The sequence below is a fragment of the Ctenopharyngodon idella genome, chromosome 4 (assembly GCF_019924925.1).
Source record: "Ctenopharyngodon idella isolate HZGC_01 chromosome 4, HZGC01, whole genome shotgun sequence".
In the NCBI taxonomy this organism is placed as follows: Eukaryota; Metazoa; Chordata; class Actinopteri; order Cypriniformes; family Xenocyprididae; genus Ctenopharyngodon; species Ctenopharyngodon idella.
In genome coordinates, this window is record NC_067223.1 from 29,913,490 (window position 1) to 30,201,847 (window position 288,358).

Sequence of the window (288,358 nt, forward strand, 5' to 3'; positions counted from 1 at the left end):
TACCTGAGCGAGCTCCTAATTCATTATAGTCCTTCACGTCTATTGCTATCTCAGAATTCAGGCCAGCTGATAATACCTAGAATATCAAAATCAACCGCAGGCGGTAGATCCTTCTCCTATTTGGCACCTAAACTCTGGAACAATCTTCCTAGCATTGTTCGGGAAGCAGACACACTCTGTCAGTTTAAATCTAGACTAAAAACGCATTTCTTTAACCTGGCATACACATAACACATTACCAATTTATATTTTCAAATCTGTTAAAGGATTATTAGGCTGCATAAATTAGGTCAGCCGGAACTGGGAACACTTCCTATAACACCTGATGTACTCGTTACATCAGAAGAAGAATGGCATCTACGCTAATATTAGTCTTTCTGGTTATCCCGAGGTTCACCGTAGTCAACCGGATCCAGGCCGTATCCAGGTAAGACCAAGGACCTGCGCCTTGACACGACCACAACGCAGCCCTGAAGTATCAGCAGAGATTGAGTCAACTAGATCATCCACTCTGAGGGCCTCATCGACACAACAGCCACGACACAGTTCCTCAACAGCCGTGATGAATACAATCCTCAATTGGATGGAACTGGAATAAATACTTTGAATGTTGCGATCCTGTCGGACTTATGATAGCTACTTGAATCGTAACAAAGCACTGTTGGCCAGAGGAGAACTGGCCCCCCGACTAAGCCTGGTTTCTCCCAATGTTTTTTTCTCCATTTAAACACCTATTTGCCACTTGTCTGCTACCTGATGTCACCTGATGGAGTTTGGGTTCCTTGCCGCTGTCGCCTTCGGCTTGCTTAGTTGGGGACACTTGACATTTGACTTGACATTTGATATTCAACAGTGCTTTGATCTGCCTGCATTGACACTATTCTTTTAAGAGCTGCTGTGCAGCCAAATAATGTACCAGTTATCAATGTAAAGCTGCTTTGACACAATCTACATTGTAAAAAGCGCTATATAAATAAAGGTGACTTGACTTGACTTGATTGTTTTGGTTATTTTCTATTAGTTTGCGGAGATGCTTGGCCCTGGCTGCTTTTTATAATGGGAAGAGTTGTCTTTCCACGTGATTCTGAAGACCTCTAAACGAGTTTGTCTCCATTTGTGCTCTAGATTACAAGTTTCTCTCTTGATAGCGTGAGTAATACTGTTGTACCATGGTGCAGTATTTTTCTCTCTAACCTTTTTTTATGATAATAATAATAATAATAATAATAATTCCTTACATTTATATAGAGCTTTTCTGGGTACTCAAAGTGCTTTACATATGGAAGGGAGAATCTCCTCAACCACCACCAATGTGCAGCATCCACCTGGATGATGCGACGGCAGCCATATTGCAGCAGAATGCCCACCACACACCAGCTTATTGGTGGAGAGGAGACAGAGTGATGAAGCCAGTTAGTATATGGGGATGATTAGGAAGCCATGATGGACACCCCTACACTTTTCAAAGGACATCCTGGAATTTTTAACGACCACAGAGAGTCAGGACCTCGGTTTAATGTCTCATCCAAAGGACGGTGCTTTTTGACAGTATAGTGTCCCCATCACTATACTGGGGACCCACACAGACCACGGGGTGAGCACCCCCTGCTGGCCTCACTAACACCCCTTCCAGCAGCAACCTAGTTTTCCCAGGAGGTCTCTCATCCAGGTACTAACCAGGCTCAGCCCTGCTTAGCTTCAGTGGGCAACCAGTCTTGGGCTACAGGGTGATATGGCTGCTTGGCCATTTTTAATCTGATGGGTGCAACAGTATCTAATGTACTAAAGAAAATGGTGCACATACTGCTAGTCATATCCTCAAGTTCATTTGTGTGTTTGGGTACAGTGAGCAGCTGAGACAGATCAGGCAGGTTATTTGTGAATTTATCTATAGTTGTCGGGAGAATTGTTCTACCTAATCGATAACGCAGCGCAATATGGCAAATATCAGCAGTATGCAGTATGCATGTTACAAGGTAGTGATCAGTGACATCATCACTTTGCGGTAGAATTTCTATATCGGTAGGATTGGTTCCATGTGATATAATTAAATCTAGTGTATGATTAAGATGGTGAGTGGGTCTAGTGACATTTTGTTTGACCCCAAAAGAGTTTAGTAGATCTGTAAATGCAGCCTATATACTACACACTGCAGTAAGAGTTATAGTATGCCATTCCAGACATAGCCAGAAAGAAACTGTAATAACATCTCCTCCATCAGTAAAACCATCACTGTTATGCTTTTGACACAGACCTACATAGAACATAATCTCAAATGCTGAAGTAAGTGACAAGCCTGCATGTGCAGAATAATGCATTATTCAGACCTAAGTGCACCTGTTGATATCCATTAGTACATCTCAGAGACCTGTGCCATCAGAGGAGGGCCACTGGGGACCAGCAGCTAATTAGGGCACTTCAACTCTGTAAAAGTCATTTGATGACACTGATGTGAGAGATTGATATTCATGCTTCACCTCACTCTCCGTCCACTCGAGCGTGCTGTTTACCTCCCGAAGCAATTAGACACCAAACAGAGAAAGCAACTTATTTGCATTGAAGATACAATACACCACCGTCAGCCTATCAAAATAATCAACGGCTTTCTAAACACTTTCAACAAGGTCAATTTAAACACAAAATCAATAAAGGAGTTTGAATTCACCATTGTTTCCCCTGAGCAGTGTTTATCTGATGTTTTAGGGGAAACTACATATGCAAAAGCTCTGAAAGTTTTAAAAATCAGAAAATGGAATCAGGTAGATATAAAGATAAGTGATGCACAAATTCCCTCAGAAAATCTCATTATTCAGGGGCTGCCTAATTTCACTCTGTGTGAAGGAGTGTCTTAATGACATTGTCTCAGTGAAAATATAGACTTGCTTTCTTTTTCTATTTTTCTTTCATAGCGTTACAGTGTCCTCTAGTGACAGAATAGGCTTTGGAACATTGGCAAGATATGACAATGTGTTGACATTAGACATAAAATAATGTTTTTTTTTTGTTTGTTTGTTTGTTTGGTTTTTTTTAATAATTATAACCTAACAAATTAGCAGTGCCATTGTACCAGACAGTAACACAATGGTACTTTGCTTATACCATGGCAGTACATATTTACACAAAAAAAAAAAATACATTACAGGCAATACAGGCATTACTGTTGCTGTACCAGTACATACACTGTAGTGCTTGTAACGGATTTACATTGAAGTACAAGGGTACTTCAATGTAAATCCATTACAAGCACTAAAGATTCGTCTTTTGTAAGGACAAAAAATGAGTGGCAGTGCCATGATAGAGTGATGGTATCAGATGGCAATACTGTGGTCATTTGAAATATAGCCTACCACTGTACTGAAATTCATGTTCCATGGTATTTAGAAGATACTTCCAAGAATACAATGGTACTACCACAATACATGTCCATAAAATACATGGTTTTACCATAGCAATTTTTAGTATTCTCGAGTAGCAATGAAATGCAATGGAGCATCAGCACCATAATGTTACTATCATTGTACCATAATATCAACAATCTTTTTCTTTCTTTCAAAAATGCTGATCAACTCACTTTTTATTGTGTTAATGAAGCAGGACCTGAAAATGCATTTAGAATTTTTTTTTTTTTTTTGGAAATACCACTTTAAATACCACTTGCTTTTTTGACATGGCACCATGGCACTGGTATTCTTAGAAATATCTTAAAGTGCCATGCAAATAATAATATGTGCTACTATATACAGTCACTTTTTAAATGAACAAGACTTAGATGGCTTATTTATGAATTTATTAAAAAAATAAAAAAGGACAATGTCATTAACAGTTCTATTTTCAAATAAAACAACTGACATATGGTATAAAAAAAGTATTCCAAAATCTACCCACTGGAACCCAGAATAAACATAAATAAATGAAGTCACTGTAAACAGTCATATCTACTAGGGCTGCCTTAAAAAGAACAAATGATTAAAAAAACAAACAAAAAAAAAACAAGAATAATTCCTAAAGTCCAGTAAAACTTTTTTTCCTTTCCCCAGTGAATAGAATTACCCCCCAATAAATTAACACCAGTACAACATCCTACAGCCATTATGGAGTCTCGCACACACAATACAAAACTTTAAAAGAGAGGGAAAAAAACATAGTTGAAGCAAAACCATTCACTCAACACAAACAAAAGAAGTCTGGGCAGCATTTTTTTTTTTTTTTTTTTTTGGTTTCATTAGAATATTAGAATAACGCACTTGTGGTTTCATAACAACAAGACTTTCTAATGTGAAAAACAGACAAATACAGTTTTATATATATATAGTTATATAAATACATCAAAATAGGTTAAAATTGTAAAAACATTCTTAGATTGTTACAAAAACATTAATGCCAAATAAAAGCCTGTGTAAAAACTTCAATAATTTAAACATAAAAAGCAAGCACTCTCACATTATGTTCCAGCCCTGATTACACTATTTTTCTGCTTTAGTTTCACACAGTTTATTCATTTTGTCCATTTGTTCCAGCATCAATGAGTAATTATGCTGGATAAAACTCACTAAAATGTATAAATACTATAAAAATTTATGTACAGTACCCATTATTGTAAATCTGAAGAATAAGTTAGTGTTAAGCGATTTACATTATTTACAGAATTGACTTCCGTGGAAATGAGACTGGAGTGGAAGATCTGGAGTAGCAGAAAATACAGAAGCCACACAGGTGCCAGTCAAGAATGACAGTTACTAAGGCTTTGAAATGTGCCCGCATTTGCCAGTCTTAGTCAATGTCACTGAGGTCACTAACAGGTTCATCTTGGACATGACTCAGATGGTTCATGGCGCGGTTGAAGGCGGTCTGAACAGCCTTGCGGATGGCAGAGGTGCGTCCCTCCATCATTTTAATCTTGTCGATGGTTTTGTCAATACCGAGAGGAACCATCTTGGATTTAGGAAGCCACTGCCTGGAGAAGGAAAACAGCGCATGCACACACACACACACACACATTTGTTTAAAGTAAAGTAACTTGTTTATTTGTTCTTATTTAATTATTTCCTTGTTTAATTGTCTTTAATAATGTTTAAACTTCATTAGGCAAGTAGTTCTTGCTGTGGTATCAAAATTGGAATAGTGAACTGTGACATTTAACATTTTGGTGTCGCAGCAGTGGCAGTGAAAATCGTGGCAGGGCAAATACAAACTTAATATTCAACAATTTTACTGATCTGCCTGCATTGACACCATTGTATAGAACTGAACTGAGCTGAGCTGGATGATGACATCATTGTTTTTCCAGAGCTGCTGTATAGATAATTGAACTAAATTAATAGCTAATGATTTTTACAACGGAAATAAATCAATACAGAACTTACTAAAGCTGGACAATGACACTATTTTCTTCTAGAGCTGCTGTACAGCCAAAAAAAAAAAAAAAAAAAAAAGCATTACCTAATTTATGCAGCCTAATAATCCTTTAACAGATTTGAAAATATAAATTGGTAATGTGTTATGTGTATGCCAGGTTAAAGAAATGCGTTGTTGCATTATTTTCCTGTTATCACTGTAAAGCTGCTTTGAAACAATCTGCACTGTTAAAAAAAAAAAAAAACACGCTATATAAATGAACTTGACAAATTTGAACCAACTGGCCCAGCAGTAAAAAAAAAAAAAATTCTGTTGAGCCCATATGGTGTTTTTAGCATGTCAGTGCTACACACAATATTCTATATTTATGCTTTGTAAAATACCTAGAGCAGTGACAAAATATTATTTGTAAATTACAGCTGGTCATGTAATGGCAACATAGCAGTGTCCATTAGGGGGCAACCCCCTCCATGTAGAAAACAGCTTTTTCTAGAAAATTGACATCTCTGGAGTGTTCATCTTATGTGAGATCATTTTAATAATATTTATCATAAGTGCTGTTCTTTCTTTATATGTAAAACTTGTTAATTAGTAAAAACAATTACTGAGCAGTAACTGAAAGGCAGCTGCACAATTTGAGAGATATTGTTGTCTGTAGCACAACAAGGACAAGTTAACTACAAATGTTCTATACTTAGAAGAACTGTTAGAAGAACTCTAAGCAATAGTAATAGTGATGCTTGACTTGGCAAACACCAATAAATAACCTCTAAAAATCTCACCAGCTACGTTTGTTGTCAAAGAAGAGAACAAGGTAAAGTTTCTCTTCAGACTTGTACTGCATCTGTTCTCCGATTCGTAGCACATCCAGTGGGGGCATTGGGATAGAGACTCCATTGTGCTGGCACCCCACTCGTGGCATATGAGGGTCTATGATCTGTAACAAAACAATAACTTTAAAAAACATGATGACAATCATGGAAACAATCCTGGAAGTAAAATGACAAGGGCTGCTCCCTAATAGTCAACCAAGCGTTAGTTGATGAAAAAAGGCTTGGTCGGCAAAATTTTAATTAGCTGGTTGGTCACAATAGAAAAAAGCTCCACAGGAGTGGCGAAGTCACGCAGTCCATGATGGATAAATCGTTAACATGGCTAGTCCATGTAGTAATTTTGTCCGGTAGGAAATCCAAAGTGTAGTAGCCTAACATTAGACACTTTCCATGGCCATTCACTTTAACATTAATCTAGATAAGTTTGCGCTATTATTAGACACACATCCAATTGTTCGTGCAGAGTGCGAAAGGCAATTTAGTACCGCGCTAACAGCATGATGTTTTATTTAACGTGCATTTCTCCGTATAGGCTATACTGCAGAGATAATGAGTCCTTGAAACACAAACCATTTTCTGATGGTTATTATACATTTTTCAACTTTAAAAAGTTTGAATGAACTTCATCTAGTGAGTTTTAATTTGCCAACCTTATTTTAGTCTCAGCTTCAATCTGCACACAGATGGACTCAGTCCGTGCCCTAACCATCTGATGCATAATGCACATGAAACTGAAAAGCATCTAGTAAGATTTAAAAAAGATTTAACCGATCGGCTGTATGCCCTGACTCCCAACTTGTGGTTGGGAGTGAGGGCATCAAGAAACTGTTGTGTGACAAGTGCCAAGGTTTGCAAGGTTAGCAACATCAAATTCTTGAAAGATATTGGGAGTTTTGTTTGAGAATACAGCCAAAAGCCCAGGTATAATTGGCTTTCTACTTTCCACTCTATCTTGTGCCAAGTTTAGCATACAAGCCTTTCAAAGTATACTCCACTGACTGAGTGTGGCGGGACATGTTCAGCACATGCTGATGGATTGTGCCGATGATAAAAATGTGCTGATATACACTGTCCGATAACTGATAACTTAGTGTCGTGTTTTAAAATGTTTTGGCATTGTATCTAAGGCTTTATAATAACATTCAAAAAAATGAAGGAAACAAAAAAGTAAATACACTGCTGCACTCAGAGTCCAGCCAAATGAGCATGTAATCCAGAACTATTAATAATATTTTTCTAAGACCTGATTACACGACAGCTGCCTAACTGAGAAGTGCTCCTAAAAATCCAAGGAAAATTATGAATCCAGTTTATATTTTGGAATATTATAGAAAGCATGGGAGATGCATTAGGAATGACCCAAAATTTCAGCCACATAAAAATTTCATCTGAAAATGCAAAAAAAAGAAAAAAAAAGAAAAGAAAAAGAAAATTCTTGCCCGAATTTTTAAACAGAAACCATTACTTTAAAATTCAATAACAAAAACAAATGACATGGATAAAAAGTGTGAAATGACCTGTTTTAAATAAACATTGACTAATAATAGATGCTATATTGATGGCAATAAAATTGAGCAGTTGAGACATGCACACCGACTTTCTCTCTCTCTATATGTGCGTGTAAGAGGAGAGACTCTCATGGAGAAATCCAAACAAACAAGTTCAACAACACAAAGATTCAGCACTAAAGCTTATGAAAGCATACTGCGATTAAAATTAAATTTAGGTCCCTGATCGTTTAATACTTAGTTATTAGTGCTTTAATAAAAAGAAGTGTTGATTCTCACTTGTGCAAAGGCTGTTTAACTCTAAATTAATGCTATACATGATAGAAGAGAAACAATGTCACATGTTTTACTTGTGTCTATAAATGTCAAAACTTTGACAACTATAAGTATTATAAAGAATGAATAAAACCTAACGGCCTGGTTTCACAGACAGGACTTAGATTAAGCCAGGATTAGGCCTTAGTTTAGTTTTTTTTTTTCAGGACATTTAAGTAGCTTTTACAAACGTGCCTTGGAAAAAAACATCTTGAGACAAAACAATGGCACTGTCATATTTTAAAGGGTTAGTTCACCCAAAAATGAAATTTCTGTCATTAAGTACTCACCCTCATGTCGTCCCAAACCTGTAAGACCTTTGTTCATCTTCCGAACACAAATTAAAGGGTTAGTTCACCCAAAAATGAAATTTCTGTCATTAATTACTCACCTTCATGTCGTTCCACACCCATTTTAATCCTCCATTGAAAGCAACAAAATTACCATCATTCAAGGTCCAGAGAAGTAGTAAAAACATCGATAAAATAGTCAACGTGACTACAGTGGTTCAACCTTAATGTAATGAAGCGATGAGAATACTTTTTGTGCGCAAAAACAAAACTAATTAACTTTTTTTAACAATTTGAACGGTCATACGCAGTGAACGACGTAGTGAACGCAGTGCAGGCTTCCGTGTTTACGTCCGAACGCCGTCTCAGTATTGGCTGACACTGTACACGTGAGCAGCACGACGCATACATGTGATGGTGACGCAGGAGCCAGCCAATAATGAATCGGCGTTCGGACCTAGAATGCGGAAGCTCTGAACTGCATTCACTATATCAACTGCATATGACAACAGTTCAAATTGTTGAATAAAGTTGTTATTTTAGTTTTGTTTTTGCGCACAAAAAGTATTCTCGTCGCTTCGTAACATTAAGGTTGAACCTCTGTAGTCACGTTAACTATTTTAACGACGTCTTTACTACGAAGGTCTTACGGGTTTGGGATGATAAGAGGATGAGTACTTAAAGTTCACCCAAAAAGGAAAATTCTGTCATCATTTACTTACCCTCAAGTAGTTCAAAACCTGTATGAATTTCTTTGTTCTGCTGAACACAAAGGAAGATATTTGGAAGAATGTCAGTAACCAAACCCCCCATTGACTACCATATTTATTTTTCCTACTATGGTAGTAAATGGGGAGCAAAATCTGTTTGGTTACTGACATTCTTGCAACTATCCCTTTAATGAAAGAAATTTCATTTTAGGGTGAACTAACCCTTTAAGATATGTGAGTGCGAGTTGCTTTCAGTTAAGCTCAAACATGCATTTTAGTCTGGAACTAGGCTTAAGCTTTGTCTGTGAAACCAGGGATCATGACAATTTATGTTCTTGGGTTTTTAAAAGCAGTTTTCTGTAGATGGGTTTCATGAGTATCAGTAGATAGAAAATAGGGAAGCTTGCAGGATTAATAAGAAGAAATTGTGAGAGAGAGAGAGAGAGAGTGAAAGACAAGACTGTAAGACTGAAGCCACAAGCACCAAGTAGAGTGGCCAAAAGAGCATAAGCTCTTTTACATTTTTACAGTTTACATTTTATGTTAACTATGCAGGAAGGTGGTGCTCAAGGAAAAGGACTGGACACGTTTGCACTACAGACACGACTCCCAAGACCTCCACTGTCTCCTTTACATGGATGAGAATAAGGGAGGAAGAAAGGAAGAGAGAGAGAGAAATAGCAAGTTTCTACACATGCACACTCAGACTCACCAGGGCAGGGTAGGAGGGGTATCCACTACATTTAGCCCAAACTAGTTTGAGAGGCTCCAGCATAACTGTTGCAGCACTAGTGGGCATCCAAATACTGCTGTTGCCAACTTCTATGAAAGCAGGAATATCAACAACCAAGTTATGATGGTGCAAACACTCAACCATGATACTGTCAATTACTTCACAGTTAAGGCTATTAAATTTCCATTAGGGCTTAGTGATTGCCAGAACAAAAAAAATTTTTTCAAAAACTATCTAACAGCTATGACAATTAGATTCATAATATTTAATGCAAAAAGTAGAACAAAGTTAAATGTTTAAAATAATCAAGGCACATTTTCATGCATGTGGACATACAGTAGTTTTTATTAAAAAAATTAGTTCTGGTTCTTTAACCTGCCTAGAAGAGAGGCATCCCAATTGTGTCTAATGTCAACGCTGCAACTAGAGCTGCATAATTCTGGATAAATTGAGAATCTCTATTGAACCAATTTATCTGTGATCTCTGTTATTTTGCATAAATAGAGATCACGATTATTTTACCATTCTGAAGAAAAATGTTCATTTGATTTACAAAAACTGATCATTAGGCTACTAAACAAAATAACATGTAATTTACTTGAAGTTCAGACAAAAATAAATCAAAAATATACATTAAAAGTTTACACACAATATTTAGCTTACACCATTTGAAGGTAGTCTGCCAATAACATTAAAGTGTAAAAGCCTAGCCATGTTTGTTTACATAGAAATAAAACATTATTAAAAAACATACATTAGTGTTTGGATATATATATATATATATAAAAAAAAAATCACAGTGCTTCTGTTTGTAATATGCAAATTAAAACTGTTTGTGAAGCAGCACAAGCAAGCACTATAAGAGTGCATAGGTGTTTGAATCAAGATTTCAATCTTTTATTGATTATTGTGAAGCTTAAACTGGAGCATATCTGTATTTGGTCCCTGATTGTCTTCATTTGGAACTACAGTGGTGCAGGGATGACGTAAAAACCTGAAAGATTAATTTGCTGCTGGTTCCCTCGAGATTTTTCTGAGGTTTTCCATTAATGAGTAAAATAAAGCCTGTTGTAAACATAACTTGACGACACTTTGATGTTTTTTTCTACAACGTAAATTACACACACTCATAATGAAGCTGTTATGTTTATTTTTGAAAATGTATGTTTCTAATAATTAACTAGATAAGATTGTTTGGGGTGTGAGTGTGTGCAGTGTACATTGTAGAACAAAACTAAAAAAACATTATAAAACCCCATAAGAAAATCTTAATGGAACCAATGGCAAATTAGTCTTCCAGGTTCTGATGTCATCCCTGCACCATTCTCTTTTGGTTGGCAATGATAAATAAAATAGCCAACTTGCAATATACAATACTAACTTATTTATAGAAATGTTGTATAAAAACAATATCACACTCATAATTGTGAATATCAGCACAGCTGTGAATTACACTTTTCATTGATTGCAATGGACATTTTGCACAGGTGTTAAACACAGACAGTGTTCAATCAACCATGGCAAACACATCAGTAAAAACAATAGAGATGGATGGATACCTACCAGCAGCTATTCTAGCAGCTTTGGCGAAGTTTCTACTCTCGATGCAAGCAATAATCTCACTCTTGTCCTCCACTGTGTTCCTCCGGATGAGGGCTGGCTTTCCCTTCCCACACTTCGGAAGATTAAGTGCGATACTGCTAAAAACAGATGAGAAAACATGATGGTGTGGTGTGGGAGATGAGATCAAAAATTGACAAAAAGCCTTAACATGAAAATAAGAATAGTGCAGGGATACAGGGATGTGTATTTTGACTACTTAAGCAATTGACAGATAAATCAGCCGAGTACTCGAGTACTTTTGGGTGCATATGTGTTCCTGTAGCTCATACACTTGAGCATGGTGCTAACAATGCCAAGGTCATGGGTTTGATTCCAAAGGGATGCATGAACTGATAAAAATGCTTTGGATGAAATGAGCAAATATAAATATGTTCCAAACAGAACACTGGTGCTGACCTGTACTGAATGTTATACAGTTGCTGTCCCAACTCTAACCAACCGGACCACAGTGTACTGCTCAATATAGTACTGCTTTTCAATACAGTGCAACGGGAAAAAGTTTATAAAAAGATTGTAATGATCCATATGAATCGAGAGGTTTAGTCCAAATTTCCTGAAGAAACACAATCTCTTTATATGATGAACAGATTTAATTTAGGCTTTTATTCACATATAAACATTCATTAACGCACACATCAGTTGTGGAAAACGGAAGCTCAAGCATGTTTGCTTAATGCGTGCGAGAACCAATGAGGGTCATTCTCGTGTGTTACGCAGCACGTTTGAGCTTCCGCAAGAGGTTTGTTCTCACACGTAAGGCAGGTTCGGTTGAGCTTCTGATTGTTCGCTGATCAATGTTTATGTGTGAATAAAAGCCTAAATTAAATCTGTTCATCATATAAAGCGACTGAGTCTCTTCCGAAAATTTTTGGGTGAACTAACACTTTAATAATCTAAGCCCTGTCTGTGAAACTGGGCCTGTGTCCCAGGCATTTGGAAAATAAATAACCAAACATAAAAGGCACTAATATTTTCCAGGGAAGAAAAAAAAACATTTATATTTAATGTACTCCACATTATTTTATTATTATTTTTTTTTTTGTCTAATTTTACTTTAATTAAAGGTTTGATTTTTGTGAATATTCTGAATCAAAGACTAATAAAAACTGAAAAAAACTTTGTTTACTGAATGAGAAAGTTGAAAGAAAATGTGAAAGAATGTGAATTGTCACATGACAAACATTGCCAGAATTAAGCACCCGTGATATTTCAATTTGTTTATAAACCAGTCAAACAACTGCCATTGAATTTTTTTTCCCCTTGGAATGTATAAGAGAAACTGTATATTATAGTTCAGTAATTGGACACCATTTCTTTTGTCTTCACTAGTTAATTTTAAATGTTCCTGCAATGTACAAAAACAGTTGTTCGAGAGACTACATGAGATAAGCACAATGCTATTGAAAATAGTTTTAGATGGGACATGTCACACCAGTACATCACCCTCTCAAAAGTACTTAGTCAACTACCCACCTGCTGCTGGAAGACATGCTGGATTCAGATGCGCACCTACGACGAGGCTCCAACTGCCTGCTAGAAGACAACTCCTTCTCCGGATTCAGACCAAAACCGTTTGACAGCCCTGACAGACAAGGAAGAAGGAGAAATAGCAATTTGGCCTCTTACAAAAGTGCTAACGCTATTAATTTGCATTTATATCAATCACAACGGTCTTGCCCTTTTTGACACTTTTCCTGCAGATTCTACCTGTGTCCAGCCGTTTGATGGGCAATTCGTCCTTGCCACTGTCCCCACTGGCACTCCGTGGCCTTTTCCTGGTGTGGAGCAGCGTCTCCAGACGTGGTATGACGACTGACAGGAATGTTTTTGTACCTAGCCGAGAACTGCCCTTGGGAGTTTCACCATCATTCATAGGCTTATGAGGGCTTGTGCTTTTTGATTTGCAGAAAAGCACAGAAGTCCGTCGGTTTACTGGGCTTGATGGCTCAGCCAGAGTTGATGTAGCTACTACACTGACATCGCTGTCCTCTATCTGCAGATGGGAGTGTCCATTGAGTGGTTGGGAAATGCCATCCCTTTGATGTTGGTGTTTGTCGGGACAGTTTTCAATAGGTTTCAGTGTGGGTGGCTCAGAGTGACTTTCCGCGTTAATGAGGGGCAGCAGAGAAACAGATGGCTCAAGCTTAGGTGGGACAGATTTATCACCTGCCATGAAACAAGGAGATACTGTCATATAAACTGCCAGTGCATGGCAGAAGAAATTCAGAGAAAACAAACTAGATTTGTACATTTTCTCAGAAAAATATGAGCTGTATTGTGGGTGGTTGCCCAGGCAATGCTATTCAATTGCTTATGTGTGTTTTCAGCACAATGCCATGCAGTAGCTAGGGCAGGGATCCTCAATTATCCTGCTCCTGAAGGGCCACTGTCATGCAAAATTTGGTTTCAACCATGATCAAACTCATCTGCTTGTAATTTTCTAGCAATCCTGAAGACCATGATTAGCTTGTTCAGGTATGTTTGATTAGGGTTGAAGCAGGACAGTGGCACACCAGGAACATGGGTTCCCTGTACTATTCTTAGGGTTTTGCTATGTGGTTGCTGTATGTAAATACACTAAATACAAGTTTCAAAGGTGTTCCAAAGAGTGTTCCATAGTAGGGCTGCACAATACTGGCAAAAATTGACATTTTGTTTTTCTGTGATATACATATTGCTGTATGATAAAAAAAAATTAATAAATAAAAATACAGGAATTTTCACCAGATGACAAATACAGGTACATCTCAATAAATTAGAATGTCGTGGAAAAGTTCATTTATTTCATTAATTCAAAAATTGTGGAACTCGTGTATTAAATAAATTCAATACACAGACTGAAGTACTTTAAGTCTTTGGTTCTTTTAATTGTGATGATTTTGGCTCACATTTAACAAAAACCCACCAATTCCCTATCTCAATAAATTAGAATACTTCATAAGATCAATTAAAAAAAAAAAAAAGATATTTTAAACAGAAATGTCAGGCTTCTGAAAAGTATGTTCATTTCTATGCACTCAATACTTGGTTGGGCCTCCTTTTGCATGAATTACTGCATCAATGCAGCCTGGCATGGAGGCAATCAGCCTGTGGCACTGCTCAGGTGTAATGGAAGCCTAGGTTGCTTTGATAGCGGCCTTCAGGTCATCTGCATTGTTGAGTCTGGTGTCTCTCATCTTCCTCTTGACAATACCCCATAGATTCTCTATGGGGTTCAGGTCAGGCAGTTTGCTGGCCAATCAAGCACAGTAACACCATGGTCATTGAACCAGCTTTTGGTACCTTTGGCAGTATGGGCAGGTGCCAAATCTTGCTGGAAAATGAAATTAGCATCTCCATAAAGCTTGTCAGCAGAAGGAAGCATGAAGTGCTCTAAAATTTCCTGGTAGATGGCTGTGTTGACTGTGGACTTCAGAAAACACAGTGGACCAACACCAGCAGATGACATGGCAGCCCAAATCATCACTGACTGTGGAAACTTCACACTGGACTTCAAGCAACATGGTTTCTGTGCCTCTCCACTCTTCCTCCAGACTCTGGGACCTTGATTTCCAAATGAAATGCAAAATTTACTTTCATCTGAAAAGAGGACATTGGACCACTGAGCAACAGTCCAGTTCTTTTTCTCCTTAGCCCAGGTAAGCAATCTGACATTGTCTTTGGTTCCGAAGTGGCTTGGTACATGGAATGTGACAGTTGTAACCCATTTCCTGAAGACGTCTGTGTGTGGTGGCTCTTGATGCACTGACTCCAGCTTCCACTCCTTTTGAAGCTCTCCTAAGTTCTTAAATCGGCTTCACCTGACAATCTTCTCAAGCCTGCGGTCATTCCTTTCACTTGTACACCTTTTCCTACCACACTTTTTCCTTCCAGTCAACTTTACATGAATATGCTTTGGCACAGCACTCTGCGAACAGCCAGCTCTTTCAGCAATGACCCTTTGTGGCTTACCCTCATTGTAGAGGGTCTTGATGATCGTCTTCTGGACAACTATCAAGTCAGCAGACTTCCCCATGACTGCTGTTGGGATTACTGACCTAAACCCAGTATTTATACCCTGAGAATGGTAATTTAATAGAACTTGAAATTAAATATTCTAATAATTTGAGATACTGATTTTTTAATTTTGATGAGCAGCAAGCTGTAATCATCAAAATGAAAACAAAAAAGTCTGGAAATATTTTACTTTATGTCTAATAAATCTAGAATATATTTAAGTTTTACTTTTTGAATTAAATTAGAGAAAAAAACACTTTTTCATGATATTCTAATTTATTGAGATGCACCTGTAGCTCTGTTTGGAAATTTTGTAGGGGAATGCATCTTACGGGGTTTGGAACGACACGTGGGTGAGTAATTAATGACAGAATTTTCATTTTTGTGTGAACTAACCCTTTAAAGTAAACATTCACCCATAACTTTACTGATTATTTACTCACCCCAAGGCCATCCAAGATATAAATGACTTTCCTTCCTCAGCCGAAGAGAAATTAAAGGGTTAGTTCACCCAAAAATGAAAATAATGTCATTTATTACTCGCCTTCATGTCGTTCTACACCCATAAGGCCTTCGAAAAAAACAAAATAACGACTTTTCAACGATATCTAGTGATGGCCGATTTCAAAACACTGCTTCGAATCTTTTGTTTCAAATCAGTGATTCAGAGCGCCAAAGTCATGTGATTTCAGCAGTTTGGCATTTTGACACGCGATCCGAATCAATGATTTGAAACAAAAGATTCATAAAGATTCAAAGTAGTGTTTTGAAAACGGCCATCACTAGATATCGTTGAAAAGTCATTATTTTTTTATTTTTTTTGGCGCACAAAAGGTTCTCTCGTCGCTTTATAATATTACGATTGAACCACTGAACTCACATGAACTGTTTTAAATATGTTTTGAGTACCTTTCTGGATCTTGAGAAGTTCAATGACATTGTTGTCTATAGAGGCCTCACTGAGCCATCGGATTTAATAAAAAAATAACTTAATTTGTGTTCTGAAGATGAACGAAGGCCTTACGGGTGTAGAACGACATGAGGGTGAGTAATAAACGACATTATTTTCATTTTGGGTGAACTAACCCTTTAAAGGACCCTTTAAACCCTTTAAAGGGTTAGTTCACCCCAAAATGAAAATTGTGTCAATAATTACTCACCCTCATGTCATTCCAAACTCGTAAGACTATCGTTCATCTTCGAAACATAAATGAAGATCTTTTTGATGACAGAATGCTGTCAGATTTCCTTCCACAGACTGCCTTTGCAACAAACTTTGACGCTTCAAAAAGTTTATAAAGAAATTGGAAAACTAATCCATATGAATAGAGCGGTTTAGTTAGAATTTTCTGAAGAGACTCGATCGCTTGTTATGAATGGATTTAATTTAGGCTTTTACTCGTATGTAAACATTGATCAGTGAACATAAGCAGAAGCTCAACAGATCCTGAATAATGCAGAAGATTCCTCTTCGGGAAGCTCAAATGTGCTGTTTAACACACGAGAATGAACCTCACTGGTTACGCAGCACGTTTGTCACAACATGCATGTCTTTCATTTTGCAAAAGAACTGAGGTGTTCTGCTACTTGTGTGTGTGGATCTGTGAATTGTGTGTAGTGTTTTGACAAAATTAGCCTTGTTTTTAAAAATTGTGCTTAAGCAATCGTAAAAAACTGTAAGACTGGACTCAAGAACTTTCACAGCAAAACCATGCATTAAAATGATAAATCAACAAGCCTGGACTAGAGACAATGAAGTAAGGGGACAGAATGCCATTTGCCTAATTATCGCTCCTCATCTATTCTGGGCTTTTCTCTCCCTCTAGTCCACTAGGCTCAGTTCATTAATAGTTTACTCATAAAACCAAAAGTTCACTTAGAATTCTTATATACCACATATAATGTAATAATCTTGTAGACTTGTGCCGATATTCGGTAATGCGATATATCGCGATAATTAAAATGCACTTCAAAATACTGTAAATAATAATTACCAATTATCAAATTTTTTTTATAATGCATTTAAGAATATTTTCCCATCAACCGTATAAAATGCACAACACCGCTGTATCCTCCGTCAAAAGAACACGCGCTCAGATGTAAACAAGCCCAACGTGTATGAGAAGCACATGGCGGAACGAGTGAAGGAGACGCGCTGAATGAAAGTGCACGTTCACTCTCTGACAGCAGAGGGCGCTGATGGAACCATGCAGCGGTTACCCCGGAAACCCCGCAAACAAAGCAACTGCGCTAGTGAAGTTTTTAAAATGCTTCAAACAGCTTAAACTGGACTACAACATGCCCTAATGATTAGAAATGTTCTGATTATTTGTTATTGTTCAGTAAACTTTGATACATACGGCTTCATTCGTTAACATGTTAATTCATTATTACCAAACTGACAATGAAAAATACTTATAAAGCATTAATTATTCTTAGTTAATGTTAACTTCTTAGTTACTGTTTAATAACATTACTAAAATCAAAAGAACTTATTTAATGGATCTGAGATAATACTAACAATGATCAGTTGTATTTCTTAACTAACATTAACAAAAAATAATACTTTCTGTAACAAATTTAGCTATTGTTTAAACTTAGTTAATGCATTAAATGGATTAAATAATGAGATCTTATTGTAAAGTGTTACCTGTTGTTCTTTATAGCCTAATTGCACTTTAATCTGTTTGAAAATTTTACTTTATATATATTTTTGTGTATTGTATTTAAACATTCAGAGTTTTTTTATTACAAAAAGAGTTCTTAAACCTGTTATACTATGACGACACTTTTTTTGCAACTTATTTCAATATCGTGATAATACCGTATACCGTGATAAAAGCTTCAGCAATTAATCGCAACACGAAAATTTGATACCGTCACATGCCTATAATCTTGTCATGATATGTTTCAGTGCGATTAGTTAGAACTGTCTCAATTATCTATATCTATAATCTGGGACCTGTTGATTTTTGTCAATCGCTGACTTAGTGAGTGAAAACTACACTTTTTGCACGAGCAAGAATAAAGTGGTCAACTTAAAGGTATGAGCAACGATTGACTAAGATCAGGCTGACAAGTTTGTATATATATATATATATATATATATATATATATACAGTGGGTACGGAAAGTATTCAGACCCCCTTAAATTTTTCACTCTTTGTTATATTGCAGCCATTTGCTAAAATCATTTAAGTTCATTTTTTCCCTCATTAATGTACACACAGCACCCCATATTGACAGAAAAACACAGAATTGTTGACATTTTTGCATATTTATTAAAAAAGAAAAGCTGAAATATCACATGGTCCTAAGTATTCAGACCCTTTGCTCAGTATTTAGTAGAAGCACCCTTTTGATCTAATACAGCCATGAGTCTTTTTGGGAAAGATGCAACAAGTTTTTCACACCTGGATTTGGAGATCCTCTGCCATTCCTCCTTGCAGATCCTCTCCAGTTCTGTCAGGTTGGATTGTAAACGTTGGTGGACAGCCATTTTTAGGTCTCTCCAGAGATGCTCAATTGGGTTTAAGTCAGGGCTCTGGCTGGGCCATTCAAGAACAGTCACGGAGTTGTTGTGAAGCCACTCCTTCGTTATTTTAGCTGTGTGCTTAGGGTCATTGTCTTGTTGGAAGGTAAACCTTCGGCCCAGTCTGAGGTCCTGAGCACTCTGGAGAAGGTTTTCGTCCAGGATATCCCTGTACTTGGCCGCATTCATCTTTCCCTCGATTGCAACCAGTCGTCCTGTCCCTGCAGCTGAAAAACACCCCCACAGCATGATGCTGCCACCACCATGCTTCACTGTTGGGACTGTATTGGACAGGTGATGAGCAGTGCCTGGTTTTCTCCACACATACCGCTTTGAATTAAGGCCAAAACATTTCTATCTTGGTCTCATCGGACCAGAAAATCTTATTTCTCACCATCTTTAGCAAACTCCATGTGGGCTTTCATGTGTCTTGCACTGAGGAGAGGCTTCCGTCGGGCCACTCTGCCATAAAGCCCCGACTGGTGGAGGGCTGCAGTGATGGTTGACTTTCTACAACTTTCTCCCATCTCCCGACTGCATCTCTGGAGCTCAGCCACAGTGATCTTTGGGTTCTTCTTTACCTCTCTCACCAAGGCTCTTCTCCCCCGATAGCTCAGTTTGGCCGGACGGCCAGCTCTAGGAAGGGTTCTGGTCGTCCCAAACGTCTTCCATTTAAGGATTATGGAGGCCACTGTGCTCTTAGGAACCTTAAGTGCAGCAGAAATTTTTTTGTAACCTTGGCCAGATCTGTGCCTTGCCACAATTCTGTCTCTGAGCTCTTCAGGCAGTTCCTTTGACCTCATGATTCTCATTTGCTCTGACATGCACTGTGAGCTGTAAGGTCTTATATAGACAGGTGTGTGGCTTTCCTAATCAAGTCCTATCAGTATAATCAAACACAGCTGGACTCAAATGAAGGTGTAGAACCATCTCAAGGATGATCAGAAGAAATGGACAGCACCTGAGTTAAATATATGAGTGTCACAGCAAAGGGTCTGAATACTTAGGACCATGTGATATTTCAGTTTTTCTTTTTTAATAAATCTGCAAAAATGTCAACAATTCTGTGTTTTTCTGTCAATATGGGGTGCTGTGTGTACATTAATGAGGAAAAAAAAATGAACTTAAATGATTTTAGCAAATGGCTGCAATATAACTGTCACGATCATCGTCTGTTCCTGTCAGTTCCTGGACTCCATTTCCCATAATCCTCCCTGCCAATCACATGCACACTCCACACCAATCACCTGTTGCCACATACAGTTTAGCACACTACCTGGACTATAAAAGACTCACACACACACCACCTAATTGCGAAGTCTTGATTTGCCCCGGTGATCAACTCTGAGCGTTTTCTTGTGGACTGTTTCCTGGTTTCTGTCGGATTGTTTATTCTTTGTGATTCTCTGCTGCCTGCCCTGAACCTTGCCTGTGTACTGGACTGTGTTTGTTTGCCGCCTGCCCTGATCTCTGCCTGTGACCCGATACTGTTTGTCTGCCGCCTGCCTCGACCCTTGCCTGTCCCTGTTTATGTTTTTGCCTTTGCCCCTGTCTACCTGTGTATCTACTATTCTTAATAAAGCTGCAAATGGATCCCCGCTCTGCCGACCCATCATTACAATAACAAAGAGTGAAAAATTGAAGGGGGTCTGAATACTTTCCGTACCCACTGTATATATATATATATTTTAGACGTGTGTAGATATTCGGTAATGCGATATATCACGATAATGAATATGCACGATATTGATAACGTGGGCACTTCAAAATACCGTAAATAATAATTTATTACCAATTATTAATTTTTATAATGCATTTAATAATACTTTCCCGATCAACCGTATAAAATGCACAACACTGCTGTGTTCTGCGTCAAAGGGACTCAGATGTAAACAAGCCCAATGTGCATGAGAAGCACATGGCGGAATGAGTGAAGGAGATGCGCTGAATGAAAGTGCACGTTCACTCTCTGACAGCAGAGGGGGCTGATGGAACAGCAGAATTCAGCAGTTACCCCGGAGACCCCGCAAACAAAGCAAATGCACTAGTGAAGTTTTTAAAATGCTTCAAACAGCATTCATTTTTTTGTAATCTCAGTGTTGTTCATCACAGCACCAAATACTTAATACTTAAAGACTTAATTGGCTATTTATTTTTAAACTTAAACATTTTTATATTTTAATCTGGACTACAACATGCCCTAATGATTAGAAATGTTCTGATTATTTGTTATTGTTCAGTAAAACTTTGAGACATACGGCTTCATTAGTTAACATGTTAATTCATTATTACCAAAATGACAATGAAAAATACTTATAAAGCATTAATCAAAATAACTTATTCAATGGACCTGAGATAAAACTAAAAATGATCAGTTTTATTTCTTAAATAACATTAACAAAAAATAATAGGCTACTTTCTGTAACAAATGTAACTATTGCTCAATCTTAGTTAATGGATTAAATAATGAGACCTTATTGTAAAAGTGTTACCTGTTGTTCTTTATAGCCTAATTCTTTTGCACTTTAATCTGTTTGAAAATTTTACTATATATATTTTTTGTGTATTGTATTATTGTATTTAAACATTCAGAGTTCTTTTTGTTATTACAAAAAGAGTTCTCAAACCTGTTATACCATGACACTTTTTTTGCAACTTATTTCAATATCGTGATAATACAGGTGCTGGTCATATAATTAGAATATCATCAAAAAGTTCATTTTTTTTATTATAAATTATTTTTAAAAATGAAACTTTCATATATTCTAGATTCCCCACATGTAAAGTAAAACATTTCAAAAGTTTTTTTTTTTAATTTTGATGATTAGAGCGTACAGCTCATGAAAGTCCAAAATCCAGTATTTCAAAATATTAGAATATTTCCTAAGATCAATCAAAAAATGGATTTGCAAAACAGAAAAGTTCAAGTTCTTTAAAGTATGTTCTTTTGTGCACTCAATACTTGATCGGCAGGACATATTACAGCAAATGACTTGCTCCTAGCACAAATTACTGCATCAGTGAAGTGTGGCATGGAAGTGATCAGCCTGTGGCACTGCTGAGGCACTATTGAGCCTTCAGATCATCTGTATATTGTTGGATCGACTGTTTCTCATCTTTCTCTTGAAAATATCCCATAGATTCAGGTCAGGCATATTGGCTGGCCAATAAAGCACAGTAATATCATGGTCAGCAAACCACTTGGAAGTGGTTTTTGCACTGTGGGCAGATGCTAAAGTCCTGCTGGAAAAGGAAATCAGCATCTCCATAAAGCTTGTCAGCAGATGGAAGCATAAAGTGCTCCAAAATCTCCTGGAAGATGGCTGCATTGACTTTGCACTTGATAAAACACAATGGACCAACACCAGCAGACGTCACGGCCCCCCCAAATCATTACTGACTTCAGAAACTTCACACTAGACTTCAAGCAGCTTGGATTCTGTGCCTCTCCAGTCTTCCTTCAGACTCTGGGACCATGATTTCAACATGAAATGCAAAATTTACTTTTATCTGAAAAGAGGATTTTCGACCACTGTTCACTGTCCAGTTCTTTTTCTCCTTAGCCCAGGTAAGATGCTTCTGACGTTGTCTCTGGTTCAGAAGTGGCTTGGTAGTCCTTTTCCTGAAGATGTCTGAGTGTGGTGACTCTTGATGCGCTGACTCCAGCTTCATTCTACTCATTGTGAAGCTCTCCCAAGTGTTTGAATCGGCTTTACTTGACAGTATTCTCAAGCTTGCGGTCATCCCTGTTGCTTGTGCACCTTTGCCTACCCAATTTCTTCCTTCCAGTCAACTTTGCATTTAATATGCTTTGATACATCACTCTGTAAACAGCCACCCCATTCAGTAATGACCTTCTGTGACTTACTCTCTTTGTGGAGGGTGTCAATGATTGTCTCCTGGACCATTGCCAAGTCAGCAGTCTTCCCCATTAGTGTGGTTTCAAAGAACAAGAGATACCCGGAATTTATACTGTAGGGATGGTCATTTAATGAAACTCAAATGTAAATATTCTAATATTTTGAGATACTGGATTTTGGACTTTCATTAGCTGTACGCTCTAATCAACAAATTAAAAAAAAAAAAACTTTTGAAATGTTTTACTTTACATGTAGGGAATCTAGAATATATGAAAGTTTCATTTTTTTAAATAATTTACAATAAAAAAATGAACTTGTTCACGATATTCTAATTATATGACCAGCACCTGTACAGTATACCGTGATAAAAGCTTCAGCAATTAATCGCAATATGAGAATTTGATACCGTCACATGCCACATGATATATATATAAAATTATATTATGTTGTACAGTGGTTTAACATCGGGTCCCTAATGAACAAATAATTGAAATGGGAATATTGGCATAATCAATTATCTAAGTTAAAAACAAAACTAAAATTAATAATAATCTCAGTCTGCATTTTTTAATCATTAGAAACTGGAGCAAGATTAAACGCGTAGCTAAAAATTACATGTACTTTACAGAAACTCAAGAAAAAGACCTGCAAGCAGAATACGTTCATCCATGCTGTTGGATTCCGTTTTTGGGCTAACAGGTGGTTCATACAAGGTCTTGGAGTCTCTACAAATGAGTTGAATAAGAATGATAAAGGAAACATACAAAACATTAAGTGTTCTCCAGTGTGAACTTCAAGACCAGGGTTGGGAACCATTGAAATACAAGGTGAAAAATTATACATCTGGTTATGGCTGGGTGATTTTTCCGATTAATTCGAATTTAACGTTTTGCCTCGATTTTATTATTTTTTAAATCGAGAAATCGCGATTTTGAATAAAAATGTTCCAAAAACGTTAAAACGTTACAATTGGACATGTTGACAATACAAGCAATGATAACCGTATTAGGAGAAGAAAATGATCCGACCTCATGATGGCGCCGGCGCGCCTGATTAACCGCTCTCAGGTGACGCTCTATGAACGTAGAACACATCACTATTCTTAAGCGGCTGTTCATTCAGAAATGCGTTATTGCGTTATAAAAATGAGACGCAGGCAGTGGAATGAAAAAAAAAAGGCAAAGTTATTAAACGCGAGTTGTTTTTTTTTTTTTTTTTTTTTTAATTGACCGCCGTGTTTTTAGAATGCCGTTTCATGGGTGAGACGCAGCAAAAGACGCGAGACACAAGTGCAACATCTAAACATGTCCGCCAAACATAAAAACAATAGGACAAATAGCGCAATGGAATGCAAAAACCTGTAAACCTGTTTGATATTTCATGTTTGCATGATGGTGACAGGCTGAAAGCTGCTGTTGTTTTCTGTTTTTACAAAGCATTTGCTGTTAATAATAGCCTATTACTGGTGTTATTTATTGCTATTACTTTTTGGCTAAGAAATATTTAGCATTTTCTTATTTTATATTACTTCTGAGTATATAGGATGTGTTTAAGATAAGTTTGTACAACATTTGCCTTCATATTTCAGGCATATTTCTGCAAAGATATTTAACAAATTGTTTTACATTTACACCATGTTGATCACTTAAAGGGTTAGTTCACCCAAAAATGAAAATAATGTCAATTATTACTCACCCTCATGCCGTTCCACACCCATAAGACCTTCGTTCATCTTCAGAACACAAATTAAGATATTTTTGTTGAAATCCGATTGCTCTTTGAGGCCTCCATAGCCAGCAATGACATTTCCTCTCTCAAGATCCATTAATGTACTAAAAACATATTTAAATCAGTTCATGTGTGTACGGTGGTTCAATATTAATATTATAAAGTGACGAGAATATTTTTGGTGCGCCAAAAAAACAAAATAATGACTTATATAGTGATGGCCAATTTCAAAACACTGCTTCAGGAAGCTTCGGAGCGTTATGAATCAGCGTATCGAATCATGATTTAGATCGCGTCAAACCTCCAAACTGCTGAAATCACGTGACTTTTCTGCTCCGAACCGCTGATTCGACACGCTGATTGAAATATGTTTTTAGTACATTAATGGATCTTGGGAAAGGAAATGTCATTGCTGGCTATGGAGGCCTCACTGAGCCATCGGATTTCAACAAAAATATCTTAATTTGTGTTCCGAAGATTAACAAAGGTCTTACGGGTGTGGAACGACATGAGGGTGAGTAATAAATGACATTATTTTCATTTTTGGGTGAACTAACCCTTAAGTTTTTAAGTTGACTATTTAAAGAGTAAAAAAAAAAAAAAAAAAAAAAAACGAAATCGAAATCCTCAATCGGTCAATTGTTCTGGAAAAAAAAACAAACAAAAAAAAAAAACGAGATTTTATTTTTTTGCCATATCGCCAAGCCCTACATCTGGTTGATTAGAAAAGTATTAACCCATCTGGATACAAACAAGAAGTTGTTTGTTTCTTTGTTTGATTAAGTATATTTTGGGGCATTTTTAGCTTTTATTGGACAGGACAATTGTATAGAGGAGAGGGGGTTGGGATCAGAAAAGCTGAGACTCGAACTTGGGACAATGGTGATATGTCAAGGTGTTGCCCACAATGCTGGCTTTGACAAATGTTCAACTGGTTAATAGCAAGAAAACATTTACACCAAGATTTTTCAAACAAACCTTTTTGAAGGATATGGCCAGCTTGTTCCTCAGCATTCTTCAGTTCAACAGCAGGAAGTGCTCTCCTCATACTCAGCTCCATCCTCACATCACTGATGATTTTCTTAAGAAGCTTCAGTCGTCTGCTCCGTGACGGGCTAGATTTCATTGCTGTAGTTAGATCCAACTTTTCCAGTAGCTCCCTCAACTGCTCTTCAAATGACATGTGCTCCCGGTTGGCTGGAACCAATAAACGGTCCACTGAAAGAGGAAGTAGAATTGTTTGTTAAAGCCTATTTTTCTGATTGATTTGTTAAAATGTAGGGATGGGAACTGCAAGGAATTTAATGGTTCTGATTCTTAGTTTCGAGGAAGCACTAAATTGACCAATACCAGTCAGTACATCTAAGAGTGACATTTGTTCAAAAAATGCCATTGCTTAGACACAAGGACATAAGCTTGAATAAAATACACTTCTTTTGCTATATTTTGAAAAACAGAAAAGAAAAACAGTGGGTGTGTGTATCCACATTTTGTTTTACATGTAAACACCTCAAATTATCTCACACCTTCACATAAGGTGCATTGAGTTTAGTTTGCTTTATGTTCACGAGCAGTTCCCTTTTACATGCAGGTTCACATCATTTTGATATTGAGATACCATTGTGGCTACAGATGAATTGTCACAAGCACAAATTGTCACTGTGGCTGATGGACACAAAAACTTTGTACCAGTATACTAGTATAGTTTTGTGCATTTACCATCTTCCCAGGAGAAAGGTGCAGATGGCTCAATCTTGGGTTGTTCAAGAAGGTGCATGCCAGTTTCAAAATCAAAGCCGATTCTCTGAACATCTCGACGAGTTTTCCTGAGCACAGCTCCACCCTGGTCTCTCAATCTAACAGCTGCCCTGTAGAAGAATGTATCCTTTCCATTGTACTTCATGCAGTTTTCAATAATGAGATTGAAGTCTGCTTCAAATTCATCCAGATATTTGTAGCCTTGTGCATCAATGCGTTTGCTCATGGTGGAAAAATCCATTGGGTGTATGATGTGGTCCATATAGTCAGGCACCTGTGAGCAACACAAACAAAATAAGGGTGAAATTCTGATCAGTGATAAATGACTCAAGCCTCTTCACATAAAATAATCCTAAACACTGTATTTTCATCAACTCATAATTACCTATTACCTGTATTTTCAAGTCATAGATCAATAGAGGAATCATCATTAAATTTTGTATGTGCTCAAAAATCAGGTAGGCCTATGGGCTGATTTGCAGAATTAAGTTATCAGAATCAGATCAGTAAAGGATAAAGTGGCAACGGTACACCACTACTTGTGAATAGATTTCATCATGCACTATGTCAGTGTGTTTCAGAGTGTTAAAAGCTCAAAAATAAATGCAAATGAAAGAAAGAACATTTGAGATGCTGTGCAATGAAACTGGTCCACTGGTTAGCTCAGTTATCCAATCACATCCACAAAGTAACAAAGTCAGTTTGTTTTCTGTTAATGTGTTTTCATTATAGTTTATGTGCATGTCGTCTTATTGGATAAAAATGTATTCACCTTAATTGAGCGCATACGTTTTTTTTTTTAATCCATATTTTTAGAATTTATGTGCATCTTGGCATTTCCATCCAGCGTTTTGTATGCGATATCCTAAAATGGAATGGATGGAAACAGCTAAAGAGATCGAAACAAAACTGACTGAATCAAAAGCTGTTGATGTGCTGTCTGTCTCCCTTCTTCCCCCTTCATGTCGCAGCTTACCATGCCCACTTTTTTAAAAAGCAATTTTTAAAACTGCACTGAGAATTATTCATAGTTTTCAGTCACGTGAATGTCGTGGAGCCCTGGAGGGCAAAACAGCCATGTAACTAAAGAAGCCAGGCTAAAGAATCCTTAGTGCAACCCACCCTTAAAGTGCCTTAATGTACTAAAACAGTGATATTAAAAGATCAAATTCAGTTTAACCCTTTTTGATGATGCATACTATACACAGGCGAGCAGATGAGCCCAGAATATGAACGCAGTGCGTTTTCTTTATAATGGTTTTCGATGGAAAAAACACTTAACGAGAAACCTTGTGTTGCATTAATATTCTGAGTTCATTTGTTTGCCTGTACAAAGTATGCATAATGAAGTAATGTATATTGAATTTGGTCTTTTAATATCACTGTCTTACTACATTTGATCTTACTACAAACCTGGTAGAAATGATTGGCGGGCAATGGAGGAAAGCCTTGTTTTGCCCTCCAGGTGGGCGTTCCTTTAAGGGTGTGACATCAAATGAAAACTATGAATTGAAACTGAAAAAAGGGATTCATGGCCTGTTAATGCAATATTAAAGAACCAACAAAATTCAAGTTCGATGCAACATGTGATACCCATATCCATATGCAGGATGACCAAACGTGGCAAGCCAAGTCGGGTCATGATGACCATGTAAGTAACATGATTGTCTCAATGATTAAGTGTAAGTGTGGAAATATTAATACTTGAGATACTGATGTTGTATCGAGAGAATCGATCCTCACATAAAAACACTGATAAATGTTTTAACAGTAATTTTAGTACTTCTATTATTTATCAGCTTGGAGAAGAAATAATTTATTAGCTTTGGGAAGTGAAAAAAATGAACTTACAGCTCTCATTAAAACAGAGAGAGCTGACACAGAGTTTAAACAGAGATAGAAACATCAAACACAATGTATAAAAAACAACTAAATGTGACAGTTTATGTGTTTATGTGAATATTGTTTTACGTTCACTTAAGTTGCTTTTTATGTTCTGTAATTGATAATAAATTATAAATAAATACAATTATACTATATTGCTGAAAGCTATAATTACTCATTTTCTCCAGAAATCAAAAAAATAAAATAAAATGGAGACATCAGTATCAGCATTAGTATCAGTATCTGTGATACTGGCCTTCATTCACAGTACTTAGTAAAAATATGCCATTAAACAAATACTTAATACTTTAATGTTGGATACGATTAATCTGTTTCAAATGTTTGGTCATTCCTGGTCTTAATTGCAGCTAGATTGATACCTTCCAGTATATATGGTTCACTGTATTATTAATTTACATACTAAACATTTGTTGTGTATCCGGATCATGACCCACTGACTTTTATGCTGTGTCTCTGACCTCGCACAATTGTTCATGTTGTTCACGTGTGTGCTATTATTTTTTTTTATAATTTTGATACGTTGGTAAAGAAAAGCTGGCTTTCAATGCATTAATTTAGCTTAATTTATCATGGGTCATAGACTCTTTATTAGACAACTATTCATTATTTAAAGCTATTAATATAGGAGCTGTTGTTATTAAGTTACAATTCACATTTCTCTCCTTTTACCTGATATATATTGTGCACCCTGATTTTGCTTGAAAAATTTACCAAGCAAATGTTTTGCTTGAAAAGCGTGCTTATGCTGTTTCTTTAAAGTACATTTCTTTAAAATTTGCATTTGCTTTGACATTTTTTGGAGACACTTAAGTCACACAAAAAGTATTTGATACATTTTAATATGTAGACACTGTATACATAGTGAAATGCCTTCTGACTTATTTTAAAGTTAAGGAAACTACAGACCAACCTCTTTAATGCTGACAGGCTCTGCAAAAATGCGTGCCTGGTCTTTCTCCTGTAACTGATCAAGCACAGCCCTCAAAAGGACTGTGAAAGGAGTGAGTTGGAACTCCATTAAAGTCTGCTGAAGCATTATCTGCAACAGAATCACAAGAGTCATCATCAAAGAACACGTACATGCAAACAGTAAACATTAGCAATACAAATGCTTATCTTGACCATACTGTTCTCATACCTCCTCTCTCTTAAGTTTCTCTCTCTTCCTAATCAGCTCCAGCAGGAGTCGCGCTCGCTCAAGGTCATGTCTCAACCGTTGCCACTCCTTCAGCTGCTCCTTCAATGCTCGAGTCTCCTCCTCTGACTGTTTCTGTCAGTACAATGTTTTATAGTTTTAAATAAACTATTATTAAAATTCAAAAATTTACATCACCATTTTCAAGTGCTTAGTAACGCTGCATAAGCCGATATTTACCGGCTGTGTGTTTTTCTGGGAATGTAGGCTAGTTTGGAGGCGTCTGTTGAGTGGCACTCCATTTCTTGATTGTCTTTTTAGGGTCCAATAGTTCAAGATAAGTTCCCCAAATGCCGCCTTCTTCTGTAAAGAAACTTGATTGAGGATTGTGTTTAACCTGTAGGAGAATGACAGTGAACAATGAAATGAAATATTTCAAACAATCTCACAATCTGATCTTGTAACTATTGCTTAAAAAAAAAAAAAAAAAAGCATCATTTTAATTTTGCACAATCATTGTAAAATAATATGGTGTTGCGGAATTTTTTTGTAGCCTTTTGGTGATATACTAACATATCTAACATATATATATATATATATTTTGATATTTGCACTGAAATGGCTTAAAGGGATAGTTCACCCAAAAATTCTGTCATTCTGTCATCATTTACTCTCCCTCATGTTGTTCCAAACCCATGAGACTTTTGTTCATCTTTGGAACACAAATGAAGACATTTTTACTGAAACCTGAGCTATTTCTCTCCCTCTATTGACAGCTATGCAATTACCAATTTGATGCTTCAAAAAGTTCATAAAGAGATCATAAAACTAATCCATATGAATTGAGTGGTTTAGTCCAAATTTTCTGAAGAGATGCGATCACTTTATATGATGAACAGATTGAATATAGGCTTTTATTCACATATAAACATAGATCAGCGAAAATAAACAAAAGCTCAACCGAACCTACTTGATGCGCGAGAACAAACCTCTCGTGGAAGCACAAATGCGCTGTGTAACACACGAGAATTAACCTCATTGGTTCTCGCATAGCACGTGTCAAGCAAACATGTTTGAGCTTCCGTTTACCACAACTGATTTATGAGTTGATGTATGTTTATATGTGAATAAAAGCCTAAATTTAAACTGTTCATCATATAAAGTGATCATGTCTCTTCAGAAAATTTGGACTAAACCACTCAATTCATATGGATTAGTTTTATGATCTCTTTATGAACTTATTATATTAGTTGCGTAGCTGTCTATGGAGGAACAGAAAGTTCTCAAATTTTATTAAAAAAAAATCTTCATTTGTGTTCCGAAGATAAACAAAAGTCTTACAGGTTTGGAACGAAATGAGGGTGAGTAAATGATGACAGAATTTTCATTTCTGGGTGAACTAACCCTTTAAAATGGTCTGATATCTCAAACTTTTGCAAAATCAACAGATTCAAACATACCTTTCAGATGAAAAACTGGGTACAGACACAGATGGAATTGGGGCTACAACATCTACCTCATTGTTTTTAAGTCTCTTCTGCTTTTTTAATCCTATCCTGCTGCTCTTTTTGTCCACTGACTGACAAAGACTGTTGTTTGTCTTAGTGTCATTATATATTGTAAGCGGCCTTTTAACGGAGCCGTTTGGGGTGTGGGCCCCACAGTAGGCTGTCTTTTTTACTGAGAAGGTGGGTACACCTGAGTCAGTCAACTCTTTAATAGGCTCCATTTTCATAAACAGACCGGCCTTCTGCGCACAGCTGACATGGAAAGCGGTGTAGCAGTTGGCTTTGTGGCACTGGATACAAGCCCCAACACCTTTTTCTTTACAGAGGTAGCAGGTAAGCTTCCATCGAGCAGGCGGGATGTTTGCAACACCATCGATGGGCTCAATGAAGACCGTATTGGAGAACCCAACCTCTGGAACCCATAAAGCACAAACCACATGACCCCATCGGTCATCTTCCGTCTTTTTGACCGCTCCTCCCTTGTTAGGGCAGAGGATGCAGTTAGCGGGTTGTGTAGGGGACTGCAGACAATGTCGGCAAAGCCACTGGCCCTCTGGAATATACGGAACACCATAACAATCCTGATGAACAGCTAGGTTGCACATATCACAGAAAAGAATGGCGTTGCTGTCCATGCAATCTCCATCCATACATATGCAGCAAACAGCATCTTCATCGATTAAGGACTGGAGGTTCTGTTGGCCCTGACTCTCTAAGAATGATTCTTTTTCAAAACGGTCAAGAAGGAATTCGAAGGCATTGGGGGAAACCTGGTTAAGACCTTCACACTTTCTTTTCTCATTGACTATCTCAAGCCAGGCATAGTCTTCTTCGTCCATATCATACTCCACTTCCTCATTCAGCTCTTCTAATGTTTTCTCCTCATACTTGTAGTATGTAGAAGGTCTGCGTGGGATTGCTGGGAGATTGTAATCCACTGTGCGGAATTTGGGCTCAGGAAGGGTGCAGTCTTGTACCAAAGCCTTTTGTGCGGTGACAGCAGCGTTCTTTTTCTGCTGGTTGTTTCTGAGGCGTGCAGAACGTACCAAAACCTGCTGGTGTTTTTCAGCATTCTCCTTATTGCTGGTGCACTCTATAATTTCCTGTGCCATGGGATCCTCATCCGTGATGATGTCGAGCTTGTCAAAGATGCTGATCCGGTGTAGCCGGCCATTGACTTCTAGTTCCACCATCCTCTGGGCCTGAGCGTAAGTCAGTGTTTCGCGGTTTGGAGAAGGCAGCCGCTGGGGGGTGGATACTTTGTGAGGCAGAGATTTTCTTTTCATTTGGGATCCTTACAAAACTGAAAATAGAGAACAACTACTGTTATCCCTAATACAACAGTGCAGCTGAATTAGATGTAGATGCATGCCTCAAGTCAAACCATTCTTATTTACTTGACTGCTTCTAAAAAAACGTATCCATGTCATCAAGGAGGAAGTTATTCAAACTTATTGTTACCATAGTACAATGATAGTATCAGATACCATGATAATTTTAATGTATACCACGACAGTGAAGCGCAATGTATTTCTAATTATACTAAGGTTTTACCACGGTATTATTATGGTGCTACAAGAGAACATTGATTACTATTGTAGAGGCAATTCCAATCGAAACATTTTCGGGCATTACAGACGAGATCAGAGACAAATGTACGATTCAAAACATTTTGTTCATTATATGTGCATTGCAAACAATTTTTTCCTTTTTGAACATAAGGGCCACGTTTGGGGATCGCCTATGATCCCCTAAAATGCTGTCTAGGTAGGCATTTCCTTATGTTTTGAGACACCATAAAAGATGCACATTCAAACCTTATTGCTTTATAACCCCGTGCATTATAAAACAGGTGCACCCCTGCAAATCGAAAAACATTGACCGATATTTAAGGATCATATTACCTCTGATCTGTTGGATAAAGAGAGGAGCAGCTTTCTAAAGCGATGGCGAGATGGCCTGCAGTAATTCCGTACACAATGTTCTCATCCAAAGGCCACTGATTTAGTTCTGCATGGATAAATCTGGAGTGCTGCAAAACCTTATCCACAGCGGCCGCCAGGACTATAGTACTGGACTAATATTCACTAGGAAAATCACTGGTTTAATTGCCATTCAAAGGCAGTATCGTTTCCTTTCCTGCAACGAGCTGTGATACGACTCTGCGCCTGCAACCAACAACAATGCGGATGGTTCACTACGAATAGACGTCCCACCCGCAACGCACTACGTCATGACGTACTATAGGGCACAGGCTAGTCAACATTACTTCATTGTTATGAACATTATATTTCATAAAGGAAAATGTACTTCTTTCATTTGGTTCTGTTTCCAGACAACTTTTTAAAATTATTTTTTATCTATAACATTTTCTTTCTAAATCCCCAAAGAAAGAAAGCGCAAGGAAGGTTGATCATAAAACATGTGACTTAGTTTTATTCATTTGAGTTTATACTACTGTTTTGTATTTGAACTATTTGTTTTCTTAATTTATAATATAACAAGGATTATTGTTTGTAATGTTATGCATTTTTAATTGTTTCAACAAAAAATCCCAACATATTTATACATGCATTTTTATCACTTAATTGCAAACAGGAAATATACATTAATAAAAAGCTGGTTAAGGACAATAGAGTATCTATCAGCAAAAAAAACAGAAAAATACCACGTTTTGACCACCGTCCTAAACATATTTAAATATCAAATGTTCTGGTGTTTTGCCCCACCCCTTCTGGTGCCTGGCTGCCCCTGAGAGAGACCCTCGGGTCAAGAAACCCCGTATGTTTGCTTTAGTGAGCAAGCTCTTCTCATTTTATAGTTTTCGTTCTGTGGTTTGATTGTCTATGCATGAGTTTGCAAAATGCAGAAGCAATTGCTTCGTAATTTTATTTACGTGATTATGACCTTTCATTTGCTATGGGATAGAATGACTGTAGTTTTGTTTTGTTAACCCCACCCACCGTATCGAAAGCCTCTATGACGCCATAGAACTCTGTTTCTTCCGTCTGACGCCGTGTGGCGCTACTACAGCGCACTGTTTACGGCACGGAGACAAAGCAACCAAGTTAATTACAACACTGGATCAACCATACGCTTTACTTAACCATTTCACAGCCGAAACTCACTTAAGTAAACCTCAGGACACAAAGGTAAGCGATACTTATGTCTTTAATCGAGTGTTTTAAATTGTCTCAGAAAGACGCATGCATGATTTTGGTTTAGATCCAGTGACCCAGGTAGTTCGACGAGCTTCTCTGTTTTGTGCGACCAGGATCCGGTTCTGCCTCATCAGGTTATGTCCTGTGTGGCCTAACGTAGCCACACCAGTGAGTTGTCACTAAGTCAAATATCATTATTATACGTCTGTAAATGATTCAGTGTAAGGCATTTTAAATCCCCAAGCAGTCGTTTTTACAAGTTAAATGTTAAGTAATTACAAACTAATAAATAGAGTCGCTTAAATCGTTATGGCAGGAGAGAAGTGTTTTCCTGTTGTTTTGTCTGCGAGCTAATGCACTAGCCGCTAGCATGTGTTGCTAGAGCTAGCGCATACATCTCGTCAGGTCGCGAGAGCGTGTGCTGATGAGTAGTAGCTCAAGCAGCACTGTAACTTCCTCACTGGAAACGACTGGCAAACTACACATTTCTTTTTTTTTTTAAACTACATGTACATATAATAATATACAGTCATTGTTACAGTAGGTTGCCCAAATGTACATTTTGGGTTATTCGTTTTATTTATGCCTTAATATCGTGACAACTGACAGAAAATGTAAACGTTATTTATTAGATTCTTTACACTAATTCGAATAGTAGTAGTTTATATAGAAAAAAAATTGGGTTCCTCTTAATCAAGGATTACATGCTCTTTAATCAATGAACACCGTTGCAATTCAAGAAATTAGGTACGTGTGAGTCAGTGGCGTGCAGTGGTGTTCTGAAATGAGGAGGCACATTTTTTTTTTTTTTTTTTTAATTTTTTATGATTCAAATGTAAATTCATTTGCATTACTCTTAACGTTGAAACATCTTCCTTGTTAAATGAACATTACATTACATCAAAAAAGAAACCAAATACAATTCTATTTTGTAATTTTACATTAACAATGTATTGCAATGTTCTATTTATCAAAACCAAGTCAATCTCATCAAGTTAGTGTTTTAAGCATTTCTACATTCATTCCAAAATAATATCTAAAGGCTGTAACAATTTAAACAATATATTTTATTTGTGTACTTTTTAATAGTCAACTTAGGCTATTTTGGATCATCAGTCATGCTCCGTAAACACCGTCTGTCATAGACACAAAGATGTATTTTTAATTTCACCAAGCTGATTGCACTAAAAAACCCCGCAGTCATCATTTGTTCATTCAAACTGACATGCGGAACGTGCACGTAAACAAGAGGCGGGATTTATCACACAAACCAATCATATCCAATCATAACCAATTACATCCAATCATAGCGCGATGGAGACATTGCCTCCTCTCACGTGACTTTCCCCCATTCATTCTCAATTACCCCCCACAAAACTCACCGCACGCTATAGGGGGTCTAATGGTTTTCTATGAGTGGAAAGGGAGGCATGTCTCCTGCTGTAACTTTACCTGCAGGTGTCGCTGTTGGGCAGTGTTCCTGTGACGAGTGACTTGCACTCTTTTTAATGTCATAATTTGTAATATTTGTGTTGTTTTATATGTAATGGATTAATTTCTCATCCTATTTTTATTTTATTTATTTTTTTATTTTTTTTATTTTTTTTGAGGAGGCACTGCCTCCCTTGCCTCCTCGGAGGAAACGCCCCTGGTGTGAATATCACAGAATAGCTTTCTCGGACCTCTGTGTAGTGCACAACTCATTACTGCTGAGGTAAAGTAATTTCCCTTGCGGTGATTTTGAGTTGCTCAATATCGCGATATGCGATATTATTGCCATTTTAAAAATATATACAGTATATATTTTTTGGCTATCCACCTTATTCTTGACTAGCCTACTGCGTTTCGAATTATGGGTTGCACTTCCGGTTTGGGGAACTTCCATTTAAAAAGACTGAAACGAATCGTTTCAAATCATAAGGTTGCCCTGCAAATAAAACTTATCTGTCAGTTTGACTGAATGAGCTGTCAATTTTTCTGTCATGTTTTATTTTCAGACATCATGAGAATAACTTAAGGCTTGGTATTTTAACGTAACGCTATAACAAGAATATCTATTGCAAGAGCTCTTTTCAGTCGCTGCTTTCTATCCTCGTGATTATTTTCTTTTGTCCCTTTGCATACCGCTGTAATAGTATGAAAAAGGACAACATATACTGCACATTTGTGGTCTGGTCTCCCGATATAATTTACGATATATCCCATTAATAATTCACTGGAATGAACGAAGAGTCTCTCGTTTTTCTCCTCAAAGCCTTACGTCTCTTTCCAGGTGTGTTTTCACAGGTAAATACAATTTATTATCTGTAAAAATTATGGAAATCACTTTGAAATAGTATCACGCAATGCTGAAATTCATGAACAATTTTTATTAAGGCAACGTATATCACATAATACAGATATATATCACTATAGTTATATTTAACCCGCCCGTTATTGCTGTGGAAAGAATTGCGCTTTTTCGTGGCCTGTTGAAAGTACCTTGATGATGCTTTTACACTTTTAAATGTCCTTTTAATGTTCATTGGTCGAAGGGTGAGTAGAATAATGTCATCTCGTTGTATCCAAACATATTTTTGCGTTCATTGAGCAAGCCTTTCACTGACTGTTTACAGCTTAACGGAAGTTACACCCATAATTCACGCAAAGTGTCATGGGACATAGGAATGAGGTGGATATAAATAAATGTTACAATGTAGTCAGCAACCACGAAGATTATTATAAAACAAAACAGGTTTTATTAATAACCCAAACAATCTGAATGAACATGCAAGAGAAAAACGCAAACCACACGATGCTTAAACGAGAACTGACCAAGAACATCTGAAACACAGGGCTAAATAAACAGGGGTAGAACAAAGGAAAATAAACTATGTGAAACTAATGCGTAACTATGTAACTATAGAAACAAACAAGGACATAATCATTAACCAGTGAAACCAGTGGGGAAACAGGAGCTAAAGGAAACAGAACAGAATGTCAAAATAAGGGTCCACATAACATAACATAAACCTGATAATGCGCTCGTTGGGGCCCCGATCAGACAGAACGCGTTTTTCAGGTCTGAAAACATGAGGCACACCGCACTGCCTTTTTTGGTTGATTTTAAAAAAAAAAGAGCAGTGCGCTACATTTTTTTTTTATGTTGCTAGGCAACCACTGAATCAGCTGTCCTGTCAGTGTAGTGCGAAAGTTCTTTGGTTTGCTGTTAAACTGTCAAGCGCCGAGTAACCCGCGACAGCCACAAGAAGTTTCTCATCCATCATTCTAAATACCCTAATTATTGTTAATATGTAATACATTATTTCCAGGAGCTCATTGCTTCTACCTTCAATTAAACTGCTAACAGTGATTGTAAATTAAATTGCCTAAATTATTACATTATTAGCTAACTACATTCTCTAAATTGTAACGTTGACATGCATTCTCTGTAAAGCTGCTTTGAAACGATATGTATCGTAAAAAACGCAATACAAATAAATGTGAATTGAATAGAATTGAATCATTGCAGTGTCCAAGCAACTGTAAACTTTCGTCAGCACAACTGAAGACCCATCTCTCCATTCATTCGATTGGACAATGGAAAAAAAAAATGCGAATGACGTCAGGTGCTTTTCTGTTGCTTTTTTTTTTTTATTTCAACTTAAGGCACTCAGAGCACTCCTGCAAAAACGCGAGGTGCAGCAGGCGGCTAAAACGTGAGGCGCCTGGGGCACATAAACAGCGCGCAAAACGCTCACTGCCAATAAAAAACAATTTAAAAAAGGCACCTCTCACTGCAAAAAACAAGTTCTGTCTGATCGGGGCCTAAGAGTGCTGATATTTCCCAATAGTATCCAGCATGAGCACTGCTGGATATGAGTGAGTCATTAAACCATTCATTCAGCTAATACATTTAAAAACACTGATTCATTCATTAATGAATCAAGGTGTTGAAATTATTTTAACTTTGAGCACAGGCTCAAACAACCAGCAATGCATACCCTTAAACGTTGAAAAGATGCTGCAATAAAGCCCGTTTTCTTCTTGAGACATGGCAAACATATATTTTCACGAATATGACTTGACCTGAAGAAGGACAGACGCAGGTAATCACACAACCTCAGTCGATCTTTCTGGGTGTTTTCACACTTGGTCCTTTTCAGGGGTCTGTGTGTGGTTCGCATGATTTTTGGCCCATATGTGAATGCTTCAAACGATCTCGGACCACTTTAAAGCGAACCGAATGGAGACAGTCTCAGGAAGTGGTCGGGGTATGGTTCATGTTCAGCTAATGTTACAGTTCACTTTCAGCTAATGGTACGGTTCGCTAAAAATGTCCATTGTGAACACAAATCAGTCTGGGCCCGCTTCATTTTTCCATTCGCAAATTCCAATGTAGTTTGGTCATCAGATGCCTCCGTACAAATCGGCTTTTCATTATGGCTGCTTCTTCTGGCAGATCTCTGCAAATTATTCATCACAACGTACACTTGTTTATTGTAATTTCATCCGCTTCCAAACTGCGAGACGCATGCCTTGCCAGTTTAAAATGGTTTTACGAGCAGGGGTGGAAACGGGGGGGTAACACGGGGGGGTGGCGTTCTAGTTCAAATTTGTTGTTTTTTTTTGTTTGTTTTTTAGGGAAATGAAGGGATTTCTGTATTTTATTCTCTCAATAGCCTACGAAAACAATACGAATTCAGCATAAAAACATAACGCAATAAAACAGCGTGATTAATCATTAAAAGATCGAGATCTGGATTCAAACACCCATGCGATCTTACTCAGTGCTCGAAGTGGGCCGGTATGCACCGCCACTTCTATATTTTATTCTGTAGCGTACTCTTGCTTTTTCTTGCGTACCAGAACTTCTCACATGTTGCCGGTACTCTAACCCCCACACCGAAACACAGAATCAGGCTATTAACTAATGGTATACATCGGGCGTTCGGAGCTTTTGTAAGCATTAGTGGCGCGCATTCACCAGCATGCTCCAGAGGTGTGATAAGATTTGCATGAGCCATTCCAATGATAAAATGTGAAACCCATTTGAATTCTATTTAGAATGTAGTAAGATGGAGGAAGTCAAACAAGATCTAAAAACAGCCACTAAAAAGACTTAACCTCCTAGAATTTATCATGTTCTAATATATTTATTGTGGTACATTTTAACTAACTTTTAACTAACTAACTAAGAATTTATAATATATAATCTGTTAAAGGAATAGATTTAAAAAAGAAAGAAAAAAGTTAACATCGCCCTAAGCATGCAATGAGGAGCCATCAATGGTCTACCTGTAATTATATCCTTATTGTAATAAATGCTATGGTTAAACAATTACAAGAACTACTTTTTTCATTGGCCAAATACAAGTTAGAATCAAGATCTTAAAAGTATGGACCTTCTTGAATTATTGATTAAACATTGGTTTTGCTCATGTGTAAAATGTGTTCTGCTAATATGACAGGTATGCCCATTAGGAAAAACCTGGCTGTATTCCAAGAAATGATAGGAAATTAACATGTTCAGTATAAGAACATTTTAAGTAAAGATAGTTTAACTTCCCATGGCACTTTGTAAACAAGTGATTGTTAACTATAGGCTGTTTATTGCAGTTGTGTTATCAACCAACTTTGCAGGTGTGGACCATTTTGCAAAAATAAAGCAACAAACAAATAAATAAACCTCAGGAGGGAGCAAACCCAAACTACGCCCTTGCAACAGAGGGAGACAACCAGTCTCCCCATCCCAAATGGAAGCAAACAAAATAGAGTAAATCACCTTTTGAAAGTATCTTGATTAGGGCTGTGCAATTAATCGTATTTTCGATTTCAATTTCGATTTTGGCTTCCAACGATTATGAAAACAAGATAATTGAGATAAAACGATTACTGAACCGCTGCTGCATTCCATTCAGCACACCTTCCTTTCCTTCACAGTGGTGCATTTTTATTCCTCCCTAACCCAAACTTAACATCCAAATCAGAAGGTTGTAAAATGCAGTCTTCTGTTGCTAAACTTCAGGACGTGCTTTATATTAAACATAAACCGTGCTATTAAAAAGCGCATTAAGCTGCGAAACGGACGCTGTTTCCTGGGCGGCCACCTGTGCGTGCTCCGAGGCAGTGCAGAACGCGCATAAGCAAAGGGCTTCAGATACACGCCTAAACAGTCAAATAGCCAACACAAATATATCGAAATGCCGTTTTGGTAAGTATCCTCGTAAATGCAGTCGGTTATGTCTTAAGTGTACACTGAGAAAGTGCGCGTTGCTGCCTTCACGTGCTTTTGGAAATTTGATAATTACCACCTCTGAAGTCGTGATTACGAGCTCATCGCATTCATGTTGCGAAATGAAAGGGTGTTCATGTGCAATTTTTACCTAGGAAACTCGTATTTACCATAATTCCGAGACCTCATTAAAGCAGCATAACAGTAGGCCTATGTTGGGTCCGTGCAGCTCTTAAAGGGACAGCAGCCAACATTAATGATTGCTAAAGTCATTGTTAATCTAACAAGAAAAGACAAAGATAAAATCACTCACGGTTCTTGAATGAATAACTTTTTTAGTTTTAAATAAGAATTAGTCTATATTTAATGTATACAGCAGTTATTTTACATTTGATTACTTTATTCAATTTCTGTTGGGTATTACTTATCTAAATACCACTGAAAAAATTAAAGCTCTGTTCATTTCATTTGTATTTTTGTTCTGTTGTATTTTTTGTCTGCTTTGTTTGCAGTTAGTTTCTTTGTTCTTTTTTAATTGTTGACTGTTTATTGTCTACTGTAGCTGTTTTGGGGACTTTTTACTTACATTAATTAACCTAGTATTAGTTTTTGCTGAAGTATTGATAATTGTGAAATTTCACTGACATTTAAAATTACTCATATCATGAAATAAGACTTTGATCAGATCACCCACCAATAATCGTGTTAAATAATCGTGATTTCAATATTGACCAAAATAATCGTGATTATGATTTTTGCCATAATTGAGCAGCCCTAATCTTGATGCTTCAAATAAAGATTGCATCAATTACATTGTTACACCAGTAGGTGGCGACAAGTGACTGTTAAAAATGTATTTGTCATTAAAAAGATTTGTTCAAAAACGTTGATTCATCTAGTAATGAAACAAGTGACATCTTTAGAATTGAGTCATTGAATCATTTATTCAAACTGATTTTTATTTATTTATTTTTTTTTAGAAATAATAATTCATTCAAATTAATTGTTTTTGTAAAGAGACTGCAGCAACTAACATTATGTCAGAACCTTTTTAGTTTTTTAGTTGTCTATTCAGAATAATGGGAGAATTGTGAACACTATTTAAAAAAAAAATGTGATTCTCAATTTCCAGAATCTTGCAGCTCATTGAGTAAAAACAGCTTCATAACCTCATCTGATGAAACGGGTTGTGGGAGGGAGAACAACTCATTATAGGCTACTCTTAAAAACCCTGGTAGACCTTCGGGCAGGCAGAATTTAACTAGCCCTAATAAAAGACCTTTTTTTTTTATGTAGATAATTGGACAGGAGTCGAAATATCAATCAAATACAAATGTGCATTTGGTTCTAACTGCACAGAAATTTCTATGAATTTCTATTCTGACCTGTCTTTTTTTGGCTAAGTAGAACTGAAATACTGGTGTAAATCCATGGGCCTCTTAACATTTTCACACACAAGTATCATCGAATTTCACAATTTTCTCCACTGCGCATACAGTCTCTATCACTTACAACAAAAAATTAAGTAAGAGCGAGACACTTTTACAGGTGGTGGCAGAACCAACTGCTTTTAAATGAACATTTATTTAAAGTGAAAGTTTTTCTTTGGCAAAATTACATTTCCTTAATAGTCTAAACACAATCTTAAATTGTCACTGTTCCCGTCATTGCAATTTCCTAAACACACACAAGACACTAAATATGTTGAACCCAAGCTAAGGCTGGTATAGGCTTTATTAGTTTACCATCTCATACACACAGTGCTTCACAGAGTTGCACAGCCGTTACCGTCCTTTTTCAGGGACAGTGTGAACGTAAAGAGAACTGGGTCCTTTTTCACTTGGTTCACCTCATGGTCCACTTAAAGGTGTCTGAGTTCAGTTCTTTTAAAGGGGACCTACAATGCCCCTTTTACAAGATGTAATATAAGTCTCTGGTATCCCCAGAATTTGTCTGAAGTTTCAGCTCAAAATATCCCACAGATCATTTATTAACTTGTCAAATTTGCCCCTATTTGGGTGTGAGCAAAAACATGCAGTTTTTGTGTATGTCCCTTTAACCCTCAGGGGTCTGAGGGTTTTTGGGGCCCTGGAGAAGTTTTGACATGCCCTGATATTTGTGCTTTTTTCAGTTGCTTAACATATTAATGGCAAAAGTATTCAGCACGAACTAGGCTACCATAATATGCGAGCATATGTATGTACATGTTTGTATTTTTGAGAGAATAACGTTTATGCATGGTTATTGAAAAAACAAATTTAAGTCACTGAAATAAGGCCACAAAACACATACTGAATATGTGTCCACAAGACTTCTGTGTACTGAATGTAGAAGCCTAGAATTTTTGCTTCAAAATGATGTGAAAATCATCCTGCCTACTCATTCACATTAAACAACACTGTAAAAAAATCTGTTAAATTTACAGTAAAAAAGGGCAGCTGTGGTTGCAATAAATTTAAGTTTTACAGATTTAACTTAAATTGACAGTAAAATACTGTATTTCATTAACTGATATAATGTTAATTTACCACACTATTGAAGAACTAATATCTGTTTTGTACCTTTATAATACACACTGACAACCATCAAACACAATGGTGATGAGTCACATGATGAATCAAAGTTTATCACAAGCAGCTTTTTCACCAGCTGAGAAGGTTAATACTAATATATATAGAAGGCGCACGTGTCATTCACACAAACACTAAACACCATCATGGTAACACACATGAAATTAAAAAATGCAATAAACATTAATTTAACATGTAACATAAAACTCTAATTTACATAACTGATTAGAAAAAAATATTTTAAAAAAACTAAGAAGAAACAGTTATTTCAACGAAAATACAATTCAAGTACTTGTTCTTTTTCACTTCCAAAAAACTGTAAATTTAACGGCATTTTACTGTAAAGTTACATTAAATTAGATCTATTACAGTTATTCCTCATATACAGTATGGAAACTTTGTTACCCAGTTAAGTTTTTCACCGTAGCATTTTTACAGTCTTTTACTGTTAAAATCACGACCATTTTTTTTACAATGAAAATATTGATTTAAATTTTGTGAGACATGTTTTGTTTATAAAGGCAGTACGCATGGAGGCATGAATAATCCTGAATAATGCTGTGATTCACACCTGAGGAGACAATGACCTGCATAATGAGCCTTTTTAATCAGATATGTGAGAGGAGACCAAGAACGAGGACAAAGTAGTTTATTTTGTAGTTTATTTAGAATATAGTTAACTATATAAATGAGAGTCAGACACATTTTGAGTACACAGTTATATCTGGAAATAAATTAGGGCTGCACTATTATGACAAAAATCATACACCGCATTCCAAATTATTATGCAAGTGACATATCAGTAAGATTTCAGTACAATAAACATTCAGATTTCAGTTTTTCTAAGAAAACGTTTGTTTGTTTATTTATCCATGTCTTTTTAGATAACTGGTATCAATCTCAGACAAAATAATTTGCCAGGTCTATGGAAACCCTACTTAGAGGTTGTTCCACATTATTAAGCAATTCACAGTTCTCATGCAATATGGGGAGGAAGAAAGATCTTTCTGAAGATGAAAAGCATGAAATGGTCCAATGTTGTGCAAAAGGCATGAAAACAACTAATATTGTTTGAAAACTGAATGGAGATTATCAAATTATCATAAAATTTGTGAGTGATTTAGAGCACAGCAGAACTCAGTCAGATAAAGGCTTATTAATGAAAGTTCCTGTCAAAAAAATTAATTGTATTAAAAGGGCAGCTATAAAAAAAAGCCAGCGTTGAGCAGCAAACAGGTATTTGAAGCTGCTGGGGTCTCTGGAGTCTAAAGAAGTTCTCCATGCAGGCTGGCAGTTGTGCGTAAAGATGCATTTTAGCCACCACAAACCAAACCTCACAAAGAGAAACATTTACAGTGGGTGTAGAAATACATTTTCAAACAGTTTTATTGCTGTTTTTTGCAGCATGGGATAGTGCATAGTGCATTGTATTTCAGAAGTCAAGTCACCTTTATTTATATAGCGCTTTTTACAATGCAGATTGTCAAAGCAGCTTTACAGTAAAAACTGGTATATAATTTTGGCTGCACAGCAGCTCTTAAAGAAAATGGTGTCAATGTAGGCAGATGCAAAGCACTGTTGCTTTGCATCTGCCTACATTGTATGAAATGTCAAGTGTCCCCAACTAAGCAAGCCAAAGGTGACAGCGGCAAGGAACCCAAACTCTTAACAGGTGACATCAGGTGGCAAACAGGTGGCAAATAGGTGTTAAAATGGAGAAAAAAACCTTGGGAGAAACCAGGCTTAGGTCGGGGGGCCAGTTCTCCTCTGGCAAACAGTCTTTTGTTACAATTCAGGTAGCTATCATAAGCCCGATAGGATCTCAACATTCAAAGTATATTTATTCCAGTTCAATCCAGTTGAGGATCGTATTCATCACGTCGGTATGGACGGTTTGTTGAGGAACTATCTATATAGAAGGCACTATCCTCCTTTTTATATACCATAGTTGAAACTGGCCAGTTATGAAGTCTATTTTTGCTGCGCTGCTGACGCTCAATTAAAGGGAAAGCACACTTTTGATGGACAAAATAAATATAATTTCACACAAAAAGTGCTCAAAATGCACAGAATAAGCATGTCTAATGTGTTTTAACAAGAATTTGAGTGTGACAGAAAAGAAAATTAAGAATCAAAAATATTTATTGAAGATTTACCCATTTGAAACTTGTTTTTAATTATTCAGTTTTGGTTAAAGTATGGTGTATTATAAAAAACTAAAGTAAACTAGCCAGAAAATATGAGATATAAACAATCTTTTAGTTATTACACAGACAGATATATAGGCTGCAGCATACCCAAATCAAACCCAAGTTTGCTGACTTTTTTAGCCGAGTTTGCTGTCCTGTAAACATGTGCAAGCAGCAGATGATGTAAAACACTTACCTCACTTAAAAGCTTACCTCATTCGTGTGCAGCAATGGATGACACGAGGCTTTTATTTTTATTATTTTTTTTAAGTTTATATGTGAATGTTGTACATCTCCCCATATTAACAAACTTTCAAGACTATCAAGTTTATAAATGACCAACTTATAAAAACAAATTTATAGCTGTCTTTGTAAAGAAATGCTCACTTTATATGTAGCTTTGAGCCGCTGCTGCGATGCTGTACAAACACTTCCAGTGTGAATACTCCAGCGTCTCTGCAGCTGCAGTGACGATGTAGTTACACTCACAGGCTGCTCACGCGCCGCTCAAGCTTGCAGTGTGAAATGGGCATAACGTTCCCCTGGGGCCTGAAGTGACGTAAACTGCGATTGTTGTTGTTACTTTTATTTTTATTTAGCTTAACAGAAATATATAATCATGTTTCGATTGGTCTGCTCAAATTCACCCTGGATTTTCTCCTTAGCGTACAGTTCAGAGGTCCATCTATCACTGTTTTCCATGTTTGTAGAGTTAGTTTGTGGAGTAAATATATAGTCTGTGTACACAGCTTTTTAAAAATGGCGGGTGCTGGTGTTTCACGTGCGTTCTACTTATCAAGCGTACGCCTAACGTCACTGGTAGCTGCATTTATGCTGGTTTAGACCTTTTACATTCTGAAGTAGTCGTGATTCGCCTCTCACAATGTGACATGCTCATACCACACCTCTTAAACGCAGAATAATGTAAGTGGATGTTTTTCCTTGTAATCGCGCCTTTGAACAATTACAAAATCATGGCAATCGTAATCGCGATTAGAAATTCAGTTTAATTGTGCAGCCCTAAAATAAATCCTGTTCAAAGATATGTGAACATCACATACCTGGCATTTCCAAGGTGTCTGGTGTTTCTATCCACTGGAGGGAAGAAAAAAAAAAAAACTTTCCTGCTTCCAGTCAGTGATCTCAGTATCATATGCATGCAGTCCAATGTGGGCCAATATCTGTTCACTATGATTCTCAAATCTGTGAGATAAAAGAAAAAAACCTTCTGTGACCACACTGATAACAGGATCATATCAGCTATTGTATTAACGTTAATATAATGTCCACTTTTAACAGAAAACATAATTTTTGTGATCTCATGCATGCACGTATTGCACATCATGTAAAGAGAATTTTGTATAGGCCCATTATATTTTAAATTACAGTACCGGTCAAAAGATTGGACACATTACTATTTTGAATGTTTTTGAAAGAAGTCTCATGCTCATCAAGCCTGCATTTATTTGATCAAAAATACAGAAAAAAACAGCAATACTGTGAAATATTATTAATGTTCAATACAGGCCAAAGAAATCGTCTAAACCAGTGGTTCCCAAACCTGTCCTGGAGGACCCCCAGCTCTGCACATTTTGTATGTCTCCCTCATATATCACACCTGATTCAACTCGTGTGCTCATTAGTAGAGACAGCAAGACCTGAAATGGGCGTTTCAGAAATAATGAGACATAAAATGTGCAGGGCTGGAGGTCCTCCAGTACAGGTTTGAGAACCACTGGTCTAAACATTCATATTACCTCTATGACATTTTATGTACTATATTTGTTATATTATAGAGCCTAAAGGCTGATTTATACTTCTGTGTCGAGTGTACGCCGTAGCTACAGCGTAGGCTGTTTGTACCATGTGTAGCCTACGATGTAGCCTGACGTGCACCTCTTCAAAAATGTAACAACGCGTCAATTCTACGCGGACCGCAAGCGCTGTGATTGGTCTGCTAGAACCCCTCCCTCAGGTCAAAAAACTGGCGCGGAGCACTCGGAGAAGAGCGAGCGTTTTCAACTTCCATAGGAATGAAAGACGCTGTTTCAGGGGACACATGCAGTCATGCTGCAACAAAAGTCGTTACCTATTTGCCATTTCTATTTGTAAGCTTCTCTGACAACGTACATGACAAGCTGCTTCTTCTTCGGTTTTTGAAAACAGACACATAGCCTACGACACAGAGGCTCCGGCGTAGGTCCGACACAGAAGTATAAATCAGCCTTAAATGTTACTGTGCTGTTTAATACATTGCCAACACATTTTCAGTATTTATTACTTATTTTAGTCAATTTCACTCATCTCAGTATAGCAATATAGTTTGGGAATAGCCAATATGGCATGTTTACTGATGTGTCTGCCCTGTTCATTCACACAGAGACACACAAAACTTGCAGGATTCATATTTTAAACAGTCTTTTTGCGGTTTAATATTCTCAGACACTATATCGCGATTATAATGAAGAACTTAAGAATAAAAAAATAAAAAAAACTTACCATTCACAATCATCGGCTTGATCAAGTTGATCCTCGAAATCAAATTGAAAGTCATGCTCTTTCTCTGAGGTAAATTATTCCAGAATTATTCCTCACTGCATCTCAAAACGATTTACATGAATCTGTCTAAGCTTGATGGCACTTTTTCGAGCTGATGTGGGCGTTCACTCTGTTGCATGTATCGCCTTATAATTTGCCTTTGAATGAACAATCACATTTAAAAATAAACACTTTTCAGCATACCATACAAATAACCTGTAGCCCATCTGAATTAGGCTATTCATCTCATAGTGAAAACCATGTAGCCTATCTAAATTTAATCAACAGTAGAATTGAAATCTTATTGTAGTTTTGAAATCTGGGCACCATCTTACAATTTATAATCACGTACAGGGGAGGTTCGGTCCCATCAACGAGGCACGCAAACATGGCAGTCACGCGGCTCTTAGACTAAGAGCTTTTCTTTGCCTGTTAGCATTTTTAAGACTGTCTTTTTGCGCTCGTGATTTTCTAACATTACACTTTGACACCGTGTTTCCTTGCATACTTGTTTTACATGTATTTGGCACCACCTATTGTTGCGGGTGTATTATTGACGTAAAAGTCTACCCTGAATATAAGACAAACCCTTTTTTTCAGATGTATTCCTAAGAAAAAAAACATTGTTATATTCGAAACAATACGGTATTTGCACACTGTCTGACATGCGCAGCTTTCTCACACGTCGCGCGCGAGTTCTTTCACGTCCTCTTGCACTTGAATGCTTAAATTTGCAAGGTGTGAAAACGCATCCAATTGATTAACTTTTGTGACCATGCAACACTGGCCTAATTGGGACAGTGACAGTTCCTTCAGCTGTCTGAAATATCTTTCACGCTGAAAGGTGCATGTGTATCCGCCACGTTAAGCAATAAGCACTGAATGAATGACAAGGCTCCCCGCTGTAAGATTGTGCAAGGTAAATAAGAGGCTGGCATCTAGTGGAGAAGACTAGTAATAAGATTAACATCATTCAGACATTATGTTCAGTGTTTGCAGAAATAAATGCGTAAAGATTGATTCTTGGCTTAAAGCTTACACTGTTCTTCTCCCTGTTCTCCCTTCTCCTTCACTTTCATGTCTTTTGAGAGAAATGTATGAATTTACTTGTTGTAAATCCGACAGGCTCTGACTGCATGGTAACGCGTATAACCCCTAAACTTAGCGATCACCTATGATCATTATAAACTTATTTCAAAACACAAAATACATTTACTTGCATATATTTGAGAATCTGAATATCAGATATTTTACAAACTAGTTTACAAGTTTATGAATATTTTGAGAACTGACATGTCAGTCATACAGCCATAGCATACAGTGACATGACTACGAAGTGTCACGTGGCGCGTGATATGTCGCCATAGAAATAGGAATGTAATACTTTCTGAAGTAATGGTCACATTAAAAACATTCTTCTATAATTTCTTCATTCTATAATTTATCAATGTATGCTAAAAAGAACATAAAATAATATAGGCCTACAAGAAAACAATTTTATCCATCCTGTCTTTTAAATCCTTTCACTGATGGTTTCTTATTTTTATTTAATATTTGTATATATTATATTTGTTATATTTTCATTAAATATTATTATTATTATTATTATTATTATTATTATTATTGTTATATTTTATTTTCCCCTTGATGTCATGTACCTCTTTGCCCATTTAACATTCTGTATTGTCTAAGTACCAAAAATGATAATTGCAAATACTGTAAATGCCCAACAAACATGCCAATAAAGCTTTGACTCTATGGCTATTTCTGTCGACCTGTCAGTAGGTGACGATAAATGAGTGTCTGCTGTACATGTTATTAGCAAAGTTGTTGACAACTGATTCATTAAAAACACAGAATCATTTACAGTGAAACAGTGGAAATAGTCATAGAGTTGTCTGGCATTTACAGTATTTACAAAACATATATGGCACTTTAAATATTAAAATAGATTGTGACATTAATTGGGTAAAAAGAAACATGAAATTATGGGGAAAATAAATGTATAAATTTACTTTAGTAATTAATACTGAGACTAATTTGGACAAAGAGCACTAATGACTTGTTTAAGTCTTAAAAGCTTGAAGTTGAGGACTTGCAACTAGACTTGGACTTGCCTGTCTTGACTCAGGACTTGACTCGAGACTTGCAAAGGCACAAGACTTACTAGTGACCGGCAAAACATTGACTAATCATTATCATACTCACAGGAATTAATACTATATGGCTCATTCATGTATGATTTATCATTTTGACTGATCCTAAATATTTATGCACTAATAGTAATGCTGGCCATGAATAGTATGTTTTGAACTATTCATTTTTTCTTTTTCTTTTTTGTAGCATGTTTTATCACACATGCAGTTGCGATAAGCTGAGTACTGTAACTGTATTTTTAGTTATCTTGGTTTACTGTATTTTTAGTTATCTTAATGTTTTTCTATCTCTTATCTAATTTTGCAGATTCTACAAATGAACACAAGTGATTTACACTATCCTAAATGGAGGTCAATATGTCTGTTGCATCTGGGCTCAGATATAACATGTTAAAGTAAACATCTGGATGGAAGAAAGAGCCACACCCATGACACTTGAACACTTAAAAAGCTGCTTTGAATAGAGAAAGTTTTCTTTCACTGCAGAAATTCTTTCTGCAATAATGGACGGAGAGGACAGCCTCTCACAAAAGACTGAGGATGCAAGCCACGAGCATAATGGCTCCAAAGATAACAAGAGAATAGAGGCCAAAGGAACCTGTTTAAAAATCGAAGGGAAAGATGGTTATGTGTTCAAATCATACAGAATTACTCCTCAAGAGATATTGGAAGCAGAACCCCATACCTCTCCCTCTGAGACACTGGCAAAAGATTCTTCTTTGGTGTCTTTGTCATTTGAGGGCGCAGAGGAAGATGGATCTTCTGAGGTCGATGGGCATTCAACAGAGGATTCAGCAGCAGAAATTTGTGAAAAGCATGACTCTCAAACATCTCCAGCTATTTCAAATAAGAGCCAGAATATTGAAATTAATAATTCAGAAATTGAAACAAGTGTATGTATCAAAGCAGAACCAAATGAAACGGGTGAAATCACTCAGGATGATGAAAAGTTATCATTTGATGGGGCCTTTGGCCCCTTTGCCACTAGAGGTTACGACGATGATTATGGTAACTTGTTCAGTGGGTACTCAAGTACTCTTTATGATGTTGCAATGGATGCTGTCACACAAAGCCTTCTATCATCCATAAGAAGTCCTCTTAACCCTAGAAAGAAATCTCCTGCTTGGAACCATTTTTTCATATCACCACGTGATAGTACCAAAGCAATCTGTATGTACTGTATGAAAGAGTTCAGCAGGGGTAAAAATGAGAAAGACCTCAGTACTAGTTGTTTAATGAGGCATGTGCGAAGGGCTCATCCCACTGTTCTTCTGCAAGATGGTGATTCATTAAATAATTTGTCCAATTCTTCATCTTTAATACCTCCCAATATATCACCAAACAATGGAGACTTGTCTGTAAGCATCAAGCAACCAACAGATAACCATACTCCACTGTCCTCCTTTCTAGCTGAGGCCACAGATATAGTGTCCAAAGACTCTTTACAAAAGGTCAAACCAAAAGCAGAAAAGAGTGTCAAAAGTGACTCTAGTGCGGTTCCTTCCCCACATTCCTTTAACAACCATAATGACGATGCCACAGACTTGTTGACTGATAGCCCTGGATCAGCCCCTAAAAGCTCAAGTTCTCGGCGGCGCTCAGCAGTTTGGAAACACTTTTATTTATCACCTGCTGACAGCTCAAAAGCAGTGTGTATTCACTGCATGAATGAGTTCAGTCGTGGCAAAAATGGGAAAGACTTGGGGACAAGCTGCCTTATTCGCCACATGTGGCGGGCCCATCGAGACATAGTCATTGAAGAAAACGGACAGGGCTCAAGCATTCCTCCTCCTTATACCACTCCACCAACATTGTTGTCGCGTACACAGGACTCCACAGAGGTCAAAAAGGATTTCCTCTGTATCTCACATCGCCCTGATACCATATCAGATGAAGTGCCCAATGATGACAGTGAGCACATGATTCTTGAAGATGAGGCAAACGATGCTACATATCAATCTGGACAAGAGTCCTCACTTGATGCATCCTTTAGACTAAAAGGGGAAAATACACCTCTGTCATCCTCTCCAGAGGAACAAACTGAGGGGCACAGTGCATCCCAAGATCAGAGTTCAGTTTTTCAACAAAACAAAAAAATAATGAAACGGGTGAAATCAGAAGTATGGCATCATTTCATTGTCTCTCCTGTTGACCAGCTCAAAGCTTTGTGTCGATATTGCCCCTGTGTCATAAGCCGTGGTAAACGAGGCGACTTTGGCACAAGCTGTTTAATGAGACATTTAATGCGACGGCATCCTGATGTTCTCAAAACCCAAAAAAGCACAAGTGACAAAGTTTCCTCACCTCAGTCACCTCATTCTACTCCTGCTGCAGAGGACGACATGACGACAAATGCGACGGACAGCCCTGCTGTTGAGAACAAACCCCATACCCTGCCTGTTTTCAGCAAAAAGACTTCAAAGCTATGGAATCACTTTTCTATTTCCTCTGCGGACCCAACAAAGGTGGTCTGTTTGCACTGTAGCCGCACAATTAGCAGGGGCAAAAAGACAACCAATTTAGGCACTAGTTGCTTATTTAGGCACATGCAGAGATTTCATGGACATGTGCTTGAAAATAATAGTCATATCTCAGGTGATGTGTCATCTGCTGAAATTCAAGTAAAGCAGGAGCTCATGGACATTTCTGCTTATGAGGAGAATGCAGAAAAGTTCAGTGAATGCCACCCAGCTGCCAAAAAAATTACCAAACTTATTGCAGAAATGCTTGCACTGGATCTTCAGCCATCAACTGTAGTGGAAAATCTTGGCCTGAACCGGTTACTGGAATACCTCCAACCACAGTATTCTCTACCTTCCTCATCCTACTTTACCAGCACTGCAATCCCAGAAATGTATGAGAGTGTGAAAGAAGTAGTTCTGACCCACCTAAAAGAGGCTGAAGGTGGAATTATCCATTTCACAACAAGTGTTTGGGTGAGCAGCCAAACTCAAGAGTACTTAATTCTTACAGCCCACTGGGTAACATTTGAGTCTCAAGTTCTGCCTCAGGGTCAAGATTTCCACTGCTCGGCCCTCCTTGGTGTCTCCTCAATTGACTGTGACTACAATATGCTGAACATACAAAAGCAGCTTGAATATCTTTGGGACACCTGGATTGGTTCCTCAGGCCTTAAAATTGGATTTACTGTAACAGATAATCAAACTATTGGAAGCATATTAGAGAGCAGTGACCACACCACCATGCAGTGTTTTGGTCATAACATAGATCTCATTGTTAACGAAGCCATTAAAAGTCAGAGGATGGTTCAGAACTTACTTAGTATTGCTCGAAAAATCTGTGAAAGGGTGCATCGTTCTGCTAAAGCAAAGGAGAAGTTGGCAGAGCTGCAAAAAGCTTATCAGTTACCTGAAAACCAGCTGGTTCAGGATGTTCCCTCTAAGTGGAAAACATCATACTTTATGCTTGAGCGATTAGTAGAGCAAAAGAAAGCCATTGATGAGATGTCAATAGAGTGTAATTTCAGGGAACTGATAAGCTGTGACCAGTGGGAAGTCATGCAGTCGGTCTGCAATGCTCTTAAGCCTTTTGAGGTAGCCTGCAGGGAGATGAGCAATCGCACTGCAACACTAGGTCAGGTCATTCCACTCATTCACATACTCAACCGAAAGATAGATATGCTTTTTGATGAGACAATGGGTATTGATAATATGCTCAAGTCTTTAAAGGAGGCAATGGTGACTAGAATGTCTCCTACACTTCATGACCCCAAGTACATATGGGCAACCATGTTGGACCCGAGGTATAAGACCTCCCTCTTTACTGAGGAAGAAGCAGAGCAGTGTAAGCATGACCTCATACAAGAGCTTGAGGTGTCTACATCTAACTCTGTGGAGACTAAGCCACCACTGTCAAACGGATGTAGTGAAATACCAGCTTCATCAAACAGCTTGGCCTCAAACAAAGAGAACCTCTGGGCTCTTATGGATGACATTAGACAAAAAATCAAGCAAGAGGAGAGACCAAAATCATTGGAGCTTGCTGTGCTTGAGTATTTGGAGGAAGACATTCTTGACCAGAGTTGTGATCCTCTGGATTATTGGAACCTGAAGAAGTTACTGTGGCCTGACCTTGCCAAAGTAGCTGTACGCTATGTGGGTTGTCCACCCAGCATTGTACCAGCAGACACACTTTTTAGCACATCAAGTGTCAACTGTGCTCTGAATCAGTCCCGACCATTGCTAGAAAATCTTGAAGGACTTCTATTTTTAAAGGTCAACCTTCCTTTGATATATTTTCAGTACTGATTACTATGTATTTATATTTGCAAGGCTGTTTCTTAAGACTCTGATGAACCTCAACCTAGGACCACTCGACTAACTTTTCTGAGAAGGCCTAATTGACCACAATTCATTTTATTGCGGTTCATATTCAATACGCAGAGCATCTGAATGATATTTAACTGAATAAAAGACTGCTTTGAGTACTACTGTTGAGTACACTTGATAACTGGAGTCTTATTCCTGGTGAAAAGTGTTTTCAGGGAGGGAGGGTTATCTAGTTATAGGGGTAGTTATTGTTTGTTGCTGTACTTTGATTCTTTTTATTTTATAAAATTTATCTTTGTCTTCTCTCTCCTTGTGCCTTATACAAACTACTTCAGGTCAACATGCTGTAAATATTAATTGATGTGCAAAGCAAGTCGTAGTCTTCTGATTTTAATGATTTTATAAAATTGAAACTACATGCTGAATACTGTTTTTATATAAATACATGGCCCAAAATAAATGCTGTGACTGAGAGATGTTTTAAATGTATTTTATTTAATTCTTTTATTGTGATTTTTGTGGCTCATGGTACTGTTAGAATTTTTTTTTTGTTTTGTTTTGTTTTTTAATATATATATTTTTTGCTGATGATTTTGTTTGTATTTGTTTAAAAAAAAAAAATGTACATAATGCTGTACTTTCAGGTTGAAATCTATTTGAAAATTTGTCTCAAGCACAAATCTTTTTTTTTTTATATATAAATCTAAAGGGTTAAATTATGGGACATCAAGGAAATGTACTGTACATTTTATAAATAATTTCCAAAATATAATTTGATAGAGGAAAAATTCAAACTGGAATTTTTTTTTTTTTTTTTTTTTTTTTTTTTTTTTGTGGTAATTTGTAAATAAAACGTTACATTTGAAACCATGTTGTTTTTAAATTTCTGGTTATGTGATTATTTTTTTCCCCCCTTGTAATTGTCACCAGATGCATATATTTTTCCAAATCTGGATGATCTATTCTAATTCAAACTGCAAACAAATTTGGGAATGTAATAAGAGTAGTTGTACTTTCAAAAAAAAAAAAAGTTTATTTTTTGACCTTTGTTGGAGAGGACAGTCTGAGTGGCAAATCTGTATGACTTTCATTTTTCTTGAAACATTAAAGAAAATATTTTTTTGTCTATTCAATTAAAGTAATTGGTCTCTAAAATGGTTTTGTTTCTAACATTCTTATTTTTTCAGCGGAAGAAAGTCATGCAGGTTAGGAATGACATGAGGACAAGTAAATGACAGAATTTTCATTTTTGGATGAACTATCCCTTTAAGCGTCTTTATGAGTTGCGTTATCGTTCATGCAAATGTGATAAGTGTGACAGATAAAAATGTGTGTATTGTGAAATTAAGCATCAGTAAAGAGTGTTAAACTGCACTGAATAAACTAATTTAAAAAAAAAAAAAAAAAAGACCAGCGACAGAATTCAGATAACCACTTCTGTAAACATTTATTGGTCTTAGCTAATGAAATATTTTATTCATTGTTTATTAGTCAATTTCACTCCAAACTTTCATTATCTAGATTCATTATTTAGTCTTTCTAGAAGCACAAGTTTGTTGTTTAGCTTGATTTTGAGAGGTGGGAAGTGGGACACCTCAAATGCAAGGCTTTGGTATCCTGGGATGAAGACCAAAGGTTTGTGAGAGTCTTTGAGCAGCAATATCTTGGTTGTATTCGCTTCCATTAACAGGTGTGAATATGTTTTCATAACTGGATCTTCAAGGGTCAAATCCTCTTTCTTGTCATAGCTAGGAAATGAAAGGGAAATACATTCAGACAAATCATTCATTGCACATAATTATCAAATTATCTTTGATAGTTTGATGGTCACGCACCTCCAGTTACTATTTAGCTCCAGAAAACGTGAGACTCCCGTTTGTGCAGCAAGTGCATCAATGTGTAATGACACATCTGTGTGGCAAGTATGCAACTTCATCAGACTGCTTGGATTGCAATAATAATTCAGTATTAAATGAGCAATCAAAATCAACTTACCTGCTGTTGCTGGCATTAACCTATGTAGTTCATACATTGCTTTCCCTCCTGGGTAGTTGTGATGGGAAACATACAGAGAAATACTTGTGTATACTCCATTTAACATCAGATGCCCTACCACAATTATGGAGCCAATCGTATACATCCATGACTTGTGGTAGTTCTTCAAACTGTATCAAAACAAAAAAAGTAAAAACATTTGTTAAAATTAAATACCGTAGAATTGAATATCAACAAAGATGTTTGCTCTTCCATACCAAAAGAAGAGGGTCTGCTAAAAACACATTTAGTACAGCAGAGCAGCTGTAATCTGCTGAATTGGCATGTTTAAATGTCTCAGATTTGGTCTTAATCACATGTTCAAGGAAAGGAAAAAAGATCATAACCAATGTACTAGTCGCTCTTCTCAGTGCCCAGCTCTTGAATTCTGTTCCTCTTTATCTCTACCAGAGCTCTGCTATTCCTGTAAAACTGGCTTTCAAGGCCATATTTTACTTTTCTTAATACATTTCTATCATTGGTATGCTAAGCAAGTAGCCACATGGTGGCGATATAAACAATATGAACAGTATATGAGCAATTCATTTGCAAGACCTAATATTATTCTGAAAGTCAAATCTGATACTAACTTGAATTTCAGCCCGATACATTGTGTAAGACTATTCTGACGTGCATGAAATGTCACTATATCAAGTTAAAACAAAGGGTTTTTTTTTCTAATTAGTTTAATTAGCAGTAATACATTAATGTAACAGGTTCTATATGACTATGATGGTAACCATATTTATTTATTCAACGTGCAAAGAAAGTAAAAAACATTTATGATGGATGGAAGCACTTTCTTCAGCTCATACTCGTGGGTCCTGTTCACTGTCATTATAAAGCTCGGATGCATCAGCATATCTATTAAAATATCTCCAAAAGTGTTTGAAAGAAGTCAGAAAGAAGAAAGTCATATACACCTATGATGGCTTGAGGGTGAGTAAAGCTCAGGCTAATTTTCATTTAAAAGTGAACTAATCCTTTAAGTTGATTTCATGCAAGAAAACTCATTACTACTATTAAATAGGGGTGTAACAGATCATAGTTACATAGACCATAAACTGATTTTGTACAAACACCACACCAAGGTTCGGGACGCATGTGATCCATGAATCATATTTAACTATCATAAAGTGAAAGAGTTTTCCTGCCAATGTTACTTTTTAAAGTAATAATTTCTTAAAATTCAAAGCAGAGTTGCAGTGAAAAGATACAAAATGATCTGTGAATGAGGCATGTTAAGCAGTTGACAACAACAGTCATCATGGCTAGCAAAGGAGCAGAAAAACTTGAAAAATGTTCTGCATCATTCAAGTCACATGTATTGGAGCATTTTGGGTTCCCTGTAGAATATAATGATGTAAGAATTTTACCATTTTAGCACAATCAAATATACTCAAGTATATCTTTAGTTAGACCTCAGCACTACTTCCGGATAACTAAAGTACAACATTAGTTGTTCCAATTTAGCAGACTTTAAATTTAGTACACCAAAAGTACATTTGCAGGGTATTAAGTACATAAATATGTACATGTATTTGTAGTACTATACCTAGCATAAATTAAATGTATTTCAAATACATTTTAGTATATTTATTTATTTTATTTTGAGTTCTGAAATTTGCAGTGCTTTTGCTGTAGAGTAACCTTATATGCGTAAATATCAAAAACATTTTGATTCTCCATTTCATGACCCCTTTAACAACTACTATCAAAATATGTTTAGCTTACATGAAGGAACAACCGCAGGCAGCAATCATGTTGAACACAGGGAAGGTGTAGATGATAAAACGGAGCTCCTTGTGGGGCAGAAGGGAGTACAGCAGAATGAAGCCTACAGTTACGCCGAGTGGTTTTCTTGTCCGTCTGTCCAATAGGCCAAGTGGAATAAAAAGTATTGTGCTGCCAAGTGCTCGAGGAAGAGCAGAGTAGAAGTACCACAGAAAAGGGAAAGTTTGAGGCACGGAAGGAGTCAAGGAAACATACAAAACTTTGACAGGAGACAGAATCATGCAGAAATTGTTTTTTTGTTTTTTGTTTTTGTGAAGGATTAGTTGGCCCAAAAAAGAAAATTCTGAGTAAATGTTGACAATCTCCATGTTGCAGTTTGCAAAAGGATATTCCCCAGTTGGAACTTTTATTCAAGACTGTGTTGTACCACAGTACCTGACCCTCAGGCCAGAGCAGCTTATTCCAGAAAACTGTGTCAACCATGACAGTGAGACCTACAAGAGAAAGCAAACACACTTCAGACTGTAAAGGCCTGTGTCCATGCTTTGCTGAGAAATAAAACATCAAAAGTCTAAATTTAGTGTATAAAAAAAGCTAAAAAGTAGACAGAAAAATATTGACAGAATTAAAAGCATTTAACTGACCCAAAGATAAAACACCAGCAGGTATGGCATGGTAAAGCAGCTGCAGAAAATGGAGTTTCCTGCTCAGGAGTGACATCAACAACATCAGGCCAAAGAAGAGACACAATTCAGAGCGGAACACAATAATGGCCAAAGCAGAAAGCCAAATGAAGGCACCGTGTCTCTGGGACAGCCAAGATGTGAACGCCAGCAGAGCTATTCAATAAAACACAATTTGGAGAAAATTTTGTAAGCTAAAAGTGCAGAATAATGCACACATATTAATAGAAAGGGATGCTGTTACAATGCAATTTTTATGAATATACAGGTGCTGGTCATATAATTAGAATATCATCAAAAAGTTGATTTATTTCACTAATTCCATTCAAAAAGTGAAACTTGTATATTATATTCATTCATTACACACAGACCGATATATTTCAAATGTTTATTTCTTTTAATTTTGATGATTATAACTGACAACTAAGGAAAATATTACTTAAGACCAATACAAAGAAAGGATTTTTAGAAATCTTGGCCAACTGAAAAGTATGAACATGAAAAGTATGAGCATGTACAGCACTCAATACTTAGTTGGGGCTCCTTTTGCCTGAATTACTGCAGCAATGCGGCGTGGCATGGAGTCGATCAGTCTGTGGCACTGCTCAGGTGTTATAAGAGCCCAGGTTGCTCTGATAGTGGCCTTCAGCTCTTCTGCATTGTTGGGTCTGGCATATCGCATCTTCCTCTTCACAATACCCCATAGATTTTCTAAGGACCATGGATACCATGGTCCTTAAACCAGGTACTGGTAGCTTTGGCACTGTGTGCAGGTGCCAAGTCCTGTTGGAAAATGAAATCTGCATCTCCATAAAGTTGGTCAGCAGCAGGAAGCATGAAGTGCTCTAAAACTTCCTGGTATACGGCTGCGTTGACCTTGGACCTCAGAAAACACAGTGGACCAACACCAGCAGATGACATGGCACCCCAAACCATCACTGACTGTGGAAACTTTACACTGGACCTCAAGCAACGTGGATTGTGTGCCTCTCCTCTCTTCCTCCAGACTCTGGGACCCTGATTTCCAAAGGAAATGCAAAATTTACTTTCATCAGAGAACATAACTTGGGACCACTCAGCAGCAGTCCAGTCCTTTTTGTCTTTAGCCCAGGCGAGACGCTTCTGACGCTGTCTGTTGTTCAAGAGTGGCTTGACACAAGGAATGCGACAGCTGAAACCCATGTCTTGCATACGTCTGTGCGTAGTGGTTCTTGAAGCACTGACTCCAGCTGCAGTCCACTCTTTGTGAATCTCCCCCACATTTTTGAATGGGTTTTGTTTCACAATCCTCTCCAGGGTGCGGTTATCCCTATTGCTTATACACTTTTTAGACTTTTTAGACACTTTTTAGACACTAGAGATAAATACATCTTTTCCTTCCCTTCGCCTCTCTATTAATGTGCTTGGACACAGAGCTCTGTGAACAGCCAGCCTCTTTTGCAATGACCTTTTGTGTCTTGCCCTCCTTGTGCAAGGTGTCAGTGGTCGTCTTTTGGACAACTGTCAAGTCAGCAGTCTTCCCCATGATTGTGTAGCCTACAGAACTAGACTGAGAGACCATTTAAAGGCCTTTGCAGGTGTTTTGAGTTAATTAGCTGATTAGAGTGTGGCACCAGGTGTCTTCAACATTGAACCTTTTCACAATATTCTAATTTTCTGAGATACTGAATTTGGGATTTTCCTTAGTTGTCAGTTATAATCATCAAAATTAAAAGAAATAAACATTTGAAATATAACAGTCTGTGTGTAATGAATGAATATAATATACAAGTTTCACTTTTTGAATGGAATTAGTGAAATAAATCAACTTTTTGATGATATTCTAATTATATGACCAGCACCTGTATAATTCTATTATATATTATTATATATTATAAGAATATATGATTCTTATTGTGTTGTTTTAGCCACATAATGCAAAGGTTTGGAAGTGACAACCACATTTATTAGAGTGAAGTAAATAATTGTTCCGATTTACTTGATTTTTGGTCAAGATATTGTACTGACAATGCAAGAGGTGAGCACTCTGTAAAGTCTACTCCAACACATCCCAAAGACTTTCAATGAACCATTCTTTCACAGTTTGAGCCGGATGAATCTTGGCTTTTTCATCTTGGAATATGGCCATGATGTGTCTTCCTACATAGTTGTTTAAGAAATAAAAAGCTACACACTCCACCAATTAGGATTAAAGGAACTGTTGCCAAACACATAGCATGCTAGAAACATAATAATCACTGCAATAATGATCCAGTCTCCTAAGCATATGCCTATTTAAATCCAAACAGCAACCTTTTTTTTGGCTGGGCAGTGTATTTGAAAATATCATTAGTCCTCCAAGGTTTATAATGGTTGTGAATAGGGGGTCGTGTTTTGAAGTCAAAAATAATGCAATCCATACGAAAAAAAAAGTAATCCATACGACTCCAGTGGGTTAATAAAGGCCTTCTGATGTGAAGCGATGCGTTTTTGTAAGAAAAATATCCATATTTAAAACTTGATAAATTGAAATAACCGGTGGGACGACCGTACGCAGAATGCACAAGTCGACTTGCGCCAAATGAGTAATCCTCTGACGCGATGTATGACGCAGGATGTAGGAGTATTGTAAGCTTAGATGCCTCTCGCGGTTCAAACAAATAGGGGTGTGCAACAAATTTAAGCTCCTCTTCTCTTATATCGAAATCCTCTGAAATTTCTCTTCAAAAATGATCATTTTAGACTTATAATCTGTGACCGGTGATTTGTTTTGCTCTATCCTCTGTGCCTCTGCGTTCGTCATTACGTTGTGTGTCAGGTCAAAGGATATTCTTCCGCCGCAAATCGACTTGCGCATTCTGCGTACGGTCGTCCGCCAGAAGCTAGTTATTTGAATTATTACGTTTTAAATATGGACATATTTTTCTTACAAAAACGCATCGCTTCACTTCAGAACCTTGGAGGACTAAGGATATTTATTAATATATCTCTATTGTGATCGTCTAAAAGAAGTTTGTCATTTTGGGGTGAACTATCCCTTTAACAACAATTAAAGATGCAATGTGTAAATTTTAGCGGCATCTAGCGGTGAGATTTGCAAACTGCAAATAACGGTGCCCACCCCTCGCACCCCTCCCTTTTGGAGAAGCTACGGTGGCCGTCTGGCCGACACGAGACAAAGATGTCGTTGTCTGAGACAGCAGAGAGTAGCCTGTGTGAAGCAATGAGGTTTCTTCTTACTTCTAACAAAAAACGGTCTCTGCTTCTAATAAACCAGACCACTACTACTACTACTACTACTACTACTACTACTACTACTTTGTGCGTATTCAACGTAGTGACGATGCAAACTGCCTCTAACAACACGAACGATTTAGAAGAACAACACAGTGAATAAAAGCGCTCTGTAGAGTGTATCTCTGTTTAGGGCTGCTGTAGAAACATGCCGGTGCATAATGGCGACTTGACGAAGGAGGGACCCGCGGTGTATGAGATAGAATTAGCTCATTCTAATGTAATAAAAAACGGTTCATTATGTAAGGTCTTTATGCACCACTGAACACATAGTTATGTATATTATATTGCATTTCTGTCAATAGATCCTCCCAAATTTTACACATTGCACCTTTAACTAACCATTAATCATGAACATCTCCTTAACTCCCTCTCATAATAGAAATATTGTTCTCACAACCACTCAAAGCTTAAAGTACGATGACAATTCATGCAATTAGTAGTAATATTAAGACAACAGTCATGTTGCTTTAGCTTTGCTTTTAAACCAAAAGAACAAAATGGCTCAGAGAAAATTCTAAATATTGCTCCATGATAACCTAAGAACCATGTTTACTGGCTGTATTATATGTGGACTTTGTACTTTATAGCCTGTACCTAAAGGCAAAGCAATCACATTTGGGAGGGTTCTGGTACTGTAAAACATCAGATGGAACTGTGTAGTGCAGATGAAGCAGAACAGACTGGCCACCATTGACCCAAACTGCCTCCGGACCTCTCTCTGCATCTGCCACAGTGACAGAATCACACATAGTCCAAGAACTCCTCTCACTGCGGAACAGAGAAGAACATAAATGTGATGAAATTGAAGAGGGGAAAAAATAAGAATAATGTTAAGCTACAAACTGTGGTCTCCTAGGATATACCTAGGATTTGAGTGTAAAACTTTGGTGCTTGAAGGAGAGCAAGCACACACGTCATTGGTGCACTGAGTGCTGATATGAACAGCGGTCCAAGAAACGTCCGTGGAACCACACCAGGAAACTCATGATGATCATACTGGAGAAACCATAATAAGCAATAAGGAATTAATAGAGACTTAATGTGCATCCCAATTTGCATACATATGCACTATTCTATGCCATTTTGTAGTATAAACAGAATGTATAAACAGAGTAGTCTGCTCACACTGAAAATTTCCAAGTGTGGAAAGTTGCACACTTCATGCACACAACTGCCACAGTTTACCTTATGGGTGGAGGGTTGGGTCCATACACTAGAGCAGGGGTGGGGAACGTTGATCCTGGAGGGCCATTGTCCTGCAGAGTTTAGCTCAAACCCTGAAAAAAACACTCACCTGCTGCCTGTAACTTTATTAATCCTGAAGACCTTGATTAGCATCAGGTGTGTTTAATTAGGGTTGGAGCTAAACTCTGCAGGACAATGGCCCTTCAGGATCAACGTTTCCCACCCCTGCACTAGAGGACACAGTTCATAGTTCATAGTGTACAGTATGTCATTTTGGACACAACTTTCGTCCTAATGTGGGTCTAGTTAGTCTAATGCTATTGCGAGACAACAAAGTGTCACAGTACAACTACAGTTGTTCTTTAGACATGTATACAGTACTAACATGTCTCTGGACATGTTCCACTGTTCTTTTACTTATTTTAAAATAACATACACATATCATGGTATATGAATATTAATCAGTCTGGAGCATGGTGTTACAATTTTGATAGTACTATAGTAGCCTTCCTCCATACTTTTACGTAACGCTTTCACTTAACTGTTAAAAATCCATCTAATCAAATGTAATCAAAGATCACGAGTCTCTTGAGTTTCACGCACTAAAACACAACTTATCAAACAGAACACAACCCTGACCCAAAAAAAAAAAAGATGCTTTTGAGATATGATCTTACCTTTTCAAATTCAAATCCGTGATACAGAACATCGTGAATTGCTTGTAAATTAAAACTTTCTTCAACTTTAGTGTAGGGACAGGTAAACAAATGTAGAAATACAACACCGATCATAAAAATTAGGAGACGATGCTCATTTACAGCTTCCTTCCGCGCCATCATAGCGCGTCATTCACGTCCTCAGGCGCTTGCGCAAACGTCTGAGCTAAAGAATTGAGTGGGTAGAATAGAAATTCGACAGCAAAACAAGTTATGAAATAGGCGGGGCTTAGCGGCTCGAAAGTTTTCTGTGATTGATACGGTACGTTGGATCTAAATATATATTTAACTTATATATTATATATATATTATAACTTATATATTTAACTCGCTTTTGAATTAAATTCAGTGCATATTAAGTTTCATTAGTCAGATATAAATAGAGCAAGTTGACGTCAAACCCCGGAAGACTAATTGCCATTTGCCTCGAGATTTTCTTATTGATTTTTATAATGGATTTTTCAATTTATTATGAGTAAGGTTTGTGATAAACATAAGTTGACTATACTTGGACGTATTGTTCTACAACGTAAATTACAAACACCCATATAGAAAACACATTTTTTAAGCTGTTATGTTTATTCAAAAAAAAAAAAAAAAAAAAAAATTCTAAGCAAGAACGTTTGGAGTGTGAATATGTGTAATTTACTACGTAGAAAATCGTAAAAAATTAATCGTAGAAAATTATGTATAGATCATAAGAAAACAGCTCACACAATCATGAGGAATAAAAATAAAAATTGCTGCATGCTTTTAGTACTTCCATAAAACAAGGTAGTCTACCAATGTGGGGGTTTTTTCGAGTGCTTATTGCCAAAGATATATGGAAACATCTTATTCATGTACATATTTTCGTTGTGAATACATTGTCTTAAGAAAATTTTCGACAGATGTTAATGTACCCAGTCCTAGTCCAAGCTTAAATAATTTACTGATTAATGTCAGCAATTGCAAAAGAATAAAGGTCAGGGGGGAAAAAATGTGTAGCCTGTAAAATATAGGCTACAAGTAGCTATTTTGATATTGTGACAAAATTACACACAAACAAAAAAGAAATGGTCAACAGAAAGATCATTATAGTCAATCCAAAGAAACTATTGCTGATCTTTAAAATAGAAATCTTTCATAAACAATATTTCGCCTTCTCGTGCTATAAGCTACAAGTCTTAGGCCTATATAGGGCCTAAAATTTAATAGGTTATTCACCCAAAAATGAAAATTCTCTAATTTATTACTCACCCTCACGTCGTTCTAAATTTTCATCTTCGGAACACAAATTAAGATCTTTTTGATGAGATGACAATGACCACCAATGACCACCTCTTCGCAATGACTACCTCTTACCCACAAACCTCTTCCGCATAACCAACACAGCACGTTTGAGCTTCCGGAAGAGGTTTGTTTTTGTGCATCATTTAGATTAGGTTGAGCTTCTGCTTATGTTCGCTGATCAATGTTTAGATCAATGTGAGTAAAAGCCTAAATTAAATCTGTTCATCATAAAAAGCGTCTCTTCAGAAAATTTGGACTAAACTGCTTGATTCATGTGGATTCGATTTCCGATCTCTTTATGAACTTTTTGAAGCTTCAAATTAGCCATTGCGAAGGCAGTCAATGGAGGGACAGACATCTCTCAGAATTCATCAAAAAGATCTTCATTTAAAAAAAAAAGCTAATCATAACTGCTAGTCTAGGATCAGTTTTCTCCTTAATAATAGCATTTTGGCGATTTGGCAAATGATCCAGACAAGCCAATCACAGACAAGTCTGTTGATTTCTTGAACGCAATGGCCAATCATAGGTGATTAATTATAATCCACACCTCGCTCAAAGCCAGATTTTTTGTCCAATTCTGTGTTTTGCATGCTTGCAAATTCTCTCATTATAACAAAGTGTACACATTATGTAAATATGAGATACATTGTACAGTGTAGACAGCTTCATTGATTAAATCTCTTTTTTTTTTGGCTCATTTTATTTGTAAAAGAAAACGTACCTAATAATTATGCACAACTGAATATAAGGCATTTTTCATTTCCAGCCTTCATGAACAATTATATATCACTTATAAATTATTAAATATAAAATTAATAGTGGTTATTAAGATTAATGTGGTTTGGAATTGGTAAGATGTGCCTGGAAAAAAAATATGATCAGAAAATCAGTGTGCCTAATAATTTTGCACACATTGTACTTATGAGCAATTTATGACTTACCACAATTTCCTGATTCCTCTAAAAGAGTTTAATACAGTGGTTAAGGCAATCTCACCTGGGTTAGTTCATCTTGTTAAAAGCCACTCCATATATAATCCAAGGAGAACAGTCACAATACAATCTATTTTGTTCTTGGATGGGATTGATCTATTGGACAAGAAATTAACCAATAGACACGTATGCCAAATTCTTTCAATTTAAGAAAAAAATTGGAGTTGAAGTTCTATTGGAGGTCTTTGGTAGAAGATATAGATTGGAAAAGGGCCTGGCTTTTACCTGGAAAAATACTGTATGTCCAATAAAGCTAAAGAAATACATTTAAAAAATTTTACATAAAATATATCCTGTCAATATTTCTAAATATCTGGACATTGGCAGTTCATGTGCTTTTTGTAAACAAACAGAGTAGATATTTGCACATCTGTTTTATGATTGCCCTATATCCAAACAATTTTGGTCTGACCTTGGTTCCTGCATATTCGATTCTGCCAATGTTACTCATTCTTTCAGTCTTAAAGACATTCTTTTTTTATTATATTGATTATAAAAATAGACCCCTAGAGTATATTGTTAATTTCTTTATTTTATATGGCAAATTATTTTATTATTATTATTATTATTATAGCAGGACATAAGACAAAACACAGTCAGACGATTTCATCAATAAAAAAAAACATAAAACAGAAAGTAAGATGTACATATAATTATGTGAAGTGTGTGTGTAAAATTGTGTTAAGTATGTGTATATCTCTATTAAGTTTCCTAATGTAGTTTCCTATGTAGAACATTGCTCATTATATATACAATATATGTACAGCAATAGTAATGATCAGAAATGTAATAAGAGAGACAGAGAGAGAGAGAAAAATAAAGGGGAGAAAAAAATAAAACAAGAAGAAAAAGAAAAGAAAAAGAAGTAAAGAGAAAAAAAGGGGGGGAAGTAAATTATCAGAGAAATGGTGAGGTAGTTGAGAGCAGAAGAAAAAAAGAGAAAAAAGAAGAAAGAAAAAAAGAGAATAAATAAATAGGCACATAAGTTGCAAAAGAACAAAAATATATTTAAAAAAAAAAGGGGGGGGGGGGGGGGGGGGGGGTTGTATGGGGTCACAGAGGTGGTATTAGATTAGGTCGCTATTTAGGGGCATCAGAGTGGAACAGCCGGGAATGCTCCGTTTGAGAGTGTACCCACTGGACCGTTATCCTCTCACCCTTGATGGGAAGAATTCATTCACTGCCCGGTAGAGAAAAAAAATAAATGGAGAAAAAGGATAAAGGAGAAATAAATAAATAAATAAATAAATAAAAATAAATAAATGAAAGGGAGGAGTAGAGGGAAGATAGATGTATAGATTACATATATACATTCAATGGTGCTATTATAATAGTAGAAGCAGAATAATAAATAGTTTTATTATTATATATGTCAATAATGTAGATCAATACATACACATATACATACTTTTATATATCTAAATATATTTCCCTTATTCCCTTTCTTTCTCTATAGATTTGTAAAGTTGTGTTAGATGTGTTATGAGCTGTAGGATCCCAGGCGTCTTCAGAAAGTGGTAGTATAATTGATTTATCCCAGTTTATTGTGTAGTCTGAAATTTTGGAGAAAATATTAATAGTTTTGAAGGTTTCTTGTAGTGAGTGATAGGGATCCTGTAAGCATAATAATAAATCATCTGCATAGAAACAATATATGGCAAATTCATTCATAAACAAAAGTTTTCAAATGGTATTCCATCCTATCCTCACTTTGAAACTGAATTAATCTCACTTCTTAAATCTCTTCGTTATACAAACCCGATTCCAAAAAAGTTGGGACACTGTACAAATTGTGAATAAAAAAGGAATGCAATGATGTGGAAGTTTCAAATTTCAATATTTTATTCAGAATACAACATAGATGACATATAAAATGTTTAAACTGAGAAAATGTATCATTTTAAGGAAAAAATAAGTTGATTTTAAATTTCATGGCATCAACACATCTCAAAAAAGTTGGGACAAGGCCATGTTTACCACTGTGTGGCATCCCCTCTTCTTTTTATAACAGTCTGCAAATGTCTGGGGACTGAGGAGACAAGTTGCTCAAGTTTAGGAATAGGAATGTTGTCCCATTCTTGTCTAATACAGGCTTCAAGTTGCTCAACTGTCTTAGGTCTTCTTTGTCACATCTTCCTCTTTATGATGTGCCAAATGTTTTCTATGGGTGAAAGATCTGGACTGCAGGCTGGCCATTTCAGTACCCGGATCCTTCTACGCAGCCATGATGTTGTAATTGATGCAGTATGTGATCTGGCATTGTCATGTTGGAAAATGCAGGGTCTTCCCTGAAAGAGACGACGTCTGGATGGGAGCATATGTTGTTCTAGAACTTGGATATACCTTTCAGCATTGATGGTGCCTTTCCAGATGTGTAAGCTGCCCATGCCACACGCACTCATGCAACCCCATACCATCAGAGATGCAGGCTTCTGAACTGAGCGCTGATAACAACTTGGGTTGTCCTTGTCCTCTTTAGTCCAGATGACATGGCGTCCCAGTTTTCCAAAAAGAACTTCAAATTTTGATTCGTCTGACCACAGAACAGTTTTCCACTTTGCCACAGTCCATTTTAAATGAGCCTTGGCCCAGAGAAAACGCCTGCGCTTCTGGATCATGTTTAGATATGGCTTCTTTTTTGACCTATAGAGTTTTAGCCGGCAACAGCGAATGGCACGGTGGATTGTGCTCACCGACAATGTTTTCTGGAAGTATTCCTGAGCCCATGTTGTGATTTCCATTACAGTAGCATTCCTGTATGTGATGCAGTGCCGTCTAAGGGCCCGAAGATCACAGGCATCCAGTATGGTTTTCCGGCCTTGACCCTTACGCACAGAGATTGTTCCAGATTCTCTGAATCTTTGGATGATATTATGCACTGTAGATGATGATGATAACTTCAAACTGCAATTTTTCTCTGAGAAACTCCTTTCTGATATCGCTCCACTATTTTTCGCCGCAGCATTGGGGGAATTGGTGATCCTCTGCCCATCTTGACTTCTGAGAGACACTGCCACTCTGAGAGGCTCTTTTTATACCCAATCATGTTGCCAATTGACCTAATAAGTTGCAAATTGGTCCTCCAGCTGTTCCTTATATGTACATTTAACTTTTCCGGCCTCTTATTGCTACCTGTCCCAACTTTTTTGGAATGTGTAGCTCTCATGAAATCCAAAATGAGCCAATATTTGGCATGACATTTCAAAATGTCTCACTTTCAACCTATGATATGTTATCTATATTCTATTGTGAATAAAATATAAGTTTATGAGATCTGTAAATTATTGCATTCCTTTTTTATTCACAATTTGTACAGTGTCCCAACTTTTTTGGAATTGGGTTTGTATAAATAATAAAGAATCCCTAAGATTTATTAAATATTATGAAGAAATATTTAAAGAAAATACAAAACTTTCCCTGTATATTAATGTGTGTATGTTATTGTATCAATACAGTTGTAGTGTATGCATTCTCTTTGTCATCTCATCTTTTGTTTTTTATTGTTTTTTGTATAATCCTTTTTTTTTCTTTGCTTTATTATATGTATTTTGTATGTAATTCCTTGACAATGTTCTTATGTTATTGAACATTACTTTTTTTTTTTTTTTAAAAGACGCAGTTATCACAAAGTAGTATGTCCAAAGCTTAGCTACTCTTCTGCTACACACTCAAAAGTGTGTACTTTTTCTTCACAAAAACAGTACATTCTTTTCAAGATTCAAGATTACTTTATTTGTCCCTTATTACTAGGAAATTTGTCTTGGACAAAAGGCTGCCACATAAAAAAAACATACAATTATAGTACAATAACAAACACAAAAACAAATACAGACACTACTGCTCATTTCACACTGCCTTACATCCTGAATTTAGAAGATTCACTGATAGAGGAATGAAAGAACTTTTATACCCATTCAGGTATCTTTTCCTGTATTTAACCGGCACCCTATAGTGTCTAGGGAGTAGTTCGTATTCAGAGTACAGGACATGGGAGGGGTCCGCTAGAATTTTCTTTGCGTGTTTAACTATGGCCTTCTCTAAGAGAATTTGGAAGGGAAGGAAACTCCTTAACCCTTATCACTTTCATTGCTGTATAAACCAATCTGTTTATTTGTGATTTTAAATTTAACTGATATGTTACCAAACCAAGCTACAATTCCATAACGTAAAACACTCTCAATCACAGCATGATAAAATAACAATCGTTACCCTCTGTCCAACCCCAAACACCTTCACAAGAGTAAAGTCTCTGTTGGATCCTAGTGCATACAGAACTCACATGGATGTTCCAAGGCAGATTACAGTCATTCTTCAGGTATTTGTAAGAATGAACCTGGGTAATAAGTGTTCTTGACCAGTAATGGAAAATGATTCCCCACATGTGCCAGGTCGAAAATCATTTCTTCTGTTTTCTTAGTATTTACAATGAGATGATGATCCTCACACCATTGTACATTTTTAACCTCCAAACTATAATCAGGAATGTCAGTATCCATGTCCATAAGTCCCAAAATAGCAGTGTCATCAGAAAACTTTAAGTGCTGGAATGACTGCTTATACAATCGTTCGTATATAATGTAAACAAAATGGGAGAACTCACACATCCCTAAGGAAAACCTGTATTGATGACTTTAGACTCTGATGTCTGGTTCACTCTGACCTGCTGGGTCCTGTTGGTCAAAAAAGAGTGATACCACCTAATAATATATGGATTAACAGACATTTGTCTGAGCTTACTGAGAAGGATGTGTGGCTGCAGAGTATTAAAAGCAGAGCTGAAGTCTACAAATAACAGTCTAGAGTAGGCCTTGGGGTTTTCAAGATGTTGCACAATAAAATGTAATATGGTTAGTATAGCATCATCAGTACACCGATTGTCTTTATAGGCAAACTGATATGGGTCTAGCTGTCCCTTAATGTTTGACTTCAGCTTCCACACCATAAGCTTTTCCAAACACTTCATTACAACAGAAGTCAGGGCTACTGGTCTATAATCATTGTTTTCTTGAGGAACATGTTTTTTTGGAAGAGGAGTAATGATTGCCTTTTTCCAGAGAAGATGGAACTGTATGAAAGTCAACTGACCTTTGAAAGACAGGGACCCAAGCTGGTGTGAGTTCCTCTGCACATATCTTCAAAAGAAAGGCTGAGACATCATCAGAGCCTGTTGCCTTATTAGTACTTATTCTTTTAAAAAGTCTTATGACTTCCCTGGGACTAATGTCTATCCTTGGAACACACTCATCAATTGTTATGGTATTAATGACACTGTCCCATTCTAGAGAGAAATCATGTGAATCAAACCTGATGTAGAAGTTATTCAAATCAATTGCCATAATGTCATCTATTTTGTGCAGTGGTTTCCTGGTAGAAATCATATTTGTAATGGATTTCATGATATCCCTCAGTTTCTTTGTATTATTTGCACATACGTTCTTCTCTATGGATTCTTTATATTGATATTCTTTATATTTTAGGGCATAGTATAAGCAGGCGAATTGGGACACAGCATAAGTTATGATAAGTAACGTGATTCTGATTGATTCAAGACTTGTCTAAGACAGTCATACCACCTTATCGCAAGGTGGCGAAAGTGAGAAGAAAAAAAGCGAAGAAAGTGAAGTAGAAGAAGAGCGGTACTAGTGACGACATCAAGGATTCCCTATTGGTTGTTTCGTTGGAGGGGTGTAACTTGTAGGGGCGGGGTTTGTAGTACAGCGGGACACAGTCGGATACACTTGCGCGTGGAGGCAGTACATTGGCTCATACGTTGATGGCCAGGAGAGCTCTCCAATTACATAAAGACACAATGTTACCGAAGGGCTGACGCGGAAATCCGAATTGAATGTCTAGCTGGTGTGGCGGCATGGAGATATGTAAAAGTGACATTATACACATCTTTATAATTAACGTGTCATAATTTCAGGCACTAGATGTTGATTCAGGGCATCCTAACTAGCTGGAGACAAACCCAGAAAAAACAGTGTTTTCTTACCTGACAGCATTTGAACTAAACAATACACTTGACGAAACCATGTTACTCTCATATAGTATTTTTTACTTGATGTTTGTTGTTTTGTTTCTACCACTTGGATTTATCTATACAAAGGACTTTAACGCGTTATGCTCAACGTGCAGACAAATAGTCGACAATTTTGACAAGGTATGTATTTTCTATCTTAAAGAAAGATAGTACATTTTAAGCGACACATTTCTTTAAATAAAAAGTTTGTTAGTTTTAAAATGACAAAACAGTCCATATGCTATTCAGAAAAGTGTTAGTTCTTAGAAAGTCTCTAGCATCAGAGATGCTACATTCATTGTAGTGGCATTCAGACATGTTTAAAAAGGGTTTCTGCAGGTCTTAAAAAGTCTTATTTAGCCCTTACACAAATTATGGCGTTAAAAAGGTCTTAAATCAGAGCTGAAAGTCTTAAATTTATTATGGCATTAAATGTTGCATGCATTGCAAAAAATGGTCATCTTCAGTATTTTGTCTTGTTTTCCAATACAAATATTGAAACATCTTTAATGCATTTACTTAAGCTGGACAGACACCATTTACTTCTAGCTGCTGTACAGCCTCTATCACTGTAAAGCTACTTTGACACAATCTGCATTGTAAAAAGCGCTTTATAAATAAAGGTGACTTGACTTGAGTCGCAAATGTAAAATTAAGACTTTCAAAAATTGAACAAAATTAAGTGAGTTTACACTTACAAGAACAAATATCTGTCAATGAGTTTCCCTTTGAATTAAGTTGATTTTTCTGAGCCTGTTGGCAGATATTTGTTTCTTGTTTTAAGCATAAATTCACTTTTGTTTTCTGTGAAATTGATCAAAACAGACTTCATATTCAGACATTTTGTATCTCCAGTAAATGAATATTGTTGTAAGAATCTTTAGACATTTACACTAACAACAAACAAAAAACACAAACAAACAAAAAATGCTGTGGAAGAACACCACTTTTTTGAAGTGTGATCAAAAGATACAGTAAGAGTTATGTCCATATTCTAGTGGTTGAGAGCAGAGGTATTCCAGCTACTTTTTTTGTAAAATTAATTCAAAAGTAATGGATATCTTTTTGAAGCTGTATGTTCAAACTCTAAAATGTTGCTAATACAACTCATTGTTTTTCTCCCTAGACATTTACATTTCGAAAACATATTGGCATATTGTGTTCCCTTCAATTTATTCCTTAAATTTCCTTTAGTTGGTCTTAAAAAGGTCTTGAAAAATTTTACATTCATAAAACCTGCAGAAACCCTGTTAAATGTGAGGCAAGTGTCAGAATATGTTTTAGGGTTTCTTTAGATATGTTAAGTGTTAACTTATGCATTTTTCACAGGGTCTTGAAAAAACAGCGAATTACAATTTTGGTGGTGGAAACACAGAATGGGAAGAGCGAAAACTCTCCAAATATGAGTCGAGGTGAGAAGAATAAAATTGAACAAAACATCTCAAAACATTTACTTGCATGCACTAATGAGCTAATGAAAATGCACTATTGTAACTTGTCAAGATAGACTGCTTACAGTCATTCTCTAAAATGTGTGATTTCTTCAGTGAGATTAGGCTGATGGAGATACTGGAGGGCGTGTGTTACAGCAGCAGTTTTGAGTGCAACCACATGTTGGAAGAAAATGAGGAACACTTTGAGACATGGTGGTTCAAGAGGTCAGGAACTCAGATGGAGAATTTGTGCCATAATAACTGAAGACTTCATTCTCAAGGCTGAGGTATACTTCATTTTTCTGCGTGCCGTTACGTCTCGTGCACTGTTGAGTAGGCAAGCCTTTCTGAGCGTTCTTCATTTGACTGTGTGCGAGGCAGACCTGTTTGCACTATAGCTGTTTTGTGATACTGCAGCTGTTGTGTTCCAGTATAGGTCTACTGCTCAGAAAGACAAAGAAGCAGCATCATATACTTGGGTAGGGTGACCAGCTGTCTTACATTTTGTGGGACAGACCCAAAAATTAGGAGCCTGCGTTTCAATAATGCCTGTATTGTTTTTTCTTTCTTGGAAACAAACAAAAAAAAAAAAAAAATAATAATTTGCATTTAAAAATCCATTTGTGCGGCTGTCATGTTCTTTCTGAGGCTTCTGAATCCTCCTCAGCATTGAATGAGACAGTCTAGTAGGGGTGCATGGCTACGCCATAAAGGTTTCTTCCTCTGCAGTCACGATACAATAATACTATTAAAATTAATTTTGAGAAAAAAAAAATCATATTAACTGACTTTCTATTAATGCAATACAGTGAATGACAACTGTCAGTCATCTCCTACTGGTTTATATTATTGGCAGTTTAACATTGTGATTGTTTTTCAACAAAACAAAACAACGCTATACTATATTGGTATGTATATATGTGTATTTACACATCAATCAGGCATAACATTATGACCACCTTCCTAATATTGTGTTGGTCCCACTTTTGCTGCCAAAACAGCCCTGACCCGTCAAGGCATGGACTCCACTAGACCCCTGAAGGTGTGTTATGTTATCTGGCACCAAGATTTTAGCAGCAGATCCTTTAAGTCCTGTAAGATGTGAGGTGGGGCCTCCATGGATCGGACTTGTCTGTTCAGCACATCCCACAGATGCTCGGTTGGATTGAGATCTGGGGAATTTGGAGGCCGAGTCAACACCTCAAACTCGTTGTTGTGCTCCTCAAACCATTCCTGAACCATTTTTGCTTTGTGGAAGGGCACATTATCCTGCTGAAAGAGGCCACAGCCACCAGAGAATACCGTTTGCATGAAAGGGTGTACATGATCTTCAACAATGCTTAGGTAGGTGGTACGTGTCAAAGTAACATCCACATGGATGGCAGGACCCAAGGTTTCCCAGCAGAACATTGCCCCAAGCATCACACTGCCTCTGCCGGCTTGCCTTCTTCCCATAGTGCATCCTGGTGCCATGTGTTCCGCAGGTAAGCGATGCGCACGCACCCGGCCATCCACGTGATGTAAAAAAAAAACGTGATTCATCAGACCAGGCCACCTTCTTCCATTGCTCCGTGGTCCAGTTCTGATGCTCACGTGCCCACTGGTGGCGTTTTCGGCGGTGGACAGGGGTCAGCATGGGCACCCTGACTTGTCTGCGGCTATGCAGCCCCATACACAACAAACTGCAATACACTGTATATTCTGACACCTTTCTATCACCCCCCCCCCCCCCCCCCCCCCCCCCCACACACACACACATATATACATGTACATAAATTGTGTATATATATAATGTATAAATTGTGTGTGTGTGTGTGTACAGTTGCAAGAAAAAGTATGTGAACCACTTGCAGAATCTGTGAAAATGTGCAAAATTTTTACAAAATAAGAGAGATCATACAAAATGCATGTTATTTTTTTATTTAGTACTGTCCTGAGTAAGATATTTTACATAAAAGATGTTTACATATAATCCATAAGACAAAAAAATAGCTGTATTTATTAAAATGACCCAGTTAAAAAGTTTGTGAACCATTGATTCTTAATACTGTGTGTCATTACCTGGATGACCTACGACTGTTTTTTTTTTGTTGTGTGATGGTTGTTCATGAGTCCCTTGTTTGTTCTGAACAGTTAAACTGTGCTGTTCTTCAGAAAAAAAATGTCCAGTTCCCAAAAAATTCTACAGTTTTCCACCATCTTTTGCATATTTGAACCCTTTACAACAATGACTGAATGATTTTTAGATCCATCTTTTCACATGGAGGACAACTGAGGGACTCAAACACAACTATTAAAAAAGGTTCAAACATTCACTGATGTTTCAGAAGGAAACACAATGTATTAAGAGTCGGAGGGGTGAAAACTTTTGAACAGGATGAAGACGTCCAAATTTTTCTTATTTCGCTTGAATATCATTTTTTTTTTCATTTAGTACTGCCCTTCGGAAGCAACAGAAAATACTTGCATGTTTCCCGGAAGACAAATTAAATATAATTTACCTTGATCTTCAAATTCCAAATGTTTTCACCCCCCGTCTATTAATGCATCATGTTTTTTTTCTGGAGCATCAGTGAATGATTGAACCTTTTTTAAAAGTTGTGTTTGAGTCCCTCAGTTGTCCTCAGTGTGAAAAGACGGATCTCAAAATCATTCAGTCACTGCTGTAAAGGGTTCAAATATGCAAAAAATGCTGGAAAACTGAAGAATCTGCAGGACCTGGAGATTTTTTTCTGAAGAACAGAGCTCAGTTTAACTGCTCAGGACAAACAAGGGACTCATGAACAACCATCACAAAACAAAACAAAAACAGTCGTAGATCATCCAGGTAACCACACACAGTATAAGAATCAGTGGTTCACATACTTATGAATGGGGTTATTTTAATAAATTCAGCTATTTGTTTTGTCTTGTGGATTATATGTAAACATCTTTTATGTAAAATATCTTACTCAGGACAGTACTAAATAAAAAATAACATGCATTTTGTATTATCAGATTCTGCAAGTGGTTCGCATACTTTTTCTTGCAACTGTGTGTGTATGTGTGTATGTATGTATGTATGTATGTATGTAATATATATATATATATATATATAACCACTTGCAGAATCTGTGAAAATGTGAATAATTTTAACAAAATAAGAGGGATCATACAAAATGCATGTCATTTTTTTTTTATTTAGTACTGTCCTGAGTAAGATATTTTACATAAACGGTGTTTACATAAAGTCCACAAGACAAAAAAATAGCTGAATTTATAAATATGACCCAATTCAAAAGTTTATGAATCCTTGATTCTTAATACTTTGTGTCATTACCTGGATGATCCACGACTGTTTTTATGTTTTGTGATGGTTGTTCATGAGTTGCTTGTTTGTCCTGAGCAGTTAAACTGCCCAATATTCTTGAAAAAAATAAAATAAAATCCTCCAGGTCCTAAAATTTCTTCAGTTTTCCAGCATCTTTTGCGTATTTGAACCATTTCTAGCAATGACTGTATGATTTTTGAGATCCATCTTTTCACACTGAGGACAACTGAGGGACTCAAACATAACTATTGAAAAAGTTTCAGACATTCACTGATGCTCCAGAAGGAAACACAATGCATTAAGAGCTGGGGGGTGAAAACCTTTTGAATTTGAAGATCAAGGAATATTGTACTTAATTTGTCTTCTGGCAAACATTTAAGTGTCTTCTGTTGTTTCCGAAGGGCAGTACTAAATGGAAAAAAAAGACATTTAAACAAAATAAGAAAAATTTGGACATCTTTATCCTGTTCAAACGTTTTCACCCCTGACACTCCTCAGTGTGAAAAGATGAATCTGAGAGTCATACAGTCACTGCTGGAAAGGGTTCAAATATGCAAAAGATGCTGGAAATCTGAAGAATTTTCGAGACCTGGAGGATTTTTCTGAAGAATATTGGGCAGTTTAACTGCTCAGGACAAACAAGGGACTCATGAACAACCATCACAAAACAAAAAAACGGTCGTAGATCATCCAGTTAATGACACACAGTATTAAGATTCAAAGGTTCACTAACTTTTGAGCAGGTCGTTTTTATAAATTTAGCCAATTGTTTTTTTTTTTGTTTTTGTTTTTTTTTTTTGTCTTGTGGACCACATGTAAACATTTATGTAAAATATCACAGATTCTGCAAGGGGTTCACAAACTTTCAAGCAGCACTGTGTATATATAATATATATAATATATATAATATGTGTGTGTGTGTGTGTGTGTGTGTGTGTATTAAAGTGGTAACCATCCACCATTAAACAGAACACCTCTCAAAATATTAATTTTCTCATAAAGACCTCTGCTGCTTATTGTGTGTAATCATGATTGGCAGATCAGGTAAAGAAAACAGTCCCCGTCTTTATACAAAGCTTGTCTGCATATGGACAGTCTGCACAGACTCTGTTAATGATGTAATTTACGTCATGCGCACTGTGCGATACAGTACGGCACGCCGACAATGGATGTATACTTTGGACTTCTATCTCGTTATTGAAAACATCCATTTAATCGAATTAAGAAATTAAGTCTAAGAATTGTTTGCATTTCTGTTGCAGGAAAACAAAACACCCAGATCTGTTTAAATGGTTTTGTATTGAGACCATCAAAGTGTGCTGCCCTAAAGGTTCTTTTGGTCCTGACTGCAACAGTAAGTGAATTATGCCTTACTGTGTTAGGCCACAAAAAAAAATTTCAGAAGTATGCAAATACAAATGCTTAGCCAACACATTGCAAGTGCACAGTAATTTGTACATACTTAAAGGGATAGTTAACCTAAAAATGAAAATTCTGTCATTAATTACTCACCCTCATGTCGTTCCAAACCCGTAAGACTTTTTGTTGCAATCTGAGAGCTTTCTGTTCCTCCATAGACAGCTACACAACTGACACTTTGATGCTTCAAAAAGTTCATAAAGAGATCGTAAAACTAATCCATATGAATGAATTGAGCGGTTTAGTCCGAATTTTCTGAAGAGACGCAATCACTTTATATGATGAACAGATTTCATTTAGGCTTTTATTCACATATAAACATTCATCATCTTGCACATCAGTTGTAAACGGAAGCTCAAACATGTTTGCTTGATGCGTGAACCAATGAGATTTGTTCTTGTGTGTTACACATCACGTTTCAGCTTCTGCGAGAACCAGTGTGGTTCATTTTCGTGTGTTACGCAGCGTGTTTGAGCTTCCGCAAGACGTTTGTTCTCGCACATGAAGCAGGTTTGGTTGAGCTTCTGTTTGTTCGCTGATCAGTGTTTATATGTGAATAAAATCCTAAATTAAATCTGTTCATCATATAAAGTGATTGCGTCTCTTCAGAAAATTTGGGCTAAACCGCTCAATTCATATGGATTCGTTTTACGATTTCTTTATTAATTTTTTATCAAAGTGTCAGTTGTGTAGATGTCTATGAAGGGACAAAAAGCTCTCAGATTTCATCAAAAAGATCTTTGTTTGTGTTCCGAAGGTGAACAAAACCCTTACGGATTTGGAATGACATGAGGTTGAGTAATTAATAACAGAGTTTTCATTTTTGGGTGAACTGTCCCTTTCACATGTTCTTGCATTACTTTAATCTCAGTACTGAAGAGAGACAAAAGAGTAACCTTTAAATCTCTAATCTTCTAATCCATTAAACTTGATTCCGGTAGCTAACTACAGGTGCTGGTCATATAATTAGAATATCATCAAAAAGTTGATTTATTTCACTAATTCCATTCAAAAAGTGAAACTTGTATATTTTATTCATTCATTACACACAGACTGATATATTTCAAATGTTTATTTCTTTTAATTTTGATGATTATAACTGACAACTAAGGAAAATCCCAAATTCAGTATCTCAGAAAATTAGAATATTGTGAAAAGGTTCAATATTGAAGACACCTGGTGCCACAGTCTAATCAGCTAATTAACTCAAAACACCTGCAAAGGCCTTTAAATGGTCTCTCAGTCTAGTTCTGTAGGCTACACAATCATGGGGAAGACTGCTGACTTGACATTTGTCCAAAAGACGACCATTGACACCTTGCACAAGGAGGGCAAGACACAAAAGGTCATTGCAAAAGAGGCTGGCTGTTCACAGAGCTCTGTGTCCAAGCACATTAATAGAGAGGCGAAGGGAAGGAAAAGATGTGGTAGAAAAAAAAGTGTACAAGCAATAGGGATAACCGCACCCTGGAGAGGATTGTGAAACAAAACCCATTCAAAAATGTGGGGGAGATTCACAAAGAGTGGACTGGAGCTGGAGTCAGTGCTTCAAGAACCACTACGCACAGACGTATGCAAGACATGGGTTTCAGCTGTCGCATTCCTTGTGTCAAGCCACTCTTGAACAACAGACAGCGTCAGAAGCGTCTCACCTGGGCTAAAGACAAAAAGGACTGGACTGCTGCTGAGTGGTCCAAAGTTATGTTCTCTGATGAAAGTAAATTTTGCATTTCCTTTGGAAATCAGGGTCCCAGAGTCTGGAGGAAGAGAGGAGAGGCACACAATCCACGTTGCTTGAGGTCCAGTGTAAAGTTTCCACAGTCAGTGATGGTTTGGGGTGCCATGTCATCTGCTGGTGTTGGTCCACTGTGTTTTCTGAGGTCCAAGGTCAACGCAGCCGTATACCAGGAAGTTTTAGAGCACTTCATGCTTCCTGCTGCTGACCAACTTTATGGAGATGCAGATTTCATTTTCCAACAGGACTTGGCACCTGCACACAGTGCCAAAGCTACCAGTACCTGGTTTAAGGACCATGGTATCCATGGTCCTTAGAAAATCTATGGGGTATTGTGAAGAGGAAGATGCGATATGCCAGACCCAACAATGCAGAAGAGCTGAAGGCCACTATCAGAGCAACCTGGGCTCTTATAACACCTGAGCAGTGCCACAGACTGATCGACTCCATGCCACGCCGCATTGCTGCAGTAATTCAGGCAAAAGGAGCCCCAACTAAGTATTGAGTGCTGTACATGCTCATACTTTTCATGTTCATACTTTTCAGTTGGCCAAGATTTCTAAAAATCCTTTCTTTGTATTGGTCTTAAGTAATATTCTAATTTTCTGAGATACTGAATTTGGGATTTTCCTTAGTTGTCAGTTATAATCATCAAAATTAAAAGAAATAAACATTTGAAATATATCGGTCTGTGTGTAATGAATGAATATAATATACAAGTTTCACTTTTTGAATGGAATTAGTGAAATAAATCAACTTTTTGATGATATTCTAATTATATGACCAGCACCTGTATAAGCTGATGGAAAAGGGAGAAAAAACATATTAGTGCTTTTGCATGCAAAATTTCTTGGAACGCATGAAATTGAGTTTGTGCACTTGAGTTGTTTCCATTCAGGCACTTATGTTGTTGAAGACTTTAATGCTTCCCGTCTTAATTATGAAAACTTATCTTGTAAAATTGTATCTTATTTTGTATTATTTTAAGCTTGTGTTGGAGGAGCTGACAGACCATGCCATGGTAATGGCAAATGTGATGGAGATGGAACAAGGGCTGGAAACGGGAAGTGCAGTTGTGATAAAGGATATGAAGGGGAGTTTTGTCTGGACTGCAGTGATGGATATTTTAGTTCACTGAGGAATGATACATTCTCCTTGTGCAAAGGTACACAAAATAAACAACTTGATTAACCTCATCTATAGTGGCTATGAAAAGTATACATATACCTTTTAAAACAGCTAGTTTTTGTGATATAAAAAAATTAAACGAATATAAATCATATCAGAACTATTGCACCTTTAATGTGAAAAATTACAACCTATGCAATGCCACTAAAAACCCAAGTGACACATTTCTAAAAAATAAAAAAAACTTGGAATTACTAACTGCATAAGTGTGCACATGACTAAAATAATACTTATTTGAAGCACCCTTACATTTTATGCACTATTTCAGCACTCCATATAACATTTGGATATAGGTGTCTATCAGATTGGCACATCTTGACTTGGGAATATTTTCTCACTCTTCTTTGCAAAAAAGTTCCAGATCTGTTAAATTGCAAGGGCTTTTTTTTTTTATCAGTATCATCAAAATCCATCTTTACAATGCAGAGGAAACACAGAGGCTGTTTCATTCAAGAATGAAATGTAATTGAATCAGTGACTCACCCAATTTGTTCAAAAACACTGAATCATTCAGTAACAAAACACAGCTGTGTTGCACAGAGAAGGCAACTGTTCTGCTGTGGATTTGTTTGAAACAATGTTTGTTGGTGATTATAGAGCAAGAACAAACAATTTAGTGTCAAAAAATGTAAGTCATTAATATTAACTACTTGTTTAAACTGTTGTATAAAATCAATGTCACATTTGCAGTCGATGTTCGTGAAAACAGCACTTCTGGTCGTGTGATGTTGCTTAAACTATATGCGTGTATGCGTGCATATAAGCAAGATGTCAGAAAAATCTAGGAAAAACTGACTTTATTTTTGGAGTACCTGTCTTGACCTGAAGTGACTATTTCACAGGAGTTTGTTGATTAGTGCAAAGTTGCGAAAGTTTCTTTTTCATTTTTACAAACCAGCTATTTTAACAGAAATGTAGACTTTTAATATCCACTGTACTGTATGTTCTGTAGTTATAATATTTGTAAAACTGAGTTTGTCCGTATACTGTGGGGTCCAAAAGTCTGAGCCCACCTTGAAAATATGGATTTTAAAATCTAAAATCTGGAAAAGGTTTTAGAATATTGAAAAATCAAATACAAAGAATAGGTGCATTGTGCATGCTGTTATTAAAGCAAATGGTACATACTAAAACCATTTTGATGTAAATTTGTCAATGCAAGTTTTATGACTTATGCTGATGATATTTGAGATGCATGTAATTTTTTATATCAGTTATATAGTTGTAATTCTATTTATTTGATATATTTTTAAGAGTGTCATGAGTCTTGTGTTACCTGCACTGGAGGAACCAATCAAGATTGTAAAGAATGTAGGAATGGTTGGGAGGAAGACCAAGAAGGAGCATGCGTCGGTAAGAAAAAGTTTCTCATCTGGGCATTTCTGCCTGCTTTATCTAAGAACATCTTCTGGTGGTTGGGTATTGGTCAGGGATGTCTCCCTGACACTATTTTATTATATAATTTTATATAACATTAATATAATACAATTATAGTTGAGTTAAGATGAAATATACACTAAGTACTCAATCAAAATGCCTACTGCCGTAATGCTGTGACATTTGTACTTTTAAAAGAAGATAAAATAAAGAAATAAATTACTGATAATAATGATAATAATAATAATAATAATAATAATATTATTATTATTAATATTAATAATTATAACATTTAATCTTGGCTAATTATTTATCATGTAAATGCTTAATGTTCCAGCTATTTGACTAGGCCTACTGTTACAGTGAAATATTACAGTGACGGCAGACAAAAATGTTTGAAACTACATTTGATAATTCACTGATGTATTTCAACAGGTCAGGCATGCACATTGAAACATTACTGTTACAGTGAAATATTACAGTGACGGCAGACAAAAACGCTTGAAACTACGTTTGATAATTCACTGATGTATTTCAACAGGTCAGGCGTGCACATTGAAACATTTATTCCCGTACAACACAGAGCTCTGCGCATAACATGCAGAAAAATAAAGTGTCCATGAATTAAGAAATTGTTGATCACTTTTTATTAAATCTTTCCTTTGTAAATGAATTAAGAACCTGTTGATCACTTTTTATTAAAAGCAAGGCACAATTCAACTACAGTGGAATTAAAATGCAGGGACGAAATATCCCAATAACACGTCCTCATGTTTCGAATCATCAATAAAACGTGAGTTTATTTAATAATTAATTAACTTTTGTCGAAAATACTACGTAGTGTAAATGATTTAGGCTAATTCCTTATCTATACCCTTAAAATATTAGGCTAATAGAATAGCGATTTAAGTCTGATTTGTTCTTTTGTGACTTCCCTTGTTTTTATTCAGTCTCAGATGCTCAGATATGGGGGTTGGGATAGGATAGTTTAGTAGCTTCACAGTGGGGGTGCAGGATAATACTAGCTAAAGGTGTGAATCGTGGGTCAGCCAGGGAGACAAAGAAACTTGCTGAAAGAGATCCAGCGTGTCGGCGAGAGAGACAAAAAGAAAAACTTCTGTTCTTAACTTGTTGCCTGTACTATTTTCATTTTGCACTGTTTTAATTGTACACAGCAACTTATTTGGCAATACAAATGTAAAATATAGCAAGAATAAGATTCTATATTCCTCATTTTACATAAAATCACGCAGGGAATAAACAGTTGTAATAGGCTAAATAAATGGGCTACTGTCTGGAGACTTTCCCTTGAAGATAAAGCAATACTATTTAGTAGTTAGTAGGCTATTATTTTATTTATTTATTTATTTTATTTTTTTTGTCATTTAGTCAACAAAAATGTTTCAAATCTTTTTAAAGCTGTAATAAACATATTCAGCCAACACTGATTTGTTTGATGGCGTACGGATCTGTTTTGAAATTTGTTGTTTTTCTTCTGTTGCTTTATCATTTATCCATTGGTTATCATTGTCAGTCATCCCAGTTCCATGAGTGATTCACAAAACCAAACGCTTGACCAATCTGCTGTTTCTTAAAGGGTTAGTTCACCCAAAAATGAAAATTCTGTCATTAATTACTCACCCTTGTGCCGCTGTGATTTATTACTTACGGCATGAGCGTGAGTAATAAATCACAGAATTTTCATTTTTGGGTGAACTAACCCTTTAAGCATCAAGAACGGTAAAACAAAGACTGTCATCCAACATCGGTTAAGAGCGGTTAAGTATCAATTAAAAATAAACAGCCTAATACTAATAAAAATTAAAGAAAAAGAATAACAAAGATCATTTTCGGATCAATAAATGTACATTTCAAATTAAATATGTTGGCTTGAGAAGGCTATCTCGAGCCAGGTCTGTTGCAGCATTGTCCACTAGCCTATTTCAGCTCTTAAAGGATTTGTTCACATTCAAATGAAAATTATCCTAAGCTTTACTCATGTTCGTACACAGATTTCACAAACAAATTTGTGTGCACGCAAGCTTAGTAAATGAGAACCATTGATTTTGAGCCAAAATGTGACCTTGTTCTTGTGTTGGAACCTTGTAGGAGGCCCAGTTTATTAAAGACTTTTTGGATGTTTAATGTGTGTGATGTATAATTCTCATATATTTTGTCTTTACCTGTATTGATCCTGCATTTTCCTCATTTTCCAAATTTTCTCTATTGCAGATGTCAATGAGTGCAGCAAAGATTCAACTCCATGCAAAGATAACCAATACTGCCTAAACACAGATGGTTCTTTCTCCTGTAAAGGTTTGTTGAAATAATAATTATGTACCCTGTATATCTTTAGTAACGCTTTTTTAAGGTGTCCTTGTTAAGGCAAATTCACACTGCACTAACAGACACAGACAAATCACCAGATTACTGTACGTCACTTCACAGACATTTCACGACCTGACAAACGTCGATTGAACATGTTTAGTTCAGGAAAAGAATGCGCTCACCAATGCTGACAGGGGTAACACTAATCCGACAAAGTGTCTATTTCTATTGTTCCGCGTCTGTTGGTGCAGTTTGAATTAGGGGTGTGCGATATCACGATTTTTGAGCGTGAACTACTAAAATGTCTCCATGATCTGCTTTTGAAGAAATATCATAGTATTATGCTAGAGTGCATTCTATCAGTATCTATTTTCATGCTTGAAGAAAAATTTGGTCTCTGTTTGCACTTCGAATATTGAGAGAGTACTTTGATTATGGTTGCACTTAAAGACTAAGAGAACTGTGTTATTTATATTTATACTGTTTTTATTATTACTGTCTGATGAGACTCATATGAAATCATACAGGAGAGAAGCCAGGGAGCAAAACATTTTACAGTGCTTTGAGTATTGTATTTTTTTTTTTTTTTTTTTTTTTTTACTGTATATGATGATTCATATTCAGAAAGTAGAACTGAAATGTCATTCATTATAAGATTAGTTAAAACAAGTCAAATGCACCTGCAGACTATTTTTCTAGTCATGTATTTAGTCATTGAGGATTTAAAAATAATGTGTAAAAATCTCATCTTGTCTCGTCTCTTCTTGTGAGCTGTCTCGTCACTCCCCTATTGTATTGTATTTGTAATGTGCATCTTTGTTCTTATTTTTAATAACAAAGGTAAAATAATGAAATAAAGATTTTCATCTTCGCCCACCCCTACTGTGGCATAAATGGTTTCATTTATATTTTGTTACCTTGTAAGTAGGGAAATTAGTTCAGCTGCTCAGTCACTTGCAAAATATTAAAACCAACATGAAAAAATTATGAATCGTGATCTTCCTGAAATAAAATTGTGATAGATTTTGCCATATCGCCCACCCCTAATGTGAATTGGCCTTTTATAGTGTAATAACACAAATTAGTACTGAGTAATGACCAATATTAATTAACAGTGTACTTACAGTAGGTTTAGGTTAGTTACTTGTAATTATGCTTAAATTACTGTATTAAGTACATGTAACATGGACACTGTAAAATAAAGTGTGCTGCTATTTTATATCCCAGCATGCAATATTGGATGCTCTGGTTGCAAAGGACCTGGTGCTGATAGCTGCCTCACCTGTGCTGATGGCTATAAGGACGAAGAAGGCACCTGCAAGGGTATCACTTATCTTCATGCTCATAAACATTGTGTAATATACCTTACCTGTGTTTGCGTTGTCTCACATGGTAGAACTTCAATGGCAATGATCGGAGTTGGACCATACACTCTTTTATGGCTTTGTAGATATGTGAGAAATTGGAAGCAGTGTGTATTAAAGAACAGCAGGAGCGTGTTAAGGTTGAAGGAAGCATTATGCTAGTGTGCAACTGGTTTTAGAGCAAATCCTTAGTGAATGTTTGCTCTTGGTGTGAATAGGTACTTACACTGTTTACACAGTTCACCCAGAAATTAAAGTTATGTTATTATTTACTTACCCTGAAGTTGTTCCAAACCCATCTGATTTTCTTCTGCAGAATACAAAAGGTGGTCATTTAATGGATATCCTTTGGATAAATTCAATACAATGGCAGTAGATGATGACATAATTTAACACTTACTTTAATAAATTACCCATGAGTATGATGATATTGCTTATCATTTTCCAAGTGCTTTGATATCAGGTTATTTTCAACCAAAACCGATCAGGGCATTTGGTAAACTATAAGTAAGCTACATGTACTTTATTGCTGAAAATCTTGGGTGCTTTAAGCGTTTAAGTGAATGTACTGTCATTGCATTGAATTCACCCAAATAAATATTCATGCAGATGAAAGAAATAATACAGCTTTTAAAGAACATGGGGGTGAGTAAATAATGACACAGGCTTGAGTGAGTGATTCCTTGAGCATTTGTTTGTACCACCACTGAGGTTTTCAAAAGAAAAGGTTTTCAACATTTCTACAGTGATGTTCAGCCTTTTTTCAATATCTGGGAACCACACAGATACTACAAGCTTGCTTGGAATTATATTAGTTATAGTAAGATAGATAAGAAGTTGTTTTATGCATAAATTCATACTTCTATAATTTTGCTCTTTCATTTTAGAAGAGAACAAGGACGAGTCTGCATTTAATTCTGAAGGTGTCCAAACTGGCGACTCAACTGAAAAACATGAGGACCTCTGATGTCACATGGCTTGGATGCAGAAAACAACCACCAGGACACAAAATTAGCCTAGGGACCACTAGTACCTGCACCAGTAGGATACTAGTAAATACTGTTAGCTCTTCATCTGCAGTAATCATAACTGAAAGGCACTTAAACTTACTTCTCAGTGAGCAAGATTTAATGTGGTTTTTTAACTTATATGCTGATTTGGATGTTTTTTCATTTTGTTTGTTTGTCTTGAATATGAAATAAAGTCAAACTAAAACATCCATTTTCTTTAATTTTCAAAAGAGGTTATATTTACAAACTCTAAGCACAGGCTTTTTTATATGAAAAATATTGGAAATGTTCACATGGTTGTGAACAGAGCTATACCATATACTAACCTTAAAAATGGTGCATCCTGTTCATTAGATCTGAGATAGATAACCTCTAATGTATAATCATTAAAAATGTGGACGGTGGATCTTCAGTCGAAATTAAGTGAAAATTTCTGCATCAGTAAACACTTGAAAATAACAAAAAAAACTTGTTTTTAAAATTATGAAGCCTAAGAATTGCAGATAATTTACTTTATTGTGCTCTATGAAGGTGCTGGAGCTGATCCAGTGTCTTGGGCCAAAGGCAGGAAAACACTTGACAGGTGGCCAGTCAATCAAAAGGCTAACACACACAGACAGACCATGGGCAATTTGATGTCTCATTTGGAATTGCACCTGACTTGCATGTCTTTGGATTGTGGGGGAAACCAGAGTACCGGAAATATTAAAAAGTAAAAAATTTAAACATGGACTAACAATTTAAAAAATCTCAACAGGTGGTTTGTTTGCATATTCGTTACTTTTACAGTTGGGTTCAATATAGACTTATACATTGTCCCATTTTGTGCAATCTTTGTGGGTCCAGTAGAAGTAAATGGGGTTTTATACAGTGCATCCGGAAAGTATTCACAACGCTTCACTTTTTCCACATTTTGTTATGTTACAGCCTCATTCCAAAATGGATTAAATTAATTATTTTCCTCAAAATTCTACAATACAATACCCCATAATGACAATGTGAAGGTTTGTTTGAAATCTTTGCAAATTTATTAAAAAAAGTAAAATAAAAATAAAATAAAAATCACATGTACATAAGTATTCACAGCCTTTGCCTAATGTTGAAGCACCTTTGGCACCAATTACAGCCTCAAGTCTTTTTGAGTATGATGCTACAAGCTTGGCACACCTATTTTTGGGCAGTTTCTCCCATTCTTCTTTGCAGGACCTCTCAAGCTCCATCAGGTTGGATGGGGAGCGTCGGTGCACAGCCATTTTCAGATCTCTCCTGAGATGTTAAATTGGGTTCAAGTCTAGGGTCTGGCTAAGCCACTCAAGGACATTCACAGAGTTGTCGTGGAAGCAACTCCTTTGTTATCTTGGCTGTGTGCATAGGGTCGTTGTCATGTTGGAAGATGAACCTTCGCCCAAGTCTGAGGTCCTGAGCATTCTGGAGCAGGTTTTCATCAAGGATGTCTCTGTACATTGCTACATTCATCTTTCCCTCGATCCTATAGTCTCCCAGTTCCTACCGCTGAAAAACATGGTATTGTGATGAGCAATGCCTGGTTTCCTCCAGACATGATGCTTGCTATTCAGGCCAAGGAGTTTAATCTTTGTTTCATCAGAACAGAGAATTTTGTTTCTCCTGTTTTGAGAGTCCTTCAGGTGTATTTTTGGCAAACTCCAGGTGGGCTGTCATGTGCCATTTACTGAGGAGTGGCTTCCGTCTGGCCAATCTACCATACAGGCCTGATTGGTGGAGTGCTGCAGAGATGGTTGTTCTTCTGGAAGGTTCTCCTCTCTCCACAGAGAAACGCTGAAGCTCTGTCAGAGTGACCATCGGGTTCTTAGTTTCCTCCCTGACTAAGGCCCATCTCCCCCGAACGCTCAGTTTGGCCAGGCGACCCGCTCTAGTAAGAGTCCTGGTGGTTCCAAACTTCTTCCATTTGCGGATGATGGAGGCCACTGTGCTCATTGGGACCTTCAATGCTGCAGAAATTTTTCTGTACCCTTCCCTAGATCTGTCTTGATACAATCTTGTCTCGGAGTTCTACAGACAATTCCTTGGACTTCATGGCTTGGCTGTTAACTGGGGGATCTTATATAGACAGGTGTGTGCCTTTCCAAATCATGTCCAATCTACTGAATTTACCACTAGTAGACTCCAATCAAGTTGTAGAAACATCTCAAGGATGATCAGTGGAAACAGGATGCACTGGAGCTCAATTTTGAGTGTCATGGCAAAGGCTGTAAATACTTATGTACATGTGATTTTTTCATTTTTTTATTTTGAATAAATTTGCAAAGATTTAAACAAACTTCTTTCACATTGTCATTATGGGATATTGTTTGTTGAATTTTGAGAAAAATAATGAATTGAATCCATTTTGGAATAAGGCTATAATGTGGAAAAAGTGAAGCGGTGAATACTTTCCGGATGCACTGTATATTAGAAGAAATTTAATACAATGGTCAGCCACCCAACAACTGCTGAGCCATATTATTATTATTTGCTTTAGATTAAAGGTTTAAGAAAATATTATATATCAAACTAAATAAGAATCTGCTTATTGATGTGATCATGTGTTATAGCATCTTATCATTAGATAAATTAATGATTCACTCTTATTAATCGTATCTCTTTTTTAAATTAATCATTTCTACATTTCTACATTTTGAGGTAATCATTCTTCATAGTCGAACAACTGTTTTAAATTCGTTAGGAGCTATAAATACAATTAAAGTGTGAGAATTAATCAATAGAAGCCCATATATTTGACATTTTTGAGACTGCATTACAAGCTGCTGAAAGCAGCAGGGGATATTCATCAGAACACCAGCTCACACACCTGGGCTGCATTTAAATTTATGCCCTTCCCTCACTATAACTTCCCTCCGTCTAGTTCGCTCGGATGTATGTCATTGCTTATGTTGCACAAGAGCCCACTACTGGCAGAACCCTTGTGTTTAAATTGAACACCCTAAGCTCTTGATCACTTGGGCTACGTTCACAGTCAGTCCAAATCCGATTATTTGTGTATTCGATTGGAATCTGATCTAAAATTATTGACGTCCACATTGGCTATGTTCAGACTGTCAGTCCAAATCCGATTTTTGTGCATATCCGATTGAAATTCAAACAGATTTAGCAAGTGTGAACGGCCAAAAATCACATGAAATGTGGTTTGAAATCGCTCTGATCGGATTTCACATGGTTTATGTGAAAACCTATGAAGGGAACAGAAGTAAAACGGCTTCTCAGGTAATTTTACGAACTTCCAGCCAAAGCCACGTCCACTTCCAGTTTTATCTGAATACAGATATAAATACAAATAATTTTGAGACTGTAAAAGATAGATACAAATTTTGGCTCCACTGCACACCCCTAATGTAAACCCACTGGGCACAGTACAATCCAGCTTAAATGGCCCACTTTACCTAAATCATGTCGCCAAAAATTGAGTCATGAGTGTTCCATTGTGTATCAGCCAGGTACTTACCAATACCAGTACCCCTAGATACAAAATTTTATAGATGAATGTTAAAATAAAATAAAATAATATGAATAAGGTAAATTGTTGATATTTTAGGCAATATCCCAGTTTAATGCCAAGTGCTTACTTTCTTCACTATACAGACAGGTGAAAGGAATCATTGAAACAATGATTAACTATGACAACAAAATGAAACAGAGACAACCAAGGAAACAGTAATATACAAAATAAAAGTCCATGAAAACTAAACTGAAATCGAAACTAAAGGTGACAACAAGGCTAAAAGGAAGAAATGAGACTTTTGTGGATGATTCACAGATATTCTGTAATCACCTGTAGGTAATGTATTTATCTAATCATGCCAAGATTAGATTCATGCCAAGATTAGATTCTAATCATGACAAAATTTGGGAGGAGCCTGGGTCTATTGAAGCATCTATTGTCACCTTATCTGAGTGCAAAACAGGATAAAATAATACAATTATGTACACTTGTTATGTGTTTATTCTTGTCAGTTTTTAATTCCTATATATATTTTTGGCTTATAAACACAAATTAAGCATTACAAACTAAATTATTATTTATTGTATTAATATACCATCTACCATCTGTCTATGGTGTCCCACTGGAATAGGCTCCAGCACGCCCACGGCCCTTTTGCCGTCAGTCTGAAGGTCTGGCTACATAAGACTAGCATCCACCTGACCCTATGGTATGGAAGTTTTTTCCTACCAAAATTAAAATGAAAAATCAAATGCATTAATTGATCAAATAATAAATCAAACACTCAAAATGGCTGCTCAAATGAGAAATCGAGAAATCAAATGCTCAAATGCAATTTCATTTTCTCATTTAGGGAAGCATGAACTGTACCAAAAATAAAATTAAAAATAATTTGTATTTGATATTTAATTTTCATTATCAATCCATTGTAAACCTGTCATAATTAAATCTATAATCCAATGCTCAAATGATAAATCAAATGCTCAAACCGACATCGCAAATGTCAAATCAAATGCTCAAATAGACACCGCACTCGTCGACTCATTGGTTGATTGGGCATTGCACTCGAAAGTGGAGTCACATGAAGCTTGCAGGTGCAGGGTTTAAACGGAATGGAGAAATCCTGCATATCAACAGAGAGAAGTTCCTTTTCACCACAAGGGAGTTGTGGCATTTTGATTAAACATTACGACATTATTTACAACAGCTTATTCAGACAAACTGACAGATAAGGATTATTTGTAGCACAATATTATTATTTAAAATTATTTGATTCAGTCCTTTTGAGAGGCAGTTTCCAAAACCAAAGTGCCACATATTTTAAAATTCAGTAGGTTAGTTCAGAAAAATGTGAGATACATTAGCGTCTAAATTATCTTGCTGTGTCCCTAATTGCCTACGTATACTATGCCCTAAAATATGGACTCTTTTTGTGAAGAAAAAGTGCATACATTTGAGTGTGTAGCAGAAGCATCTCTGGAGCTCAGCCACAGTGATCTTTGGGTTCTTCTTTACCTCTCTCACCAAGGCTCTTCTCCCCCGATAACTCAGTTTGGCCGGACGGCCAGCTCTAGTAAGGGTACTGGTCGTCCCAAACGTCTTCCATTTAAGGATTATGGAGGCCACTGTGCTCTTAGGAACTTTAAGTGCAGAAGAAATTTTTTGTAACCTTGGCCAGATCTGTGCCTTGCAACAGTTCTGTCTCTGAGCTCTTCAGGCAGTTCCTTTGACCTCATGATTCTCATTTGCTCTGACATGCACTGTGAGCTGTAAGGTCTTATATAGACAGTGTGTGGCTTTCCTAATCAAGTCCAATCAGTATAATCAAACACAGCTGGACTCAAATGAAGGTGTAGAACCATCTCAAGGATGATCAGAAGAAATGGACAGCACCTGAGTTAAATATATGAGTGTCACAGCAAAGGGTGTGAATACTTAGGACCATGTGATATTTCAGTTTTTCTTTTTTAATAAATCTGCAAAAATGTCATCAATTCTGTGTTTTTCTGTCAATATGGGGTGCTGTGTGTACATTAATGAGGAAAAAAAATGAACTTAAATGATTTTAGCAAATGGCTGCAATATAACAAAGAGTGAAAAATTTGTATATATAAAATATATATATGTCATCATAAATTGGCCTGTCGATCATCTTATGATAGTTAATGTCCTCATATACACATTCCACAATTAATGTAATTTAATTTATGCTACTATACCATATTGGAGAGAAAAGACATAGCACACTGATCTGCCAGTCTGGGGGCCTTTCATGTGGAGAACTGAGAGAAAAAGTATACAATATTACTGCATTTGAAACATAACACATTCAATTTTTCAGCAGGATAGATATTGGTTATTAATCACTCAAACCCCTTTCAGGGCTTCTCCCACACACATCACTATTTGTCTCAGACATGGTCCCTCTTTGGCCCTGTGTGGTTGCACGCTTCCCACTGCCCTTGCGGTGGTTCTGCCAGTCCACGCCTGCATTCATTCATTCAGTCATTTATTATATGGATGTAATGTATGTTTTGTTATATTTTGTGCCAGAATAAAATCACTGAGATTCAGAAATTAGTGAGGGATTTGCAAGATTATTTGCATGTCTTATAAAAATAAAATATTTACAAAAAATATTTGGATTTGAAAATTAAAATATTTTTCTATTAATATATTAGTCTGCATTTACAGTACTTATAATGCACATCTACACTCAACGGCTACTTTATAGGTACACCTGTTCAACTGCTTGTTAATCCAAATATCTCATCAGCCAATCACAACTCAATGCAGCATGTAGAGACATGGAGACATGTAGAGACATGGTCAAGACGATCTGCTGAAGTTCAAACTGAGCATCAGAATAGGGAAGAAAGGTGATTTAAGTGACTTTGAACGTGGCATGGTTGTTGGTGCCAGATGGGCTGGTCTCAATATTTCAGACACTGCTGATCTACTGGGATTTTCATGCACAACCATCTCTAGAAAGTGAGCGGCAGTTCTGCAGGCGAAAATGCCTTGTCGATGCAAGAGGTCAGAGGAGAATGACCAGCAGATGGGCCACAGCAGCAGAGGACACACCGGGTGCTACTCCTGTCAGCTAAGAACAGGAAACTGAGGCTAAAATTCACACAGGCTCACCAAAATTGGACAGTGGAATATTGGAAAAACGTTGTATGGTCTGATGAATCTTGATTTCTGCTGCGACATTCAGAAGGTAGGGTCAGAATTGGGTGTAAACAACATGAAAGCATGGATTCATCCTGTCTTGTGCCATCTGGTGGTGTAATGGTGTGGGGGATATTAGTTTTAGTTTATTAGTTTTTGGGCCACACTTTGGGACCCTTAGTAACATTGTTTAAATGCCTCAGCTTATAAATAAATAAACAAATAAATAAATAGAGAGAGAGAGAGAGAGAGAGGCAGAGTGTATATTTGTGTATATATGTACACACACACACTTTAGTAATTGCAAAAAAAGACGAACGCGAGCGATTGTGATTACTGTATTCATCATCAGTTCCTGCTCAAGTCCCACGCAAGCTGTCATCGTTTAAGCCGCTCAGAAAACAGATCCATGAGATCACATGACCTCTAATCTTTGGACTATTTCCGCTTTGGTTCAGACACTGACTGGAAAATTTGTGAAGCGAGGACGATTCATTCAAAGCGTCTCAGGGCTGTGGATCGTGCTGGTGGGGGACAATCGGGCAGAAGGAGACGCACAAACAAACGTCGCTCCGCAGACATGCTCACGCGCGTCAAATCCGCAGTTGCCAGCTTCATGGGTGGAATCATGGCTGTATCGTCTATTAATAATAATGAACGTTCGGGTGGCTCGGACCTGCCGCTCAAATACCCCTACATGAGACCGAAGTTTCTAGGACTATCGCCGGATGAGATCGAGTGCTCGGCGGACCACATCGCTAGACCTATCCTGATCCTGAAAGAGACGTGCAGGTTGCCGTGGGCGACGGGATACGCAGAGTAAGCAACTCCTGCATGCCTTACAAAATAACACTATAAAATGAACGCTAATGCACCGGCGTGGCATGGTTAACATGCAGTGATGTATAATAATAATAATAATAATAATAATAATAATAATAATAATAATAATTAAGTAATACACGTTAGGGCTGGGCGATATGACAAATCTTATGTCACGATATGAGTAATTTTATATCACGATAACGATATCACAATATAGTTATTTTTGCTTTAAATAAGATTTTTATGATATCAACATTTTCCATATCATTGAAATTTCATAATTATCATCAATTTCACTATAATTAAAAAAAAATTAATACTAGCCTAAAAAACTCTCAAGCTTACTCAGTGGTTCCCAACCTGTGGGCCGCGGCCACTAGTGATCCTCCAGGTGGGCCTCGAGATGAATTAAAATTAATTTACATATATTAATATAATTCATTAATTTAATTATTAATACGTTACATTTAATAAATTAATTAAAAAATACATTTAAAACAAGGCACCACCTCTCTCGTACTTAGGCTATTGTGATTGTTTCGGTTCAGCCCAGTCTGTTTCTCATCGTGCTGCTGTGAAATACAGACTGAACGGTGGCTCACAACGCAAACTCTCTCAGTTGGAAAAAGAAAACCTGTGTCGCTAAAAAGGTTTTGATGGATGACGATTGTAATGAAGGTAAAGACGATTACAGTGACATACAGGAGTCGTATAGGCATGCGCGAGTCCGCAATTATTGATGCGCAAACAAACCGTGCATGTGCGTTCTCGACTCACTGATCGCTATAACATCGTATTTCTGCATGAACACAGTTCAATATATAAGCGTAGTTGTCAAAATTAATGTACTGTGAGTGTTTTATAACGGATGTTTGCCGAACTAGCGTGTTTTGGAGAAGTTTGAGAGGATCAGTGGTGTTATATGTCGATAATTTTGAATGGATCCGCATAGTTTTTAAATTCAGTCCTTTGGTATCTCTCTGTGGTCTTATTTGGTATGGCAGGTTGACTTGTGCTTATTTAAGTTACTGTATTACTGAGCAGAGTAAGTACTTTTAAGTTGTAAAGAATGTCTGCAAAGTTTGCAAAACAGAACAATGAACGTTTAAATCTATATTGAGTTTCTTCTTTAAATAAATAATAACATGGGGTTGAAAAGTAATCGCACTAAAATACAAATGTTTGTGTAAATTAAAAAAAAAGGGGGGGGGGCGATTCGGAGAGGAGGTGGGCCTTGGCGTATAAAAGGTTGGGAACCACTGCTCTAGACAAATAAACTGTGATAAAGAAAGAGCAAATAAAAAAACTACAATAGAACAAAGACAGACGAAATAGACGTACATGAAAAAACTTAAAGCACTAGAAAATGTATAAAGTAATCAAAGGTATAAAAAAACTATGCATAGACTTTACTGTGTAAATTAAATATACATTTATTCTTATTAAAGTTACAAAAGCAAGCAGTGAGAAATTTTCTCTCTTTTTTGTTGTTTGATTAGCAGGTAAATTTGGATGCTGTCCCTTTAAGACTGACTGCACCGATCCATTAATGCCAAGTTTACACTACAGGATTTTAAGCCCGATTTAAGCCAGATTTGCAAGTTAACGAGCTCGCCGACAGGTCGGGCTGTGATCGGGGGAAAATCAGCGAGTGATCGCCGCTCGCCAATCTTTATGTGTGAACTACTCAAAGACACATCAAAGAGGCTCGCTGACACGTCGCCGACACCTCGCAGACGCCAGACAAATATCTAGCATGCTAAATATCTGGAGCTGTCGGCCGACTAGATATCCTGTGGTGTCATGTGTCGCGACGCATCAGCCAATGAAATATACACTGATGTCTATGGAAGCAGCAATAGAGTACCTCAGGGATGATGTTTTTTTTTTTTTTTTTTTTTTTTTTTTTTTTATAAACCTTTATTGTGTCTTAAAAACGGTGGTTGCTAACAAATTGCTAAAAGGGACTACTTCCTTTGGCGGGGACTTTAGACGTCATCATGACAAACAGGACATATGGACAGCATTTCTCATGAAAAAGTGGATAAGTATTCATACACAGCGCAGATCATAATCAGCGAGCATGTTTTTAAATCAAGTTGTTTTTTAAATAAAGTTTGAGGAAGCTTGGTGGTGGTGACGTTGATCCGCGACCATGGTTTGCTGTAGTCCGTTTGTAGCCTACTGTTAGTTTTTTATATCTGACGACTTTTAGGCTTCAAAATGTATAAATATTGTGTTAACTTGTGAAGATTACCTTGATAGACAAAACGTGTAAGTGTCATAACCCTTTGTTAAACACAGAGCTTATTTTTTGCGATTTATCCAAAAGTCTATGGAAAAATGTATTGGCTTTCGATCGAGGGAACCCATGCGGTGCTAACTTCCGGGTTGGCCTACAAAAACACATCATCCCTGAGGTACTCTATAACAATCCATTCAAATATAATTTGCTGATGTTTATTCATATCAGATACACATTGTGTAAGTAACTATAAAGCTCACTCATTCTATTGTTCTCCCAGTTCACCGGCCACATGTATTTCGGGACAAATGGATGAATTCACATTATATATTAAGATCAAGGTCATTACATAGGTTTTTAAATGACAAAACACTCACTTACACATATTTGAGAATCGGAATATCAGATAGTTGATGACATGATGAGAAAAGCAATAGATCTGTCATACAGTGTGGCCAGCTGGCCGCGGTGTGTCACTTGACAAGCATGACGCGTCGTCATGGAAACAATAAAGGGAAACGTAACAGTCGCCTTAACTCTGGGAGGTCAGCCAGAATGTTTTAAACTTATGTTTGAAAGGGTTATTTTAATTAATTAAATTTAGTTCAAAATTAAATCTAATTTCCTCCCAACATCCATTTTCAAATAAAGTCATATCGCACAGCCCTAATACACGTGCAACTTTTTGTCGCAAACATGCATTCGTTCACACTCTTGCTCTATGCAGTTTTAATAGGTATAATGTCAAATTTAGCAATGTTTACAGAATATAGGGTAGGATGCACCATATATAGGGTAGGAACCCCATATATATATATATATATATATATATATGGTGCTGGTCATATAATTAGAATATCATCGAAAAGTTGATTTATTTCACTAATTCCATTCAAAAAGTGAAACTTGTATATTATATTCATTCATTACACACAGACTGATATATTTTTAAAATGTTTATTTCTTTTAATTTTGATGATTATAACTGACAACTAAGGAAAATCCCAAATTCAGTAACTCAGAAAATTAGAATAATTACTTAAGACCAATACAAAGAAAGGATTTTTAGAAATCTTGGCCAACTGAAAAGTATGAACATAAAAAGTATGAGCATGTACAGCACTCAATACTTAGTTGGGGCTCCTTTTGCCTGAATTACTGCAGCAATGCGGCGTGGCATGGAGTCGATCAGTCTGTGGCACTGCTCAGGTGTTATAAGAGCCCAGGTTGCTCTGATAGTGGCCTTCAGCTCTTCTGCATTGTTGGGTCTGGCATATCGCATCTTCCTCTTCACAATACCCCATAGATTTTCTAAGGACCATGGATACCATGGTCCTTAAACCAGGTATTGGTAGCTTTGGCACTGTGTGCAGGTGCCAAGTCCTGTTGGAAAATGAAATCTGCATCTCCATAAAGTTGGTCAGCAGCAGGAAGCATGAAGTGCTCTAAAACTTCCTGGTATACGGCTGCGTTGACCTTGGACCTCAGAAAACACAGTGGACCAACACCAGCAGATGACATGGCACCCCAAACCATCACTGACTGTGGAAACTTTACACTGGACCTCAAGCAACGTGGATTGTGTGCCTCTCCTCTCTTCCTCCAGACTCTGGGACCCTGATTTCCAAAGGAAATGCAAAATTTACTTTCATCAGAGAACATAACTTTGGACCACTCAGCAGCAGTCCAGTCCTTTTTGTCTTTAGCCCAGGTGAGACGCTTCTGACGCTGTCTGTTGTTCAAGAGTGGCTTGACACAAGGAATGCGACAGCTGAAACCCATGTCTTGCATACGTCTGTGCGTAGTGGTTCTTGAAGCACTGACTCCAGCTCCAGTCCACTCTTTGTGAATCTCCCCCACATTTTTGAATGGGTTTTGTTTCACAATCCTCTCCAGGGTGCGGTTATCCCTATTGCTTGTACACTTTTTTTTCTACCACATCTTTTCCTTCCCTTCGCCTCTCTATTAATGTGTTTGGACACAGAGCTCTGTGAACAGCCAGCCTCTTTTGCAATGACCTTTTGTGTCTTGCCCTCCTTGTGCAAGGTGTCAATGGTCGTCTTTTGGACAACTGTCAAGTCAGCAGTCTTCCCCATGTTTGTGTAGCCTACAGAACTAGACTGAGAGACCATTTAAAGGCCTTTGCAGGTGTTTTGAGTTAATTAGCTGATTAGAGTGTGGCACCAGGTGTCTTCAATATTGAACCTTTTCACAATATTCTAATTTTCTGAGATACTGAATTTGGGATTTTCCTTAGTTGTCAGTTATAATCATCAAAATTAAAAGAAATAAACATTTGAAATATATCAGTCTGTGTGTAATGAATGAATAAAATATACAAGTTTCACTTTTTGAATGGAATTAGTGAAATAAATCAACTTTTTGATGATATTCTAATTATATGACCTGTGTGTGTGTGTGTGTGTGTGTGTGTGTATATATATATATATCTATCATACAGTATCTCACAGAAGTGAGTACACCCCTCACATTTTTGTAAATATTTTATTATATCTTTTCATGTGACAACACTGAAGAAATGACACTTTGCTACAATGTAAAGTAGTGAGTGTACAGCTTGTATAACAGTGTAAATTTGCTGTCCCCTCAAAATAACTCAACACACAGCCATTAATGTCTAAACCGCTGGCCACAAAAGTGAGTACACCCCTAAGTGAAAAAGTGCAAATTGGGCCCAAAGTTTTAATATTTCGTGTGGCCACCATTATTTTCCAGCACTGCCTTAACCCTCTTGGGCATGGAGTTCACCAGAACTTCACAGCTTGCCACTGGAGTCCTCTTCCACTCCTCCATGACGACATCACGGAGCTGGTGGATGTTAGAGACCTTGCGCTCCTCCACCTTCCATTTGAAGATGCCCCACAGATGCTCAATAGGGTTTAGGTCTGGAGACATGCTTGGCCAGTCCATCACCTTTACCCTCAGCTTCTTCAGCAAGGCAGTGGTCGTCTTGGAGGTGTGTTTGGGGTCGTTATCATGTTGGAATACTGCCCTGCGGCCCGGTCTCCGAAGGGAGAGGATCATGCTCTGTTGGCATTCATGGTTCCCGCAATGAACTGTAGCTCAGTGAACCCAGTGCCGGCAGCACTCATGCAGCCCCAGACCATGACACTCCCACCACCATGCTTGACTGTAGGCAAGACACACTTGGCTTTGTACTCCTTACCTGGTTGCCGCCACACACACTTGACACCATCTGAACCAAATAAGTTTATCTTGGTCTCATCAGACCACAGGACATGGTTCCTCAGTCTGCTTGTCTACAGCAAACTGTTGGCGGGCTTTCTTGTGCATCATCTTTAGAAGAGGCTTCCTTCTGGGATGACAGCCATGCAGACCAATTTGATGCAGTGTGCGGCGTATGGTCTGAGCACTGACAGGCTGACCCCCCACCCCTTCAACCTCTGCAGCAATGCTGGCAGCACTCATATGTTTATTTCCCAAACACAACCTCTGGATATGACGCTGAGCACGTGCACTCAACTTCTTTGGTCAACCATGGCGAGGCCTGTGCTGAGTGGAACCTGTCCTGTTAAACCGCTGTATGGTCTTGGCCACCGTGCTGCAGCTCAGTTTCAGGATCTTGGCCATCTTCTTATAGCCTATGCCATCTTTATGTAGAGCAACAATTCTTTTTTTTTCAGATCCTCAGAGTTCCTTGCCATGAGGTGCCATGTTGAACTTCCAGTGACCAGTATGAGAGAGTGAGAGCGATAACACCAAATTTAACACACCTGCTCCCCATTCACACCTGAGACCTTGTAACACTAATGAGTCACATGACACCGGGGAGAGAAAATGGCTAATTGGGCCCAATTTAGACATTTTCACTTAGGGGTGTACTCACTTTTGTGGCCAGCGGTTTAGACATTAATGGCTGTGTGTTGAGTTATTTTGAGGGGACAGCAAATTTACATTATAATTATGTGATTGTAAATGCCGCGCTTGAAGACGCTGCTGTCAGCCACTTCAGAGTTCCTATTTCCAGGGCGAATGCAACCAGGAACATGGCCTGGGGGAGAAATTAGTTCCCAGGGAACTATTCTAGTGGCTAGTTCCTATAACTGAGTTCCTAGAACTATCTGGTGCGAAAGCCCCTATTTTCTCCAAATTCGGTATTAAATTCCACTGTTACACTGATGATACACAGCTTTATGTATCTACAAACCCTGATTCCATTCTTCTGCCTGCCTGTGTTACCAACTGCCTTTACGAAGTAAAAGTTTGGTTTTCTGCCAACTTTCTCAAACTTAATGGCAGTAAGACTGAAGTACTCCTTATTGGCGCTAATTCTATTCTCTCTGGGTCCTGCAGTTTTTCTTTATCCATTGACGGTTTTTCCCTTTTTCCTTCCCGCCAGGTTAGGAACTTGGGGTCATCTTTGACAGCACCCTTTCATTTGAAGCTCACATTAATAGTATAATCAGGTCTTGTTATTTTCATCTACGTAATATTGCTTGCCCCTGTCCATTTCTCACTCTGCGTAATTGTGTTATTCTTGTTCATTTGCTTGTCACCTCTTGCATTGACTACTGTAATTCTCTTTTATTTGGTTTTCCACACAAATCTCTTTATAAACTCCAACTGATTCAGAATTCTGCTGCTCGTATCATAAGCCGGACTCCATCTGTACAACATATTACCCCAATCACTTCAACAGCTTCATTGGCTTCCTATCAAATTCAGGATTGAATTTAAAATTCTTCTCCTCACTTACAAATCTCTTTATAACCTGTCTCCACTTTAACTTTCAGATCTCTTACAGCCCTGCATTCCTTCTCGAACTCTCCGGTCCTCTTCATTGGGTCTCCTTCATACACCTTCTGCTCATCTAACCACTTTGGGCCATAGGGCCTTTAGCCATGCTTCTTCTCACCTTTGGAATTCTCTCCCAGTCAACATCCGTGATTCAGACTCGTTATCTCAATTTAAAGTTAAACTTAAAACTCATTTATTCAGAATAGCTTATCCTTTATGATTACTGTGTGCACTCAAATCTAGCACTTTTGTTTTTGTTATTTTTATAGCTGTCATATTTGTAATTGTTGCTTTCCCCTTATTTATGGTTTATTGGCATTGTTATTTGCTGTTATTTATTATTTTAATATTGTTATTGTTGCTATTAATTCTTGATGTATGGTGACCTTGAGCGATTAGAAAGGCGCCTTAAATAAAATGTATTATTATTATTATTATTATTATTATTACCATACTTGGCCTTCACATGTCACACTTATACCATTAGGACCTGGGTAGAAGATATTTTTGCTGCACTTCTCAGTTTGGAAGGACTGCTGTCAAATGGGTAGAGCAGTTCAGACATTGGTGGCATATCTAAGGGTAGAACCCATTCTCGTGCCTTTGATTATCCGTGTATGTCTTTTTTTTTTCTAAAAGTCCTTTCACATATCTAAACATGTCTTTATAGAAGGAAGTTCTTGTGTTTTATTCTTTCATACCTTACTGAAGGATATTAATCCCCTTTCCTCTGATATCGCCCTCTTCCATTGCTTTCTCAGGTGTCTTTTTTCCTTTTTTAAAAAAATTTATTTTACCTTTATTTAACCAGGAAGTCTTATTGAGATTTACAATCTCTTTTACAAGAGAGACCTGGCCAAGGTAACAGCCAAACAGTAAAACAATTTTAAAATACAACAAGTACACATTACAACAATATTTAAACACATCCTCTCAACAAAAACAATCACAAGCTTCCAATACCACTGTCTTTGTAATGCATTTAAATTCACCAATAGACACAAATTTATCTAGTTTTAGATCTTTTTGCAAATTATTCCATGCCCAGGGTGCATAATATGAAAAAGCAGTTTTCCCCAGTTCTGTACAAACTCGTGGTATGTTAAAAAGCAAACACTTGGAAGAGCATAGCTGGTAATTGCCAGAACAAAGACAAAGAAGAGTGCAGAGATAAGCTGGAAGTTTACCTAACATTGCTTTATAAATAAAAATGTACCAGTGCTGTTTTCTACGTATAGATAATGATGTCCAACCCACCATCTCATATAAAATGCAATGATGAGTACGGGATTTTGCATTTGTAATAAAACGCAGTGAAGCATGGTATACCGAGTCAAGGCATGTTAAAATAGAAGAGGCTGCATGCATGTATAATATATCACCATAATCAAGCACAGTTAGAAAGGTAGCTTCTACAAGTTTCTTTTTGGTCTTAAAAGTAAAATTAGATTTATTTCTAAAATAAAAGCCAAGCTTCAGTTTGAGTTTCCTGATTAGATTAGCAATATGTACATTAAACAAAAGCTTATCATCAATCCAAATGCCCAAGTACTTATAAAAAGGTACTCTTTCAATAACTTTACCATCAGATGCAAAAATACTAAAATTATCAAGTACTTGTGCCTGAGCTTTTGAAAAAACCATAAACTTTGTTTTCTGCGAATTTAAAACTAATTTTAAACTAACCAGAGCATCTTCCAGTAACTGAAATGCAATCTGAAGCTCTTTTACCGCCTGTGTTATAGATGGAGCAAGTGTATAAATAATAGTATCATCAGCATAAAAGTGTTTTTTTGCTTGAATGTCCTTACCCAAATCATTTATATAAATAGAAAACAAAATAGGTCCTAAAATGGAACCCTGGGGGACCCCTTTTAGATATATCAAGAAAATCAGATTTAAGATCCTCCACATGAACACACTGAGTCCGATCTACCAAATAATTTCTAAACCATTTCAATGTTCCTGGTCCGAAACCGGCACTACTAAGTTTTTTTTATCAGTAAATCATGATTCACTGAATCAAACGCCTTAGACAGATCCACAAATAAAGCTGCACAGTGTTGTTTTTTTATCCAAGGCACCAATAATATCATTTAACACTACCGTAGCAGCAGTAATGGTACTATGGCCAGTTCTAAAACCAGATTGATAAGAATTTAAAATATTATACCTGAGATTCAAAAATCTTAGTCAAAACTGAAAGTTTGGAGATGGGACGATAGTTGTTCATGTCTGAGGGATCACCACCTTTAAATAATGGGAGAACATAAGCAGCTTTCCAAATTTTAGGTAACGAGTTTGATACAAGACTTAGATTAAATATATGAGTAAGTGGCTCAGCAATAATATCCGCTGCCACCTTCAAAAGATAAGGGTCTAAGTTATCTGGGCCCACAGATGTCTTATTATCAATGCCTTTCAGCGCTTTACAAATCTGATTTACTGAAACTGGTTTAAAAACAAAAACATCCAGACTACCAGTTGCTGGTGTAATCCCAGAAAATGGTACAGTTGTATTTGCATTTAAACTGTCAAATACAGACCCAGCTTGTATAAAATGTTTATTTAACTGGCTAATCATAGCAACATTATTATTTATTTTATCTAGCCCAACCTGAATATATTCAGGTAGGCTAGAGGCTACATGAGTCCCTGACATGGATTTAATTATTTTAAAAATTTTGAAGGGTTATTTAAATTCTCTGTAACTGACTTTAAATAAAACTCAGATTTAGACTTCCTAATCATCATAATCACTTAGGTGTTCTATCTCTTTTTGCCATCTGGATTTGAGTGATGTTGACATGTTCTTTTTTTGAGAAAACTCAGATTACATAAGAGATGGCAGAGAGAATAGTGACTCATGTCCAGTTTTCAAAAATTATTCATTCCAGTGTTTAGCTTTAAAAAAAACAACCTCTCTCATATTCTGAGATTGTTTCTGAGCCATGCCAGTCTTCCGTCACAGCGCTGTGTACAGACAGAACTGCAGGTCAAAACATCTGATGCCTGTGCATTATGATAGCAAACTACAGTCGACGAGTCTCGCTTGTAAATTTTTTATGGATGATGATTGTAATCAATGTTAAGATGATTGTAGTGACATACAGGAGTCATACATTAGGCACATGTAAGTCCATTATTTTTAATGCGCAAACAAACTATATGTGCGCTTTCTGCGCACTGATCGTTAACACTGTATTTTTGCACAAGCACATTTCAGTATGGTTGCAAGATTGTCAAGAAAATTCATGTCTGCCAAGTGTTTTGGAGGAGTTAGTGAGGGTCAGTGGCAAGGGCGGTTCTGGGCCGTTTTTAGGTCAGCTTTTTAGCCCCCCTAAAACTATAATCACCTACAATCTGAATGATCAGGCTAGTGCTGCTTCCTCAAGAAAGTTTATTGTTTTCACGTGTTTTTAAGTCTTGTCAGTTTAAACATTCGTGTGATTTTTAAGCCATTCATTCACAAGATGCTGTGAAGGAAAACTTGCGCACTGTGAGTGTGCTACAGATGGGGTCTTTAATATGACTTTTGCTACTACTTGTCACAGTGAATGTCTCACTTGATGTCTTTATTTTTTTTATTCTACTATTTTTATTCCAATTTAAGGCACAGATGAGATATAGACATCACGTAGACATCACAGACGTTGCAGTGAATTTTTTTTTTTTTTTTTCTCTAACACATATTGCAACACGCTATTTAACACGGCTCACTGCAGTGTGTCAGCAACTGCGCAATTAACTTTCTCTTCACTTATTCCTCTCAATGAACGTGACATCTGCATCTGTCTTATAACGTGACGTCTGAGTGTGTGTGTGTGTACAGGTTTATATTACATATTAAATTAGGTTTTTTTTCAAAAATGCAGAAAGTTTTGTGTGATGGGTAGGTTTAGGGTTAGTGTAAGGGGATATAATATACAGTTTGTACAGTATAAAATCCATTACGCCTATGCAGAGTCCCCACAAAGATATAAAAAAAAAAACGAATGTCTCCACAAAGAGTAAGTTTAAAAAAAAATTTAAAAAAATTGATATATTGTATTTTTTTTTTATTTTTTTTTTTAAGTTTATTGTTGGGGTTATTATTGTTTATAATTTTAATGTAGGCTACAGCACTTTGCCATACATCAGTGATCGCCAACCCGTCGATCGCAATCGCATCAACTGGTAGCCTAGATCTGAGACTGTTTCTGTAGATCCTGTAAATAACAGAAAAACAATGGCCTACATTATGTCTGATATCCAAAATAATACAATTAGGCTATTTGCAAACACAAGAACTAATATAAACACAAAACAATTTATGTCCTATAGCTTACTTTACTGTAGTTTGCCATTTGTTTATTTAGGCTATTTATTTATTTTAATTTTTAAATTAAATTAAAATTTAATTTTTACACACTTTGTTTGTGTGTATATATACCTCAATGAAATAAATTTTGAAATATAAAAAAATAAATAGGCCTAAACAAATGCTCAAACATCCATTTTGAAACATTTTTTATTCCTTCAGTGAAATGACACACTACAGTCTGTAAAACTATGAAATAAATATCAGTAAATAATGGTAACCTAAATGATAAGACAGTGAAGTATTATTCTAAAAAACATTTGTTTTTTTATTTCCACACAAAGATGCGTCATATAGCCCACCGCTCTGCGCTTTGAGAGGGATGTGGGACACAAGCAGGAAAGAGACCATTTCTCTTTAATAATATCTTCATGTTATCTCCTGATGTTACAAGCAACTGACACTTGTTGTAAAAGGTCTGAAGAGCTAGTTTTATCTTCAGACATTCAGGCTATGTTTGATTTTGCGCTGCCAGAGAAAGCGAAACTAAAAATCACCGGTGTGAAACGTGCTATACAAATAAACTTGACGCGCCTTATAAAGTCTAATAACAAGCACAAACTGTGTTAAATAGAAATTGACGTGCAAGCAAAAAGGTTTCTGTCCTACGGTGTTTTTTTCTACTTTACCACAGTAAAGAATGCGAATATAATAGGCCTAATTAAAAGCAAACCAAAGGAAGAAACGTGTATATAATCCCCTGCGTGAGTGAAGATTTGGGAAAAGAAACAGAGATTCCATGTTCAGTGGAATAACTAATGGAATATTTTTAAATTCTCTGTCGGGTGACCAGAACGTGATTCGCAAAACAGAATACAAAGCCGACAAATCTTAAATTTATGGACTCGCGTACCTCTCTCATTTGGCATGAACCAAAATGTTTTCATGGCTGCGATGTCACATTTAATTGCTAACCTATTAGCCTATTTCTGCTATAAACAGCTTTGTGCTTCACTCTGTCATATTCACGTAAAATACTGGCACAGCCCTATCAGTGGGTACTGAATATACCCGGATACTCAGTACTCCTGGTACTACAGAAATGCTGGTATCGTCACATTTTCAAAATTTCAGTACCGACTTGATACTGAAGTACCGGTACTTTTGACAACACTAGCAGGGAACATAATTTTTAGCAGCTCTAGAAGAAAAATAGTGTCATTGTCCAGCTTAAGTAAATTCAGTATTGATTCATTCCATTGTAAAAATCATTAGTTATTCATTTAGTTCATTTATTTATACAGCAGCTCTGGAGAAAACAGTGATGTCATCGTCCAGGTAAGTTCGCATACAATGGTGTCAACGCAGGCAGATCAGTAATATTGTTGAATATCAAGTCAAGTCAAGTCACCTTTATTTATATAGCGCTTTTTACAATGTAGATTGTGTCAAAGCAGCTTTACATTGATAACTGGTACATTATTTGGCTGCACAGCAGGAAGAATAGTGTCAATGCAGGCAGATCAAAGCACTGTTGAATATCAAATGTCAAGTCAAATGTCAAGTGTCCCCAACTAAGCAAGCCAAAGGCGACAGCGGCAAGGAACCCAAACTCCATCAGGTGACATCAGGTGGCAGACAAGTGGCAAATAGGTGTTTAAATGGAGAAAAAAAACCTTGGGAGAAACCAGGCTTAGTCGGGGGGCCAGTTCTCCTCTGGCCAACAGTGCTTTGTTACGATTCAGGTAGCTATCATAAGTCCGACAGGATCGCAACATTCAAAGTATTTATTCCAGTTCCATCCAATTGAGGATCGTATTCATCACGGCGGTATGGGCAGTTGTTGAGAAACTGTGTCGTGGCTGTCGTGTCGATGAGGCCCTCACAGTGGATGATCTAGTTGACTCAATCTCTGCTGATACTTCAGGGCTGCGTTGTGGTCGTGTCAAGTCGCAGGTCCTTGGTCTCACCTGGATACGGCCCGGATCCGGTTAACTACGGTGAACCTCGGGATAACCAGAAAGACTAATATTAGCGTAGATGCCATTCTTCTTCTGATGTAACGAGTACATCAGGTGTTATAGGAAGTGTTCCCGGTTCCAGCTGACCTAATTTATGCAGCCTAATAATCATTTAACAGATTTGAAAATATAAATTGGTAATGTGTTAGGTGTATGCCAGATTAAAGAAATGCGTTTTTAGTCTAGATTTAAACTGACAGAGTGTGTCTGCTTCCCGAACAATGCTAGGAAGATTGTTCCAGAGTTTAGGTGCCAAATAGGAGAAGGATCTACCGCCTGCTGTTGATTTTGATATTCTAGGTATTATCAGCTGGCCTGAATTCTGAGATCGCAATAGGCGTGAAGGACTATAATGAATTAGGAGCTCGCTCGGGTACTGGGGAGCTAAACCATTTAGTGCTTTGTAAGTAATTAGCAAGATTTTAAAATCTATACGATGTTTAACAGGAAGCCAATGCAGTGTTGACAGAACTGGGCTAATATGGTCATACTTCCTAGTTCTAGTAAGAACTCTATCTGCTGCATTTTGTACGAGCTGTAGTTTATTTATCAGGCGAGCAGAACAACCACCCAGTAGAGCGTTACAGTAATCTAGCCTTGAGGTCATGAACGCATGAACTAACTGTTGTAGCGAATTAACTCAAAGGGGAAATATTAATAATTATTCATAACTCATTATGATTATTAATAATGATTAATTATGAATATGTAAATCAGTTAATCAGATTAACTGGATGTAGCTACATTAATATTACAATCAATTAACCTGTTCGTCCAGCGAACACTCAGTGTTGATTGTTTATTAATTCTAAGAAATGTTCATTTCCAGGTTATGGAAAAACAACATTCGTATTGTACAGTACTACTCAGAGCATGTAGTCAGGATCTAAATCATTTAAGAGGCAATTTATTAGCAGACGGAGTCAGAACCAAACATGTATTGTGCACAATCTTTATTAACTAACTCACAAACACATAACTAAACTAACAGACACATAACATACACGAAGGTCACAGACATACATTGGTAAGAATGAGCAATGATATGATAATGAGAGTTGAACCGGAAGTAGAACTGTTGATAGAGCTATAGGAAAAAGTCATAGACAATCTGGAAAAGAATCATCAGTTTCCTCAGTAATAAAACACCTTTGCTGACAAAGGTAAGTTTTACAAATCAGTACTAAATCGCTGTTTAGTGTTCAAATGTACGATACTTGCAAGATGCCTTTAGGCTGAGGAGCATCGGATCTGCAGGCTGGGTTGTAATCTTGATGTTTCGGTCCGAAGTTGTTGCCAGTATCTTCTGCGTTAGATGAAGTACTATGAAAACTTATAGATGAGCACATGGCTGGGTTGTAGGCCGAGGCCTGCAGGCCTAGGCCTACAGGCCTGCAGCAAGAAGGGGGTCTCTTCAGTCGTCCAAGAAGCAAGGAAAGAGAGATAGTGGCATTGTTCACTGGCTTTTAACCTCTGGTCAAAGTCACACCTCTTAGTTGTTGACCGGACCAATGAAGATGTTGTATTTCCGGGCGATAACACGCCTCCTGTCAGGGCTTTTATGATCGAGCAAGATTTACTGGCTGAGTTTTGAAGAAGAACTATTAAAGATTCTTGTAATACTGATGTGTTGCACAGGTATGGACATACCGCATACACAAGCATTTAAATCTTCTCGATACGAACCCATAGACACTAAACATGGCATAATTGAAGTTACCTTAAATGTATCATAAAACATGTGAATTCAATGAGTGCAATACAACAACAGCAATAATGGATACCATTTCCTAGGGATGTGCATGTTCATTTATAGAACGGTCTGTCTATAAAATAATGCAGGAAAGTCTGTGTTCTGTGGGGAAAATGCAGGAAAGATGCACGTTTCTGTGTCTCTTCTCTGCTCTTCCATGTGGCAACCACATTCTTTAACGCAATAAAACTTGTAACTGAGAACTTCTCGGGGGATGGGGGACAGGCCCCAGAGTGCTTTAAACAATTATTGGTTACCTATAACAAATAATTGTGTCTGATTTGTCTCAGTCGTTACATAATTCCCCCCTTTCGATCGTTGTTGTCCCTCTTATGGCAACAGCGAGCGATGTTGAAGGCGCAGAAAGATCAGACACACCACTGGCACACAAGGCTGGGAGGCTGTGATGGGCTCTGGTTGTATGCGTCTCCTGGAGTGGTGGTCGTTCCATGGCGGTTGATGTAGACCGTAGACAAGCTCAGGTCTCTGAGCTGGTGCTGCAGGCATCAAGGCGGCCAGTGCCTTGACAGTGTGTCACCTGTCACCCTGAAGTCAGTTAGTGTGGGCGAGATGTTTGCTGGTAGCAAGGTTCAGGTCTTTGAGCTTGCTCAGCAGGTGTTGAGGTAGCAGGTGCCTTGACAGTGTCACCTGTCGTTCGGACGCCCGTGAAGCAGGTGGTTGCAGGAAGAGGTTATGGGAGTTGTAGTGTGAAGAGTGTTTCAGACTGACCTAGGGTTGATGACAGAAGGGCAGCAGGCGTTTGTTACCTCTGCTCTCAGTCAGAAGGAGTCTGAAGTTTGCAGTGTCCCTCTGCTCTTGCGGCGGCGCCAACTTGAACAGGTCTGAGTGGTGTTGTGTGAGTGGTCAGAAGCTTGTGCTTCTGAGTACTCCTCAGGTAAGTACTGTTCAAGGAGCTCTCTTACTAGCGTTAGAAGCTCCTACAGGTCCGATGCAGGCATGTGCAGTCGTCCTTGTGCAGCCTCTGGATGGCTGCTGTGTGAAGGATGGGGAGGTTGTTGCTGGAGGTCTTCGAATGTCACTTCATGTGCCATTTCAGGGTTCATCTGAATGAATCCTTCTCCTTCTACGGCTGCAGAGGATTTCAGGAAATGGGCAGGTAAGGTGTCAAGTAAAAGGTTTTGGCTCCCCCCTTTGTACCTCTGTGCTTGGCTGGGGGAGGCCCTTCTGCTGATTCCATGTGGGGGAGTGAGATGTCCCTCCTGCTGTAGTTCTCTCTGTAGCAGGTAAGAGTATCTCAATTTTCTTTGGACCATGTTAAGTTCATCGTTTATGTGGTCCAGCTGCTGGGTCAGAGCTTCAGTCCCAGATCTGGACACATTCAGGTGACCTTCACGGGCCTTGATTCTGGCATCTTTGTCCAAGAGTTCAGAATTTGCAGTTTTTAACGGTGACTCTTTGTGAAATAGTTCCTTTTTTCCTTTTTTTTTTTTTTTTTTTTTTTTTTTAGGTCCTTTCTGGCTGTCTTTTCAGCTGTCAGAGCCTTTAGATGTCTGTGGATTTTCTCCTGTGACTCCACTCTGCCAGGGACATTGTGTCTGTCTTGCGCCCAGCATCTCTAGCTGGTCTATGCAGCTTTTAGCCTTTGTCAGCTCCTTGTGAGATTCTGCGATCTGGAGTTTGAGGTTGTTTACCTCCTGTTTCAAACCTGTGAGGTTGTGGGCCAGGAAGAAGTTGACCTCAGTCAGATCTTTGTGATCATACCTCTGGTTTTAGTCATCTGCCTTTACTTCTCTTCCATCGTTGTCCAGTTGCTTTTGGCTCTGGTGCTGCAAGTGATCAGCAGCACTGGTTAGGAGGGTGTTCCTCACGACACCTAGCCAGTCCTTTGGTCTGCCATCTGGGCAGTTAGGCTGAGCATTCTGCAACATTTTGGCACACTTGTGGTGAGAGTAAGGGCAAGAGACTAATGCAAGATCAAACAGTGTTTGGAGCTGAAGGCACAGTGGGCAGCTAGGTGTATAGCATACAGCTAGGTTTAATAAATGACTTAAGATGGATCTTATGGTCAAATTATTTCTCAGAACTCGCTGATGGCTCACAACAGGTTTGATCTCTGAACCAATGAAAAGAGAGAAAGGAAAAGGAGCGCTTTCCTATTAGATTGGGTTTATTAGGGGTGCTCAAAATTATGCCATAGCAATCGTTTAAATTACTTTTGTAACTGGCTCATAAAATTGAAGCAACTGTTGTAAATAAACAAAATCAAGAAGGAAAGTATGTCTAGTTACTTGTGGTTCTATTGGGAAATTAAACCACACGAGAGCAGAAAGGAAAATGTAAATAAATCAAGTCGATGAAAGAAATAATACTAGTAAAAACGAATAGCTGATTGCTATTATGATTAAAATCAATAAAAAGATTTAAAGAAGTGATTAAAACAACAGAATGACCTGGTATTGGGAATAGTCAACAGCACTAGCGATTAACAGTTAGATTAGCTTTGGTGATCAGTCTATAGTTGGTCACAGCTACAGCATGTTCAGGACCACACCCTGTGTGTGTCCCTCCCTGAAGTTTAGTCAACGTGCTATTGAAAAATCTCAACAAATCCTAGAATTCTTCTTTAGCTAAACAGTTTACATGTAATTGAATTTAGATTTAATTACCCTAGTAACTGCAGATTTAGCTGAACAGCGTTCAGGGAGAAGTGCACCTAAGTGCAGGTGAAATTAGCTGAGAAGAATTAAAGGCAAGGAAAGAGAGAAATCAGAAAACCAGGAATGTGGTTTAGATCACTTCACACTGCATACATACAAGCTGCTAACCGGTACATGTAGAAGTCATTAGTTAGCTTAGCCTGAGCGGAAGGGCCGCTAGGTGAGGTTAGCGTAGCCACCTAGCTTGGTTTGTTTACAATATGATGTCATGAGGTGGTGAGTTAGTACTTCCTGTGACGTTGTTGTCATGGGAAGCAGTGCGCGTCAGAGCAATTCACCAGTTCATGAAGAGTGTCTGCACATCTGAAAAGAGTCCTGCATCGAGTTAAAATGTGGCGCTTATACTTCACAATATTCAAAAATTAGATGTTACATTCAGTAAAATGCAAATGTGGTTTTACTCATGTAAACCCTTCTCTCTACTTTAAACAACTTCTTGACTAATTTAAAGAGTAGTTACACCGATTTGCCGTGAGTCAAAACTGGTCTAAGCGCGCAGAAGTCTCATCTTGTGAATAAATACTGATGTTTCTATCGGCCAATGAAACATAGTATTGATCACCGGGTAGCTATGCTTGTAGATGCAGCTACAGTTTAGATGAATGAGTCCCTCTGACTATAATTTCTAAGGTCTTTGCTCTGTAGAAAGGAAACCTTCATCCAAATCTACATTCATATAACACTGTACTGAGATTTTTCATCAGAAACAGGTTAAGCAATACTGCAATTGGTATTTCTTCAACCAAAGTAGAATAATCACTTCTGGTACAGTTTACATGCTGCTGAGCTGAGATTCCTTTGTCAAAACAGACTTATGCTCTAATACTGAAATTAGGTTTTCTTCGCTAAAATCAGATTAACTTTACACTGATACCATTTGACACATGTTAAGATGTGTTAAGACACTTTCTGTTACAGCAGAGGTGTCAATTCAAGCTATAGTTTTATCTGCATCTAACAAGCCAGCAACCACCGATCTACATGCGAATCAAACGTCGTGTCAAATGTCATGTCGGAATTATCAATTATTAAACACACTTTTAGTTAGATGGTGGTTTAAGCGAGTGGCGTTAGGCCGTGCTAGCTTAACCAGCTCAATCTAGTGTCATAGTGACGTAGCTGGAGTTAGCATTTCCTTTGACAAGTCGATGTCATGGAAGTCAATGTGTAGCAGTGCCCAATCGAACAGTGTATATCAAATGTCTGCAGGTTTCAAAATAGCTTGTCGTGGATGGTCATGAGCATTTGAGACTTACACATTCATTCAAGGTTCCCTTCCACTCAGTGAAATTCATATTTTACTAATGCAGACTCCTGCTTTCCTGCGAACACACATTTTCACCTACTTTAAAAGCTTTATGCCCTATGCTGACTAGGAACCTTTGTAGAAGCTATGTGGGAGGCACTGTGTTTGCAGTTCCAAGTCACTGGGGTCTTAAGAACCCCTTCTGAGGGGCCTTGTGTGTTACAGGCCTTCTGTGTCAGGTCACATGAATGGCATTGTGTGAGGGCAGGTTGTGCTGCCCAAAAAGGTGACTAACTGGTGTAGGAGGCAAAGGTCCTGTTGGTGTCCTCCATTCATTCCAGGTTTGTCTGAGTCTGTGGCAGTAACCTTGGGACTTTCAGATCTGCCCTGCTTGGTGTCGAGGGCAGCACTCAATCTGCGTTCAGACTTCTGGGTCTGAGAAATCCTTTCTGCTGACTGGTTTCAGCTGCTAATAGTCTGATTGGAGGTTTTCTGGCTGTTAAGTCAGAAATCGTTGTGATTCTGGTTGGATGTGATCCAGAACTGAGAGCCTGTCTTGGTGGGTCACACCAGTCAGGGACTTAGGGCAAAAGGAATTTCTCATATGTTGGCATGGGCGCTGTGGTCTTCTAGGCTGTGGGCTCTGGCCTCTCCCCCCTTTGTGTAGGGTTGGAGGGAGCTTGTGCTGCTGCTGTGAAGTCCATCAGGGTGCATGTTCCTTGTGTGGTCCATTTGCAGTTGGTCGGACTGTTTCAGTTCTTTTTGGACCAAAACGAGTTTTGTCTCCCACGCTGCTGAATTGCTGAGTCAGTGTTTGGATTTCAGCTCTGCATGCGGATGGCCTTCAAGGGCCTTAGCTTTAGTGTCTCTTTAAATTCAAACAGTTCTTTACGTTCTTTAAATGGCGAAGTTCAACAGCTGTCAGAGCCTCCTGAAGACTGGTGACCTCCCTCAGTTGCTCTGCTCTGTTAGGGTCCTTGCATCTGTCCTGTGCCTTCTCACACTGTGTGGGTTGGTTCTCTGTGGAACTCTGTGACTTGCAGCGTTCGTTCATTTACCTCCTGTTGGAAGCCCGTATGAGCATGGGCTAAGGAGAAGATGAAGCTCTTTGTGGCTCAGGCCGGGTGTCAAGTGTCCGCTGGTGCTGCCGACCTCGCTGTCCCTTGCTCTGCTGTTGCAGGTCGTTGACTGTTTTGGCTGAAGGGTGTCCATCACATTGTTCTGCTGGGTCTCCAGGGGGTCCTGGATGGCAGGGCTGGATGTCCTAGGCAAACTGGCACACTTATGGGGACGAGAGAGAGAGAGAGAGAGAGAGAGAGAGATGGCACAGGCAAATGCAAGTTCGTACAGCTATGTGGGCCAGGTAGGGAGTGAATAGCTGAAGTGGGTGAAGCCGATATGAGACTTAGTGCTGGTCACAACTAAGGGGTTTGAGTATCTTTGTTGACAGCTGTAAGCTGTGTTGACTGATGACTGGGCTGGTACATGTCGTTAAACTATTACTCAGAATACTGATGGTTCTTTTCCATAGGTTGTCACCATGAGGGTAACGAATAGAACAAACTGGTAGAAATAAGATGAAATCAGAAAGGGGAAAGGAAGAAAAGTGTTTTACCTATTTAGTTTTGCTAGGAGATATGGTTAAGCAGGTGTCACTTGTTCAAGTAATCGCCTAATCTCTAGGCTAACAGAGAAACACCAAATGCCTTGAGGTCCAAAGGAAAAACAAAGGGAAGAGTTTCTAGTCCTTTCCGGAGCCAAAAGTGCATTGGATTTTGGCCGTACTTCATGTACTCGGCACTAAGAAGTGAGGAGGGGTAGCTAAGAGATTTAGGATAGTAATAACCTATAACTCATTATACCATTATACCATATTAAGGGAACAACAGTTTCTAGAACTACTGTAATCCTATAAAAAAGGGAAGATGATGATGGTAAAATAACAGAATAAATAGGGTAAAAGCAGAAGGTCCTTTTAGCTCTAGGGAACCTAAAGGGGAGGTGAATACCCAAGTTGATTTAATTAAATGCTAAGTTTAATTAAATCCAACTTGGCTGAATAGAGATATTCAGGCTTAAACAAAAGAAAGTGAATGAAATAAAATAAGACGCATAGAGGAGGAATAAAGTCGAAATAAAGATGAAATTAGAATTTCCTTATAGATTTAGGAATCTAAAAGGAAAGGTAAATAGACAAAATTGATTTAAATAAATTTTCAAATTTAACTAAATTCAACTTGGCTGAGTAGAGATACTCAGACTTAACAAAGTGAGTGACACCCCACACACACACACACACACACACACACACACACAAATGGTTTAAACCAGAGATGGGTGCCTTTGAGGCGTGCCTTGTGAAGCTTCGGAACCCATGTGAATCATTTGTCTTGCGTCAGTGATTCGGAGCGTGTGTCAAACTGCTAAAGTCACGTGATTTCAGTAAACAAGGCTTCATGATGCGTCATAGCTGTTTCAAAGTGATTTGAAATGTCAGTGGTTCATCTCTAAGTCCCACGAACCCATGTCTATACATGATTTGTATATGAAATGTGTATAACACATTTAAATGACGCATTTGATAAAGGGAAGAGGCGTATTGTCATGTTTGTCTGATATAGCCCAGTTTTCATTAACGAGCTCTACAGTTTACTGAAATATCGTGTCTTAACAGAAACCTCATGTTTAAGGATATTAGTTGATTCGTTGATCACTTTTAATTGATTACAACTTCAATAAAACATTTGTGAATGGTTTATTAAAGATGTCTTGTTAAGTCTTCGCTACGCTTACAGTTCTGATCCGCAAAGGATGCTTTGAGCGGTTCGAAACAGTGAATCGTTTGTGACTCAATTGATTCGTTTGATTCTGAGCTTCACAACGCTTTGTGTCCCCATCAACAGTTCAAATCAAAATCCCTCCTAAAAAGGATCCCAAAGTCTATAAAGTCTTTGGTTTGAATGCTTCACGCTTGCACGTGTCTAGATGCTAGCAGGGTGCTAGCAGCTTTTAGTCGAGGTAAAGGGTTTTAACTTGCAGGGTATACGTGTAGGGTTGCTAGAGAGCTAGATTTGGCTACACGTGGTTTGTTGTTTGCACAACAGTCTGTGATGTGGGTGCTGTTATCAGACTTTTAGAGGTGTCTGCTCTAACACGCTCTGTTGTCATGTGCCGCCAGGAGACCAATGCCAGCTTGCAACACAATCAGAATAGAGCAGAATTCTAACCGTGCTGCAAGTCCGCATTGAGAACTCCAGTGTGGCCACGCATAACTCACAAATCACAACAGCACATCACTTCACAGACAGTGGTGAATTGCTAGGTAGCTAAGCTAGAATTTACACCACAAATTCATTGCATGTGTTTCATATGGGCGGTCCAGCGCATTAATATGAATACAGTGACGTAACGAATAGTAAAAAGGCCTTAATCGGTGACTGAGGAGCATCGAACACCATTACAAACGCTGTAGTGAGATTTCTTCGTCACACAGCTAAATTTATGCTGCTTAATCTGGAATTCCGTCATCAGAAAAAGGCTTATGCATTTAAAGCTGAAAGTGGGGATTTCTTCGCCCAAGATCAGGTTAATTTATTTTAATACCCTTTGTACATGCTGCTAATCTGAGATTCCATCGTCAGAAAAAGACTTATGCATTTAAAGCTGAAAGTGGGGATTTCTTCACCCAAGATCAGGTTAATTTATTTTGGTACCCTTTCGTATGTGCTGCTAATCTGAGATTCCGTCGTCAGAAAAAGTCTTACGCTCGTTTAGCAACTGAAATTATGATTTCTTCGATAATTTCAGGTTAGTTTCTTTGTACAATTTAAACATGCATTATAGCATCGAGGAACTTTCTGCCGTTTAAGAGAACGTGCATACAAGCCATAGTTTTGCTGATTTTATCAGCAATTTGTATGTGCATGTATAAGATGTTAATAAAGATTATGTAAAAACACATGATTGATTGCTGGGTCCATCTGCAAACAATTGCTTAAAATGATGCCCGCATCCTCCACCAAAATGTAGCGAATTAACTCAAAGGGGAAATATTAATAATTATTCATAACTCATTATGATTATTAATAATGATTAATTATGAATATGTAAATCAGTTAATCAGATTAACTGGATGTAGCTACATTAATATTACAATCAATTAACCTGTTCGTCCAGTGAACACTCAGTGTTGATTGTTTATTAATTCTAAGAAATGTTCATTTCCAGGTTATGGAAAAACAACATTCGTATTGTACAGTACTACTCAGAGCATGTAGTCAGGATCTAAATCACTTAAGAGGCAATTTATTAGCAGACGGAGTCAGAACCAAACATGTATTGTGCACAATCTTTATTAACTAACTCACAAACACATAACTAAACTAACAGACACATAACATACACGAAGGTCACAGACATACATTGGTAAGAATGAGCAATGATATGATAATGAGAGTTGAACCGGAAGTAGAACTGTTGATAGAGCTATAGGAAAAAGTCATAGACAATCTGGAAAAGAATCATCAGTTTCCTCAGTAATAAAACACCTTTGCTGACAAAGGTAAGTTTTACAAATCAATACTTAATCGCTGTTTAGTGTTCAAATGTACGATACTTGCAAGATGCCTTTAGGCTGAGGAGCATCGGATCTGCCGGCTGGGTTGTAATCTTGATGGTTCGGTCCGAAGTTGTTGCCAGTATCTTCTGCGTTAGATGAAGTACTATGAAAACTTATAGATGAGCACATGGCTGGGTTGTAGGCCGAGGCCTGCAGGCCTAGGCCTACAGGCCTGCAGCAAGAAGGGCGTCGTCCAAGAAGCAAGGAAAGAGAGAGTGGCATTGTTCACTGGCTTTTAACCTCTGGTCAAAGTCACACCTCTTAGTTGTTGACCGGACCAATGAAGATGTTGTATTTCCGGGCGATAACACGCCTCCTGTCAGGGCTTTTATGAGCGAGCAAGATTTACTGGCTGAGTTTTGAAGAAGAACTATTGAAGATTCTTGTAATACTGATGTGTTGCACAGGTATGGACATACCGCATACACAAGCATTTAAATCTTCTCGATACGAACCCATGGACACTAAACATGGCATAATTGAAGTTACCTTAAATGTATCATAAAACATGCGAATACAATGAGTGCAATACAACAACAGCAATAATGGATACCATTTCCTAGGGATGTGCATGTTCATTTATAGAACGGCCTGTCTATAAATTAATGCAGGAAAGTCTGTGTTCTGTGGAGAAAATGCAGGAAAGATGTTAGACAGTATTCTAGGTTATTACGTGAAAAAGTTTTTGGTCCAGAAATTAGAATCTCTGTTTTTTCTGAATTTAGTAGTAGGAAATTACTGGTCATCCAATTTTTTATATCAGCTATGCATTCTGTTAATTTTGTGAATTGGTATGTTTCGTCAGGGCGCGAAGAAATATAGAGCTGAGTATCATCAGCGTAACAGTGAAAACTAACGCCATGCTTCCTAATGATATCTCCCAAGGGTAGCATGTACAGAGTGAACAGCAACGGTCCTAGTACTGAGCCTTGCGGTACTCCATATTGAACTTGTGATCGATATGACATCTCTTTGTTTACTACTACAAACTGATAACGGTCAGATAAGTATGATTTGAACCATGACAATGCAATTCCACTAATGCCAACATAATTTTTGAGTCTATTTAAAAGAATATTGTGATCAATAGTGTCAAATGCAGCACTAAGATCCAGTAACACTAATAGAGAGATGCAACCACGATCTGATGATAAGAGCAAATCATTAGTAACTCTAATGAGAGCAGTCTCAGTACTATGGTACGGTCTAAATCCTGACTGGAAATCCTCACAGATACTATTTCTTTCTAAAAAGGAACATGGTTGTGATGATACTACCTTTTCTAGTATTTTTGACAGAAAAGTGAGATTTGAGATCAGCCTGTAATTGACTAATTCTCTAGGATCAAGTTGTGTTTTTTTTAATAAGAGGTTTAATAATAGCCAGCTTAAAAGTTTTTGGTACGTGTCCTAGTGATAAAGATGAATTGACGATATTAACAAGAGGATCTATAACCTCTGGAAGCATTTCTTTCAATAGCTTAGTCGGTATAGGGTCTAACATACATGTTGTTGATTTTGATGATTTAACAAGTTTAGACAATTCTTCCTCTCCTAAAGCAGTAAATGAATTGAATTTTTCCTCAGGGACACTACAATGCACTATCTGACGCGATACTGTAATAGACGGTTGCATGGTTATAATTTTTTCTCTAATATTATCAATCTTGCAAGTAAAGAAGTTCATAAAGTCATTACTGCTGTGCTCTTTGGAAACATCAGAAGTTGAAGCTTTATTTCTTGTTAATTTAGCCACTGTATCAAATAAATACCTAGGGTAGTGTGTCCCCAACTAAGCAAGCCAGAGGCAACAGTGGCAAGGAACCCAAACTCCATCAGGTGACAAAATGGAGAAAAAAAACCTTGGGAGAAACCAGGCTCAGTCAGGGGCCAGTTCTCCTCTGGCCAACAAATGAACAGTGCATGATTATGATTTAGGCGGCATTACTGGTCAAAAGTCAGATTGGGATCGGAACAGTCAAAATATTCAATCCAGTTCCATCTGGTTGAAGATCGAATTCATCATGCTGTTATGGAGACGGGTTAGTTGAGGATCTGTGCCACTGGCTGTAGTGTCTGATGAGGCCTTCACAGGGGATGGTCCAGTTGACACAATCTCTGCTGACACTTCAGGGATGTGTTGTGGTCGTGTTTAGGTGCAGATCCTCCATCTGATCTGGATACAGCCCGGATCTGTCTGACTACAGTAAACCTCGGGATAAACATAGAGACTAATATTAGCGTAGATGCCATTTTTCTTATGATGTAATGAGTACATCGGGTGTTATAGGAAGTGTTCCCGGTTCCGGCTGACCTAATTTATGCGGCCTAACAATCCTTTAATGCAGTGGTCACCAATCTTTTTAAGCCCAAGATCCCTGACATTGACCTTTATGAAAGAAAAGATCTTCCTATTGAAGAACTGATAGAAAAAGACAGCCTAGATTGTATTTAGTATTATTTTTTTTTTTTTTTTTTTTTTTTTTTCATGGCCAATTCAGATTCTGATTTATTTATTTATTTTTACAATCAAATTGGCTGATTCCAATACTGGTTCCGTTATTTTTATTATTATATTATTTATTTGCTCTATAACAAGCAAACTGGCCTTAAACAAAAATATCTAGCCATTTCAAATTAGAGGTAACCACTGCTTTTTAATCACGATCCAAACAAAGATGTTACACACGTTGCATGAGCAGTTGTTTTTGATTTGAATTAGATTTAATTTCAAAAGTTAAAGCAAAAACAGAACAGTCTGACTTTATCCTTGTGAAATTATATGCTACACACAAAAAAGCATGAAACAAAAACAGCAGACAGGCTGAATGAGACGCAAAAGAGGAAAATAAAATGCCATCGCCATCAAAACTTTTCTGAAGACAGTAAGTTCCCTTCAGAGGTACATTCATATAACCCCTCACCCCCAATTCAATATTCATATTTTCTTCCTATTTTTCGAGCTTCGTGAACAGTGAGCTGCTCTGCCTGCTACAGAATTTTCTCTTTGCGTCCGTCTTCAGCGTCTCTGGCCATTTGTTAACAGCCATTTACAGACTCAGGCATGATGTGGGCTATTTACCTTTATCACTGTCCCAGTAGCTCCCAAAAATAATAGAAAAATAAATACAAAAATACAGTACAAAGAATGGAAAAATGTAATGTATTTTTGTACTCATATTTCTGTTATTTTCGGGAGCTACTGGTACAGTGATAAAGATCTACCAGTTGATTGCGATCGACGGGTTGGCGACCACTGCTTTAATGGATAAATTTAAAATATAAATTGATAATGTGTTATGTGTATGCCAGGTTAAAGAGATGTTTTAGTCTAGATTTAAACTGACAGAGTGTGTCTGCTTCCCAAAAAGTGCTAGGAAGACTGTTCCAAAGTTTAGGTGCTAAATAGAAAAAGGATCTACTGCCTGCGGTTGATTTTGTTATTCTAGGTATTATCAACTGGTCAGAATTCTGAGATCACAATAGACGTGAAGGACTATAATGCGTTAAGAGCTCACTCAAGTACTGGGGAGCTAAACCATTTAGTGCTTTGTAAGTAATTAGCAAGATTTTAAAATCTATACAGTGTTTAATAGGGAGCCAATGCAGTGTTGACAGAACTGGGCTAATATGGTCATACTTCCTGGTTCTAGCTGCTGTGTTTTGGACCAGCTGTAGTTTGTTTATTAAGCGTGCAGGGCAACCACCCAGTAGAGCATTACAATAATCTAGCCTTGAGGTCATGAACGCATGAAATAACTGTTCCGCATTTGTCATTGAGAGCATATGTCGTAGTTTAGATATATTTCTTAAGATGGAAGAATGTGGTTTTACAGATGCTAGAAATGTGGCTTTCAAATAATAGATTGGTATCAAAGAGCACACCCAGGTTCCTAACTGATGATGAAAACCTAACAGAGCAGCCATCAAGTGTTCAACAATATTCTAGGTTATTAAGTGTGGGTTTTTTGGGTTCAATAATTAGAATCTCTGTTTTTTTTTTTTTTTTCAGAATTTAGCAGTAGGAAATTACTAGTCATCCAATTATTTTTTTTTTATATATCAGCTATGCATTCCGTTAATTTTGTGAATTGGTAAGTTTCGTCTGGGCGTGAAGAAATATAGAGCTGAGTATCATCAGTGTAACAGTGAAAACTAACACCATGCTTCCTAAGGATATCTTCCAAGGGTAGCATGTACAGAGTGAAAAGCAACGATCCTAGTACTGAGCCTTGCGGTACTCCACACTGAACTTGCGATCGGTATAACATCTCTGTGTTTACCACTACAAACTGATAGGGGTCAGATAAGGATGATTTGAACCATGCCAATGCAATTCCACTAATGCCAACATAATTTTCCAGTCTATTCAAAAGAATGTTGTGGTCGATAGAGTCAAATGCAGCACTAAGATCCAGTAACACTAATAGAGAGATACAACGATCGGATGACAAGAGCAAATCATTTGTAACTCTAATGAAAGCGGTCTCAGTACTATAGTACGGTCTAAATCCTGACTGGAAATCCTTGCAGATACCATCTGAAGAATTCATTTGCAAAAACAGATTACTCCCTTTTTATTAATTCTCATAAATCATGTTTTTTTTAAAAACATTTTATTGTGCATTCAAAGTAATATCAATCAAAATGCAGTTAAAAAAATACAGGTAGCTTACAAAATTAAAAGTTCATTGATAGTATGTGTTTTTAAATATTAAAATGTTGTTTTTTAGCAAAAGCAGATAACTCCATATTCCATGTTTCAGAGTTAAACAAAACCAAGTAATTGCTTTGTTATTGCATAGACACACACTAACAGATGGGCACACTCTCACACACACACACACTCACAGAGACACACGCATGCACATGCGCACGCACACAAACTCAAAAGGACAAACAAGTTTTCAGCACGTAAGACGTGTATGGTGTACAAGCAGTTGCAGGAGTCGAAATTATAAATCCTTGATCACTAGTCAGCTTTGACGAAACTAGTGCATCTTTTCGAAGTGACTAGCAGCCTTCTTACCTGATCAGAATACTGCACGCTAAATTATGACTTATCGGGTTGTGTGCACAAACAACAAGGATGCTTGATGGTTTCTGCTGTAAAACATGAACTCACGATGCCTTGACAGTGGACAATACCGGCTTTTTTGACAAAACATATTTAGGGTTCAGAATGCTCCTCCTTGTCCCAACTTACAAAAGCCTGGACCAGCCCATGCTTCCCCCGCCTAAACTGACTGACTGGCTCGCCAGAACCTCTTTGAGTCAGACCAAAATCATTCTCTAATCTCCACCAATACTGATGTTTTTGCCTCCACGACCACTGCAGCTGCAGTCCTTCCAGCCTGCCAATACCTCTAGTGAGAATCGATTGAAAAAGTGGACAACTCTCCTAAAGCTCCAGTCGCACTGGATATAAAGCCTCACATCAGGGCTGGCCCTAGCATTGTGGGGGCCCTAAGCAGATTATATTTTTTTAAAATAGGGCCCCCCTACCTATGGTTTCACCTAACCACCCCAATGTACATGTCATACAACAACACTTTATTGTGAAGTGTTACCGATTTTTTTTTTTTTTTTTTTTTTTTTTTTTTTGTACTATGTATAATGATATTTCTTGATATGAATATATGAAGAAATATTTACTTGTGAAGCAAACATTGCTTCAGGGAAATGTATTTTAATTTAGTGAGATTAATGCTTTAATCAAGGAAAAACAATGGTTATGAAAATAAACTAAAACAAACTTAAAATAACATGATTTCTTTTGCTTGTCTAAATGAAGTGACTCACAGCGTTTTAAAATAAACTGAACTCAAACTTTAGTTATCTGACACTATTGCCAGATATATTTGCTTATAGCAAGTATAAAGCTCATTAAATCTTGATGACTCTTGAGACAACATGTCTATATGATTTCTGTTGTGTGTGCTTTCTTAAATAATAATAATAATGCATGTAAATAATAATGCATGTTATTACAATATACAGAGATGTAGCCAGGCACAGTTAAACTTGTGACTATCAAATTTTCATATCACAGTAATTGTTAAATTGTGACATGGTGCCTCGGTAGGTAGCACTGTTGCCTCACAGCAAGAAGCTCCCTGGTTTGAGTCCTGGCTGATTCAAGATTATTTTTCTTTCCCCGTTGGCAGATAATTTGCAAAATAAGAAAAATGTCAAATTATGTAAAATTTAAGTGCATTTAAGAATTTTTAGATATTTTGACTGGAAACAAGAAGACAAAAATACTAAGTAAGAAAAGCATTTTTTTTGCAGTGCAGGTACATTTATTCATTGTGCATATTTTCATCATGTAAACACCATCTAAGAGGAGTTTCACAGGACTGCAGGTCAGTGGTGTAGAAATCGGTGTAAATGAGGCTAATAAATGATGTTCACTTGATAACATCTTGCTGCAACCTCTGGAAGTAAACTAATAATTAGAATTTACTTTTGGATTTCATTGTGATTGGATGCATTGATGACACGCATATTCCCATCATTGCACCTTCAGAAAATGAAACGGATTATGGTATGGAAGGATGCCAGATAGAAGGGTAGTCTGAGATATACAGTGTATGCTGTAACCACCACCACAGCTGATAAATAAACACAAGTAAATTTTCACAAGTTATTTGGCAGTCATTATTTCCTACAAATACAAAAGCAACAGTTATTCTTTTTCCTGTTGGATTTAATATTCTTCCAATACCTGGTATTGTGGCCATCTCCTCTTCATCTGTCAGTGGTTGTGGTGCAGGTCCTCCCCCCATTTTGCGAGCCTTTCCCTTCTTGCTGCTGGCTGAGTAGAAGTCAAATGTTAATTTCATTACCCTAAGTAAGAAATGTAACAGGTTGGATCATAGAACATTTAATTATGTAAAAAAAGCACCTGACTATGTGGAAAAAGCTGCTGCACATTGAAATAGACACTGAATGATATTTATTTAATATGTCAAATGTTTGTAAAGTCATGTAGCCTACACCCATGAACCTTTTATGCTTAAAGCTTTACCCGATTGAATTATGTTTTTATACTTAATTTTTAGCTGCTGCAATGTTCTTTTTTTTTTTTTTTTTTTTTTGCCTGTAGGATACCATTTTCACTTCTGATATTATAACAGTGATTAAGAATTAAACTTACGTATTGACTCAGAAGTATGAGGATGTCTTTTTGTCAGTGCTGTTGCCATGGTGAATCGTAATTTCAGAGCTCCATTGATCGTGGCTTTTCATAGTCATGGTGCACGCGCTTAACTCAGAGTCAACCTACTCGGAGTTGATTGAACTAATGCTGGGTACACACCTAAAAGATTTTTGAAAACTTAAAAGATTTTTAAAATGTGAGAGACCACAAACATGAGGACAAAAAAATCCTAGATTTAACCGTTTTGCTCCTATAGTGTGTGGTGTCACATCACAGCACAAAGACAGCACATCACACACAAATAGATTTTCCTGACTGTGAACACAGGAAGTCTCGCAAAATCTCTCAAGACTTCAGAATAAACATGACAGACGATAGGCAGGGAGAAATTGCGTTGATAGCGTTTGGAATGATTTTGGTATGTTTTACAAGACACGTTGTATAAACACTTGCTGTTGCCACAAATTGACAAGCTGATCCTCCATCTCTACTGTCCAAATCCATTTAACTTTGTGCTGCGCCATGACTGCATTTGTTATGCTTCTGTCTTCTGTCAGCTTGCTTTCTGATTGGATATTGTTTCGTTTTATGTGATAATCTCCAAGCGTTTGTCCTCGGAAGTAAAAAATAAAACATGAAACTAACACTCCTCCAGTGTGTGACCCTCTTTATTCTGTTGGAGTACATCGCTTACCTAATGAATACCAATGAATCATAATCCAAGAATATTATAATAGGCCTGTGTTACTCACCATGGTTGATCACCAGTCAAACCAGTATAATATTACCAAGTAAAATATTGCCTTGGATAGTCATTTAGTATGACATATTTGTTGGTGTTTTTTCAATGAAGGTATCATTGTCTATTTTTTAACTTTACCCTATTAAACATTAAAATGCAAATGCTTTAATGTCATGCTATCTCTTTTGGTGTTTGTGTTTCAGGGTAATAAATGCAGGTAAGAGTGCTCTGAATGAGGACCAGGCATGCTGTGAGGTTGTACTGGTTAAGAAGAAACCTATAGGACCCTTGACACCCAGAAAGACGGCTACAAGTAGAAGGAGGTCATCCCTTCCCAATAGTGTTGACATGGGAATGTGGGAAAATGATGTAAGTGATTGTTTCCTGTACCAGCTACACTGAATATCTATTGAACAATAATGTTTTTTCAAGACATTTTTATTATTATTAGCAGGGTTGGGGAAAAATCATACATCTGTGATTTAATATTTGCTTTTTACACGTTAAAAATTCCTGAAGTAGCTATGCTAATGTCTTTTCCTCACACCCTTTGTGTAGATTTATAATATATGATCACACTATCTGTGTGCCATTCACTGTCTTAGCAAAGCAAGAGAGAGTGGCTGTCTGACCAAGGATGGTCTGTATGTGCCCAGTCGGGTCACTCAAGTCAAGTCATCTTCATTTATATAGCACTTTTCACAATACAGATTGTTTCAAAGCAGCTTCACAGTGATAATAGGAAAATTAATTGACAGAGATTGTTTTGGCTTTACAGCAGCTCTAAGAAAATATTATCGAGCTAAAGTAGGTTTTTGATTGAACCACTTCCGTTGTAAAAATTGTTAAATATTAACTTAGGGGCCGCTTAAATGACACCTTTCCTACTGAAAACCGAACACCTTTAATGCATTCTTGCCGTTCATTTACGTGTTTGAATGTGTATGTGCGCAGACTCTTGGTCTTTTTTACGAAGTGATATTGCCAAATTACTTGTCTGGTCCACATAATACAGAAAAATTAGTTGTGTCCGCGGATCTATGCGAACTGGAATAATTTTGATAACGTTTTATCTACAGTTGCAAGAAAAAGTATGTGAACCACTTGCAGAATCTGTGAAAATGTTAATAATTTTAACAAAATAAGGGAGATAATACAAAATGCATGTTATTTTTTTATCTAGTACTGTCCTGAGTAAGATATTTTACATAGAAGATGTTTACATATAATCCACAAGACAAAAAAATAGCTGAAATTATTAAAATAACCCCATTCACAAGTATGTGAACCATTGATTCTTAATACTGTGTGTGGTTAACTGGATGATCTACGACTGGTTTTTTTTTTGTTTTGTTTTGTTTTGTGATGGTTGTTCATGAGTCCCTTGTTTGCCCTGAGCAGTTAAACTGAGCTCTGTTCTTCAGAAAAAATCTTCAGGTCCTGCAGAGTCTTCAGTTTTCCAGCATTTTCTGCATATTTGAACCCTTTACAGCAGTGACTTAATGATTTTGAGATCCATCTTTTCACACTTAGGACAACTGAGGGACTCAAACACGACTTTTAAAAAAGGTTCAAACATTCACTGAATGTTTGAAAAGGTTCAAAAATACACTGATGCATTCAGTGGCGTAGTTTGTGTGGGGGGGGGTTGTAACTGATGGATTTGAATATCCCCCCCCCCCCAGTATTCAAATCCATCAGTTACAACCCTCCCAATATTTCAACATGAAAATCACAGTAGATCAAATGACAAATATGTAGAATTAATTTATTTGGTAAGAATAATTTTGTTCCTAATCAAATATGAGTTTCGCATAATAAATTAGACAAAAAAATACTCCCCCCTCCATTGAACCGATTTGTAACGCCCAACCAATGCGTCGCACTTTCACCAAAACAACGCGCGTGGTGCTCTACTGTTTAAATGAGAGAGCACGGGTAGCACCAAAAATTAAGAGAACCGCTGCCCAGTCGACTATATTAAACTGCTGGTCAAAGAGGGACGTTAAAAAGAATAAAACATGTACTGAGAAGGAGTTATGAGAATATTGTGTAATAGCTAAATACACTCCACATATATTTTAGCTAGCTAATCCATTACAATTTAGCCATAACTATCAGTGTAACTGTAACCAGTTACCAAAACAGCCGTCTGTTTTGTTAGTTCATTTTTCAATAGTGTCTGTATTTATCAATGACAAAAGTATTCACATCGGTGTTTGTTTTCTTCCTAAATTAATCTGACTTTTGAACGAATTGGCTGAATGAACGATTTAAGTGGCTCACTCATTAAAACAGCGAATCGCTGCTGTTTCAATTTTTACATAATTTCTTTCTTTTTAGAATCACTCAGTTATGTTAGAATTTGATGAATGATTATACATAAATTTCATAAAGTTATGAAGTATAGATAGATAGATAGATAGATAGATAGATAGAGAAGAAATAAATTACCCAATAACGCTACACATAAAACAGATTATTATTAGCCTATTATTATTATTATTTAATTAAAAAAATAATAACAGGCAGCATACCAACGTTCAACCATGGCAAGCAAACTTTGGTACAAAATGAGAAATAAATGAGGATCAAAATCAGCATGGCGTTTCCGAGATGGCGAGAGCTTTGCGACAAACTTTGACTTGATTTGCCGCTCTTGCACGTTATTAGACAAGGTAAGCAAATGTAGGCTACATAAGACTAATCAATGTTATATAGTTGACATTATAACACGATGAAATGTTAGAATATCATCAGTATGTTATTCTAATGTTGATCTAGCTTACTGTTAAGTCTCATACAGCCAACAAATTAATACATAGAATAACACTTTCAACACACTCAAATGCAGTTTAGTATGATAGTGTAATGTTAGTGAAACAGCGCTGCGTTACCTCACAATTTTAATTTGTCAAATAAACTGACCTGTATGAGTAGTATTTCAGAACTTGCGGGTAGTTCGGTAGAATGAAATGTCCTTATTCCTTTATATCCCCTGGGACGAGTAGCATCTGCCTGCACAACCGGAGACTGCATTTTCAGGACCGCATTTCTAGGACCCTACATTTTAGTGACAGTAGTGACGGTAGTGACTAACGAATTACAGGACCAGTGACCGCATGCTTTTCGGAAGAGATGGACGACATTCAGAGTGTGAGTATCAAATGTAAATCAGTTTTTATTTGTTTAACATTAAAAACAATTGTGATGCATTTAATTGCAAAGTTAAGTGATCGTGAGTTGCTAAATAGTCTTGAATGCACTTTATAGCCATCATATATTAGCTTCTAATGCTGTAAAACTAATTGTTAGCATATTCGTTTAACAAAACTGTAGCACGACTGGCAAGTGACTATGATTAATAATCCTAGGCAGTACGATAAACTGTAGCACTTCGTTGTAAAATCTTGTTAGTTACTCAATGTTTTTCCATTTTAAGCAAGTTAAAATAATCTTAATGTTTTAACTGTCACGTGCGTGTTCACTGTCAGTCTGCCCAGGTCAAAAAATACTACAGTAAATACTATAGTGTTTTTTAACCATACTATAGTAAATTGTAGTAACTTATACTGTATAAATAATAGTATTTACAACACTTTGTTAATGAATCCTTCAGCATACTGTAGTATACAGTGAACTGATAAACTGTAATAAATACTGTAGTATACTTTATTTTTTACTACAGTAAACTGTAGTGTATATTGTATATACCCTATAGTTGTAGAAAACTTAGTACAGTATTGGGTAAAATAATTTGATTATATTACTATAGTTGTTATGTTACCACAGCAACTATAGAATTACCACAACAAATTAATTCAAGTACTTTACTATAGTATGGGTAAAAAAAAAAACTATAGTATTTACTATAAATTACTATAGTATTTTTTTACCTGGGCATGTTTACCCTACAATACATGTTATGAGCATGTCTCTTCATTTTGACATTGTTTTTGTAATGTTGATTGAGGCATTTGACAATTTTAATAGTCAGACATAACAGAGAGGCCATCATAATAATAATACCACGTGTTAGATTGTGTCATGTACTGTGTACTCTATAAGTGATTTCAGTGCAGGCAATATATGACAAAAGAATAATAAATAAATTGGTCAAGTACTAGGCTTAGGCCTAATTTATGTCTGTTTATTTATATGAAATGAACTTAAAATGTTTTATTTGACCAATTGGACTCTCTCTTTTTCAAGAAACACATAACAATCCAAGAATGAAGATCCTTTCCTGGACTATAGAGATGCACCACATGCTGCAAGGAGTTCCTCTGCCCGTTCTGCAGTTCTGCTTTGTTTCACCCAACAAAGTTGAGCAAAGTGAAATCCCATTTGGAGAGCCATTTCAAATGCAGTTCTCTATGAAGGTAACATTTGCAAACATTCTTTTGGGAGATGCAATGTTATGATTAATTCAATTTGACCTCATTTCCTAGATCTGTGTATATTTCAATTAACAATTTTCTTTTGATAGACCATCATATATGGCCTGGCTGGGCTGCAGAATTTCTCTGTGGGATGTTGAGAAGGCCTTCTTCTCTGGTCTGGATTATCATCACATGTAAGAGTAGAAAATGTAAATTTTTTTACACAGTGTCCAGTGTATCATTTTTTAAGCATTAACAGTATTTCTGTTAACCCAGCAGTGGTTATGTCCTCCATTTACTATTTTAGTGAAGTGGAAGAAAAGAGAAAAGAGGGGAGAGCATCCATTGGTAGGTAGTGCTGCTGCATACTTCACAATTTGTGCTTTAAATATTTAAAGGTCAGGAAAAGTCATGTCAATAACATGTTATTTATATTCAGATTTCTTGCATCTCTATTATTTTTTTTATTTTTTTCTCAGTTCAGATGGGCTTTATTGACATGAAAGTTTCAAGAACCTTTGTTCCCACAGCATCAAAATATTTTTTTTCCAAATCTTTGAACAGTATGCAATAACAGTAATATGAACATTAATTGGTATGAAGATTGATATAATTATTTTTGTATTGTATATAATGTGTGTGCTCTGTGGTGACTAAAATCTTTTAAATATGACATTTAAAATTAAAGAGTTAAACATGTTAAACTAAATGTTCCTTTCATTCACTTCTCTCTCTCTCTCTCTCTCTCTCTCTCTCTCTCTCTCTCTCTTAGGAGTCAGTGAGGAAGTTCTTTCTGTGTGGTTCACGCTATGAACAAATTTGTTTTTGTGTGTTCAACTGTTGTAATATATTATTTTATAAAATATACACAATTTTAAATCTACCCCAGAGTCATCCTTGTGTTTCCCCTCTGTACTTGGAAATGTGGTTCATGTAGTGACTGAAAAGCTATACCATGATTCCTTATATTACTTGATGAGTTATTATATTATACTAGTTAGTCACAATAATTACTCAACATTCAGTTCGTAGCAACCAGGTTTAATTGCAAGAATGAAAGTAGTATTTGGGTGTTATAAACCTTCAAAAACCTCTTAAACTCTTAAGTAGTTAGAATTGGGTGGAAATACTGCCTTGGTGGCACTTTTTTCGGTCCTCCTAAACTAGGGTCCTGGAAACGCGGTCCTTGCACTGCGGTTCTTCGATTCGGTAGGTGGCGCTGTCACAAAAAACGAGGGTCCTGGGAATGCGGTCCTAGAACTGCGGTCCTGAAAGTGCCTCTGGTATTGCAGACGGATAATATTGTCTGGGACTCGCGTGTAGCACTGATGCGCCTGCGATTCTTGGCCACGCCCTGCTTCATACCACAGTCATGTTAAAAAACATAAATGCATTCACTCATGCATAAACATTATTTACCCATAAACATTATTTCACGAGTTCACACTTACAAATAATCAGATAAATAGTATGCGTATTTGGCGTGCTGTCCGAGGAGAGGGCTCCGAGCTCGGTATTTGGCCCAAACCCAGAGTACACCCTCCGTATTTCTGGTTAGGAATGTAACCAGGCAAGTGTGAGGAGACGGGGTGATGGTGGGATGCTGAAAAAACTGTCGAGGAATATGGGTGAGTTGACTGTGTTTATATATAGGTCTTCACTAATGCTGATTGGGTAGATATGTTTATTACTGATTGTTGACCGTTGGCTGAAATGACGTGATGATTCAGATTATTTGAGCGTTGCTCCTCCCGAATTTTGTTAATAAACCATCGGCATGATGACAATTTCCATGATTCCATGCTCATTCACTGCGTCATCAATCTATGCCTTTGTTATTGTTTTGAAGAGTCTAGTGACCCCTAGTGGCGAAAAAAATGCATATTGTGCCTTTAAGTAATGTGGTTTTGACACAGTAGCCCCTCACTGCAGAACACTCGAGATCCAGGGGGCGGAGTCGGGTAGGTTAAGGTATATGTAAGGTGGGAGGAGTTGGATCTAGAACCAGGGGGTGGAGATGGGTAGGTTTAGAGCCAGGGGGCGAAGACGGGTAGGTTTAGGGATATGTAAAGTGGGAGGAGTTGGATCTAGATGAGAAATAAAAACCACCCTGTACAGCTATGATCAGCTGTTCGGCGGAGCTTTCGATGTTTTGTTACGGAAAGGCCAAAGCTGATCGGTTGGTACTTGTCACATGACCTACAGTGCACTTGCGGCATTCTGAAAAGTTGAGATGTTTTCAACTCGCTGCGCCTGGAAAACGCACCGCATGTCACCGCGTCTACCGCGTCACTTTCATTATCAGCACGCTTGCCGCGCGCCTACATTTTAAATAACGAACTTGAGCAGGCAAAAGACGCAATATGTGAATGGCCCCTAACCCATCCTTCAAACTCATTCTCTGAAATTACATTTACTGTGTAACTATCTCACAGACCTCAAACACATAACCATAATGACATATTACTTAATAGTGAGTATTTCTTGGCCTAAGCAAAATGCACATGGGTACCCCTTGAACCAGAAAGAATGGGTGCCCCCACTAAAGCAGTGCCAACACTGCTGCTGACGTCACACTCTCCCACTTCTGGGAGTGTCATAAATGGTTCACAAAGTTCACAAAGAGGCTACCCAGCATTGAATTTCTCTCATGAATAGCATGCCTACCCTGACTTTCGGGGTGATTCCATTAGCCCTAATGGTCTGAGGTATGTGCAAAAGGAAACATTGTTTCCCCTTCAAAGCTTGATCAGACATTGAGTAAATTTGTTACTCTTTGCTCCAGTAGTGACGCTCTGTAACCAAGTCCAGTGACAGTCCCAGATACGTAATTGGGAATTAAAACACTCTTTTCGTCTATGCATGTAATGAGATGAATGCCTATTTCAATGAGCGGAGTTAGGGCCACTTCTGTACATTTGACAAACACTCTTGAGCTGAGAGATAGGAAGTTCGCTGTCTGAGTAACAGTATTGAAATGGGATTTAAATGAAAACTGTCAAATGAGTACTGTCAAAGATAACACCTGGGACACCAGTAGTAATTTTGGCTCACTTTGATCGGAACTGCCCTCATTGTACACATTGGGTGTGATCTGAGAGATCAGATTTAAACCAAAACAGAGTAGCACCAACAATTTCTATGGATTGTAACCTAATAGGAGGTTGTGTCAAATGATGTAGTTAAATCAAGTAGAATTAGTATAGTTAGAAGTCCTGAGTCAGCTGCTATCAATAAATCATTAGAAAATTTGAGAAGGGCAGTCGCTGTACTATGAAATAAGTGAAAGCTATATTTAAATTGTTCATATAAGTTGTTGACCGAGAGATGATCGTGATTTTTTTCAAAATTTTAGATGTAAATGGCAAGTTTGAAATAGGCCAAAAAATTACTTGAGTCAGCACCAGGCTTCTTGAGCACAGGAGCTGAAATAGCAGTTTTAAGTGAGAGGGGAGCCAGTGTTAATTTCGTTGACGAATAGTTTTCGTCATTATTTTCATCAGCGACATTTTTTCACAGACAAAAACGAGATGATGACTAAATAAAAAAACAGCAACAAAAACAATGACAAAAATCTGTTGACATTTTCGTCAATGAGTAAAAACTACACGAAAATGGGACGATTTGGGAAGTGATCCAGTCAGAACCGATGTCCTGTGCTGTAGATAGGCACCTTTGAATTGTAATGCGCTGATCTACCCTGCAGACAAGTTGGCATACACTTGCTGCATGTCTCATAAAATGTTAAAAAATGTAAACGTGTGGGAGAAAGAGAAGAACAGACATATTAATCTGAAAAAGCATGACGACACAAAAGAGAGATCTATTCGGTGTGGTTTTCTGTGCGCACACACCCGAAGCATGCAGCCATGAACACAGAAAGCTTCCTCAGCGCACGAGTACTGAATTGAGCTCTGTTTCGTGTCTGAATGGACAAAAACACTGGACAAATACACACAAACACTGTCAAAATGTCCGTTTTGGAGAGTATTCGCATAAACACAGCCGGTTATGTTTTAAGAAAACATATAAACAGTTGTGAGAATATCGATGTGCATCAGTGTATCCCAGCATTAGGTCTTAAAGTGATAGCAGCCTAATAAACCTGTGCCCTTAATATTAATCAAAAACCAAAAGACAGAAAATCGCTCACTGCTCCTTAATAGCATTAATAAGGATGAATTATATTTAATTCATACAAATAAATATGTCTGCTTGAAAGAATGTTGTATGCAAGTTGTTATAAAGAAAGCATATATCTTTCATTGCAAAGAACACCATGTTCTTTAGGAGAAGTGGTGATTTAATTTAATTTTAAGATGATGTTTTTTTATATGTCCTAGCAGTTAAATCTGATTCTGTATCACATGTTTAAATTTTAATATCATTAATATTAACAGTTTAATAGATGTTTTCTCCAGGAGTATATCATGGGTTTGGAAATTTTAGAGAAATTCTTAATCAATGCATTACATTTTAACTAAACCCATTAGATTTCAGTTGACTAAATCTACTGTAGATTTAATTGACTAAAACTAGAGTAAAACTAAAACAATTCAGATTACTAAAATATGACTAAAACAGCATTTTAGTCAAAAGACTATGACTAAAACTGAATCAAATTTTCTGTCAAAATTAACATGAGGAGAACAATAGAGTGGTGCAGGTATGACATCAGAACCCTGAAGTCTAATTCGCCGCTGGTTCCTTTGGTTCATCAATTCTAGGAAGTAGAGTAGAAGAAAAAGTTTAAATGAAACTGGGACAAGAAGAAAAACTTGCTTTGAGGTTGAAAAAGGTTGAGAACCACTGGTCTAAATGAAAGACTGTTGTGTCCAGTATTTGTGGTATCTAACCTGGTCAAGTCACGTCATCTTCATTTATATAGCGCTTTTCACAATACAGATTGTTTCAAAGCAGCTTCACAGTGATAATAGGAAAATTAATTGACAGAGATTGTTTTGGCTTTACAGCAGCTCTAAGAAAATATTATTATCGAGCTAAAGTAGGTTTTTGATTGAATCACTTCCGTTGTAAAAATGGTTAATTATTGACTAAGTGTTAAGAAGTATTCACCCAATCAGAGCGTAGTTTACTGAATGACGTCAGTCAGTGCCTCGCAGTTAGCAAGAGACGAACTGTGAATGCTCCGATATAGAATATATATCTCTTTTCCTTGAGTAGTTAACTTATGTGAGCGAGTTAATGACAAGGATGTAAGCTGTATGTTGCCTATTATCCTGTGATCCTTTTGATGTGTTTGAAGGCAGATTTGTGTACTTTATTGATTTACCACGAGTTCTTTTGTCCACCATCGCGGCAATCCGCGTTAGCGCCCAAGTTCACTCATTATGTTATGTCTAATGCCTGAGTGCCATTATAGTGTAAGTAATATCTCTGGATTGTGATTTATATTGTTATTCGCTCATATTTGTATATACATTACGTTATTTTTAGTTTCTTTATCTGCCGTTACTGCCTGTAATGACACGTTAAAATGGCGTCTTTCATATTTCCATGTGTGAGCTCGCGGACAGATGTGGACAGATTAAGTGCTGCAACAACTTTAATAATGTAACCTGGATTGTCTATGTAAATGTTATTGATTTAGCTGTATATCTAATATTCATTGTTATTCTTTGATATTTTCAGACCACTCACTGTTACCACTTCCTGTTACTGCTGAACTTAATCATCAGTAAACTTCAAACTCTGGTTTAGCTGAGTCCTATGTGTTCTTGCCGACACACCAGTGCGGATACAAATCCACCTCCTCCAGCACAAATACAGTCCTTACCCAATTCTCCATAATACTAAGGGGCTGCTTAAACGACTAGGACAATAGGTTCCAAGGGAAAAAGAGAACAATGAGCAATGTAAAGGAAAAGCAGTGTAGCGAATTAGCTCAACTGGCGAAATATATATATAATTATAAATTATAAATATAAATCAACCATAAAGGAAATATATATATATATACAGGTGCTGGTCATATAATTAGAATATCATCAAAAAGTTGATTTATTTCACTAATTCCATTCAAAAAGTGAAACTTGTATATTATATTCATTCATTACACACAGACTGTTATATTTCAAATGTTTATTTCTTTTAATTTTGATGATTATAACTGACAACTAAGGAAAATCCCAAATTCAGTATCTCAGAAAATTAGAATATTGTGAAAAGGTTCAATGTTGAAGACACCTGGTGCCACACTCTAATCAGCTAATTAACTCAAAACACCTGCAAAGGCCTTTAAATGGTCTCTCAGTCTAGTTCTGTAGGCTACACAATCATGGGGAAGACTGCTGACTTGACAGTTGTCCAAAAGACGACCATTGACACCTTGCACAAGGAGGGCAAGACACAAAAGGTCATTGCAAAAGAGGCTGGCTGTTCACAGAGCTCTGTGTCCAAGCACATTAATAGAGAGGCGAAGGGAAGGAAAAGATGTGGTAGAAAAAAGTGTACAAGCAATAGGGATAACCGCACCCTGGAGAGGATTGTGAAACAAAACCCATTCAAAAATGTGGGGGAGATTCACAAAGAGTGGACTACAGCTGGAGTCAGTGCTTCAAGAACCACTACGCACAGACGTATGCAAGACATGGGTTTCAGCTGTCGCATTCCTTGTGTCAAGCCACTCTTGAACAACAGACAGCGTCAGAAGCGTCTCGCCTGGGCTAAAGACAAAAAGGACTGGACTGCTGCTGAGTGGTCCAAAGTTATGTTCTCTGATGAAAGTAAATTTTGCATTTCCTTTGGAAATCAGGGTCCCAGAGTCTGGAGGAAGAGAGGAGAGGCACACAGTCCACATTGCTTGAGGTCCAGTGTAAAGTTTCCACAGTCAGTGATGGTTTGGGGTGCCATGTCATCTGCTGGTGTTGGTCCACTGTGTTTTCTGAGGTCCAAGGTCAACGCAGCCGTATACCAGGAAGTTTTAGAGCACTTCATGCTTCCTGCTGCTGACCAACTTTATGGAGATGCAGATTTCATTTTCCAACAGGACTTGGCACCTGCACACAATGCCAAAGCTACCAGTACCTGGTTTAAGGACCATGGTATCCCTGTTCTTAATTGGCCAGCAAACTCGCCTGACCTTAACCCCATAGAAAATCTATGGGGTATTGTGAAGAGGAAGATGCGATATGCCAGACCCAACAATGCAGAAGAGCTGAAGGCCACTATCAGAGCAACCTGGGCTCTTATAACACCTGAGCAGTGCCACAGACTGATCGACTCCATGCTACGCCACATTGCTGCAGTAATTCAGGCAAAAGGAGCCCCAACTAAGTATTGAGTGCTGTACATGCTCATACTTTTCATGTTCATACTTTTCAGTTGGCCAAGATTTCTAAAAATCCTTTCTTTGTATTGGTCTTAAGTAATATTCTAATTTTCTGAGATACTGAATTTGGGATTTTCCTTAGTTGTCAGTTATAATCATCAAAATTAAAAGAAATAAACATTTGAAATATGTCAGTCTGTGTGTCAGTCAGTCTTTTTGATGATATTCTAATTATATGACCAGCACCTGTGTATATATATATATATATATATATATATATATATTATACAGGTGCTGGTCATATAATTAGAATATCATCGAAAAGTTGATTTATTTCACTAATTCCATTCAAAAAGTGAAACTTGTATATTATATTCATTCATTACACACAGACTGATATATTTCAATTGTTTATTTCTTTTATTTTGATGATTATAACTGACAACTAAGGAAAATCCCAAATTCAGTATCTCAGAAAATTAAAATATTACTTAAGACAAATACAAAGAAAGGATTTTTAGAAATCTTGGCCAACTGAAAAGTATGAGCATGTACAGCACTCAATACTTAGTTGGGGCTCCTTTTGCCTGAATTACTGCAGCATGGAGTCGATCAGTCTGTGGCACTGCTCAGGTGTTATAAGAGCCCAGGTTGCTCTGATAGTGGCCTTCAGCTCTTCTGCATTGTTGGGTCTGGCATATCGCATCTTCCTCTTCACAATACCCCACAGATTTTCTATGGGGTTAAGGTCAGGAGAGTTTGCTGGCCAATTAAGAACAGGGATACCATGGTCCTTAAACCAGGTACTGGTAGCTTTGGCACTGTGTGCAGGTGAGAGAGAGAGAGATAGATAATTAATTACAATGGATTATAATTAATTATGAATATATATGGACTAGATAAGTTTGCAGAATTAGTTTTAGTCTTAGAATTAATTTCAAAGAGACTGGTCGGTTTGTCCACCAAACTCATCAGTATGATCTTTTTATCAATTCTTAGAAAGGAGATTATTCCTCTGGCCAAGAGGAAAAATTCTCCTATTCTAGTACTAACAGTACAAAAACATGTAGCGAAAATCAAAAAGTTAAAGTGACCTGGTTCATGAGCAGCACAGAGACAATCAAGCATGAATATAATGGATTTTAATACATGACACTACGAATACATACAACTAAATCTAAACAAAGAATACAGATAAACAGGATAACGAAAGTAAAGAAAGAAAGAGAGAGAAGACAAAAGAATGACAAAACCTCCAAACAGTTACCCTTGAGAGTCAGCAAAGTATCACATCACCTTAATAGGGACATATAAACTTAACGCATCTAAAGATCGATAAGATCAATTCTTGCATGGAATTTTGGCTGCTGAGTTAAGAATGGATGCGAAACGGAAATTCAGTACATTCGTGGGCTGGAGTTCATTGGTTTCTTCCGTGCTGGGAAGTTTGAACGGAGGTAACTTGAAAGCATGTTTTGCCGGAAGATGGACGTCCCGTCAGAAGAAGTAGAAGAAGCAAAGATGATCAAGCAATGAGAGACAATATGAGAGACCTGGTCTTTTAAGGATTTAAAGACCAAATACGAGGGTGGGAAGACATTAAAAGAGTGGTACATTCTCACATATGGTTATAAGCATTTAAACTTATCCTACAATGACTAAAAATCATAACTAGGCTAATTACGACATGGGGACATGCATACACACAGGAATATATCATCTAACATTCTGGGATAGCTTAATTATAAGTTAAATTCAGGGTGTACTCACACTAGGCGCACTGAACCATGCCCAGGTGCGTTTGACCCCCAAAGCCCGGTTCGTTTGACTAGTGTGATCGCTCCGTACCGTCCTCGGGCATGGTTTGTTTAGCTGTCCCTGGCCCTGGCGCTTGGAAGAGGTGGGCCAGAGCAGGGTTCAATTGGGCTCGAGCGCAGTACGCATGCAGTGTGAGTACACCCTCAGAGAGGTGTGTGTGTGTGTCATGCGTGTGTGTGTGTTATGTGGATTGGGGGTCTTTTCACAATGTCTGTTGCCACATGGCCTCTGTGCCTAGCATGGGGTCTTGCCAGGAGATCTTTGAAGTTACTTAGGACCATCAGGACGTTCCTGCTTAAGGCCCCGATATACTTCAAATAAAATCAAAGAATGAACTGATGTGACCAATTTCTGATGTGACAAAATCAAGCCAAAACGAAGTTCATTTTGTGTTTGTTTTGTGAGTTCAAAATGGCTTGCCAAAGCGAACACTCAGGAAAAGTTTGCTCCAGCTGCAAAACACCTTCATACTACCATTGGTCCATGACAAAAACGTAAGGAGGTGTGCGCTGAGGCTCCGCCTTCTTTCACGCGGAACTCTTCTCTGACTCATTTGGTCTGTTGAGTTCGTCGAGGTAAGATCTCCACGGGTGAAAACATGAACAAACAGGATAGTCACTTTATAGTAGAAAATGATTCATCTAAACGTCGCTCTCAGCAGTATGGGCAGCTTCAGATGTTCAATAACAGTATATCGCTGCTTACGTATTTCAAACTTTTTTTTACTCCTAAACGAAGAACGAAAAAGAACTTCACTGTGAGTATATTGGGGCCTTTAGCCTCTATAATGCAACAAAAATGACAATTGACAAACTCATTGTAGCCAGGTCTGTGATTTACATGGAGTCAAAAGTCAAAAGCTTTTCTGAGGCCTATAGCTGACTCGATCAAACTTGATCCAGTCCAGACGCTACAGCAGGCTAACCTGCAAATTCAAGTATCAGATAGGCAAAGCAAGCATCAAAATCTAGCAGTGAAAACACTTCCAAGAGTAGTGGCAGCTAACTTGCACCAGCATTCACTCCAGAAGCAAATATCAATATATTTGTTCAATGCACGTATATATAATATGGGACAGAGAGCTTGAGTCTCTTCGAGATGAGGAAGTGTCTAGTGTAAAAGCCACTGTGGCTTTGCTTAGATGGAATCACTATTATTGCTCTTTTGTTCAGCAGAGAGGAAATTTCTTCCTGGATACCATGCATTAATTCTCCCCGTATCTGAGAATGGATGATCCCTCTTGAATTGTGGGGGGTAAGTGGCAAATTCCAGTCTGTACCCGCACCTGTGCAGTCTATAATTGTATCGTTCTCAATATACAAAGTGCATTCTTGCCAATTGTATATTTTCAGTGTTCTTGCACCATCTTGTGGCTGAGTTGGGAACACATTTGTGGTCTGTATCACGTAGCCCCTTCAGACTGCTGGCTGGCTGGTCCTCCTGAGCTGTAGCAGGTGGGTAGTCCTTTCTGGGCCAGGCAGTTTTCTGCACCGGAATTACAGTCTGACCTGCTGCATTCATGTGAAAATCATGTTGGAATCTGTCCACTTTTGTTGGCAATGTCAGGTTTCCAGTCGCCATGCACCTAGGGTGCAAATGCGTGGCCACTAATGCTTCATGGGAAGCATGCGGAGAAGACCCTGCTTTTCCAGTCCCTCCACAGTGGGAGCAGATCTCCCTTGAATTAGCACTTTATCTGTGAATGTTTTGTCCTTCCAGTAGACCACAGAATTCTCGAAGGTGTCTTGCTGCCTGTTTCACTCTCTGCTGTGTTTTAGCTTGACTTCCACTACCACAGTCAGCCAAGGAATATTTAGTTTCTCTGCAGTGCGTTTGCACACATCTTGCAGATCAACACTAAGAAGCATGAGAGGATCCTGGACTGACAGCTTGGTGTGCTATTCTGCAATGAAGGCTATTCATAGTGAAGTGCATGCAGTGCTCACAGGCATGCTTGAAAGAGAACGTATCATAATGGGTTCTCAGGAAAAGGATGGAGAAGACAAGGGTCAGCGAAAGAAAGTCCATGCTTTATTCAGCATCACACACACAAGGATCTCTGCCTGTCCCCAGTCAGCCGGAGGCTCAATATCTTTCTCTCAAAGCCAGTTACTAGAATAAGAGACAGGTGTTAGTCATCATGCACTTGACCTACCTATTTACAGCCAATCTCCTTGCTCGCACTCCTGCTGCAGACTTTGCTGAACCACACCCCCCTCACCACAGTATCATAATAGTTTTCTACTTCAGGGTTTTTATTAACATAATAGAGATGAATACAGCAGCACAAGACTGCAGTGCCTACACAGACACATCGCCTACACATCGCCTCTTTTGACCCACCCACTGGCATCCTCCAAGTGTCCTGGTGTGGATGAAGCAAGGAAAGTAAAGGCAAGGATATGTGCAAGCAGCATTTTATTGACCAAACGGGAAACATTCGGAAGAGGTCACAACCAACCTAAAAGCTAGATCAGACAAAAGAGAACTGAAACAGCTTTATAAATACTCAGAGACAAAAAAAGAACTAAACACGACTCGGGTGAACATAATCATTATGGGAACTAATACAAACACAGGTATTTAACACAGGCAATAAGAAAATGGAAACGATGGAACATAATACAAACTAAAAGTCCTTGGAACATAAAAAAAAAACTAAAAGTCCATGGAAACAAAAGAAAAGAAAATGTGACAGTAAGCAACCCTGTTAATTCTATTGCCTAGTATGTGATCAGTGACGTAGGGACTCATGTACAGTCAGACGTTTTTTGTCGCAAAAATGTTGATTGCTGTTGTCGGTTAATCAAGCCAGTGATTATAAACAGTCAACTTCACACCATTCCTCTAAGTAACATGGAAAATTTTGATTAAATAAACCGAGCAAGGAGCACTCCCTTTATAATCACCCAGATGATCAACTACAATGCTCTGTGTTGGAGCCTTTTATGCAATGGGAGTCGATCTAAATATAATGCTATACACAACAACACTTTTCATGATTACTTCATCTGGGCATCTGTAATAAAAAAGTTTAAACGTTTGTTTTCAGAAGAGTTCCACTTATTTTAATACTTAAAATAACTAATACTTTAATATACTTGTTTTATATGCAAATATTTAAGGGTTAAAATCAGGGTAGAAAATCAATCTGACAATCTATACATCCACAAATAAACACCAAGGATATCTGCCAGACTAGCCTTCTAAAGCTGGCAAGAAGCAGGCATGATGATGGCACAGTTTACTGAACATGTTTGGCTGATGATGAATTCTGTGATGTGAGATGAGACCCACGGCAGTGACCAGTTTCACGGTCGTTCAAGAAAGTGAATCAGACAGAGGATGTTAGCTGTTGCTGCTGTTTATTTACCTTTTCATTACCATAAAACCTTTTAGTTTTTTGCAACCTTGTTGACACAATGAGCATTTCATTGTCCGATGTTCATGCCTTAGTTTTGAATATTCTAGAGGTTCCCTAGTGAAAAATAAATATACGTATTTGAAATATTTAAAATATAATATATTTGGATTTATTTTATGCTAAGTATACTACAAATGCATTTACATATTTATGTACTTAATATAAATACCCTGCAATTGTACTTTTAGTATACTAAATTGGTATACTTAAAGTCTGCTAAATTGGAACAAGTATTTTTGTGTTGAGGTCTAACTAAAGATATACTGAAGTATATTTGATTGTGCTAAAGTGGAACTATTGCAAGTATACTTTAGGTACACTTTAAATATATTGCATTCAAATTATACAGTGATCATACTATCCTTAGTGATATTAAACACATTTTAGGCTTAATATTAAGAAATATGCATTGTGCAATAAAGAAGAAATCCAAATAAAGTTTAATTAGAATATTTATGTCAGTTTTAAGCAATATGTCAGTAAATATATTAATGGGTTTGTAGTTAGTATGAAATAAATGTAGGTCTATTTTAAATACATTTTGGTTGGGGTTTTTTTTCACTAGGGCGGATTCTGCATCCATTGCCTCCAGAGTTACCTAAACTTACAATTATGAGTTGTGCTGATGTTCACATGCATTTTATCTCATAAATACATTCTTTATGACATGACTTGAAGACACTGTAACTGCTGAAGCTAAACCCTGACCCCCATTGGCCTGTCCCAACGTCCTACCATTGGTTGAACCAGAAATTATATAGACCTCAATGACTGATCTATGTTTCAAACACGCCATAAAACCAATGCCATCACACTCACCAACAATCGGTTTTGCTGTACTTTTGCTAAACAACAGAACTCGCAGATTTTGACACATTTGTCAGAAGGAAACCTTTAGAGTCGAGAAACTCATTGTAGCTAAAGACACATGTCTCACCATGTATTTCAAATCTGAGAATAATGAAATTATTTTTTAGATGATGCTATATAATTGTTTTTTTTAGATAAGACTCTTTTTGTGCAAACCGAAGAAAATGTGAGGTATTAACTGAAACATCTAATGTGTTTCTGCTAACAGGTGCTGTAAGGGCAGAATTTCCAAACACAACTTTTGCCTACAGCGCAAATGTAACAGTGAGCAATTTGCAAATAAAATGATTTAATTTGTTAAATATTTAAGTACTACTTCAGTCATTTATTTTTGTTGAATCCTCTGTTGACCCGTTTTGATTAAATGTACAATTCAGTGAACTGTATTTGAGTTCTACTTGAGTATAAAAATAGTATTAGCCTTGATAAAAGTTTACAGGAAATGTGTTTTGAGTTGCAAAAAAATAATCATGAAGTAAATTTTATAATTATGACCTTTACCTTTTCAATAATTTGCTCACACTTTGAATATCAGATAGGCTATTGTTTAATTCAAATCAAATTTATTTCTATAGCACTTTTCACAATTTTGCATGGTTGCAAAGCAGATTTACATACATATAGAAAGTAGTTGCAAAAGTAAATATTTGTAATAATGACAAATAAAGAAAACAACATATAGTTATATAGTTAGTTGTATATGGTGAAAGAAATTCACATACCTGATCAGAAGTTTTATTACTTCCGTGTATTCATAATGCACTCCAATGCAATTACTGTAATACACTTTCCCATTAATGCTACTTTAATGGCCCGTTGCACTTTGAAATATGGACTGCAGCCCTTTGGGCTGTCAAAATATTATGAATTATTAAACAAATTATTAAACTGATCCTGACCAGTCCTCAAAAATTACAAAAAAAAAGATTAAAATGTCAAATAAATTCAGAAACGGTAACTGTAAAGTAAGTCAGTTCAGTTCAGTTTATTTATAAAGCACATTTAAAAACCGTCACAGGCCGACCAAAGTGCTGTACACAGAGCTAACAGAGATTAATAACACAAATAATATTAAACACTGTTTAAAACAAAACAGTCATGATAAGCTAAAAGCAACAGAAAGTAAATATGTTTTGAGACAAGACTTGAACTCAGACAAAGAGGAAGCCGATCTAATATAAAGTGGGAGCCTGTTCCACAATGTGGGGCCAGCCACTTCAAAAGCTACCCCTTGATTTTAGACGGGTTCTGGGTATCTGAAGGAGGAGTTTCGTTTCAGATCTAAGACTTCTAGTGGGAGAATATAAATGGAGTAGGTCAGACAGATAAGAAGGTGCTAAATCATTTAATGATTTATACACCAGTAATAAAATTTTACACTCCATTTTGAAATTTATTAGGAGCCAATGGAGGGATCTCAAAAGGGGGGTAGTGTGATCAAATTTCCTCTTTCCCTTCAGGAATCTCACCGCAGCATTTTGAACAATCTGTAAGCATGCTGTTTGGGACTTTGATATACCAAAATAAAGAGAATTGCAATAGTCCAGGTACGAGGTAATAAAAGCGTGGATAGCAGTTTTCAAAGAACGCTTGGGGAGACGAGATTTGATTTTTGATAGAGAACGAAGATAGAAGAAACTAGATCCAATGACTGAACTAATTTGCTTATCGAATTTAAGGGAACTATCTAACATCACACCTAAATTTCATACTTGGGGAGAGATAAATTGATCTAAAGATCCAAGGTCAAGATTCAAGAAAGTCATTTTTATTAATGCGTCACATTTAAATCTGCAGAGTAATGTGAGACCGCCAAATCATTTCATTGCGTTTTACATCAGAAGCAGTTGTGGTGCATTGAGAGTTAAACTGTGCCGCGACAAACGGCAGAGAAATGTTACAGATGGTTTTATTCCATCCACACACACTGAAACACAAGCAGTTCTGCACGTTCACATTTTTCCACCAACGAACGGAACTGTCTGTGTTTTAGTGCATGCACAAGAATACAAATACAGAGTTCAGGCATGAAACTCTAACCGAACGCTGACTGGTTCTTTCTATGCCGTGGCACCAGCCAATCAGAAGTATTTCCAAATCTATGCAACCATATATATCGTACCCTAGCCTACGATCGACAAGCTGCGCAGTGTGAAAGCTCTGTTATCCCTCCTCCTCCCCAGCGCCACCTGTAGAGATCTGCTACGGGGGTTCTACCATTCCTGCAGCAGCCTTTTCTTTGTTGTTTTATTTGACTAAGCTGAACAAATTTGTATTTGCTCAGCAGCAGCAGCAGCAGCGTAGCAGATCTCGTACGCCAAAATCAAGCCATGTATACTTCATGCCCCATGCCAATAAATGCTGGTTGAATCCACTCCGAGAGTTGTCATGACTGAACTAATGTTGTGCCGGTTTATGCAATTGCTTCATGATGCGTTAATGACATCAAGTAAAAGGGAAGCAAAACTTTCTTGATATTTAATGTTGCGTCTGCTGGTTTTATTTCTTCAACAGCTTCAAGTTTAATGCACTTTCATTTATATACAGGACGTTTCACATTTATTTTCATTCACCACTTACTGTGCCTATATTGAGTCTTTTAATCCATATAATTTGTGCTGTCAGTAATGCTTATAGCTGTACTTTTAACAAAGCTAGTGTGCTTGTGTGACAGCGACCCGGGTTCAGTTCCAGCCCATATTGGTTCCTACATTCAATATACATATATCTGTTCCCATTGTCTCACTGATGTTCACTGGATAAGTAAGTTACTGGTATAGTGGGGGTGTCTGTAAAAGGAAAATTCTTAAGCTGTGCCATTATTTATAAAGATTACTTTATTGTAGCCTATTTGAAGCACACTATAATGATGCCATTAGCACACTTCAAGTTTACTTGGAATGCCATTGAAATGTGTTTTAAAATCACTGAAAGTTTGTTATCAATATAATATTAATGTATCTTCAACACTCTTTAAGTGTAATTGAATTGCAATTCTAATGTCACCAAAATACATTTGAAGATTATGCTGAGTGAATTTTGCATTTCAAAACGTAAATACAAGAGTATATTTAAAGTGTACTTAAATATACTTGGAATAGTTCCACTTTAGTACAAACAAGTATATTTAATACAACTTTAGTTGAATTTCAGCACTGCTTTTGGACATCTAAAATGCATTTAGTACAAAATTAGTTGTTCCAATTTAGCAGACTTTAAGTATACCAATTTTTATAACGTGCCACAAATACATTTAGTTATACTAAAGTACATATGAATAAATTGTAAATAAAAAGTATAGTGTTTTTTACTAGGGTCTGCATCCATCTCATGGGCATTTCATATTTTTTTGACATTTTTTTATGTTGGTTAAATATCTCTTTTGGCCCATTTTACTTATAGAAAAAAAACCTGCCAAATAATTCTGCAGATCTGAATATAAAGTTTTATTTATTTTTTTTTTACTTTAAGCCACACCTTCCCTCATCATCGTAATATTAATTATTAAGATTGATGCAGTTTGGAATTGGTAAAATGTGCTTGGAAGAAACACATGATCAGAATATCTATTTGCCTGATAATTATACACAAACTGTAATGTCAAGCATAAACTAATTCCAGGAACTTCAGAAAGTTCATGCAGTGGAACAAGGCTTTTATAAAATGGAAAGATCCGGTCCTTGAAATGAAAGGCTGAGCGACATAGCTCATTACATCAATAAATTATTACATTTGGTTACTTTTTATTTTATGAAACCTATATGCAAAGTATATGTCTTCAGAAAATGAGAAAACCCTGTGAAACCATGGTTTACAGTTACTTTTGAATAGCAAAGGGGGTTTTAGGCATTGCTTCTCGTTGTGTCTAACAATGCCCCCTTAGCTGTTCTAGAATCAGTTAACCACGCCTTATTGGGGCTTACTGCTTTAATATATAAGGAAATTACTAAGCAACTGTTGTTTGCTGTGTTATGTAGGCTTGTATTTGTCCACAAGACTCAGAAGGGCTGATCTTCCATTACTGGGCACTGTTTGATGGTCATGCTGGTTCAGGAGCAGCAGTGGTGGCTTCCAGACTTCTACACCAACACATTGTGGAGCAGCTCCAAGGTGTACTGGGGGTCCTGTCTAACCTGGCGTCTCTTCCCCCAACTGTATTGGGTGATGAACCCAACCACCATTCATCCCCATGCACACATCGGGCCCTCACCCGGGCTGCGTCCCTACGTGGGGCCACTGGTGCACCTGGCTCCCCCTGCACCCCTCCTACACGGTTCTTTGTGGAGAAGAAGATCCATCATGAAAGCCTTGTGATTGGTGCCTTGGAGAATGCCTTCAAGAATATGGTGAGGTCCAACTCTGTGTAGTTTCCACAAAATTACTGGATGTGGTTTGAGTTACATGAGTTTTCCAGTTCCAATGGTATTACACAGGAGAGAATGAAAAAGCTGTATAAAATAAATTTTAATGCAGAATGTCTATTAATACTTGGTGCAAATAGCCCGCCTTGTTGGCAGAGGCTATTTACACTAATTCCGCACACCATTTTCTGACTGACCCAGACAAAATTACAAAAGAAACCCATCAGATAACAGGAGCAGTGGCAATGGGTATTTAATAGGCCCTTAATTAATTTAATTTAATAGGCCTATTGTAATTGCTCGGTCAATTATTATTCTTCTCCGAAATTAATCACATTTTTGAGGGCCTAAACATGCTCGAAAACTCACAAAACTTTGCACATGCCTCAGAAGTGGTGAAAATTTACATCTGATATGGGTTACAGAATTAGGTGTGGTAAAATGGTTGGATAGCACCAACAACAAAATTTCAATTAAGCGCCCTTTGTGCTACGTTTCACATACAACTGAGAAATTCGAAACACACATGCAACAGCCCAATACCTACAAAAAAGTCCCTGGGTGCGAAATCTGAAAACCCAACAGGAAGAGAGATATTTTGAATTTTTTCTGCAAAATTTTTGCAGTTTTTGCCATTTCCAGACGTTGTTCTTTAACGAACTCCTCCTAGAGCTTTAATCAGATCAAGGTCATATTTGGTCAGTCTAATCTTAAGGCCTTTGTGACGTTAAATTGTGAAGATCTAGAGTTTTCGCTAAAGGGCATGTCCGTGGCAGCCTGACAAATTTCGATGTTTCGCTATGAAACAGGAATTTGTTGTAACTCAGACATACAATGTCCGATCTGTCCCAAACTTCACATGTTTTATTAGAGTCCTGGCCTAAAGACATCTATGTGCAAATATTCAGTTAGTCATAGCGCCACCTGTTGGCAACAAGAAATAGCATGCTTTGCACTGTAATGTATACCCTGAAACACATTTAAATATGCCATGAAGTTCAAAACATGCTAGAAACACTTTAAATCATGCGACATTTGGCTAAGTGCTAATGTATGCGATTAACGCCACAAAACAGGAAGTTATTGTAACTCAAGCATACAATGTCAATCTGTCTCAAACTTCAAATGTTTGATAAGTGCCCTGGCCTGAAGACATCTACATGCCAAAATTAAGTTATAGTCATATCGCCACCAGCTGGTAGCAGGAAGTGTGGCAAATACAAATGACTGACATTATCCTCCTATAATTATGTACTTAAATGAATATTGGCCACCATGCTCTATTTTCCTAAAGCAACCGGGTGGCGGTGGCACGGGTGCGAGGGCCCTTTCATCGCTGCTTGCAGCTTTAATTGAAATTGAATTTGGTGTAAGTAGGGTTCAGTGTAGGGTTAGGGGTAGGTGTTGGGGAGGTGCATTAGGAATAGGGACAAGTAATGTCCCAATAAGGCAGCATCCATTTACGGTTTTAATAAATAAAAACATATACAGTATATTAAATATGTTGTTATTATTGCAGATTGTTTTATAATATACTACAGTACACTTAGGTACAAACAGACACATCTTTACACTTAGTGTAAATTACATTTAACACTATTTGCACCTAATGCAAAGAAAATATGGTAACACATTTTTTAAAAACCTTTATATATAATGCATTATAAAAAATATTTTAATTATGCCTTGTAATGCCCCTTAAAATGCATTGTATGGTCTCATGAATAATTGTAACCACAGTTATAATAAACCTTTAGAAAGTATAATACATGACAAACAACCAATTTCAGATGTAACAAGGAAATATGCAAATATTAAAATGCATTTTAACTTTGATCACAATTATTTATGAAAAGACAATGTAATATAAAATACATTATGAATGCCTTTATAGTGCATCATACATAAACAGGCGGTTTCCCGGACAGTGTTTAAATTAAGACACGAGTAAGCCTTAATCTAGAATAGTGGATCATGGTTTTAAAAAATGGTTTTCTGAAACAGTACAGATTACTAACTCCGGGGCTATGAAGTCCTGAACTAAAATAAACCAACTATGCTAATCTGAATTAGCACGATAAAGGTTGCCTATAAAACATGGAATGAACCAAGAAAAGCTTAAAATTGTGTGGAACTGAGATGCAAATCCAGGGAAAACAAAGGCAGCAAAAAAGACTGCAATCAAAAAAACTCTTTTAAAGCAAATAGCAAAAAAATCAAAGAATTCATTTAATGCAAATGAACACATCTACAAGAACAATACAACAACTTCAGGTAAGAATCATCAGCTTTATTACCTTACTGTTTGTGAAATCTGTGGGTTGACAGTACTGTAGTTATTTAATACAGGTCTTGTGGAAGAATATAAAAATAAACCTCAAAAAACTGCTGTTGATGCCTGAAGAGAGAGATTTAAGACTGACAGTGGAACTGCAAATAAAGATACTGACCAGTTGGATGAATTACTGACAGGAGTAATGGAGAGCCAGCAACCTTTTAAGAAAATACCAGACGATGACCATGATGACTACTTCAGGACTAAATTGAGGCTTAAATTAAACTTACCAGAAGGCAGGTTTAACTTAATGTTATGTTTCAAAGAAGAATACACATTATATTGATATACTGAGATATATACAGTATATAGTCATGTGGAAAAAGTTAGTACACCCTATTGAATTCCATGGTTTTCCGTATCAGGACATAATAAAAAATCATCTAGTGCTTGGCAGGTCTTAAAATTTTGAATATAAAACTTCAGATGAACAACAACACGACATGTCACCATGTCCTTATTTATTTAGCAAAAATAAAGCCAAGATGGAAAAACCATGGGTGAAAAAGTTAGGACACCCTATGATTCAATTGCCTGTGGATCCACTTTTAGCAGCAATAACTTGAAGTAATCATTTTCTGTATGACTTTATCAGTCTCTCACATCATTCTGGAGAAATTCTGGCCCACTCTTCTTTACAACGTTGCTTCATTTTATTGAGGTTTGTGGGCATTTGTTAATGCACAGCTCACGCCACAACATTTCAGTCAGGATGAGGTCTGGACTTCTTTTTCAGCCATTCTGTTGTAGATATGCTGGTGTTCTTAGGATCATTGTCCAGCTGCATGACCCAATTTTGGCTAAGCCTTAGCTGTCGGACAGATGGCCTCACATTTCACTCTAGAAAACTTTGGTATACAGAGGAGTTCATGGTCGACTCAGTGGCTGTGAGGTGCCCAGGGCCCATGGCTACAAAACAAGCCCAAAATTATCACCCCTTCACCAGCATGCTTGACTTTTGGTATGCGGTGTTTGTGCTGATATGCTTTTTTGGTTTTCACCAAATGTGGCACTATGCATTATGGCCAAACATTTCCACTTTGGTCTCATCTGTCCAAAGAACATTGTTCTAGAAGTCTTATGATTTGTTCAGATGCAACTTTGCAAACCTAAGCTGTGCTGCCATGTTTTTTTTTTTTTTTTAGAGAGAAGAGGCTTTCTCCTGGTAAAGCTTCCAAACATGCCATACTTGTCCCATCTTTTTCTAATTGTACTGCCTTGAACTTTATCATTTAACATGTTAACTGAGGCCTGTAGAGTCTGAGGTGTAGTTCTTGGGTTGTCTGCAATTTCTCTGAGCAGTCTGATCTTGGGGTGAATTTGCTGGGACGTCCACTCATGGAAAGATTTGTGTCTGTTTTGAATGTCTTGAATAATTTTCCTCATTGTAGAATGATGATGGACTTCAAATTGTTTGGAAATGACCTTGTAACCCTTATATATATCTCACTGCCTGCCTCGACCCCTGCCTGTCCCTGACTACGGTATTGCTCTGCCCTTTTCTGTACTGCTGCTGTGTTTAATAAAGCTGCTTATGGATCCACACGCTGTTGACCCATCACTACACAAATAGTGTTCTTTTGTGAAAAGTCATGTGAATGGTGTACATGAGATGAAGACTGGGTTCAATAATATTGTGTAGACACAATATTGTGTCTTAACACCATTGCTAGAGAACTGAACACTCTTATCTATAACACCTATAACCATGGTAAAATCACTGTAAGACTGATCTCATGTGGCTTTTTATTTTTAGTAGCAGCAAAAACGATATGGTAAAGACAACACTATTCAATATTGATAGAATATTGGCTATTTATTAGTACTTATAAAGCACATATTAATGCCTTATTCTGCATGACCTTATTCTAAATTCTTACCCAATACCTAAACTTAACAACTACCTATTAACAACTAACTATTAATAAGCAGTAAATTAGGAGTTTATTGAGGGAAAAGTTGTAGTTAATAGTTGTTCCCTATACTAAAGTGTTACCAAATATTTTAATTTCTTGATAATAATCACAATAATAACAATAAATATAATAACACTAAATAATTGTTACGACATGTAATATTTTTTATTATTGTTATTATTGCCTATTATTGCCTTTATAATTCAGCTGACGTGTGGCCATAGGAGTACATATATTACATATTTTACAATGATTATGAATGGTTTTGAACATGGTTTATCCAAACAAATGTAGTAACAGTTTATTTTATAGTTGCTTTTCTTAATTTCATCTCCATGTTTATTTCAGGATGCCCAAATCGAGAGGGAAAAATCTATATACAACATCTCTGGTGGCTGCACTGTGCTTGTAGTTGTCTTCCTGCTGGGAAAGCTGTATGTTGCCAATGCTGGAGATAGCAGGTAAGACATAATTGAATGTATTTATACACATCGATGGACAGATTTGATCATTTCCTTATACAGTGGGTACGGAAAGTATTCAGACCCCCTTAAATTTTTCACTCTTTGTTATATTGCAGCCATTTGCTAAAAACATTTAAGTTCATTTTTTTTTCCTCATTAATGTACACACAGCACCCCATATTGACAGAAAAACACAGAATTGTTGACATTTTTGCAGATTTATTAAAAAAAGAAAAACTGAAATATCACATGGTCCTAAGTATTCAGACCCTTTGCTGTGACACTCATATATTTAACTCAGGTGCTGTCCATTTCTTCTGATCATCCTTGAGATGGTTCTACACCTTCATTTGAGTCCAGCTGTGTTTGATTATACTGATTGGACTTGATTAGGAAAGCCACACACCTGTCTATATAAGACCTTACAGCTCACAGTGCATGTCAGAGCAAATGAGAATCATGAGGTCAAAGGAACTGCCTGAAGAGCTCAGAGACAGAACTGTGGCAAGGCACAGATCTGGCCAAGGTTACAAAAAAATTTCTGCTGCACTTAAGGTTCCTAAGAGCACAATGGCCTCCATAATCCTTAAATGGAAGACGTTTGGGACGACCTGAACCCTTCCTAGAGCTGGCCGTCCGGCCAAACTGAGCTATCGGGGGAGAAGAGCCTTGGTGAGAGAGGTAAAGAAGAACCCAAAGATCACTGTGGCTGAGCTCCAGAGATGCAGTCGGGAGATGGGAGAAAGTTGTAGAAAGTCAACCATCACTGCAGCCCTCCACCAGTCGGGGCTTTATGGCAGAGTGGCCCAACGGAAGCCTCTCCTCAGTGCAAGACACATGAAAGCCCGCATGGAGTTTGCTAAGATGGTGAGCAATAAGATTCTCTGGTCTGATGAGACCAAGATAGAACTTTTTGGCCTTAATTCTAAGCGGTATGTGTGGAGAAAACCACGCACTGCTCATCACCTGTCCAATACAGTCCCAACAGTGAAGCATGGTGGTGGCAGCATCATGCTGTGGGGGTGTTTTTCAGCTGTAGGGACAGGACGACTGGTTGCAATTGAGGGAAAGATGAATGCGGCCAAGTACAGGGATATCCTGGACGAAAACCTTCTCCAGAGTGCTCAGGACCTCAGACTGGGCCGAAGGTTTACCTTCCAACAAGACAATGACCCTAAGCACACAGCTAAAATAACGAAGGAGTGGCTTCACAACAACTCCGTGACTGTTCTTGAATGGGCCAGCCAGAGCCCTGACTTAAACCCAATTGAGCATCTCTGGAGAGACCTAAAAATGGCTGTCCACCAACGTTTACCATCCAACCTGACAGAACTGGAGAGGATCTTCAAGGAGGAATGGCAGAGGATCCCCAAATCCAGGTGTGAAAAACTTGTTGCATCTTTCCCAAAAAGACACATGGCTGTATTAGATCAAAAGGGTGCTTCTACTAAATACTGAGCAAAGGGTCTGAATACTTAGGACCATGTGATATTTCAGTTTTTCTTTTTTAATAAATCTGCAAAAATGTCAACAATTCTGTGTTTTTCTGTCAATATGGGGTGCTGTGTGTACAATAATGAGGAAAAAAAATGAACTTAAATGATTTTAGCAAATGGCTGCAATATAACAAAGAGTGAAAAATTTAAGGGGGTCTGAATACTTTCCGTACCCACTGTATGTACATATCTCTCGCTCTCTCTCTCTCTCTCTCTCTCTCTCTCTGTGTGTGTGTTTTACCCCTCAGAGCCATTATAATCAGAAATGGAGAGATAATTCCTATGTCCACAGAATTCACCCCTGAGTCCGAGAGACAAAGACTTCAGTTCCTTGTAAGTTGCCATGTCATTCGCTCCTTGGAAGCAGTTTATACGTCAAAGAGACCAAATCCTTTGACGTAACCTTATGATTATAATATTGTTATTATTCATTTTATTGTGATTAAAAAATTGTCTTATCCCTATCATAATTATTTTAAAAGATAGATGTTTTAAAGCCATGGACATTTAAAAAAAAAAAAAAAAAAAAAAGTTCAACTCTAATAAACCTTTACAGCAGAGTTCCTCAATTAGTTAATCAAGGGCCACCGACTAGTGGTCGACCGACATTTGTTTTTTTGATGGCCGATGCCAATATCGAGCAGGATGGCCGATGTCCGACATAAAGCTGATATATAATATGTATAATTTATATTTATTTTAATTCATATTTAATAAATTAGAAATATGAAAATTAAATTAATGAATGAAAATGAAATTAAAATTAAAAAATAAATAAATCTTTAAAATAAACATTCTTATATTTTAGATAGCAACTTCTTGCCAAGGTAAAGACAAGGTTTTTACATACAGCACACAGTGAAAATAGAATGAATATGACATAGTGGGCAACTGGATATAGAACAGCATATTTTAAAATCATGGATTTAAAGTTTGTCGATCGCGTCTCCAGTGAAGCTGAACTCTGCAGTCTGCATTCACTTCACACGGACCGACTGTCATACACAGAATAGACGCGTTCATGCGGGCTACAAATAGACACTTAAGAAGATCTCACAGCTGGATTTGATTAAATATGCAAGGTTTGTTAAATTAAATGTTAATTAGATATTCAGAGATTTGTTTTAATGATATAGATGTGTATTTGCTGGATGTTGATGGTAAATGAGAAAGCATTATAGCCTTTAGTTTGCCTTTCTGTAACTAATAATATAAAATCAAACGCTATACAATTTTACAGAGCTATTAATCTTGTTATATAGGGTTCTGATTACTTTTTGAAATTTGTCCCCAAAACCAAAAAATTCAAGGGTTTTAAAAATAAAGTCATGTCCGATTGTATCAAAGGCCTTATAAAAATCGACAAACAGAATAAAACTATTTTCATTGATAATTTCATTATAATCTATGAGATCTAGTACAAGTCTAATATTATTGGAAATATGTCTTCCTTTTATAAAACCTGACTGCACCTCATCAACAATAGATTCTAATCCTGATTTTAACCTTTCAGCGAATATAGAAGCAATAATTTTGCTATCGTTATTAATTAAGGTGATTGGCCGCCAATTATCTAGTGATAATAGGTCTTTATCAGGCTTTGGAATTAGTGATATTAGGCCTTGTGTCATAGAGGGAGGCAAAAAACCCTGATCAATAGACTCTTTAAAGACCATTAACAAAAATTCAGCTAGATCATCCTGAAATACTTTAAAAAATTCAGCAGTTAAGCCATCATTACCTGGGGACTTGTTTAATTTAAGTTTTTTTATAGCTGTTCTAATCTCTAAACTGGATACTTCCTTATCACAAAGGGCTTTAAAATCTTCATCTATATTATCTCTGTTATATTTTAGTTATAGTATATTTATAGTTTAGTATATTTAAAAAGTTATCTATTTTGTCTATAGAACATGCATTACTAGAATATAATTTACCATAAAAATTTGAGATATATTTTGAAATAATAATGGGGTCCTGTGTTTCATGGCCATTAATATTAAGCTTTCTAATAGATGTATACTCTCCATTCCTTTTCTCTAAATTATAAAAATATCGGGAATTAGTTTCCCCTTCTTCTAACCAGCGTCTTCATGATCTAATAAATGCTCCTTTTGCCTTTATTAGATATAATTTATCTAACTCAGCCTGCAAATTCATTAACAAATTAGAATTCCTGTCAGTAATGTTACAAATAGATTTAATAATTTCCTCTTCTTTTGATTTATTTAATTTTGCAACTTCTTTGCCTTTTTTAATTGCACTAAGTCTAATCTGAAACTTCATAAGCTCCCAATTTTTACAATATAAATTTGTTTGCTTAGCTTGATTCCAATAGGTTTGTATTATTTTTTTAATCCCATGTTTAAAACTATCTATTTCCAGTAGTCTATTATTGAGTTTCCAATAAGTCCTAGAGCCTTTAAAAGAAGTTTCGTTATTCCATTTAATGAGAAGATAAATCATTTTGTGATCAGACAATATTGATGGTTCAATGGACACTTTGTTAGTATTTTGTTCTAATGAATTAGAAATTAACCAAAGGTCTATTCTTGACTGTTTAGATTTATCTCTATTACTCCAAGTGTACTCTTTCATAAGTGGATGTTTATTTCTCCATATATCAATTATCCCTAAGTTTTCACAAAATTTAGATAGCTCTGAATTAGATGTAGATGGTTTGATTGGAATAGGAATTTTATCTATTTTAGCATCTGGGACAATATTAAAGTCCCCACCTAGAATAATTTCAATATAATGAAATCTTTCTCTTACCTTAGTAATCTCATTTTCAATATCAGAGAACAAATCAACATTATATTTTTTAATATTTGAGGCATATACAGTACCTAACAAAAACATTTTCCTATCCAAGGATACTGTTAGAATTATCCACCTACCCCCATTGTGGACTTTGGTATTAACAATTTTACCTTTGAATGAACACTTTAAAATCGCAACTCCTGCTGAATGATTACTTCCAAAAGAATGCCAAACTTCACTGCCCCATTGTGCCTTCCAAAAATTCACATCTGAAAAGCAAGCATGGGTCTCTTGTAACAAATAAAAATCTACATTAAATCTCTTGCAATACAAAAAACAGCCTTTCGTTTAGTTAAATCTCGAATACCCCTGACATTAAAAGAACAAAAAGATAACGACATGAACTTTTAACAATTACAGAAAAAAGAATGAGAAAACTCTTAAAAGCTAACTTATATGTAACTCAAAGGGTGTATAATTCCTATTAAATAACAATTTAACCTGGGAGATTATTATTTTGTATTTTTATTTTTTTCTTCATCCCCCCCTCGACCATTGTCTTTTAATTTGTGCTTATTTTATGGTCAAAAATCATCAGAACCAAACCTTTTATGTGGGGAAAATTTCGACACCATCAGCAAAGGCTCTACTTCCCACAAAAAAAGCTTTACGACCTTTCTCTCTGGCATCTTTCACCATGGGCCACAGGAGTTTTCGTCTTTCCACATCCAGCGCGGTCAGGTCCTCTGTAAACCGTAAATGCTGCGCTTGAAGGAATTCAGTTCTTCGCCCTTTTCCAGAGTAGATCCCGAGTAGACCTGTTCGTGAACTGAATTATTGTTGTTCTTGGGCTTCTGCCGTATTCTTTCCGACCCAGTCTATGAACAATGTCCACATCAACTTGGCATCTTTCCTTTAGTTCTGGAGCAACTGAATCGCAGATTCCAATCACCAGATGCTTGAGACCCTCATCCGTTTTCTCGGGAACACCATGCAACCTCAAGTTCCATCTCCGCCGGTATCTTTCAGCTTCATTGACTTTTCGTTCAAGCTCAGCAACTTTCTGCTCGTGTGATTTAGTAACTTCTTTAACAGCTTTCATTTCATCTTTTAAGTCCTTAACTTCATTCAGCGCGAAGTCAATTGACTTTTTCAGGGTTCCAATGCTGAGCGTATTTTCTCGAATCAGATTCTCCAGATGCCCCGAGCTCTCATTAATTTTTTTGGACGAGAGTTACGATATTCTCTTGCATTTCAAGAAGCGAAGGTTCGTCTTTCGCTTTTTTGGCGCGAGGTTTTTCTGGCTTGTCATCCATATCTGGCATACACTGAAGCTCAAAAGTGTACGAATGATCTGTCATCTCAATGTCATTATTTATCCCTTCATCTTGACCTTTTTGTGTCTCTACAGATTTCGATATTTTAGAGGCACCCTTCTCTTTTCGTTTAATGGCACCACTAGAGCTGTTGATCGTACTCTGTTTCATTTTGTGAGAGGAAATCAATATACAACCGAGGAGGAACTATTCCAGAGCCTATCGTCTAGTTAACAATCCAATATAAAATACAAGTAGTCCATAAAGTATGAAAAAGAATTTCTCCCTTTACAAATATTTGGAAAAAACACCCCTAAGACATCCGCACTTAAAAGAGACCATCCACCCTGGCCGCCATCTTGCCGCCTCCACCGAGGGGAAGAGAGCTTACTTTCGTGGAGCAGATGCTTTTATTGATGGAGAAAAACTGTGTTGATGAATATCAAGATGAATAGTAACTGAGTAGGAGTTATTGACTATGCTGGCATGGCAGTCGAACTGAAATTGGGTGCTCAGTCTTCGGGCCATAAAAACATTCTTCCAGGTGATGTGACTCTTCAAGTTAGGAGTGGATCAGTACCGACTGGTTTGTCAATTTCATTGTTTCAGGGTTCTTTATATAACATTGTTCTGACATCCAAATAAGATTATTTTATGTCTGATTTTGTTTTTAGTTGTTTAAAGATTATTTCTCTTAATGTTAGGGGTTTACGAGACCGCACTAAAAGGAAGTCCATGTTTATTTTTGTTAGACATACAAATGCAAAAATGTTTTTTTTTTTGCATGACACTCAATAATGCGAAACTGATGTTAAATGGTGGCGTTCCTAGTGGGGAGATCAAATCTTCTATTGTCATGCTTCTCATCATTCGGCAGGTGTCGCTATTCTTCTAAATAAGTTTAAAGGTGACGTATAGGAATTGGTTACCTCAAAAGAAGGTAGATGGTTACTTAGTTGTTAAACTGGATAATTCTGTATTTGTCTTGGGAAATTTTTATGGTCACAATTCTTCAGTCCAAGCTAAAAATATGTCTACAGAGGTCACACACTCTATATCAGTATTGATGGGGAAATATCAAGGTGCCTTTTTGATAATGGGTGGTGATTTCAATGATGCCCCAGATGATTTCTTAGATCGTTTCCCTCCACATACGATTTATTCTTCGAAATTTAAATTTACTACCCTTCTATGTACCCATCTTTCTATAGTGGATATTTGGAGATTCTTGAATTTTAATGAAAAGTGTTATTCTTGGAGTAACTCCTCTAGATCTTTGCAGTCAAGGATTGATTTATGGTTAATCGACCCAGGATGTGTCTAATATGTTACTGAAGTTGCTTATTGGATCATAAAATGATTTTTTTGGCACTCTCTGGTTGTGATATTAAAAATAATAGTATGTGAGCAGTCTGCATACAGTCTGCTGTATGTTTTAGTAAACAAGTTAAAAAGAAAATCATTTGAATAAGGAAAAGGCACTTATGACAGAATTAGACTTTCTTTTGAAAAACAATAATCTTACAGAAGATGAAAAAGTCAGATTGGAGACATTAAAAACTAAAATTGATCATATATATATATTAATACAGCAAAGGGGCATTCATTTGTTCTAGAGCTAAGTGGTTAGAAAAGGGGGAAAAGAACACAAGCAATTTTTTTTCACTAGAAAAACATTATTATAAAAGACAAATGATCTCCTCTCTTAAAATTGATGATGTACTCACTTCGAATCCTAAACTGATTACAAATTATGTGGAATCTTTTCACTCAGTTATATGAATCTGTAATTGAAATGGATAAATGTTCTGACTTTTTTGAGTCAGTTAAGCAATCAGTCTCGGTCTATTTCTATTCAATTTTGAGACCTTAGTGATGAAGAACTGAGGAAGCAAGAGATGGTTATAGCTATTCGTTCAATGAAAAAGATGATCTTTCAGTTGAATTTTATCTCTGCTTTTGGGATATTATTGAAAACGGGTTAATAACCCTACTCCCTAAACCGGATAAAGATCATTGGATTTTGGATAACTGGCGTCCTATAACATTATTAAATGTAGATTATAAACTGTTATCTTATGTTTATGCAGTTCCTTTGAAAAAAGGTCTAGACGAAATCATTAATGAAGTGTCAAACTGGGTTTATGGCTGGCCGACACATAAGTTGGAACATTAGACTGATTTTGGATTTGTTCGACTATTCAAGTTTGGTGGAATCAGAGGCTTTAATTGTTTACCTAGATTTCCATAAAGCTTTTGACACAATTTAACATCAGTTTATGTATAGGGCATTAAAATCTTTTGGTGGAAAGATTTGTTTCTATAATTGAAATGTTTCATAGAGGTATTAATACTTCTATTAATTTATGTCCAAACACTTCTAAAAGATTTTCCATTTGTAGAGGAGTGTGCCAAGGTTGTCTTATATCCCCTTTTTTATTCCTTATTGTAGTAGAGTTTCTTTCCATAAAAGTTTTGAATTCTCCAAATATTCAAGGAATTACAGTCTTCAACAAACAAATTAGATTAACTCAGCTTGCGGATGATACTGTTCTTTTCTTAAAGAATAAAGAACAGTTGCCCGCAGCATTACAGATAGTAAACACTTTTTCTGTTGCTTCTGGTTTAATGTTAAATGTAATGAAATGTGAAATAATGTGCCTTTATGAATCAAATGAAACATTTTTATGTAACATCACAGTAAAAAATAAGATTCAGTAATTAGGAATAAGTGTTACAAAAGATATAGTGGAGAAACAAGAATTTATTTTTTCCCTAAACTTAAAAAAGCTCAAAACATCTTTAATAACTGCCTTCAAAGATACTTGACTATTATAGGTAGAGTCCTTCTAACCAAAGCAGAATGGGTATCTAGATTTGTTTATCCGGCATTAACCCTTTTTGTTCAATTAACGATTTATTTACTAAATTTGTTTGGAGGAATAAACATCATCATTTAAGAAAGGAAAGTATTCAAGGTCCTAGAAATTAGGGTGGTTTTGAGCTTTTGGACTTTTTCGATTTAAATTATACTCAAAGTATCAAAGTAAAATAACTCAGAAACTGTCTACTTAAATCAGACTCAATATGGTTTTTTATACCATATATTTTTAAAAAGGTTGGAGGTTTTTTCTTTTTTGTTAATGTGTGATTATTCTACTAGCAAACTGCCTGTGGCATTATCCAATTTCGGTAACACTGTAGTATAGGGAACACATATAAACTATTAACTACGGCTTTTCCCTTAATAAACTCCTCATTTACTGCTTATTAATAGTTAGTAAGGTAGTTGTTAAGTTTAGTTATTTGGTAGGATTAAGAATGTAGAATAAGGTCATGCAGAATAAGACATTAATATGTGCTTAATAAGTACTAATAAATAGCCAATATTCTAGTAATATGCATGCTAATAAGCAACTAGTTAAAAGACCCTAAGACCCTAAAGTGTTACCCCAATTTCTATCAACAAGCTCTTAAGGCCTGGAAGTTATGTTATGTACATAACTTTTCCCCACATAAAGCAATCTTGTGGAATAATGCTTATATTACAGTTAATCGGAAATCTCTTTATTTACAGAGTTGGATGGATCAGTGTTGGGTAAGTTACTTCAAAAAAGTAATTAATTACTAATTACTAATTACATCATCAATATTGTATTTAAAATACTTTTCTAATTACTCTGAAAAGTATTTCAATTACTCAATAAGTAACTTACTAAATACTTCTTAAAATCCCTATAAACCTTGACTGGATAGACCAGTCAAACATGGAATAGTTTAGCCTTTTATAGCTTTTTAAAACATTTTAACTTTATTAAAACATATACTATAATACTTTTATTTACTTTATAATACTTACATTTTTTTTTAGTAACAAATAGGGATGTTACTATACCAAAAATCTAGTAGTCGGTACTGATACCACCAAAAGTGCACAATACTCGATGCCAAAGTCAATACCACGGTAAAAATATATAAAAATACAAATAAAACAATGCTGTATATTTTTTTCCAGGTAGGTCTAATAGTAGTAAGTAAAAATACCACAGAAATTGAATAATCAAATATAAAATAACTCTGCATAGTCATAACTTTATAAATTAAATATAGATTAATCCTTATTAAAGCTTTTCTTTTGTTGTTTATCATTTATAATACAGACAGTCAATAGTAGACAGTAGCATATTTTAAAGACTGCTGTCACTAAGACAACTGGTGCGCTCAACTGCACTACAGCTAACGATTTTAAAGAGGCAGCGTTCACTTTTAACTTTAGACGACAAATTTAAAATTTAAATTCAATATTGATTTAAACAGAACTGTTGAACTTATTTACAGTATGTAACGCAAGTACATTATAAGTAACTGTAATTAAATTACCTAAAACAGTAATCCCTTACTTTTTCAGTGGATAAGTAATTTAATTACAGCAACGCGTTACTTAGTAATGCGTTACACCCAACACTGGGATGGATAAAGAACTTTTTTTCCTGACCTTTTTGATCAGTCAGCTCAGTTGCTTTCTTATGAAAATTCTATGAATAAATGGGCATTTCCTATTAAATATAGAGAATATTATTCTGTGATAAACGCCATTCCCACAGGTTTATTGATGTTAATGAGAAGCCATATTTTGTCCCTTAATATTTGTAGAATTGAACCCATTCTTTGTTTAAATGTGGTGGACATTAAGAGTAAAAAATGCACAAATAAATTTGTTAGAAATCTATTTTATGAAAAGAGATCCATTAAGCCTAGAGGGAAATTTTTCTGTAACATTTGTTTCCCAGAGATTATTTGGAAAAAAGCTTGGCTGCTTCCCTTTCAGTTTTGTATATCTAACAAACTTCAGGAAATACATCTGAAAGTACTTCATAATGTTTATGTTAGCAACTATACTTTATCAAAATTTATGGATATTGATGAAAATTTTTCATTTTGTTCAGATCAACCAGAAAGAATTCTACATCTTTTTTTTGAATGTTACCATTCCAAAAAATTCTGGGAAGATGTATCTATACATATTCAACAGAAATCTGGTTATAATTGTGAATTAAAGGTGCAGTAAGTGGTATTTGAACTATGCTGTTGGACATTGTTGATATTTGAAATCAACCCAAACAAACACACCCCTCTTTTCATTGCTCCGCCTCCAAAACTCACACTCCAATCCTAACCACCCTGCTCTGAGTCAGTCTCAAACCCCGGCCCGATCGCTGCTGGCATGCGAGGCAAATGCACTACCAATGACGCTAAACGTCTCAGGTTACGTATGTAACCATGGTTCCCTGAGAACCAGGTAACGAGACTCTGCGTTTGAAACGCTATGGGGAACGTCACACGTGACCCGGTGTCTGAAAGCAAACTATCCAACAACTCCAATCCCTATTGGCCGGCGACAGCCTATGACGTAATATGGCGCGACCCGGAAGTATAAAAGGAGCGCCTGGAGAAATAGTCAGTATCTATCGTCTTGAGAGACTGTCCTGCAGGCAGGCAGCCCGAAGCATGGCAAGGAAACGCAGAGTCTCGTTCCCTGGTTCTCAGGGAACCATGGTTACATACGTAACCTGAGACGTTCCCTTTCGAAAGGGAACTCGCTCTGCGTTTGAAACGCTATGGGGAACGATATACCCACGCCGCCATGCTTAAGGAGAGTGCATGCCAAATAATATGGCTGACAAATGTCGGGCAGTTTCGAAGGAAACGCTTAGCAACTCACCCCCGGGTCACACCAGGCTGTCAGTGACAGCATTTCCTACGGCCAACAGCCCAGGCTGAGCCTAAAAGAGGCCTTTTGTAGAAAGCCTACTAAGGCCGCTCAAGGCATCTGGGACCAACGTTTCCGAGAAAAAGAGGTCCCTTAAAGGGAATGTGGCCAGGGAACCAAAAGGAGCCCTGGCCAGTCACTAGAGGGGAACGAAGTCACCCCCCAATGCCACCAGGGAGGCCAACCTGGTCTGATGTAGGACAAACTTAGTCTTGGCCAACCCTGTCTGAGTACAGAATCTCCAAAACGCATTCTTAGAAAAGAGCAGGTAAGAGCGACTGCAAGAAGGGCAGTAAGCAACTCAAACCCAGACGGGCATCCTGGAAAGCAGAACTCAGCTGAGTGCTATGAACTCTCGTATTGAGGGGAGTATAATCTGCTCATCCTAGGATCTACTCAGCGCTTGATTATTTGCACTGAGGAGGCTGTGCGCTAGAAACCCTGATACAGGGGAGCACAAACCAGCCTAGGGCTGAACCTCAGGAGGAGGCCTCATGGAGGCCTACAACCCATGATCAGCTTAGGGAGCTAAGCACTATTACACAAACAACCCAGCAGGGAAGTACAAAGCTCATCCTAACAGGTAGACCATACTGTGGGCACATAATCATGGAGGCCAGAAAGGGGCCTACATCATGATAATAACTTTATATGGAGCATGATTCACATACGAAAAGCATTTCGCCATATTAGAAGGACATTCAATGGTGGCCTGTGAGGGACACCTGCTGGGAGCAGGACATATGGCTTAGTAACAGTAATTTAACTGTAAAGTGCCCACATGACAATCTACCTAACACAGTCCAACGAGCAGTGTACTTGGTAAAAGAACCTTTTTACTCTTTAAAGCAAGAGGAGTACAACGTACGCCAACACGCACTAAGGAAGGCCTTTGACTGGCCTATGACCTCAGCAGACACGTGGCATCAGCTCGTGGCAGTGTTTACCCATTAGGGTTCTAGGAGCAAAAATAGAACCAATCTAGATACTAGGTAGCTATTTAGCTCGACTGGAGTAGAAACCCAGACTCAAGGAGGCTGATGTAGTTAAAACCAAACCTCAGTAAGGTTTTACCACAAAAACTCACCCTTGAGAGGTCAGCCACCCAGAAGAGTACTCGGTAAAAGCACCTTTTTACTCTCAAGTGAGAGGAGTACATAACTGAACTCCAACATGCTGCACGGGAGGCCCACAGGGCCTACCCTAGTAAACACATGGCATCAGCTAGTGGCGACCATAACCATACCAACCATCAGGCCATGCATTCAAGATTTAGTTTCTAAAAGGAAATGCATATTACGCCACATACTCCACGAGAGGCCTGCTTAAGGCCTACTCAACAGAGGTGGGGCGTGGCTGATGATGGTATTGGACTCCCAGGTATCCTGCTAACAAGTCAGCTAAAAAAGGAGGCCTCGTGGGGCCTACAATCTCAGCAACAAGTGGTGTTCAGCCTGTTTGCAGAATAAAACACAGACTGTGCCAACATGTAAACTAGAAAAGATGCCTGTAGGGGCCTACCGTTCCAATGACACGTGGCTTCAACCTGTGAAATAAAGTATGTGAGCAAACTATGATCACCTAGCAACAGCACTTGCAAAACACAAGCTGCTAACTAGAAAGAGGCTAAAGACATAAGAGCCTACATCCTAAGTTATATGCAATATAGCTGTTATCAAGATCACCAAAGGGAGCTAGTAGAAACCAGACTGCGAAAGCGGTTCTAACACTACCCTGAGTATGCAATCCAGCAGGTGATGCACTCAGTGACACAAATAAACCCTAACTGGGGAATATTAAAATAGTCACCAATCTCTCTACATAGAGGCTAATATCAAAAAGGCCTGCTATTATGAGAACAGGTGCTAACCTGTGGCAGCATGAGTAAGCTCACATACAAATGTAGGGCAAAAGGCTAGAACTCAAAGCAAAACACAATGCTTTGAAATACATGCTATCCTAATTTTTTAGGATAAACATTTTCTCCAAACAGATTCGCAAATCTGTACTGAGCCCTAGAGGATGGAGGCTAAAAAGCTAGCGCTGTCAACTCAAACTTGAATGGAAAATCAAGTGTCTCAGAGGAAAAACATTTTTCATAGCATGAAAGGTTCTAGAAAGTGGGGCCTAGCATACACTGATAACTTATCTATGCAAAGGGCCTACCACCTGAGAAAAACAGCACCAGGGAGTCTAAAAACAGTCTACAACCTTAGCTGTTAACTCACCAATTGCACTTACATAAACAAGGGGACAATGGGCATACGGCCTAACAACTCCCTCGGGAGGAGGCCAGAACTAGGAACTATACCACCTGACGGGATAGCATAACATAACATTCACCTAACCTAGCTCTAGCCTAGCCGCTAAGCTACGGGCCTTCTTACAGGGCCACAAGCCTATTGAAGCCTGGGCTTCACTTCCAAATCTCATGGATAAGAGAAAGAAAGCGAAGCTCACAAACAAACAATGTCAGGCGGCCGATTAAGGCCAACCTAAACATACTAACTGAAGTGACGAGTGCTAACTCAAACTACTCTAGAAAACAGCAGATGAGAAGCTACTCTAAACAACAGGTGGCTAAGAGGCAGCCATTTTATGGCCTGCACAATATATCATTCTAGCCAGCTTATACACTTCAGTTTGCCCAAAAAACCCTTACTTTGACTATATGCTCAGAAAAACTATACAGGAAAAACAAGGTCTTATTTTAAACATATAAAATATAGACCCTCCTGCGGCTCAAAGACCGAAGACTCCTTAATTTCACATGAAAGGATGGAATCTAGGGTTCTTTTAAGCCTAAAAGATCCTCTCATTATCAAACCGAAAAAGCGGGCCGACAGAAATAATCACTATGGGCCCAGCCATCAGTCTGACAATAAGAAGCATCTAAGCATGATATATGTCTATAAAATATATACATGCATAAAAAAAAAAAAAAAATATATATATATATATATATATATATATAGGAGGTGAAAGAAGACGAGGAGAGGGTAGATATAAAATCGCCCTATATAGGTGGGGAATCGATTACAAATGCAACGGTGTTTACAATCGATCACCCATCTCACTCTTGCTTCTTCCTCCTCCCGTCTGTCTGGGCTCAGACACAAATCTGAATGGCTAGGGGTTTTTCCATGCCTTCCCGATCTCAAACGCGGAGATCAGGAATGAATGGAAAGTTTATGGGAGCTGCAGCGTTCACGGACAGAAAGGAACCGCTTGTCGAGCCGTCCGCACGCGGCCCCTTTCTTAACGCGCTGTCACGGCAGCTGCAGCCCGCCGAAAAGCGTGTCCCACAAACACAGCAGCTCTGCATCTATGCGCGTTCCTCTCCAGACAGAAAACGCCAGAAATGTGTATATCAAGTGTCAAAAGCTGGGACACGGATGAACACACTGTCTTGAACGTTTGTAAGGCATATTAAAGAATCCCTTACCGGAGTCAACATAGTCGCGATCAGACAGAACAGACCCGAAAGACAAAGAGATACTGACTATTTCTCCAGGTGCTCCTTTTATACTTCCGGGTCGCGCCATATTACGTCATAGGCTGTCGCCGGCCAATAGGGATTGGAGTTGTTGGATAGTTTGCTTTCAGACACCGGGTCACGTGTGACGTTCCCCATAGCGTTTCAAACGCAGAGCGAGTTCCCTTTCGAAAGGGAACACCTCATTCTCTAGTGTCTGGCCACTGTTGCACACGCAATGCGAGTGGATGTCTGGTTATCACAGCTGACACGCAACAAAATGGTTCACGAAAAATAAAGCGCAGTTGATGAACGAACGACAAAGAAGCACAAAAAATGAACATACAGTACACACGAGTAAATACAAAGTGTTCGTTGTTAGTCGCATACAGCACAGCAGCCCCAGACAATCAAAACCCAGTGTTACTCACATGAGAAGCGGGATCAAAGTCAAGTCAAGTCACCTTTATTTATATAGCGCTTTTTACAATGTAGATTGTGTCAAAGCAGCTTTACATTGATAACTGGTACATTATTTGGCTGCACAGCAGCTCTTAAAAGAATAGTGTCAATGCAGGCAGATCAAAGTACTGTTGAATATCAAATGTCAAGTCAAAGCAGTTTTCAGGCCTTCCCTCTTAGCTCTCTCCAGTGCTGGAAAGCTTTTCTAATGTAAACGCGGGTGCTAAAGCACTTGCCCAGCCATAAACCTTCATTCCAGTGATATTCTTTTGAGCTCCTCTGTATTGTGTCCCATTTCTCGTTCTGCAGTTTGTTTGTTTTTTGTTTTTTTCTTATTATTTTCAAATCTCCCTCTTGCTCGTTCTCTCTCCTCGACCGTCATATGCCCCCTGATGCTGATTGGTTAGACGTTTGTTGTTGGATTTGGCCCAACTAATTTCCAAACCGTGAATTTGAAGTATCAGACAGTCCCCCTTTAACATCCAAAGATGTTATCTTATATTTTTAATAAAAAATATATCTGTCAATTTTATGATGAATCTGGTGAATTTTATGATGATTTTATTTGGTAAATTTCATATTCATAGAAGTTAAAGAAATAATTCTAAACCCTGTTTGAATTGTATTTATTCATTAAAGAGTTGAAGTTACTTGAAAATTGAGCTAATAAATGCTTTCTTTTTTTTTTCTTTAAGTACTAATTTTTGGTTATTTGTTTTTCTTTTTGCTGTTTGCTTTTTGGTGTTTCGTGCGATTACAAATGAATTTACCATCGTTTGTCACACTGTTGAGTATATATCAAACAATCTGTAACAGACAAAACAATAGTGACACATGGTAAAAAATAATGTTAGTCACACTTGTGTGTTGCGAAATAGAAAGCGTGGTGGCGTAGTCAATTTGACCGGCTTGATTAATATTGTCTTTATTGTTTAGGTTACAAACTGTTTTTGCAAAAACAGGCAGTAATGACACTGTAAGGGACACAGGTCAGTTTAGCTCAAAGGGAATTATTAATTAATTTATAGGGAATTTTAAAAGAGTCACTTATTTTACGACCAAGCAAATGAATCATCCAGCGTTCATTTGAATGGGCAGTAACTATAAGCTCTGTAGCGGATATGAATATAGTGAAAACACTATTTATAGCAAGGTAACATAGATTGGCAGTTTAAAACATTAAATTTGTTAGCACATAACACAGGAAACTTCTCTTTAAAAATATAAATGAGACTTTACTGATTATTCTAACAAAAACTAAAATCTAACACAAACACGCATGCACACATTCATATGAGTTGCGAAAAGAAAGAGTTTTAAGAGAGTGAAATGATGAAATCCCAAGTTTCTAGCAATATATGCACTTCATAAGACCTGATCTGAACAAACCATCAATCATTAATTTAACTCCTCTATTGCTTCTAGGCAGGGTTATTAGACTTTATATTAATGCACCAGTTCAGCAAGAATCTGGAGGTATACTTGCGTCTGTCGTTTGTGTCTTTAAATGGGGATTCCCTTCGTCGTCTTCTTTGGCTTGAAAAGTTTCCCAGATTCGCTGAAGATCTTTCGTGTCTGTATTGACATTTTCTTGGAAAGCCAATCACGTGGGTGTGTTGGCGGATGAATGGAGTCTCCCTTGTGGCTGAAGTTTGAAGTTTTGAGGTGGGCAAAGACTATAGAGTCGTTGATTAAACTTTGCGGCAAAACTTAACTTAGAACACAAAACTTTCAATGGAAAAGAAAGGAAACTAAGTAAAAGAAAGAATAGTAAGTGAGACGAGAGTAGTCGGATGGCTTGAATAAAGCTGTTTGTTCTTAACCCATTTTCATCTCCCAAATCTTGATCATCTTCTTGATCTACTCAGTCATTGTCTTGTCTTCATTGTCTGATTCTTTGTTTGTGTTCTGAATTTTTAAACTAAGGTGTTTGTCCAACCTCTTTGAGGAGTTCTGACCAATTAGGTGTCATCTTTGCTTCTTGTTTAGCTGACACTGTTTCATATACTTTTTGAAACAAGTATACTTGTTTTTACTCGCATTTGGCGCTTGGCGAGTTTTAATTATAGGCCCTGCATAGAAGATAAAAATTCAGCGATTTCCCCAATAAATGTATTGCGTAGTTTCTATTGTCTTAAGTTATTATTGTATTGTGATTTTTGTTGATGTTTGTCTTGTTATTGGTTTATTTGGCACATCTTTTCACATTCTATGTTTTTACATTTGAGGTTTTTCCTCAATGGTATCAAAACTACGGTGGCCAAGAGAGCTCAACGTGCTGCAACTGAAGAAAACAGATGCAAACAGAAAAAACACCAGCAAATTAAGAAAACATTTTCATCAGTTTGACAACACATGTGCTGCAAAAGTTCACAATGCAACCAATTACAGAAACGTCCTGCAAAAGTTCACAACACAACCAAATACAGAAACTAGCTGCAAATACTCACAATGCACATACAAGGATGTTAAAATAAACAAAAAACTCACCTTTCAGGTAATCGACAACACCACTGACATGGATACATTGAACAATAGGTATGTCCCAGCTAGGTTCGTCACTTGTTTGGGGTCCCCTTGAAACATTTCCTTTGTTGTTTGTGCTATTTGTAGTGCTTTTCTGTATTTGGTTGTGTTGTGAACTTCTGCAGCGAGTTAATGTATTTGGTTGCATTGTGAACTTTTGCGGCGCGTTTTGTATTTGGTTGCGATGTGATTATTTGCAGCACGTGGTGTTAAACTGATGAAGACATTTTCTTAATATGCTGGTGTTTTTTCTATTAGCATGTGTTTTCTTTAGTTGCAGCGCGTTGACCTCTCTTGGCCACAGTACAAAACACTACACTTTGCATTTTCACACATGTAAATATAAATTTTTTTTTTCATTGTCATTTAACAAATTTGGGTAACACTATATTTCTTTTAGCCTTTTAACTAGTTGCTTATTAGCATGCATATTAATAGAATATTCGCTATTTATTAGTACTTATTAAGCACATATTAATGCCTTATTCTGCATGACCTTATTCTACATTCTTAATCCTACCAATACCTAAACTTAACAACTACCTTACTAACTATTAATAAGCAATAAATTAAGAGTTTATTGAGGAAAAAGTCATAGTTAAGTTTATATGTGTTCCCTACACTAAAGTGTTACCCAAATTTGTGAATGGGTTTGTTATTTGTGCATTATTTTGAGTACTGACATTTTCATATTATTTTTATTTTTGCTCTTATCTGGCTGAGATTGAGGAGTTTTTTCATCAATAAAACAGTCTATACTTTGCATTTGCTTGGTTTCTGTAGTTTTCTTTTGTATTTATACTTTTCACTATATGAATATTATTTCTGGCACAGTTTTGGGGATTCTGACGTAATATCGGTCCAGTTACAGGTGTATTCTGGGGCTTCTGGATAAGTTGTGGTTGAGTTCTGGCTGACATCTGGGGATAACGGCACTGTTGTGGGCCAGTTATGGCTAATATCTGGGTACATTGTGAAGTTCTGGGTGAGTTTTGGTCTGTTTCCGGCATTGATCTGATTGACTTTAGGCAAACAACCTTGGACCATAATTCCATGCGGTATGTGGGCCAAAATCTCTGCCGAAACTCAGCCAGATCCAGCCCAAGACCAATTTGCTATCTGGGTGTGTCTTAGTGTGATGATGAACACGTAGGTAATCATCACGTGAACATCAGTTCACGGTGTTATTGTGTATATATATATTTATTTATTGGTTATGTTATGATTATGATTTGATATGGGTATAGAGAAAATGTCAATGTCTAGTGTTCAAATTGTTTTGTAGCTGAGTACAAGAAGGGAACAGAGACTTAGGAAGGTTGCATATTTTTTTTTATTTTGTATATGTTTATTGTTTAACACATTTCATGGTCTAACTTACCTGTCTGGTCCTGTGTTTGGCAGCATCATGATGACGTGAATATCACCAATTACTGTTAATTAGTGGTTATACCATTTACTGGGACAGAGATTGATTTGAATGCTTTGAAATGGCCATTGTCTTATTTGTAATGTGTATGGTTTATATTTGATCAAAGATAATATTTATGATCATGTTTACATGTTGACATGTGTGTGTGATAACACTGTTGCTTTACTAAAGGTGTATTTCTTGTCATGGGTGTTAATCGACCCCTATAGTTGGTATAATCTGCTAGTGTTCAGCGGGAAGATTTGATATACAACCTTGGTATTTGGGGGGAAGGGGGCGAGTCAGGCCATTGACGGCCAAGGGATGTTGCTAGTCAAGCCAAACGCTGGTAATATCTCATTTTGCTGCTCTCAGCATGTTTGTGTTTTGTACAGTTTAATTTGAGTATTTTTGCTGGTTTATTTTTATTTATTTGGAACTTTGGGTTTGAGGAGCACGTGTGACAAGACCGCTGTCCTAAATAAAACCACTAGGACTTGAAGGATTGCTTTGTTGTACTCTACTCATTCCATCTTTTCCGGCCTCACGGCAAAAATACATGAAACAACTCTGTTAGCTGTAAAGCCAACAGACACCTGACCTCTGGTGGCAGTAGTATTCCGATTAAAGGTGGCAGTGGTTGTAGCAGCTTTCTGACACTTAGGTCTATCTGTTTTGGTCATTTTGGGAGTGTAAATGTAAATTGGGTAATGTATGTAGTAGTTCAGTTATCATCAATGTTGCATTTTGTAGGTATAGTTTGCAAAGTCTCTGTTTGCTGTTTGGGTGTTAGATGATTTCCCTCTCTGTATTTGTTTTTAGGGTTTCATGCAGCCCCATCTGTTAGGAGGAGAGTTCACACACTTGGAGTTCCCCAGAAGGGTGCAAAGGAAGGAGGTGGGCAAGAAGATGTTGTACCGAGACTTCACCATGACTGGCTGGTGAGGGTATTATATTTAATGTATACATAATTGGTAACACTTTATAATAGCTTCACGCTATGAATATCATTATATGATATTGCAGAGGTTTATTTTTAATGTTATATCAAGTGTACAGTTGTACAGTTTCATTTTTTGCATCTTGAAATAAATATTTGTATGTTCTATATCACTCTGTGTTGTATTTGTTTCCTTTTTCTGTTTAGAAGATAACTGAGCCTTTACTGTAACTCTCCTTTGTAAAGGTTTTACAAGGCATAAATAGTCCTCACTTTAGCTGAGCTCACAAAAATAGTTAACTGACATGACAACTAATAAATGTTTTATAACCTGAATTAATCATTATATACAGTAGGAATATGTGTTAATAAAGCATTTATTAACACTGAGTAACTATTACTATATGTCTAAATAATATGGGTAACACTTTAGTATAGGGAACATATATAAACTATTAACTACGACTTTTCCCTCAATAAACTCCTAATTTACTGCTTATTAATAGTTAGTAAGTTAGTTGTTAAGTTTAGATATTGGGTAGGATTAAGAATGTAGAATAATATCATGCAGGATAAGGCATTAATATGTGCTTAGTAAGTACTAATAAATAGCCAATATTCTAGTAATATGCATGCTAATAAGCAACTAGTTAAAAGACCCTAAAATAAAGTGTTACCATAATATGTATAATTGTACATTTAAATAGTTTATTAATCATTTACTTACACTTTTTAAATGATCTTGTGAACCACTGACAATTCCTAAATAACTGGTTGTAATACTTAATTTAGAAATGATAAATTGATCATTAATAACATATAAAAATAAAATTATTACACACACACACACACATATATATATATATATATATATATATATATATATATATATATATATATATATATATGCTTATAAATCAAGAATAAATCATTTACAGCTGTATTTATAAACTGCTTACTAATGTCTTTTAATGTAGGGACAATTCTTTATAAATGATTAATTAACAATTTACTAATGCTTAACTAATGATTCATGGTGTGAGTTATTGTAAAGTGTTACCATTAGGGGTGTAACAGTACACAAAAATTATGGTTCGGTACCTACCTCGGTACTGAAGTCATGATTTGGTACAGGTTCGGTAAAGTAGGAGGGGAAAAAACTAAACGTAAAATAGTTTTTTTTTTCTTTTTTATTAAACGGTTGTTTACTGAACAAATTGTGTCTCTGTCTTTAAATAAATTAAATTATAATTAAAATTTTCTTAAGGATAAAAAAAAATCTATCTCTGTAAATTATTTATAGGGAGACATTCCTTGCACATTACTATAATATTAAAGGTTACAATTAACAATATTATACTGTTCACTCAGGAATGCGTTATTGCATTGAAAAAAAAAAACGAGACGCGGGCAGTGGGCAGACGCGGGCAGTTCTTTTTTTTTTTTTTTTTTTTTTTTAATTGAGCTCCACATTTAGAATGCTGTTTCATGGGTGAGACGCTCCAAAAGACGCGAGACACGAGTGCAACAGCCAAACACGTCTGCCAAACATAAAAGCATAAAAGTTTCTAATGCACTGCCATCTGAGGGCTCAAAGGCCAGGCACATTCAACTGAGGTCTTCTGCCTTGACCTATGCATACTGAGATTTCTCTGGATTCCCTGAAGTTTTTTCACAATATTATGCATGGTAGATCGTGAAAGTCCTAAATTCTTTGCAATTTTGCATTGACAAATGTGATTTTTAATTTGTCTGACAATTATCTCATGAAATTTGGCACAAAGTTATAAGCCATGACCCATTTTTGCTGGCAAAGACTGAGATGCTCGTTTTTAACCCAATCACAATAGTCTGACCAATTACCAATTCACCTGCTTATTGAGGACTGTTTCAAAACAGTTTAACTTGGATATTCTATAAACTTTTCATTTTTATTATGCTTCTGGTCCCAACCATTTTTGGAGAGTGTTGCAGGCATCAAAATCAAAATTTGTTTACAGTGGGTACGGAAAGTATTCAGACCCCCTTAAATTTTTCACTCTTTGTTATATCGCAGCCATTTGCTAAAATCATTTAAGTTCATTTTTTTCCTCATTAATGTACACACAGCACCCCATATTGACAGAAAAACACAGAATTGTTGACATTTTTGCAGATTTATTAAAAAAGAAAAACTGAAATATCACATGGTCCTAAGTATTCAGACCCTTTGCTGTGACACTCATATATTTAACTCAGGTGCTGTCCATTTCTTCTGATCATCCTTGAGATGGTTCTACACCTTCATTTGAGTCCAGCTGTGTTTGATTATACTGATTGGACTTGATTAGGAAAGCCACACACCTGTCTATATAAGACCTTACAGCTCACAGTGCATGTCAGAGCAAATGAGAATCATGAGGTCAAAGGAACTGCATGAAGAGCTCAGAAACAGAATTGTGGCAAGGCACAGATCTGGCCAAGGTTACAAAAAAATTTCTGCTGCACTTAAGATTCCTAAGAGCACAGTGGCCTCCATAATCCTTAAATGGAAGACATTTGGGATGACCAGAACCCTTCCTAGAGCTGGCCGTCCAGCCAAACTGAGCTATCGGGGGAGAAGAGCCTTGGTGAGAGAGGTAAGGAAGAACCCAAAGATCACTGTGGCTGAGCTCCAGAGATGCAGTCGGGAGATGGGAGAAAGTTTTAGAAAGTCAACCATCACTGCAGCCCTCCACCAGTCGGGGCTTTATGGCAGAGTGGCCCGACGGAAGCCTCTCCTCAGTGCAAGACACATGAAAGCCCGCATGGAGTTTGCTAAGATGGTGAGAAATAAGATTCTCTGGTCTGATGAGACCAAGATAGAACTTTTTGGCCTTAATTCTAAGCGGTATGTGTGGAGAAAACCACGCACTGCTCATCACCTGTCCAATACAGTCCCAACAGTGAAGCATGGTGGTGGCAGCATCATGCTGTGGGGGTGTTTTCAGCTACAGGGACAGGACGACTGGTTGCAATCGAGGGAAAGATGAATGCGGCCAAGTACAGGGATATCCTGGACGAAAACCTTCTCCAGAGTGCTCAGGACCTCAGACTGGACCGAAGGTTTTAAGGTTTGACCTAAAAATGGCTGTCCACCAACGTTTACCATCCAGCCTGACAGAACTGGAGAGGATCTGCAAGGAGGAATGGCAGAGGATCCCCAAATCCAGGTGTGAAAAACTTGTTGCATCTTTCCCAAAAAGACTCATGGCTGTATTAGATCAAAAGGGTGCTTCTACTAAATACTGAGCAAAGGGTCTGAATACTTAGGACCATGTGATATTTCAGTTTTTCTTTTTTAATAAATCTGCAAAAATGTCAACAATTCTGTGTTTTTCTGTCAATATGGGGGGCTGTGTGTACATTAATGAGGGAAAAAAATGAACTTAAATGATTTTAGCAAATGGCTGCAATATAACAAAGAGTGAAAAATTTAAGGGGGTCTGAATACTTTCCGTACCCACTGTATATTTACAAAATACATTTAAGTTGGTCAGTGAAAACATCGGAAATATTTTCTTTGTACTTTGGTCAGCTAAAATAAAGGTTAAAGAGAATTAACAAATTACGGATTCCTAATTTTATTGCATTTTACAAAAAGTCCCAACTTTTCTGGAAATGGGGTTTATATGTAGGCGTAGATTTGAAGCTGCTAGCATGGCTTGGGCATTTCTGAGGAGTGTGATGGCTTCTTGTTCTGTAGGTAGGGATACCAGGGCATCATCAATATAAAAGTTCCTCTCGATGAACTGTCTTGCCTCTGAACCATGTTCCTTCTCTCCTTCTAGGGCAGCTTTCTTGAGCCCATACATGGCTACAGCTGATGAGGGACTGTTGCCGAAGTCATGCACTCACATTCTGAATTCTACAATTTCATTTTCTAGGTCATTATTATGGTACCAAAGGAAACACAAGAAGTTATGGTGGTCTTCTCTGACTACAAAGCAATGAAACATTTGCTGGATGTCAGCTGTTATGACAACCTGCTCTTTCCTGAAGCACAGCAACACTCCAAGCAGGCTGTTGTTCATATTGGGCCCAGTAATGAGGACACTGTTCAAAGATACTCCATGATATTGAGCACTAGAATCAAAGACAACCCTAATTTGATCTGGTTTTTGTGGGTAATAGACTCCAAAGATTGAAAGGTAACAGCATTCTTCATTTTCGGAAAGAGGTGGTACAGGTTCTGCATGCCTGTTTTCAAAAATCTTAGCCATGAACTCCAGAAAATGGTCCTGCGTGTTTGGGTGTTTTTTCTGCATACATGTGAGTGAATGGAGATGGTTACTTGCTTGTTTTCTGTTATTAGGAAGTCTTTGATGTAGACTGCGAAAGGGAAGTGGAGCAACCCAGCTGTTTGATTCATCTTGATAGACTTTTTCTATCTTTCTATCTTTCTATCTTTTTCTTCAGAAAGACTAGATCTTCCATTGATGGAAATAGTTTGTCACGATCTTTTGTGGACTGGAAGACATCAGTTCTATTGCTCTTTGTGTGTGTTGTTGCAAGTTTTTGTGTCAAAGATGGGGCCAGTAAAGTTATATGCACATTGTAATTGCAAAACTTCTCTTTGGTTTGGATATTGTTTTCACAGGGTCTCATTTGGCTGGGGTGTTCATTCATAAAAATTCTTGTTTTGAAAGCATTAACTTCAAATGGTTTGTGGGCACCATACAGACAGACATCCCCTATATTACCTATCCTAAAGCTAACTTCTGAGCAAAGGGAGCAAGTCGAGGACCATTGCACTGTTCCAATACTTCAGTGCACTTCAATGATGTTTCTTCCAAGAAGAAGGAGGATCTCAGCCTCAGGGTCAAGTGGGGGTATCTTTTGAGCCATTGATTTGAGGTGAGTATGGTTCCAAGCAGCACCAGGAGTAGGGATCTCAGCTCTGTTGTTGTGTAGTTCATTACACTCAATAAGTGTAAAGAGTGTGAAACTGGCACTGTCATTGATTTATTCTACAATTAAACCTTTTGCTCTGCGTCCTAAGATTTCTGATGTACCTGCACGTCTTCAGTGTGTAAAGAGATGCATGGTCAGTGACATCAAATTTGTCAAAGAAGGTGGATTTTGCTAAAGACTTGTTACTTTGGTCGTCTAGAATAGCATAGGTTTTCAACTTGATTTGAGGGTGATCTTTACAATATATATTAAAGTATATATACATATATATATTGCAGTAAGTGATTTCTGAGAAACATTGTTAAAAGTGGATCAAACCGATCACCAAAACACACTTGTAGCCAATCAGCAGTAAGGGGCATATACACTCATTAGGGGGGAGGTGCCTGTGTTGCATAACATGTTTGTGATTTTGGGGGCGGAGCTATCAAGATATGGATGTGATCCTTTTGGGTAGGGGCGTGTTTGTTTTGGTGATTTCAAATATCAAGTGTTTATCAGAAATCGCTTACTGCACCTTTAACTAGGCAGATCTTAGGGCACGATCTTCCTCTGAAACCATTCCCACAGACCTTTGTGCAGCTGGATGTGGCGATAGTTGTTATGGGTTTTTCATCATCCTCCCCTCCATGGTGTATCACAGGGCTGATGGTTTCATTTTTAGACAGTGGTGGACAGTAACGAAGTATTTTTAATTCGTTACTGTACTTAAGTACATTTTTCATGTATCTGTACTTTACTCGAATATTTTTTATTTTGAGCAACTTTTACTTTTACTTCACTTCATTCCAAAGCATAAGATCGTACTTTTTACTCCACTACATTTCATAAAACATATCGCTACTCCTTATTTTAAAATGAAGAAATCGTCACATGCTCAGAGACGCAAAAGCGGCTTCCGATTCGTGCACGAACTGATTCTTTTCAATCATTCTGTTAAATCGGTTCACAAATCACATCAACAATTCATTCGCAAATTCGACTGATCATATTGCAGCTGTTCTCGAGTCAACAACTCACTGATTCAATGATCCGTTCAGAGCGACTCTCCAGTGAACTGAATTTACAAATCTGAAAATTAGCCAAGAACTGGGGATCCTCAGAGTGCGCGCGACTGATGGTGAAAAGTAAGTTAGGATGAATTATTGTACGTGAAAATCATATTTAGGTCACAACTGTCAGTTTTTGAACTAAATCTGCTGTAAAGGGCGGTCTATTTAAACCCACTGAAATGCTTTAATGCGAGACGTCCACGTCTACAGATCGCGATCTCGATTCAATCAGATCAAATCACATTTTAAAACTTACGGTTGTATCGATTACATCGTTACGGCACTAGGAGGCGCCAGAGTGACGTAAAATTTATTTGACATTGAATGATTCATTCAAAAGATTTGTTCAAAAACATTGATTCATCCAGTATTGAAACAAGAGAAGTAGTTATGAGTGAGTCATTAAATCATTCATTCAAACCCATATTTTTTTAATTAATTAATTAAATATTTTTATACTGCAGCAATTAATATTTTGTCCTCTAGTAAATAATTATACGCATTTTGTTTAGTTGTCTGATCAGAATCATGGGAGAATCATGATTTCTATTTGAAAGAAACAAAAAAAAAATCTTGATTCTCATTTTATCCAGAATCGTGCAACTCTAACACAAATTAAAATAACACATGCACGTTCATCTTCCCCACTGCTGTAGCAATTTCTTAAAGTGTTATGTATTTAGCCCTATATGTTTTGTATATTTGACATAATTACTTTGAGCAATAGGATTATATAAAATACATAATATAAAATTATATAAGTGGCCTATATAAAATTACAAAATAAACATTCATCAATTAGTACTTTTTTACTTAAGTACATTAAAATCAAGTACATTTGTACTTTCACTCAAGTGAAATTGAAAAGGAGCACTAAATACTTTCACTTGAGTAATATTTTATAACACGTATCTGTACTTTTACTCAAGTACTTGATTTGTGTACTTTGTCCACCACTGTTTTTAGACCAGGGCGCTGGACCAGGATGAAGGGCTGCTATGTGCTTTCCACTGTCACATTCTGAACACTGAATGGTTGAGGTACAATTCTTGGCTTGGTGGGATGTTGAAGAGCAGCAGCGGAAACATAAAGAGTTTTCCCTTAAAAAGGCTTTGCGATCTATGGGTTTTCCGTAAATCCTCTGCATTTGTTGAGGGGGGTGTGGTCTCATGTGAATTGGATACTGTTTGCTGAAGTCTTCTCCTACCAGCTTAGATTTTCCTGTAGGAGAATGTTCCTGTAGGAATTGCACTCTCTACTTCAGTCTTGTGCACATCAACAGGTAGCCGGTTTGCTCTGGAGAAAAACTTCTGTCCTGTAGGTAGCATTGTGTTACATTCAATTTAAAACTGGGGTCATTTCTCATATGAGCCTCATTCCTGATGAAGGTGGATAAAAATGAGAAGGGAGGAAAGCTAACATTGTGTTCTTGCTTATACCTAGACCCTTGTTGCATCCACTTCTCCTGGAGGGCAAATGGCAACTTCTCAAAAATAGGGGCAATGCCTCTTGCAGTGTCCAGGTAAGACAAACCAGGTAAGTATCCTTTCATTTTGGCAGACTCAGTCTCTGACAATAAATCTGCTAGTTCCCTGAGACACTGTGGGTCTCTATAAGAGATTCTAGGAAAGCAGTCAGTTTTATTTAGGAGTGCTGACTCTATAGCTTCAGCAGAGCCGTAGCACTGCTCCAGTCTTTCCCAAATCCTACTGAGTCCGATGGCAGGATGGTTAATATGAGCTGACCTTATTCGTTGAGCGTGTTCAGCTGATTCTGGACCAAGCCACTTAGTTAGTAAGTCAAGCTCTTCGCAAGGTTTTAAGTCAAGGTCTTCTATTGCATTTGAGATTGCATTTCCATGCCAAGTAATTCTCAGGCTTGTCATCAAACTCTATGAGACCAGGAGTGAGCAGGTCTCTGCATGCTAGGAACTTGGCTAAATTTAATATCTCTGAGTTTTCAGGTTTTGCAGCATGTGGCTCATTTCGCACATTTGGTTCGCGCTCCGAACCACTGATTTGAAACAAAAGATTCATAAAGCTTTGAAGCTTCACAAAGCAGTGTTTTGAAATCGCCCATCACTAGATATTGTTGAATAAAGTCGTTATTTTGTTTTTTGGTGCACAAAAAGTATTCCCGTCACTTCATAACATTAAGGTTGAACCACTGTAGTCACGTGAACTGTTTTAAATACGTCTTTAGTAGCTTTCTGGGCATTGAAAGTGTTAATTGTCTTGCTGGCAATGCAGGCCTCACTGAGCTATCGAATTTCATCAAAAATATCTTAATTTGTGTTCTGAAGATGACCTTACGGGTGTAGAACGTCATGAGGGTGAGTAATAAATGACATAATTTTCATTTTTGCGTGAACTAGGGCCCAACGTCCTCTAGTGGGCCCTGTGCTCACTGCCTGGCACCATGGAGCTCGATTGGCATTTGCCATTGAACACCAGAATTGGCAGGTCCGCCACTGGTGCCCTGTGCTTTTCAGAGCAGGTACACCCTGAGCATGTGTGACAGACGTGAAAGGGTCTGGAGAAGCCGTGGAGAACATTATGCTGCCTGTAACATCGTTCAGCATGACCGGTTTGGTGGTGGGTCAGTGATGGTCTGGAATATGGAGTTAATATTGTGCCATAATTAAACAAACAAATACAGCATTTTGCAAACAAACACAATCTGCTTTGCAAAGGAAAACTCGACTCGCAAACAAACAGAAAGTGATGTGCAAATACAAAGGTCAGTTTGAGCGAAAACGCAGATGAGTAACAAATATATGTATTGTGTTTTACAAATATAAATAAATGAGCCTACATCATATTTCACAAATAAATACAAACCATCCTACAAATAGCATGTAATCTTTGAACAAATACCAAATCTAGTGCATACATTCGCACCCCTGTCTGTTACGATTGTAAGACACTTACCTTTTTATGAGAGCTCTTGGCTTGATTTTCTCACAAATGTGTGCAGGCAGATTTTCTCACAAATGCAGTTGAGCAACTTCCTCTTCCAAAACAGCAGATGGCACTTTGCTATGGGTCAATTTACGCTAGTCTTCCGAGAGAAGCCCCGAAACATGCGTTTATAATAATAATAATAATAATAATAATAATAAACTTTATTTAATAGCACCTTTAAAAGCTGCATCTCAAAGCGTTTTACAAGAACATATAAATAAAATACAATGGAATAGGGGAAATAAAAGATAGAAACATACATCAAAACACATTTCAAGACATAGTTATATATAAAACAAAATAATCACGTATAGAAAATAAGTTTACAAGGAGTTTACAGCTGATGAAAATGAATGGTGAACAGGTGAGTTGGGCGTTTCTCAATACCAAGTACGCAAAGTTTGGTAATTCTACATTATCTGCAAAATGCAACAGCACCAATCTTGATAACATCACTCGGCTCGCTCTGGCTACTCCGGTTATCTCTGTATGTATAACCGCCAGCAACATGTTATACAAAACGTGTTATAAAACACCAATCTGCCTCTTTTCATTTTCATTTAAACATATTAATAATAGCCACACAAATTTGGTTCAGGCAACGCTTACATTGATTATCTTCTCTGCATGTACAGTACTCGTCAAAAGTTTGCAAACATTAAGGTTTTTTTAATGTTTTGAAAGTCGTTTCTTAATCTCACCAAGGCTGTATTTATTTGATCAAATGTGTCTTGAAATGTGTTTTGATGCATATTTCTATCTTTTATTTGTATGTTCTTGTAAAGCGCTTTTTTTGAGGTGCAACTTTTAAAGGCGCTATAAAATAAAGTTCAAACTGACCTTTGTATTTGCACATCACTTTCTGTTTGTTTGTGAGTCGAGTTTTCCTTTTCAAAGCAGATCGTGTTTATTTGCAAAATGCTGTTTTTGTTTAATTATGGCACAACATTCATTCCATACTGGAGAGGATTAGGAACATGCCCCGACATTGTCAGGCATGCATACAAGCACGTGGGGGCCATACAAACTACTGAGTACCATTTTGAGTTGTTGCAATGAAATTTCAGCAAAATGGACTAGCCTGCTGCATCATTTTTTCACTTTGATTTTCAGGGTGTCTTTGAATTCAGTCCTCTGTAGGTTAATAATTTTCATTTCCATCAAACGATGTGGCATCCTTTCATTCCTAACACATTGCCCACTCCATATCAGTGTAGATATCCAGCATGATATATTTCCCCATTGAGATCTGATGTGTTTTCAAAGTGTTCTGTAGTGAAATTGTACAGGTATTTAATTAATTTATGGGTGAAATATATGAATATAATAAATCATAAAGCTTTATGATTAATTATAATACATATACCGACCCAAGAGGGAATTATACATATATTGTGAATTAATTACAACGAATTATAATCAATTACATATATGATTAGTTCTGGTTTAATAATAATTTAGAGAAACTATTAGTTTGTCCAGCAAACCGTTAGCTCCTCATAGACTATTATAAAAAGGAAGGTTTTTCTCTGGCCACGAGAAAGACTTCCTATTCTAGCATCAATGCATAAAGCAAGGATACTGGATCGAAACGTTAAAGTGACCTGGGTTTTATTGAATGAGCAAAAAAAACAATCGAGCATGAATATAATGTATTTAATATATGAAACTACGGATACAGAGACTATACTACTAAACATACACAAATAATACACATATATAGAAAGCGAAAGTAATATATAGTATAGTAAAAGAAAGTTGCGTGATGGAAGCGTGGTCGCCGAGACGTCCGGGAGAGACGTGCGTGAAATGGCGAGGGACAATCGAGAGACAATCGAGAGACGCGTGTCATTGTGTTTTAAGGACAACAGACCAGAACGCCTCCTTGGGTACATCAGCCAATGATGAGGGTGCGATTTTGGCGGGCAAACTTTTTCTTTGTCTCCATTTATGACCTAATTTGCATGGTTTATGAAGTGTCAGATCTGAGTACATTTTCTTCAAAGTACCATTAAAAATAGAAAAATGCATTTTACAGTGGCATACATTTTCAATTAGGGCATAACGAAAGCTTTTACAATGAGACCAAACTTGTCAGATGGCCAAGACATAAAAGGGGAGATACAGTTTATACTTGAATTTTATCGTTTAGAATAAAACTAATACAACTACAGTCATAGCTAAGCTTCTATACTAGGGATACATACGTGTACCTTGAACTCAACGACGGGTACACTTTGGCACAGTCATATTTGGAGGATAAATGTATATTCACAATCTCCATGCGTGTTTGTGAGTGTCTGTATGTGTGTGTGTATTGGGGTTGTGGCCGGTGTCTGTGAACACATGGCCCTTAGCCCCACCAGGGTGACTCTTTGAAGTCCCTGGAGCTGGTGAGAATATGTTCTGTTTTTCTTTACTGGGGTAACAAAGGTGCCAATGGGGCAATTGGTTACACGTACAGTTCAGGAGGCTAAAGTTGACGGGCAGATCCGATTTTGAACAGACGCTACAGTTCCTTTAATTTTTTTGAGCGGTGTGTGTGTGTATGTATATATATATATATCCATTTCTAGTGTTCCAACGAATGCTTTTTAAAAGAAATTTCCATAGACCATATTAGAATATTTGAACTCTTAATTGACAAAAATTGCTTTGTTGTTTATAAAAGACTCTGGTAGCACAATTTCTGTTGCAACGCCTGAATCATAATCACACAATGTTCACACGTTCATTGGCCAGAGGTGAACTGGCCCCCCAACTGAGCCTGGTTTCTCCGAAGGTTTTTTTTTTTTCCTCCATTTCTGTCTCCTGATGGAGTTTGGGTTCCTTGCTTAGGTGGGGAAAGTTAATATTCATTAAAATTACTGATTTGACTGTATTGACAGAAAGTTGAGTTAAACAAACAAACAAACAAAAAAACAGCTGCACAGCATTTATGAGTTTACTCAACTTCAGTGGTCGAAGTTGTGCCAACATTTTTTTGAAAATTCACTAAACTTATTTGATTAAGTTGATAATACCTTCCTCAGTAAGTTCATCCAACTACCAGTCCAACTCAAAGAAACGAGTTAGCACAACTACAGAGGTCCTGAAGTTGAGTAAACCTCAAAAAAGCTTTGCAGCTGTTTGCCTTACTTTTTTAAGTTGATTCAACTTTCTCCAAATATCTCACCCAGATACTTGTATAGCCCTCACATTATGAATCCAAATGTAGGGAGTACAAACCACTAAATACAACACAATACAAAAGACTTTGCCATCATTACAGAAATAATTTATTGACAATTCTGCAAAACAACACATTTTTTTGTCCGCATGAGGTATTGGATGAGAACTCAACTTTTTCTGCAGAGCTGCTTTATAGCTGAATTGAACTAATTTCATAATTAATGTACTTTACACAGTTATTGTACCTAAATGAATAAGAGTCGCAAAGCAGAACAAAGGACAGAAGTGTGGTAGATTTTAATTTTGCTTGAAAATAGTGTTGGCTTCAATACAGTTGACTATTCTGTTCTTGCGAGGCTGGCAATGATGGTATGACTTGAGATGTTTTTTATCAAAATTATAATCTGTCATTATCATTGCTATGCTGACAATACACAGGTTTATCTCCTTTTGAGTAATAACTATTTATATTCTTTCATCATCAAATTTCTTGAGGATGTAAAATGCTGAATGGCATTTTTTTTTTTTTTTTTTTTTTTTTTTTTGAGATTCATGACAGAAAAAACTGAAATGAAACAGAAGTACATACTCATGCTAAGAATTTAGGGGTGTTTTTTGGCTCTTTTTTTAAATAATAAGCACTGTGGTGGCATCTTCTTTCAACTGAGATCCACTGTAAAATTAAAACCTTTACTTTCCTTTACAGTTTTTTTATGATTGCTTAAGCACAATTTTAAAAACAAGGCTCATTTTGTCAAAACACTACGCACAATTAACAGATCCACACACACAAGTAGCAGAACACCTCAGTTCTTTTGCAAAATGAAACACTTTGACACCGTATGGAACACACATGGTTCATACATTCTGATTCTGTTTGATTCATTTGCACACTGCTGTGCTCAATGTTAAACACTTGTAACTTTTATACTTTTCTAATGATATAGTCTGGGTTTGATTTTTTTCAGAGATATTGTTAGAGTAAAGTACGTGAAAAAAAACACAAACAAAAAAACACACAAGACCAGTACTGCACATTGAGGAAATTGAATCTTCTTGAATGGCGAATCCAACCTTGCACAGACCCTGCATCAATTAGGTCAGGCCTTCTCCATGGCTTGAATGAGGCATATCCTGATATAGGGCTGGAGATTGTAAACCTTCCATGGCAAAAAAAAAAAAAAATGCTAATGAAATCATTTTTGGACCAAAGCAGATAGGTGGAAATTTACATTGTCCCATATGACAATGTATCTCATCTGCTCTGCATCCATTTGGTCTTCTGCTGTGACGATTTTTTGTAGTCTTTCTAAAATGTGAATATGTGGGCCGTGTTGTAAGGGCCTAAGTTGGCAAAAACAATGTGTGTAGTGTTTTGCAAAAAGTGTGAGGCTGAGAATGTGCTTATAGTTGTGCAGATCTGAGCTAAGGTTTTGCTCCTTGAGTGTAAGGTTTCAGTAACTGTGTTACTTTTAGTGTGTAAGCAATCATAAAAAAACTTTAAAGATCTGGAGAGATACTCGTGCAATTATTTCATCTTGACTTGCCTACTGTAATGCTCTTTTTTTTTTCAAGACATCTCTCCATTTAAAAAAAAAAAAAAAAAAAAAAAAATGCAGCAGCTAGGTTACTTACTAAAAAGGGATAGTGTTTATTCTGTCCTGACCTCAGTTCATTGGTTACCAATCCAATATAAAATTGAAATTGTTAATGGTCTAGCCCTATACTATCTTGCTGATCTTCTTAGCTTTTTAGCACTCTTCAAGGACTCTCAAATCATATTAAAATAATACTTTTATCTGCACCTTGTTTACATATACAGTTTACCTTTAAACTATAGAGCTGCCAATCAAATGAAATCAATATACTGCAGATAAAATTCATTTTTGCACTGCGGAGTTGGCACAGAAGTTGCATCTGAAGTGGCATTTAGATGTATTTTTAGATGTATTTACCTCAGAAGTAATCAAAATTGAAGTTTTTTGGCTTTTAGTACAAATATTTTAGCCTTGCTCTTATCTATAAGCTAGTGTGCTCCAAAACAATGACAAATTTCGAATTTAAAAGATATAAGCATTCAAAACTTAGTCTCTCACTTCCACCAGTTTGGATCAATGATTTTGATGACATCACGCTGCACTTCAACTTCTCATCAGGTTTTCTGTCCAATCAAATGCTCTCTTGAATCTAAAGCGTCCCACCCTTTACCGAGCTTTACCGAACTCAATGGCTCTGGCCAAAAAATTGGCAGCTCTACTTTAGACCCATTTATATTCTATGGCATTTGATTCTGGGTGAGTAATGGGAGTTGCTGGTTTATAGTCCTTTTGTGCATGTCCTGTTTTATGTTTTTTCAACAGTTTTGGTATTTTATTTCCTTTTTTATTGATTTTACTTGCATTTCTACAGCATTTTGCTATATAATTTATGTTTTTAAATGTGGTCTTTATAGTCATTTGCCAGCATTACTGTCCAGTATGGTTGGTACTGTGGTACAGTGAAATTTTTCCTCATTTTTACAGTTCCTATTGATATGCCCCTTTTAATAAAGTGGTTTAATAAGTGCTCACTTAATGAACTTGACAAGATAAAGAATCAATGGAGTGGCTTTCTCACTTTGGCCCTTTTTACACTGTGCTTTCTGGGCCAGCTGATAAATTGTATATACATTCAATTTAGATACCCTTAAGTCCTACTTTCTTTTGTCTTCTTTGTCTTAACAGGGCTTATAAAACCATTGAGGATGAGGACATCAGGTTTCCTTTGATATATGGAGAAGGAAAAAAGGTAACAGATGAGAGAGTGGGAGGGGAAAAAAGCAGAAAAAGCAAATGAACACACAGGAAATGACAATTGGATCAGAAGTGTCAAAACAAAAACAAAAAATGTTTTTTTTTTTTTTTTTTTTTTTTTTTACAATTGTTATTTGTTATTTAAGATTCTGTTCTCTTTCTTGGTCACTAGTCAAATCAAATAAGTAAGTTTGTGAGGGTGACCATAACCGCTTAACACAAAAGGAGAGATGGGAACATCAGGTTTTGCAAACATTTTGTATGAGTCCATTCCATCTTGTGAGGGCATTACACAAATTCAATACACTCAAATTCTGAGAACTTTTTGCCTAAAGGTTCATTTTTATTGTATTTTGTGATGATGTTTACATTTCCTACGTGTGTACCAACTTTTATTAATTACTTATAAACCCTCCTCCTGTATAAAAACATTGAAGTTGCATATTATAATGTTGAGACAATTAACAAAAAAAAACCCTTAGGAGAAGAAGACCATTATAACATATAGGTAGTCTATGGCGTCTTTTTTAGAGAAATTGCAAAGAAAGCCAAAGTGTCAATTATTAGTTTTCTTACACCATAAAAGGCACTTGGAATCTGGAGGAAACTCTGACAGACCCAAAACCACAAATGAATCAGAAGATAAGTTTCTAAATGTGTCAACAGCTTGCATGTTAAGCAGCTGACAGGACAATATCTTCAAGCACATCTTAACTCTGATTGATGCAAGCAAGTGTAATTTTATTGAAGACATTGAATGATCATTGACAGGCCAAGCTTGAAAAAGTGAACCTTGGTGTTATAACTTCTCTAAAAGCTAATTGGAGTAAGCATAGCATAGGAGTATGTTGCATAGGTGTCCTGAACAAGAATAGTGTTCATAAAAAAAAAAAAACACATAGGAAATCACTGCTGACAAAAAAATATTAAGGCATATCTTATGTTTGGCCACCTGGATGTTCCACTACAACACTTTTTTTAGAGGAAAAGGGGCACTGCACATCAGCACTAAAAGCTTTTCCCGACTGTAAAGCATGGTGGAAGGTGGGTAAAGATGCAGAGTTGGTGAAGATGTGGAACACTATTACATCTGTTGCCCACACTCTTAAACAGGGTGAGATGCTCTTGCAAGTCATCATGGCTCTCAGCTGCTTGTTCTCTACCCCTTCTCTTTGTCCACCATCTTCTCTTCTCATTCACCAGACACCCAGAATCTGGCTTCTGACTGCTTCAGCCATCCTCCTGCTACCAATTCCCTGGCTCCTCAGCCATTCTCCAGTTCACTGGGCAAACCACCTCTTGATTCGGGTGCTCCAGGCGAGTGCAATGGCTCCCTTCTCCAGTGCAGACTCACTTTTGATATGCAACCATCTCAGTTCCCCACGGAACGATCAAGGGTGGCCTATACATTTTCCCACCTCATGGGAAAATCTTTATGCTATTCAAGTAAACAATTTTGGTAGCTGCTAGTGAGCCAGCTGAATACACATTAATGATATTAAAAGCATCAGCTGTGTATGTGCCTGTGGACAACTCTGTATGAGCGGTTAAATGCACTTGCGAAATACTTTGTAAACAGACAGGACACCTCCAAAAGTACACATATATTTTTGATAGTGGGGTCGGACCCGACGAAGAAACTTCCACTGTAACCCTCAGATCTCCCAAAGTGCTAACCAGACCCACAGCTTTACTGAGAGAAGGTGCGGGGGGCTGGGTAGCAGCAGAGGGAACTCCGTGTTAAAGAAGGAGAGTCGCGATCACAACGAGTGGCAGTGAGGGCATGTACCATCCACAAGCGCAGAATCAGTATGCTGTTTGCCCAGGCATGTGAGACAGCGATCGTGGCAGATGTCAGATGAGGTCAGGAAACGACCGCATTCAGAAGCACACGGGCGAAAAGACATCTTGAAAAAGACGCTGAACGCCCCTGCTTCTCTTTTAGGAACTGCTCTGACAGCTGAAATGCTCAGGGATGAGATGCTGCACTGCCTGTGCCAGCACGCTGATGCACACACCGCTGAACTGCGCCTTCACGCCGCTGAACTGTGCCTTCACACCAGCCGAGAATCCCACGAGCTTCGAGGCAGAAAGCAATGAAAATTGCTGTTGAGGAAAAACTCCATATAGCAATTAAAATTGCTGTTTTTGCTCTCTTAATGGAAATTTGCACTCTCTCTTGAAAGGTGAATGGATTAAGAGTGATCAGTTGTGACCACTCAGCTCCTCAGCAAAAGTATGAATGAAAGTGAGAGTATGCCAGTCATATTTATATCCGGATGTGCCGGGTGGGTGGGATCCGGCATGTAAATCTCACTGGCCAATTCCCATTGGCTCGTTTTGTACCACTTGGAGGTGATTGGGTTCCCAGGCGAGACCCCATTACGTCAGTATCGACCTAACCTGGAACGTGACTGACTGAATAGGAACAATTGTTTCTTGTTTCACTTTTATACTTTTATACAATTGTTTCACTGGCATGTCTCTTAGGTGTTGAGGACTAGTGCATCTTTGAGCCTACATTCAGAATGAGTAAAATACTTAAGTACTGACTTGTAACTTGTAGTGGAGTAATTTTCGCTGTAAGGTATTTGTACTTTTACTCAAGTATGGTTTTCAGGTACTCTTTACACCTCTGCAAGTGTGTAAATAAATAAGAACAACAACGCAGTCTTTAAAAACCCTCTTTTGTGCAGAACTACTTCCTTCTGCCATGGATACAAATCTCAAGTTGACAGTTTAACAGTTAAGCCCAAGCCTCAGTTACTAATTCTGAAACATCACATTAGAACTACAACCCGAATTCCGGAAATGTTGGGACATTTTTTAAATTTGAATAAAATGAAGACTAAAAGACTTTTAAATCACATGAGCCAATATTTTATTCACAATAGAACATAGATAACGTAACAAATGTTTAAAGGGAGAAATTTAACACTTTTATCCACTAAATGAGCTCATTTCAAATTTGATGCCTGCTACAGGTCTCAAAAAAGTTGGCACGAGGCCAACAAATGGCTGAAAAAGCAAGAGATTTGCTGTTATTGATTTTGTCTTAGTGACTTAGGAGTGCTCTTGACTACTCCTAGCGTTTCACAGATTTAGGAGCTAGTTTTAGCGTTAAAATGCTTTGTGAAATACTCTTAGAGCAAAAATTTAGGAGTCCTAAAATTAGGACTGACATGCCCATTATTTTTAAGAGTTTCTCGTAAATCGGCAAGTTAGGAGCTACTTTTAAGATGTTTTGTGAATACGGCCCCTGGTCTGTAACATGATTAGCTATAAAAGGGATGTCTTAGAGAGTCTCTCAGAAGTAAAGATCGGCGACTTCCGGTATAGCGATGAAGGAGTGAGCAGCTAGAGAACGGGGGCTTCCAATCCATCCTTTAATTTTCAACTTTATATGACATATATGATCAACAATCACTGTAATAGTTACTTAAGACATCACAGATTGGACTATGAGTAACTCTAAACAGAAGCAAGCTCGCTCTTCAGCTCCACCAACCACAAGATCAACCGCTAGCATAGCGGGTAAGCTGGCAGCCATGGCTACTCAATCTAGTGCAGAGAAACAATCCACAATTGAGACTCCCGAACCTGTCTCTATGGACCAATTTGTTTCTGAGCTAACAAAACAAAGAAATAGTATCAGAGTAGACATTTGTGGTTTGATTCAAGAATTTATTGGTCCCTTGCAAAGTTCGATAAATGCACTACGAGAAACGGTGGATGAGTTTCAAGGCCGTTTGGTATCGATGGAATCCTGAGTCGGTGAAAACTTTGAAAAGCTGATAGAGGCAGAAAAAGTTGTCAGAACTCTGCAAACCCAAAACTCATCCCTGCTTGACCGCATCGAAGACTTGGAAAATAGATCCCGCAGATCCAACCTGAGGATTGTTAATATTCCAGAAGGGAGTGAAAATAATCAAGACCCCGTCAAGTTAATTTCTGAAATGCTGAAGGAGGTGATGGGTGCAGAAGTTTTTGACAAACCACCAATACTGGAAAGAGCTCACCGATCCCCCGGTCAGAAACCGACAGTTGGCCGTAAACCACATCCATTTGTGGTTTGCTTTCACCGGTTCCAGGACAAAGAGCGACTACTTCGATGGTCAAGGAGTCATGAGATCCAGTACAAGGGAAACGCAGTTAGAATATATCCGGATCTGAGCGCTGCCCTGTCAAAGAAACATGCTTTGTACAACGGCATAAAACAATAACTTTACCAAAAGGGAATACTATTCCAGCTGCTTTACCCAGCTCGCTTGAGAGTGACATTCGAAGAAGAAACTTTCATATTCAGTTCGCCTGAGGAGGCGAAAATATTCTACGACCAACGGGTCAACGCCTAAGGACAACGGGAATATCTGACATTTGAGTGGAGAACATTACCCGTTTCCTACGAAGATGACTTCTAAAAGATACAAGTACCTTTAGGATATTCGTTTTATTTAATTCATGCTTCAAATATTAATGTTGTTCTTTGTCTGGTAAAAAAGTAAACTTCTGTAAAAAGTTATGGATGTAGAAAATGTTATAGTGGATTGGGACACCCCGGTTGATAGAGATGGTTTCGAGTAAATTGAAGGATTACTGGGAGTATGTATATGGGGACCTGCTATTTGTCTCCGTTCTTGAGATAAATATAGGAAGAGGTCAATGTTTGTTCTCCTTGACTGAAGGGATGGGAGAGAGGGTGGGGTGTTTTTTTTTCCTTTTTTTTTCTTTTTTTTCTTTTTCTTACCCGTGTCTGTGGAAGTATGGTCTCTTATTCACCCATTCTTATAAAAGTATTGATTAATGTGTGATATGTTTAAGAAAGAAGGAGGGTCTACTATTCGTTTTATTACCTGGAATGTTCAGGGTATGAATGGACCAAATAAGCGAGCGCGTATCTTTGCTCATCTCAAAAAAATGAGAACAGATATAGCGTTTCTACAAGAAACGCATTTGAAAATAGCAGATCAGGTAAGACTTAAAAAAAACATGGGTTGGACAGATTTTTCATTCCCATTTTAACAATAAAACAAGAAGAGTAACAATTATAATTCATAAAGTCCAATTTAATGTATCTAAATATGTTTCTGATTCCCAAGGACGCTTTGTTATCGTGACTGGTTACCTGTTTCAAATCCCTGTTGTCCTGGTATGCGTTTATGCCCCAAATTGGGACGACGTTAACTTCATTCATAAAATCATTTCACATTTACCGGATTTAAATACATATAAATTAATTTTTGGCGGAGATTTAAATTGCGTCGTTAACCCAAAATTAGATCGTTCAAATCCGAAATCAATGCCACAATCTAAATTATCGTTAGCTCTCTTAACTTTGACACAAACAGGATGTTTGGATCCATGGAGATTTTTATTTCCACAAAAAAGAGAATTTTCTTATTTTTCTCATGTTCATTCTTCTTACTCTGGAATAGATTATTTCTATATTGACAAAACATCACTTCCTTCAGTGGAAAAAACGCAATACTCTGCCATTGTAATATCAGATCATGCTCCACTACTTTTAGATTTACGATTTACTCTCTGCAGTGACCAACGCCCCACTTGGAGATTAAATCCAACTCTGTTGGCAGACAAAAAATTTAATACGTATATATCAACATCAATTGATAACTTTCTGGCTATAAATACATCTGAGCAGGTATCACCATCGACTTTATGGGAAACATTTAAAGTAGTCATTAGAGGAGAAATCATATCCTATTCTTTATATACCAACAAATTAAAGAATGCAAAATTACAAAAACTCATTGATTCCATAGCAAAAATAGATTTCATTAGCTCCTTCAGAAGAGTTACTCAAAAGGAGAATTGAGATTAAAGCACAATATGATCAACTTTCAATTGAAAGGACTCAACAATACTTGTTATGGTCTAAAGGGAATTTTTATGAACATGGGGAAAAAGCAAGCCAATTATTAGCACATCAGATAAAATGTCAGTCAGCTTCTAGACTAATTCCACAGATTCGAAACACATCACAACAACTAACAATGGACCCCAAAGAAATGAATGACCTTTAAAGAATATTACTCTAATTTGTACTCTTCTGAGTTTCCAGAAGATACCTCAAATATGTTAATGTTTCTAGCTGGTTTAAACATTCCGAAAATTAACTTGGATATAACACTTATAACACTTATTTTAAAACCAGGAAAAGACCCATCCATGTGTAGTTCTTACAGACCAATCTCATTGTTAAATGTTGATGTTAAAATACTAGCCAAAATATTAGCTTTCAGAATTGATTCCCTCATACCAGAAATTGTCTCCCCAGATCAGATGGGTTTTGTCAAAGGTTGTTACTCGTATACCAATCTACAGAAACTCCTGGGGGTCCTGTACTCTCCTGCTTCCAGGAAAACCCCAGAGGTTGTGATTTCCCTGGATGCAGAAAAAGCATCTGATAGGGTCGAGTGGGGCTATTTATTTTTAATATTAAAAATGTTCAGTTTTGGCCCAAAATATGTAAATAGGATTCAGTTGCTTTATTCTACCCCTAAAGTCTCTGCTATAACAAACAATATACGCTCACAATTTTCCCTATACTAAGAGGCACAAGACAAGGATGTCCTTTAAGTCCCCTTCTTTTTGCGCTAGCGATAGAACCACTTTCTATAATGCTTAAATCTTTACAATCCATAAAAGGCATTTATAGAATGGGTATAGAACATAGAGTTTCTCTATAAAGTGTATGCTTTCCCATTAATCCTTTGGCTCTACAAATTAAAACCTCATCCCTCCCATTTTATATCTCCCAATCCGGCTTTAAATACTTAGGAGTACATATTACCCAAAGTTTTTCAGGTCTATATAAAACTAACTTTTTACCCCTTATAAATAAAATTAAAACTGATCTACGAAGATGGGATACATTATACCTATCTTTAGCAGGTAGAGTAAATTGTATTAAAATGAATGTCCTACCAAAATTTTTATACTTATTCCAGTCCCTCCCAATTTTTATTCCAAAAGCCTTTTTTCGTACATTAAATAAGCTCATAACATTTTTTTATGAAATAGCACCAGAACATGATATACGTTTAACTAACAATATGAAAAATATTTTTGCTTTTGCTTCATTATTAGCAAGAAGGAGAATATTGTTGGAATGGAAGTCAAAAAACCCACCAAAGATTTCAAATGTGGATTTGTGATTTGATATTATTTTTAAAACTAGAAAAAATAAAATGTCAAAAAAGGATCCATTCAAAAATTTTATAAAATTTGGAAACCTATGATTACATATTTTGAAAAGATGAAGACCCTACCTTCTAACTAATTATAAGACTGAAGGTTTGGATAGGCCATCTGACTCTAATATACTTGATCATGTTTTAGTGTGATCACAAGTGTTTTATGGTTGTATATTTATGTATATACCACAAATATATCAGAGTTTAATTGTATTATGTACTTTTATTTATTTATTATTCGTAATTTATCTTTTCTTACAATAATATTGTTCTTTTGTTAAAGTACAAGCTATTTAAAGTTTTTGTAAGTTTTTTTTTTTTTTTTATTTAATTTATTTGTTTATTTTTTTATCATTATTATTATTACTGTTGTAATTTATGTATGTTTATTTTGGCGGAAAGGGTTATGGGGAAGAGGGGGGGAAAGGTAACTTTAATTGTTTGAAGCTTTATGTTAATACTTTGAATAAGTTATAAATAAATTTTTAAAAAAAATGTTCCTCAATGTCAAATTCCAAAGGCTTTGCAAATCTCATCATCTACAGTGCATAACATCATCAAAAGGCTCTGGAGAAATCTCTGTGCGTAAGGGACAAGGACGAGGACTTTATTGGATGCCCGTGGTCTTCGGGCCCTCAGACAACACTGCATCACTCATCGGCATGATTGTGTCAATGACATTACTTCCAGAAACCACTGTCGGTAAACACAATCTGCCGTGCCATATGCAGATGCCAACTAAAGCTCTATCATGAAAAACGGAAGCCATGTGTGAACATGGTCCAGAAGCGTCATCGTGTCCTATGGGCCAAGGCTCATTTAAAATGGACTGTTTCAAAGTGGAAAAGTGTTCTATGGTCAGATGAGTCCAAATTTGACATTCTTGTTGGAAATCACGGACGCTGTGTCCTCCAGGCTAAAGAGGAGGGAGACCTTCCAGTGTGATATCAGCGTTCAGTTCAAAAGCCAGCATCTCTGATGGTATGGGGGTGCATAAGTGCATACGGTATGGGCAGCTTGCATGTTTTGGAAGGCACTATGAAGGTTTTAGAGCAACATATGCTCCAAAACTCCAGAAACTCATAACCTCGATGCCCAAATGTCTTCAAACTGTTTTGAAAAGAAGAGGAGATGCTACACCATGGTAAACATGCCCCCGTCCCAACTATTTTGAGACCTGTAGCAGGCATCAAATTTGAAATGAGCTCATTTTGTGCATAAAATTGTAAAATGTATCAGTTTAAACATTTGTTATCTATGTTCTATTGTGAATAAAATATTGACTCATGTGATTTGAAAGTCTTTTAGTTTTCATTTTATTCAAATTTAAAAAACGTCCCAACATTTCCGGAATTCGGGTTGTAGTAATGAAGGAACAGTGAGTCGCTTCATTGAAGCTTATTGTATCGTGTAAATAGAGTATTATGGTATTATATGAGAGAGATCAACTACCTGCCAAGGCTCCAGACTCCGACTAAATGGTCGGCAAGATCTAGTGGGAAGCATTTAAATTTAGCACAGAATTCTCTGCTTTAGACCACAGTCCACAAATCACCATGGATTTAATGTAGTAACGCTAACTGAAACTATGGTATTGTGGCAGAAATACTCGAATGCTTTTATATTATTAATTTCACGGTTCATGCAAACTTTTAAAGGTGAAATTTAAGTACTTTTCAAGGACTTTTTAAAGTGCTTCACATTTTTTCCAGCACTTAAAAGCTCTAAATATTATCCAATTTTAATGTTATTTTTAATGTGATGATTTGTAAACTTAAAGTTTAAAGATTAAGGAAAACTAACAAAAGTTAAAAAAAAAAAAAAGAAAAAAAAAAAAAGATATGAAATTACCACTAGCTGGCGGCAGAGAAGCACTTATTGACTCCCTAATATATGGAAAAGTATGTCTCATGAAAAACTTCTTCAAATTGTGACTGAATTACACAGAAAGCAAGTAAAGAACACTTCTTTTATAATCATTGAAGCTGTAAGTCAGTTCAGTATGGTATATTTAATAAAAGTAGAATATTTACATTTTTCCCTATAAAAATGTTTTTGCATGTTACTTTTAATAAGCTAATTGTATCTGCATCTCAATTCAAGCTCAGTGCTTTACTGTCAAATTTCCAATGAATGTAATATTATGTAATATTATTAACATGTAATATTATTAGTAACTGCACTTATTAATGCAAAATTATTAATACTAATATGATTAAATTACCTTTATGATTTACAAAAAAACACAAAAAAAAAACAGCACCACCAAATCAGGTGCTGGCGCCAACTTCTGTAGAACTTAGTGGCACCAGCGCCACTGCTAAATGTTAGTCTGAAGCCCTGCCTGCATCTGATAGGATTAATTCTTCAGGTCGATGTCCATAATATATCCATTATAAAAATTCTGTTTGAATGTCCGCTGAGGAAAGCGATCTTTGTCTTTGTCCTTTTAAAAGTTATGGGGCTTTCCCACAGTGCTAAAACAACTTGTTCTGACTCACTCATAAGCAGTCATCTAATGGCGTAATAATGTAATTTTCACTGATACTATTGATGGACACTTTCCATAAAATAATATTTATTGAACAACATTTAAATAACAACAATAGCCATTATAAAAGACATAAACACAAGCAAATAAATAAACACAAGAAAACAATTTACTCAAACGTACAAAAGTAGTACTCTAGTACAGGATTTAAGTTAAATATAGCCTAACTATAAAGTTATGAAACTTAATTTTCCCCTTAACCTAAATTGTTTTGCTCTGGAACAAGTAATAGATTAATAAGACCAAAGATTGACCGTTTGATATACCCCAAATGAATCTCATGTTTAACCACTATCTACATAAGTGTTAGCTGCAATTTCCCGAAGGACTGGCCGTGATGGACCTTTTCTCTACAGGTACGTGAGCTCTGAATGGCCGCTGACGGATGGCATGGAACTCGCATCTGTGAAAGAGTCAAAACAATAATTGTAAAATAGGCGCCACTGGTGCCCTGTGCTTTTCAGATGAGAGCAGGTTCACCCTGAGCACGTGACAGACGTGAAAGGGTCTGGAGAAGCCGTGGAGAACGTTATGCTGCCTGTAACATCGTTCAGCATGGCCAGTTTGGTGGTGGGTCAGTGATGGTCTGGGGAGGCATATCCATGGAGGGACGCACAGACCTCTACAGGCTAGACAATGGCACCCTGACTGCCGTTAGGTATCGGGATGAAATCCTTGGACCCATTGTCAGACCCTACGCTGGTGCAGTGAGTCCTGGGTTCCTCCTGGTGCACGACAATGCCCGGCCTCATGTGGCGAGAGTATGCAGGCAGTTCCTGGAGGATGAAGGAATTGATACCATTGAATGGCCCCCATGCTCACCTGACCTAAATCCAATAGAACACCTCTGGGACATTATGTTTTGGTCCATCCGATGCCACCAGGTTGCACCTCAGACTGTCCAGGAGCTCAGTGATGCCCTGGTCCAGATCTGGGGAGAAATACCAAAGGACACCATCCGTCATCTTATTAGGAGCATGCCACAATGCTGTCGGGCATGCATACAAGCACGTGGGGGCCATACAAACTACTGAGTACTATTTGAGTTGCTGCAATGAAATTTCAGCAAAATGGACTAGCCTGCTGCATAATTTTTTCACTTTGATTTTCGGGGTGTCTTTGAATTCAGTCCACTGTAGGTTGATCATTTTCATTTCCATCAAACGATGTGGCATCCTTTCGTTCCTAACACATTACCCAGTCCATATCAGTAAAAATATCCAGCATGATATTTTTCCCCATTGAGATCTGATGTGCACGCACAACAGGCTCTTCGGTAGTAGCGGGAAGTTCGGATCTTTGGATCTCGTTCAGCAAAATATAATTAAAATGTTACATGTTAAATTCTTCAACACATACTACTTAGCAAACGTTCATCACATTTAATAAAAAATAAACTATATGCTAATGCAGCCATGTAGGCCAAATCATGAGTAAGAAATGTTTAATTAACTACTTAGCAGTGTCTTTAGGCTGTTAGGCTGTCTGTTAGTTAACCTCACCTCCCGATCTGAGTCGTTCTTTCTTTTGTCACCTCACATTTATCACATCTGTTCCCCAGAAAGATTAGATACCTCTCGTGTCTTCGGGTTGGAGTCGTTAGTTCCATCAGTGTCTGAACTGGGCTGTGACAGCCCCATATGCAATGTAGTACCAGAAACAGAAATGATTAGTTCGCCTCTCAAGTCTTTGGGATGGGTTTGAGTCGTTCGTTTATCCCGCCACATCCCCATAGGCTGAATGCAGAAACAGAAATGATTAGTTCATCTTTCGAATCCTCGGGTCTGAGTCCTTCTTTCATTTGTCACGTGACCGCTTCCTGGCTCAGTGTCTTGCAACAAATACAACATTACATTCATATTACTATTGACTGTATGTTGTATTATATTTAGGAATTATCATAATTATCAAAAGATATGTGCAATAAACATTTATGTTATGCCACTATGTCCCTTCTGACCATTCTTTTGATACAAATATTAGACCAATATGTCTTCATAAGAAAATCAATTATTATACTAGCTAAAAAGCTAAAAAAAAAAAAAAAAAAAAAACTAACTACGCACTTGTTTGTAAGGAAGGTTGTGAATTAACTAGTTTCTGTATCCAATATGGCTGTCACGTGAAAAAGAACAAAGGACTCAGACCAGAAGACTCGAGAGATGAACTAATCATTTGTTTCTGTATTCAGCCTATGGGGCTGGGATTTGATGAACGAACGACTCGAACTCGCAAGACTCGAGAGGTGATCTAATCATTTATTTTTCCCATACATAGCTTTGCCTATAGGGCTGGGACTTGATGAACGAACAACTCGAACCTGAAAGACTTGAGAGGTGAACTAATTATTCTGTTTCCTGTACAGAACCTATGGGATGTTGTGCATGCGCAGTCAACACAAAATGAGCGAATCACTCTCTGAGATAACTTACAATAAAGTCTTGTATCACAATAAACATTTTCTTTCTTTGTCTTACTTATAAAAATTAACATTTACGCAAAAATTTAATTATGAAAATAAAATTACATCAACAGTACATTCATTTACATTAATATTATAGACATTATGTAGATCATATAGTGTTTTTTCTATTCTTATAAGGGTTACCAGTCGGACTCCCTAACCCTTAGGCTATGACTGCCCCCTATATATGTGCAATTTATTGACAGAGGACAGACAATTAGCACAAACACCTTCAGGTTCACTCTCTTTCAGCTGAAGGATGTATAAAATAACACAAAGTACTGTCCTCAGCAACTGCAATTCATTTACATAGGCCAGAGATTTGGCAATAAAAATAAGTTACACATTTACTACACTAAATGACATTTCTACAGACTCAATCCATCAAAAATTATATTTTCGAAAATTTATTAACACGGAAATACCCATGCTCTAATTTGTCACGTGGGTGGCAACATTTAAACCGCTAACAGGAAAACAAATACATACTTGTTTTGGTTTCACAGCGCTTTTATAATTAATATTAACTCAAAGGTTTACTTAGTAAAGCGTATTTTTGCTGTTTAATGAGGAGCACTACTGAGACATACCTGACTCTCTAATCACAGGCCGTTCTGAGAGAGCAGGCACGAACAGTTCATTGCCGATGACGTCACTCACAACGTTCAAAATATTAATTATGAACAAAAATACAAATTTTTCTTCTGCTTTGCAGAACAAAATTAAGATGATATAAATAAAGTAAAAGATAAGCAATTAATCATTTAACATGTATGATTAATTGTTTCAGAATATATTTGACCAATTCAATAATAAAACATAAAAGTTTGTTGGAACAGTTAGCAAAAAAAAAAAAAAAAAAACTCCCAACACTACACTCTCCCCTCTTAAATTTCAGCAAACTTTAAAGCTGTAGTTGACATTTTCCTTTAAAGAGGGATACCCAGACTTTAGTCATTCAAATGAATAGCAAAACATTTTGCTTGTGAGAGTGTTCTCTACACAATTCTGATTACTTTTCAAACTGAAAATATGTACTTGTATAGGTTAATCTAACTCCCCACAAAACTGGAAAGAACTCTGAACAATTCTGCTAATCTCTTTGATTTGGCTCAGATATAATCATGCTCATGCATTCGAGTAGACTTTTAACAGGTTTTACTACCCTGCCTGACCTGGTTCTCACAGTTCCCTCATTTGGCTTTGGGATCGTTTCCAATCCAGTCACTTTTCTAGGGGAAACTTCCAATGTGACTCTAGATTTACTACTTGAAACCTTGAGCAATCACCTGATGTTATCAGAGTTAGCTTCTCTTGGCATGGTTAACTGGTTCTGCTTGAACACTGTGATGGTTTACAGACCCTCCAGACATGTCTTCATCATTAATGCCTTCACTGGCCAAATCTGTCACAGATGCACTGCTCAAATCATCTGCACTACGCTCACTTTCGTTGATGTTATCCGTATCACAATCACTAGACAATTTATTGGGGTTGCTCCTACCATTGATGATTGAAGGGCCACCAACTCTTGTGTGAACTGTTGAGGCTGAAGTGTCAAACTTGCCCAGTTCCCTGCCCTTGAACAGAATGTGCTCCAACAGGCTCAGATGGTTTTAGGCCCTGGCCTTGTAAGATCCAAGCACCCATCCTGCTGCTCCTTGATTATCTTTCAGAACTAAACAGAGATCTATGTACTTGGTCTTTTGTCTCACTTATTTCTTCTTCAGAGACTGTGAAGAACATTGTGGACTCAACTTCTGTCCTTCCAAGGGGAGAAAGTTTACAGGGAGGAGGAAATTATGGTGAACCACCTTACTTTTCTATGTGGTTGGGTCTTCAGCCCTGTAGATGTGTAATGTTGGGTCTTTCCACGTCACCACATGAACCACAGAGTCCCACACATCTGCTAGCTTTTTTTCCCCTTTTCTTTCTTATTGACCAGTGGGACATAATCTCCAACTTCCAAGGCAACACAAGGCTCTGGATTTCTTGTTGTACTCCTTTGCTTGCCTTCTCTGGGCTCCTGGTTTTTGCTTGAGGAATCCTCATTGCTTCCCTTAGATCCTTCTGAAGAGTCTCCACATATTCATCGTAAGTCTGCACATCATCGTTCCTCAGGGCACTCCCAAACATGATATCTACAGGCAGCCTAGGAACCCTGCCGAACATCAAATCCCATCGTCTCATGAGTGGTACAGTTGTTGGAAAACGTAAGCATCTGTATCATCTGAGGCCATCTCTCTTTCGATCAAGGAGGTAAGGAGCGAATCAAATTTCCAAGTGTGCAGTTGAATCTTTCAGTTTGCCCTTTGCTCATTGGGTAGTAGGGAGTAGTAAGGGACTTGCAGACACCAGACACCAACAGCAGCGATCAACTTACTTTCAAAATTGGCTCCTTTGTCTGAGTGTATCCACTGCAGAAAACCATATATACAGAAAACTGATTCCACAGCTTCTGAGCCACAACTTTAGCTGTCTGGTTTGGGCAAGGAAATGCATGGGCTAACTTTGTTAAGTGGTCTGTTATCATAAGAACGTCATTCCTGAGTCTTCCCGATTACACAGCACTTACAGTGAGAGACATATCTTTTGACGTCTGTGTCCATACCAGACCAAAAGAATCTCTGACGCACCAGGTGGAGCATTCTACTTTGTCCTTGATGGAAAACATCATGAGTCCCTCTCAGGGCAGCAGCTCTCAGAGAATGAGGAGGTACAAGCTGGTATCTGATTTTTTCCCACCCTATCCTACGATCTGCATTAGAGAACACTGTCCTCGACCTCCCACTTTTCCCAGTGTTTCAGCAGTCTCAATACCAGGGTGGATTTGTTATCCCTCTCTCTTCATGATGGTCTCCTTCTTCTGCCAACAAAGGATGTCACATGAGCGATGATGGGGTCAGCTCTCTGTTTCCCCTATATTTCCTAAATTAAAAAGACTTGGAGTGTATCCACTCTTCCCCGAATCAAACTGTTGGCACAGTGGGTCAGCTGAGCACCGCATACAGGCCTGTTGGATTCCCAATCTTGACAGGCCTCAAAAATAGCTTTCACACCTTCACTTCTTATCTGGCTCATACATAACTTGGACACTCTGAACACTACCCTTTAGAATTTTGATGGAGTACATTCACTGACAGTCGGCTTCTTGAACCGATTCTGGGGTTACATGAAGAGCCTTTTTTTCCAAGGCTTCACATACTTCACATAGTTCTGGCAAAGGGGCATCGACTGAACAGATCAGCTGGAATGTTCTGGGTTCCGGGTATGTATTTCAAAACAAAATCAAAGGGGGCCAGCTTGGATACCCACCTTTGTTCACAGACATCTAACTTAGGCTTAGACATGATTTATGTCAAAGGATTGTTATCCGTTAGCACTGTGAACATAGTCCCTTTTAACCAGTGACTGAACTTTTCGCAAACTGCCCACTTTAGAGCATAAAACTCTAATCTATGTGCTGAGTAATGGGACTGAGCCCTCGACAGGGTCTTTTTTGTAAAGGCTACTGGTCTTGGCTTTTTCTTTTCCCTCCAGACCCTATATGAAATGAGAATAATAGTTTGCCATTACAAGGAAAGATTTGAACTTCCTTGGTGATATAGTCTTTCCATCTTCCTCCATCAAATCCTCCAACCTGAATTCACTGATTGCGGATACCTTTGTTGGGTCAGTTGCAATAACATTCTCTGATACAATCTAACCCAGAAACTTCACAGTCTTCCTCATGAAGTAGCATTTCTTTTGGGACAATTTGAGGTTGTGCTCTCTAAAATCTCGAGGCGGTCAAGTGCCTCCTTCTCAGTCTTCCTAAACACCAGTAAGTCATCTAAGTAGCAAAGGAGAGACAGGTAATTCTGGTCACCAAATATCGCAGTCATCATAGGAGAGAACGTCGCAGGACTGTTGCATAATCCCTAAGCCATCTGGTTGTATTCATAAAGACCCACTGGCATTGTGCATGCTGTATACTTGCAGCCCTCCTCATGGATTGGGATATTATAAAACCCAGATATTAAATACATGGTGCTGAAATAACAGTTATTTCCCAAGGATGCAAGGGCATTGGCTTGGTGAGGCAGTGGATATGCATCTTTCTCTGTCATTTGGTTAACCTACCTAAAGTCTGTGCATATCTGCAATTCCCCTGAGGGCTTCCAGACCAGGACTAAAGGTGAGGCCCACTCACTGTTTGACTTACGGATGATACCACATGTCTCCATTTCATCCAGGGTCTGTCTCAACTTGTGGTAGTGAGCCGGCGGAACCCTTCTATAAGGCAGTCGGAATGGTTTTTCGTCTTTCAGGCATATCCTGTGGACAATATTCTTGACTTCTCCACAATCTAACCTTTCACGGGAGAAGATGCCCTCATACTACAAAATGAGGTCTGCCAATTGCCTTTTCCAGAAGTCATTCACTTCACAAGAGTCAATATCAATCTGGGTCAGTCCCAGCTCTCACAACTCAGCTGCATAGTCTGTTTGCAACATCTTGTCTTCTTTGTTAGGTTCGTGAACATGAACAACATTCTGAAGGACCTTTCTTGATTCACAATTCATGTGCTGTGTAAGCTTTAACTCTTTAAAAGCAAGACATGGGTGCACCTGAGCAATCTTCGCATTCTGATGTAACACTACAGATCGATCCAACAAATTATTACCTTTACAGGAATCCACTTATCAGCCCACAATGGACACACACTACGAGCAATCATAATGTTCCGTGGTGTAGATTTGGAAGTTGAAGATTCTACCACCACAGTACTCCTGACAGACAAAGGAACTTCTTCTTTCAACCTTCCCCAGACTAGATGTTCGTGTTGTGGCTCCAGTGACACACACTGTCTTCATAACACAGTGCCAACTCTTTTTGACATCCTGTCTCTGTGTCAGCGGTCAACATTTTCCTTAACGGGCTGTGAAATTTTCTCCCAGTACCACTTTGTATTCTTGACCTGCTGAGTCACATGTCTTAAAACATTAGAGATTACTATCATGTCATCTTCTTGACCTGGAACATCTAAAAAAGTTCACAGTCATCTTGCATCCAAGCAAATCTATATTCAGCTCATATGCATCATCATTCACTTTTGTAGATCGGCTCTTGAAGGAAGTGTGAACAACTATTCCCAAAGGTACTTGCTTCACTCTCATTGTTTGTCTTTTGAGTCAACAATTTTGGTCTGAACATAAACAAAAGTCTCTGGGGATTTTGGTTGATTGGTACCCACACTGTTCCCCTCACAGTGCAGGCTTTCTAGTTTAAAGGCCGGGATCAGAAGACACTTTGGTTGTTTCTTGTTTCATTGGTTTTCTTTTGGGGCATTCAAAACCTCTGTGTCCAGTCTTGTAGCAGCTGAAACACAGTTTTCTTTAAAGCAGTATGTTTTTGTTGTGTAATCAAGGGACTTACAAACTGTACAGGTACCAGAATATACACTCAACTTTCCAGATGAGGCTTTGACTTGCTCTACTTTTGGCACTTGCTCCTTCTGTGACATTTGGATCTGCATTAGGAGGGACACTGCTCTAACAAAAAGAGCTGGATCAAGACCGCTGGACTGACTACTGCCAGAAGTTTGCTGCCGTGTCATACACCAGGCACCAGAGGGCTTTTCTTTAACTTGTGATTCTCTTTCCACACTCGCTGACTGCTTATCTCTATTATGGCTGTCTATCAGCGCTTCAAATGCCCTAGCAGTCCAACTCTCCAGTGGTTTGCTCCGCAGGGCCGCATACAAGGTAGGTTCCGGAGAGTGCCTAACATACATCATGGTTACTTCATGACTAGGGTCTTCTACTTTTTCCCTGTCTCTGTAGGCACTCGTCAGCAAGGTCAACAGCCTTATTAATGGCGGCAACATTAAATGAACATGTGCATTCATAAAACTCTGAATATACATCAAACCGCTAACAGGAAAACAAATACATACTTGTTTTGGTTTCACAACGCTTTTATGGTTTATATTAACTCAAAGGTTTACTTAGTAAAGCATATTTTACTAAGCACTACTGAGACATACCTGACTCTCTCCAGGCACAGGCCGTTCTGAGGGAGCAGCTGCGTCACTCACAAGATAACTCAAAATATTAATTATAAACAAAAATGCACATTTTTCTTTCTGAGTGTTAACATGGAGATGATCTCATCGTAAGCAATTAACTGACGAATCATATTAAACTTTTCATTTTGACAAGCGAATGGCATGCACCTATAGGAAGAGGGAAAGCTAGGAAACTGCTTGTAATTGACCATTGCATTTAATAATTTTTTTAAATATACAAAGTTATATAAACTAGGTTGCTGCTGGTAGAGGTGTTAGTGAGGCCAGCAGGGGGTACTTACCCTCCAGTCTGTGTGTATCCTAATGCCCTAGTATAGTGACGGGGACACTATACTGTAACAAGCACCATCCTTCGGATGAGACATTAAAACCAAGGTCCTGACTCTCTGTGGTCATTAAAAATACCATCGCACTTCTCGTAAAGAGCCTAGGGGTGTAACCTTGGTGTCTTGGTCAAATTCTCTCCATTGGCCCTTATCAATCAAGGCCTTCTAATAATCCCCATCTTTTGAATCTATCATTCTCTTTCCTCTCCACCTATAGCTGGTGTGTGGTGGGCGCATCACACTATTGTACTGTGGCTGCCGTCGCATCATCCAGGTGGATGCCGCACACTGGTGTTGGGTGTGGAGAGACCACTGATGATTGTAAAGCACTTTTGGTGTACAGTAGTACATAAGAAAAGCACTATATAAATTCTTCATTCATTCATTTATTCATTCATAATATAAGCCTATTTTTCAGTATATAGTCCTATGTACCTTTCTAGTCTTGTGAATTTATGCTTATTTTAGATACCTGTGCTTATTTTTTATTATTTCTCACACACAGGCACGAGTGATGGCCACCATAGGTGTTACTCGTGGTTTAGGAGACCATGACCTCAAAGTCCATGACTCCAACATCTATATTAAACCCTTTCTGTCCTGCTTTCCAGAGGTGAGCTACTTTTTTGTTAAATTCAAATGAAACAATGATTAGAAATGTTATCTTTAAGGCATGCGGGATCATCAAGCAAGATATCTGCACATTGTGTCACAGCTGGTTGCAAGTAGTATAAAGGTTTATTAACAAATAACTATAAACAAAACACTCTTGACTAAGAAAAATGAACAAAACAACCAGGTATAGTGCAACAATAACAGACAACTGAACTGAACAAAACACAGGGCTTAAATACACAGAGAAACTAATTAACAAAATGAACATCAGGTGCAAACGATAATCATACAAATGGAAAAACTATGGAAACAAACTGAAAGCAAGGAAACAGAGCTAAACCCACTGGCTCTCCTTGTATAATAATGAATAATTGTACACAAATAAAAGAAGACATTCTATAGTTTCAATTGATATATTACTTATGTCTCTATGACAAAAAATGACAAAGTATTTTAAGTCTGTTTTGCTGCAATGTGAAAAAAATCCTGCAAAACACGCCGGCGTGTTACCCATCTCCAGAGTGTTAAAATGGCTGAGTTGTTGAAGAGGAACTATTAAAGATTCTTGTAATACTGATGTGTTGCACAGGTATCAACATATCATATACACAAGCATTTAAATCTTCTCGATACGAACCCATAGACAGTAAACATGGCATAATTGAAGTTACCTTAAATGTATCATAAAACATGTGAATACAATACTGAGTACAATTCAGTAAACAGTAATAATGGATACCATTTCCTGGGGATATGCATGTTCATTTATAAAACAGTTTGTCTATAAATTAATGCAGGAAAGTCTGTTTGGACTCTGTGGGAAAAATGCAGGAAAGATGCAGGTTTTCTGTGTCTTTTTGTCTCTGCTTTTCAAACACACACACACTTCAGGGAAATAAAACTAAGGCTGGTCTTCTCAGGGGATGGGGACAGACCCCAGAGTAAGTTTTAAACAATTATTTGTTAAATATAACAAATAATTGTGTCTGATTTGTCTCATTTGTTACATAATTTAATAAAATAAACTGTCAAATTGTGTAAATATTGCTATTATTTCACTACCGCATGAACTCATATTTATTTTAATAAATATCAACAATCTAAAAGTTGTGCATCATGCCTGACACCAGGGGCGCACTTAGTGATTTTGGGGGCCCTAAGCGATTCCAGGTATGGGACCCCAACAGTCAAACTTTGAACAACACTCAAAGTTTAAACACAACACACTACAAGTACGCCGCTAACTTTACAGTTGGTTTTATGACTAAGTCATTCTCCTCAAATGCTATTGAGCTTTAAATTATGGTATATTTTGTGTAGGAGCATACAGTGAGGGAAATACATAGCGATATTTACATATGACTTGACAGTTTATTTGATTAAATATCAACTATCTAAAATGTCTATCATACCTGACACCTACATGAACACTTTACAGTTGGTTTTATGACTGTAAGTCATTCTCTTCAAATGCTATTGAAGTTAGAATCGTGCATCGTATGTAACTTTAGAGACAGTCCCTAAACTTGCGAATATCGAACATCCAACGTCAAGCCAACTTTAAGCCAGTATTTCACTGGGGAACGCTTAGTGTCAAACTTTGTGCTTTATGTTCATATTCTGAGTGCATCTGCTTGCCTGTAGCCTATATAGTATAGCCTAGGTGTGAGTTTGGTCTTTTATATCACTGTATTAGTCCATTAAGCTACATTGTGTTTTATATGTTCCGACGGCAGGGGAATCCTGGAGTATGACTTATGAGGGAAACCCTAGTATTGCAGAACAGCGCTGCAAATATAAAGATAAGTCAAGTCAAGTCACCTTTATTTATATAGCGCTTTTTACAATGCAGATTTTGTCGAAGCAGCTTTACATTGGTAAACCTCGGAACACACCAGGCCGTCAGGCAGTTTTTGTTTGTCAGCCGACTAAGTTTTCTCAGTGTGTTCCGCACTGTCGGCTGAAGTTGGTCCTCGTCTGCTTTTTTCAGCCGATTCGACATGTTGAATCGGCGTCGGAGCCTGTCGGTCAGTCGGTTGTTCAGCTATTGCCACCTGCTGGTACGGAAAGGCATTTCTTCTTACGCAGAACGGACGTGCTACTACTTGGCCGCAGTCTGCTTTCGTCGCCACTAGTTCGTCGGCGTCAGCTTGGTGTGTTCCGGGCTTTACAGGTAAATAAAACAGTGAATAGTGCATGATTATGATTCAGGCAGCATTACAGGTCATAAGTCCGATTGGGATTGCAACAGTCGAAATATTTAATCCAGTTCCAACTAGTTGAAGACCGTATTCATAACTGGCTGTCGTGTCAGTGAGGCCTTCAAAGGGGATGATCTAGTTGACACAATCTCTACTGATACTTCAGGACTGCGTTGTTGTCGTGTCTAGGCGCAGGTCCTCAATCTCACCTGGATATGGCCTGGATACAGCTGACTATGGGATAAACAGAGAGACTAGAATTAGCGTAGATGCCAATCTTCTTCTGATGTAACGAGTACATCTGGTGTGATAGGAAGTGTTCCGGGTTATTTCTAATTTATGCAGCCTAACAATCTTTAAATGGATTTGAAAACATAAATTGATAATGTGTTATGTGTATGCCAGGTTAAAGAGATGCGTTTTTAGATTTAAACTGACAGAGTGTGTCTGCTTCCCGAACAATGCTAGGAAGGTTGTTCCAGAGATTAGGTGTCAAATAGGAGAAAGATCTACCTCCTGCAGTTGATTTTGATATTCTAGGTATTCTCAATTGGCCTGAATTCTGATATCGCAGTAGATGTGAAGGACTATAATGCGTTTGTATAATAGTTTGTTTATCAAGAGCAGGGAGCAGGGCAACCACCCAGCGTTACAGTAATCTAGCCTTGAGGTCATGAACGCATGAACTAACTGTTCCGCATTTGTCATTGAGAGAATATGTCATAGTTTAGATATATTTTTAAGATGGAAGAATGCGGTTTTACAAATGCTAGAAATGTGGCTTTCAAATGAGAGATTGGTATCAAAGAGCACACCCAGGTTCCTAACTGATGACGAAGACTTAACAGAACAGCCATCAAGTGTTAGACAGTATTCTAGGTTATTATGTGCAGAAGTTTTTGGTCCAATAATTAGAATCTCTTTTTTTTTTTCAAATTTGATAGTAGGAAATTACTGGTCATCCAATTTTTTATATCAGCTATGCATTCCGTAAATTTAGTGAATTGGTAAGTTTCGTCAGGGCGCAAAGAAATATAGAGCTGAGTATTGTCAGCGTAACAGTGAATGCTAACGCCATGCTTCCTAATGATGAATCTCCCAAGTGTAGCATGTACACAGTGAAAAGCAACGGCCCTAGTACTGAGCCTTGCGGTACTCCATACTGAACTTGTGATCGATATGACATCTCTTCGTTTACTACTACAAACTGACAACGGTCAGATAAGTATGATTTGAACCATGCCAATGCAATTCCACTAATGCTAACATAATTTCCGAGTCTATTTAAAAGAATCTTGTGATCGACAGTGTCGAATGCAGCACTAAGATCCAGTAACACTGATAGAGAGATACAACCATGATCTGATGATAAGAGCAAATCATTTGTAACTCTAATTAGAGCAGTCTCAGTACGGTCTAAATCCTGACTGGAAATCCTCACAGATACCATTTCTTTCTAAAAAAGGAACATAGTTGTGATGATACTGCCTTTTCTAGTATTTTTGATAGAAAAGGTAGATTCCAGATCAGCCTGTAATTGACTAATTCTCTAGGATCAAGTTGTGTTTTTTTAATAAGAGGTTTAATATTAGCCAGCTTAAAAGTTTTCGGTAGGTTATCCTGATGAATTAACGATATTAAGAAGAGGATCTATGACCTCTGGAAGCATCTCTTTCAATAGCTTAGCTGGTATAGGGTCTAACATACATGTTGTTGATTTTAATGATTTAACAAGTTTAGACAATTCTTCCTCTCCTATAGCAGTGAATGAATGGAATTTTTCCTCAGGGACACTACAATGTGCACTGTCTGACGAGATACTGTAGTAGATGGTTGCATGGTTATAAGATAATATAGATAGAGATATTATCAATCTTACAAGTAAACAAGTTCGTAAAGTCATTACTGCTGTGCTGTTTGGAAACATCAGAAGTTGAAGGTTTATTTCTCATTAATTTAGCCACTGAATCAAATAAATACCTAGGGTTGTGTTTGTTTTCTTCTAAGAGATTTGAAAAATAAGTAGATCTAGCAGTTTTTAAGGCCTTCTGCGAAAAACCTCTAGTTTTGTTTTCTTCCAGCTGAGCTCCATTTTTCTGGCTGCTCTCTTAAGGGCCCGGGTGTGCTCGTTGTACCACGGCGTTGGACTCATTTCCTTAACTCCCTCGGGTCGGCGGTCACGCCGGCGATACCACCTCGGTTTTTTTCTTACCAGTGTGAAAGAGACTCAAAATACTCCGTCAATGTTGCACATATAATTAAGAGTTATACACCATTTTAATCTGTGGAATATCTTCTTTTATTTGTGTACACTCAGAGTAAAAACAAAATGATGTGCTTTTTGCAAAATAAAGAAAACTAACATGATGCGTGATCTCTCGTCTCCCTCTGAACGAAGTTTAATCTGATAGTTCTCAGAAAATGAACTGTAACTTAGTGAATACTAATGACACAAAAATGAGACTTATGCCTAAAAAAATGTTGAAATGTCAGGTTTTAAATCGTGTAAGTCAAATCGAAAACAAATATTCTGTGTTTATGTAATCTGTATGAAAAGAGACACATGTCAGACGCCCGTGATTCAGCTCATTATCCGCTAATGCGGCCACGCCCATGGAGCAAGCGCTATTCAGACGCAAATTCTGAGGCAATACATGTATACATCATCTCAATCGTGCATTTATTGTCTTGAAAAGTGTTTATCTGGATGTTAAAGCTATGGTTAGCGATCTCTGGAAGACATGCCATTAGTTCCTGAATGTCCTGTTCTTCTTTAGAGTAATTTGTGGACTAAAGGTGTACAGAGCGCCCTCCGGCTGCAAGTATGAATTGAAAACACAGTATCCAGCGCTCACAGTGATGACAATAAATATTGAATAAATATTACTCCTCTGTATAGAAAATTGACAAACATATGAGAATCCATCAATACTTCTCCAAATGTGCATGCTTTTAAGCTAAAAGACTATATGAAATGCCATAGAGGTAACATGAATGTTCAGACGCTTTGCATCACAGAAATACATTATATTTTAAAGTATATAATAGAATACCATTATTTTAAATTGTAATAATATTTCAGAGTATTGCTGTTTTTCTGTATGTTTGATATACACCATGATGAGCTTGAGACATGATCACAGAGGGTTTTTTCACAGCCTACCTGACTGAAAGGCCTCATTAATATGCAGCTCATTAGAGGTTCTTTATGCGATTCTTTTGTCTTCTCAGGTGTAAATCATCCATTATTCATGATGATTCACGCCTCCACGCATACTGTGTTTCTTGACAAAAAGTGTCTTACAAAAACTAAATCAATATATTGTTATAAATGAACGAGTATGCAGGATAATTTTTACATCATTTTGAAGCAAAAACTCTAGTCTACAACCTCCAATACCCAGAAGTCTTGTGAACACAGGTTTAATATATATTTTTTGGCTTTATTTCAGTGACTTAAGTTTTTTGTTTTTTCAATAACCACGCATAAACGTTATTCCTTCAAAAACACAAACATGTACATACATGTTCCTCACATATTATGGTAGCCTAGTTTGTGCTGAATACAGTGTAATGACACTTTTTCCATTAATATGTTTATGAACAACTGAAAAAAGCACAAATGTCAGGGCATGTCAAAACTTCTCCAGGGCCCCGAAAATCCTCAGACCCCAGAGGGTTAATCTTCTTTAAGCGCAAAGGAGCAACTGAGTCTAATGTGCTGGAAAAGAGAGAGTCAATAGTTTCTGTTGCAACATCAAGTTCTTCTAAGCTATCTGGTATGCTAATAAGGAGATGAAACTGATCAGGAAGATTATTTATAAAGCAATCTTTAGTGGTAGAAGTGATAGTTCTACCATATTTGTGGCAGAGAGGCGGTTTTGCAGCCTTGGCTAAATGTAGTATACACAAGACTAGATAATGATCTGAGTTGTCATCGCTCTGCTGCAGAATTTCAACGGCATCAATATCGATTCCATGTGACAATATTAGATCTAAAGTATGATTACGACAATGAGTAGGTCCTGACACATGTTTTTTCCAATAGAGTTTAGAATGTCTGTAAATGCCAATCCCAATGTGTCTTTTTCATTATCTACATGGATATTAAAATCACCAACAATTAGGACTTTATCCGCAGCCAGTACTAACTCCGATAGAAAATCAGCAAATTCTTTGATAAGGTCTGTATGGTGCCCTGGTGGCCTGTATACTGTAGCCAGCACAAATGTCAAACGGGATTTGTCGCTTACATTATATAATGTTACATAAAGCACCATCACTTCAAAGGAATTATGTTTGAAAGACTTTTGAGTAATACTGAAGATATTACTATAAATTACAGCAACACCTCCCCCTTTGCCTTTCGGATGTGGCTCGTGCCGATAATAGTAACTTTGAGAGCTAGACTCATTTGAGGTAATGTAATCATCTGGTTTTAGCCAGGTTTCTGTCAAACGCAGCACATCTAGATTATTGTCTGTGATAATATCATTTACAATAAGTGCTTTTGAAGAAAGGGATCTAATATTCAGCAACCCAAGCTTTATCTTTTGTTCATCAGTATTATATCTGTTTTTTATTTGTTGAACATCAATTAAATTTTTACTCTTGAATGAGTTTGGGAGTTTTTTGTATTTACTAATTCGGGGTACAGACACAGTCTCTATGTGATGATATCTAGGTGATAGGGTTTCTATGTGTTGGGATTTATGACTTCTGTGATGTGAGACAGTTAGCAGACGGTTGGTTTAGCCAGTCTGTCTGCTTCCTGACCTGGGCCCCAGTTTGTCATGTTTCAGCTCTAAGACTATATGCCATATTACTAGAGAGAAGAGCGGCACCATCCCAGGAGGGATGAATACCATCTCTTTTCAACAGGTCAGGTCTGCCCCAAAAACTTTTCCAATTGTCTATGAACCCTATATTATTATGCGGACACCACTTAGACAGCCAGCCACTGAGTGATGATAGTCTGCTAAGTATCTCATCACAGGAAGGGATCCAGAACAAATTACAGTGTCTGACTTCATACTTGCGAGTTCACACACCTCTTTAATGTTGATTTTAGTGATCTCCGACTGCCGAAGTCGAACATCATTAGTGCCGACGTGAATAATAATCTTTGAGTATTTACGATTAGCATTAGCCAGCACTTTTAAACTTGCTTTGATGTCAGGCACTCTGGCTTCCAGCAAACAAGTAACTATGGTGGCTGGTGTCTCTATTTTCATGTTCCGTGTAATAGAATCGCCACTAACTAGGGCACTTTCAACAGGATTCTCAGTGTGTGCGTCACTGAGTGGGGAGAACCTGTTTGATGTTCTTATCGGAACGGAAGAGCGGTGTTTTTCCCCACGACTAGGCCGTCTCACGGTCACCCAGTTGCCCTGCTGCACAGGCTCTACAGCGGAAACCGAACAATGTACAGAGTTAACTAAGCTAGTCGCATCCAAAACAGTGTCTAAAGCCCTTACATTCTTACTATCCTAGATTAAAGTTTGGATGCGTGTCTCTATGTGTTTTAGTCCCTCAGTTGTCCCCAGATGGATCTCAAAATCATTCAGTCACTGCTGGAAGAACAGAGCTCAGTTTAACTGCTCAGAACAAACAACGGACTCATAAACAACCATCACAAAACAAAAAAACAGTCGTAGATCATCCAGGTAACCACACACAGTATTAAGAATCAAGGGTTCCCAAACTTTTGAACAGGGTTATTTTCATAAATTCAGCTATTTATTTTTTTTTGTCTTGTGGACTATATGTAAATATCTTTTATTTAAAATATCTTACTCAGGACAGTACTAATTAAAAAATAACATGCATTTTGTATGATCTCTCTTATTTTGTTAAAATTATTCACATTTTCACAGATTCTGCAAAGGGTTCCCAAACTTTCGCATACCACTGTACTTTATACTTTTCTGTAAATCCTTGTTTGTGAATATATGACTTACTCTACCAGTTGCTCTGGTCTTCATCAACACGTGCTTGCACCACCTGCTGGTGAGGCTGACTAACAGCAGATGGAGATATGCATCGCTCTATTGCTATTCCTGTAGTTGCCGGATGTGCAATGTTGAATATTCTGTCAAAATTGAACCACTGAATTTGCGGAAGCAAATTTGTGGAGGCGAATTTGTAAAGTGAAATAAAACAGCCAGAAAATTGCCTGTCGAATATTATAGGCTGTATTTTTAAACAGACCGACTACTTTGGAAGTGAAATCTGAATATTACTGAATTTTTAATAATGAAAATGTGTGTGAAATGTTTTGAATTGAGATATTCACAGCTTAAATATACAACCATGCTAAATTTCAGCCCATAAAAATGCAAGCCCTTAAAATACAATGCATTAAAATGCAAGCATGGTTAATGCAACGCATTTTTTTTTTCCAAGTAGAACAATTCAACAAGCTTTTTTGTTTCAAAAACATTTGGTATTATTTTACTTCCATACTACTGTACCTTTTGCAGAATTACTGGACTTGCGTCCTCCTGTCCTTGGGATTTTATACTCCTTAGTCAAATATACCGACAAGTCTGAACTACCAAGGACGCAAGTCTAAACTTAGCATACTTGGTATCAAGAAATGCCTACAGTCTTTGTCTGGCCTTGTCATGAACAATGAATCCATTTACCTGGATACTTACCTGGTGAAATCTACCTGAACGATCTGTTACATTATGTCTTCGATATTAACTCCAAGTCATCACCTTGTCTCCATGTCTTCTCCTGGTGATCACCCCCCCCATTCCCCCCCCCCCCCCCGTGTGCTCCTTGTCTGGTCGGGTCTCTGTGTGTGTATCACTTTTCCCCTGCAACAGATAAGATTCAAGTTTTCCTTCTCTTTGGTCACACCACGATCTGCCATCCAATTCACTACTCACCAAATAAATAAGAAACAAATAAGACACTACACAATAAAGGTCTACAAGACAAATCACAGACACTAAATTAATTACAGTTAATAAGCAAATTCTAACTGGAATTGGCCTTAAGACATGAGAAGATCTAGTGAACGAGTCAGTGCACGAGAATAAAAGCAAAATTGTTGAAAGCAGCCAAAGAAGTCAAGACAGCACAGACCGAAGGTAATTTTACGTCATCTGACCCAAATGTTCTTTGAGGGCAGGTCAAAGCAGCCAGTGGCAGAATATGTAATATGGAACATGGAACATGGTGATTTAGTGTCTTATAAGCAGTTTAAGCCCTTATGATTCATACTGAATGAAGCTGAACTTTCTCTGCAGGTGAAAGTGTATAACCTGACACAATATGAGCACGGAGCAGATGATGTGCTAGTCATGGGAACTGATGGCCTGTGGGATGTCCTTTCTAATGAGGAAGTAGCAGAGACTGTCACCTCATTCCTGGCCAACTGTGATCCCGATGACCTTCACAGGTTTTATGTTTTTGATTATGTGCCTTTATTTGTGCCCATGTATGTGCTAGTGGAATTGTCATGCATTATAATTAAACATTATAGCACAAAACTTTTGATGATGTCAAATGCAATCAAAAATTGTATTTTGCCACAAATTCATGTAGAAATTTGCCTATATTGCATATTAGGCAGATACCAAAACGGACAGGTTGTATTGTCCTCATCCTTGAAAAAAGCCATGATCAAAACTATATTAGATCTAAAAGCTATTACCAAAATGGCATTAAATACAGAACAATTGAAAATGAATAGACAATTAGAAACCAAGATGTATCAATTTTTTTTAAATTTCAAGATTTTAATTTTTTTTTAAAAACTCTTATGTACTGATGAGTTTGCCATTTCATGTCTAGTGTAAATTCTCAAGCAAAACCAGTTAACATTCTGTGTTAAATTTACAATTTATGCATGTTACAAAGAAAAGAGTGTCCATTTATTTAATACGTTTGTAAATATGCTTATATCACTTGAGATTTTAGAAAGACATATATTCTGTAATAGATTGTTTTTGTACATATGCAAATGAAGCTCACCATCTTAAATTTGTGAATGGCTTGTCTAATTGCCACTTGTTTTTATCTGGTTCTTCTGCTGTAGTAGGTTATATGGCACTTTGAACTGAAATAATTTGGCAAAGTGATGTAGAACTCACCTGGAACTAGCAACATACTGTAGAAATGCAGCTATTAATAAATAATCACCACCTAGCCAATCACATTAAAGCATTCAAAAGTGTATATTCATTAGTTAGTTAGTTATTCTTTTGTTCACTTGACAGATGCTTTGCCAAAGCAATGGCAAATATCACAATGTTAGAAACCTTTTATGTTATTTTGAGAAAAGTAAAAATATTTTGCGGATCATTATGAAACTGTGGCGGATCGCCACAGACTAGGTAGATTATATCAAATGCAAATAGCCCGCCTTGCTGGCAGAGCCTATTTACACAAACTCTGCCCAACACTGTCAGTTTTAGCCAGACAAAATTACAAAAGAAATCATCTTGGGTTACAAATATATCCTAGGAGAAGGGGAACGAGACACTACGTCTGATAAAATGCTATGGGGAATGCCTCAGCGTGACCGGTGTCTGAAGCACTCGTGCGAACGCGACATTGGTATTGGTCAGCGACAGCCTATGATGTCACTACCAGGGTGACCATGAGTATTAAAAGGGCGCCTGTGGAATACGTCATCCACTTCTTTGTCTGAAGGAGACGTGGCAGGCACCCCGCAAGCATGGTAGTGTCTCATTCCCCTTCTCTGGAGAACCTGGGTTAGATTTGTAACCCGAGACGTTCCCTTTCGAATGGGAATGCGCACTGCATCTGACAAGATGTTATGGGGAACAAATACCCACTCTGCCATGCTGAGGGAAGTGCATGCCCTATCGCCGCTGACTAAGCACTGAAAAACCTGACTCTCCTGACCTCATTGTCAGGGTCAGATTCCCCAAAGTCACACCAGCAGGCTGTCAGTGACGTTTTTCCCTACTACCACAGCCCGAGCTACATACCCTGAACGAGGAAGTCCCCGCAGGGTCAAGCAGTAGGGCTCAGCTCAACCACATATTTAAACCAGGGACAGTCCTACCAAGGGGGCTCCCAGAGAATCAGGCCACATAGACATAGCTATCCAGGTGGTGTCAGGAATTTGCAGCATTCTGCAGTAAGATTCTCTAACAAAAGAACGTAATACTTATACTAAGGCAGCTTAAAGATGAGGCTTGCAGAGAGTCATTTCACTCAGTATTGCCAACATCAGGAGAGCAGAGGCCTTTATTAAAGAGAACTAAGCCATCTGAACTTTTTCACTATTCTAGTGTTTAGCTCAAGGGAGTGGAGGCCTCAATCGTAATGACTTCTCAATGGATTAGCGAAGCCTAACAACACTCTGACTAAAAGCAGCCAGTGCTAGTTTTTAAGAAAGAGCTTTAGATAGTGGAGGCTTCAAATGAATAACTCTAAAAAGAGAGGAAGCCTGGCTACACTACCCTAAGAAAGCCTTCCTATCAGGGGGCTTACTGACAGCCGTTCTGCTTGAAACATGCATAGGAGTAGCACTACAGAGTGAAAACAAGAAACCTCAAAGAACAACTCTCCAGAGCAAGATATAAACACTCTATATCCCTAAAACAGCTATATCGAGGAGGCTCATAGAAAGGCTTGCCACTCAAAACATTATTGGTAATAGACCATACAGAATTAGGGGCCAAGCCCCATTGTAATTTTTAGTTTTCTTATTATTATTCCTCCCGAATGGGAGTCTATGGCAGCCCTATCAACGGAACATGAGAAAATGATTAAAATTGGCACTATTGTACAAATGGTCATGAATAGTCATTGGACCAATTTGGAGTCTCTAGAACGAACTCTATAGTACCACCACCAGTTTAAAAATTCTCTTTTTAAATGGCTATAACTTTTGAACCCTTTGTTCTAGAAAAATGAAATTTACTACACGATTCAGCTCTTCATGCTGATCACATTCAACATCTTACATTAAGATTCTGCCCATTACAGTAGCGGCCATTTTAAAAAGTACAGTATTCAGTTTTTTTCGCTACTCCTTCAAAATTTGTCCAATTTTTTTCACAAGGGCCTTCCAACCTGACAAAAAAACCATAACATAACATTAAGGAGGCCCCGCAAGAGCCTTACACTTAATACTAAATGATTCAGAGGAGAAATTCCGCCAGAAGAAGGCAGACAAAACACTTAACTCTGGTATAAGAAAACCATACACTACTTAAAAGACCTGAGCCAAACTATCAGAAGGCATTAGATCTTATCTAGCCATTAACATGATCTGTCCAGCCCTAGGGCCTAAAATGCAAGCGCATGCAGTGCCCACCCCAACCACCTATGTTAAGCACAGTCAATCGACTGGCGATAGTGAAGGGAGGGTGGGGTGGCATAGGAGGGAGGAAGAATGAGGGCACATGCTATTAACCTCAAATGGAGTGTAATGACTGAATCAATCAAACACACATTTGTAAAAATTACTCTTCCAACCCTTCACCCATGCAGACTCCGTAATGTCTGGCTCCCCCACTAAGCGCTATCACCATTTGCTCCCCACATACTTTTTAAAGACACTTGGGAGATATTGCCTGGTCAGAAAAGTACAGACCTTTAGTCCATAGAATTGGAATCCTTGCCACTAATTCATTGACAAATCTGTCTAAATGAATGAACATGCATTTCCCCAGTACATTTTGTGTATTATTACTGTGTGTATATTGTTCTTTTGTATATTGTATAGTGTTAGGCATGTCTGATAATAGAACTACAAGATAATGTAGCCCATCTAGGTTGATGGGCTACAGGTTGATAGGTGTTTCATATCAAAATACTCATCATTTAATAACTCACACTTCGGTGGACATCACAATCTCTTAGAATGCATTGTATGTTTGTTATATTTATCAGAGTATAAATGGACACAAAATACCAGCTTACTCCCCTCATGCAAACAAGTTCACTTTCAAACAAAGGAACATTTTAAAATAAAAAAGTTATAAGAAATAAAAAAAAAATAAAATAAAATAAAAAAATTATAATTTCCCGCTTGGAAAGTGCACCTTTCTCAGAAGATATTAATTAAAACCTCAGCACCATCAGACCGAACAATGAAGAATTTCTTCTGAAACTGCATATCTGGATGCTCCTCAACAGCTAAGGGTCTACTCACACTAGGCGCTCTGAACCGTGCCCGAGCTCGTTTGACCCTCAAAGCCCGGTTTGTTTGACAAGTGTGATTGCTCCGTTCTGTGCCTGGGCACGGTTCGTTTAGCCGGCCCTGGCCCGCTTGGAAGAGGTGGACCAGAGCACGGTTCGGTTGGGCTCGAGCGCGGTTCGCATGCAGTGTGAGCACAAACCATGCCGGAGCACGGAACAGCTGCTACTTTGTGTGCACTACTGTCATCATTACGACGGCAAACATCTTTATTACTACTTTGATAGTACGCTTATCAATTCATGTACTTAATTTGAGTGTATTTGGGTTTATAACGGATCTGGATCTCACCTTATTGATGAACAGGAATTGTAGTTTGCCAGTGAAGCTGCAAATTCTTATATTAACGTCAGCTGCCTTCGTAATAATCCTCTGATACGTGCAAGTGAAGGGGGAGAGGGGAGGGGGGACAATAGCGCTTGGGCTCGGTTCAAGGCAACCATGCCTAGTGTGTGTATCATACACTAAACGGCGATTTAGTATTAAGTTGTGAACCCCTTTGTTAACAAAGGTGCTTTATAGTGAGAAAGTGATGGTTCTTCTTCTAGCTCGCTAAATAACTCTTTTCATAGCTTCATTCCCGTTATGCTATGGTTTAATTTAATTTCCACTCTCTCATTTCCTATGTATGCATGATTTGTATGTCTGTGTGTGTTTAGTCTTGCTATGTGTTCGTGATTTAGTTAATTGCTTATAAACCAATGTCAATGATAACGATTATGATCACAGCTACATGCTAAGAAAGCGTTATTTTTCTTTGGCCACGGAAATTATCCTTTCTGAAGAGTTGATAAACAATCAATACTGAGTGTTCGCTGGCCGAACAGATTGATCGTTCGAATAACTGATTCAAATAATTATAATTAATTATAACGATGATAATTATGATTAATTATTCATATTTCTCTTTTGAGCTAATATGCTACAGGTGGTAGGGTAGATATTATTGACCTCATCAGTTCTTGATTGAATCACTTCCCTAAAATCATGTTTTTTCTTCCTCGCATCTTCCTCGCATCCTCTGCAACCTTTTCCTCAGAGTGGCAACACTAGCCTTCTGGCCCAGTCTTTGGTCGTGAGCCCACGACGGGCCACGACCCCCCAGCTGTTTGGGCGTAGGAGCAGACCCGGGCCGGCACAGTATAAATGTTTTAAAGTCTGCGGCCTGCGCCTTCGCCTCCTTAAACTTATCGACCACCACCTCAACAGATGTTGAAACAGGCCAAACAGTTCAGAAGGCGAAACTGGAACATCAAGGACAAAGCCCTTCTTTTTCTCCCCGATGTTAGCCATGTTTACCCACAAATGTCTCTCCGTGACCACCATTGCCACCATCGACCTGCCAATCGTGGAGAGGTCTGTTTAGTGGTCCGGAGAACTCAAAACTGTGATATAAGAGATAACACATTCTCCTCCAGCATGTCACTGCCGGCATCCACAGAGGAGCACAAAAGGGCCATCCCCCTCTCAAACACCTCAACAAGCTCCACCTGAGATCCCCACAATCCTCCTTGCCTCAGTGACAGCAAGACCTGAGCCGTGGGGTACAGGTGTTTGTCCCAGTTCCCTCCAGAAGAGGGGACAAACGAGAGCGGAGCTTTTTCATGGGAAAACGCTCATAGTGTACACAAATAGCCCCCTCAAGGACTGAGTGTGCATGCTCTTTGCCCAAACACAAAGTCCGTGTGTCAGGTGTCAAATAACAAGGACACCAATCAACACACTTCCTAAATGCCAGATTCCATAATGAATTATCGCTTACTGTACATGCTTCAAACAAACGGCTCCTGAAGACGAAGAATGTATTCCTCAGGTGCCCTTTTATACTCATGGTTGCACTGGTAGTAATGTCATAGGCTGTCACCGGCTAATACAACTGTCGCGTTTGCACACATGCTTCAGACACCAATCATGCTGAGGCTTCCCCATAGCATCTTGTCAGATAGGTGAGGCATTCCCCATAGCATCCCATTTGAAAGGGAACCCCGTGATAACAGCAGCATTGGTGTAGAGAGTAAGGCAGGTGGCATCGCGACTGACACAAGTTCGAATCTGCCTTTTTCCAAATTCATTCTTTTCCCAAAAATTAAGAAATTATTTGAAAACTGGAAATAAAGTGCCCAATGGGTATTTTATAGTGGGAAAATAGTGATATAATGGGAAGAGTTAGGATTAGGTATAAGGGAGAGCTTTTGGGACAAGGACAAGCAGTCTCTCGATAAGGTAGCATCCATTTATGATTTTAATAAATATAATATGAATATGTTACACTGAATATGTTATGTATACTGTTTTATATTATAGTACAATACACTGAGGTTTGCACTTTACACATAGTATCTGCCATTATTTGCACAAAGTATAAATAGCATCTAACAACTATTTACACTTATTAGTGAGAAGAAAATACTGCTAATTTTACTTAGTGTAAAGAAAATACTTTTTGTTGCTATTTACACTTAGTGCAAATAGCTGCTGCCAAATGGTATATAGTGTAAGTCTATATATGCTTTAGGTGTGTTTTGTGATCACAGGTACACAATGGCAGCCCAGGACCTGGTGATGCGAGCCAGAGGAGTTCTGAGGGACCAGGGTTGGCGAATTGACAATGATCGGCTTGGCTCTGGGGATGACATTTCTGTTTATATAATTCCCCTGATGTATGGTAACCGTCAGCCATAGTAGGCTACTGCCCAGCACTTCTTTCACACATACCCTGATATGTTTAAACTTACTTCCTCCCTTCTCTCTTTGGGTCAGTATAATGTGGTAAATGAGTCTACTGTAGTAACAACCATCACAACACCTAATAACACTGTATGTCCTCTTCTAAACATGTTAAGAAATATTATACCTGAACCCTTTTCCATGTGACCCCAGACTGACCAAGTCTGTTTCTGCACGGCTTTGAAAGTTTTTAAAAGTTTTTAATTTTTCTTCTTCTTTCTTCGTTTTTATCCAGGGCAGGCAGTAAGGATATTTCTAAATGCCAATTGTTTATATTCTTGTCACTTCTGAGGAACTATAATGCACTTTTCCTTAGTGATATATAGAAGTGAGAAAAGGATAATAACTGACAATATGATTTTAATGAATTTGTTTGGCATACTGTAGCTATGAATAATTCTTAAACAAAGTATTTTTGTTTGTCTATTTGTTTTTGTTTTATTTTGTTTTGTTTTGTTTTTTATTGTATCCACCCACAGTTGTACAGCAATGTTTTTATGTTATTGGTTTGACACCCTTCCTGTCCTCTATAGGATATCTTCTGATTTGCAAGATGTGGGTTATTGATATCAATGTAATATGTGTTAATTTGGTTAACCCCTTAAGCCCGAAGTGTACCGCCGGCGGGACCCCTCCCACCCCCACCCCCCTGATTCAGATACAGCTGCCCTGCTATATCTGAATCAGACTCTTGAATGGGACTTGTTTGGTAAATCCACAGTAATTAACAGAATGTAAATTTACTCGTTTAACATAAAGTCCACAATCTGAACCACTATTACAGTACAATCTGAACCGCACCAGCATTAAAATAAAGGTTACACTTTATTTCCATAGTCCACTTTAGACATTTTACTAACTATAAGTAACTTTGCAGCTAGATGTCAGCTCTCATCGATTTGCAGCTACATGTCAGTTAACTCTCATTAGATTATTAATAGGGTTAGGGAGTAGGAACATAAATGAACAAGGCCTTACCAAATGTGCATAGTAACACATTCCAGAGAAGAAGGTTGTAATCCTTGTCGATGGCAATCATCTTCCCCATAACTCCTTAATCTCAACTGGGGAAGGGGTGGGGGGTTGTAATGAATGTCAGGATGATTTACAAAAGCAGCATTTTTTAACAGATATTTAATTGAACTCATTCCTTTGGCTTAAACAGACAGCAGTGTCAACAAATCTGCAAATAAGCTTTATTAGTTACTAAGAGTTGATTTTAAAGGTCTTTATGTATCATGTAAATTGTATGTAATCTTTGGAGTTATTCCTTTGTGTTAAACAGTTATTACAGCAACCTTATTAACTTCTACCTCATTTATAGGAGATACCTCATATTTGGTATGCCTTTGACAGTTAAAAGATTTTCTGGAAATTGACTTTCAGACACATCATTTGCTTTGTTCCGAAACAAGGGACTTAATTTGTTACAATGTTGCATTTTCTTCTTGGTTCATTGGCAACATTTCAAAGCAAAAGTGTTTATACAAGTCATATGTGAGGAAAAACTCTTATTGGTCAGAGTTTCCTCTGAGTCATTCATCAAGACAGATTGACAAGTTCACTACATGAGCTTATTGAGTTTATCTCTAGCTGTCATCACACACGCAAACACTTATATGAATGTAGCCGTCATTCACTCTCTAACTGATAAATTATATATATTTAATTAAATTTAGAATTATATATAATTTATAATGTGGTTAGAGCGGGATTCAAGGCTTTGTCGGGACAGCATTCTTGCACTGCACGGAGAAGCAGCAAAAACTCAAAGAACCAGACACTGCTGCTACAACACATACAACACATTTCCCATCAAAATTTATGACACCACTTGGTTCATTGGTCCATTGGGTCGGATTGTTTTCTCACCTCAACCAGACCACCCCAGAGTTCATTTTCAATTGGGCCGAGACCACCTTGTTCAGGCGATCTTAGAGCGATTGTTTTGGTACAAATCCAAGCGTGACTGACATGTTCATATATGCCTAAACAAACGGAACTAAGGTAGGGAACTCCAGGTTCCGAAACAAATGCTCCAAATGAGCACCCGTAAAAACACCCGTAGATTTGAGTAGGATCTATCATATTCACATTATAAAAGTTTTCACCCAAAGTGTTCACCAAACTCTCTGGAAGTTTGCAACCACGTGATTATAAGGACATTATGTTAATTTCATGCAAGAAGAGGAGAATGTGTCTTAAGCCCAATTCTGTCCAGAATTGGTAAGATATTCTCATTTCAGCGTATCAGTGGACAAATAGTTGATAAAGTGTTAAATATTTATTCTGAATCATTTGCTTACTTTACTGTATGAATTTGATTCTGAGTCACTGTGATTCAAATATTGCCTTTGAGTTACACTGATCTGATTTCCATTGCAAGGGTTGAATGAATGAAAAGAGGTATTTATATAGTGCTTTTTTCTTATGTATTACTGTACGCCCAAAGCACTTTACAATCATATCAGGGGGTCTCCTCAACCACCACCAGTGTGCAGCATCCACTTGGATGATCCAACGGCAGCCACAGTACAACAGCGCAAGTGCACTCTCCACACAACACCCAGCTATAGGTGGAGAGGAGAAAGAGTGATCAAGCCAATTTAGCTTGTAGAATAAGATAGTTGCAAATTTACTTATATTCAGTAGAATGTCTGTTAGGGGAACATCAAAATAAACTGTTAGCAGATATTAAGTAGACATTCTACTAATACTCATAACTTGTAGTTGCAAAGTTACTTATTGTAAGTAAATATTTTAAAGTGGAGTATCAAAATAAAGTGTTAAAATAAATGTACTAATCCATCACCAGATTTCACATCAGGGAGAGTCTAAAAATGAGAGGATGTTTCTATGTTTGCTGATAGTGCACTTTCAAATGTTTACATTTTTACTGTCATAACAGATATTTCAGTTTTTGCAAGCTGTTTAAGCATGGTATACCAAGGAAGTTTCTTATAATCTAGCCACCACATTTAAAGAACAAAATACCATGAATTATTCTATTGGACTGCACTTTTTTTTTTTTTTTTTTTTTTTTCCCCCACCAAGCTTATTTGAATTTTGAATTATAGGTATAAAGCTAGTCATTTTGTCTTTACTTAAATTTGTGCTTCTGCAGCACCTTGTTTTTTTATTGCATGCCATAATATTTATTTAAAAACAAAAAAATGTTAATAGTAAAACATTGTTCTTATTCAGGTTTCAATTACATATACATTTGCAACATATGTAAAAAAATTCTGTTATGCTGATTATGCCTCAGTGTTTTTTTAACTGTCACCTTGCTTTTTCATCTCATTTGATATTGTCCTATATGTTGTATACATAACTATAATAAACAACCTAGAGAACCATTTACATACTTGATTTACCATTGTGAAAGTGTAATGTATATTTTGTAACATGAAAATGAATTATATTTTTGTTTGTTATTTAAAACAAAACTAGGGATTTAAAAAAATAAAGACTATGATGGTTTCTATGTGTCTGCACTGGTATTTACTGCAAATTAAGGACTGTCATTTTGTCACCTATCAATGACGACATATCCACGTTACCCTCGATTTACAGTTTACTTTAGTAGAAAACATGGAAACACCAAAGACGCTTTAATATATTATGTTTTATTAAACAGGTGAGCAACTGTTTGGATACATTTATCAACAGAAAATGAATTATTGTTATATAGCTCAACACGGTTAGTCTTGTCATTGTTTGAGTCACTTGTTTCTTGATTTACCATGAATACCATGTTTTTACCATGCCTTAGAGACAACACTATTTTGCCAAGTGGCTAACATAACATAATCAGAAAGCTTTTTCCATCATACAATATATTTTTAAATTAACTGCATGTCATTTAGCAACACAAGTCATCCTGTTTTTATTTAATATGACATTCTAATATCTAGATTACTGCAAAGTGCAAGAAGTCTCTTATACCAGCTGCAGCATAAGCATAATAAAAGCTCCGCTGGACTCCCACAGCTCTCGGCTTGCCCTGCTTCATACCACAGTATGAACATTAAAACTTTAATACATTAGCTCATCCATAAATATGATTTCTTCCCTAGTCCGTCGGATTGCTTTCCATCGGCTGTGGAGGTGAAGATGAAAACTCCCATGATTCCACGCTCATTCACAGCATCATCAAGCTACACCTTTGTTTTGAATAAGCGACCTCAAGCATCGAAAATGACATGTTGTGCCTTTAACTCAGTAGCAGGGTTTATTGACGGTAGGTAGAAATACCTGTTTTTATGCGCGTTTTGAAGTATCGCATCAGAAACGAGTGATGGAAACAGCAAATTTTGGGGGGGAAAAAATCCCTAAACTCGCAAAAAAAAAAAAAAATTACGCTCAATTGAGGTGGTTTTTGACTTGTGCAAAAAAGAGCTAATGCGAATAATGGGAGATGGAAATGCATTTGCCGAATAAATTCTGACGTAGCGAACATTAACTAATTCCACCGTCATCCGTTCAAACAACTTGATGGAAACGCGCCTAATTCGCATTTGTTTTGTTTTTGTTTTTTGCAAACTTTGAAAAGATTTGCTTCACGTTTGGATGGAAATACGGCTACTGATGCGGAACAAGGAGATCAAAAAGGTAAGATAATCCACAGGTGAACGAACAGGAGACTGAATAGTCTTTGTGGTGACACAATGAGCAGGGGCTTAAGTGCAGTCCAGAAAATGTGGAACAGCGGTGAGAGATCATGGGCCTCATTTATAAAATGTTGTGCAGAAACCATCCTAAATTCGATCTTACGATCATTTCTCAGATGTTCCTACGTGTGATTCATAGAATGAACGTACACAGAAAACGAGAGGTGGGGGGGTACAACCCACTAGATACTCTAGAAGGCGGCACATGGGTGTAGCTTGATGGGCTCCCTTGCCGCTGAGAAAGCACTGTTCCAATGACTGGGTTAGAGGTAACTTCCACAATGAATGGGAGACTCGGGTCCGGATACACAAGGGGTAGTGATGAGTAGATAGATGGGCACTGATGAAAGCATCCTTGATGAATTGTAAGGAAGATGAGTCTTGGGTGTTTCAGGACAGAGAATTGGGTTTCACACACAGGAGGGAGGTAAATGGAGCTGTAATCAGGCTGTAGTTACAAATTAATCATTGGTAGAAATTAAGAATTGTTGGGGCTCTTTTATTAATGATGTAAAGGCCAGGATTTGTACCTGCTCAGGATTGATGTTGTAGCCATATATTCCTTTATGGCTGTAATGGCACTCATTATTATCCAAGTTTGAAAATATACCATTCGATCAAAGCAACCAGTCTGACGCGACAAACTCATCCAAGTCGTTTTATTCTTTTTTGATTCTTGTTTATTTTGTACTGCAAAGCAGGAAAAACCTTTTAAACTTTATATAACAACAGAATACGGAACGACGGTCAAAAACTGTATTGCTCCGTAACTTGCTTACGATCCACTAACCCAGATATGATGTCTTAAATCACCTCATCAGTTAGCAAGGACATAACAAAAGCATATGTAATTATAGTATAAACATTCTTAATCTTTACAAAAAATAGAAGTACAATAAGTAATAATCTAACAAAACTTAAATATTATCAGATTTGCACAATGTGTATTATGGCTCTAACAATGGCCTTCTGCTCCAGAAGTGACAGGGGATACATTTGTCCTCTGGGCAATGGTGCACCCGATAGCAGGTCAATGGCACAGTCCTGTGATCTATGTGGTAGAAACTGGGAAGCATGTTGGGGGCTCGATATGTCTTTGTAAGGCTGGTATTCCACAGGGACATTGACTTGGGAATCACCCTGAGGGCTATCAATGGAGATAGCATGGAGTTCAACAGGCTGGACTGGTGGGTAAGTGACTGACTTCCAAGGTGTGGGTTGCGCAGCAGATGCAGACACTCCTGGAAACAGGTCTCTCCCCACACTAGCACCTCAGTAGACCATGAGAGCCGGGGTGATTGGTGTTGCAGCCAAGGATGCCCCAGGATTAGTTCGGCTGTGGAGTTCTCCAGAACCAGGAATGAGATGGTTTCATGGTGAGTACATCCTATGCATGGGGTCAGTGTGGTCAGTGATGATTACCTTTCCAAGTTGTTTGCCCACTATTGAGTGGATTGGGAGTATGGTGGAGCAGTGGAGATCAAGTGGAGGCAGAAATGTGTGAACTTTTAAAAACAATGTCAGACACCATCATTTGCTCTGGCCCCCCTCTTTACTTATGGCGATGACAAAATATATAGTAGATTATCATCACAGAATGGCTGGTTGTTAAGCCATGGAGGTTGAACTTGGCATATAAAGCAATGCACGTAGAGCAGTTGTCATGTATAAACAGCTTCATAAAGTCTTTTCAACCACACTAATTCATTATTTCTGTGTTACAATAATTCAAAATGATCAAAGAAGTCAGATAAAAGTTTATAGTTTGGACATAAACACTTTGACCTCAAATTCATACATTGACATTGACCACAAATTCATGCCAACAGTTGTGGTTGCCTGCAGTTTTACTTGTGTGAGAGAGAAAAGCAGAGGCTGCATCGTGTTCATGAGGAACAGCCTCTGGAACCACTTTTAACCAGTCTTGTTCAACACAGAACCAAGTTTAGACCGATGCTGTTTATATAAATCTGAAATGTAAATTATAAAATGTAAAAAAATATATATATAGTATAGCAGTGTTTCATTTGTATAATTGTTTTACACTTTAAATAAATAAATAAATAAATAATGAAGGCTTTACTTGGCCCTGAATAACAGAAATTATGAAAAGTATGTTGTGGGTGAATTACGAGATTCATCATGGGTTTCACTTTCAGTAGGTGGCAGGGTTCTGAACTGTTTGGCTGAACGCAGTAGGAGGAGGAGGAAAAGGAGTGGGTGGTGGATGAAAAGGGATAGGTGGCACGTATGGATAAAAGGAGTGACTCTGCACAGTGCCATAGGTGCCCTCCTGTCTGTGTGCCATCATTTCAGAAGTCCTGGCATCTGTTGGGGGCGTAATAGTTAAGGAAGTATAATTTTTTTTTGCATAAGTTGCAATAAGTTTTTTATTCGCATTTTTATTCGCATATTGGCGTTTCCATCCAGGGTTTTTATGCGATATCCCAAAATGCGCATAAAAATAGATGGATGGAAACAACGTTACTGTCTTTGTAGAGCTGTTTTACAGCAGAATTGTTATTTTCCTATTTATCACTGTAAAGCTGCTTTGGCTGGCTGTGTGGTGACTGAAATCGTGAAATTGCCTTAAACAATTACCAAATTAACGCAAAACGTTACGTTTTCTAATACAATCATTTCATGCGTGGATTGCTAATACAATCATTTCATGCGTGGATTGTTTTGTGGGACACTATCAGCATGTTTCAAAGCACCAAATGTGAGTAAAATTGTTACTCGCCAGTTGCCCGGTAACTTTTTTTTAATAAACGTTGACAATGCATGGTTGTGAGAATGGCATGCGATATAATTAGAATGTTTCAGCTAGTCGTTAAGTGTATCCCCAGCGCTATCATCAAATCGCAATGGTTGTGATGTAATTAGGCTACATAGCTAAATATTCAAGTGTGCTATTAGTATACTTCTTTTAAACTAAAAATAAGAAAGTATACCTTCAGTCTACTTTTTATGTAGGCTACTTCACAAAAAATATACTTTATGTAGTTCTCAGATATATACTTAAAATTGCACTCAAGTATACATGACTTATACTGACAGAAAAGACTAAGTACACTATATTGCCAAAAGTTTTGGGATGCCTGCCTTTACGTGCACATGAAATTTAATGACATCCCATTCTTAATCCATAGGGTTTAATATGGAGTTGGCCGACTCTTTGCAGCTATAACAACTTCAACTCTTCTGGGAAGGCTTTCCACAAGGTTTAGAAGTGTGTTAATGGGAATTTTTGACCATTCTTCTAGAAGCGCATTTGTGAGGTCAGGCAGTGATGTTGGTGAGAAGGCCTGGCTCACAGTCACAAGTGTGCTGACCTCAGTTCTATGGGGTTGAGGTCAGGACTCTGTGCAGGCCAATCAAGTTCCTCCACACCAAACTCGCTCATCCATGTCTTTATGGACCTTGCTTTGTGCACTGGTGCGCAGTCATGTTGGAACAGGAAGGGGCCATCCCCAAACTGTTCCCACAATTTTGGGAGCATAAAATTGTCCAAAATGTCTTGGTATGCTGAAGCATTAAGAGTTCCTTTCACTGGAAATAAGGGGCCAAGCCCAACCCCTGAAAAACAACCCCAGACCATAATTCCCCCCTCCACCAAACTTTACACTTGGCACAATGCAGTCAGGCAAGTACCGTTCTCCTGGCAACCGCCAAACCCAGACTCATCCATCAGATTGCCAGACATAGAAGCGTGATTCATCACTCCAGAGAACATGTCTCTACTGCACTAGAGTCCAGTGGCGGCGTGCTTTACACCACTGCATCCGACGCTTTGCATTGCACTTGGTGATGTAAGGCTTGGATGCAGCTGCTCGGCCATAGAAACCCATTCCATGAAGTGCTCTATGCACTGTTCTTGAGCTAATCTGAAGGCCACACGAAATTTAGAGGTCTGTAGCTATTGACTCTGCAGAAAGTTGGCGACGTCTCCGCACTGTGCGCCTCAGCATGCGCTGACCCCGCTCTGTGATTTTACGTGGCCTACCACTTCGTGGCTGAGTTGCTGTTGTTCCCAATTGCTTCCACTTTGTTATGATACCACTAACAGTTGACCGTGGAATATTTAGCAGTGAGGAAATTTCACGAATGGACTTACTGCTGTCACAGTTCCCGTCAGTTTTGGACTCCATCTCCCATAATCCTCCCTGGCCCTCACCTGCTCTCACTCCACCACTCAGTAATCACCCACACCTGCAAGCCATCCACTCATCACCACAGCAATACTTAAGCGCACCACTCACCTCCCTCAGTTGTCTGTTCTCGTTTGCATTAGGACTATCTGCATGCTTACCTCAAGGACCCATTTTGATACTCTCCACTTCCACTCCAGCGTATTTCCTGTTCCCTCCTGTGGCTTCGTCTATGTGTTTGTTTTCAGATCATCATCGTCCTTTCATACTGCTCTTCAGTCAGCGTCCATCCACGATCCACATCCCTATGACACAAGGACAGTATCTACCTGCCCATTATCACCATTGAAAGTCTATACCTGCTGTTTACTTACCTGCTTCACCATCTGTATCTGCTGTCAGTCCAATAAACACCACCCACTTGCATTCTCGTTGTCTCTGACCCTTCTGTCCATAACAATTGCACAGGTGGCAACCTATCACAGTACCGCATTTTAATTCACTGAGCTCCTGAGAGCGACCCATTTTTTCACAAATGTTTACAGAAGCAGTCTGCATGCCTAGCTGCTTGATTTTATACACCTGTGGCCATGGAAGTGATTGGAACACCTGAATTCAATGATTTGGAGGGGTGTCCCAATACTTTTGGCAATATAGTGTATATTTGGCCTATACTTGTACTCAATCTTTTGATTGAGATACACTTAAAAGTATAATTAAGCATTCTAAGTTGGCTTGTAGTTGTGTTTACTCTTTTGTTTGAGTAGCCTATGAAATTGCAAAGAAGAGCAAACGACTTTGAAGCTTTGGGGGTGTTGATGGACTCAATCTACTCCATCTGTTTTGATCATCGTTCTGAATACCATCAGGATAAAGTTTTTGATAAAATCTTTTTTTTTTTTTCAGCTTTTTGTTTAAAATGTTGCTTTTTTACCCACATTCAAGTGTTGATAAAAAAAAAAAAAGATACATGAAGCTAGAATAAAATGTTTTTTAAAATGGAAAGCTTTAAAGTACAGTTAAAGGTATATTTAAAGTATAAAAATTTAATACCTAAATAGGAACATAGTAGTATACTTAAAGTGCAAAAAAAATATATAAATAGTAAACTATAAGTATGATAGTTGTCAAGTCAAGTCAAGTCACCTTTATTTATATAGCGCTTTTTACAATGTAGATTGTGTCAAAGCAGCTTTGCATTGATAACTGGTATATAATTTTGGCTGCACAGCAGCTCTTAAAAGAATAGTGTCAATGCAGGCAGATCAAAGCACTGTTGAATATCAAATGTCAAGTCAAATGTCAAGTGTAATGTATGGAGCAGGACAACGGAGTTGGAGATCCACGTGCAGGCTTTATTAAAAAGAACGTAGTCGTACAGGCAGTAGGTCAAACACCAGCAAACAGAAACAGGCAGGCAAGGCAAAAGAGTAGTCCAATACACAGGCAAAGGTCAAGGCAGGCAGCAAACGATCATCAAAAAGGAAACAGTCCAGGGTCAAAAACACAGGCTAGGCTAGGCAAGGCAAGGAACAAGGAACACGGAGGCAAGGAACACGGAGGCAAGGAACACGGAGGCAAGGAACACGGAGGCAAGGAACACGGAGGCAAGGAACACGGAGGCAAGGAACACGGAGGCAAGGAACACGGAGGCAAGGAACACGGAGGCAAGGAACACGGAGGCAAGGTCAGATACAAGGCTAAACAATACTCAGCAAAGTGTTTGTGTTTGAGTGCAGCTTATAAAGTGTCACTGATGGGAAACAGGTGTGAGTATGTGATTAGTTCCTAGGTGGGGAATTGTGGGAAATGAAGTCCAGAGTGCAATGAAAATAGAACACAGGACAAGGGCACATGTAACAATAGTGTGTTCAATTAAAGAAAACTTAAAAGTATACTTGCAGTATAAAACTAAACTAGTAGTTTACTAAGAGATACTTCAGAGTGTACTTTCATAAATTAAAAAATGTGCTACAAGTATTAAAATAGTAAACTACTAGTATACTAGTGTACAGATGCAGTACACATGAGAAACGTAGTTGTGAACTAGTTGTGCACTTAAAGTTTACTACTGTTACACTTATAGTACACTTAAACATACTTTTATATACTAAAAAGTGGGTAAATTTAGTTCCGAGCAATATTGAAATAGTACACTTACAAGTTTACTACTAGTACATTAGTTATAGTACATTATAGTACATATAGTACATAGTTATTATTACATATTAGTATACTTACTACATAAAGTATACTTAAAATATAACATTACTTAAACAGTTAGTTCACCCAAAATTGAAAATTATCCCATGATTTACTCACTCTCAAGCCATCCTAGGTGTATATGACTATCTTCTTTCAGATGAACACAATGAGAGATATATTTAAAAAATCTCCTTGCTTCGTTTTAGAAGTCTAAAATGAGAACTTTTAAATAGAAATGTCTGAGGATTTTGATATAAGAGAAGAGAAGATTGAGTTTGTTGCCCAGAGATGCGTCTAAGCTTACTGGATATACATGTTTTATGTATCCAGATATCGGATATCTGATAAAAATGATTTTCAAACAAATCTCATTATGAAGGACCACCCCTAACCCCGCCCATAAACCGACCCGTCACTGGGGTTTAAACAGATTTCCTTTCTTTTTCCCAAGGTAATTAGATTGTCAAGTCTCTCTTGTCAAGCATATCTGATCATCTTTCACAATGATTTAATTCATTGATGATCTCATCCAGAACATAGTTCAACTAAACATCAAATTATTTTTTTAAAGAACATAATGGCATAACTGTTCTTGAATGGGATGATCAAGATTCAGATTCCATGAGGTTTGACAGGATCTGAGGTATAATATCATGGTGAGAGCTTCACAATTTCAACACTGGTATGTTGAGTCCATAGCAACAGGCACCACATCCACAGAGGCCAGAGACACTGCATCCACAGTCACCGCATCCCCTGCAAAAAATGAAAACAAGTGTTCTGTGTTGTCACATTTAAGAAAAATAGGATAGGATATCAAAACATATATAAAATAAACACCTAAAATTGCTTTCCCAGATCAGTCAAAGGTCAGGTCTCCACGACAAACTTGTTTGAGGTCTTCCAGAGCTTCTGGTTGATTTGTTTAGTGGTGTAAAGTGCAACGCATTAGGAAGATGTGACTTGCAGGGGAGAGTGAATTCATAAAGTAATTATTTTTTCACATGCCAGAAAACATCTCAGGTTACGTATGTAACCATGGTTCCCTGAGAACAGGGAACGAGACACTGCGTTTGAACACTATGGGGAATGTCACCACTTGAACCGGTGTCTGAAAGCGATTATCAAATCTCACCAATCCTATTGGCTAGCGACAGCCTATGATATCATACTAGACATGACCCGGAGCACCTAGAGAAGCAGTCAGTATCTAATTCATCTGAAGGGACTGCTAGCAGGCAACCCTGATGTATGGCAGGTAATGCAGTGTCTCGTTCCCTGTTCTCAAGGAACCATGGTTACATACGTAACCTGAGACGTTCCCTTTCGAAAGGGAACTCAACACTGCGTTTGAACATGCTATGGGGAACGATATACCCACGCTGCCATGCTTGAGGGGAGTGCATGCCAAAAAATGGCTAGACAAACGTCAGAACTAGCAGTTTCAACTGAAATGCCAGAACCACTCCCACTACGGGTCATACATAGGCTGTCAGTGACAGCATTCCCTATGGCCAACAGCCCAAGCTATAAGCCTCAAAGAGGCCTTCCACAGAAGGCCTACCAAGGCCGCTCAAAGGCTTCTGGGACCAACTTCTTTTCGAAGAAAAGAGGGTACCTCTAAGGGTATGTAGCCAGGGGGCCCGAAGGTTGTGATACAACAAGCTATTGTGCTCTGAAGGAGGCCCAAACAAGAGCCTTCTGCTCCAAACAACAAACAACATCTTGTGGCAGTGTTCAAACTCTAAAGGGAGCTACATGAGAACCAAACTGAAAAGTTAGGTTCACTAAGCAAACTCAACCTGAGCTATGCAGGTGCCAACAGGCAATATACTCAGTAAAAACATTTTTTACCCTTACAGAAAGGGGAGTAAAGGAGGCCAGAATAAGGCCTACTACTACAGAAAAAGGTACTACCCTGTGGCAGCAATAGAGTTATTGGGCTCACATTGTGTAGGGCAAAATAGAACTAGAGCATTAACGACCCTGAGAGACAGGGGAATGCTTCACTTTTCATTCATACTACCCTGAGACAATATCAAGGATGGGTACTTTTCACCAAAGACAGAAACATCTGTACTGAACCCTAGGGAACAGGAGCTTAAAGAAAGCTAACACTGTTACACCGACGCTTAACATAGATCTATCTGAAGTAAAGAGTGCTAATCTCTAATACAAAACTCTAGCTATGACCAGAGGAGAAAGCTACTCTACCAAATGGTGGCTGTAAAGGCGGCCATATTGCCAATACAAAGAGATAAATCGTTCTAGCCAACCTAATGGAACTTCAGGCCCTTAATTCCCCTTCTGTTTTTTACACACCCAGGAAAAACTATACAGGAAACTAAGGTCAATATATTTAAAAATATAAATATAGACCAAGCTCACCTTCCTGCAGCTCGAAGAACGGAGACTTATCATAGCAAGGATGGAATCTATGGTTCTTTCAAGCCTGAAAGTGCCCCTTTATTACCAAGCCAGAAGGCGCGTCATCAGAAAAATTTCATCATGGGCCCAGCCCTTGGCCTGATTGTAAGAAGTGCCTGGGTAAAATTTTTTATCATTACTCAGGAGGCGGAAGAAGAAAGGAGAGGGCAGATGTAACTACCCTCATGGAGAGAAAATCAATCACTGACGCTGCTGGCGTCTGTAATTGATTACCTCCATCAAATCCTTCTTCTTCCTAGAGTCCCGCTTTCTCTGGGACCTGCTCTGAGGAGGAAGAGGTGCCCGAGAGGTCGCTGGACTTCTGGCCCTGTCTCCGAACCTCGACTCGGGATGGGCCAGGACCTCCTGTCTGTCTGGGCCCAGAATCGGATCTGAGCGGTATGCAGGTTTTAAACGCTGCCGAGCGCGCCTTCGCTTCTCTGAACTCTGAACAAAAAGTTCAGAGGGCGAAACTGGCGCATCGAGGAGAAAGCCCTTTTCTTTCTCCCCAGTCTCGGCCATGTTCAACCACAGATGCCTCTCTGTGGCCACCATTGCTGCCATTGATCTTCCTACCAAGGCTGCAGTCTGTTTAGTGGCCCGGAGAGCAAGATCCGTGGTGCGGCGCAGCTCTTCTACCGCCTCAGGGGACAGACCCTGCCCCTGATCCAGATCCTTCAGCAGATCAGCCTGGTAAGCTTGTAACACTGCCATCGTGTGCATGCACCAGCCTGACCCGCTGCCTCGTATGGCCTGCCATTCAAGCGAGATGTCATCTTAAGGGGCTTAGAAGGCAGAACCGGAGCTTTCAGTGTCAGTGCCCACCCTGTGACGAGATAGTTTGCAAACGTCTCGTCAATAGGGGCATCGACACATACCCATGCTGGCTCATTCCCTCAACATCAGCAAAATTAGCTCGCTGATGTCGGTGAATACGAGCCAAGTATGGATTCTTCCATGCCTTTTCGATCCCAACATGTAGATCGGGAAGGAATGGAAGGCTCACGGGGGCTACCGGATTATGGTCGGAAAGAAACTGTTCATCTAACCGTCCGCGAACGGTCTCTTTCTTCACGCGCTCCCATGGCAGCTGCAGCCTACCAGAAGCGTGCTCCATAACCTCAAGCATACGCGGGGCAGAGAGGTCTTGAAGTTTCAGAAGAACAGTTGCAGAATAGTTGTTCCCTTTCGAAAGGGAACTCAACACTGTGTTTGAACACGCTATGGGGAACGTCACCACGTGAACTGGTGTCTGAAAGCAATTATCAAATCTCACCAATTGTATTGGCCGGCGACAGCCTATGACGTCATAATAGACGCAACCCGGAAGTATAAAAGGAGCACCTAGAGATGCAGTCAGTATCTTTTTCGTCTTTGTTTGATAGCGATTCTTCAAATCTGGTAAGAACATTATGTCTAACAAACGTTTCAGGAAGTGTGTGGATCCATGTCCCAGGTTTTTGACACCTGATGACACACACAATCTGTACGTTTTCTGTCTGGGAGAGGAGCGTGCACGGACAGTGCTTGAGAGCGCTGTCTGTGCAAACTGTGAGCGTCTGCCTATTAGGACGCTCCGCTCTCATTTGGCCCTCTTCTCGAGGGAATCGGATCCAGCAGCGAGTGCTCTTCTTCCTCTTCAACCGCCATCTCCTACTCTCTTGGGCTTGAAGCCAGAAAAGCACTCGCTGCTGGATCCGATGATGTCAAAGAAAGAACATCATCATCATCCAGCAGCTCACCCTTGTCAGTCGCTGAGGGTTGCGAGAGATTTACACCTCTCTCAAACTCCTCAGCAAGCTCCATCTGTGAGCCCCATGATTTCAGTCACTGCTCTGCCTCAGCACGGGCGGGACCAGAACCACCGGGTACAGATGCCGGCCCCTCTTCCCTCGAGAAAAGGGCCAAACAAGAGCGGAGCGTCCTAATAGGCAGACGCTCACAGTTTGCACAGACAGTGCCCTCAAGCACTGATCGTGCATGCTCCTCTCCCAGACAGAAAACGCACAGATTGTGTGTGTCATCAGGTGTCAAAAACCTGGGACACAGATCCACACACTTGCTGAAACGTTTGTTAGACATAATGTTCTTACCAGATTTGAAGAATCGCAATCAAACAAAGCAGTCCCTGAAGACGAAAAAGATACTGACTGCTTCTCTAGGTGCTCCTTTTATACTTCCAGGTTGCGTCTATTATGACGTCATAGGCTGTCGCCGGCCAATAGGATTGGTGAGATTTGATAATTGCTTTCAGACACCGGTTCAAGTTGTTCCCTTTCGAAAGGGAACAACTGTTCTGCAGTCTGTGAGTTAGCCATCCACATAATCCTGGAACAAGTCCAATTTGTTGGAGAACATCTTTTTCATCTTTTGTGTTGTGCTGATGAAAAGTATCATACAGCGCATAAAGCTCAGCAGAACCTGTTGATGGATGACCATTGACATCAGGTGGGTCTTTTTCAACATTAGTCATGGTAAATTGAAATGAAGTCTTCACAGCAAGCAGAGAGTCGTGGTTAGTGCACTGGGGACTGTGACCTCTTTTCGCTGCCCGATTTACTTTCGCGGGAATAGGACACCTAATAAGAGCTGCCTCCAGCGCCTTCCTGCCAGTACTGTCATTTCATTACTGTATACCGGTGTGCACTGGCCGAAAGTTTACGTTCTCAAAGTCCCCGTCTTTTTGCGCTATTATGTAGACTAGTTTGTTGGTTTGTATAACATGCAAAAAAATGGATATGAGTGTCACAAGGATTACAGACGTGCCGGCTGTTGATGTGATTTAAGATAACAATAAACGAAAACGAGAATACAACTCACTGCTCTTTATGGATACATTTATTAGCTTTATTTAATAAAGTAGTAGAAAATTATCTTCATCAAAAAAGAAGACAATGAAAAAAATTTAAGTGGTTTTATTTTACATTTGACTGCATTCTTTTTTATTCCTGAATATTTATATCAGCTGTTAGACATCAGACTGCTTGGAATAGGCCTGTTATTGTCACAGAGTCAGCTACACCATCCACCCATCAGCACCAGATCCACCCACTCGTTCACTCTCCCCGGAATTCTAATCACCTGCACCTGTTCACCCTCATCAAGTCACCCTTTATAAGCCACCACTCCCTTCACTTAAGTGTCTGGACTCGTCACTCGACTACAGACACCATACTCACCCATACTCACCTGAGTTCTTACCTTGTCATCCTGATCCTGATCCTGATCCTGATCCTGATCCTCGTCTTCAGTCTCATCGTCTTCGTTATCCTGTTCCCTGTTCGTCTGCCTGCTTCACCACCACGCTACCTGCATCAGAAAGACTGTGTCACTATCCAGCTACAAATATCCTTACCTGTTGTGTTCCTGCTCTGCTCACGTTTACCTGCAATAAAGAACTGTTTTATATCACTTACCTCATCTGTCCTCTTCTGTTTGTGACAATTATATAGCTGGTAGGCCTACTTTAAAAAAAAATTATATTATCATTTTATTAATTTTTTGTCTTTTGATGTTATTTTATATTAGTTTATCTTGCCTAATTGCTTGATGACTTTAAACAATAAGTTATTAATTGCTTAATACCATTGCTTTGATATAATACTTTTATACAACCCTGTGTATATATATTTACAGTTGCAAGAAAAAGTATGTGAACCACTTGCAGAATCTGTGAAAATGTGCAAAATTTTTATAAAATAAGAGAGATCATACAAAATGCATGTTATTTTTTATTTAGTACTGTCCTGAGTAAGATATTTTACATAAAAGATGTTTACATATAATCCATAAGACAAAAAAATAGCTGAATTTATTAAAATGACCCAGTTCAAAAGTTTGTGAACCATTGATTCTTAATACTGTGTGTGGTTGCCTGGATGATCTACGACTGTTTTTTTGTTGTGTGGTGGTTGTTCATGAGTACCTTGTTTATTCTGAGCAGTTAAACTGAGCTCTGTTCTTCAGAAAAAATCTAAATACTAAATAATAAATAACATGCATTTTATATTATCTCCCTTATTTTGTTAAAATTATTAACATTTTCACAGATTGTGAAAGTGGTTCACATACTTTTTCTTGCAACTGTAGATAAAATAAGTAAAAACAATAACATTTATTTGCATTAATTTATTGGTCTGTTTTGTTATTTTGTAAGAAATCCTTATTAGGTGCATGGCACCAGATGTGGGCCTCCATGGCCACAAAAGAATGAAGAGCGGTGGGGCCCACATCAGTGTTTTTTCAGGGGGCCCAGAATTCCTTAGCTACGGCCCTGATTTTGACTGTTCTGTACTGTAATTATTGTGACATAAACTGCAAAAAAAAAAAGCAAGGTTGGAAGTTTGGAAAGAAATTCAGAACCATGGTGACTTTGATATATATATAGTACTCTGAATTTTCATCACATCAAGAATGAAATACTAAACAGATGCTCCACAAATTTTCTCAAACACTGTGTCCTAAGTGATTCTTGTTTTCGTCTCCACCCTCAAACGGAGGAGATGATCCATTTTAGAAATTTTAGAGTCTATGCCACATTGTTTTAAAAGTTTTCTCAAAGCCTCAACCTGTGAAAATAAAGATGCAACAATACTAAGAAAAAAACATGCTGCACTTGGGCAGACATCTTTTTTGCAGCCTTACTTAAAACATCAGAAAGACTTTTCATTTGATCCAGGCATGACCAGACAATTAATTTGATCCAGGCATGACCAGATTATTTTATAGTAATGTTAAATCCTATAATTAAACCAAAAAAGTGTGTTGGATTTACATGACATCAGTCCCACATGAATCAATTAAGTTAAACATAATTTGTTCATGTAAATTCAACATCATGGAATGAAATCATTTGTGACCCAAGTGACCCAATTACGTAGTCTCAAAGTGAATTTTATATGGTTCCCTGACATGATTCAGTCATCCAATTTCATATATACACTGCCCGGCCAAAAAAAGTCGCTGTTTGGATTTTAATGGGCAAATACTTAAGAGTCTATGGATGGATCATTATTACAGTGATTATTATGTTTCTAGCATGTTATATGTTTGGCAACAGTTCTTTTAACCCTAAAAGATGGAGTGTGTAGCTTTTCATTTCTTAAACAAGACTTATTAAGGCCATATTCCAGGATGACAATTTCAAGATTCATCAGGCTGAAATTGTAAAAAAAATTTTTTGGGAGGGAGCGTGAAGAATCATTTTCATACATAAATTGGCACCTCTGAGTCCTGTCCTTAATTTCATTAAAGGTCTTTGGGATGTGCTGGAGGAAACTTTACAGTGTGCTCACCTCTTGCATTGTCAATACAAGATCTTGACCAAAAATTAATGCACCTCTTGATGGAAATAAATGTTGTAATGTTATTTCCATCAAGAGATGCATCAATTTTTAGTCAAGATCTTGTATTGACAATGCAAGAGTACTGCACTCTGTAAAGTCTCCTCCAGCACATCCCAAAAACTTACACTGAGGTTAAGGTCAGGACTCAGAGTTGCCAATTCATGTGTGAAAATTATTCTTCATGCTCTCTGAACTATTCTTTCACAGTTTTAACCCTGATGAATATTGGCATTGTCATTCTGGAATATGGTCAGATGTGTCATGGTTGTTTAAGAAATGAAAAGCTACACACTCTATCTTTTAGGGTTAAAAGAACCGTTGTCAAACATAAAACATGCTAGAAACATAATAATCACTGTAATAATGATCTATTCATAGATTCTTAAGTTTTTGCCTATTAAAATCCAAACAGCGACTTTTTGGGGGGCCTGGGCAGTGTATTTTAGTGTCACACAACTGAATTATAAATCTCCGTTAGCTATACAAACTTTTAACTAGCAATAACATACATCAGCATCTTAAATACGAAGCATCAAATATTCCTTCAGCAAAGCAGTCACAATATGAGCTATATCAGTCCACAGCCTAAGCAAATGCTCCACTCTTCTCCACAATGGTAACTTAAATGGTTCTAATAATTCCAACATTAAACACTATTACACTATCAAGTATCCCTCTTTTCTCATCTTGATCAAAAACACATAAAATAACACTTAATTTCAACATTTACTCTCTGTTGATTCAGCCATATGCAATCTGCGTGCTGGGAACTAACAAGCACTGTCCAGTTTCAGTTAATGCAACACAAATCATTCATGTCATCCCAACACAAACATATTAAGTAAACTTCAATTTTATTGAACACAATCAAATTAAGCTAGGTCAAAATGTATAGCAATTGTGTTGCTTTACCTCATTTTAATTAAGCAATTGAACAAGCAGCAAAATTATTATTTTTTTTTTTTCCAATGTGAATACATATGGGTTTTTCAAATATAATATATTTCAAAAGTGGCCAGCGATGGAAGTCTTGCTCATTGTGTGGTCCCAAGGCACACTTTAATTTTATTTATTTATTTATTTTATTTTATTTTTTATTGTCATTTTGCTTTGTGACAATGAAATGGTGAAAAGCACAGCAAAGTTACAATGTCTTATAACTCACATTGAAGTTCATTAATTCATTTGAAAGTCATTCTTCTGTAATGTCAATGTATGCCTGTTCTTCCAAAGGCTTTTTTGGACTGAGCTTGGAGTACTCAGTGTTAAACACCAATTTGCTGGTTCTGGTTTGGGGACCAATCCATGGTGGCCATTGCAGGTGACACAACAAATGCATTGCCTGGAGAGTTGACAAACAGTACAAAAAGAAAACAAAAACAAACAAGGAAACAGTCACTGAGAGTTCTTACAATTCTTAGTATACTTTAGTATACTAAACACTTTAGTATAGGGAACACATATTCACTATTAACTATGATTTTTCCCTCAATAAATTCCTAATGTACTGCTTATTAATAGTTAGTAAGGTAGTTGTTAGGTCTAGGTATTGGGTAGGATTAAAAATGTAGAATAAGGTCAAGCAGATTAAGGCATTAATATGTGCTTAATAAGTACTAATAAACAGCCAATATTCTAGTAATATGCATGCTAATAAGCAACTAGTTAAAAGACCCTAAAATAAAGACAGTAAAATAAATGACAGTTTATCAGCATCCCTCCACCACCTCATCTCCTCACTTCTAGTTCTCTCTAATCTTACCACATCGGGGGGAGAACTCTGGGTTCAGGCCAAAATTCCGAGCTCGGAGCCCTCCCCCTTGACAGCACGCCAAATACGCTTAACCTTTACTCTACTTAATTATATGTAAGTGTGAATTTGTGAATTTTGAGATAAATGAGGTAAATGTCTTTCAGTGAGTGAGGTTAAGAATTCTCCTTCAGACTTTGATGACCAAGTTGACCATGAAGAATTCTGGCATTCTGTTGGTCATGAAATTGTGTGCAGAGGCTTTGTGAAAGGTGAATATAAAGTTTTGGTAACACTTTATTTTAGGGTCTTTTAACTAGTTGCTTATTAGCATGCATATTACTAGAATATTGGCTGTTTATTAGTACTTATTAAGCACATATTAATGCCTTAATCTGCATGACCTTATTCTACATTCTTAATCCTACCCAATACCTAGACCTAACAACTACCTTACTAACTATTAATAAGCAGTACATTAGGAGTTTATTGAGGGAAAAGTCAATAAATAGTGAATATATAGTTAATAGTGAATATGTGTTCCCTATACTAAAGTGTTACCGTTGTTAATAAGTTGATTAACTGATCCACTCATGTTAATTAGGTTAATTATCTGAAGCTGCTCCTCCCGAACTTTGTTAATAAAACATCATTAAATGTTATAATGTGTTGGGCATTGTAAAAGATGATACCTACTCACCTGCCAAAAAAAAAAAAAGTATGGTAACACTTTATTTTAGGATCTTTTAACTAGCTGCTTATTAGCATGCATATTACTAGAATATTGGCTGTTTATTAGAACTTATTAGGCACATATTAATGCCTTATTTTGCATGACCTTATTCTATATTCTTAATCCTACCCAATACCTAAACTTAACAACTACCTTACTAACTATTAATCAGTGTTGGGGGTAACTCATTAGAAGTAACTTGAGTTACGTAATCAGATGACTTTTTCTAGTAACTAGTAAAGTAATGCATTACTTTTTCAGTTTACAACAAAATATCTGAGTTATTTTTTTAAATAAGTAACGCAAGTTACTTTTTCACATTTTTTGACTGACAGCTCTCCTGTACCCATGTTGAGAGAAATAAAGTGCAGAGGCGTTGTGTGTGCTGTGTGAACATGATGATTATTGTAGTTCTAGACTACATGTGAACATGCATTTACTCATCTCATTTGCACAAAAACATTCAGTATTTCTCAAAATGAATGAAAACAGTGAAATGCAATCTCAGAATTATGCAAACCTGTAATAATTAACTATATTAAATTACACAAATATACTTATATGTATTGCACAAATATACTTGTATGTATTTAATCTCACTTTATTAACCAATGTCTTTGCTTGCTGACCTTCAATGATCTAATTCAACCATGCTAATAAGCAAAAAAATACTTTCGATTAGATTTAGAAATAAGAGTGTTGAACTTCCTTCTCCTGTATCCTATTCTTCTTTAATCCCGAATGTCAGCACAACTGAACAGTTTGTTTGAGCTGCGCCCTCTACTGTACAGGTGTAAATATGCCTTTCCTTGCCTGAGGCTTATTCATTTCACTTTTGGTGTGAAAGGGCCTTAACATTTGGCAAAAATATAACTTCTTTTTGTTCTTATTAAAAAACAAACAAGCAAGCCCAGCCCAGGTGAGTAAAAGTAATGCAAAAGTAATGTAACACATTACTTTTCATACAAAGCAATTAGTTACTTTTTTAGGGAGTAATGCAATATTGTAATGCATTACATTTAAAAGTAACTCCCCAACACTGCTATTAATAAGAAGTAAATTAGGTGTTTATTCAGGCAAAAGTCGTAGTTAACAGTGAATATGTGTTCCCTATACAAGTGTTACCAAATATTTTGTGTAAGTCCATAATGACAACAGGTGGATGATTATCACAGTTTACACATGAAAAATTACAATCATGTGTTGTTAAGGTGTCATGGTTTGGATATTTCCTCTGGTTTGGGTCATATTATGTAAACTGCATTTATGACAAATTAGTGTACATATTACAGAGTTAATCACAAATTTTTAGGGGGGCTGCGTGGAAATTTAGGAGGGTGCTAAATGGGCCTGGTGATGCCTCTGGTTTGATTATCAATGATGATAATAATATAGGGCTACTGTCACTTTAAAACCTAATGCATGGATTCAATATACTGAATATATTGAATACTCGCCAATATAGGCATTTTGACATAATTTTGAGTGAAACCTATTTGACCGTTAAAGTCGAATTAGATTAATTGGACCGTGGATTAAGTGCATAAGTGTTTGCGGGAATATCCCGCTTTATAATCTCCAATAGAGTCCTCTTCCTCTGCTTGCCACCTCTGCATTCTCCACTGCCTGCGTCTCCACCCTGTGCAGTTTGTGTCCGATTTAGAATTACTTATAGCAGAGTTCAAAAATCATTGCCATATGTATAATATTTTTGTCAATATAAGCCTATTTTATATGCTGTTGTTAGACTTGTAATCGCTGATATGCAATAATTAAAAGTTACATTGATTTACAAACTGCTGCTCTTTTTGTTTAGACGCTTTTTTTATGATTTGTGGCATCTAGCCAACCATGATACCACTCCCTTGAATACATAAACTATTTGACAGAATGGTATTTATGTTGTATTAGGTTTATTAGATCTCTTACATGCTGCAACCATTGTAGGAATAGTTAATTGTCCCTGCTTGCTTTACTTTCTCTGTCAGTGGAGGTGATGGTTCAAATGTTGTTGACTTTGCGATTGCTGATCGATTGCTCCTGTCTGCCTTGCTGCTGAGTGGTTTGCTTCTGTAGCTCCGCATAGCTCTGTTTTGAATCTCTATTTACTATCATTCCTTGTTTTTTATATTACAAAATATAATTCACTAATCACCATATATCTGATATTGTGTAATAATATCACATTAATCTGACGTCGCTAGCTTTTTTTAAAAATCTAAATCGCTATCACAACGCGTTAGCATTTCGCTAGCCTGTCATCCCTGCCTACTGTGTTTTTCTCTCGTGTGCTCCTTTTCCCACGAGTCCATCAAACAACTGTGGTAAAGCCGGAATCAGGGAGACGCATGTGTCGCATTCTTTAATGGTCCGCCTGGAAACAAATGCCGTAACGCCAAACCCCCTCGCAGAAGAATAACGCCGTTGTCTTTACAATTGTGACAATGAGCACTTACCAAGATCATCTAATCGCTGGATTTTCAAAAGTATGTGAAGTTTGCGGCCCAATTGTTGCAGTAAACTTGCATAATGTTCTTGAATGAATAATTTATTAGATGCACACCGGTCTGTGTATTGTAGGGCTATCGACTTTACATTTTCACGCCCCTAAACATAACTCGGAACCAAACTAACTGTGATTGGTTGCGTTACACGTCAGTCTGGAGGTCTGGCTACACGAGACTACTTTAAATGAGTCCACCCCTCAAGGTTACTCTGTTATAAACCCGAGCCTCGTCTGAAAGGCAAAGGGGGAGGCGTTGCTGTAATTTATAGTACAAACCCGATTCCAAAAAAGTTGGGACACTGTACAAATTGTGAATAAAAAAGGAATGCAATGATATGGAAGTTTCAAATTTCAATATTTTATTCAGAATACAACATAGATGACATATCAAATGTTTAAACTGAGAAAATGTATCATTTTAAGGGAAAAATAAGTTTTTAAGACCTGGGCTGGGCTTGCTTGTTTGTTTTTTAATAAGAACAAAAAGAAGTTATATTTTTGCCAAATGTTAAGGCCCTTTCACACCAAAAGTGAAATGAATAAGCCTCAGGCAAGGAAATTTAAAATAAGATTTTAAATTTCATGGCATCAACACATCTCAAAAAAGTTGGGACAAGGCCATGTTTACCACTGTGTGGCATCCCCTCTTCTTTTTATAACAGTCTGCAAACGTCTGGGGACTGAGGAGACAAGTTGCTCAAGTTTAGGAATAGGAATGTTGTCCCATTCTTGTCTAATACAGGCTTCTAGTTGTTCAACTGTCTTAGGTCTTCTTTGTCGCATTTTCCTCTTTATGATGCGCCAAATGTTTTCTATGGGTGAAAGATCTGGACTGCAGGCTGGCCATACCCGGATCCTTCTTCTACGCAGCCATGATGTTGTAATTGATGCAGTATGTGGTCTGGCTTTGTCATGTTGGAAAATGCAAGGTCTTCCCTGAAAGAGACGACGTCTGGATGGGAGCATATGTTGTTCTAGAACTTGGATATACCTTTCAGCATTGATGATGCCTTTCCAGATGTGTAAGCTGCCCATGCCACACGCACTCATGCAACCCCATTCCCCCATACCATCAGAGATGCAGGCTTCTGAACTGACATAACAACTTGGGTTGTCCTTGTCCTCTTTAGTCCGGATGACATGGCGTCCCAGTTTTCCAAAAAGAACTTCAAATTTTGATTCGTCTGACCACAGAACAGTTTTCCACTTTGCCACAGTCCATTTTAAATGAGCCTTGGCCCAGAGAAAACACCTGCGCTTCTGGATCATGTTTAGATATGGCTTCTTTTTTGACCTATAGAGTTTTAGCCGGCAACGGTGAATGGCGCAATGGATTGTTTTCACCGACAATGTTTTCTGGAAGTATTCCTGAGCCCATGTTGTGATTTCCATTACAGTAGCATTCCTGTATGTGATGCAGTGCCGTCTAAGGGCCCGAAGATCACGGGCATCCAGTATGGTTTTCCGGCCTTGACCCCTTACGCACAGAGATTGTTCCAGATTCTCTGAATCTTTGGATGATATTGTGCACTGTAGATGATGATAACTTCAAACTCTTTGCAATTTTTCTCTGAGAAACTCCTTTCTGATATTGCTTCACTATTTTTTGCCGCAGCATTGGGGGAATTGGTGATCCTCTGCCCATCTTGACTTCTGAGAGACACTGCCACTCTGAGAGGCTCTTTTTATACCCAATCATGTTGCCAATTGACCTAATAAGTTGCAAATTGGTCCTCCAGCTGTTCCTTATGTGTACATTTAACTTTTCCGGCCTCTTATTGCTACCTGTCCCAACTTTTTTGGAATGTGTAGCTCTCATGAAATCCAAAATGGCATGACATTTCAAAATGTCTCACTTTCAACATTTGATATGTTATCTATATTCTATTGTGAATAAAATATAAGTTTATGAGATTTGTAAATTATTGCATTCCTTTTTTATTCACAATTTGTACAGTGTCCCAACTTTTTTGGAATCGGGTTTGTAATATGTTCTGTATTACTCAGAAGTCTTTCAAATATAATTCCTTCAAAGTGATGGTGCTTTATGTAACGTTATGTAGTGTAGATGATAAATCCCATTTGACATTTGTGTTGGCTACTGTATACAGGCCACCAGGGCACCATACAGACTTTATCAAAGAATTAGATTAGATATTAGATATCACCAATTAGATATCACTGCTTTATGTCACGTCAAAATCAAACGTGAAAAACCTAAAAACATGATGACTGCTGGGGTTTTAGTGAGCAATCAGCTTGGTGAAATTAAAGATACATCTTCGTGTCTGTGACAGTGTTTACCGAGCATGACTGATGATCGAAATAAGTTGACTATTAAAAATAACAGCTGAAAATCAATACACAAATAAAATAAATTGTTTAAATTGTTACTGCCTTTAGTTATTATTTTGGAATATGTAAAAATGCTTAAAACACTAACTTGATGAGACTGACTTGGTTTTAATAAATAGAACATTAATTACATTGGTAATGTAAAAATACAAAATAGAATTGTATTTGGTTTCTTTTTTTCTTTTTTGATGTAAAGTACTTTAATGTAAAATAATGTTCATTTAACAAGGAAAATGTGACAACGTTAAAAGTAACGGACATGAATTTACATTTGATTTATAAAAAAATAAAAATAAATAAAAAACTGAGGTCACTGTTTGCCTCCTCACTTCAGAGCACCACTGCACGCCACTGATTTAGCCATAGCTGCAACACCACCTCCCTCTTACAAATATGGTAGAACTATCACTTCTAACACTAAAGATTGCTTTATGAATAATCTTTCAGATCAGTTTAATCTCCTTAGCATACCAGATAGCTTAGAAGAACTCGATGTTGCAACAGAAACTAACTCTTTTTTCTCCAGCACATTAGACACAGTCGCTCCTTTGCACTTAAAGAAGATTAAGGAAAATTGTCCAACGCTGTGGTACAAAGAGCACACTCAGGCCCTTAAGAGAGCAGCCAGAAAAATGGAGCGCAGCTGGAAGAAAACAAAACTAGAGGTTTTTCACATCTCATGGGAAAAAAAGCATTTTTGCATACAGAAAGGCCTTAAAAACTGCTGGATCTGCTTATTTTTCAACTATCTTAGAAGAAAACAAACACAACCCTAGGTATTTATTTGATACAGTGGCTAAATTAACGAGAAATAAACCTTCAACTTCTGATGTTTCCAAACAGCACAGCAGTAATGACTTTATGAACTTCTTTACTTGCAAGATTGATAATATTAGAGAGAAAATTATAACCATGCAACCTTCTACTACAGTATCACATCAGACCATGCATTGTAGTGTCCCTGAGGAAAAATTCCATTCATTCATTCAAGTCAAGTTGTGTTAGACCCTATACCGAACTAAGCTATTGAAAGAGATGCTTCCAGAGGTCATAGATCCTCTTCTTGTAACATATCTAGCCTCCGCCAGACCGCCTTCCATATAGGGCTGTGCGATAGGACGATATATATCGTTACCACGAAATAAAATGTCTATCGTTAGAGATTGTGCTATATCGTATATATCGTAGTATTGCACTATTGACACTTAAGAGCGATGAAATGCATGAATGAGACAAACAAATGGTTTTAAACCGTTTAAGTGCAATTAGCAGCGAAAGACAACTCATTGCAGCATATGCACGCGCTCTCTAAAGAGACTGTTTCTTAGCGCCATCTGAGAGACGCGCGACATGAAGCCACTGTTCATAGAGCGCGTGAGGACTGAACTGAGTGCTTTTTGCTGACTAATTGGGCTGGAACGGTTAAATGCACATACCTATGTGTCAAAGTGACTATGTATTTGCAAGTAAACAGAGCCATTTATGTCTTAAGTGAAAGTACAGTTGAGAGAGACAAGGCTCGAGTTACAGTTTTTGCCCATTACTTACACACTAAAACCGAATGCTTAGACCAAAGCCTCAATACCTAAACTTCTTTTAGCATATCTTAAACAGAGTGTAACCATAGCTTAAACACATTGTCAACTTTGCACTTTGTTTGCAATTCTGTAACACACTTATTGCAAAACACTACACACGTTTTCTTACATTAGACACTTTGTTCAAAAACGAAATCACCTGTTATCATAGGGAAAACACTCTGTTCAAAATGCAAAAGTCATCTGGCAATTGTAAGCACTTACATATACACCTGAAAACAGAACACCAATCGGTCTGAGCCTTAGCACTACAAATAGGCCTCAGGTAAGCCATTTTTAGAACTTTGCAAGCATGGAGGCAATGAGAGTCAGAGTAAGAGGAGGACAAAGAGAGAGAAGAGTCGGACGTGGAAGAGGACGAGGACAAAGATGAGGACCAGTGCGGAGACGTGTATCAGATGACATCAGGACTATTCTGGTGGACCATGTGATAAATCATGGCCTGTCCATGAGGGAGGCTGGGCAAAGAGTCCATCCTAACCTCAGTTGCTACACAGTAGCATCGATAATAAGGACATTCCGACTGGAGAACAGGTATATCTTCATATATATAAATATATACATATATATACAGTGGGTACGGAAAGTATTCAGACCCCCTTAAATTTTTCACTCTTTGTTATATCGCAGCCATTTGCTAAAATCATTTAAGTTCTTTTTTTTTCCTCATTAATGTACACACAGCACCCCATATTGACAGAAAAACACAGAATTGTTGACATTTTTGCAGATTTATTAAAAAATAAAAACTGAAATATCACATTAAGTATTCAGACCCTTTGCTGTGACACTCATATATTTAACTCAGGTGCTGTCCATTTCTTCTGATCATCCTTGAGATGGTTCTACACCTTCATTTGAGTCCAGCTGTGTTTGATTATACTGATTGGACTTGATTAGGAAAGCCACACACCTGTCTATATAAGACCTTACAGCTCACAGTGCATGTCAGAGCAAATGAGAATCATGAGGTCAAAGGAACTGCCTGAAGAGCTCAGAGACAGAATTGTGGCAAGGCACAGATCTGGCCAAGGTTACAAAAAAAATTCTGCTGCACTTAAGGTTCCTAAGAGCACAGTGGCCTCCATAATCCTTAAATGGAAGACGTTTGGGACGACCAGAACCCTTCCTAGAGCTGGCCGTCCGGCCAAACTGAGCTATCGGGGGAGAAGAGCCTTGGTGAGAGAGGTAAAGAAGAACCCAAGGATCACTGTGGCTGAGCTCCAGAGATGCAGTCGGGAGATGGGAGAAAGTTGTAGAAAGTCAACCATCACTGCAGCCCTCCACCAGTCGGGGCTTTATGGCAGAGTGGTCCAACGGAAGCCTCTCCTCAGTGCAAGACACATGAAAGCCCGCATGGAAGGACTCCAAGATGGTGAGAAATAAGATTCTCTGGTCTGATGAGACCAAGATAGAACTTTTTGGCCTTAATTCTAAGCGGTATGTGGGTAGAAAACCAGGCACTGCTCATCACCTGTCCAATACAGTCCCAACAGTGAAGCATGGTGGTGGCAGCATCATGCTGTGGGGGTGTTTTTCAGCTGCAGGGACAGGACGATTGGTTGCAATCGAGGAAAAGATGAATGCGGCCAAGTACAGGGATATCCTGGACGAAAACCTTCTCCAGAGTGCTCAGGACCTCAGCCTGGGCCGAAGGTTTACCTTCCAACAAGACAATGACCCTAAGCACACAGCTAAAATAACGAAGGAGTGGCTTCACAACAACTCTGTGACTGTTCTTGAATGGCCCAGCCAGAGCCCTGACTTAAACCCAATTGAGCATCTCTGGAGAGACCTAAAAATGGCTGCCCACCAACGTTTACCATCCAACCTGACAGAACTGGAGAGGATCTGCAAGGAGGAATAGCAGAGGATCCCCAAATCCAGGTGTGAAAAACTTGTTGCATCTTTCCCAAAAAGACTCGTGGCTGTATTAGATCAAAAGGGTGCTTCTACTAAATACTGAGCAAAGGGTCTGAATACTTAGGACCATGTGATATTTCAGTTTTTCTTTTTTAATAAATCTGCAAAAATGTCAACAATTCTGTGTTTTTCTGTCAATATGGGGTGCTGTGTGTACATTAATGAGGAAAAAAATTAACTTAAATGATTTTAGCAAATGGCTGCAATATAACAAAGAGTGAAAAATTTAAGGGGGTCTGAATACTTTCCGTACCCACTGTATATATATATATATATATATATATATATATATATATATATAGTGTACCTACTGTATGTGTCACATGATTCTGTATCATACTGTAATCAGTATTACTGTACAAACTGTACTATACAAAAATGGGTAGTGCTGTGAAGTATATGTAAAGGAATACCATTGTGATGTTACAGTACTGTGTACAGTTTGAAAGTACAGTATGTGAAAAAGAACCTAACCAATGACATCTTGTGGTGGCATTTTCTACAGAATGGTTGGACGACCTCCTCAAGGTGGAGAGGAACGGCTCTTCACTCAACAACAAGTTGAGTTCAACCATCATTGAAATGGTGCGAGAAAATACAGTTTTTTATAGACGCTAGGACACATTTCTCAATACTTAGGTCACTTTTGCAAAACTCTTCACACAGTGAGCACAACAGAAGTCTATGTGGGCTAAACTGAGGATCAATTATCATTGCTTTGGCACAAAATGCATTCAATGACTACATCTCTCAAATTTCATGAATTCTTTTCTCACTCAGACACAACAACTGCCAAAACTCTGTACGTACAGGCCAATTTGCACATGCTTACATACTGTTTTCAAAACTGTTAAACTTAAGTTCAAAACAATAACATACAGTTTTTTACAATCGCTAGGACACATTTCTCAATACTTAGGTCACTTTTTCAAAACTCTTCACACAGTTCTCCTAACCAACTTTCATCTTGGCACAGAGGTTAACTTCACATTCAAAATGCACCAAATCTACCAAAACACTTCATACATGTCTCAAATCAATTCATTCTTCCAGAACACTAGCAAAGGTTTTCACTGAGCAAACACACTTTGTCACTCATAAAACATCGACCTAAAAACACTAACATCAGATAGCATTATACAATGTTTTCTTTTTTTAAATTTCTTTACAAAACAAGAATGACACTCTCTACTGCTTATAATTCACTGCAGTTTATGTTACATGGTCCATGTTTACATTACAGAACAAAATTATTCCTAAGTTTCCCCTTTTGAATTGATGGTAATGAAATTGAAAGACTAATGCTTGTTTGTGTAGGTGTTCAGTTTCATCTAATTGTTTTGATAGTATTTGATTTTTTAGATTCAGAATATATTTCATAACTATATTACTGTAGAAATGTAGCAAATTTCTGTCTTATTCAGTTTTGTATTATGTTATTGTTTTGAACTTAAGTTTAACAGTTTTGAAAACAGTATGTAAGCATGTGGTCAGGGTCAGCATTTTTACGCTAAGTCACATCCTACAGAAACATAACTTCAGAATGAAGCAGCTGCACAGGGTGCTATTTGAGAGGAACAGTGTCAGGGTCAAGGATCTGTGCCATGATTGTGTGCAGGTATGTGTTACTTTACTTTACATACTATATATTGTGATGTGGGAATGAGGGTTTATGCTGCCACCTGCCCTGCCTGTAGCTTGTAGTTTTTGTCTATACTGACCCAACCCAGCCCCTACTTGTGTGAAAATATAGACATTGTAGTTACTGTATGTGTTTTCAGTAACACTATTCAATATTTTCTGTTACAGACAGTTCTGGATTTTGATGCTGCCGAACTGCCACGAGTTCATCTACGTGAATGAGGCAGGCATCAATCTGGCCAAAACCAGGCGTCGGTGTTGTAACGTAGTTGGACAAAGGGGTTATTGTAAATGTCCCTGGGCAGCGTGGGGGAAATATCACCTTGTGTGCTGCAATTAGTGTCCAAGGAGTCCTGCATCACCATGCCACTCTAGGTCCCTATAATACAGGACAGATCGTTGCATTTCTAGATGCACTACATGCAGTTGTGCAGGACAGACCACAGCAGCCCAGGTTTGTTGTCACCTGGGATAATGTTAGTTTCCACCGGGCTGCTCTGGTCCGAGATTGGTTCAACAACCAAAACCATTTCACACTTTTATACCTGCCTCCTTACAGCCCCTTTCTAAATGCAATCAAGGAATTCTTTTCAGCTTGGCAGTGGAAAGTATATGATCGGCAACCACATGCCCGCATGACTCTTCTGCAAACAATGGAAGAGGCATGCGGAGACATTGAGATGGGATTGATCCAAGGGTGGATTCGGCACACAAGGCAATATTTTCCCCAGTGCCTAGTCCGCGAGGACATCGCCTGTGAGGTTGACGAGGTCTTGTGGCCAGATCCGAACAGAAGGCAGGATCCATAAGCCCCCACCACACACACATGCACACACACACACACAAAAAACAAGTATATGTTTTTTTTTTCCCCCCAGTAGCAATTTATCCAGTAATTGTTTTTTTTTTTTTTTACTTTTGTTTTGTTGCTAAATTTGATGATTTGTGATTCTATTTTTCTTTATTTCTGTAAGAATGTTTGTTTTTTGTAAAAACTCTTGTTTGATTACTGCAGAAATTCTACTTTTGAGTTTTACAGAAGACTGAGTCTGAAGACTGAAAATGACAATAAAAATAGAAACACAAAGACTGCAGTGTTTTATATAAAGCCCATCAGTGTGTTGCTGGTGATATGAAAGAGTAATTCAAATGGTTCTTGTGTGTATGGTTTTGTTGCAAGAATTTCGTTTTTAGAAGGGAGTGTTAAGTTTTGATTGTTTCATTTTGGCATAGATGTGAGTTGTTAATCTCCAAGTGCTATGTCTGATTGGCTTGTGTGTAGAGTTTTGACATAATGAGCCAAATTCTGCAAAAAGTGTGTAAGCAATAGGCAAAAACTGTAATGGATTGGTGCAGTCAGTCTTAAAGGGACAGCATCCAAATTTACCTGCTGTCATTATTAATGCTAATCAAACAACAAAAAAGAGAGAAAATCTCTTACTGCTTGCTTTTGTAATGTTAATAAGAATAAATGTATATTTAATTTACACAGTAAAGACTATGCATTGTTTTTTATACCTTTGATTACTTTATACATTTTCTAGTGTTTTAAATTTTTTCATGTAGGTCTATTTCGTCTGTCTTTGTTCTATTGTAGTTTGTTTTCTTTGCTCTTTCTTTATCACAGTTTATTTGTCTTCAGTAAGCTTGAGAGTTTTTTAGGCTAGTATTAATTTTTTAAATTATATTGAAATTGATGATAATTATGAAATTTCAATGATATGGAAATTTTTGATATCATAAAAATCTTATTTAAAGCAAAAATAACTATATCGTGATATATATCGTTATCGTGATGTAAAATTACTCATGTTGTGATATAAGATTTTGGTCATATTGCCCAGCCCTACTTCCATATTCAAGTTACAAAGAAAGTGTAAACTGGCGTCGCGTCAGTTACACTTTTTCCGCAAGTTGAATAGGGAAGGCGTAGCTTTTTTGAACTGCAAGAGTTTTACACTTTCTTCGTACACTGAATACGGAAGGCGATCTGGCATTCTTGGTAAGAGGAAACAACCACAAAATTATACATATTGCATATATGCATGTCATAATTATACAACAGTTAATTCTTGAATCAGTTAGTTGTACTTCTAATTGGCCCTGTCAAAGTAACTGGCAATGTTGTGTCTAAAATGTTATATTATTATATTTTACTGTAGCTTATTGACCTGCATACATAAAATATGACAGTATTAGTTAAAATTAGCAAAGTCTGATTACCCTGAATTGAATTCAGCATGAGCTCCCAGCAAAAGATTGTGTCTTCCTCCATTTCTCTGAGGTTGCTTCCCTTCTCACTCCAGCAAATTGCTGGCTCTGATTCTGAATTTGTCTCTGAGTTTGGTAAGTTCTTTCTGCCGTTCATAAACAAGGGAAGGAATACCTTCCAGTTTTGTTCAACAGTCTGCCACAAATTGCCACAGGAGTTCATACCATCCTTAAATTGATGATCATGTCTGCTGTTCTAAAAAGAAATTTCCTGTATATTATATAATGAATATATATATATTCATTATATAACATACAGGAAATTTCTTTTTAGAACAGCATGTTTTTTTTTTAAACATACAATCCAGTGTCCTCCACAAGAATTGGCACCCTTTGTAAATATGAGCATGTATAAATTGTAAAGTCAAGTCATCATTTATATAGCGCTTTTTACAATACAGATTGCAGCTTCAGTGATAATTGGAAAATTAATGGACAGAGATTGCATGTAAGATGTAAGAGAATTTGGCTTTACAGCAGCTCTAGGAAAAATTATTACTGAGCTAAAGAAAGTTTTTGATTGAATCAATTCTGTTGATTCAGAAGACTTCAATGCGTTCTTGCCGTTCATTTATGTGTTTAGTCTAATAGGTATGCATGTTTGAATGTGTATGTGCGCAGATGCTTAATCTAGTCGCCAAATTACTTGTCTGGTCCACATAATACGGAATTATTATTCCCTTCTAAAACTTTGGAACGCCTAAATGAAATGAATGAAAGCCTAAAAGGATAAACAACTAAGACAATTGTCTTAGTTGTTTATCCTTTTAGGCTTTCATTCAGAATATTCATATAAATAAAATACACTTTTACAAAACAAAATACACTTCCTACAAAACATGTCTGTCATCATTATTGGCACCTCTTCAAATTCCAGTGAGTAAAAATCTAACTGAAGTATATTCCCCTATAGTAGAAAAAATATTACACTTAGGCACAATTTATTTATATGTACTTTAGTATAACTATATTAAAATTATTAAATGGATGCTGCCTTATTGGGAGAATAAAAACCCACCCAACACCTTCCCCTAACCCTACCCAATAAATACTTTTAATATTATTAAGCACTCATTAGGCAGTTTATTTCCACTTTTAGAACATTATTTTCATTTTATTGAAAATGTATGTGATGGGAAAATAGAGAACAGCAAGCTAGGCAAAAGGCAGATTCGAGTTATAGGCTGCAAACGTTCTCACTCTTGCTGCACCAATGAACACGTTAAAATTCTGTGCCTCCTGAGTGGCCCAGCCAGACATTGGTGGGCAGAACTAGTTTAAATATCGTTTGCTAACAATTGATGCTATTTGCATTTAATGTAAATTAGACACTCCGTTATAAGCTTGTGAAAAGTTAACAAATAAACCAAATCTAATAGATAAACTAAGCTGGCTGAAAGACCAATACTGGCAATTAGCACAAAACTATATAGCTATATAATTGCTAAATAAGTTAAGACCATGTATTAGAAGTATGAATTAGTAGAAAAGTATGAATTAGTAGAATATCCAGTGTTATGAAAACTACATAGAATAAACGCCTATGGCAGTGGTTCCCAACCTTTTTTACGCCAAGGCCCACCTCCTCTCGGAATCAATACGGCACAAAAACATTTGTATTTTAGTGTTATTACTTTTCAATCCCATGTTATTATTTCTTTAAAGAACAAACTCAATATAGATTTAAACGTTCAGTGTTCTGTTTTGCAAACTTTGCAGATATTCTTTACGACTTAAAACTCAACTTACTCTTCTCAGTAATACAGTAACCTAAATAAGCACAAGTCAACCTGACATACCAAATAAGACCACAGGGAGATACCAAAGGACTGAATTTAAAAACTATGCGGATCCATTCAAAATTATTGACATATAACACATATAACACCACTGATCCTCTCAAACTTCTCCAAAACACGCTAGTTCGGCAAACATCCGTTATAAAACACTCACAGTTACATTAATTTTGACAACTACGCGAATATATTGAACTGTGCGGTTTGTTTGCACATCAATAATTGCGGACAGGATCACTGAGGCCCCCTAGTGGGCCGCGGCCCACAGGTTGGGAACCACTGGCCTAGGGTATTTATGACAACCTTTTACGGTAATATGTAGCATTTATGGGCTGCATAAATTTAACCTCAATATAGCTTAGCCTGGAATTAATGCATGCCTATCATGCAAATTCCCATGATAAACCTCACGGATTTTGGAACACCAACTTGTAACAGTAGGTTAACATAACTACAATGCGTTTTTTAATTGATTCCCTATCTTATTCTGCCCTCTAGTGGCTAATATCGAAAGAGAAAATGCTGCCATGGTCAATTAGTGTAAGTAGAATGTATCGCTATTTTCACAATAACATCTACTGTAAATGATTATATTTATTAAAATTATTAAATGGATGCTGCCTTACTGGGAGAATAAAAACCCACCCAACACCTTCCCCTAACCCTACCCGATAAATAATAAATTTAAAATAAAAGATTTAATAAAAAATCATTTTTAATATTATTAAATGCTCGTTAGGCAGTTTATTTCCACTTTTAGAGCATTATTTTCATTTTTATTGAAAAGAAATGCCTTTCTGATGTGGGGAAAATAGAGAAGAGCGAGCTCGTTAAAAAGAAGGTGGATTCGAACTCGCGGCGACCGTGGTAGGAGATGGGTTTGTGATTTGTGTCTCTACCGTTGCGTTACTGAAGACATTGAGTTTTGCGCGTCTTTTATTAAACTTGATATATGATGAGTTCTTGTGTCGAAGTAATGACTTATGTCGAAATAATGAGATATGTAAAATAACGAAATATTATGTTGAAATAAGTTATTATCTCGAAATAACGAGATATTAAGTTTTCTTTTTTTTCCACCATGCGGTTCAGGGCTTCCGTAATTTGCAAATTGCTCATTGTTACATTTGCGCTGTAGGCAAAATCTGTGCTTGGAAATTCTCCCCTTACAGCAACTATTAGCAGAAACAAACTAGATGTTTTAACTCATACCTCACATCTTCTTTGGTTTGCACAAAAACAAAGTCTCATTTAAAAGAAAAAATAAAATGACATAGCATCATCTTAAAATAACTGAATCATTCTCAGATTTGAAATATATGGTGAGACTTGTGTCTTTAGCTGCAATGAGGTTTCCTTCTGAGAAGTGCCAAATCTGCAACACAGATTCCCAAAAGTGTGCACTCTAGAAGTTTAGCAAAAGTAGCCTACACTAAATCTGATTGTTGATGAATTCCATTTCACAGCCCGTGAAAGTAAGATGAAGAGAGACTGACTTATTAAACATAAAAACTGCCCCCTTCACTGAACAAACCTATGTTAAAATCACATTCAGACACATTTAAGGGGTGACGGAACAAACAAATATACACAGAATGTGATATTGTCTCTTATGCCATAGTTTTAGGTGAGAACTCATACAGCGGCCTTGTTTACTTTAATGATATGACAACAAACAAATAATCCCCACAGACAAACATTAATATGGCCTTCATACAGGATCTACAGGATCATAAGTTGCCTCATTCAACCCTTACTGAGACTTACTGTTGGGCTGAGTGAGCATGGACATGGACATGTCATTGGGGTTATGAAGTGGGCATCCTCTTTCAAAGGTTTCGTCCAGTTAGTTTATGGGTGGGTATATATTATATATAGATATTTGTGTGTGTGTGTGTGTGTGTGTGTGTGTGTGTGTGTGTGTGTGTGTGTGTGTGTGTGTGCATCTGAAGGTCATATTTAAAGTATTTTTTGTGCTCAGAGTACATCATTATGATAAAATCACTTTTAACAAGTTTCAAACATGTTGTAGATGGAATTAAGAACCTAGCCAGTGTACTTTCTTAAAGATATATATTTCCTCCTTCCCCAAATGCATTTGTAAAAGGTATAAATTCATTTGTAGTGTACTAAGTTTGTGCTTGATGGAAGCATGAAATAACTTTATTTACAATCTGTTTTCAGTTAGTACATAGACATGTCAATGTATTTTTAGTATACTTATCATGAAATAAAAGTATTTTAAATACAATTAAGTATATTTATTTTTCACTAGGGTAGGAAAACTTGAATGATAAAACATGACTTCCTGTTCAGGGATGCAAACTCATCAGAGGTTTAAAGGTGATGCAACCACCTCCCCAAATCAGCCTAAAAGGGTTAATTATTAAACTATTTTTAACTATTTAATTGTTTCTCTCTCTATTCCTTATACGACCTTCTAAGTCATAGGGCTGAAGCCTATCCCAGTTTCTTAGGCCAGAGGCAGGGGAAAGCACCCTAGACAGATGGCCTGTCCATCACAGGGCTTTCACCCACACAGGCTATTTTGACTGTCCAATTCACCTAACCTGCATGTCTTTGGACTGTGAGGGAAACCAACACTGACATGGGGAGAACATGCATACCTCAACACAGAAAGGACTCCTGGTTCAGCCATGACTCAAACTGGGGACCTTCTAGCTGTGAAGCAACAGCGCTAACCACTGAGCTACCATGCGACCCAGTTAATTGTGTAACACTCTTTAATCAATTTCACTATACAATGCGTTCAGAATTTAAAGAAAAGTTTGCTTTTCATGCTGCTAAGTGGACTAATGTATACTAAACAATGTTATTTGTGTAAGAATGTCAGACACATTTAAGACACATTTCAGCAGGACAATGATCTAAACAATGCACATCACAAAAATCAATGACTGACCACAGAATTAAGATTTTGTTATGGTCTTCCCATTTCCTTGACCTAAACTCCAACACCTGTGAAAGGAGATGAGGATATTTCAGATCCCCGCTTGTGGACACAAGCGGGGATCTGAAATATCTGGATCCACAGACTGTTTTACTCATATTTGCAAAGGGTGCCAATATTAGCGGAGAGCACTATAATTAACATTATAAAACTGCAGACTGATTAAAATGTAAATTATTTTGAGTTCCATACCTGAAGTAAATGCAGTGTTTGATCACATGCCCATAGATCCATCCATATCCTGTAAATTACAGGGCCACGACAGTCAGCAAATCTAATAGATTTAGACTGACACTATTCCATCTGTGTTCTTGGCTATGACAAAAAAAAAAAAAAACCTTAAAAGAAAGAAACTCCATTATCCTCACAAAACATAAATACCTTCTGCTTGAACTGTGGGAAGATGCATTCCTGTCACACTTTATTTTGAATTTCACCATCTGGCAGGTTATGCCAGTCAAATTCTTCTGCAGAATCTGCTTGGGCACACATTAGTTTGAATAATGTGAAACCTGGTCCACCATGCATGAGACCAATCAATTAGCTTTCCTGCTGTGTAATACCGCTTCATCTCCACAGCTACTTGGTCATAGGTGAAAAACACCTGGCCTGTTTTCCCCTCAAAAACTCAAAATGATGACTGCATATCATGCATCAAAAGCCTAGAGAAATCAAATAGCCCAAATACAATAAAATAATTGAACTGATATTGAAAATGAAATTAAAGCCAATTTGTGTTTATTAGTACAGTTTTTCTCGATTGCTTAAACACTATAACCAGGCTTTTGAACTAAAATTTCAAAACCATTTATCAAAAAGTACACCCATTTCCCTAAACTATAAACAATATTCAACTGTTTTGACACATGAATCAAACACCATGTCGTCATTTAGAAAGCACTAGCATTCAATATTATTCACTCAAGTCAGCATAGCTTGAGCTCAATTAGCACACAGTTACCCACGTGGAAACACTAAGAGATAAAATTTATCACACACCAGTGTGAACCTTCAATAGATAGATAAAAGAGGCCGAGTCAGTTCATTCAGTTTTGGAACAATGGATCCAGAGAGAAGTGATTGAAAAGGTCGAGGACACCAGAGAGGAGGAGGAGGAAGAGGATGAGCAAGAGCAGTAAGGAGTGGAGGAAGAGGTGAAGGAAGAGGAAGGGAGGAGGATGAGGATGTGGATGTGGTGCAAGGAGTCTCAGATAAAATTTGTGCCACTAGTTGACCATGTCCTTGTCCATGGTCCGTGAGGGAGGCTGGGCAATGAGTTCAGCCAAACTTAAAAGTTGCTTCACCGTCGTAAAGTAATCTTCTATTTTTGTAGGACGCGGAGACGATGGAATGGAAGCCTGACTAGACTTTTCAGTTGATGCGTGCCAGGGGTGTATTTTAACACATGCAAGAGGATTTTTAGGGCCAGTACAGCCTGTGATGTTGACGAGATTCTCTGGCCTGTCCCAGACCAAAGATACGATGTTGGGGCAGAATATTTTTTTTGATTTACTAAACAGAGCAAATTAGCATGCAAGCACAATTCCATAAAAGCTCAGATGGGAGTGGAAAGCTCTGTGTGTGATCTACTGACAACATGCAAATAAAAGAACAGACGCAGCTGTATCATTTCCATAATGACCAACGCAATCTACAAAGAACAGAAATTAGCATAGGGCCACAAACAAGCAGAGCCGCTGATCTACTGACAACACAGGAATAATAGATTAAGGTGCTTTTTTGGGTGTTAATAATGGCACAAATACCAGTAAATTGACAAGTGCAAACCTTTACAGTTTTTCTCGATTGCTATAACCAGGCTTTTGAACTAAAATTTCAAAACCATAGCGCCATATCAAAAAGCACACCCAATTCCCTAAACTATAAACACTATTCCCCTGTTTTGACACATAAATCAGATTTGTTGAACTGTCACTGCAAAACTCTAGACACAAATCCCTTCATTTCTCATTGCCTACACCATGTTGTCATTTAGAAAGCACTAGCATTCAATATTGTTCACTCGACTTGAGTGAACAATATTGAATGCTAGCGTAGCGCTGACTAGCGTAGCTTGAGCTCAATTAGCACACAGTTACCCACGTGGAAACACTAAGAGTCAAAATTTACCACACAACAATCAGAACCTTCAATAGAAAGATAAAACGAACCGAGTCAGTTCATTTAGTTTTGGAACAATGGATCCAGAGAGACGTGATTGAAAAGGTCGAGGACACCAGAGAGGAAGAGATGAGCAAGAGCAGTAAGGAGTGGAAGAAGAGGAGGAGGATGAAAGGCAAGGAGACAAGGAGTCTCAGATGAAATTCGTGCCACTACTTGACCATGTCCTTGTCCATGGTATGACTATGAGGGAGGCTGGGCAATGAGTTCAGCCAAACTTAAGTTGCTTCACCGTTGCCTCGATCATAAGAACCTTCAGGGAGGAAAACAGGTAGGTGTACCTCAGTGTTCTGTCTGCTTCCATTTTGTAAAAAGGATGTGTTACAGTTACAGTAATCAGTACTTCTATTTTTGTAGGACACAGAGACGATGGAATGGAAAAAGCCTGACTAGACATTTCAGTTGATGCGTGCCAGGGGTACATGCAAGAGGATTTTCCCCCCGCTGCCTGGATAGGGCCATTATAGCCTGTGATGTTGATGAGATTCTCTGATCATCCCAGACCAAAGATGTGATGCTGGGGCAGAATATTTTTTGTTGTTGTTTGGTGTATTGTACTGTACAGTACATTAAGGAATAAAAAATGTGCAAATGTATACACGTGTTCATCATGTGAAAAGTTCCTTGAGGGGGAGAACCACAAGCAACACAACATATTACTGTTTTTTGTTTTTTGTAGTATTGTTTTGAATTTATCTCACCAGTGTGTTGTAGTGTGTGTGTTTTTGAGGGCTTGTGTGTGATGTCTGAGGGCAAAGTTTGGTTTTTCAGCAAGAGTGAATTGTTTTGAGTGTAGAGCTTCATTTTGACCTGAAAATAGGATGTTTGGGGAATTGGGTGGGACGTTATGGATTTGTGTTTACTGTTTTGAGAATATGAGACATAGTTTCAAGAAATGTGTTTAAGCAATCAAGAAAAACTGTAATACTCTCCTCCCATGAATTTTGTGTCTGAAAGGGAAACTCCTACAAATGCATATGCAATAAGGTCAGCCGCAAAAATAACTGTTTCCACGCCTTTTCAGCACTAATTTTTCACTGTCTTTAGTAAATTCTGACACTAGTTTGCACTGTTAGTAAATCTTACGGCTGTAAGTCTTACAGTTTTTTACGATTACTTAAGCACAATTTTAAAAACAAGGCTCATTTTGTCAAAACACTACACACAATTAACAGATCCACACACACAAGTAGCAGAACACCTCAGTTGCAAAATGAAACACTTCATTCAAAACTTTACAATTTAACAAAACCCAACTTTGACACATGTTTCATACATTCTGATTCTGTTTGATTCATTTACACACTGCTGAGCTCAATCTTAAACACTTGTAACATTTATACTTTTCTAATGAGTCTGAGTTTGAGTTTGAGTTTTTTTCATAGATATTGTTAGAGTAGTTTTTTTCAACTGCTTACACACAAAATCCTTACTTGTCACACAATTTCTGAAACCTGACACTTAAGCACCAGAACCACACACCAAATCTGCAAAACCATACACTAATTCTCGGCCTTTGATTCATTTTTCAGTTTTATAAAACACTCTTTGCAAAACACAACACACAATTCTCTATGTAACACACAAAAATCTAACAGAAAGTATCTTGATTTCCTTTTTCAAACACAACCAATCAAAATGCCACACTCTTCATCAGTGCCTCACACTAACACCTCACATGCGCAAACACATATTGCTTTACTTAACAACCAACCAATCATGACTTTAGAATAGGCCAAAGGTCAAGTTATAGGTTTTGAACAACTTTTCTGTTGTCTACTTGCTTCCATATTCATCATTTCTAAACCCTATTTATGATTATTTGGGTTTCCATGTTTTATGGGGACATGAAATGATAACACAACACATTTTGTGTGTAAGCAGTTGAAAAAAACTGTAAAAAAATGTCCCCACAAATGGTATTTCTTTACTTGTGGGGACATTTGGTCCCCTACCAGGACACACACCATTCCTCTGGAATATTCACCTTTTTCAAAATTATGCTAGTTTTTTTGGTTGCTAGTTTTTTTTTTTTTTTTTTTTGGTCCAACTACACAAGGTTGATGTATTTATTTTCTTTCATACTGTGCAATACTGTATTCACAACCACAAATGCTTACAGTAAAAAAATATAAATTGGTTTCAATCTTGCTTACCATGAATTTTTCAACATCTCTCTGCCAGTTACTTTCAGTCTTGTACAGAAATGTACATAGCAGCTTATGAAAGAAGAGCTTTAGGTTTTAAATGTGTGTATATGATATATCCAAAAACAGAATATGGCAAATGTGTTTGCAAAGTAAGACAAATGTTTACTTTTGAGATGTGTTTGTGATATTTTGAATGCAAAGTTTCATTTTGCAAAAGATGTGAGGCATTTTGCATTTTGTGTGTGCAGTTCTTGGATTTGTGTGTAAAGTTTTGAAAGAAAGAGACAAAGTTTTGAGAATGTGTGTAAGCAGTTGAAAAAACTGTAAAAAGATGAATACATGGCAAATGAGCCAGTGAGTATTGCTCTGCGGCCATCTAGTGGCTTTTCCACTAGATGGCAGCAATCTTCCACTAAACGATGGCACATTTTACATGTTATCTCCATGAACGAAATTAAGAAATTAAGTTTTCTCTTACTTGTTAAGTTTTTCTCTTACAAGAACAACTGATTAAGTTAGTTCTTGTATGCAAAGAATTAGAGCATAACATATTTGTTATTCTTCAGTGCACAACGGCATAATTTAGATCATGTATGCAATACAATAGCAAGTGATAGCTTTTCAGTGCCCAACGGATTGAGTATTATATGCAATGCATTGAATATTATTATAATGCCATGTGTTATTCTTCACCACACAATGGAATAAGTTAGTTCTTGTGCAAAAGCACTTATGATATTTCTTCAATGTTATTCTTCACTGCACAACTGCACAACTTATTCTTTCTCTTCAACGCACAACGAAGGCGGATTCAGTTAGATTGTTTATACAATGCAAATGCAGGCACATACGTTGTGTTATCATTTCAGTGCAAAACGTAAGTAGTTAGTTCTTGAATGCAATGCAATGAAACTTATGTGTTATCCATAACATATGTGTTATTCTTCAATGCACAACCGAATGCATTGAAAAGATAACAACATAACATGCACTGCACACAAAATCTAAAAATCTGCAATTCAACAGCACGTTACGTATTTTCTCTTCAGTGCCGAACGAATTTAATTCTTATTTTCATTGCAATGCAACATCTATTATCTGTCATATGTTATGTGTTTTGTCCTCAACACACAACGGATTAAGTTAGATCGTGTATACAATGCAGTAAAACTGTGCATTGCTGATATGATATTCTTTCTCTTTAGTGCACAACGAATAATAATCATTGCAATGCAACACACCTGTGTTATGTGTTGCCTTTTTAAATGCACAAGGGAATGAGTTAGTTGTTGTATGCAATGCAATAAAACAGAGCATATCATTACAGTGCAATGAAACACTGCACAACGGATTAAGTTAGATCGTTTATGCATTGCAATGCCACAGCACATATTTTATGTGTTATGTGTTATAATTTCAATGCACAACGGTATAAGTTAGTTCTTGAATGCAATCCAATGAAAGCTCTTGTAACATACGTCTTATTCCTGAATGCACAACAGAAAAAGTTAGATCTTTTTATGTAATGCAACTGCACATATATAACATATGTGCTGTTGGATAACATAAAAGATCTAAATTTTCCGTTGTGCACTGAAGAGAGATTATCTCTTCAATGCTCCGAGCTCTATTTGCATTTTAATAATTTAAATCTAATTTGATTTTATGTATGCATTGCAAGCATACAATATCTTAATTTATTCTGTTGTGCACTAAAGAATAACAGTGTTCTGTTTCTTTGCACTCTTTATAAATGCCTAACTTGTTCCGTTTTGCATTGAAGAATAACATATAAGCAATGCATTGAAAAGATAACAACATAACATGCACTGCACACAAAATCTAACTTATTCCGCTGTGCATTGAAGATTTCACACAAAAACACGTAACACGTGATGTTGCTTTAGATTGCATATTTCGTTGTGCGGTGAAGAATAACACGTATACAATGCAATGAAACAGTGCATAGTTTATAAGATCTAACTTATACCTTTGTTTATTAAAGAAATAACATAACGTGTGCTGAATGTACAGCGGAATGAGTTAGTTCTGGATATTGTTGCACAAGTTAGTTGCACAAGAACTAACTTGTTGCGCAAGAACTAACTTATTCCGTTATGCATGAAGAAAAACTTATTCCATGTGCATTGAAGAAAAACATGAAAACTTTCATTGCACTGAATTCAAAAACTATTTCAAATTGTGCAAATACTGTAATAATACTGAATTATTCTGTTGTACATTGAATAGAATATAACATCAAATGTTCTCTATTTCATTGCATTGCATTAACTTATTCCGTTATGTATTGAAATGATAACATAATCTTTGTGTTGTGGCATTGCATTTGCATAAACAATCTAATCTGTTGTGCAGTTAAGAATAACATATATATAGCTATATAATTTTGTCATTCAATACAAGAACTTGGGCACTGAAATTAAAAACACAATTAAAAACACATGCTCTGTTTGCATTGCATACAAAAACTAACTCATTCCGTTGTGCATTGAAGAGTTGACATAATATAGGTGCTGTTGCATTGCAATGAATATAAGAAATAACTCATGTCGTTGTGCACTGAAGAGAAAGAATAACATCAACAATGCACTCATTGCATTACATAAATTTATGTAATGCATTTTATTTTTATGCACAACGGAATAAGTGTTATTATTCTCCGCCTTCTGTATTCTCTTCTTATTCTCTATTTTCAGTGCTCTAACTTAATCCGTTGTGCATTGAAGAAATAACATTGAAACAAGTTGAAAGAATATAAGAAACTAACTCATTCGTTGTGCAATGAAGCCATAACACATACCATAGGTGCTTTTGCAAATTGATTGCAAATTACGTTGTGCAATGAAGAAACCTATGCACTGTTTCATTGCATTGTATACAAGATCTAATGTTGTGCATTGGAGAGATGACAAGATAACATATGTGCTGTTACATACAGGAATTTCGCTGTGCATTGAAGAGTAACATGTTATGTTCTATTTCACTGCATTGCGTGCAATAAATCACTCATTCCGTTTGTGCATTGAAGAGATAACATAATTTTTGTTGAGTGAGTCAAGTTAGTTCTTGAATGCAATGCAATGAAATAGAGTTTAACGTGTGTAATAAAGTAATGCATAACGGAAAAAAGTTAGAGCGTGTATGCAATGCAACAGATGTGTTATGTGTTATCTCTTAGATGCACAACAGAATAATTTAGTTTTTTGCATACAATAAAACAGTGCATTGTTCATGTTTTTCTCCAGTGCACAAAGGAGTGCACTAGATCGTTAATACCAAATGAGTTATTTCTTTATGCACTGCAATGCATATAAGTAAACATATAATTATAACATAAGTTATGCACTTGTTGTGTTGCAGTGCATTCCAGAACTAACTCATTCCGCTGTACATGTGTGCTGTTAACACAGATAACACTGTCCACAATCCATAACATATGTGCTAACGCATTGCTACAGATAGCTACATATATGGATACAACTAACTGATACATGTGTGTATTGAAGAGATACATAACACGAGCCTTTGCATTACAATGCGTAGAAGATGCATTATAATGCAATAACTAACTCGTTATGTGCTGTTGCATTCCATTGCAGATACGATGCAACGTTGTGAATAACATGCTTTTGTATACAATGCAACACTTGTTGTGTTGCATTGTATACAAAAACTAACTCATTCAGGTGTGCGTTGAAGAATAACACATGTAATTGCATAAACAAGTAACTTCCGTTGTATATCGAAGATATAAAATATAACATGAGCATTTTGCAGTACAATGCATAGAAAATGTCTATTGTGTAAAAATTCGTTGAGCAATGAACTTATGTACTTTGTTGCGTTGCAGTGCATACAAGAACTAACTCATTCCATTGTGCATATGTGCTGCTGAAGAGATGACATAGAATTGTATAAAGTTCTAACTTATTCTTCTGTGCATTGAAACAACACATATGTGCACAACGCATTGCTTTCCACACAACAACTTTGTGTTCATTTGTGTATTCATTTGTGTATTGAAGAGATAACGTGAGCCTTTTTCATAGAAAATGCATTATAATGCAATGCATACAAGAACTAACTCATTCCGATAAGATAACATATATGCAGTTGCAGTGCATTGCACAAATGATCCAACGTTGTGCATTTGAAAAATAACAGAAGTTTGCACTTGTTGCGTTGCAAGTGCATACTCATTCCTAACTCATTACCACTGTAGCTTAACATATGTGCTGTTGAAAAGATAACATGACACATTTGATTTCGCATTGCATTGCGTTCGTGACCAACATATTCCATTCCAGATATGATACATAATCCAGAATGATACATGAAATAAGCGGTTTTATTTGCATGCAAGAACTAACTTAATCCGTTGTGCATTGAAAAGCTAACACATGTTTGGACAAATTGGACAAAAATGCTTGCTGTCTTAGAACTTAAACTTTCTATACATTGACTACATCTGATGTTACATAAGACAGACTCATTAACATGTGTGCTGTTGAAGAGATAACATAGAATACATAACATATGTGCTATCGCATTGCTCTGCACACGACAACTCATTTGTGTACTGAAGAGATAATTTAACATAAGCCTTTGCATAGAAGATGCATTATAAAGAAAAGCATACAAGAACTAACTCTTTAAGTTAAGATGACATATGTGCATTGTGCACAGGACCTTTTGTTATGCAATGAAGAAAAATATGTAAAGCTATGCACTTTTTTTGCGTTGCAGTGCATTCAAGATCTAACTCGTTCCGTTGTAAATTGAAGAGTTAAAGATATGTGCTATTGAAGCGATAACACAGAGAATTGCATTGATCTAATTTATTCCTCCTTGCACTGAAAAAGACCTTGCATTCTTCTTGCATTCTTGCATCATATATGTTGTCGCATTGCTTTGCATACAACTACTAACTTATAAATTTGTGTATTGAAGAGATAACATAACATCAACCTTTGCATCACAATGCAGATGCAATGCAATGCAATGCATACAAGAACGGAATTCTCATTTCCGTATGTACTGCATTGCATTGCACAAACGATCCAAAGTTGAGCAATTGAAGAATAACTAGCTGTGCTTTGAAAAAGTTAACATGTGTGCTGTTGAAGAGATAACATAGAATTGCAAGTAGTTCTAATGTATTCCTCTGTGCATTTAACATATATGCTATCGCATTGCTGTGCACACGACAACTAACTTATTCATTTGTGCATTGAAGAGATAATTTAACATGAGCCTTTGCATTATAAAGAAATGCATACAAGAACTTACTCTTTAAGTTAAGATAACATATGTGCGGTTGCGTTGCATTGCACACACGATCCAACGTTGTGCACATGAAGGAGCTATGCACTTGTTGCGTTACAGTGCATTCAAGATCTAACTCATTCCGTTGTGAATTGAAGAGTTAAACATATGTTCGGTTGACGCGATAACACATAGATCTAATGTATTCCTCTGTGCACTGATAGAATTGCATAGAAAATCTAACTCATTCCTCCTTGCACTGAAAAAGACAGGTGCAACAAAAAAATAACATATCACAAGATATAACATGAGAATTTTGCATTACAATGCATAGAAGATCATCTAACCTATTTTGTTGTGCAATGAAGAGATAAAATATGTGCTCTTGCAGTACATTGCGCACCGGACCTATCGTTGTGCAACGAAGAATAACATCTTCACTTGTTGCGTTACAGTGCATTCAAGAACTGACTCATTCCGGCTGTGCTTTGAAAAGTTAACATGCTGTTGAAGAGATAACATGTAACACATTTGATTTCGCATTGCATGAACTAACACGTATGTATTGTCGCATTGCATAGCATACATAACCTGACTTTTATTGACTTTTGCATTGAAGAATGACACATGAGATTATTGCAATTGAAGAATAAGTTATGAGCTTGTTTTGTTGCAACTCATTCAGGTGTGCGCTGAAGAATAACAGATGTAATATGGGTTGTTTCATTGCATTGCAAAAAAAAAAAAAAAAAAAACCCCAACAACTAACTTCCGTTTTTTTCGAAGATATAACATATGTAACATGAGCATTTTGCATTACAATGGTTTTGCAATGAAGAAATTACATATGTGCTGTTGCAGTGCATTGCGCACCGGACTTATCGTAAAATGAAGAATAACATATGTTATACTTGTGCATTGAAGTGCATATTTCTTGTATCCAATGCAGTGAAACAGAGAATGTCTCACGTGCCATTCTTCAATGCAAAACTCAATAAAAGTTAGGTTAGGTATGCAATGCAATGCGAAAACACATATGTGTTTGCTTTTCAATTCACAACGGATTAAGTTAGTTCTTGCATGCAGTGAAATGAAACCGCATATTTAATGTGTCATTCTTAAAAGCAAAATGGAATATGTTGGTCACGAACGCAATACAATGCGAAATCAAATGTGCCATGTGTTAGCTCTTCAATGCACAGCGGAATGAGTTAGAAATGAATATGCACTGGAAAGCAACAAGTGCAAACTTATTACGTTGGATCGTATTAGCAATGCATGTATGTTATCTTTTCGGAATGAGTTAGTTCTTGTATGCACTTCATTATTAATGCATTTTCTATTAAAAAAGGCACATGTTACGTTATCTCTTCAATACACAAATTATTAAGTTAGTTGTTGTGTGCAAAGCAAATATGTTGTTTCTACATTGCTCAACCAAATTAGTTAGTTTGCATTGTAATGCAAAAACTCATTTATTATATGTTATCTCTTCAATTTACAACGGATTAAGTTAGCTGTGTTAAGGAATACAATGAAACACCGCATGTGTTACTCTTAAATGCACAACTGAGTAACTTAGTACTTGTACGCAGTGCCATGCAAACGCGTATTCAAGAACTAAGTCATTCCGCTGTACATTGAAGAGTTAATGTGTGCTGCTGAAGAGATAACACATTTAAATGCATAGAAGCTCTAATTTGTTCTTCTATGCACTGAAAATTTTGTAATGCAATGATTACAAGAACTAACTCATTCCGGTAAGATAAAATATGTGCTCTATTGCATTGCATTGCACATACATAAGTTATGCACTTCTTGTGTTGCATTGTATACAAGAACTAACTCATTCAGGTGTGCGTTGTAGAATAATGTAATGTGGGTTGTTTCATTGCATTGCATGAAATAATAAACATGAGCATTTTGCATTACAATGCATAGAATATTTAACTCATTTGGTTCTGCAATAAACAGATTATATATATGATGTTGCAGTGCATTGCTCACCGAACCTATCATAGTGCAAGTGAAGAATAACATAAGCTATGCACTTGTTGCTTTGCAGTGTATACAAGAACTAACTCATTCCGCTGTGCATTGAAGTGTTAAAATATGTGTTGAAGAGATAACACATAGAATTGGATAGAAAACCTTACTTATTCTTATGTGCACTGAAAAGACAACAAATAACATATGTGCATATGTGCTACCTCATTGCTACCGCATTTATTGACTGTTGCACTGAAGAATGATACATGAGACATTCCGTTTCATTGCGTTGCACACAAGAAATAGCTTATTCCTTTGTACATTGAGAAGATTACAAATCAGATAACATATGTGCTGTTGTATTTGCATAAATGACTAAGTCCGTTGTGCTTTAAACACATATAACAATGTATACGCTATTGCATTTCCATACAAAATCGAACTCAGTCTGTTGTGCATTTGAGAAGACAACCTATGTTCTGAACAGTTGTATTGCCTGGCAAACAACAACTAACCCATTCCGTTGTACAATGGAGATTATGCTACATGATACATGCTGTTACATTGCATTGCACACACAATGTAACGTTGTGCATTGAAAAAAAACATAAGCTATGCAACAAGTTCTTCAATTGCCTTGTCAACAATAACTCATTTCGATATGTTTTGAAGCGTTATGTGCTGCTGCATTACACTGCAATCAAGATATTACCTGTTCCATTGTGTTACAAAAGATGTTTGACCTAATAAACATATGAATGTAAATATAAACATATAATTATAGTATGTATATATAAATATAAATGTATAATTATAGGTTCCTTCTGATGTTAAATCAACCATAGAGAAATCCACATTTGACTTATTGATCATATTTCTGGCAAAAGAACCCTCAATCATGAACTTTCTGTACATTCTCATTGATTACATCTGATATTAAATCAGACAGACAATAGTCAATATTTGACCTACTGAACATATTTCTGGCCCAAGAGTAGAGGTTCATGAACTTTTTATACATACTCATTGACTCCTTCTGATGTTACAGAAGTCCATATTTGACCTAATGATAGTATTTCTGGTAAAAGAGCCCTTAATCCTGAACTTTCTAATTGATTCTTACTGATATTAAAGCAGCCATTCAAAACTCCATATTTGACCTAATGGACATATTTCTGGCCCAAGAGTCGTCGATTATGAACTCTCTATTTCTACTCATTGACTCCTTCTAATGATGTCAGCCATGCAGTAGTGCATTTTTCACCTAATGGACATATTTATGGCCAAAGAGTACTCGATCTTGAACTTTTTTTAACATAGTTAATGACTTCTTCTGATGTTAATTCAGCCATATAGAAGTCCAAATCAGACCTACTCAACATATTTCTGGTCCAAGAGTCGTCAATCATGAACTTTCTATACATACTCATCGACTCCTTCTAATAATACATCAGCCATACAGGACTCACCTACTACACATATTTCTGGCCCAAGAGTCATAGATCATGAACTTTCTCATTCTATTCCTTGACTCCTCCAGATGATACGTCAGCCATGCAGTAGTGCATATTTCACCTAATGGACATATTTCTGGCCAAAGAAATATATTGATCATATATTGATCTTGAAGTTTTTTAGACATACTTAATGACTACTTCTGATGTTACTTCAGCCATATAGAAGTCCAAATTAGACCTACTGAACATATTTCTGGTCGAAAAAAATCCACGTTCATTAACTTTTTATACATACTCTTTGACTCCTTCTGTTGTTACATCAGCCATACAAAAGTCCATATTTGACTTACTGAACATATTTCTGGCCCAAAAGTCGTCGATCATGAACTTTCTATTTCTACTCATTGACTCCTTCTGATGATATGACAGGCATATAGAAGTCCATATTTGACCTTTTGAACATATTTCTGTCAAATCATCCCTCGATCATCAACTTTCTGTGCAGTCTCATTGATCCCTTCTGAGGTTATATCAACCAAACAGAAGTTCATATTTCACCTACTGAACATATTTCTGGCCCAAGAGTCCTCGATCATGACCCAACTCAACTCCTTCTGATGTTACATCAGCCTTTCTGTAGTCCAAATTTGACCTTCTGACATTTCTGACATTGACATTTCTGGCCCACGATTCCCCGATCATGAACTTTTTATACATACTCATTGACTCCTTCTGTTAATATGTCAGCCATATTGCATATCTGTCCAAAGATCCATATGTCTGGATTTTGAACTTTTTATACATTCTCATTGACTCCTTGCGACTTTACTTCAGCCATACATACATATTAGACGTACTATACATATTTCTGTCAAAGGAGTCCTCGATCATGAACTTCCTATAACATTCAGTAGTCCAAATTTGACCTTCTGAACACATTTCTGGCCCCCCCAAGTCCTCAATTATGAACTTTTTGTACATACTCATCGACTCCATCTGATGTTACATCAGCCATACAGAAGTCCGTATCTGACCTAATGGACATATATCTGGCTCAAGAGTCGTCAATCTTGAACTTTCTATTTCTGCTCATTGACTTCTTATGATACGTCAGGCATACAAGTAGCCCATATTCGACCCATTGAACATATTGTTAGTCCAAGAGTCCTCGATCATTTTTTATATGACCCATTGACTCCTTCTGATGTTGCATCAGCCATATTTGACCTAATGGACATATTTGACCTACTGAACATATTTCTGGCAAAAGGGTCCTCGAACTTGAACATTCTATAAATATTCATTGATTACTGATGTTACTTACATCAGTCAGAGAGTAGTCCATATTTGACCTGCTGAACATATTTCTGGCCCAAGAGTACTGTTTCATGCATTTTTAAAACAAACTCATTCACTCTTTCTGATGTTTCATCAGTCATAGAGAAGTCCATATTTGAGCAGTCTCATTGCTTCCTTCTGATGTTACCACATGACATACTGAACATATTTCAGGCCCAAGAGTTGTCGATCATGAACTTTCTATACATACTTATTGACTCCTCCTGAGGTTACATCAGCCATACTGAAGTCCATGTTTGACCTAATGGACATATTTCTGGCACAAGAGTCATTGATCATGAACTTTCTATTTTTTACAAATTAGTCGTCGAGCATGAACTTACTTCTTGACTCCATCTGATATTAAATCAGCCATAAAGTAGTCTATATTTGATAAACTTAAAGTTTTTTCTGGCCCAAGAGGCCTTGATCATGAACTTTCTACTCAGTGACTTGTTCTGATGTTATATCGAATAGACAGTAGTGCATATTTGATTTACTGAACATATTTCTGGCAAATGAGTCCTCAATCATGAACTTTCTATACGTACTCATTGACTCCAACTGAAGTTACACAGGCCGGACAGTAGTCCTTTTTTGACCTACTTAAATTTTTTCTGGCCCAAGAGTCAATGGTCATGAACTTTCTATACAGAGTCAGTGACTCCTTGTGATGTTACTTCAGCCATACAGAAGTCCATATTAGACCTACTGAACATATTTCTGTCCCAAGAGGCCTGGATCATGAAATTTCCATATATACTTGTTGACTCCCTCTATTGATACATCAGTCAGACCATGTTTGACGTACTTATTTTTTTTCTGGCCCAAGAGTCTCTAATCATGAACTTTTTATAAATAATCATTGTAGCGAAGCCCCACTACAATTAAGTTTTTAGCTGATTGAGGCGGCCAAATATGGATCAGATTCCGGTCAGAGAATCAGGAGTGGAGAAGAGATTCTTGATAATGAGGCGTTTATTTACAAGCTTGAATTTGCATCTTCTCTAAGGCTGATATAACATCAACAAGAATCAATCATAAGACTCCTTCTGACGTATCATAAGAAGGAGTCAATGATCAGAAATAGAAAGTTCATGTTCAAAAACTCTTGGGCCAGAAATGGAAAGTTCAAGATCAATGAATCTTGGGCGAGATATTTGTCCATTAGGTCAAATATGGACTTCTGAATGGCTGATGTATTATCAGAAAGCTTCAATGAGTTTGTTTTGAAAGTTCATGAATGAGTACTCATTTTGCTGTTGAAGAGATAACATAGAATTGCAAGTAGTTCTAATGTATTCCTCTGTGCATTTAACATATATGCTATCGCATTGCTGTGCACACGACAACTAACTTATTCATTTGTGCATTGAAGAGATAATTTAACATGAGCCTTTGCATTATAAAGAAATGCATACAAGAACTTACTCTTTAAGTTAAGATAACATATGTGCGGTTGCGTTGCATTGCACACACGATCCAACGTTGTGCACATGAAGGAGCTATGCACTTGTTGCGTTACAGTGCATTCAAGATCTAACTCATTCCGTTGTGAATTGAAGAGTTAAACATATGTTCGGTTGACGCGATAACACATAGATCTAATGTATTCCTCTGTGCACTGATAGAATTGCATAGAAAATCTAACTCATTCCTCCTTGCACTGAAAAAGACAGGTGCAACAAAAAAATAACATATCACAAGATATAACATGAGAATTTTGCATTACAATGCATAGAAGATCATCTAACCTATTTTGTTGTGCAATGAAGAGATAAAATATGTGCTCTTGCAGTACATTGCGCACCGGACCTATCGTTGTGCAACGAAGAATAACATCTTCACTTGTTGCGTTACAGTGCATTCAAGAACTGACTCATTCCGGCTGTGCTTTGAAAAGTTAACATGCTGTTGAAGAGATAACATGTAACACATTTGATTTCGCATTGCATGAACTAACACGTATGTATTGTCGCATTGCATAGCATACATAACCTGACTTTTATTGACTTTTGCATTGAAGAATGACACATGAGATTATTGCAATTGAAGAATAAGTTATGAGCTTGTTTTGTTGCAACTCATTCAGGTGTGCGCTGAAGAATAACAGATGTAATATGGGTTGTTTCATTGCATTGCAAAAAAAAAAAAAAAAAAACCCCAACAACTAACTTCCGTTTTTTTCGAAGATATAACATATGTAACATGAGCATTTTGCATTACAATGGTTTTGCAATGAAGAAATTACATATGTGCTGTTGCAGTGCATTGCGCACCGGACTTATCGTAAAATGAAGAATAACATATGTTATACTTGTGCATTGAAGTGCATATTTCTTGTATCCAATGCAGTGAAACAGAGAATGTCTCACGTGCCATTCTTCAATGCAAAACTCAATAAAAGTTAGGTTAGGTATGCAATGCAATGCGAAAACACATATGTGTTTGCTTTTCAATTCACAACGGATTAAGTTAGTTCTTGCATGCAGTGAAATGAAACCGCATATTTAATGTGTCATTCTTAAAAGCAAAATGGAATATGTTGGTCACGAACGCAATACAATGCGAAATCAAATGTGCCATGTGTTAGCTCTTCAATGCACAGCGGAATGAGTTAGAAATGAATATGCACTGGAAAGCAACAAGTGCAAACTTATTACGTTGGATCGTATTAGCAATGCATGTATGTTATCTTTTCGGAATGAGTTAGTTCTTGTATGCACTTCATTATTAATGCATTTTCTATTAAAAAAGGCACATGTTACGTTATCTCTTCAATACACAAATTATTAAGTTAGTTGTTGTGTGCAAAGCAAATATGTTGTTTCTACATTGCTCAACCAAATTAGTTAGTTTGCATTGTAATGCAAAAACTCATTTATTATATGTTATCTCTTCAATTTACAACGGATTAAGTTAGCTGTGTTAAGGAATACAATGAAACACCGCATGTGTTACTCTTAAATGCACAACTGAGTAACTTAGTACTTGTACGCAGTGCCATGCAAACGCGTATTCAAGAACTAAGTCATTCCGCTGTACATTGAAGAGTTAATGTGTGCTGCTGAAGAGATAACACATTTAAATGCATAGAAGCTCTAATTTGTTCTTCTATGCACTGAAAATTTTGTAATGCAATGATTACAAGAACTAACTCATTCCGGTAAGATAAAATATGTGCTCTATTGCATTGCATTGCACATACATAAGTTATGCACTTCTTGTGTTGCATTGTATACAAGAACTAACTCATTCAGGTGTGCGTTGTAGAATAATGTAATGTGGGTTGTTTCATTGCATTGCATGAAATAATAAACATGAGCATTTTGCATTACAATGCATAGAATATTTAACTCATTTGGTTCTGCAATAAACAGATTATATATATGATGTTGCAGTGCATTGCTCACCGAACCTATCATAGTGCAAGTGAAGAATAACATAAGCTATGCACTTGTTGCTTTGCAGTGTATACAAGAACTAACTCATTCCGCTGTGCATTGAAGTGTTAAAATATGTGTTGAAGAGATAACACATAGAATTGGATAGAAAACCTTACTTATTCTTATGTGCACTGAAAAGACAACAAATAACATATGTGCATATGTGCTACCTCATTGCTACCGCATTTATTGACTGTTGCACTGAAGAATGATACATGAGACATTCCGTTTCATTGCGTTGCACACAAGAAATAGCTTATTCCTTTGTACATTGAGAAGATTACAAATCAGATAACATATGTGCTGTTGTATTTGCATAAATGACTAAGTCCGTTGTGCTTTAAACACATATAACAATGTATACGCTATTGCATTTCCATACAAAATCGAACTCAGTCTGTTGTGCATTTGAGAAGACAACCTATGTTCTGAACAGTTGTATTGCCTGGCAAACAACAACTAACCCATTCCGTTGTACAATGGAGATTATGCTACATGATACATGCTGTTACATTGCATTGCACACACAATGTAACGTTGTGCATTGAAAAAAAACATAAGCTATGCAACAAGTTCTTCAATTGCCTTGTCAACAATAACTCATTTCGATATGTTTTGAAGCGTTATGTGCTGCTGCATTACACTGCAATCAAGATATTACCTGTTCCATTGTGTTACAAAAGATGTTTGACCTAATAAACATATGAATGTAAATATAAACATATAATTATAGTATGTATATATAAATATAAATGTATAATTATAGGTTCCTTCTGATGTTAAATCAACCATAGAGAAATCCACATTTGACTTATTGATCATATTTCTGGCAAAAGAACCCTCAATCATGAACTTTCTGTACATTCTCATTGATTACATCTGATATTAAATCAGACAGACAATAGTCAATATTTGACCTACTGAACATATTTCTGGCCCAAGAGTAGAGGTTCATGAACTTTTTATACATACTCATTGACTCCTTCTGATGTTACAGAAGTCCATATTTGACCTAATGATAGTATTTCTGGTAAAAGAGCCCTTAATCCTGAACTTTCTAATTGATTCTTACTGATATTAAAGCAGCCATTCAAAACTCCATATTTGACCTAATGGACATATTTCTGGCCCAAGAGTCGTCGATTATGAACTCTCTATTTCTACTCATTGACTCCTTCTAATGATGTCAGCCATGCAGTAGTGCATTTTTCACCTAATGGACATATTTATGGCCAAAGAGTACTCGATCTTGAACTTTTTTTAACATAGTTAATGACTTCTTCTGATGTTAATTCAGCCATATAGAAGTCCAAATCAGACCTACTCAACATATTTCTGGTCCAAGAGTCGTCAATCATGAACTTTCTATACATACTCATCGACTCCTTCTAATAATACATCAGCCATACAGGACTCACCTACTACACATATTTCTGGCCCAAGAGTCATAGATCATGAACTTTCTCATTCTATTCCTTGACTCCTCCAGATGATACGTCAGCCATGCAGTAGTGCATATTTCACCTAATGGACATATTTCTGGCCAAAGAAATATATTGATCATATATTGATCTTGAAGTTTTTTAGACATACTTAATGACTACTTCTGATGTTACTTCAGCCATATAGAAGTCCAAATTAGACCTACTGAACATATTTCTGGTCGAAAAAAATCCACGTTCATTAACTTTTTATACATACTCTTTGACTCCTTCTGTTGTTACATCAGCCATACAAAAGTCCATATTTGACTTACTGAACATATTTCTGGCCCAAAAGTCGTCGATCATGAACTTTCTATTTCTACTCATTGACTCCTTCTGATGATATGACAGGCATATAGAAGTCCATATTTGACCTTTTGAACATATTTCTGTCAAATCATCCCTCGATCATCAACTTTCTGTGCAGTCTCATTGATCCCTTCTGAGGTTATATCAACCAAACAGAAGTTCATATTTCACCTACTGAACATATTTCTGGCCCAAGAGTCCTCGATCATGACCCAACTCAACTCCTTCTGATGTTACATCAGCCTTTCTGTAGTCCAAATTTGACCTTCTGACATTTCTGACATTGACATTTCTGGCCCACGATTCCCCGATCATGAACTTTTTATACATACTCATTGACTCCTTCTGTTAATATGTCAGCCATATTGCATATCTGTCCAAAGATCCATATGTCTGGATTTTGAACTTTTTATACATTCTCATTGACTCCTTGCGACTTTACTTCAGCCATACATACATATTAGACGTACTATACATATTTCTGTCAAAGGAGTCCTCGATCATGAACTTCCTATAACATTCAGTAGTCCAAATTTGACCTTCTGAACACATTTCTGGCCCCCCCAAGTCCTCAATTATGAACTTTTTGTACATACTCATCGACTCCATCTGATGTTACATCAGCCATACAGAAGTCCGTATCTGACCTAATGGACATATATCTGGCTCAAGAGTCGTCAATCTTGAACTTTCTATTTCTGCTCATTGACTTCTTATGATACGTCAGGCATACAAGTAGCCCATATTCGACCCATTGAACATATTGTTAGTCCAAGAGTCCTCGATCATTTTTTATATGACCCATTGACTCCTTCTGATGTTGCATCAGCCATATTTGACCTAATGGACATATTTGACCTACTGAACATATTTCTGGCAAAAGGGTCCTCGAACTTGAACATTCTATAAATATTCATTGATTACTGATGTTACTTACATCAGTCAGAGAGTAGTCCATATTTGACCTGCTGAACATATTTCTGGCCCAAGAGTACTGTTTCATGCATTTTTAAAACAAACTCATTCACTCTTTCTGATGTTTCATCAGTCATAGAGAAGTCCATATTTGAGCAGTCTCATTGCTTCCTTCTGATGTTACCACATGACATACTGAACATATTTCAGGCCCAAGAGTTGTCGATCATGAACTTTCTATACATACTTATTGACTCCTCCTGAGGTTACATCAGCCATACTGAAGTCCATGTTTGACCTAATGGACATATTTCTGGCACAAGAGTCATTGATCATGAACTTTCTATTTTTTACAAATTAGTCGTCGAGCATGAACTTACTTCTTGACTCCATCTGATATTAAATCAGCCATAAAGTAGTCTATATTTGATAAACTTAAAGTTTTTTCTGGCCCAAGAGGCCTTGATCATGAACTTTCTACTCAGTGACTTGTTCTGATGTTATATCGAATAGACAGTAGTGCATATTTGATTTACTGAACATATTTCTGGCAAATGAGTCCTCAATCATGAACTTTCTATACGTACTCATTGACTCCAACTGAAGTTACACAGGCCGGACAGTAGTCCTTTTTTGACCTACTTAAATTTTTTCTGGCCCAAGAGTCAATGGTCATGAACTTTCTATACAGAGTCAGTGACTCCTTGTGATGTTACTTCAGCCATACAGAAGTCCATATTAGACCTACTGAACATATTTCTGTCCCAAGAGGCCTGGATCATGAAATTTCCATATATACTTGTTGACTCCCTCTATTGATACATCAGTCAGACCATGTTTGACGTACTTATTTTTTTTCTGGCCCAAGAGTCTCTAATCATGAACTTTTTATAAATAATCATTGTAGCGAAGCCCCACTACAATTAAGTTTTTAGCTGATTGAGGCGGCCAAATATGGATCAGATTCCGGTCAGAGAATCAGGAGTGGAGAAGAGATTCTTGATAATGAGGCGTTTATTTACAAGCTTGAATTTGCATCTTCTCTAAGGCTGATATAACATCAACAAGAATCAATCATAAGACTCCTTCTGACGTATCATAAGAAGGAGTCAATGATCAGAAATAGAAAGTTCATGTTCAAAAACTCTTGGGCCAGAAATGGAAAGTTCAAGATCAATGAATCTTGGGCGAGATATTTGTCCATTAGGTCAAATATGGACTTCTGAATGGCTGATGTATTATCAGAAAGCTTCAATGAGTTTGTTTTGAAAGTTCATGAATGAGTACTCATTTTGGCCAGAAATATGTCCATTAGGTCAAATATGCACAACTTTATGGCTGATGTATCATTAGATGGAATCAACCGGAATATACTGACAGTTCATGATCGAAGCTCTTTTGCCAGAAATATGATCAATAAGTCAAATGTTTACTTCTCTATGGTTGATTGATACTTATCTGATGTTAATCAGAAGGAGCCTATGATTCTGTACAGTAAATTCATATTTGAAGATTCATCGACTAACAATATGTTCAATATGTTCGATAGGTCAAATATGGACTGATGAGAAAATGAGGAGTGACTATGTATAGAAAGTTCATGATCGAGGAGTCTTGTTCCAGAAAAAACTTTAAGTTCATCAAATATGGACTACTTGTAAAATCAGATGGGCTGATGTAAAATCAGATGGTAAATGAGTATGTTATAGAAAGTTCATGATCCTGGACTAATTTGTCAGACCACTGTATGCCTGATGGATGATCAGACGGAGTCAATAAGAATGTATAAATTAGTTCAAGACTGAGTATTCTTTCACCAGAAAATATGTTCAGTTGGTCAAATATGGACTTCTGTCTGTTGGATGTAACTTCAGCAGGAATCAATGAGAATGTACAGAAAGTTCATGACTGACGGCTCTTTTGGCAGATAAGTGTCAGTAAATGTCAACTTCTATGGCTTATGTCACATCAGAAAGAATCAATGAGTTTGTTTTGAAAGTTCATGATCGAGAACTCTTCGGCCAGAAACATGTTCTGACGTTCGAACATGATTTACTGAATGGCTGATTTAACATCAGATGGAGCCTATGATTTTGTTATAGTACAAATGCTCAATATGTTCGATAGGTCAAATATGGATTTCTGTATGGTTGATGTAACATCAGATGGAGTTAATGAGTGTTATATTTATTTCATAATCGAGGACAAATTTGTCCAACAATATGTTCATTAGGTCAAATTATGACATCTGTATGGCTGAAGTGACATCAGTAGGCTGAAGTGACATCAGTAGTCATTATGTCTAAAAGAGTTCAAGATCGACTACTCTTTGTTCAGAAAAATGTCCATTAGGTCAATAGGTCATACTCCTGTCTGTCTCGTGTAACATCAGATGTAGTCAATGAATATGTATAGAAAGTTCAATTTCTAAGACTGTTTAAGCAAGCAATTTTGTCCTTTAGGTGAAATATGGACTACTGTTTGGCTGATGTATCTTCAGAAGGAGTCAATGTGGCAGAAATGTGTTGAATTGAATAAATCTCTTCAACATACAATGGATTAAGTTTGTTGTGTTATGGAATGCAATGAAACCACATAATTCATGTGTTATTCTTAAATGCACAACTGAGTAACTTAGTACTTGTTTGCAAAATATAAGTTATGCACTTGTTGCGTTGCAGGGCAAGTGCGTTGCTTTTCATTGACTATCTCATTCCACTGTGCATTGGAGTGAACATGTGTGCTTTCAAAGAGATAACACGTAACACATTTGATTTCGCATTGCATTGCGTAAAAACCTTATTCCATTTTCCATTCAGTGACATGAAATATACACTTTTTCATTGTACTGCATGCAAGAACTAACGTAGTGCATTAAAGAGTTAACACATATGTGTTTTCGCATTGCATTGCATACATAATCTGCCTTTTATTGACTTTTGCATTAAAGAATGACACGATACATTCTATGTTTTATTGCATTGCATGCAAAAAATAGCTTATTCTTATGTACATTAAAGAAATGGCACATCACATATTTACTGCCATTGCATTTGCAGTCATGGTCACTAAACTTATTCTTTTACGCATTAAAGAGATAACATTTGTTGTTGCATTTGCATAAAAGAGCTAGTATTCCTTTCTGGATTAAAGCCATAACATATGCGCCCTTGCAATGCATACAAGAACTAAATTGTTTAGATATGCATTTTAAGAATAACACATAAAATAAGCGTTTCATTGCATTGCAAAGATCAAATAACTTCTTCCGTTGTATGTCGAAGACATAACTTGTAAACATATGAGCTTTTAAGCATTACGGTGCAAAGAAGATATAACTAATTTGGTTGTGCAACGAAGAATAACATATAAGCTATGCACCTGTTGCGTTGCAGTGCATTCAAGAATAACCTTATTCCGTTGTGAACTGAAGAGAAACATATGTGCTGTTGAAGCGATAACTCATAGAATTGCATAGAAGATCTAACTTAGTCCTCTTGTGCACTGATAGAATTGCAAAGAAGATCTAACTTATTCCTACTTTCAGTGAAAAAGACAATATATAACATGTATATAACATATGTTATATATTGTCATTGCTTTGCTCTGCATACAACCTATACATTTGTGTATTGAAGAGATAACATGATATGAACCTTTGCATCACAATGTAATTATACACAATTGTAATGCAATGCATACAAGAAGTAACTCATTCCGTTAAGATAACATATGTCCTGTTGCATTGCATTGCACATACGATCCAACGTTGTGCACATGAAGGATAACATAAGCTATTGCACTTGTTTCGGTGCATTGTATACAAAAAACTCATTCCGTTGTGCATTGAAAAACAACATATAACTTTGTATATCGAAGATATAACATGTAACGTGAGAATTTTTATTCATTACAATGCATTCAAGATCTAACTCATTCAGCTGTGCATTGAAAAGTTAGCGTGTGCTGTTGAAGAGATAACACGTAACACATTTGATTTCGCATTGCATTGTGTACAATAACAATTTATTCCATTTTGCATTTAAGAATGACATTTGAAGAATAAGTTATGCGTTTGTTTTGTTGCATTATAAGAACTAACTCACTCAGTTGTGCGCTGAAGAATAACACATGTAATATGGCTGTTTCATTGCATTACAAAAAAACAGAACAAAACAAAAAAACACAACAACTAACTTCCGTTTAGTTCGAAGATATAACATGCAACATATATAAGTTGTACTTGTGCATTGCACACTCCTTGCTCATTGAAGAGTTAACGTATGTGGTGTTGAAGTGATACATAGAATTGCATGTGCATTGCATCTTCTGCGAACTGAAAAGACAACAAATAACATATGCGTTTAATGCATTGCATACATGACCTGACATTTATTGACTTTTGCACTGAAGAATGACACTTGAAACCTGCCGTTTCATTGCATTGCATACAAGATATAACTTATTCCTTTGTACATTGAAGAGATTACACATCGCATATATGCTGCATTTCATTCTATACAAGATCACTAACTTGTTCTTTTACGCATTGAAGAGATAACGTGTGCTGTTGCAAAAAGCTCATGTTACATGTTATCGATATAAAACGGAAAGAGTTAGTTGTTTTATGGACAAGTTCTTGTGTGCAGTGCAATGAAACGGATTGTCTCATGTGTGCAATGCATGTAGCGCATATATTATTTGTTGTCTTGTCTTGCACAGAAGAATAAGTTAGGTCCTCTATTCAATTCTATGTGTTATTTCTTCAACACCAAATATGTTAACTCTTAAATGCACAGAGGAATGAGTTAGTTCTTGTAATGCACTGCAAAGCAACAAGTGCATAGCTTAAATGTTATTCATGTTATTCTTCATTGCACGATGATAGCTCCAGTGCGCAATGCACTGCAACAGCACATATATAATCTGCAGCGTAATGCAATATGCTCATATTATACAATGCAATGAAACAACCCATATTACGTGTTATTCTTTAAACATATACAATGCAACAAAACAAGTACATAACTTATATGTTATTCTTCAATTGCACAACGTATATGGATTGCAATGCAACGGCACATATGTTATCTTAACGGAATGAGTTAGTTCTTGCTTGCACTGCATTATAAAACAACTATGCATTGTAATGCAAAGGTTCATATTATCGCTTCAATATTTTGTATGCAAAGCAATTGGATAGCACCTTTTTAGTGTACTAAGTTAGATCTTCTATGCAATTCTATGTGTTATCTCTTCAACAGCATATATGTGAACTCTTCACTCACAGCGGAATGAGTTAGTTATTGTATGCACTGACGTTGCACAACGATAGGGTCCTGGCCGCAATGCACTGCAAATAACATGCTCTACCGTATGTTATCTCTTTAATGCACAACTAAATGAATTATATCTCCCACGCAACGAAACAAGCATGAGCTAATAATAATAACTTATGTTATTCTTCTATTGCACAACGTTGAATCATATGTGCAATGCAGTGCCACAGCACATTTGTTATCTTAACGGAATGAGTTAGTTCTTGTATGCAAATGCAACAGCACGTATGCTTAAAAGAAGTTAGTGATCTTGTGTGTAAAGCAATGCAGCCAATATGTCATGGGTTATCTCTTCATTGTGCAAAGGAAGTAACTTAGTACTTGTACGCAGTGCCATGCAAAAGCGGGTTTGCAGTGCATTCAAGAACTAACTCATTCCACTGTACACTGAAGAGTTAACGTGTGCTGCTGAAGAGATAACACATTGAAATGCATAAATCTAACTTGGTCCTCTATGCACTGAAAATACAGTACATAATGTATGTGCATTGCTTTGCATACAACTAACTGAAAGATTTGTGTATTGAAGAGATAACGTAACATGAGCCTTGCTTTGCAATGCATAGAAGATACATTATAATGCAATGCTTACAAGAATGAACTCTTTCCTTTACGATCACATATGTGATATCACAACATATAAAGCTATGCTTGTGCATTGCATTGCACATACGATCCAGCAGAGTGCAGTTGAAGAATAACATATAAGCTATGCACTTGTTGCGTTGCAGCGCATACAAGAACTAACTCATTCCGCTATGCATTGAAGTATTAACATATATGTTAACATATATGTGTTGAAGAGATAACGCATAGAATTTGC

The 288,358-nt window shown here is 37.4% G+C and overlaps 5 protein-coding genes and 1 long non-coding RNA gene across 12 annotated transcripts; 4 read left to right on the forward strand and 2 right to left on the reverse strand.

The window, feature by feature from the left end:
- Positions 1-3,769: 3,769 nt before the first annotated feature.
- Positions 3,770-33,039, reverse strand: brd1a (bromodomain containing 1a). 4 transcript variants are annotated; one of them, XM_051890135.1, is made up of 13 exons: positions 32,694-33,036; positions 30,742-32,092; positions 29,522-29,678; positions 29,285-29,416; positions 29,057-29,185; positions 26,203-26,515; positions 25,462-25,701; positions 13,075-13,533; positions 12,841-12,949; positions 11,308-11,441; positions 9,724-9,833; positions 6,138-6,292; positions 3,770-4,954 (listed from the first exon to the last, which is right to left on the reverse strand). In XM_051890135.1, exons 2-13 carry the CDS (start codon positions 32,073-32,075, stop codon positions 4,771-4,773), a joined length of 3,456 nt encoding a protein of 1,151 aa, XP_051746095.1. In that variant the 5' UTR covers positions 32,076-32,092; positions 32,694-33,036; the 3' UTR covers positions 3,770-4,770. The 4 variants fall into 4 exon arrangements, with proteins under 4 accessions (XP_051746095.1, XP_051746094.1, XP_051746097.1 ...); XM_051890134.1 differs by having other exon boundaries at positions 11,308-11,444; XM_051890137.1 differs by lacking the exon at positions 13,075-13,533 and having other exon boundaries at positions 32,694-33,039.
- A 535-nt stretch (positions 33,040-33,574) lies between these two features.
- On the forward strand, positions 33,575-55,061 carry zbed4 (zinc finger, BED-type containing 4). Its single transcript, XM_051890133.1, has 2 exons — positions 33,575-33,941; positions 49,925-55,061. Exon 2 carries the CDS (start codon positions 50,121-50,123, stop codon positions 53,883-53,885), a length of 3,765 nt encoding a protein of 1,254 aa, XP_051746093.1. The 5' UTR covers positions 33,575-33,941; positions 49,925-50,120; the 3' UTR covers positions 53,886-55,061.
- A 267-nt stretch (positions 55,062-55,328) lies between these two features.
- Positions 55,329-63,701, reverse strand: alg12 (ALG12 alpha-1,6-mannosyltransferase). Its single transcript, XM_051890151.1, has 9 exons — positions 63,496-63,701; positions 62,497-62,629; positions 62,228-62,401; positions 58,319-58,513; positions 58,064-58,168; positions 57,675-57,897; positions 55,902-56,071; positions 55,742-55,817; positions 55,329-55,654 (listed from the first exon to the last, which is right to left on the reverse strand). The coding sequence occupies exons 1-9, from the start codon at positions 63,655-63,657 to the stop codon at positions 55,420-55,422; spliced, it is 1,473 nt and encodes a 490-aa protein (XP_051746111.1). The 5' UTR covers positions 63,658-63,701; the 3' UTR covers positions 55,329-55,419.
- A 7,880-nt stretch (positions 63,702-71,581) lies between these two features.
- Positions 71,582-87,196, forward strand: creld2 (cysteine-rich with EGF-like domains 2). The gene is made up of 9 exons (XM_051890155.1): positions 71,582-71,964; positions 73,153-73,235; positions 73,371-73,481; positions 77,829-77,920; positions 80,709-80,885; positions 82,163-82,261; positions 84,518-84,601; positions 85,841-85,936; positions 86,865-87,196. Exons 1-9 carry the CDS (start codon positions 71,836-71,838, stop codon positions 86,942-86,944), a joined length of 951 nt encoding a protein of 316 aa, XP_051746115.1. The 5' UTR covers positions 71,582-71,835; the 3' UTR covers positions 86,945-87,196.
- A 6,793-nt stretch (positions 87,197-93,989) lies between these two features.
- On the forward strand, positions 93,990-226,214 carry LOC127510561 (protein phosphatase 1H-like). 3 transcript variants are annotated; one of them, XM_051890145.1, is made up of 11 exons: positions 93,990-94,455; positions 126,208-126,373; positions 147,767-148,135; positions 152,750-152,862; positions 154,610-154,694; positions 162,018-162,038; positions 172,907-173,025; positions 187,866-187,929; positions 207,068-207,175; positions 216,638-216,789; positions 223,104-226,214. In XM_051890145.1, exons 1-11 carry the CDS (start codon positions 94,217-94,219, stop codon positions 223,249-223,251), a joined length of 1,584 nt encoding a protein of 527 aa, XP_051746105.1. In that variant the 5' UTR covers positions 93,990-94,216; the 3' UTR covers positions 223,252-226,214. The 3 variants fall into 3 exon arrangements, with proteins under 3 accessions (XP_051746105.1, XP_051746109.1, XP_051746110.1); XM_051890149.1 differs by lacking the exon at positions 162,018-162,038; XM_051890150.1 differs by lacking the exons at positions 162,018-162,038; positions 187,866-187,929; positions 207,068-207,175; positions 216,638-216,789; positions 223,104-226,214 and adding an exon at positions 176,834-178,158.
- On the forward strand, positions 129,180-131,269 carry LOC127510567 (uncharacterized). 2 transcript variants are annotated; one of them, XR_007929673.1, is made up of 4 exons: positions 129,180-130,386; positions 130,494-130,580; positions 130,666-130,734; positions 131,159-131,269. It is a non-coding gene; the product is annotated as an uncharacterized LOC127510567 (long non-coding RNA). The 2 variants fall into 2 exon arrangements; XR_007929672.1 differs by having other exon boundaries at positions 130,694-130,734.
- Positions 226,215-288,358: the final 62,144 nt, after the last annotated feature.

What these genes read in the sequence shown, in the direction of transcription:
- brd1a (XM_051890134.1), bottom strand. Translation starts at nt 32,075, where the DNA reads ATGAAAAGAAAATCTCTGCCTCACAAAGTATCCACCCCCCAGCGGCTG. An exon ending in CCCAGAAAAACACACAGCCG is followed by an intron (nt 29,417 to 29,521) that starts GTAAATATCGGC and finishes TTGTACTGACAG; the next exon opens with AAACAGTCAGAGGAGGAGAC. An exon ending in AGCCTGTCAGCATTAAAGAG is followed by an intron (nt 26,516 to 29,056) that starts GTTGGTCTGTAG and finishes TGTTGCTCACAG; the next exon opens with GTGCCTGACTATATGGACCA.
- creld2 (XM_051890155.1), top strand. Translation starts at nt 71,836, where the DNA reads ATGTTACTCTCATATAGTATTTTTTACTTGATGTTTGTTGTTTTGTTT. An exon ending in CTCTCCAAATATGAGTCGAG is followed by an intron (nt 73,236 to 73,370) that starts GTGAGAAGAATA and finishes TGATTTCTTCAG; the next exon opens with TGAGATTAGGCTGATGGAGA. An exon ending in TACATTCTCCTTGTGCAAAG is followed by an intron (nt 80,886 to 82,162) that starts GTACACAAAATA and finishes TATATTTTTAAG; the next exon opens with AGTGTCATGAGTCTTGTGTT.
- zbed4 (XM_051890133.1), top strand. Translation starts at nt 50,121, where the DNA reads ATGGACGGAGAGGACAGCCTCTCACAAAAGACTGAGGATGCAAGCCAC.
- LOC127510561 (XM_051890145.1), top strand. Translation starts at nt 94,217, where the DNA reads ATGCTCACGCGCGTCAAATCCGCAGTTGCCAGCTTCATGGGTGGAATC. An exon ending in GACTTCACCATGACTGGCTG is followed by an intron (nt 173,026 to 187,865) that starts GTGAGGGTATTA and finishes TTGTCTTAACAG; the next exon opens with GGCTTATAAAACCATTGAGG. An exon ending in TTCTGTCCTGCTTTCCAGAG is followed by an intron (nt 207,176 to 216,637) that starts GTGAGCTACTTT and finishes CTTTCTCTGCAG; the next exon opens with GTGAAAGTGTATAACCTGAC.
- alg12 (XM_051890151.1), bottom strand. Translation starts at nt 63,657, where the DNA reads ATGATGGCGCGGAAGGAAGCTGTAAATGAGCATCGTCTCCTAATTTTT. An exon ending in GTTTTACACTCAAATCCTAG is followed by an intron (nt 62,402 to 62,496) that starts GTATATCCTAGG and finishes TCTGTTCCGCAG; the next exon opens with TGAGAGGAGTTCTTGGACTA. An exon ending in GCCTGCGGTTGTTCCTTCAT is followed by an intron (nt 56,072 to 57,674) that starts GTAAGCTAAACA and finishes GTTTTGATACAG; the next exon opens with TTTGAAGAACTACCACAAGT.